The sequence below is a fragment of the Triturus cristatus genome, chromosome 1_2 (genome assembly GCF_964204655.1).
Source record: "Triturus cristatus chromosome 1_2, aTriCri1.1, whole genome shotgun sequence".
Classification (NCBI taxonomy): Eukaryota; Metazoa; Chordata; class Amphibia; order Caudata; family Salamandridae; genus Triturus; species Triturus cristatus.
Window position 1 is genome coordinate 927,533,517 of NC_140580.1, and position 288,358 is coordinate 927,821,874.

The 288,358-nt window shown below is 46.4% G+C and overlaps 1 protein-coding gene across 9 annotated transcripts; it reads right to left on the reverse strand.

Annotated features, from left to right (window-relative positions):
- Window positions 1–5,927: 5,927 nt before the first annotated feature.
- Window positions 5,928–225,976, reverse strand: CASZ1 (castor zinc finger 1). Of its 9 annotated transcripts, none has more exons than XM_085609848.1 (20): window positions 225,741–225,976; window positions 117,971–118,498; window positions 102,451–103,264; window positions 99,840–99,956; window positions 95,416–95,484; window positions 83,345–83,435; window positions 78,904–79,068; window positions 68,999–69,171; window positions 63,403–64,217; window positions 61,873–62,005; window positions 56,731–56,794; window positions 56,240–56,361; window positions 54,867–54,989; window positions 48,886–49,194; window positions 45,945–46,143; window positions 45,210–45,360; window positions 40,962–41,110; window positions 39,963–40,200; window positions 37,154–37,438; window positions 5,934–11,548 (listed from the first exon to the last, which is right to left on the reverse strand). In XM_085609848.1, the coding sequence occupies exons 1-20, from the start codon at window positions 225,787–225,789 to the stop codon at window positions 10,416–10,418; spliced, it is 5,727 nt and encodes a 1,908-aa protein (XP_085465974.1). In that variant the 5' UTR covers window positions 225,790–225,976; the 3' UTR covers window positions 5,934–10,415. The 9 variants fall into 9 exon arrangements, with proteins under 9 accessions (XP_085465982.1, XP_085465983.1, XP_085465974.1 ...); XM_085609846.1 differs by having other exon boundaries at window positions 45,189–45,360; XM_085609850.1 differs by lacking the exon at window positions 225,741–225,976 and adding an exon at window positions 213,119–213,251 and having other exon boundaries at window positions 45,189–45,360.
- Between the last annotated feature and the right edge of the window lie 62,382 nt (window positions 225,977–288,358).

Consider the following 288,358-nt stretch of genomic DNA (forward strand, 5'->3'; position numbering starts at 1 on the left):
GCCCCAAATTGGAATCTTTTTGGGAGGGGGTCCTGGAAGTAGTGAACACCACGATTGCAACTGATATTCCTAGGTTTCCTAGCCATACCCTCCTGGGTCTCCCCAATCCATTCACTTACCCATTGTGGTCCAGTAGAGGTAGAGCGATTGCCTTGGCATTCGGAGCATCTATCCTTCTTGCTAGATGGGGCACAGAGACCACACCTACACATTTAGACTGGCTACACAAATTATGGGAAATATTGGGGATGGAAAAGTTAATAGCAATAGATACGCACCTCCTCCCCCTATTCGATAAGATGGTGCAACCTTGTCTTAAGTGCCTCTGAGGAATACCGGGAGCTGTCCTGCCCACGCTATCTGCGGATACTACGCTTAGCCCCAGCAGACGAACTTGACTCATGCTGAACCATCTGAGATCACCTCCACATACATTGTTACCAGAGTAGGCCCGGAATAACATCCTCTTCTCACACTGAACCCTTTCCCCTCTATCCCTTTTCAATTCTTGCCCTTGTTTCTCCCTCCCCATGAGATATATGCATATTCTGCCTAATGATACACCACCGGCCAGTGGATGTAGGTGGGTAGTTCTGTGTCACTTGGTTTTCATACAAAATAGATCTAAAACCTAAAAATACATTTGAGAACTAAAGCAAAAGACAGATGAAGAACGATGGGGACACCAGCGGTGTCTGGGAAAAGAAAAACACCATGAAGCTAAAAAAATAAAGATCTCCCCATGAGACAAACTCTCTGGAGTAGATGATACCCGTGCGTTCCTATGGACAGGGCGGAGGGAGAAATGACTACTGGGGTGATACCAGCTGCAGGATGGCATGGCACAACCTGCGACTGGCCAGAATTCTATCTTGCTGTTTAGATGCAAGGATTATGGGCTCTGTAGTACCAAGAGCCGAGACAACTGGACTGTAAGGAAGTTGTGGTAGCTGGGAGGCTGGGTAGCAGTCTAAGGAGAGATCTCTGTAAAGTTGGAACACCATGATGTCATCTGTCATATTAGGAGATGGAATGTGTCGAGGGTGGAGAGACCTGTGACAGTTACTCCAGGGAAGCTGATGGATGGGATCTTGTTGGTTAATAAAATAACTTGCTTGTAACCTGCAACTTTCGTGTTGTGGTGGAGTCTATATACTTGTATGCCACACTGGCGTTGTTGGCAGGATCCAGGAGATCTTAACACCTCCGCAGGAATTATGAAGAAACAGGGGACCACGCATTAGTTTTGGCTGAAGAGTAATCGTGGGCTTGGGATGCTGGCTATGGTGATATCTGTGCCCTAGGTGACTGGCAACGTTTATTTTGAGAGTTTTCGTGTTCCCCTTATCATTTTAAAAGATGCTTGGGCAGCCTTTCAACACTGTTTATTGGGCTGTCCGTAGTTTGGGAGAGACAGTACTGTCGCAGGTGAAACCGTGTTTTGGTGGGAGAGATAAAATTGTGTTTGTTGGAGAAGCTGTGTTATTGTTTGGGCTTGGGGACCTTTAAAGTTTAGAGTGTAACCATTTATGCTCGCATCTTTCGTTGCGCAGTTCCTGGGAAGGAGTCGAACACACCGAAGACTCACGCGGAAAACCCGAATACGGAGTCTTAATGTGCGCCCAACTTTCCTCACAGACGCACCATTCTCTGTCTAGCAGGACGCGTCTCTACGGGTTCTTCATGACATTCTTCACTCACCGTGCTCCTTCAACTGGCTTCTATCAGCGGGATCTGTGAGCAGTTTCCTTCCATTTTCTTCTGCTGCGTCCACCCTTACGCTGAGGTAGTTCTTCTGAGGAGCTTGCAGGGAGATAGCACTTACGTCATCCATTCAATGATGTCCTGATGGTTGATGACTAGAGCACTAACCTACTGGTGAAGTCTAATCTGAGCACCTTTCAAGTGTTCAAGCGTGTCTCTGCTGATTTCCATGCAGTGATACGCATGCTGGTACTCGCGCTCTCGTTCTAGGCTCTGTGCAGTGACGCTCTCATTGAAAGGTTTATTGTCAACCTGCGTGCAGTAACATACATTTTGAGGAGTTTATACTTGATGTGTTTATTTTTTGCAGTGATACACACACTGTTGAACACATTATCATCGTTATTGAAGCATCTTTGCAGTAATATGCAAACTTTCCAGCTTGGAGTTATGTATTGCTTTGCAGTTGTATGCACACTGAAATATACATTCTCATAATTGTTGAAGCGTGACTCTGTCAATTGCTTTGCAGTGATCTGCACACTGATGTATATATTCCTGTTGGGAGTATACAGTGACATACACACTTGTCTTCTCTGAGAGATCTTTGAATTGTATTGTCTCAAATTTTCTTTATACTTTTAGCTGCTACAACTTCAGGTGCCTGGAGACTCGTTTATTGAACGGCGTGGTTGTTAGTACATAAATGCAGAATATTACCGCACCTCCCTTCTTTCTCACTAGTCCAGGGAGGCCACAGTTGAAGTGGCAAAAGTGAAAGAAGGTATTTGAGAGGTACGCAAAGGAGTTGTGGTGCGTCCTTAAACGACAAGAGGAAAATATCTCTCCTTCTTCACTACTTAGTCTCTGAGGGTATGACATGTTTGATCATTCCGGTAGGGACACTGAGGAACACAATGTGCACTTGAAAGATGTGTTGAGAAGATTAAGTGACTGCAATCTCCGTTAAACCGGAGAAATGCAGATTTGGACAAAAACTATTAATTATTTAGGACATACAATTTCTGGGGAGGGTGTATTTCTCAAAACAGAACTGGTAAACACGATTCAGCACATGAGCTACCTTCATCTCGTGAGAAATTGATGACATTTGTGGACATGATACAGTACTACAGCAAATTTCTTAAACATCTTGCTGAATTGAGTGTTAATATGAGGAGCCGCTTGGGCAAAGGTGTTGTTTACATGGGATGACATTTGTGGGAGGAGAATTCTTGATGATAAATGAACAATTTAATAGAGCTCCTGAATTAAAAATGTTTGACCCTAAAAAAAAAATCTGTAATAAAACCTGGCACCAGTCGGAAAGGACCGGGTTCTGTGCTACAACAAAAGGGATGGATGGCATGAATACCAGTATGTTTAACTAAGGGGCGCCGAGTCTAGGTACTCCGTTATAGAGAGGGAAGCCCTTGCTGTGTACTAGGCGGTAAAGAAATTAAAGAAATTCCTGTGGGGCTCTGACTTTGTAATCGGGACTGATCTCAAACTCCTTTGTGAAGTTTTCAAAAAGAAAGCAGTGGATTTGGTGTCAGGGAGGATAGCTAAATGGTTATTACGGAGTACAATTATGCTACGGAATACTTACCGGGAGTTATGAATGGCATAGATGAGAGGCTGTCCAAGTTGATTACCAAAGAGAGTGAGAAACCAGTTGAGGATGATCAGTGGAACGTGGAAGCTAAGGGGCATATTATCAAGGACGGCGTTAAAATTATCGCCGCTTTAGCGGCAGGAAACTGCTGCTAAAAGCGGCGATAATGGGCTTGATAATATGCCGCTGAGAATTCCAATAGAAGCCCATGTTCTGGTGTGAACATCGGCTTCTATTGGAATTCTCTGCAGCATAATATCAAGCCCATTATCGCCGCTTTAGCGGCAGTTTCCTGCTGCTAAAGAGGCGATAATTTTAACGCCGTCCTTGATAATATGCCCCTAAATTTGTATGTGCTGTAGAATGTAGTATCATATCTGAGGAAAGATGGCGTGAGTTCAGCTATGACAAGGTGCTTGAAGAGGTGATAAACTTAACACGGAAGGGGTGGCTTAGTAAAAAACAAGGTTCTGATGATTGTCAAGCCTATTGGGTTGTGAAGGATGCAATAAGTACTAGCAAAGACCTACTGTTTAGAGTAACTAGGCTTATACCACCGTACAGTCTCAGAGAGGAGTTAATAACTATAGCTCATGAGTCGCATCTTGGTGTGTCAAAAATAGAAGAGATTACGATCTTCATATTGGTGGCCAGGAATGGATTTACAAGTTTATAGAGTGTTGCGAGACTGCTTACCTTGTGATCTTATTGAAAAATCTAAGCTACGTAGGGTGCAACCCATGGAAAAATGTTCAACTGGGCCATGGAAGGAATTCGCGAAGGACAACAGATGTATGTGGTGGTGGACATTGACATGTTTTCAAGATGGCCAGCGATCTGTTTAACAAATGCAATAGACTGCAAGCATGTCATTAATTTCGTGAAGAAACTCATGGCGAGGGAAGGATTTCCAGACACACTATTTTCGGACAATGGGGTTCAACTGACATCCAAGGAAATTGAAGAATTTCTGAATAACAGGGGTATAAGGCACATGAAGTGTTAAGTTATATCACCTGTAAATGGATGGCATGGCCGAGAGGTTGAACAGGAAGCTTGAGGAGACGATCATGTAGGCATTGGCAAAGTTTTTGAATTGAAAAGAGGAAGTAATGAAGAAAGTTGAAATGTATAGGTTCCCGCAGCATAGTACAATAGGGAAAACACCTTTTTTAACTGTTTCGAGGTAGTCTGCCGAACACCTCAGTTGAACCTTCTTGGGCTAACAATTATGAACTGGAGCTGTGAAAGGTTATAAGTGACAATGGTTTGCTTGAAAGAGAAGCAGAGAAAATACAACTCAGGAAGAAAGGGTTTGATGTGCGAAAAGCTGTGAAGAGAATGGAGGTTGTGGTAGGTGATTTTTGTAGTGATCAAACATCCTGATAAGGGAGAGTGTTTATTCTAAATTCACAAAGCCTGTAAAAGTTATTAAAACTTCCAACAATGCTGTGAAAACTCGGGACCATTGTATATGGAATCTAAACAGAATTGTAGTTTATAAAGGAACCTTGAATGATGAGATGATGGGAGGTGTGACTGGTAGAAATGATATGTGAGTGGAAACAAAGTCTTGTAGGACTGTCAAGAAACCTGAGTATTTGGAAGACTTTGTCTGACCTGTTGGGATGTCACTAAGGTTTGTTTAAACCATCTTTTCGCTATTAGTTCATGTACTTGTAACACCATGTGATCTAATATGTCATATTAGGAAATGGAATATGTCGAGGGTCGAGAGACTAGTGACAGTTACTCCAGGGTAGCTGATGGATGGGATTTTCTTAGTTAATAAAAGAACTTGCTTGTAACCTGCAACTTTCGTGTCGTGCTGGAGTCTATATGTTTGAATTCCACAGAAGTGCTTTAAGGTAGGCATACTGGGTGATGGACCTGGACACATGGCGCGTGTTAGCTCCCTCCTCCCCCCACCTCTCGCCCTGGGGAACAAATCTGGTGCATGAGAGGTGTGTTGTGACACGTGAGCCATGGACAAATGACGCATTTGTTTTCCTTCCTCTCTTATTCTGCTGCGTGCCTCGACTATTGCCTGTGAAAGTCAGCAGCTGAAACGCGGCTTTAAAAGGCAGCAGCAGTTACTACCTCAGAGCACGTGCCGCTCCAGTGCATGCCTTTCACCAGTGCCGCTCCAGTGCATGCCTTTCACCAGTGCCGCTCCAGTGCATGCCTTTCACCAGAACCTCCAGTCGAATTTGCAGCGTGTTGCACCGAGCGTGCTTCATTCCCCCCAGCACTATGGTTTGTGTTTGGGCCATGCAGTATTTAAACCCCGGACGCTCAGTTGAGGCGCTGGTTTATGTAGTGTGGGAGTCTGGAATAGTCACATTTTCGGTGTTCCCTTTAGGTCTGCTCATCCTCAACGCTACTGCCTGAAAAGAAACTCCTACCACCCTTTTCTCTCTAGGGTAGAACCGAAAATGGGATTTGTATTCTTGTTTCACGGAATTGTCCATTTGCCCTTCCAATCTGTACCCCTTTTTAGAGGCAATGGATTGAAAAATGATCCACGTTAATACTGCTGTAGCAGTTCTGAAAACCTGAATTGAGCTGCTAGATTAAAGTCACACTCCAAAAAGATGTCAAACAAGTATTTAGGAGACAGGATTTTTTTCCAGTTTTTATTGAGTGAAAATGTCAAACCTTGCATCAGTCATGCAAAAAGAAAATCAAATAAATAAAACACATATATTAAATTTCTAACCGCTCTAAATTCAAGTGGAAAATTATTCTGTTGTCATTAATGCAGGTGCCCAATTCAAGTATGTGGACCAAGCCTTTAATTTCCCTGTTTACATGCCTGGATTCCTTTTTTAAGTCTATGAATATCCATAAATGTAAACACACATCATGTGCGCACAACTATGGTGGTTCCCATAAGGTGGTTTAGTCAAACCTGGTTTCCACAGAAAAAAAGAGACATTCCATCTGACAGTGAGCCCACGTGGGATGGCTTTTAATCCTTCTGTGCAATTTTCCCAGGAGAGGGAGTGCTTCCATCTTCATTTTGTTTGCTACATTTCATGGTCTCCTGCCTCGTTGGGACTTCTGCCACCACAATGATAAGACAGTCTGTTTGGTTGTAGGGTAGAATGGGGACCGGGTTAGAGGACTTCCACCTGAACTCATCTCTGGTGCTCATTTCCTTGAAACCTGAGCATGACGGGGAATGATCACAGGTCTCTGGCCCTTTTCTCATGCTTAGATCAGTGTATGTTGTACGAAAAAAGAACTTTGCTGGTGGGATCTTAGGAGCTAAACTGGATGGTGGGGTATACTCTCATGAATGGGCTAGCAGTAGTGGTGGAAAGTAAATGGGTAGAGATATGTAATGATTTAAAAATAGAATAGGCCTTGGCACTGCTTGCCTTGGGTTTGAGAAGTGGGCACATTACCCTGGCGAGATGAGACAACGGCCATCTATATATATCCATGGAGGACAAACAGGCCATACTAGAAAAGTTCTTCCAAGCTCCAGGGCTATCAAGCAGTGATACATGAGAAAGTGAGAGAGGTCAAGAAATTTGAACTTGTGAACATGAGACTCACCCGGATAGGATGTTGGTCCTTGCCAGGTAGTGGTCTGCTGGAGACTTGGACTGGTGAAGGACAAAGTCTGTAGGACTGCCTTCTGGAAGGAGGTGACTGAGTGGATTTGGGAGAAGAGAGTGAAGTGATGTGGTTGGGATAGAGTGTAGTGACAAGGTTGTCATCCAGAGATTGAGAGAACAGACTTCAGAAGCTGTCAAAAGCATAATCATCAACCAAAGACTGTAGGACGGACTTCAACCATATAAATCGTTCCTTTCATACTGATTTTATGGAACAATGCGTGCCTTTGGAGTGTAATTCCCACATAGTTCTGCAGTCATGTGTAGACTTGAGTGGCCTCAGCAGTGCCACGTTCCTGTCACACATTACTTACTATTCATGACCAGTCACACATCACCATGCCTTGGCTGCACCAGCAGTCCTAAACCAGATCCATCTAGGCTCTGCCAGGACTCTCAAATCAATACCCCACACTACTAGGTTCTGCCAACATTCACACATTACTACCAGTGTGTGCCCAGGGCCCCTCAGCTTTTGCACATAAGCCCGCCCCGCCGTGACCTCACCAGTTTTCCCATCACTACTCAGATCCCCAGTCTGTCAGCGCCTAGCATTCCTACTGTTCCAAAGTCAATGCTCCAAGTGTCTCATTCAACCCCACAAGCCCAGACCTTGCTAGCACCCACTTTACTGCTCCAAAAATGGAGAGAACCCCAGCCTTCCAGATGACTGCCATCTGAGCTGCAGGGATCCAGTAGGCCCTTTGGAGTGATGGGTGAGGCAGTCAGCCATCTGTGAAAACAAGAAACAAAACGGAACTAAGAAAAACGCACACAACTGATTGAGACCCCAAAATTAAATTAACTACAAACTTCTATACACAATCTGACAAGGTAATTATCAGTGACTGCTCATTAATATCCGAACATTATGTTGATTTTCTACAAAATTCAAGTTAAAAGTTGGAGTCAGACTGCCCCTGTCAGTGCTAAAGTATGAGGGCAGTCTGAAGACCAGACTCCCCGAAAACTCAAAAGCTAAAACCTAGAGCAGGATTAAAAAAGAGCTTGCATTGCACACTTTACATACAACCTAACTCATCCTCATTTGGGCGGTCCTATAGCGTCGATGTACGCTGCCATACCCCTTAGAGAGCCCCGGTGCCACGCAGTGGGAGGCTCTGTAAACCAGACTTTTGTTCTATATAAACTTTTACAGAAAAAAAATACTGTACAGCTTTTTAACCTTTTCAACATTATTTAAACACATTTCAAACTATTTACGAGCCATTGTGGAGTGAGAGTTAGTGTTTTTTTGGGCGGGGGATCAGAGCACAGACACTGCACATTCAGATCTTACGCTTATTAAAATTAATTTTGTTTTGAACAAATTAATAAATAGAAAATAAATAATCTGCAAAGCGACCTAATCCAGTGTCTGCGCTCCAAAGCTCTCTAAACATTTCCTGGGGAACCATCCACCTCATATTGCATTTTAGACATATCCCAAATGAGCAAGTTTGTCCCAACCAAGCACCTGTTTTTATTTAATTTTTTTAATCCCAACCGAGCAACTGTTGTTTGTTTCTCCCATCTGACCATGTGTTTTTCGTTGCTTCATGTTGTAAGGTGTGTGAGCGTGCCCGTGACATTGTCACATTATCGTGCAGTAGCCATCTGTAAGTGTTGAAGGTGTGTCTGTCTGCCTTCCTGGCTCACTCTGTATGGCCCTGCGACTATGTTCACGGTGCAATGGTTCCTGTGCAGGGCACCCTTTTGACAAGCTGGTCATTATTAAATCCTGACCTGGATGTAGATCGGCCACTAGTTGCAGGCAGAGGTGCATCATGAAGGGCGCAAGCTGCTTTGAATCACACACTCATCGAGTACCTTGTGCTGCACAACAGCCAAAGAACCCCCAAACCCAACTGTGGGTTGGTGATCAATGAACTTCGATGGTAATCCTCGCATGGCACTTGAATAGGCGGACGTTGGGTGGACTGCTCCCGATGTTCTCCTTTAGGTTGTCCACGTCCCTTCTTCAGTTTGGGCAAGACATTGTAAGCCATACAAAAAAGACTGATCAGGAGAAAACATTCCTTCGTGTTAAGCGCTTGCTGGAGTGACCTGACGAAGTGAGTAATTCTGAGGTGAACCTAGTAGGTTTCCTCATTGTGAGTGCTCTTGGAGTGACTGTTTGCACTCCCTCGTGTTGGGTGCTATATCCAGTGATCACGTGGGATTCCCACAATTTAAGAGTTCTTTGATCTCTCTCATGTTCAGTGCTCACATGTCTCTGGTGAGACGCCCTCATATTGAGTGCTCATCTGTACCCCCTTTCTTAATGAGTGTCAGCTGAGTTACCCCTGTCACCATATCTTCAACTTCTAGGGGTGTGGCAGGAGTGTACCCTCATGATAAGTGCTAAGTGTTGGAGTAAAACTGGCTAAAGGGCCTTTACCCTCTGGCTCAGCAGTTTGTGGAACTGCACATCAGTGGTGAGTGCTGACCTGTTGATATCTACAAATGCCCTGAGATGGATTGGATCCCTCCCGTTCCACTTCCTGAACCGTGGAGTATGGAGGTCTTGGAGGGAAAGAGTCCTCACCCCACCTCTGCACATGGCCTCTGGCTCCAGAGCACCAATAGTAGCTGCTATGGCTCACAGCAGGACTGAGCAGCGAAGCAGCGGGCCCTGGGTATGTCCCCCTTCTTCATCCTCAGGGACAGACCATGCCCTCTGACCTGAGAACATCCCTATGCAGACTCCAGACAGATCAATACAAAAATAAATAAATAACGGAGGATCAGAGAGAGAGGAAAGCTTTCTACAGTAATCTATATCTATAGATACGTTTGTAGGTATAGATATATAAAAAATAATCTCAAACTCCAAAAAACAGAGCCTTGTGGGGAGGGGTCTGGAAGAACAGGTGAGTGGGGAGATGAGGCGAGGGGGCTGTCCGTCTCAAAGACGTCACAATAAATACTCTCCTCTCTCTCTCTACTCCCTTTATTTAATGCTTGAGGGAAACACCCTACTTTATGGACGCTTTCCTCTTCCCCTGGGGCAACCGGTGTTACCACAACTTATACAATCTATCACCCCCTCTGCAGAATCTGGGCTTTTGAAGCCTCAGACATTGGAAAAACCTCCAAAGCGAAATATGCCCCTCCCCAACCCGAAATAATAAGCTTAAAAAAGTGAAGAATCAAGCATGCTCTCAAACACACGCACACACAATCGCTTACGCACACACAACTGGAGAAGCTGAGCTAGCAACCAATCGCCTAATGCTGCAGTCTGTGGACGAGAGCTTCAGAGCCTTCTCTGATTTGTCTGCATATTAAAAGGTAAAGTCCAGTCTGTAAACAGCTCTCGTCCGCAGTCTATTTAGCAAGTTTTTCGCTCGGGTTTCTTCTCTTTTCGTACCCCCAACCTCTGCTCACACAGGAGCGTCTCTGGACTGTGTACGTGCCATAGACCGGGAGCGTCCACTTCTTAATAAAAAAAACTTGTGTGTTTGAAGTTATGGAGTGGCGGCGAGGTGAAGGGGGTTCCTTGGACTATTGGAAGGACTCAGGGCCCTAGAAGCACTCTCCAGGCCTCCCTGCATTGCCAAGCCTTCTGGCTCAGGGAGTGAGTCCTCAGAGTCAGTGTTGAGGTCTTCTTCCTCTTCGTCGTCCTCATCATCATCATCCTCCTCCTCTTCCAATTCCTCGTTCATGTCCTCATCCTCCTCCTGAGAGAGGTCATCATCCACAGTTTGAGAAGGAGGTGCCACACCATCCATGGCCGCCTCTCTGGAGGGTGCAGCACTGGCAAGCTCTGGAGGTTTCTTGCTGAGGTCTAGCGAGTCATTGAGCCCCACCCCAGCTGCGTTTTGCAGGAAGAAGAGGGCGCTGCTGGTGTCAGTGCTCAGGTTCAGGGAGCTATCCAGATTGACATTCTGGTGGCCCTGAGTGTAGTCCATGTCCGTCTGAGACAACCCCTCAGGCCCCGGGGAGATAGCAGGGAGCTCACCTCGCTCCTGCTTCTCATGTTTGCGCTTGTGAGAGTCCATCTGAGACATTCCCACCACAGTGTGCTTGCAGCTGGGGTAGGTGCAGTGGAAGTGTGAGCACTTAAGCTTGTACTTGCAGTCGGCCACATCACAGTCCACGCTGGAGCTGAACTGGCAGAAGCCGGCAGCCATGATGATGTCCTGCTTGCCATGGTGCTTGCGATGTGCTGTCACCTTGGTGCTGTCTGTACAGCGGAAACCACAACGCAGGCAGTGGAAGTGTGTGCTGTTGCCAGAAAACTGGCACTCTGTGAAATTGCAGCGCAGTGATGACTTGAAGCGCTTGAAGTCATCCAGGACTAGGTTGTCCACACGATCATGGTGCTGGGCATGCTTGTACATGTGTGTGCGGCCGCAGAACTTGTAGCCACAGTTCTCACGGGTGCAATGGTAGTGCGTGACTTTGAGAGAGAACTGGCAGCCAGTATCCTTGCAGTCCTCGTACAGGTCGTAGCGCCGGAAACCTTCCAACATCATGCCTTCGTCCAGCATTTTGCGGGAGGAGGCAGTCTTTCGGCGCTTTCCGAATGGTGACATGTCCTCGATGATCCAGAATCGCTTCTTGGCGCCCGAGGCAGTGGGCATCGTGATGGTGTTTCCTGTAAAGACATTAAATTCCAAACTGGTTACATAATCAACTTAAGTTTCAAAACACATCCCAATTTTAGTGCAGCTTACATGACAACTGTGTAATAAGATCAAGATACATGTGCAAACCCCAAACTTAAGCTGCGAGCATCTGTTAATGTTCAGCAAAGTTAAGTCCTCAAGGGGCCATTCACCCTTCACCAACAAAGCAGGGATCTGAACAAAAAGCCACCCAGGAGAGTTCACGGGTGATTAAAATCAGCACCCAAGCCTCGACTGAAAATGCAGTCCGACAAGGAGAGAAGCAGCAAGGAGCAATGAGGATCACTGCACAGTCCCTTTCTGAAAAAAGTGAGAGTACTGCAGAGGTGTGCCCATACACAGCTTGTAAAGCATGGGTAGCTTTACATCAGAGAGGGCACCCTGCCTAGTGCACGTCTCGGAGTACCTGAGAACATGTCCGACTTTCAGAGGATTAGGGACAGTGTGCGGGGCTATGAACATATCTGAAGTGTTACAAGCACAGGTCTCAGCAGGACTATGGCCCAGATTTACTAACACTTTGCATCAGGTTTGTGTTACTTTTCTAACATAAACACTGTGCAAAGAGTGTGGTGGTATTTACTTTCCAAAGTAAATCAGGATTTGCATTGGACGGTTGGCCAAAGTAATACAAAGTAGTGCTATGCGCTATTGTGCGCTACTTTGTATCAAAGTGGCATTCCATGAGTGTTTTGTGGATATTCCCATGCAGCCACCCATGGGTTTTCACGCAAATCCCTATCTACTAACAATCGAAGATAGGGATTTGCAGCAAAACCTTATGCCTCTTTGAGGCAAGTATTACTGAAGAGAAATGGTTTTCTCCATACTTCTCAACCTTCGATTGCATGTTGCATTGTACAGCACATATACAAAGTGGGAAATATATTATAGTTTTTGTTCTGGAAGGCTCACCTTCCAGTGCAAACCTATACTTGACAGAACCAAAACACCTTTGCACTATGATGGAGGTGTGTGAGCGTTGGCACATGACAGTCTAAAAAGCAGCAGTACAGGGTGAGAAAAAACATGTCTTAATAGTTCGGGCTCTGTTTTATACTCTAGCTTAAAGGCAACGCAGTGCAGCAACTTTAATTGCATCCCATTTGAGTAAATGTCCCCCTCAGTTTGACAGCTTGCCGGTCTTAGCCCATGTTCGAGAGTGCTTTTGTATAGGTTTCAAAGGATGCGGAGGAATTGCAGAGCACTTGTGTGAGTGTCAGGCTTAGGCAGAGCAAATATGCCTATGAGCAAATGTAATAGCGAGTTTACAGCATCACTGAAAACGTGCGCAGGTCTTGGTATATGTAAGCCCGTACCAGTCTCCGAATTTGTTTGAGAGTTGTGTGCAGTTGTTACAGCATGCGTTGGCGCATCAGTGTGCTGGTCTCCAGGAACGTGTGTATGATGTGTGTTTGAACCGGAGAATACATACTTACGCATAGAACACCAGAACACTAATGTCTGAGCGTCATTGGGTGATATTGTAATCGTGTTACCAGTGTGAGAAAATCACTGGGCGATTCCAGTCATGTTATCAGTGACAGCATTGTTCTAGGAGGGCATACTCATGTTGTACATGTGAGACCATTACCAGGTGAGATAGTACTCGCGCTCACATTAGTTGTGAGAACATAATTCTCCAAGTTTATACTGTCTCAAAGTATGAATGAGGAAATATCTTTGGGTGAAATAGTACTGCTGCATATTGTCAAAGCAAGAAGATTGCTGGATGCAAAGTGCTTCCTTTTGTTATCAATGTAAAAACTTAATTGGATGAGACTTCACGTATGCTCGTCATAGAAGCAGAATTATTTAAGCTCATACTATTCCATTTCGAGCGGATCTGGGTATCATTGAAAGAGGTTATAGTTCCCTCTGGTTGTCTTGCAAGCCTAGCAATGGGTCATGACTGAATTATTTATGTTAGACATTCACATGGAAGCTTCACTGGATGAGATCTAACTGTTTCATGTTATAAAAGTGACAATATTATGGGGTGAGACCATTTGCTCGTAAGTAAAAGTACTGTGGGATGAGACCGTATTCAGGACATTAATCAGCGGTGGCTCCTCCGTTATGGCGGAGGAGTGCCGCCCCACCTGCTGCCAGCGCGGCAGGCACACACATTCATAAAATGGTACTAAATATAATTTTATTATGTGTGGCAGGCTCGTGCTGCTACAGCGCGAGGGCAGAGAGGTGGGGCAGATTAGTGCAATTGTACTATTGCTTCAGCCCCCTCCCAGTGCGCATATCAGATTGGCCGACTGCCTATAGCCGGCCAATCTGACATGCGCACCCCAGATCCTGTAATCCCAGGGCCGAAAAACAGCAGAGGGATTGCAGCCGCAGGCCCCCAGCTGCAAAAAATGAGCTCTGGGTTAGCCTGCTCCAACCAATCATGCTTGGATTTGCGTAGCACAAGGGAGGAAGTCCCTCCCTTTCCGCCCCTAGATGCAGAGGAGAGCGCCAGAAGAGAGAGACAGCAACCAGACCCTGTGGCCAGCAAACGCAACATATATATGTTGAGTTTTTCTGGGCATCGGGCCTCACCATATTTTAATGTTGCCAGCCGCTACTGCCATTAATGTAAGAAATGACTAACGTTAGTACAGTAGATCACCGAGGGAGACCTGGGCCCTTATATTGTTAGTGTGAAAATATTAATTGGGGGTGTCATATTCATGCTTATCTGTGTGACAGCATCATTTGGTAAGAACCTCTATAGTGATGTCATCAGTGTGAGAGCCATTTTAAGTGGTATACTCATAGTACCCAATGGGTCGTTTTTATGAGAAATCATACTGCATCATGTTTTCTATGTGAAAACAATGTTGTGGAGACTACAGTCCCTCGGGATATCAGTGTTGGAATCATGTATCTCTAGTTTAACAACCCCATTCTCCTTCTACTTGTGCAACGCTCACCCCAGCAGAGGAAAGGAACCCAGTAATTTGCATTCCTGAAAGAAATTTAGGGGAAGCCTAAGCGCATGCTCCATCTTGCACCTCAACATGTTGAATTGGCTTCCTCCAGGCAGTTCCTTTTACCTCTGTTTGCCTAACTGTGATATATGTAGTCTCACTATTGGGGTGGCAGAAGGCTCATTCAGAAGGAAAGGGGGGGGGGGGGGTCAGACTAGGAGTACAGTCACCATGGTGACTTGAGGAATGATCATACCAACTCCTCTGGCCATGTCTCCTCTCCCTCTGCTCCTATGGAAGGATTCTTTTTTTTATAACTCTTTTTATTAAAGAAACATCGACAACAAGGCATAGTTTCATAAGAACACCGCAGAGGCATTGGCAAGCACAAGGATTCAGCAATGCATAACACATTTATACAGTTGGAGTTACGGGGAAGGGGAGACATCGTCGTCGTAGAGTCTGGGAGGGGTACATATTTCACCTCGGTATAAGTTCCAGGGGGTCCAGATTTTGGACCATTTTCTGGGGCAGCCCCTTGCAATGTAAACAGATTTTTCTCGTTGCATGCACCTATGGAAGGATTCTTATGCACTGACAGGTGGCGATGGGGGTGGCAGCTTCCAGAACCTCTGTCGGTTCTACAGACACTCCTCAGCATGCTTGGCCATACGGTAGACTAAGTGCTCCCAGAGAGACTGCGCAGGAATATGAAGTGTCAGCCTTGCTTATCTGATCCAGAGTAACGTGTCATAGAACAGCCAGGGACACTGTCCTGGCAGTGGATTCATAAGCACAGATTCTTTCAAGAGACTCATGCAGAAGACTTCTGAGCCTACTATAGCTGTCTCCTTTCCTGTGTTGAAGAGCTCACCAGTAACAAAAAGTTTATTCTTAGACAGCAGGGGTCCTGTGCACTCCAGGTAAAACATGTCAACCTTCCTAATACGTTTGATCAGCAAACGAAGGATTTGGAAAGATGCCTTTGCTAAATAAATGTGTGGTTGATGTGGAAATCAATAGACACCTTCAATAGGAATGCTGATTGTGTTTCACGAATATCTTTGGCCCTACAGGACAAAGCACGAGGTTCCACAGAATAAAGGGGCTGCAGCTCACTTACTCGACAAGCTCCTATGAAGAGCAGTTGACTGCCACTATCCATATCTCTGGAAGTCATAGCTTTTAAATGCTTGTATAACAATACACACATTTACATTCCAAAGAAGCCTCAAAGTTGCGGGGTATAGTTGGAGGAAGCCATTAAAGGGTTTTTCAACAGCTTCATACTAAAGCCAGAAACACACGTTATCTGTATTCTTTAGGTGCCAATTACTCTCAGAAAGGTTTTGGAAGAAATACCACTCTACGTCACCACTGTATGTTTTCAACTCTTCGCATGGTTTTGTCCTTAAAACTGCCAAGCAACTCAACTATCAGCAGATTATCACGACTCTGCCTCCACCTCTGGCAACTCTTCACTATTTTTATCAATCTTCTTAACCTGCTTGTGGACGCCTTTTCTCTCAGTCATAGACTTTGCATACTACTCCACTTAAACGTTCTGAACACCTTGCTTTCTTTCCCCAGCTCCTTCTACTGTCTCTGATGCGGATGGTCACTTACTTTCTTTTTTTTCTACAATTTCTGTCACATAATTCTCCTGTCTTCTAAAATAAAATATATAAATGAAATACCAGTATTTGTAAAGCACACAGCTACCTCCGCAGTGGTGTCCCAGCGCTGGGGGCCGCCGGGAAGATTAAGCGAGCTATTGCAGTCACATGGTGCTGGGCTAACCTGCTGCCGGCACCGGGGATCGAACCGTGAACCCCGTAGTCCGGAGTCAGGCACCCTGGCCGCTGCGCCACACCTAGCCAACCCTATCGTGCCCCATGCCCTCTCATTCACTCACTTAAACAATCTGCCCTATGCACCTTTTTTTTTCACTGCTCTGTTCACCCTGCCACATCTGGTTCCTTTCCTCAGCAGTTCAGTAAATTATGATCGCCTGTTCTAAAAAAAAATGTTACCTTGAACTTTCACCTTGTCTTTTTCCGTTCATCTTCTAGCTACTTGATTACCTTTTTTCATCTTGATTCCACTTGCCTGCCCTTTGATAGGGAGGACCTGGCCAGGCAGTTCGGGCTGGACAGTTCCCATGAGGAACAGGGTCAAGACTGATTTGCATATGGCTGGGTCTGAACTGGGGTGTCGAAGTAAGTAAGCAGAAGAACGATGATGGATTCAACCCAGATCTGATAGTGACTGGGGGTGAGCATCTGAAAAGTTTCAGCGCTCCGTCCGTCAGTACCTTGTGTTTGCTTCCCTTTGATATGACATCCTTTCCCCTCGTTATACTGAAATGTACCTTTCATTTGTAATGAATCGTCTTGCATCTACTTGTCACTCTAAAATCTTGTCCCTCTTTATTCTTATTGATCAATGGACTGCTTTTAACATTTTGAGCCAACCTGTACGTATTACTACCCTCTCCACAATAGGAATTTTAGGCTCTGCTCTACCTCAATCTTCTTACATATCTGAGCTCTCATAATGTTTAACAGGCTGATCAGTCGTGTCCCTCTCTTGCACGACTGGATTTCTTAAGTGTTCCACACCATTTTTATCTTAGAACACCCTAGATTACAACAGCTCATGGTTTGGTATTTACTGACACTTGTCGACAATTCATGTGTTTCTTTTTTATCATTATTTTCTAAACTGAATAGTTCTTCAAATGTCTGCTTTCAAATTTCACACCGAACAAACGGAGGTTGTTCTTTTCCACACTGCTACTCTTCACGGCGGTCCACGTTTCCCTTTTCCCTTTTACTGTCCAACCTCTTTGCCACTTTCTACCAGCGGTGAGTGGCTGTCAACTCTGAATGCTGCATCATCTTTAATTCTTCCACTTTAGCACTATAACGTCCACATGATCCTTCGCCTTCTCACTTTTCGAATCACAAATGCTTTACTTCTGCTTGAACTAAAGTGTCCTGATCCCTATCTCTCTTCACCCTGGTCCTACAGCGTGTGCTTATCTTGACTGCCGATCAGTGTCAATGCTACCATGCTTTTACTCTTCACAATTCACTATAAGGGCATGCGTCATCCCACACTGTACATACCTTAGTTGGCTCTCATTCCATCACCTTCATTTACTGCCTTTTTTTAAATGGCCTTGCACCGTCCTAATCTTGTTTGGCTGCATATCCTTGCTCCAAGTTCTTAGATCTACCTTTCAAATTCTATAAGTGGATCATTCCTATGCATTTATTTCATCATCTTTCTACTATATTTTTAAGCGTGTCTATATTCTATAACTCACTCCATCCTCATCCAATACAATCTTTAAAGGTCACCATCTCCATCCTGACTATCCCAAGTCTTTTCCTCTGTGTTGATGTAATAATTGAACTTCTTTGTAACTGTTTTTTAATCATATGTGTCTTGAGCTTATGTCATTTTACTGCATTGTTTTCTGGAAAGCACTTTGCTGAAACAGCTATATAAGCAGGTAAAAATGAACATTAAATAAAGATAAAATCAATAGACCGCACTGGGGTAATCTCTCTTTTCATGGGTCCAAGTTCATTGGTTGAGTTTTGGGTGCAAAGCCTGCTCGGCATGGTTGCAAGATCCTCTTTGGGAACAAGCAGCATTTCCCACAAAAGCACCAGAATGTTTAATAACCAACATTTATTGGGCCACCTGGGAGTCAACATAATTCTTCGACCCACTTGTTGCCTCTAAGTCCCTTTAGAGCAACGCTGAAATTAGAAGAACATAGTGAGACGTGATGTTAAAATAGTGATGCCCTAGTCTAATGTCCACAGTTGAATTTCAACTACTAGTCTGTGTATTTGAACTGCATGGCCCTGTGTGTTCATTTTTAAAAGGGCACTGGTGTATTCCAAATAGTAGATTTTCCTATCAGCAGTAGCAGAAAGGCTTCTGAGGGGAGGAGGAGATAAACTGCCTCCCACTCTGTATGTTGTTGTGCAGGGCTCGGTCCTCCCCAGATCATGAATTTTTTTACTTTGGAACCTTCTGGTCCTGGGGAGTAAAGAGAGCTGTTATCATAACTGGTTGTACATCAATCTGTGTGTAAAGTCCCATCTTCAGAAGAGACACAACTGTCCTCATTGGATGAAAAGCCTTTCCCCGGCGAGCAACCTACATTGGCCCGATGTGCTAAAGTATTTTGGGGGTGTAAACCTTGAGATTTACAAAATTCCAAGCTTTGCAACCACAAAATACATTTTCGCGTTTAATAAACTACTTTTGAGTTAAGGAAAAGACTTTCCAAATTGCAAAAGGGGTTTTGCCACTCATTCCGAGTCGCAATTAGGAATGGCTGTTCACTTTTGATTGCGAATCACAATGAGATGTGTCAATGGTCTGCAGCCGCAAATTGTGGTTGTAAGACACGTAAATGTTACTGACTCCTCAAACATAGTTGTAATAGATTCTCAAAAAGAGATGCTATCCCCAGTGTACATCTTCCCCTTTGGAAATAGTTTCTGGAGGCCTCAATGGGAGCAGACAGTGGCCCACTGCCTGCTCCACCCCGAAATCTTCCTAAATTAGATTTTTTTTTTTAAACGGCACCAGTACATTTAGTGAATATATACTGCTTTAAAAACGACCACAAAAAAACACACGTGGGAATGCAAGCGTAGGGATGGTGGTGTGCTGTTCCAAGCAAGCCACCATCATTGGGTTTGTAGGCAATCACAGAAGGTCGGGAATAGCAATCTGCCTAATTAACAGTTCTTAGGCAGGTTGTTCTGCGACCCTTTGCCAATAGAGATTTGTGACACCAACTATCAGTTCATAGGCGGTATCACAAAAATCAGAGATAGGTCGTAAATAGCTAATACGCAATTTGGAACCACTATTTGGTTCCTGTATATTTCTGACCAAAGTCCTTTGGGCAGGAAACAAGACCATTTTTGCCAGTTCCACTAAAAGGCTAAGAGTGAATTACAGATGTCACATGATGTGAGAACTGTATGATGATTTGGTTCTTATAGAGAAGTAATTCCTATAGGACTTCAGAGACAGTTAACCGTGTTGGCAAATTATGCTGGCACCCATAATCTATTGGTAAATGAGAAATAACATTATCATTTTTGGTGCCCTAGGTTGTGTACTCCTCGCACTAGTCAATACATGGTAAACTGCTTGAAATATTTAAAACTATCAATATCTTGGAGTAACAATGGCATACAATTTATGGCACAGTAGTTGACCAAGGCAGTGTTGGTTAGGTTCGGTCTGTTTCAGTTTTTTAAACATCTATGGAAAAGAGATGTGGTTCCTGCAGTAATGGTGTATATATCAAAGATTCCTGCACTCGCCCTGTGTGCTGTTGAGGCTCAGTGTTGGCGTTATAGAACGAATGGAAAAGGCAGAATCTCACCCTTGGAAGTCTTATTTGGATATGAAAAGGAGAGTACTGGTAGCGGGTATTTGCTTACAATTAGGTTTCACAGTTTTGTGCTATAGGGGCCATGCACTGTTCATAACACTAGTTTAATTATCTAAACACGGTGCTGTATTGAAAACATCAGCTACAGAAAGAATTAGTCAATGGTGTTGATTGAAAGTGTTCATATTTTAAACTTTAATCTTTGGTGCTGGGTTTAATCAAATCGCACGTTCTTAAGGTAACAATATCAGAATAAAACTCTGGTACAAGTCTATTGTAAAATAAAGGAGTTATTGATCTGGCACAATCCATAAAGAAAAAATGAGATTACAAGAAAATTGTTTAGTAAAGTCAGTTCGAATGTGTTATAACAGAAAGCTAACCCCAATCCGGATTTTAGACTGTTTTATATGAATCTTAAATTAAGAGGATCATCTACCATAATCCGTATGTAGATCTGATATTTGCAACGCATAATATTTTTAATGTGTACTGTCTCGATACTGTTAATATTTGCTATTGTTTACATAATTTAAAAATGTTTTTGTAACATTTGTGTATGATAATTTGGTATATTTCTGAGGAAATAATAACCAGTAAAATACATACAAAAAGACTCTCAGATGAAGGAGCTCAACTCGGCATGCATCCAAGTATGGGTAAATATGTAGCCTGTCCATCTCGGGTGAAAAGCCACCTCCATGATGCTGTTATTGTTCAGACACAGGTGAGACTTTGGCCTGGAGGTAATCATTGTGTGCTGATGGAACCTCACTAGGAAAGAGCAAATACTCTGAAGCTGCATATACTTTATGGTGTGGGAGTAAGCATCCTACACATATGTTGAAAAGTAAGTGCACTAGTGTCAACATTCTGATTCTCTCCTTTGAAAGATGAGATTGAATAGGTAGTGATCCACAGCTGAGTGCAAGTCTCTTTTTCATTGTGAAGGTACGGCAATCTCACACGAGACTGATCTTTACTCCTGACAGTTTTTGGAAGGCATAGACATCCAAAGGATTCTTCACTTTTTGGGGGGAACAAATTGGAGAAATCTGGGTCTTAGCATTGGATAGTGGACGAAAGAGGGTTCTGCTGGAGAGTCCAAAAATGCCCCCAACCACATACTACCTGGTTTTAAGACCATGGTAACAGACCACTTGTCTTGGAGAAAAAGAAAATTAGTTACTTACCCGTAACTGCAGTTCTCCAGTATCGGTAACTTTCATAGATTCACATGCTTGAATTATTCCCCGTCGTCGAAGTCCCACAGCACCACAGTACAGCAGCGTGTAATAGTATCATAGGCTACAATGCTAATACCAAGTCAGTTTAATAGTCTGTCCTTTTGTAAAAAAAAAAAAAAAAGGACCAAACTTGATCTATAACTAATTAGGCTGAGTCCCTCAGATTTTCCAAGTGGGAATAAATAATCCCGATCTATGAGCGGAGTCTCTAAGGGGAGGAGAGTTGGTAGCATGTGAATCTATGAAAGATACCAATACTGGAGAACTGCAGTAACTAACTTTCTTCTCCAGTATTGGATCTTTAATAGACTCACATGCTTGAATCAGAATAGCAAACAGTTTTTTAGATAAATATCCAAGTAATAGATGCACCTTTGAGGATGGTGGGTAACAGTGTAATACATATCTATAGACATATGAAAATATATATGTATGAGTGTGTGTGTGTGTGTGTATATATATATATATATATATATACACATATATACACACACACACACACAAAAGCATATATATGTATGCATAACGTTGTGTAAATAATCTATATACGAGGAGACAATTCGGCAGTATACAATGGTATCATATTTGCTAAGTAAAAAGATCACTGGTACAGTTGACACAAAACTGCTTGCCCTAGGGCTGCATCACGTCTCTATACTGATTCTAGGCAGTAGTGCTGCGTGAACGTGTGGGTGCTCTTTCACATCGCAGCATAGCAGATCTTCTGCAGTGGGATGCCTACAAACAGAGCAGCTGTGGTAGATACTGCCCTTGTTGAGTGTGCCTTTGCTCTTGCTAAAAGTGGCTTGCCAGCTTTGCTGTGGCAAAATTGTATGGCGGCAGAAATCAATCTTGCGATGGTAGCTTTCGTGACTGCTGTACCTTTATGAGAGAGTGCTTAAGAGACTAACAGCTGATTAGATTTTTAGTACTGCTTGGTATGATGGAGATCAAATTTAAGACAACACTTAATGTCCAAGGCGTGGATAAACCTTTCAGTTGGAGATTCCTGATTTGGGAAGAAAGTGCGGAGTATGATAAGTTAATTGAGATGAAACTGCGATTAAATCTTGGGTTAGAACCTTTTTTTTTTTTTAGAATTACAGTGTCATCCGTGAAATGCAAGAATGGTGCCATTCTGGGGAAGGAGCTCTTACTGGATGGAAAGCTCTGAACAACCCCTTCCTGAATTGTTTTGACTATCCTAGTTGAACATAGAGAGGGAGAGTGAACAGACAGTGTGTATCTTGAAATTGTAGCTCGGTGAACTTTTACAGACACTCATGTACCAATCTTGATCTGGCAAGTGAGAGTAGGTATGGCATAATCTGCTCGGTTGACACTTCCAAGGGATGCAGGTTCGATTGCAGATGCCATAATCAGAATCTTTTCCATTTTAACCTATATGTTTTGTTTGTTGATTTCGGCTCTTGCTTTGGACAGAATGGCTCTACAGTCTTGAGAGAGATTTACATCTCGGAATTCGTTGAATTCAGGTGCCATGCATGTAATTGGAGAGAGGCTAACTTCGGGTGTAGGATCTGTCCGTTGTTGCTCGTCAAGAGGGATTGGATCTTGGAATGGTAGATGAGATTGAACTCTGAGAGCAGCAGGTGCTCCATAAAAAATGCTGCCTGGGCCATTTGGGAGCCATTAGAATGAGGTTACATCGTCGGTATGAGAGGGAAGGGGGGGAGCGTATGCATGAATCCCAGACCATCTCATTGAGTGAGCATTCCCCCATGACCCTGGGAGCGGGTATAGACTGGCATAGAAAGATGCTGGTCTGCCCCAGCGTGAGAAGTTCTTGTCAACACTAGTTGATCCAATTCCCGTTCGTGGCAACTGTCTCTGCTTCTGCTGAAAGTGTCCGTTAAGAAGGTGTTCACTCTAGACACACACTCGGCTTTTAGAGATATTCTGCATGCTGTAAGCCAGTTCCAAAGGTCTTCAGCTTCCAGAGAGAGAGTCAGAGACCTTGTTCCCCCTTGCTTGTTGATATAAGACATGCTAGTCATATTGTCTGCACGGACCAGCACGTAGGCTCCTGCTACTCGCGGCAGGAAAGCTTGAAGAGTGAGAAAAATTGCCTTGAGCTCTAGATGATTGATGTGTACTGACTTTTAAATTGTGGACTTTTTTCCCTGGATTTGCAAGTCCTGCAAATGGCCAGCCCAGTCCTCCAAGGATGCATCAGTAGTGATGACAAAGTCTGGTAGTGCTTCTGCCGCACGCCTTCCTTGTGGTAGGCTGCTGAGGGTGGTTGGCTGTAGGCCCGATGGTAGGCGGGCATATATTGAGATTGAGGTTGGTAACGCTGAGGTCGCTGAAAGCCTTTTCTGTAGGTAGAGAAACCTTTCCCTCTATCCTCCCCAAACGGGCAACTTCATAAACTGGAGAGTGCCAAGAGACCTAGCGGTGTGAGTGTCTGTCTTTTTAGCCAAGAAGGCGTCATCAATATGTTTTCCGAACAAAGTTTTGCAGTCATAGACCATGTCCAGGATTTTCAATTCGATCTACGGTTTAAAAGAGGTAACCTTGAGCCATCCTTAGGGTCTAAAAACCGCTGTTCCAGTCAACTGACAGAAACCTGTGAAGGCGATGTCAACAATACAGTCTATAATTTCTGAGGAAGTACGTTTGCCTTCCTGTAAGATCTTTTTAGCTTCCAACTTCCTTTCTTCAGTGATCAAATCAAGCAGACTGCTGACATCTGACCACATCTAGTGGTCATAGCGCCCGGGATCGCTAGTGAGTTAGCTGCTTGAACGGTGATGGCAGACATGAGAGAGAATCTCTTCCCTATGTTGCCTGATCACCTGCCTTCCTTGTCTGGTGGTGCGGAGATGGGATCGGAAGGGTTTTTTGAGCGCCTTTGCGCTGATTGTGAGATGGCAGAGTCAGGTTTGAGATGGCTGGTGAGAGAAGCGGGGGAATTAGCCATGGCACTGTATTTTTTGTTTAGGAGAGGTGGTTCTGGCACTATCATAGCCGGATTCTTCATGATCTTTATCCCCTCATACCAGATATAGTCTGTAATGGGGATGGCTCTTACAGAGTTTCTGGCTTGCTCTTTAAAATCATGAAGAAAGCAGTCGGATTTCTTAACAGAAGTTGGAAGATGGAAACGTACTGCAGCTCTGTCCGTTAGATTATGAAAACCCCCCATGTCCTCTTGGGGAGAGTCTGAAGGATGAGGTGGTGGAGGAGACGGAGTGGGGACAAGGTAGTCACCCCATTCGTTCTGTGGATGTTGAGGATCCAGGGATCTCACCTTCCTTCCTCTCATCCTCTGAGGACGAGTGGTCCTCCCTTGTAGATTCTGCGATATTCAGGGCAGGTGCCATCCTGGGCGTTATCAGTGGAGGGATGTTCCGCAGCGTGCAAGGAGACTCATTTTGGAGTGGTGCAAGTTGCTGCTCCTGTGGAGTTTGAGAAAATCTTATATAATCCTGCAGCATGGTCTGTAGATCCCGAACTAGAGAAATAGGCATCTGTATTTCATTTTGTCTAGGCTGAGGTTGGTACTCATGGTGTTCATAATGTCATCTAGGAGGGGCATAGTATGATTGATAGTACTGCTCTTTGTCATCATCTTCCTCCTGGTATTCCACCTGGAGCTCTGAAGGATAAAAAGCCCATAACCGTCCGACTCTTCCAAGTCCAATAAGTGACTGGGTAGCAAAGGTGAGACCTTGCTTGGAGAGGTCACTTCAGGCCTTAAAGTAGTCTTAGTTATTTATGTAATTTTAATCTTTGTCGACGGTCCTGTCGACAACATGAAAGTAAACTGAGGCATTGACTGCAAGAAATCCCTTGTCGACGTGGCTGCCATCGGTGGTGCTGTCCACAGTGTATTAATCGACATTGGTGTAGGTCAACTCCGCTGTGGATGGTGACTTAGTGTAGATCACCTTGGGTGACAAAATGGGAGCATTAATAGCTGCCATCGTTGAGGTTCTGGATGACGATGGGTTTGCAGACAAGACTGTAGTGGCGGTCGTCAATATCAGCGTTTTACGGTGATGTCGACGGCGTCCCAAGAGGATTTTTTTTTTTGTCCAGGACGTAAACGGTTCTGAGGAGGCAGAATGTTTCACAGATACAATAGAGGATTGGGAGGAGGCCCCCCTCTGGGGTTTCTCCTTTCTCAAGGATCCTTGTGATCTACCTTCAAGGCCTTTCTACTCTCCTCAGAAGCCCCATGGTCTGAGGATCTTGACCTTTCGTGAGATCTTGCAGTTGAATTGCTGGCCTCCTCAGAAGAGCTGGACTTCTGGGATTTAGACTTCTGTAGCTCCAGAGGTAGCCTCCCCTCCTTGTCTCTCAAGAAGGGAGAATGTGATAAATCTTGCACTACTTTACCTGATGTTAAGGATAGAGGCAATGGAGACAGTCTGTGTGGATCATCCACATGTAGCCTTTTCTTCCCACAGGACTTGCAGGATCTGAAGAGGCCTTTCTTAGAAGACTCAGACATTGTAGATGAAGAAAAGTTGTGATATAGAGGAAAAATACTGAGCAGAGCTCCGGGAGACTCCCGTCACACGACATATAGTAGAAAATCTGAGGGCCTCTGTTGGGAGTGTTCTGGAGGGTGCTTTCGCCTGATTGATTATAGTTCAAGATTGGTCCTTTTGAAAAAAATTACATATATAGACTATTAAACTGCATTTGCATTACCATTATTACCTATGATACTATTACACACAGGTTCACTATGGTACCGTAGTACTCCCACTTCGACAACAGGGAATGATTCAAGCATGTGAATCTATGAAGGATCCAATACTGGAGAAGTAAGGCTCTTCCCTACTTTCTTCGGACCAGAAAGTAAAACCAGTGTAGATAGTTCTCTGATAATGCCACAACTGAAATTACTCAGCTCTGTTCTGGGGTTCTGGAAGAGACAAAGATAACCTATTGAGGATCGTTGGTACTCCTACCTTTGTCTGTATAGCTGATTAACTTTCTGTAGATGTCACTGTCTCATATTGAGTAAGACCCTCACTTAAGAGGCAGTGAAAAACAATTTCATATAAAAAGGGGGAGGGGGTGTAGGCTACTCCATTTGGATCATTAAAATGTCAAGAGGTGGCTGTAACCAGAGTTGCCTGCAAACCTTTAACACCAGTCGTAACCCTGTGGGACATATTTAAAATAGTCACAGGCAGACTTTAAGCTTGTGTGTGTTCATCTGTCTGCATTCTGAGAATCGCACAGACCATGCTCTCTTCACTGGAAATGGCAGTGGCTCCAGGAAAGCCTTGAGTTGAACCTTGTTAAAACAGCAGTCCCATTCTGTTCTCTGGGTTACAAAAACACCATTTTCCTGAGTAACCAGTTGCCCTCATATATCTAGACCTGGTTAATTGCACAAGGCTGAGAAAAATTAGCAAATCTGCACCAGGGTGAAAGGATTATCAATCTCTTGCTGATTTCCACTATGTTGGAGGTGGGCTTTTGTCTGCATCCTGCAAGAATCATGTCCATGAGTTTTGGACATGCTCAATAATATGGAAGTCAGGACCCTGAGAGGCAAGACTCCCCTCACCCCCCCCCCCTCCCTTCTTGAGGTCCGACACCTCAAGTTGAAGACTGATTATTAAAACGTAATGGACACAAACGATCTATGTCTTGCTATCTTGGTTGAGAACGACAGGGAGGTGCAGACACTTGCCTGTAAATGTTGCTTGTGAAGAGACAAGTGCAGGCTCAGCCAGACCGACAAGTCTGTAAACAAAATTACAAGCATCTGGGCATAAGTCAGTATAACATGCCTATATGGTTTCATCCTCTCATGTGAAATGACCGAATTGTGAAGGGTTTCAATAAACCTGACCAATGTCCATGGATGATTCCAGGGGAGAGAAGAGGCATGTTCAGTTTGGGAATATATTTTCAGACCGCCTGCAGGTACCAAATTGGGTCAACGAAGAGGGAAGCTCGTGCAGGACTGTGTTAAATAAGTCATTTAAGACGTTCAAAAACTGTCCCCTCACTGTTGGACGAATCCAACTGCCCACTAAATGGACATCTCCTAAAGGTAGGCAGTGCAAAAGTTACGGTTCCTTTCCTTTATTTTTCTTTGCTGTTTCAATATTATCAAGCTCCATGGGTGATCCAGAAGGGCCAGAATCCTTCTAGCTCACAATCCACTGAACTGGTAAAAGTGTGTAGTACTGAAAACTCGGTTATAAGTGCCAGCAATAACTTGGCCTAAATAGAGGTCTTGATGACATCTGTTGGCTGTATGTTAGTGCCAAGTGACGTAGTTTAAGTTCTCGGAATAGTTCAAGAAAAGATGCTTAATTTTACACTTTACAGTCACCTCAGCTGTGGCCTTAGTGTAAGGCTGTGACAGCACTTCTGAGATAGATAGTTTCTTTCTTTATTTACATAATTAATTAAAATAATTGCAAAAGAAACACGCAATACAACTGCAATAAAATTAAATAACAAAACATATTTCTGGGATAACTCCCAGCTTTAGGTCGCACTGACACCTCAGGGGGTCACAACATGCATGGTTAGCTCACAGACACAGCAAGTCCTTCGCCAGACAGTCTGTGCAGAAACACCAAATCACACAGACCTTGGAAACTTCAGTGGATTGTGAGCTCTGAATATGATTTCATCTGGGGTAAACACTTCATCTGATAGAGACATCTAGCTGCAGATTCCTTAACTTAGAATTGTGCCCAGGCGCAAGGCTGGATCTGGACATTTTTTCAGCAGTACTTCTGCGCACCAGGGGACAGCGTCATATGACTCCGCAGTAATGTCGTCTCCGAATGTGACATCAGTGGAGTCATATAAGTCTCCTCAGGTGCGCGGACGTCAGTTCCTTCTTTTCCGCGCTGCAACGCGGATCCTGGAGAAGCGGTTCCTCAGGCCTTTTTTTTGTGTTTTGGCTATTTCAACGCCTTTTGCGTCCGGAACAGAGTGCTGATGCCTTCAGGCTTCAAGGCGTGCGGGACCTGTACACGACAGATGTCAGCGATGGACCCGCATGCCATTTGTCTGTGGTGCTTGGGCAAGCACCACGACTCCGAGGAGCGCGACGCCTGTAAAAGGCTGAAGCCCAAGTCCTTGCGGGAACGGCGGATGAAGTTGCTGTCAGCCTGGTTGTCCCGCTCGGAGTTCAAGTGGTGCTGATCTCCTTCCCGTGCTCCGGGACAAGTCACGGAGTCGTTCTCGTTGCCGTTCGCCTACATCAGGTAAGCATAGGAAGCTAAAGTCTCGGAGGCCGTCGGTCTCACGTAGCAGTGACGTGTGTGCCTCTTCCTCCCGGTCTTTACCAGAGGCAGTTCCATGGAAGTCGGCCCCCGAATGTCCGCCATTTCCTGGTGAAGGGGCGACTAGGACCCAAATGGAAACGTACTACAAGGCCTTGCATGCCATTTTTAGATCCACCCCTCTCCCTGGCCCGCCTTTGGGCTCCACAGAGGTGGAAGAGAGAAGGAGCTCGTCGGCGGGTTCGCCCTCGGCGCTGATTAAGTACCCGGGCTCCATCTCTGGAGTTGTTCTGACATTGGGAAACAGTCCAGTGGGGCTTCCTGTTCGAACATCAGTAAGCAGCCCAGTTATGATGTCAGAAAACAGTCCGGTGGGGCTTCCAGTTATGAAGTCAGCAGAGTCTGTAGCCGAGGACTTGTCTTCCCCTCAACGTCCTTCCACGTCGCAGTCACCCATAGCGGCAGATGTCGACTTGATGTCAACTCGACGACGTTCGGCGGAATCACCCTTGGTGGTGGACGTCGATCCCACTCCGTCTCGTTCATCGCTGGAGGCACCTTTTCCTCTACAACTGGAGGATGAGGCAAATGCTGCTTCCGATTCCCTAGTGTTAACAGGAGGGTTCTGCAAATACTGGTGGAGTTAAGCATTTGGATGCTCTTGGCCAGCCTCGGGCAGGAGATTTTTTGGGCCTTTGAGGGCACGTTAGTTTGCAACCGTTCACTACCTATGATTTACTGTCACCCCCCAGAATGGCGAAAGAGGCTAGTGCAGCGTTTGCTAGGGTCATTAGCAAGGCGGCTGACATTTTAAAATTCCAGCCTCCTGTTGTCTCTCTCCCTACGGATCCCTTGTTGGACCTGCTCCATCAAGGCAGCACTAATGTTGAGCCTTTATTGCCTTTCGGTGAATCCTTATATGACATCCTTCTGGGGACTTGGGCAAGACCCTCATCAGGAGACTCTGTGGAGCGTGCCATTGCACACCGTCAACGACCTGCTCCAGAAGTTCCTGTGTGTCTGTCCCTACACCCTAGGGCTCAAGGGCTGGTTATACAAGCAGCTTCAGCTTCACTGTGTTTGCATGCTCCTCCATTGTGTCCACCAACTAGGGAATCCCGGTGGTTGGAGAACTGTGGCCGAAATATGTTTGCGTCCACTAGCTCGGCCCTCAGATCTTTAAACACGTCTTAAGTGTTTGGACGAGCTTCTTTTGCCCTCTGGGATCCTGTTGACCGTCTCCTTCCTTCTCTTCCTGAAGGACCTATAGCTGACCTGGTCTGGATGTCCGTGAACTGGCCAAATTTTCTATTAGGTTGGCCATGGACTCAACAGATTCTGTGGGTAGCGCTTTGGCTAGATCAATAGCTCTGATACAACATGCTTCGTTGTGTGATGGCAGTTTTCCTGACAATGTTCAGGAGAGTCTTAAAGACTTACCCTTTGACCCCATCAATCTTTTTGCTCTTTTCTGCAGTCCAGTGCCTCATGGCTGGCAATCTGTAACTGGACATTACTCTGGGTAATTCTTTTTGCAGAGCCCTTTTGTTCAGACTTTATTGAATTAATAGTTGCAGTGTTCGCACTACTCATCTGCAGTCTCTGGGTTTGACACTTTTAATTCCAAGACGGCTGGTAAAGGTGGACAGCTGTTTCTTCTTCTTTCTTCTTCTTTTTTGATTTATAAAGCGCACGATTACCAAGTAGGTGTCCCGGCGCTGTCCACAACTCCATGATCCTTAAGCCAGAATTAATTACTTAAACAGCCAGGTTTTTAGTGCCTTCCTGAAATGCAATAGGTTCTCCATGCATCTCAGGTGGATAGGTAATTCGTTCCAGAGCCTGGCTGCCCCGTAGGAGAAGCTGCGGCCTCCCCAACGTGCTTTTTTTATAACTGGAACCGTAACAAGACTGGCTTCCGCTGAACGAAGGCGTCGAGCAGGAACGTACCTGGTGAGTCGCTTAGTGAGGTATTCAGCACCTTCTCCATTCCGGGCCTTGAACACCAGGCACAGAGACTTAAACTGGACTCTGCTTCGAATTGGCAACCAGTGTAGGTTGCGGATGGCCTTGGATATGGGTGAAAATTTCGGGATGCCAGTTAGTAGTCTGGCAGGCGCGTTCTGCAACAGCTGCAATCTGTGCAGCAAATTTTCCTGTATATTCAAATACAGACTATTGCAGTAGTCAAGCCTGGAAGTTACGAGGGCCGTGACCACCGTTTGTCGGCTTTCATAAGGAAGCAGAAACAGGATTTTTCTCAACATTCTTAAAATTAAGCCTATTTTGGAAGCCACTGCCTTAACCTGTAGTGCCATGGTGAGTTTGTCATCCAGCACCATCCCGAGATTTTTTACTTTGTTGACTGGGCTGGGAAGGGCCCCCAATTCCTGCGGCCACCATGATGGGGTCCAGAAGCTGGGGTTATTCCCAAACAACATTACCTCAGTTTTATTAGAATTTAGCCTAAGGCAGTTACTAGCCATCCAGCGGGCCACTTCCGACATGCAGGCCTGGAAATTATGATCCATTCCCAATTCACGGCCGGGGTGTAGAGACAGGACGATCTGCGTGTCATCCGCATACGAGGTGACACTAAAGCCGTGGCTCCTGATGATGGGAGCGAGCGAGGCTACATAGATGTTAAATAGTGTGGGACTTAGTGAGGACCCCTGCGGGACCCCACAAGGCAGAGAAAAAGGACGGGATGAGCAATTTCCCAAGTCTACTGTTTGACTCCTTTCGGAAAGAAAGGAGTTCAGCAGTTCCCATGCTTTTTGCCGAACACCCCCTCTCCTCAGTCGGTCCATCAACAGTCCGTGGTGGACCGTATCGAAAGCGGCCGATAGATCCAGAAGGATCAAGGCTGCTCTGCCCCCCTGGTCCACCGCTGATCTGATCCGTTCTGTGGCCGCAATCAGAGCAGATTCAGTACTGTGCCCCTCCCTGAACCCGTGCTGGGAAGCATCCAGCACAGAGGATTTCTTCACAAACGCTGTGAGTTGAAGATTCATTGCCCTCTCCACTAGTTTGGCCGGCAGTGGGAGACGGGAGATGGGTCGAAAATTTTTGGATCCGAAGGATCCAAACTGGGTTTCTTCAACAAAGGAAGAATGGAGGCCTCCTTCCAGACTTTAGGAAAGGTTCCTTCTTGAAACATGCCGTTAAAGATGGGCATTAGGTGGCTAGCTATAGACACCGTTGCCAGTTTAATGATCCTCAGCGGGCATGGGTCCAGCGGGGACCTCGAATTGGCTTTAGCCAGCAGATCCAGAGTGTCTTGCAGGGTAAGAGGGCTGAACGCCTCCAGGGTGACCGATGACATGGCCCCCACAGAGATCCCTTGCTCGAACTCCAGTTCAGATCTAATAGAGTCGCTGAGGCTTGAAAAAATGTTATTAACTTTAGTGGCGAAAAACGATGCAATTTTTTCACAAAGCTCAGTACTAGATGAGATGGGGGCCGATGCCGCTGTGGTTAACTTGGTGATGGTGGAAAACAGCTCTTTCGAAGACTTTTTAGCTGCTAAAATCTGGGCCGAGTAAAATTTTTGCTTTGCTTCTCGTAGCATGCGTTTGTAAGTTGCTAAGCTTGCCAAATATAGTCCTTTTTCCTCCATAGTGTAATCCCTTCTCCAATTTCGCTCCAGTCTTTTACAAGTACTTTTTTGTAGTTTAAGATCGCTAGAGTACCAAGGGGCTGATGGCACCGACCTTTTAAAAGTGACTTGTCTAGGGGGAGCGAGGTCAGCGCAGGCCTGCGTGAGCCATTTGGTGTAGGTCAATGCAGCCTCCTCCGTATTAGTGGAAGTGGGTATGGAAGCGGTGGTGAGGGCCTTTGAAAGCATCTCCGAATTTACCCTATTCCACGCTCTGACTTCTTTCCGATTAGTGTGGTGCTGCCCATTGGCTATATGGGGTGTTGGCCTAAGATTAAAGCAGACTCCCACGTGGTCTGACCAGGCCAGCGGTAATAAAGCTGCAAAAGATAGCTCGGGTGTGTTAGAAAAAACCCCGTCGAGCGTGTGTCCAGCAAGATGCGAGGGGCCAATTACGTGCTGTACCAACTCAGCTGTTTCCATAAAGTTTAAAAGCCGAGCCGTGTCAGGCTCGTCGGCCTGCTCTAGGTAGAAATTAAAATCTCCTAGTATGGTGTGTGAATTCCCCTGAAGCGCATCTTCCACAAGGGTTCCTAGCGTGGGAAAAAACAAATGTTTGGCCCTAGGGGGTCTGTAGATGAGAATACCTTTAAACGAGAAATGATTAGTTAATCTGATATTAAAGGCGAGAGCTTCGCAGGCTGGTAAGGAAAGTGCTTTAAAAGTTCCCGAAAGTGTGTTATGATAGATGATAGCCAAGCCTCCACCCCTCTTATTCGGTCGATTGAGGACTTCAAAATGATAACCTGGTGGGGTGGCTTTGACTATATCTGGACCGGATGCATCATCCGTCCAGGTTTCAGTGATAAAAGCAATTTTTATGTCGAGATCCATCAACAAATTAGCACATTCCGTGCTGTGCTTCACCAGAGATCTGGCATTTAACAGAATGCAGACCACAGCCTTTCCCACATTGCAGGCCGCGATAGCTCTCTCAGTGCAGTCCTTGTTGGTTCCTAGATTAATAGGTGGACAGGGGCAGCGCAATTAGGGCAGGAGCCAGTGGGTTGTGAGTAACCAAAATCGACCGCCCACCTGGTACAATTTCCCATAGTGTCTCCTGGGTTTAGCCGCAGCAATGCGGTTCTAGAGTACTTAAGACGTGCCTGAGTCCCTGAAAGCAATCGGGCAGGGGTTTGTGCGCTGAGCGCGACCTGGGCGCGGATGGGCGCAGACGGGCTTGCCTTGAGCGCGCCTTCGGCGCGGTCGCGCCAGTGTCCCTGATGTAGGCGTCCCGAAAAAAAGACTAGAGCGCCGAGCAGCGAATGGCCTTCCAAGATGGCCGACGCTGCGCAGCACGCCCGTTCCTCAGGTATAGCCTGTTTGGGTCCGTGCCGCGATGAAGGGAAGCGAAGCAGGTAGGAGTGACTGCTAGCGCTAGAAGCTAATTACCAAAGCGTAAAATCAGTTTTGTGCAAATGGGCAAAATAACAGTGTGCAAAATATGCAAGGCTCACAATGTTTTAAAAGCGTGCAACAATTAAAAACAAATAACCTTGGGCTGCTAGTTACCGTCAGATGCCAGTAAAGTAATATACGTTAGTCCTACTCCCGGCTCAAGCCTCAGGAGTGTGTGGACGCTGCGCGGTCGCGCCAGTGCCCCTGATGAAGGCGTCCCGAAAAAAAGACTAGAGCGCCGAGCAGCGAATGGCCTTCCAAGATGGCCGACGCTGCGCAGCCTTGTTTATCCATTTTCTCTGCCTAAGATCTAGTCTCAAGAGCTGATCCTCCTCCCCCCTTTTTATGGGGATGTGAAATACCCTATGTGGGGTATTCGTTGGTTATTGTATAGCTACTCTGGAATGCCACATCAGGGATTCTTCATGGGTGGTATATTTCCTTGCTGAGGATCCAGCTTTGTCCTCCTTGGATTATTGTCCTCCTGCACTACCCACTAGAGGGTTCTGTTGTGTTTCACAATGCAGGCTTCTAGTGATATGCTTTCGCTTATTTGATGCTCAAAATGTTGTTTATGGTACTTCTCAACTTGTCAAGCCCGCAAGGTGTTGCGTTGCTCTAATTAGAGTTTACGTTTTTGCATTCGTGGAATGCGTTTTGTTTACAAAATACAATGGCTCAGTAGTAACGGTTCCTGCCTCTGATGACGCAGACTCCACCAGAGCATTGTTCAATCCTGCCAGGGCTGGCCTCTTTGAGACTTGGCCGTAAAGCCAGTGCCTTTTGGGAGCATGTTTATTTTCTTCCACTTCACCAACAATATCTGTTCCTGTTTCAGTTCTGGCGTGGGGTATTGGCAGACAAAGGGTTCTTACTGGTCCAACTTGCACCCAAAACTTTGGCTGTGCTTCATTTTTGCAGTCTTGTCTATTCTACAATCTCTTGGGTGAGAAAGTGCTTATGCCTTTTCCCTTCCTTTCTTTGCACAGACTCATGCTTGGTTTCCCTTGTTGCCACTTAGGCCTAGGCCAAAAGCGGTTGGTTGTGCGCATTGTCTTGTGCTCCGCGTCTCACAGGCACTCCCCAGGCAGGGGTTCAGCTCCCTCTGCAGATGGCTTCTGGCCAGATGTTTCTCTTTAGTAGCCTCTCTTCAGAGATGATGACTGTCTATGTATACGTATATCAATATATATCTATATATCTCTCTCTCTCTCTCTCTATATATATATATATATATATATATGTTTATATGTTTATATGTTTTTATATATTTATATATGTTTATTTATATATATGTGTGTGTGTGCTGCTGTGGTTTTCATGTCCTCTTTCACAGGTACCGTTGGCATCTGTTGTAAGCAAAGCTGTTCATGTACGGGGACTGCAAAAAAGAAAAGAAAAACAAAACATAGGGGAACACTATTGTTTATATTGTTTACTTATTCTAGTGTCTTGAGTTTCCTTAGCCCCAAGTTCTGTTTCCTCTCTCTCTCTCTCTCTATTTCATAATGACACCGAGCTCTGTTTTATATGTCCGGCTCTGCTGGTATTCTTTTGTCAGAATGATTCTTCGAATGGTTTGATCAGTATGACTATCTGGTGATATGTTTCTATATCATTAAATCAACGCATGTGTGCTGACGATGCTACGTTTGGAGTACTCCTGCTGTGTGTGTGTGGTGTGGAACCGAGGGTCCAAACAGTATGCATATGTGTATATGCATTATATGTGTATGTCCATCTGTATCTACATACGTCTCTCTTATGGCATCCACTGTTGTGGATTTTCATTTTGTCAGCACTTGATCTATAGCGATGTTCTCATTTCCTTCAGGAAATAGTTTTTGCAGATCTATTATGTGTATGTGGCTCTATGTATACATGGTCTTCAATATGTGTAGATGGAGGTATATACATATGTATCTACATATGGATCTCTCATGGTATCCACTGTTGTGGATGCTCATTTTGTCCTCACTGAATCTATAGTGATCTCATTTCCTTTGTCGACAAATATATGTAGCCGTAACTGAAGGACGTATGGTTCTGTTTTGTGCTGAACTCCCAATGCTTGTATAATTCCTTCCCTCTGCCACCTGTCTGGTTACACACTGTATTGTCCATTTATTTTTTGTTGCTAGTGTACTTTCCTGACCGCCATTGTCTTACATGTTATAGTATTTAATGAATTTAATAACATTTTCAAAATTTGTAATTCTTTGTACTTGGGTTTCTGCTTTCTTTTCTCCCTCTCTCTTTTTTCCTGTTTCATTGATGTTTCCAATTGATAAATTTTGTTGCTTATAATTATGTTTCTTGTATGTATTGATATCTTGAACCCTTGTTAGGATTCTAGGGTTTTTTATTAGGCCCTTTTTTCTATGATCCATATCTGGTATTTTCATACCACTTGGTATTTAATTTTCTAATCATATTTTTTAAAAGATTTCTGTTATTCTTTTGGCCCACCGTTTCTACAACCAGCTTCTAATTTGGCTCCACGTTCTGGCGCAGAAAGTTATACAGAAGAAACTGACGTCAGCGCCAGAGGGGACTTACATGGCTCCACTGATGTCACATCCGGAGACAATGTCACTGCGGAGCCATACGACGCTGTCCCCCAGCACGCAGAGGTACTGCTGAAAAAATATCCGGATCCCGCCTGGCACCTAGGGAGAATTCTAAGTTAAGGAATCTGCGGCTAGACTGTGTCCCTACCAGATATTGCGTTACTGAAAATAAGTAACTTTTACTTTAAGTACTATAAATAAAGAAATCCGAAATATTGCAAGTATACATGTGGGGTGGCTAGATATAAGGCACTAAACTTCAGTCTGGCAAAAGTCATCTGCTGGGGTCTGAGTAGTAGGATAGGGAATTATCTGCGGCATACAACAGTATAGTAAATAAACCAGCTAAAAGAAAATAAATCTTCTGTCAGGAATCAATGTGCATACAAAATATGCTGCAACATCCAGGTGCTCTAAGACGAATTTTATGCAAAATGCTAAGTCTCACGACTGAGCAGGGGCAAAGCGAGCACCTGGCAGGGCGGATGTAGTTGAATCGATATCTTTATTTTTTATGCAATAAAAAAAAATTCCAGGCTGCACCACTCCTGGGTAGGTCACCCCACAAGCTTAGAAGAAGGGGAGCAGTAGCAGTAGCAGAAGAGCTGCATACTCATACTATCAAAGTAGGAGCATCATAAGGGGAGACCTTGCTTGTTACCAATGCACAAGTATCTCACGTAGGATCAAAGTCATGTTATCAGTGTGGGAGCATCAGATAGCTGAAATGGTATATATGTAATCAGTGTGCGAACATCAGTGGGTCAGTCATTGTTAAGGCCTCTTCTCGATGGCTTAGCTTTGTCTTCTGGACTTTTCTTCCTGCCTGATCCATTCTAAGCCAAAGAGAAAGCGCCTTTATCAACATGCCCACTACAGAAAGAGACCTGACTACAACCAGCAGTCAAAAGGTTTCAGATCCCAACATGGCCACCTCAAATCTGTACGATTCTGTAGGTGATGAACTAAGTACTATGAATTGAGTGTTAGTGCTGTTAGTACAGTGCTTCGAAGTAAAGGACATATTGTTACTCTAGACTGCTGAGGCAGAGGACCAAGTGTGTGGTAGATGTGCTGCTCAAAGCATAAAATCAAGTACCTGCTGCGTCCTGCACTAGAGGGACATCACTTTTGGCTGGAGTTGAGGTGGTTAGGACCTGCGTGAAAGCTGGAGTGCCGTTGTTCGGGATGACGAGGCCCCTGCCGCCTCCCAAAGTGGCACTGAACAGAGAGTACGACAGGCAGGTGGGCGTGAACAGGTAAGGAAGGGAAGACAGTGGAGACCTGAGCAGAGTTTGTGGAAAAGATGGAGGCAGTGTTGTAGGCGCATTGTGGGTGGTGGTGGCGTCATCGGTGACAGCAGCAGCAGTAGAGACCAGGCAGCCTGGAGAGTGTGGGGGAAAAAAGCAGAAACAAAAGAAAACAGAAAAAAGAAAGAGAACCGAAATGAGAAACCCAAACTGCAAAAGCAAATCAGATGGAATGGAAAAGGCAGTAACAGAAGAAACGAGGAGATAGTAGACTTGCAGGAGCTAAGAAAACATGCAGGCCCCGTGGGAGAGGATGCAGCAAAGGTTGCTAAGGGTGTGAGAGGGCTATAAGTTGTTCTGTAGCAGCATAAATCAACCTCAGGCACACTGCATAAAATATGGCCTGGCCACACTTGGAATGAAATCACATGGGCTCTAGGCAAGCAAGATTGGATCATATGGGGAGGCTGTGGGCTCAGAATAAATGTAAAATTACCACAACGTAGCAGATTAAGGAGTACAGGACTTTTGTTGGTGAAGCTTGTGGAATATTGTGCCACTCGCATCCCTCAGTACATTACACTTAATAGAGGAGCTTGTGGACCACGAGCAAAGATGCTTGTGTATGAGACACTTATTTAAGGAAAATCTGGTGCTCAAACCACTGTTGGTAACACAGAATGGCAAGGTCACCCTGCACCAAATTGGGAATTGTAGAGCTTGGGCCAGCAAAGTCGGAAACCTGGGAGGAGGCATGAGAGCTCAGTGAAAAGGCTAGTGGAGCTTGGCTTACGATTCTTGTTGATCGGGTATTTTCTTCTGCTTTAGTAATTTTATGAAACCCAGAGTCACAGCGCAGAGATCTGAAAGGATTTGTGCTGTATTTCTATGAATGAAGACTCGCACTTCTCAATCTTATCCCTTATAGCGGTTGATTCTAACAAAAGAAACATGACTGTTGCTTAAGAGAGAGGCAGTAGCGGGCAGATCTGCCGAACATACATTAAAGGTTTTTATCTCTTATCAACCAAAAGGCTTCAGGGAGCACTTGCACACAGAGCACCAATCACATCTTGACACTGGTAAGCAGAATTAGTCTTTGAAGGTCTAGACTGTTGTTTTGGAATGAAGTGTATTAGAAACCAAACAAGAGCTTAAATATTACGATTAACCACCTTGATCTGGGGTGGAACAGGAGTACTGCTGCTGTTTTGTGAGACAGCCTTGGTACTCGGGTGCCTATATAGATTCTACAGAAGGACTGGATGGGCCTTTCTGAACCTCCTTCCTAAGAACTGGAGACTGTCATTATGTGACGTTGCCGTACTCGGATGTTGACGTGAACACTGAAAGTTGTGGAATTCTATCTGCTTCTGAACTTCTGTTTGTTTGTTTGCCCTGGAATGATCTCCCCAAACCAGCTATAGCCAGCACGTACCCTTAAATATTTTTAACAAGTCCTGAAACCGTATTTTATTGAGCTCGTAAGCTCCATCGCTTCCACCCTTGATAGTCCACCCATGTTTAAAGTGGGTTAAGCAAGCCTTCTTGGCTGCTGATACCGGAAACAAGTATACATTGTTCATCTTTGTTAATATAGTGTAGCCAAATAATAAGTACAAATGTTTCTCAACCTGCTGGAGTCAATTCACCTGTCAATTCGCTAGAATGACTTGGGAATCTCTGGTCAGCCAGACCACGTCACTAAGCAAGTAAATGTACGCATCCCTGCCCATAATCTGCATGATTGCGGTGTGCATTTTCAGGGTGGTAACGACAACTGCAAAAAGGAGAGCATTTCCAATATGTGAACTACTTCCAATGAGACAATTTCCAAAACGGATGCAAATACTATTAACATCAATTTCAACATTTCAGCACCGGTCTTATTGAAACTTGTAAGAGTGAAAACAAAAGGGTTTCCATGGAAGCATTTTGCATGATTTGGTGGGCTGGAGTTCTGCCACAAAGGTCTACTACATTTCATTGTGAGAGTAAAAACCATTTGAGGCTTGGTAGAGGGGTGGAGTGTCTCTAATTATCCACCTTATGCATTGTCCAGGTCAACCCAATACTTTGAGGGGGGGTGCAGTGTCTCTATCCACCTTATGCATTGTCCGCGTCATCCCAATACTTCGGATGGGTCTTCTTCTTCCCCTTACAAGCAGACTATTTTTCCCTCCAACATGTTTCTTACCAGGCTACTCTTGCGTGCGCCCAGTCACACACACCCCATCATTTCTTGTTCCAAGGAAATTATCCTAGTTTAGGAACTATAGTAAGCCATTAATTGATTCCATGGTGGGTTCACTTTAGGCATGTTTTGGCTATATTAACATATTTCTACAGAATTTGCCTTTTGACATTTTTATTCAGTTGTTTTGCTGCCTTACACTTTCTTTCCTATTTAAATGTACCCACTTATCACTCCAGAGAGGTGTCTTGCCCTCAAGCTTATTCCAAACGGAGGTAGGGTTAATGTTCACACTCTAAAATCTGAAAGTCCATACTGTGAAGTGCCTATTTGCATTGAAGTTGAAAGGTATACATTTTGCTCCAAGGTAGGGGAGTTAACTTGTTTTTTTTTGTTTTCCCAATATGAAAGGATGTATTAAGCTCTGAATTTAGCAGTCCTGTGTGGTTCAGAGGAGTTCTTACCTCCGGATGTACTCTCGTTGCCCACTGGAGTGCTGGAGCAGCTTCTGTCCATGTTGGAGGACTCCGAGGATAGTCCTCCTGGGCTTCCGGCTCCAGTGTAGTCCATATATTCATCGGTTTCTGTGTCATTGGTGTTTTGGGATGTCTGAAAGGAAGCTGGGGTACCTGATGATGCAGGACTGGAGACCATGCTGCTAAAATGTGACAGATTGTCACTTCGACCTGAGTGTGGAAGAACCTGCAAAGAAATGTCGGTTCATGAGTTCACTTCGAATGCGCAGGCTGAATTCAAACTACACTCAAGGCTCGCCTTTTTCCACAGTGGTGAGTCCTCTTAACCACTCAACTGGCAATTCACATTACCATTCACCTCCCATGTACTTCAGAGCATCCTCATTACAAAGCTGTGGTATTGTTACTCATCCCTATCTGTGCTCTGGTAAGTTACCGGCCTCCAGCGTATAAGTAACACAGAACTTTAAATAGAGTATGGTACAAAGTGTGCACTGTGCAAAATGTGTGGTCTGAAAACCAAACATAAGGCCTTCTTGTGACAGCTGAACGTGACACCTATGGATATCTTCGGGCCTGGGGAATCTTTTCTTTGGGAGTTATGAAGCTGGTACGTTCAACTGCTTCGCTTCAGAAGAGGCAGTTTATGAAGATGTCTCATTTGAAGGTAGTTCAAGGATATCAGACATGGTTGAGACTTGGGATATAAAGATATGCAGCAGTATCTATTCTGTTCAGAAAGTCTGCTAATAGTTGGACACACAAAGTGACGGTTGATGTGTATGATCCTAAGGGAATCATACTAGGATTGGATGAGAAGGGCACTGTCAGCTTCTTAGCAGTAATCGGAGCAAGTCTTTTAGGCAGAGGGGACCTTTCCTGCTTATGTCCAAGCTGTATTTTAGACCATATTAACTAATTTAATTTGTAGTAGGTATACTTAAGAGATATGTGGTGTGCGGTCCTTGCATTGTAGCAAATCTTTACCTGTCCAGGCACGCGGTCGAAGTTTTTCCCCAGCATCCTCCTCATGTGCTTACGGGCATGCGAGGTCATCTGGTGCTTGAGAAGGAACGAGAACTGGCAGCTGTCCCGGATACAGTGGAAGTGGCTGTTCACCTGGTTGTATTTACAGCCTGCAACAAACCATGGAAATGTTAGTGTCTTTGGAGTAGGGGTCGTTGCACCCCAGAGAGCTTTCAGTAAACCATCAGTCACCATACAACCAGCTCTGCAATGATATTAGATTCTGAAGGAAAGAAACCACAACAGTAAAGAATTTACAGTCAGAATTGTACAGGGCCATTCGACGGATGGGCGAATTGTTAAAGAGCTCCATTAACACTCAGAATGTTGTAAAGGGCAATGGGTGATAGTAATAGTCTTGCTACTGGAAATGAAATCTGCAGGCTGATCAAGGGCCTGGAATATACTAGCTCAAGAGCTGGCTAGCACAGAGTGCTCGGTTTGCACTACTGGCTCCAGCGGGGAGTACTTTTTATTGGACTTTAAAGGTGTAAATGCAAATCCCTCATTTCTATGGTGAGGGTCCCTCTGGTGTGCTTGTACTTATGACAGGCCTAGAATTGTATTACAATCCAAAGATTCCTACCCCTCAGGAAACACTGGGCAGATGGAGTCCTGATACTTATCCTATTTTACCTTTCTCCTCGCCTGCGTAAAATGTACCTGTGCACTGAGAGAACTTTCACGGATTGCAAGATAAGTTTCACTCTGATCAAATCCATCCAAGATGAAAGGTATATGCAAAATTTTGTATGCAAGTTTACCTTTTGCTGGATTTTTCTGTGCACAGTGGCAAATGCATTCAGTATCTTTCTCTACAAGGTTACATTTTGTGATATATGATGACACAGAAGCAGACATTTTCAGGCAAATTTTGGAAAGGGTGGAACATTCCAACTTTAAGTTGCAGTTTCTTCCCAAAAGCTTTGTAAAGGCTGCAAGAAAAAAAAGCTTTACAACTTTGTATACTCCTACTTATAACTAAAGACGGGCGGAATTTGAGTAGTCGCGCTACGCAAAACGGTAAAAAATCTCCGCGAGCATGCAGAAATTCTGCGAACACGCGGAATTGCTTGTTCGCGATGCTTTTTTCCTGTTCGCGAACGCTGTTTGCGTGCTCGGGGGGGAAATATCTCGCGAACACAAACAAGCAAAATATTCCGCGACGCCACGGAACGCAGAATTTTGAGCAATTCCGTGTTCTCCGCAGAACGTAAAATTGCCCAAATTCCGCGAGTGGAACTGAATTTACCGCCCAGGCCTACTTATAACATCACTGTAGTCTCTTTCTCTCCTCATGTCGTGGGGCTTTCCCTCATTGATCATCCACTTTATAGAAGGAACTTGCTGGTGGACGGTTCAGAAAATAATAGAAAGCAAAGCCCTGCTTGCGAGCAATAGGTTTTGTCCTTGTGAAGTGCACCCTCCTTCGACTATTGATCCCTACAAATGAGCACAGAATCTCCTGTGTAAGGAAATGCATTTGATTGAGGGATGTTTTGCCGTTAGTGCAGAACTAGTTTTATGGAGGGCAGGATGCAAGATTCTGGTGAAGAGGTAGTCCAGAATCCTCCCAGGGGTTATACTTGGCCCTTTTCCCTCGTGTGTTTTATTGCAAGCCCATTTACTCCGATTTATCTTGCAGTGCTACTTTACACATTGCCCTCTGCCTAAAATGTACTCTCACCAACAATGTGTTGTAATAATTTTACATTTTTTAACATATATACTCAGTTTTAATCTGTATGGGTGAGTGTCCGCATTGTTTTGTAAAACCGTAAATGCATGAATTGTGAGCTCTATATGTTTTATGGATTATAGCCAAGGCAGAATAAATATTACTCATAGGCCATGATGTCCTGTTTGAGTGAATGCAGTAAATTTTATGATCAGTGAGCGAGCTAATGATTTCCCCGGAGAAGTGCAAGGGTGCCACAGATCTCCTAGGATCCGTTTGCAGGGACACACACTTCCCTATTAGCTGGACGGCCCTGCAGGTTCACCTGCGAGTGGCTTTTCAGGGTCTGGGGAGCTCTTGATTTTGAGAGTGACTCTTCACCTGTTGCCTTGGTAATGTGTAAACTAACAGGTCTCTTTGTCCTTTCACCTGAAGCACCAAAGGTTGAGTAAATAGCAGCAATGTGGTTGCTGCACCGAAAGAGGAGCTGTGTCTGTTGACGCCTGTTGCCACGGCCACCACTGGCAGCTTATTAATGGCCATGAATAGTTTATGAATCCTGAGCCCAGTCGAGCTTTTCACTTCTTTCCGGCTTTTTGCACATGATATTTTTGGCTTAGATCTGTCTCTGTTTAGATTTGTCGGGGTGCCACCAGCTCACCTTAAACCAAATGTGGGTTACCTAGGGTCCCAGAGAAAAACATGGGGGGGAGGGGTCCTCTTCTGCTCCAGCCCCAGAACCAGTGCATTATAATAAAATATAACCCGTCACAAGTCTAACAGAGAAAGTGGTAAAGTCTCATTCCAGGCAGGTGGTGATGGGCTGCCACATTTAAGGTGTTCTTTGTGCTTGATATACACGTTAAATGTCTAATCCATAAACAACAACCACATCAGTAAAACAATTCTGGCATTAAACATCAGCTGTCAGAAGAGTTGTTGACTAACCATACCATCGTGAGAAAAAGTGAAACCCTTCTCAAGCCACAATAAACAGACATAAGACACTGGTTGTGGGCACTGTGACCCCCACTGGCTTTGTTTTCGATGGTGATTTCTTCTTGCCTTTAGTGTTTTATTCTGTGTATGCTTTAAACTTTATTTGGTTCCTAGCCGGCCCACCAGAATGCATTCAACCGAAGTGTACTATTTTTGGTGTCTGTTTTAAATAAATAACAATTCCAACTCTGACCCTCAGTTGAACCTGGTGCACAGACCTTCAGTTGATCTTGGTGCACAGACCTTCAGTTGATCTTGGTGCACAGACCTTCAGTTGATCTTGGTGCACAGACCCTCAGTTGAACTTGGTGCACAGAGCTCATTAATCAATGTCCAAGTATAGAGGCAGAAAAAAGGTTGACCCCCAATCCCCTCACTCCCCAAACCAACAAATTATGAAATGTAGCATATTCTGCCCCAGGAATCCCAAAAGTGCGTAAGCCCCCCCTTAAATATGCCCCCCCCTTTCTAAAACGTTGCTGTTCACTCATTGTTTTTATGCCTTGGGCTGAACAGCCTGGGCTCAAGGTTTATTTTGATGATGAATCCACAGCCAAGGTCGTGTTTGGGAGGCCACTCCAACAGCATGAGAGCTGCTCAGCGCACAATCTGAGTTTTATTTTGATGTTACGATGAACATCCAGCTATACGCCGCATACCATGTTCCAGTTCTGTACTCTACACGAACCTGTGTACGGTGTAATCCTAGTCCCAACTGACACTCGTGTTACTGCCATGTCAATCTGGCAATAGATCCATTGTTGTTGGATACTTGGCAACCAAGTCGGGCACCCCTAAAGCTGCTCAGAAATGCCGCTTGTCTACAATGGAAATTCCACGTTTTATTCATTTGTTTTTGTGTCCTAATTTATTGTATCGGCATCTTAGCACGTTTAGCAACTCCCTCTTTATTACATTGTGACTAAAGAAAGTTACTTAATGTAATAATGAATTGGCAAGGTATGCAGAAAATTCTGTCTTAGCATTTTGTCTTTTTAAACCTTTAACATGTAATCTTGCTGCCTACTGCCTTCACGTGGCCAGGTGTAGCGATGGCATTGTCATAGATACCAAAAGAGCAAGACCGGGGTAGCAGCTGCTAGCCATTGATACCGCTCAGTGAAGTCCATGATGCCAGTCACGCCCAGGTGAGGTGGACAGCGAGACTCATCTATGGCAAAGAGAGAGCTATAGTCTGGGGGGGTCTCGGGAGCCCTAGTTATGGATGGACAGGGCCACTGTGAAGTTTCCACGGAGTGACTGATGCCGCACAGGGATTTCTACCTATGGGGAGAGATGCGACGGAAGGCCCAGACATGTAACAGGAGGCCTAGATGAACAGCCAGACCCAGCTCTGCACAATGACACAGCAAGGCCCAGCATCGAGTGAAGATCAACAGCAATGCCCAGCTCCGTGCTGAAGGACAAGGCAGTGTATGTGAAGGAGCAGAGAAGTACAGCAAGGTATAGTGAGGCCTAATACGCGGGGGCACAGATACAACGCACATTACCTGCTCTACCACATTCCTCACGTTTTGTGAAGTATTTGAACCCGTTAGCAGCTCTGCGCTCCGCCTTCTCATGCTTCTTGACATGCCAGGGCAGCTTGGTTGTGATATTAGTAACGAAGTAGCACCCAGGCCGCAGGCAATGGTAATGTCCCCGCATCCTGAATTCACAATGCTGCAGGGAAAGAAGAGAATGGTAATTTAGCAGATTCCACGGGAGGGTACAACGTGCCACCGAAACACCCATTTCCCCCCTCATATGAATGGCTTCTTAGGGAGTCCAGGCACTCGGCTCTTTTCCTGTCTCCAGGCTATCCAGTGATCCATACACCCGGCACAGCCATCAGATCATACTAGGAAACACTCTGATCACCTACCTAAAGCATCCTAATGATCCAGGCACCCTGCTCACTCGGTACATCATTTATCTGCAAGGAGTCCTGTGAGGAGGACACATGCTCCAACTTCGGCTCACCCTGGAAGTAACCAAGCACCCTACTTGGAATCATTCCCTTGCAAAGCATCCTGGGTGCTAGCCACCATGCTATCACGTTAAGTCGCTCACTTGCAGTGCGTCAAGGTGCAATTCATGTGCTATATAAGACTTGCACACTGTGAAGCCCAGTCATCCATCTGAAACCTCCCCACTCCACAGTTTTATCAACATGTATTTTCCAAGTGCATCTGAAGCCCCATAAACCGAAGCGTGCACGCCACACTCTCAACCTTCGCCAGCCATCCTTCTCATAACCCACTCACCTGGTTCGGACATAGGCACTGCAAGGAATAATATGCAAACTGGTCCCTGACGTTCACTAGGCTGTTGTTGGGGTTGATGTGATCCAAGCAGTGGGACTCTGCCTTGCCCGAGGTCTTGCACACATACTTGCAGTTGCCAAAAAGACAATGGAAGTGGAACTTGTTGGCATATTTGCAGTCCGTCGCCAGGCATGGGTCACTGTATCAGGAGAAAAGGGTTGTGGTAATAACTGATCACAACTTTCACTGCATGCAACCTGCTACCCACCCTACCTAGATACCCTACGCTGCTCTCTGAAACAATCGAAGTTCCATTTATTCCATTTCCTTTTCCACCAGTTGGCCTTCCTGTGTTTGTGCCACTATTTCTGCTAATCTTTGAGGACCTGTAGGTCCAATGAGTCCAACTCATTTTTAATCACCTCCCTGATGGCTGGAGCTTGACTGCACCACATCTCTCCCTTACACACAGCGTGATTCTGATTCCTAGAGTGGGCCTCTCAGGAGGGACTACCACTAAAAGCCTCAGTGGAAAATATCTTTGACAGCGCACTGGAGCTCAAGTGATGTCTGGTACTCTGAAAAGCTTCTTTCAAATAGCTACAACAAGACCTGCTCTGCATATTGAATGTGTTGTCCAGTTCAGGAGGTCGTTTCTCTAGCCTGCGGTTTGGAGGGAGGATGGCTTCTAAAGGACACTTAAATCCCAAAAAGGAATCGACACAGTACAAGATTCAGATTTGTCCTATGACATGTGGCGAGGAATGGTGGAATTACCAGTATCATGGGGAACAAAACGTTACATACTTGCATTGTTGGTTCTCCGGCATTAATTATTCCCATGCTCTGGAATGTTAAGCAGCACAAAATTGCTAGAAAGAAATACCACCTTTGGAAGGTTTCTGGAAGTTGCTAACTGCCCTCAGAAAATCCTGCAGGAAATGCAGGCATTGCTGGAAGAAACCTGGCATTGATAGAAGCTGGATCCTGCAGAAGGTCTGCTTATTATCCGTAACTTATATTTATGCAGGATCTACTGAAGTCACTAGATTTTTTAGCAACCACCTGTTGATATTGGGGGGGGGGGGGGGGGGGGATAGTGTGTGGGGGGGGGGGGGTGTTCCAACAGAGAGGAGACAGATCTTTGAGAGTGTCTCGCTCGACTTCCTTTCGTGATCCCAGTTTCCCTTGTACACTACACGATAGTCGCCTTATTATTCACAAGTTGGACCTTGAAGCCTAATGAGAAATCTTCACTGAGTTCTAGCAGGGGCTCACATCAGTGGAGTGGATTATCCCCGAGGGAAGCTGCCATGAGGAAGATAAGTGATTCAACTAGGACAAAGGCTGTCTGTAGAGGCTGGACATGGAGCATGCAACACAAGTCAAGAGTGTGGCACAGGTTGTGTGTTGGTTTCTTCACATGCTGAATGAATTTGAATCTTTGTAGCTTTCTAATGCTGCCTTGATGGTGCTGGTTTCCTCATTTTCCCACTAAACGTTGAAGTTCCTGGCAGAAGGAGTTTAACAACTTCAGGAAGGCAGACGTCTTCAGAAAAGGTAGAGATGGAGTCAAGAGGGCAATGTAGTGCCACTATGACTTGCTGCGACTGAGCATCAACGGAGCATTTCATGGCGATTTGTTGGCTTACTGAACGATGAGGAAACCAGAGTCCATTAGTAAAGAGCTGTTTTGTGACAAGGAGGAACAACTTATCCAGTACTTTCTACTTAGTTTTTGGTGAAGATGTGAAATCCTCTAGTATTTGTATTTATGTTGTCTAGGTGCCTGTAATGCTGATTCGGTCTTAGTTGTGGGTAGAAATGAGCTTGGAGGTGGGAATACTGCTGCTTGTGGCTGGGACGTCACCGACGATGGCCCATATGAATGAGCACTCAGGCAAGATAGAGAAGTAATGTGAATGTGCTTATGGGCAACCTTATGCAAGGGTTCATGGCCTGTAGGTGGAGGAGGGCAGAACAGCAGCGATTTTAATGAAGTTTTGTTTGTGCAAAGGGTGACAACATGCTAAAGAGGATAGCGACTAAGCCATAGAGGGCGTACAGCATGTGGTTTCTATATGCTACACTGTTACTGGCTGATCACATGATCCATACCAGGTGGTGGTGAAGCCTCGGCCTGTACACTTCTCTAGTCCGCAGCCACGCCCAACATGAGATCATGACAAATGTTATTTCATGCAAGAGTGCAAAGCTCGAGATGTCTGCAGATAGGCATAGTGAATATTTGTTTTCTTTACGAGCGTAGGCTTTGTTTTAGCTTAAGCCCTTTAGGGAAAAAGCTCTTTAAGAGCAGGTTGAGATCAAAAATTCAATCAGTATGTGAGAAATGATGCCCATCACAGATTTGTGATGCTGGGCAGGCGGTGGCAGACATAGATGTGTGTGCTTATCTCCCACACACGGAGGCAGAGGTGAGAAGAATGTAGAGCCCTCACTGCAGGCCCTCTTCCACCATCAACCCACCCATCAGATGTGCACTAGTGTTGGTACTTGGAACTTCATTTAAATTACTGTTCAGGGAAGGTCAACCACAGAAAGGCAGCACAGCACTGACATAGTGCGCAGTTGTTTAAATTGTGCCCCTGGCCCCATGCAGATCACCTATAAATAGAAACTGGTTGGGGCCAATTGGGGCGACTAGAAGGTATTAAGGGCTAACCAGAGAGAGAATTACCTCCCGCTACATTAACCTCGATGCGAGATACTCTCTCTGCTCACTGTGATTGTTTGTATTGAGCTTTGTTTTGGTATTTCTGCAAGACTGGTATCTGCTTTCAAGCAGCTGTTCAGCAGCATGTTATCAATGTATAAAACAGCTAAACAAACATGATTCTAATTCCATGTTTTTATATAAAACGTCTCCCTCTTGAATCAGAATCCCCATAAAATATCACTCCCTGAACAGCTTTCTACTCACTTCTCCTGGAATTGAAGGAATCCGGGCTTGACCTGGGGCTTGGCGTTCTCTAGTGAAGTTGTTGCCAAAGGAGATGCTACCGGAATGGACATCGATGCAGGAATCTGCGACATCTGTGGTAATGATGCTGCTAACTGCTTCCAGGCCAGGAGCGTAGTGGAAGGCAAGGGTGCCTGGCTTTGGTTGGGCACATCCTGGGTAGATGCTGCTGAAAAAGTAATTGAAGGAGGAGAAGGAGGCAGGGATGCCTTGGAGTCCATGGAGGTTGGACACGTTGATCCTGTACTGCCATCTGTTCGGAAGTGGAAGCTGAAAAGGAAACAAACGCTAGAATTAGGGAGCTAGGCCTGGTGAGGATGTTCAAGGAAAACATGGAGGGGGTAGCAGGTGGTGTATGATCAGAGATATCGGCGGATGAAGCTGGATTTTAGACAGATTATGGCAGTACCATCTCTCAATAGAAGTGACAAAAATGATGGGGAATGACAAAAAGGGAGAACAGTCAGCACTGTGTGTTCTGAGGGGTGTCTGTGCAAGAGGAGAAAAAAGTCAGAAGTGCTGTGCAGGCACTTCTCTCAGAAGACCAATCCAGAGAGGATGCTCTGCAGGTCTATGTCCAGGAGGAAGGTGAATACCACCCATTGAAAATAGGAAGGTGGCACACAAGGGTATGCCAGAGATCTCTGCACTGTCTCCCAGCATGAGTTTTGGGGTTCAGGACGCTCCCTCGGTAAGGTGTCTTTTAGAGGGGGAGGTCGGGGGTCCCATTTGAAGGATGTTTCATATGGGGGACTGTTTTGATCTATTGCAGTATTGCATTCCTCAATATGGCATATGAGAAACAACCCTCTCTCGGGTGCCTCTTCAGAGTTTCTCTGTAGGAGGGAGCTAAAGGCTATCTACCCAGCAACAATGTTAAGAAGAGTACTGTGCAGGGTGTCTTCTAATTGGTGACTGAGTTCCGGAGGATTCTCTCTCTGCAGGGGCCCTCCATGAGGAGATTAAGAGCCCCCTACACAGTGTGCTTCTCTCGGGGCAGGGCCTGGAGCCTCATTTGCAGACAGTTTTCCTGCGAGGAAGGCAAGGATTCCTCTTTTCGAAGTGTCTCTCTTAGAAGAATAGAACTCGGAAGTTCCTTCTTACAGGTGTCCGTCAAGCGTTACAAAAGCCCTTTTTTTCCAAGAGTATTTTCCAGAAGAGAAGCCAGATGGCTGTTCCTTTCTTTTCTCTTCAAGAAGCAAGTAAGGAGGCCATTCTGCAGGGCGATTCCCAGAAAGGGAGGTCAGTTGTCCCTTCTATAGGGTGCTTCTCCTGGTGTTAGTCTGGAGACCTCTCTGTTGGGGTTCTCTCTGGTGGTGGGTTATAGTACAGAGTATCAATCCAAGAGAGGGCGAGTTCAGGAATTCATACTCTGCAACGTGTCTTTCCAGGAAAGCAGCAAAGTGTGCACGCGCCACTGCAGAGAGACTCCACAGGAGGAAGTACTGTGCAGGGTTTCATGGATGGCAGTGGGTGGTTTACATGCATGGCCACAGCAGAGAAGACTTCTCGGCAGGTCACTAGCGAAGTCTCAGATATGAGAAAAATATATAATTGGAATGAAGTGATTTCTGTCTCGGGCATTAATCTGGGACCAGGCTTGGCTTGGTCTGTGTGCACTGCATGCTGGTCCATATGCCTGGTGGCTGCTACACTCTGTGATCCTTCAAGTCTTCCCACAACCACCAGTGCAGTGTGTGTAAATTGTGCAATGGGCCTTGCAGTTGGGCTGTGCGGGTGAGCCCCTCCAGTACGGCCACTGTCCTTAGTAAAGTATGGGCCCACTGTACTGTGGTCCTGGCACCCTATGTGCAGCGTGTGCCCTTGTAGGAAAGTGTCCCCAATGTCTGATGTCCACCTTCCTCTGACCCTGCTGCTTTCTGTTGAGTTCTGTCTTCTCTAGTAGTGTTCCCGATGTAGACTAATTACCCGTATGACTTATGTTTTGATAACATCCATCGACTTGTATATAATGTAATCGCCATACGTAATTTATGGAGTTTTTTCCTCTATTTCCAGTGACTTTTTTACTTTATTGCTTTTTTTTACCCTGTCGTGAGTTTATAGTGTGGTTAAAAGTTGTATGAGAATGTACTGCCAATACCAGGACATTAGTGTGCATGAAGTATCCCTAAGCATGCTAGAGATTACATATTTTTTCACATTCAAGGCGTTTGTGTTTTTCTGCATTTTGATGTCAATTTCCATTGGTCATAGCATAATTTATCGTCGATCATCCCATATAATTTCAGTAATTTATTTTCAATGCTGTGCATTTAGTACCCTTAAACCTTGGTTACAAACCAGGTGTGAAATTCAAACTCTTCTGTACGCTGGGGTTTTCTCAGCGATCAAAATTCTGAGTTGTGTAATTATCACTCCCACCTATTAATCCCTGACACTTCTCAGCAGGTCAAACCTACCGAAATGTATTCGTAGCGTTTAAATGCATTTGTAGTGTGTGTGTGAGGTGAGGGGGGAACAAAATGTACAACATTTCATGCCTAAAATGACGTTCCCACGTGTTATGCCTCAGTTCGAAGTAAAAACCTGGAAATGGTGGTGTAAAAACCTTCCCTCCATCTGGCCAACTTGTAATCGCTACCTAGTGAATTATTCCACAGCTCGACACAATTTTTTGTGTTGATTATTTTCTACGGATAATTTAATTGTCATTTAGAATCATTTCTTTCTTGTGTTTCACCCCAACTTTTATATGTGTACAAAGTGTTGAGATTATAAGAAATCTTCAAAAAGAATATATCATCCATACAACGAAATCAAGAAGTGCAGAGAATGTTACAGTTCCGAGAAAACACCAGGTGTGTAATAAAAAAAATGACCCAAGGCTTAAATAAAAATCATAATCAAAGTGATGTAGGGGGAGGATTTTATCTTGGCTTTTGCAAATCTAACATTTTATTAACATAGAGCGAAATCAACTCATGTTTACTTTTCAGTCCCAGAGGAACTGCGCATGGGACCTGAGAACGATGGTCAGGAACTCAACTAGGGGCGGCAGATACACTATCACGCCAATAATGGCGATAGCGCATCTGTTTACCAGCACGTGGGCAATACACATAGCAGAGCAATCCATCCCACTGTTCTTTCACCCAGCCCCATTCGACACCATGGTTGAAAGCATGTAAGCCATTCTAGAGAGTCAAATGTTTTTCCCGCTTTTAACACTACAGCTCCTGTGGAGAGGTCAGGGTCATATTAGTGGAGGAAAGCATTGAAAGTGCAAAGTTATTTCCAGCATGACCTAATATAAATTCGAACTGATCTAACCGGACCAAGCTGGAATATATAATTTTGCCAAGGATGTTGATTGGATGTTTATAAGTGACACTGGCCAGCAGGAAGAGCATTTCTTAGGTGGTTTATCCGGTTTGAATAAAGTGATTATGAATGCCTCACTCAAGGTGGGTGGTATGAAGCCCTTTTCCTTCACCTCTTTATATATCGCTAGGGGGTGGGAAGCTAATATGTCTCCATATTTATTGTAAAATTAAGCTGAGGGCATCCCCAACCTAGGGCCTTACCTCCAGCAGTAAAAGCAATTGCCTCCTTCACTTCATGGTCCTCTAGCTAGTCGAGCGTAGCCTTGTCAAGGTAAGTATTGATATCTACCGCAGAGGCCTCTTCGTGTGATTCGTACAATTGGGCATAATAGCCAAGACCATCAGGGCTGACCGATCTCACCACAGTTTCCCTTTATTTCTAATACCTCTTGGTGAGACCACCTTTGGATTATTGATCTAGCCAGAGTACTTCCTGGTCTCTCAACCTCCCCATATTGCTGAGCCGCAACATTTTTGTTCAAATATTTGACCTTTCTTCCTCCTCCTCCTGCCACTCTAGTAATTTTTTATTAAGCTTTCACAGGGTTTCTGCCTATTGTATCACAATATACTCCTCGCCTAGATTTCTTACTTCATGTTTATTTTCTCTAAGGGCGTGCAGATCACCTGAAGGACTCCAGATTTTTCACTATGCATATCTCTTATGTATGTTTTAAAGGCCTCCCACTCTATACCCCACATTTATTTAGAAATATTCTGAAAATCTCTTCAATGGACAGCTTAATCTTTTTCCTGAATTCATCTCTTAGGGCCTTAGCTGGGAAAAGCCAAGTCTGGGCTTTGTTGACCTCGTAGGAAAAAACTAATGTAAGTGACTGGGTAGTGGCCAGACAGCATGCTTGATTTGAACTCGGTTGTCTGACTTACATATATGTATTGCATATATGTTCGGATGCAGAAGAAAGGGAGAGCACAGCTGATAGGCAGGAGGTAGCGGGGAGCGAGGGGTAATAGGAGAATGGTGGTGGGCCATGGAGACCCACGCCTTGGATCAGCATTGGGGATGGCTCTGTCTGCTTAGAGGGAGGTTGGGCTCCCGTACATTATTTATTAGGGAAGAGGGGCACATCAGAAGAGGGGTAGGGGACGGGGCACACTGACATGGGGTGGGAAGGGGACTGCGTGGGAAGGCTGTTCATACTACTGGATAATTGGAATTGATGGTACACAGGTAATACTTCCAAGAAGGGTGGGGGTTGTAGGATGCTCGTTGAGTTGTTGAGTTGTAAAACAATAAAAAATGTTTCAACAAAAAAAAAATATGTATTGCATATATGGAGCGAGTAATCAATGTGCGTCTCCGTGTCGTTTACCATGGAATATTTTGTAAAGGGTATACGATTGGGGTTTCTCTGGTGCCAGGAGCCTACAAGTTTGTATTCAGCAATTAATTACGTGTAAGAGTGCTTGTGGTGTTGCTGGCGGTGGCCTAGCACTACAGGAAGACGGAGTGTGGCATTAAGGACTGTGTTAAAGGCGATTCCTCCTATGCAGGCCAAGACCCTTGTATGCCACCGCCGCCACACTTTCAATGAAGTGATGTATGCCTTGATAAACCTCCCATATTTATTATGTATTAAACTTTCCGGCATCAAGTATCCCTTCTTTACCCGGCTGATTCTCGGGGGCTTATTTACAAAGGGTTGCACAGGTATTTGCATGATGTTGTGCAATTGTGTGTTATGCCTGCAGGCTTTTATAACAGTAATTAAATAGACTCAGTTATTTGTGTTGCATTGCTTTGCGGCACATGCAGAACCTTTATTTAAAAAAACCGGGTTCTTTACACTATACTTGAAAAGAGCTACTACTTCCGGAAGTCAGATCATCCTTAATCAAATATGGTGGCTTCACCCATGACAACAAAGGGACATCGTCCACGATCATCGGGTGTATAATATTGTGCCTATCCAAGGCCTCCGACACAAGATGTCACCCTCCTCTGCGATTTCAAGCTCATCTCACCTCATCTGAGGCAAAGATGCTCATTGCAGACATTTGTTGTGCAGCAATGTGTGTTACCCCACATTCCTCTTATAAGCATTATTCAGTGGGTGCATCTTCCCACAATTGAGCAGCCTTTATAGCACGAAAGTCCTACAAGCCCTATTTGTTTAAAGTCTGGTCTGGCACCTGCTGTGTCTCCCTCTTTGCATTTTAGGCTCTGTAGCTCAGAATAAAAAATAGTGAGAGTAGCAACGTTAAGGATCAGCTGAGAAAGAAGATCAGAGTAGCTTTGACAGAGGAAGGAAAACAACTTGTGTAGTGGTCCTAGTATCTTTAGATTTTGCTCTCTCGCCTTCACAATATCAGCTACCATCTCGTTGTTACGTGTATGCAAGGGAGGTAAAACAAGTAAGAACTGAGCTATTGTATAGATGCCGATGAGCAGGAGCTGAAGAACCCACATTCTCAGGCAGCTGTGAGAGCAGGGGACCAAGAGTTAAAAGTATCAAAATCACAATGAAGGTACTTTTCCCCATTGTCCTTCTCTTTATTTGCATGTGCAACCCTGTACAATATGCTCTTCCAACCTCTCCGTCTGTAAAGTCCCCCACAGATGGACACACTTACTTGGCATGCTTTATAGCGCCATCCATGGTGCTAAAGAGGGCACCACACTCCAGAACTGTGCAGTGGAAATGTGCCTTATGTAGAAAGTCACAACGGGAATTGCAGATATCGCTGGGACCAAACCTGCAAAACAGAAGAGTATATCAGAGCCATGTGCAGGAGTGTGCATGCTTGATAGGTGGGCGGTGGTGTGTGTGTCTGTAGGCATGTGAATGGGCACAGGTGTATATGTTTGCATGAGGATATATGTGCACATGAGCTGTGTGTTTGAATGTGTTTACTCATACCCAAACCATGAATTGTGTGTTATATGTTCAGAGTCTGCGTGCAGGATTGTATATATGAATGCAAGTGATGAAATGTATATGCAATAATGTACATCATTATTACTATGTCTGTTCATTCAATGCCCAATTCTCTATAACCATGCACATTATGTTGTACTTGAAATTAACCAAACCAATTCGGAACTGTCCCAAGGTAAGCATACGGTTCATGTGTGGAGATGTCTGTGGCATGTATGTGCTCAGGTAAATGTGTCACCATAGATTATGGGCCCGATTCACAAACTGCATTTTGTGCTACAGTAGTACTACTTGTGCAACAAAATGCAATTCACAAACCTACATCCGGAGGCCACACCTCTCCTATTTCCTGTGCAGAAATCTCATCATGGTGGAGATAGCTGCATTAAGAAGTCTACGATTTGGTAGAAAATGTGGGAGGGACAAAATATGGAATACCTACTAGTAAATGCAAGAAATAAGAAATATAAGAGGGGCATGCCAATACAAAAAAAACACACTCACAAAAGAAGACAATTGCAATTCACAAAATACACTTCTAAAGGTAGTACAGCCCTAAAGGTGTTAAAACAGGTGTAGATATACTCCAGCCCAGCCTTGGCGTTAAGTACCGCACATAGTCAAACACTGGAACTGCAATACGCTTCCATAGAGAACAATGGAACATGGAATTAAAATAATACCTCACAGGAATACTGGTAAGTTAATTTACTCAACATTTAAAATTATATATATATATATATATGTACATGTTGATTTTAATTTATTATATATATATTTATATACACAATTTTATTTTAATATTTCTTAAAAATACATTACACTTAAAAAAGTGTCTAAATATAACTTTTAATAAATATTAACTAAAAGTAAAATTGTTAGTATGGGTGATCAATTTTCTTTAATTCTTGATTAAAAAAATATTTATAAATGTAGTTATTGTGTATTCAGTCCTTGACAGTCCCTCCAAATGTACTGCATTGTACTTAAAGGGGATCAAAGTTCTAGGGTATCCAAGGCACTAGGTATGGATAGGAGTGTTCACTCTCCTCAGGGCAGTATATGTACCTTTGCAGGTAAGTCTTCCAGGGTTCTGGAGCCTTGACTCCTTCAGCCTCCCCCAAGTCGCCAACCTCAGAGTCTGTCTTCACACTCAGGGTGGTGCCCTCGCCCACCTCCGGAGTCTGCCTCTGCCATGGTCACAAAAACACATTGTTAAAGGTTTTACAAATAGGGACAAAAATAGAGGGTTCGCTGAGAAGCTAGGGACCAGAAAGGGGGATACAACTAAATAGAAGTGTCGGGTTATGAGTGTATGTATGAAAATAGAGTAAGATTGAGGCAGAAGTGCGTTAGGCAGATGGTATATAATCAGGGACAAATGAAGAAGGTGAGAAACTAAGTGATTAGGGGTGACGCAGTCCAACAACATTGTGTGAACATCTAGATCATAAGTTCAACCTCTAAGGCCGCCATCCCGTAACTCACATATCCCCCTGCCTCCCTAATCAATTCACACAGCCCATAAATTGTTGCCTGTTACCTTATATATGGCTTACCTTAGTCATGTGCATTGTCAGAAGAGCTGCATTCCCCATGGGAGGATGGATGTTTGATTCAATACTGGAAAACACAATGTTTCATAGTTCAGAGCAGTGGAATCAGTACAAATGGCAACTATGAAATTGAACACTTGCCTACCCACCTCCTGTGACGCCCTCCTCCCCCAACCTTCCAAACTGGTGCAAGTGCCAGTGGCATGGCTTATATGTGGAATCTACTCTACAACCACAAGTCCCAGAGGTGTACTTCAGCAGGATTGTGCGAGGATCCACAGTAGCTGGCATCTGACCATCTCCTAGATCTAGAGCTGAAAGGGTCCCTAACGGTTTCTTCTGCACACCAGATTGAGCCAAGATAAGACCTCTCCGCTGTATAAACAATAGTAAGTGACTGCAGCCCTTTATACATACCATCCAACCCAGGCTGTATCTCTCCAAATTAGAAAAGAAGAATCAATTGTGTAAGTAAAGTTATGGGTGGCTTGTTGTTGGGGCTGGAGCTCTGAATTAGCTTAAATTGACAAACAGAAGGGTCACCTACACTTGACACTTCAATCCCTAGCAACTGCTATTCTCTCGTGACCAAGTAATTAATATTTAAGGGTCCCTGGTAGCCCCAACCTTAACTCCAAACACAGTTTGACCAGGTAAAGTCTGCATCCAGAAGGCAGAATAGAACCTTTTGCACATTTCTTTGCCCGAGTATAAGATGACTTTCTTGACTTAATACTTGTATCATAACATGCTTTTTAAAGGGCACTCATCTGGATTCAAGTGAGGGGGAAATTAACCTCTGTTTCCTGGTGTGGAATCTGGTCAGAGGAAACTCACTGTTGGTGGTCATACTCTTTGCAACCACCAACCCATGGAAAAAATTGGTAGGTTTTTTTATATGCAGTTAATAAATATTTGATTTGTTCACCAACAGGCAGACAATAGTACTCCAGAATGTGTTGCAGCTGTTTTAAGGCTGTGTTGGGCAAGTGGCTGATTCATCAGTCATCTAAATCGAGGAAGATGTGACTCTCTAACGTTTCACATTGCGTTGACTAGTGCAATGGGCGCTGGTTAAAACTATTGGAGCCAAGTTCTTCCCAAAAGGGAAGCACCTTTATGTTGTAGGGAACATTTCTTGCTACTGAGCGGTGGTCAGATAGCTAAGTGATCACTGAAGCTGAGCCAATTCCCTTTTTGCCATAATCATTTTGACACGATCCAGTGGAAGTTATTGATTGCACTAGAAAAGATGTGCAACAATACCCAGCCCTTCGTTCTTTTAGTTTTTTACTGCAAAGAACCCAAGGCATACTTAAGCTAGTGGAGTTTTTTGATTTTGACTACTTCTCTGGAGCATCTCCTTTGTGGTGTGGAGTTGGAGGTCACAGGGAATAGGAAACAAAAAAATGAAACCCTTAGCCCACTACTGAGGGGGACCTAAGGGTCTTGAATGATTTTCACTGTCCTCTCACATAGAGTGTGTCTCTTACTCATTCATGCTCATGCCAATGGCCCCTGATTATTGATGGGAACCTTTGCGAATAAGGCATAATCAGTTCTGCTCCTTGTTCTTGTGAAAAGAAGAGGAAGAGACTCATCTGTTGTGGAGTTTCTGGAACATGTTATTAAACCTGCTAGAGGAAATACATTGCTAGTATTGTCATTATGGGTGATCTTATAAAGCCAGAGGGGTAGAACTTCTAAGCATGTGTACGTGTAATACAACAGGCCCAAAAGAGGTTTGGCAGTTTCGTGTAGATGACAGCAAAGAACTTCATACAGGGATGCCGAGAACATTACCTTAACCCTAAAGTGACTTTCTAAAAGAGTGAAGTAACCCCGTAGTCGTTAGGCGGGAGGACTCCATTTAAACCTGCTTCCAAGTGGTCAATCCTAGGCTTGTCACGGAAGAATCCATCTTATGACCACACACAGTACAAAGCTAGTGTACATGCAACTCTGGCAAAACCAATTACAAAATCCTGATCTGCTCAGCGGTCTGGGGGCACCCAAAAGCAGCTCACATCACACCAGTCTGAACTGATGAATACATCGATGAGCCACGTGCCCTTCTGTGAGATCTAAAACTTTTTTAGGTGTGTCTGGTGCTGATCATAAAGCTTGTGCCACATTTGCTTAGTCACTTCCAGTATGCTGTACCAACCGACCTAATAGATTCTGCAGAATCTGAGGTTCTGGGATGGCACTGGGTCTTAGGATGTGTGCAGGAGGCTCTTGATCAGCAAACATTACTGGTAGAGCTTTATTACTATAACAGAGTCTTGGTACTTGAGAGGTACCAAGACTCTCCTTCGGTATTGTGTTGATAGTGTACGCAATACATGATGGGTAATCAGAAAACGTCATATTGAGGCCATATAATCTCCGGGTCGCCTGCAAAGTTAGGCACTGAAAGTGCCTAATAGCTGTTCCTTGAATTAGACGTGGGGGACTCCGAGTTTTCCCTGGACTAGGCACTTGAGAATGTTCCCCATAATTAGGCCAAGTACTCACCTGGTTGTCGCCACCTGCTCATGAATACATCCTAGATCCTTCCCTAGATGGAACTGATAACCACTTTGGGGTTCCTCTTTATTTAGACAGTGAAGTCTCCCAAGTAACGTCCATAGAATTTGGCTCGATAGAACTGGGTCACCCTTCAAACATGGTGTGGATTTACATTGCCTCTGAATGCATAATCAAAGGATCAGTGCACATTGAAATTCAGACCCCTTGTCAAGAATTCCTGTCATGCGAGGGGAGGAAAACGGTAATCAGCGAAAACGGACTACATCTCCCAGGATGCTTAGCGGTTGAGAGGTTATGTAAACAGGAGAGCTGTTACATAACTCAAGGAAAACACGCCCTTATGTAAACAGGAGAGCTGTTACATAACTCAAGGAAAACACGCCCTTATGTAAACAGGAGAGCTGTTACATAACTCAAGGAAAACACGCCCTATAAAGGGAGGAACCGGGAGGTACAACGCTGTCGGATATTGTGTTTACACCGACGTACCTGCTTAGTGAAGAGCAGTGTTCCGGAGTGGTGCTCCAGTAAGGCAAGAACGGAGGTAGGTCGAGTCGTTACTCCCTGGGCCGTGTCTTGCCCCATCGTCACCTGTGAAGGACCCGGAAGCTCTACCGGATAACCATTGAGCTTCGCTTTTTGACTCGGCTGAGTCAAAGCGCAGTGGCGCTTTTGCTGGTTGGAGTCGTAACTCCCAGCCCGACCAGAGATACAGGGACTGCCAGCTGTAACGCACACCAGGAGGTGTTTGCCGCGTTACAGACTCGGAAGTCCACAGGATCGATCGAGCGGCTGCTCTCGGTTCAGTCTTCTTTGCTTGTGATTGGGGTATCGGTGACGCATCACCAGGAGGTGACTCCGCGTCCCGGTGCAGTCTGAGGAAGAGGTTGAGCGGCTGCTCCCTTCAGGTAGAGACCCCGGCTGGGTGTTTCCCTGACTCCTCGATTCTGCCCAACACTCTTCGTGCCCCTCACAGCCTACCGATTGGCATTATCGGCCATTTCATTTCTGCCCTCTGTTGGCATACGCCGGGATCGGCGTATATGCAGAGGACGGTTAGGACCATCCGTGCTGTGGGCTGGTAACGTACTTAGCCTGGAGGATTCCAGTGACTATAACCTTTGTTTATTCCTTGTATTATTTTTGCCTTCATTAAAATAACTAAACCTTCACAAGTGGTTGCGTTCTCATTATCGTGTCTGTTAAACGATCCTGAGACGTTCAGGGCGTTACACCCCTCTTTCAATCCCTGATACAACTCCATTATCCTTAGCGGCGGGACCTGAAATAAAGGGTCTAGTTTCTCGACTAGGAGGAGGGCATTTAGAATTTGTGGCCCTCCCCTCCATCTTAGTCGGAGACCATTCACCATACTTAAAATATCCCGGCCAACGTGGTGGGAATAGTTTTGTCAAAAGTTAATTGCTGATGCGTTGGAAGCCTTTTTGTCAAAACTGAAATTTCGGCTGGCTGCCGTACATGGCAAATGGCCAACATTTGAGTTTTTTTGCACCACCACACCTCGAAATTAGAGGTTTATTTATGGAAAAGGGAAAATCAATGCACCCTGATATGCAGGAAGATTTCTTTCAGCTCGTGGGGACCATTTCTGAGGTTTCCAGTTCAGGACAGAACAGTAAAAATGGATATCTAAAGGATAGCTAAATAAGGGGGGAGGGCCTGTTGATGAAGTGGCTTCACTGCTGGGCAAAGGATTCTGTTGGGGGAGCAACTGGGACTCCACCAGCAGAAACCTGGTGCTTCGCCCACTCTGAATGGCTCAAACAAACTGCAAGGATGGCGAACCAGGCATCTGTCAGACAATAAATAAACCCCTAAATCTAGACCACCCCCCTCCCGAAAATACAGTTCCTGAGGGGACATTCAAGAGGTCTTTGTGGTTCCCAGGAATCACTTACACATATACTATAATAGTGAGGTGTGTTACTAAGACTCCGGCACAGCGAACAGTGCCTGTAGCATCAGATGTGGAAATTCCTCTACCAAAGGATCTGTAGTCCAATGACCCATACTTTCAAATGAAAAAAAGGAGCTAAGACGTAAAAATGACAAATGTACCTGTGCAAACTCTTTTACAAAGTTAGCATTTAAAAATAAATTCTAATGCTTTGGGCATTTCTCATGGTCGAGGATTCCTAGACTGACGAAATTATTCAAGGTGTGAGCCTGTAAATGATTTAACGTATAATCCCTAAATAGAACTAAAAGGGCTTGGGTTGCTCCTAGGCAATGAGTCGCTGTGGCTCCATCTCTCTAGGAAAGAATTAGGAATTGAAGAGCTGAGGCGGCATCATTCATTTGGGGGAGAGACTTGGTAGTGTAGAGAGCTCCAAATAATCTTGGGTATCAATATTTAATTCCAAAGTATAAAATGCTGTCCATCTCATCATGTAAATGGATGAACCACGTGTTTTAGGGAAATAAGGAGGAACATAAAACCACAGAATCTTTTTTCACGATGGAGCGACCTTTGTTACTTGGAGTGACTGGGCCTTCATGGGGACAAGAGCAGGGACTTCTAACGGGCTCACTTGAACTCAGGATTGTTGACCCATCGCCATCACTCACACTATGCATACGTGTCCTGCTCACCTCTCTTCCTTCACCCTGAGATCCAGACTCTGCTCTTGCAAGGCATTCTGAGTTTGTGCCACCATGTCTTCCGATGACTCCTGTTTTATGTGTGCTGAATTCATCCACCCTAGAGACAAAGGTTGCCCAGGGCCTGTAATGAAAGACATAGTGAGCAGAGCATAGGTATACGAGGGTGCCTACAGTTGGTAACAGTGAGCAGAGCACACAAGAGGAATCAAGTGTCTGCAGAGAGAGACCTTCCAGGACCACTGTGTAGCCACACAGGGATGCACACTGTGTACAATAAGAGACAACCGTCAGCACAGTAAATGCACAAGGGGGTGTCAGGCATTTGCAGTGAGAAATATACAAATAACACATCACATGGACGCAGAGTGTGCCCAGTACCTGCAGTGAGCGGCATACAGTGGGCAGTTTGGCTGGGATGAAAGACATACCGCGAGGACAGATAGACAAGAAATGCATGGTCCCTGCAATGAAAGGAATACTGGCTGCAAAGTGGAAGCAAACCTAGGGAGGGAGTGCAAGGGGCATACTACAACCACAGAGCAAACAGACAGGTGGTGTGAGGTGCAGGCTTGAAAAGGCATACCAGAAGCACAGTGAAGGCAGACCGGTTGTGACAAGTGTCTGCATAGACAAACAGAGTGTGAGCACAGGCAGGTATGAGGTTTGTGCCCAGTGCCTGCATTGAGAGCTCTCTGAGCATAACACAGAAAAAGAGGGCTTGACCTTGGAAAAGATCAGCCGCATTATTTGGCTTTTTCCATATGAGGCACAATTCAACCCCCTATGAAAAACAGAGAGGTACCCCTTGTAATGGCCAAGGGAAATAGGGTTATTCAACCTAGATAAGAGAAAGGGTTCCCTTAAGGCACAAATAAAAACAGGTATAAAATAATGTACCTTATGACTTAACAAATACATACAACAAAATATGGAAAAGTTAAAAGTTCATTTATTTGAATATATTAAAAAACAGTCAATAGGGATAACTAAACTAAATCCCTGAACTAAAACAAGATACAATTAAGACAATATATATAATTGTGACCTGCACAATTACAAGCAGACAGAACAGTTACAACACACATTTGTTGGATACAGGTTTGTATATTCTTTCTCCGCTCTAATGACACCAGAGTAGTATCACTACCAAATCAGCGTATCTATTATGGTGTTGGAGACTTGAATTATACGCTTTAGGGAGCGGAGAAAGAATATACAAACCTGTATCCAACAAATGTGTGTTGTAACTGTTCTGTCTGCTTGTAATTGTGCAGGTCGCAATTATATATATTGTCTTAATTTTATCTTGTTTTAGTTCAGGGATTTAGTTTAGTTATCCCTATTGACTGTTTTTTAATATATTCAAATAAATGAACTTTTAACTTTTCCATATTTTGTTGTATGTATTTGTTAAGTCATAAGGTACATTATTTTATACCTGTTTTTATTTGTGCCTTAAGGGAACCCTTTCTCTTATCACAATTCAACCCCCAACATATACATACTACACATACTCACCACATTCAGTGGTCACGGCTGGCTTCAGGGCGGCAGCTGCGAGTCTGGCCATCATGGGTGAGATGAGGCCTTTGCTGGCGGAAATCCTGTCCATGATGGAGGTGCTCGTGAGTGATGAGATGGGAGTATCACTGGATCTGGAGCCTGTTTGGGATGGGCACTCTGCCTGGGCAGCACTGGAAGAAATCACACTCATCAGATTGGTCCCACTGACAGGAAGTGATGTATTCAGGCGGTAGAATGGGCTGGTTCCAGAAAGTGCAGCATTGGAGAGGGAAAGACTCATAGGCATGTTACTGGGCAAGGTCTGAGACAAAAGGGTGGACATCTTGCTCGCACTTGGCATGGGGTTGCTAGGCTTAGAGGTCTGAGGAGAAGAGTGCCCTCCTGCGCTAGGGAGTATGACCGACACGGAAGACTGCTGACTGGTGGGGGAGGCGCTCAGGCTAGAGTTTTTGCTACTAATGGCCGAGAAGTCAATGAGGTCATCGTTGCTGGAGTCATCGGGCTCATCTTTGACGCCGGTGACTGAGGAAGGTAGGCCTAGAACACCGGCACTACGGACATGCCGGCGCTCATGCTTGCGCTTGTGAGAGGTCATCTGGCTGGTGGAAGTGAAAGTGAAGCCACACCCAGCACGTATACAGTGGAAGTGGTTCGTAGCCTTGCTGTAGACACACCCTTCATACTTGCACTCTTCGTACTTGTAGTACTTCTTGAACCCATCTTTGGCATAAGCATCGTCCTTTATGTGGTAGCTCTTGTGCTTCTCAATGTCGCATTTATTCTTGAACGTGAAGGCACAGCCAGTCCTCCTGAAGAGAGAAACAAAGAAGGGGTTCTGAGAAAGGGTAGCAAGCCTACTCGGGGAATGGCGGAGGCATTCTCTCAGGGGGTCCAAGAAAGTGCTGAATACCCCGCAGTGGCACTACGTCAGGCGCGCAAAACCCATTGGACTCACAGGGCTTCAGCCCCCCCCCGTCGTGTGTGGCAGCCCGGGATGAGACAGCTTCCCGGCGCACACACCGCCGCACCCGAGCACTTCACAGGTCTTTAAAAGACCATTTGCATGTTAATGAGGCCTCGCTGTTGTTTCACCCCTTCTAAGAGCCCCTGCAGCTCCACTCTGCCTATGGCTTAAAAGATTCAGCACCCCCCGAAATTTTTTCTTAGCCCCCCCGAAATTTGGCTCTAGTTGCGCCTCTGCACTACGTGACTACGCGCAGCTGCTCTTTTAAGAATTTATGATTTTTAAAGCCACTGTGACTACGTCAGAACTGTAGAGGCTGCAGTGTAGAGGGTGAAGTGAGAGAATAAAATGGAGTAATATTAAAAAGTTACTCACCTGTAACTACACTTTTTCAGCGTTGTACACTTAACATATTTAGGTGCTTTTAGATCATTTCCAGTCTCCTGACTGGAAATAATCTCTACATTCAGTACAGCAGTATAACCAGTTCTGATGCAAAAAAGATTTGCCTGCCAAGTGCATCTTCTAGGACTATTAACACCCCTTGAAGGTGGTGCACAGTTATGTGTATGCTGTGTAGAATTACTCATTTCCGAGTAGTTTGACCTTCCAGGGACAGGACTAGAGGTCTTGTTCCCTCTTGTTTCCATTTATTTCAAATGTTCTGATCTGTCCAGAAGCCTTTCATTATTAGATAGGATGACCTCCACAAGCACTATGCGAAGCCTGCCTAATGTATGGATCGGGATCTTGAAAATGCAGTGTTATCCCCCATTGTCCAGGATTTAGCAACCGACCATGGGCACCTTGAGTTTTCACACCAGCTTGGCTTGATCCTCCAAGCGCCCTGGAATCTAATGTCATTAAGCATCCAGTTGGACTTCAATCGTAGTCCTGTGAAAACGTGCAATGAGGAACAGGACTACAGAAGAACAATAATCCCAACAGCATTTTGTGTTTTTCTACTGACCAACTGAGGTTCTGCCTGAATTTTCTGGCTAAGATGAATAGAGTCTTAACACTTGGCTCTGTTCTCCGAATATGCAATGGAGCCAGGCCTTGCACGTTTGAATCAATGTGTGCTCCCAGAAATAAAATAGAGCTGTTTTTCTTTTTTTAAAGGCATGATTCTTGATCTTCACCGACAAGATCGACTGATTGCAGAAATACATTCTATGGCGTCTTGCAAGTGCATACCACTCCAGTCTGAGAGGCCCTCATAAGCATGTCACTGGCAGTAGACAGATACTGATCTTGAATGCGTCGTCTATATACTTTCACAGCATATCTAAATGTTTAGCCTGACCTTCTAGACAATGGTACTAAAAAATCAGTCCTGTTTATTGGTTAGCTGTTGTCAGCCTATGTCCGAGATACTCGTTGAAATGTCAATATGATTATTAGTAGGTTACTCCCTTTCAATCAAAATGGGTTTGTCTTCAGGATCTCTTATCTTCAGCAGGAATTCAAGAAATGATGACAAGTGATTCCACACCAGAGCTGTCAGATCGCACCCAAAATGACAAGCCCCTAATGGCTATTACCACGATCTGCCAACATAGACTAAGGCCCCTCTCTTTTTTTATCTAGAGGCACAGATTAATTCATGGGATGTTTTTGTACACGTTCTGAGACCTCGAAATCTGGCTGGGCTTGATCCAGAAAGTAAAGTACTCTAGAGGGGTCTCTGTGACCCTTGTGCTTCTTAGTTATGCTTACTGAGAAGGAAAACTTCATGGTCAAGAAACTTTCACCCCATTAGAAGTCTTCCAGCAGAATGGTCTTCATTTGCTTAATCTAATTCTCAAGGAGGTCATAAAGCAGGCACTGCCTCTCCTGTATCCATGCTAAGGTTGAATATTTCCAAAGGTTTTCTTTGAAGATATGAAAATTGCTGATGTTGCAGGGCCTCTTACGGGTCCTCCTTCTACTTACAATGCATTTTCTTATTCAGAGAAACATCTTCAACGTCTAACAAAATTGTCTTTATCTTGATAAGAGTTACAGGGTACAAGTAGGATGTTTGATGAAATTAGATGAGGATCATTTCCAATAACAATTATGCCTGTAGTCAACAAGGAACTTGAAAATGCATGAGCATGATAGCAATGGATAGTGCCGTTATTGGCAGAGAAGGGGTTGTCAATGAGGGGTTCCTAGTAGACAAGAGAATTGCTAATGATGGGGATGCCGACAAGCCATAGCCCTGTGATTAATGAGGTTTACTGAGGAGGGTGCTGAGATGATTTATATGCGAAAACTGTTACTGGCCCTTTCTGCCTCGTCAATGAACAGATCGGAGCAAGGGGCAGTGCCAATAAAGATCTCAGAGGTGAGAGAAAAACAAGCAGGATAGCAGCTTAGTTCAAGTCGAGACTGTTTACTCTTTTATACCCACTAACAACTTGCACTTTCAATTTCGTTTTGATGACTCTTCTTTAGCGGGATGATTTGTAACAACTATGTCAGTTAATTCTCGAGACGTGGGATGTAAGAAAGATGCCCTTTTTCCCTTCTCTTTATATTTTGGCAGAGAAGATCTTGCACATTAGTTTCACAAAATTAACTAGTAAGCTTCTATTTTATTCCTGCCCCTAGCATGGTATGCGGTCCCCTGGGACAGATGTAGGTAACCAGCCGAGAGGCTTGATTTGATGAAGATATGACTACAAGCCCCTCTAGCCCTGTTGTTGACCATGAGGCAATAGTATTGCCTAAATTGAAATACGGAGTTTCATTAAGTAACCGTATGTATTTTGTGTATACACATTAGGTGTGCACTTCACTGTATCCTTATTATAGGATTTATTAGGAGTGGTATGCACGGGCTGGACCATGTGTAGTCCTGATGAAGAGCTTGTAGGGGACAGCTCGAAACATGTTGACACAGACGCAATACTAAGGGAACCAAACTCAATGTCCGGTTTCTCCCTGGTATTAACCTCTGATTTTAACCATACCAGCTAGGGGCGGGAATAAAATAGTAGCTCACTAGTTAGGTATTTTTTAAGACTTATCTTCCTTCCCCTCCACCTCACATAGTCCATAACTAAGTGCTCCTACGTAGTTCGCAAGTTGCAGCACGCCTCAATCCGTAGAGGATTGAGAGAAACCCCAATGATGAAGTATGTCACCTAGGGGAAACCCTGGTGGTGAGGGGTCTCTAGAAAAAGAGTCTTTTTTCTAGTAAGGTGATTACAATGAACTTTCGTAGCATCCTAGTTTCCCCATAGGTTAGTTTTTTTTTCGATATACTCTAATTTTGTGAAACTATATACAGTAAGGAGGGTAAACCTAGCCTTAACCTCTACCTCCCCCGATTTTTTGGTTGTGCTTACACATTAAACATTTCATTCCTTAACTGGCTTCCCTATACAGGAACAAGCATCAGGCACTGAAACTCCCCGAGGCATCACCCTAGACTGTGGGAACTTTATCTCACCAGGCTGTAAAATGTTCTGAAAAAATTGGCTCACAAATATCAGAAGTAGTGATTAAGTTGTACCCAGTTTTCAGTGTAAATTGTCTGAGTAGTTTGTAGGAAAAAAAACCTCAAAGAAGCAGAGCGTCTTTCTTAAAGTCCCCTAACGTGTGAGATGATGTAGAAAATCTGAAGCTCGCCCCCCCCCCCCCCCAAAACTATAGAGGGTCAATTTTAAATCAGTTCCCCTTATTAGGTAGTCAAAAAACCCAAACAAGGAGGTGGCTATGCTACATAAAAAAGTGTATCAAATGTATGCCTTTATTACTGATGTGTTGAATATAGAAATATACTTAGGCTGCCCGATCTTATGATGGTAAATAGTTCAAGAGTGTGCAAATCTATGAAAGGTTCAATGCTCGAGGACAAGACCCTCCTCTACTCACAGTATAACAGATACTTGGAGACCAGGGGTATTTCTCAGAACGGCACTAAACCAGGAAAATAATACAGGATTTACAGAGGATCTTCTGTGAAGAATTATGCCCATCTTCAGTGAACGTGTACGGTTTATACATGGGCCTTCGCACGGGGACGAGACCCTTCTCACCTGCAAATGCATCTTTGCTGCATGAACTAATGTTGTGTGCCTATCAGTTGAAGTGTTTGGTCTAAGGACAGGTCTTGTGCACAGACATTGCTTCATTGCTGTGGAACTGTATAGTCTTTTGGCAGATTTTGTGCAAAGGACACAGCTCACCAGCAGTAAAGTGTTTGGTCTATGGGTGGGACTTGTGCACTGCTCAGGTACAGTGAAGTATAGGGTCTCCTGCACAATGGAGAGAGAGCATGACACTGCGACAGGTCTTATGTACAGGGTCTGGCTCCTCTTCACAGGTGTGTGTTATCTATAGACAGGTCTGGAGCATACTGTCATGTTCATCAGCATTGGAATTGTGTGATCTACAGTGAGCCTTGTGCAAAGCCCCCTGCTTATCTTCATCTGTATGCAGCGTTTTACTACTTTGAGTAAAAGTTGGTGATGTATAAAGTTGGAATATCTGGTCTACTGACAGATCTTCTGCCTGAAGCCCTGCTCACTGGAAGTTAGATGTGTGGTTTAGAGATGGGTCTTGTATGCAGCATTGTGCTCCCCCAGCTGGAGCTGTGGAATAAGGACACCTTGTGTAGAGCATCCTGCTCACCTGCAGTGGAAGTGAGTGGTCTTCTGCCCGTAGAACTGACAGTCCGTGGTCCCACAATCTTCCGTTGCACGGAACCTCTGGAAGCCATCGTTGATGAGCTGTGTGTTCTTTTTATGGAAGTTTTCGTGCGTCATGACATCTGAGGTACTGGTGTAAACCTTATTGCAGCCCACCTGCCAAGAAGACAAGATTTTAGCAATCGCAATGCTCATAAAGCCCACAGCCTAGTTAACACCAAATTGCATTTTTCTTTGTATAGTGAATAGCCAGTAGAACACTGGTTGTATCTCCACGATGCGGAGGGACAGGCGTGTCTTGAAGGGCGGACTCCCACAAAAGGATGGGAAAGGGTCTGCTACCTCCAGAATGACACTCTAGTTAACAGGGTGGGGGACAGTAAGTAGAAGGGGTCACAGACTGTCGCAGGAGCTGTGGCATGGGATGCAGGTCATGAACTGAGGGTCAGATTTAACAGTTTCTCGCGCAGTGCAGCAGCCTCAAATGCTGCGCTGTGCGAGAAGGAAAGCGCCATATTTACAGAAATATGGCACTCTTCCCCTCACACTAACGCCAACGCAGAAATGTGCAGTCGTGCGCCACGGACACATCTTTGCACCACAGTGCAAGGATGTCTCTGAGTTTAGCATAGGTTTTGTACTGGAAGGGTACCCTTCCAGTACAAACTACTATGCTTAAACTAACTTTAAACATTTTCCCACTTTGTATGTGTGCTGCACAGTGCAAAGTCGGAAAATAAAGGAGAAAAAAAGCGTGTCTTCTTCATAGTGCCTATCTGAAATGGGTGCTATTTTCCAACGCTAAACCTTATCTACTTTTTTTAGTTAATAGGGTTTAGATTCAGAAACCTTGGGTGGTTGCATGGGAATGCTCATGCAACACCCATCAGAGGCGCAACTAGAGCCAAATTTCGGGGGGGCGAAGTAAAAAATTTGGGGGGGGGGGCTGAACCTTTAAGCAATAGGCAGAGTGGAGCTGCAGGGGCTCTTAGAAGGGGTGAAACAACAGCGAGGCCTCATTAACATGCAAATGGTCTTTTAAAGGCCTGTGAAGTGCTTGGGTGCGGCTGTGTGTGTGCGCCGGGAAGCTGTCTCATCCCGGGCTGCCACACACGACGGGGGGGGGGGGGGGGGGGCGCTCAAGCCCTTGGAGTCCAATGGGTGTTGCGCGCGCCTGCCACCCATGGTACGCCCCTTTGGCTCTAAGTAATGCATAGCGCTGCTTTTCATTACTTTCAAGTGATTTTCCAGCATAAAACAGGTTTTATGCTGGAAAGTAAATAGGTCACAAAAGATTTAGTGTCATTTTGCGTAATGTTTGTGACACAAACTCGGCGTATAATCTTAGTAAAATAGGGCCCTCAGTGAACAAGACCTGCTGGTACGAAATGGGGGTGTAGTGAATGAACTGTGCCCCCAGACAGACACTGTGTTGGTAATTTGGTGGGGGTGCCAGTTGAAGTGTACGGTGCAGGTGATAAGTGATCCTGCACTGGCAGTGAGAGTCACACCCAGCATCGTAGAGAGCCACCCTTCCACCACCACGTGCCCACCCTAACCTCGCTTAGCCTATATTTGTGAAATGTTGGGATTTTCGGAGCCCTTGGCACGTGTTGCTGCGGTTCGCTTCTGCCAGAACGACATTTAAACGTCAGTGGAGCAGGAAAGGGGGGTGCGGTGGGTGTGGGCCGCCCCAGGTGTCATCGTTGAGGGGGGTGATAAAATGGCAAAAATGTGTTTGAAACACATATTTTTGCCATTTTGTTAAGCCGGGAGTGACAAGAGGGTACCACCTGACTTTGCTACGCCTCTGTTAAACGTGCTCTCACAGCTTGTTCTGTACCTCACACAGGGGGCCACGGGAGCCGGGGATTCAACGGGTGTGGGCGGGGGGTCAATGGGCCACTGCGGTACAGTAGCAGTGAGAACCCAGTGTTTACCTGAGGGAGGCGCGCGCGAAGCTCGCGCTCGGCTGGAATGCTGCCCCGTCCACTCTCTGGCATCGATCTGCCGGGAAACCGGGCAACTTTGCCATATTGAGTAAAAAACACAGAGACAATCCAAAAATGTGCCGCTGAGCAATGGCAAGAAGCGGGAAGGCATGTGATGTGCCAACATCTGCAGCATGTCAGAGGGAAGGGAACAACGCTGGCCCTCTCTCCCTACACCCCACTCCTTGCCGCAAGTTCACGTCCCTCCACGCGCGCTGACGCCACCGCCGGGTGAGTAGCAGCGCGTTATAGGAAGCCCAAATAAAATAATTAACCGTACTAGTTTTCTTCCCCCGCACGCCCTTCCCTCTATCCGTACCGACCCTAATTCCACCTGCACCCTTAATGTGACCATGAGCTCCATGCCAGCCTTCCACTGTTCACCTTTTCTCAATCACCCACCCTTGTCTCGTGCCCACTCCCCATCTTCGTCACTTCTCTCACCCATCGCCGCTGTTGAGGGGGACATAATAACACTTTGACAAATGCCCAAAAGGAGTAAGTTGGCCTCTAAATCTCCAGCGTTTTCCAATATAAAAGGCCCTCCGCGGTGACACCTTGAAAAAAAACAGAGCCCGCACGGGATGAAAAAAGAATTAAACAAAGCGCTCCTGGGGCCGAATGTGCAGCGAGAGCTCGGCGTTAAAGCAGGAAAAATGTGGGGTTTCTGTAAACAGGGAGCGGGACATTATCAGCACCAAGTATGGACATGAGAGGGAGATAGTAGCCGACCCTGGCTCCCGAGTTTACTTTATCACACCTTAGTCCAAGTGTGAGGTGGTGGCACACCGTGCTCAGAGGCCTCCCCGGGGGAAGGGTACAGAGAGGCCCACCTCTGGGGCATGGGTGCTGAGCAGCCTCTCACGTGGGAAAGGGTGCCAGGGGGCCTCGCATGCAGACGGGCACCATTTGAGGGGTTAAGATCCCTCAAGGGGTAGTAACAACCCGGTACCCTGGAGGAACTGCACCGACAGGCCTGCAATGGGGATGGGCACATCGAAGCCCATCCTGCCCAAACAAGGGTGCTGATGAGAATTTGGGGGGGGGGTCGGGGTGGGGGTGTACGTGGTCTCTCCGGTGAACTGGTGAGGAGAGGACTCTTGTGAAGGAAAAGGCAACGACTGGAGGCGTCTTTAACAGCAGAGGCAAAACTAACACCAACATTGAGCCCACACAAACGTCTGCGTGCACTCACACAAACACATGCACTGCCACCATGCACACAGAATAAACACTGCATTCACAGGCAACTCACATAGTGCACTGGCGCAAGCACTCCGCACAGCCACCTCGCCCACAAACACACCCTCATACACTGCCCCCTCGCAGGCCCAGGTATCTAGAGCGCACACACCCACAGTGTGCACACAACCGCACCGGCTAGTTCAATATATACAGGAGCACTCCACAAAGCCCCCTAAATAGCAAGTACTGTAAGTATCGTGTTTTATAAAGCGGTCCTGTTGAATTTTCTTGAATTTCCCTTGGTGAGGAATAGGGATGTTTCTATAAATTGGTGTATGTGCTAACAGCTAAAAGTGCCAAAGATTTCAAAATGCACATAAATGACAGCTGTCATTGAAGTGTCAGACGCTGGCCTCAATGTTGGCATAACAGACTCCAACAAAAGAGAGTGGTTTCTGTATTGAAAGATTGGAGTAGGTGAAACAGGTGGCTACGCACGACACAAGTGGCGCTCTCCACGCATAATCATAAGTTTTGAGTTTAGTTTAATGTACATAATACATACAATACGTACATATTAAAATAATTGCCTGTAATTGGGTTTCAGCTAAGCAGATTTTTAAAAAAAATCTAACTGTGTTGGCTGGGATATTCTTTTTGTAGAGCCTTCCTCGGGACCATGGGCAAAAGCAGCGGGCTCCGTATTGTATTCTCCTATTGCCGAACAGTGACCCATTTGGTGTTATCTGTGTATGCGTTTCCCCCATTGGGCAGGGATTCCACCTTGCAGGTATTCATTTTCTTTCAGAATCTAGACCCCCCCCCCCCCCTTGCAGACTTTCAGACATTTGAACATTAGAATGATACCCTGGAGAATCGGTCAGAGACTGGGAATCAATGCACTGATCTCCATGCATCTGAGGGCGCCTCTAGCTTCCTCTCAGATTCAAGACATGGATTGCCAGTAGCTTCCCTTCAGGTTCGGGATGGAAGACCTGGGGTTCATTTGGGCCTTCCTATGGACAGTAGACATTGGGCTTCTCCATTCTCCTTAGATTTGTGACTGGAGAATCTCGATTTCTTTGGCAATTTTTGGGTTCTCATTTGATTAACAATCCTGATATTTCGCTCCCATTCCGCACGAAGGAGGCCTCCAGCAGCCTCTGGATCCTACTTTTCCAGCAGGTTCCTACTGTGGGCGTTCACAGATTTTCGGGCAGAGATGTTATTTTCTTGCAACCATTCCCCTTCTTTTAAAGTCTGGATAATTAGTCAGTGGGTTCCACCCTGATATTAATTATTATATGTGTAAGATTTAATGAGTTGTTTCTGCAGCCCTGGTGCATTTTTTCCGGATACTGCATGTGACCGGTTTACTTGTTCCGAGGCGGTGTTTTAGTGTCATTCCAGGTCGTGTCCTCTGTCCAGTAAGCATCTCTCTGGAGCTCATGCTCTCTGTCGGTAAAATAGTATGAGCTGCCCTCAAGATTTTCTGAACTTGCCTCTGTGCTCCTCGTGGCCTGGTTCTGGTCAGTTCCACCTCGGCATTAGGCGGCTGCTTCTACTGGTTCTGCCCTTCTCTATTTGCTTCTCTTTTTTTGCCAACACTGACTGCCCCCTCCTGCTTGGGTCCTGCTATGCTAGTGCCTGTACTGGCCTTCTTTTTCAGTGCTCGACTGTAGCTGCTGGTGTCTGTGGTTGCTTTTCTTTTCTGCAAGTGGTTCTCTCTTTCTGAGCTGACCCTTCCTTTCAATTCTCATCAGTGTTTATTGGAACATGACCTGAGCTTGCGTTCCGGTGCTGGGGTCTAGACTCAGTCTTCCCGTGACAGCTCCTGATTTTTCTGTTTCTCTGTGAATGGTGATGACATTTTTTCTATCGGTACTTGGCGCTGGCTGCTGGTCCTGCTTCAACCTTTCGAGCTCACTGATCTGTAGGAGCATTCATCCTTTCCACTTCTTTCATCCTAGGGAGGTGACAGCTGGGCTCTAGAACCCTTCCCAAATGCATTAAACCAGGTGGAGACCTCTACTTATGGAGTCTTGTCAGAAGTGACTGCCTATGTACAGGTGCTGAGAGCTCAGGTGGAGATGCGCCCCTGTACCGCACAAGTCACAAGAAGGAATGATGTATCTGTACCAGTGCACAAATACGGTATCCCTGATGCGCAATGTCAATACTCTACAGCTCAAGGGTCTCCCACCACTTATCACTCCCTGTTGCACACTGTGAGTACTCTACAGCCCAAAGGTCTCCCACCACATATCACTCCCTGTTGCACACTGTGCGAACTCTACAGCTCAAAGGTCTCCCACCACATATCACTCCCTGTTGCACATTGTGCGAACTCTACAGCTCAAGGGTCTCCCACCACTTATCACTCCCTGTTGCACACTGTGAGTACTCTACAGCCCAAAGGTCTCCCACCACATATCACTCCCTGTTGCACACTGTGCGAACTCTACAGCTCAAAGGTCTCCCACCACTTATCACTCCCTGTTGCACACTGTGAGTACTCTACAGCCCAAAGGTCTCCCACCACATATCACTCCCTGTTGCACACTGTGCGAACTCTACAGCTCAAAGGTCTCCCACCACATATCACTCCATGTTGCACACTGTGAGAACTCTACAGCCCAAAGGTCTCCCACCACATATCACTCCCTGTTGCACATTGTGCGAACTCTACAGCTCAAAGGTCTCCCACCACATATCACTCCCTGTTGCACACTGTGAGAACACTACAGCCCAAAGGTCTCCCACCACATATCACTCCCTGTTGCACACTGTGCGAACTCTACAGCTCAAAGGTCTCCCACCACATATCACTCCCTGTTGCACACTGTGAGTACTCTACAGCCCACAGGTCTCCCACCACATATCACTCCCTGTTGCACACTGTGCGAACTCTACAGCTCAAAGGTCTCCCACCACATATCACTCCCTGTTGCACACTGTGAGAACTCTACAGCTCAAAGGTCTCCCACCACATATCACTCCCTGTTGCACACTGTGAGAACTCTACAGCCCAAAGGTCTCCCACCACACATCACTTTGCTCAACACCTGTAAGAACTCTCAAGGCCTCATGTAAAGAAGGGTGGCAATGTATACTCCTCTGAAAAGGAAGGGTAACAATTTCCTCAGTTAATGTAATTTCCAATGGAAGATTCTAGGTCGAAGGAATTGACATTGCAATGCAACGGAGAATCTTCAGATGGAAATAGCTTTGGAGCAAATTATGTTGCCACTATTTTTCAGGGAACTGTACGTTTGCACTATTCTCTTAATGAGGTCACTTGACTTGTGTCCTTTAGAGGCCTTATCAGAACATGTCCCATAACCAATAACCTCATCTTTTGTTTCTATTCAACCTTCGCATCTTCTTAGCCAAGAAGAGGCCCCTAGAGTGAACCTTAAAGTTAGACGAGAAATAACCTGCATCCAGCAACGAAGCACAAGAGGAGCGATCAATTCTGGGAGGCAATGGGGAAGCTCTGAGCTACATGTATTTGTCGATTAGAGTTGGATGTTAACGGAAAATCCAATGATTTGTGGATGAAATGGGGACATCTCTTTAAAGGTATCTCTGCTGAGAATGGTGTGGTGAGTTTACTTCCGCAATATTATAATTCCACCTCATTCATACATGTTCATTTTATAGCATATTATGAAAAAGGTCATGTATTCTAGTGCACATTAGTGAGGTAGTGGAGATTTCCAGGGACCAGGCTCAGTTGAGAAAGTGCAACCTGTCTGCATTTGCTGACAGGTTCAAAGGACAGCGCTGGGATAGACTGGTGGAGCTGCTTTCTATAAAATGAAATCCCTTGTGAAGTTTTGTATGTCTTCCACAACATCCAATATTGGCTCTCTGACGGTGTGGATACAGTTCTTAGTACTCTGCTTTGAGGCGGTGATGCGCTATGGAACTTGTTAGGAATGTTATGTATATTAGTATATTAGAGTGGCAAATTATTGCTCAACTTGCAGTGAGAATTATTACAGAAGTTTCCCCCAAACTTATTTTAGTAACTTTTTGTTTTAGTACTTTGATTACATACAGTTGTTTTCTATGTTGTTTTTGGACCAAAGGTTTTTGATGATGTATCTGGTCTAATAGTTGATAAACAATATTAACAAATGTCACTAGTATTTTATGTGTATTTTATTAAATATTTATGAGATTCTAAATATTGTGGTTGGAGCATAATTGGTCATTTTTTGACGTCAAAATTATATCTGTTGTTCTTAGGTTGACATTTAAGCATCTACCTAGCGAAAATTAACGGCAAGTCCAGGGAAAAAACTTAGTTTGGCTGAACCCTACCCCTGTGCCTTTATAAACGAGGATGATACTCTAAATTGTTGATGTGACTGAGAATTATACCTTTCTGTGTAGTGGAAAATCTTGGTTTGGCTGAAGCCTTTATAAAAGGGGTTTCTCTATAAATTGCTGATGTGATGGGAATTATACCTTCTGGTGGAGAAAGGATGGTCATATGATCCCATCGAGGAACTTGTTATTCAGAAATTTAGTCCACCTTCCACCAACTCAAGAAAAGATTTTAATGCCATCCAAATTATTTATAGTTGTGAGGAAATAGGAAAGGATCGAGACATTTAGCCAAAAATTCTTCTGGAGACTTTGATCTTCTACTTTAATTCTGGCCCATATAAAGGTAGACACGTGATGTATAATGGTACTACACAGTCCCTAATTATAGATACCTGAAGAGTTGATAAACAGGGTCACGGTGATCCTAATACCATCAGAGGCACAAAAAGACAGACATGACAATCTGTTTTGACTAAACTTTCATTCAAATCTGATTCTAAGCCTCCCTATTCAGGATTCTTTTGTTACCCAACAATAGTTGTGTATTAAACGGACCATCCAGCGATTGAGGTCACAATACATCTCAAAGCTCAAGCACACGTCATCAAACCAAAATTTTGGAATGCCAGTTATTGTTGATTATTAGTGAGGTAGGACTAGGTAGATAACTTCTTTTTATCTACACTGGAAGCCCCCCTTAAATCACTACCTGATCTATCTGAACTTAGAATCCAGGGACCTAAGATATCACAGTTATTTTGGGTCTGCCTGAGGATAGTAACCAGACTTTGAAGCATGTGATAGTGATGTGGACAAGAACTTTTAAAGATCAATGGTTTGACATTTGCAGTATGGATCGATGCTTCCATTGACAAAAAATGTCTGTTATCTCTATTGGTCATGTTAACATTGTCATAGTTACAGTTTTTGTCGCTTAGTGTTCTAAAGTAATGGCCATCTTGGCCAACGTCAGGCCTCAATATTGTAAATTTCATTGATTAAAATATTCAATAAATGTTTCAAAAGAAAGTTTCTTCCCTTAAGAAGGGGTGGCCCTTCTTCAGAGTCATCAACCGCTTCCACAATTTGAGCTCCTGAATTATTATGGCAGTAGGTCTTTATGGTCGATGGAAAGACGTAGGTCTGAAGCTGTTCACTACAGTTGTGTCCGGCCTTTCTCTGAAAAGTCACAACTGTTCGTTTTAACCTCTGAGCTTGATCCCTTGCCTGCTTGTAGGGAAAGAGCCTGGTTTGTGCCCCTATGCTGTAGTTAGATCAGTCTTTTTACTGTAGCCCTCCAGGTGAGGTCTATCGCCACTCCAGGTAAAATACATGCAATTCCCCATAGTTCGAACATCCCCCACCAAGAGTGTAGTTAGACTGAGTTAACAACTGAATGGTAACCGTTGAAAGTCGAGGTACCCTGCCCTTCCCAGTGTGCCTGTAGACAAAGTGTCTTTAGGGAAAGAAGTGACCCTAAACTAAAAGTAAAAAAATCAAGCATATGATTACAAGGTATGGCTTTATAAAGGGACCAGTGCCCTTAACCCTGATCGCAGGAAGCCGAAGAACCAAGGCACCCCGACTACCAGAAAAATGCAACTGCACTGGAAGGTTAAACCCACCTTCACACAACCTTCTCCAAGTAAGGGTCTTTGCACATCCAAAGCTACTCAGAGAGTCTTGGCTAACCAATGCAGTTCTTATAGCCAATATTCTGGACCAGTCGACAGAACAGGAGAATTTCATGTCAAATACTGATAGATGTGCCATAAAAGCACTTACATTTAGAAAAATGTTTTAGAGTAACTTTCTTCAAACAATATATCCAACTCCAAGATTTAGCAAAATTCAGGATATCTTAGTTTATCATATGAATAATAAGGTAATTGGGACTCATTTGAGTTTGCTTTAAGGACTGTGAGATGTTCTGGTTTTGAAGATCCTCAGGAGATCCAAAAATATTAGATTTCTTCAAGTCTTCCAACCACCTCACCCAACCCGCACGGTAACTTTATACCATATTACATTTGGGAAAGATGTCAATATTAGAGAAACATCTTATATAAGCAAGGATGTTTCCCTTACCCTACTGTAGCAAAGCTCATATCCCAAGTGAGGACTTTGTTACCTTTGGCCAATGCCTGGATCCCTTTCGAGTGCTCAATGACTCTTGCAGCGAAAGTGCTCAAATTCTCAAGTAGTGCTTTGTAATCACGTGACAATGTCTGGATTCCCATAGAATACTTATTCTGTCCTATTACTGCAGTGCTCTGTTAACCCATAGCAGTGCTTGGCTCATCTGTGACGAGAAGTGTTCTACCAGTCTCTATCAACACCCATTGCCCAAGGTGTGCGCTGTGGCTGTGGTTACCTGCATGCAGTGATAGTGGGTGCTCTTGCCGTTCAGGTGGCAGCTGTGGTAATAGACACTGCAGTCGTCCAAAGGGCTGAAGCGCATGAAGCCATGTTGCAGAGAGTTGTCACGCTTCTTGTGCATGTTGTAATGTCGAATCACATCCTGTTTACTGGTGAATCTCTGAAGAGAGACAGAACGGTAGAGTGTAACATAGGAAAGAGGTGTGAACATGCTTGAATGAGATAGAGAACTGCTAAGGGAAGGCAGAATACAAGAAGCAGGAGAATTAAACACAAGTATATTAGCAAGATTCTATAGTAGAAAGTGGAAGAGAGGAGAGACCTGAGTGGGGAGATGAAGAATGAAAGGAGAGAAAAAGAAGTGAGAGGAAAGAAAGGAGAGTGGGAAGAGATGGGTGTTAATTGAGAGTAGAGAAGATTTTGAGGAGAAATACAAGAGGGAGATGAAAGACATAAGAAAAGGTAGAGCAATCTGAAAGGGAAGTAAGAAGTAGATCAGAGTAGAGGGGAATGAATGTCACTACATTGTTGTTTTAATATAAAGGTCATGGTAAGTATGAATAGGAAAGTATAGATTTACTATTCTTAATTCCACATCTACTTACCTCAATGATGAGTTGATATTCAATATCACGGACACAATGTATGGGCAGGCCGATATCAAAGCCACTATGTGATGATATTGTGGTATAGCACCTTAGATTTCAAGGTGATCGGAGAAATGGAGGTGAGAGGAGACAAGCTAGCGTGAGGCAGAGCAGAAAATAAATCTGAGCAGCAGAGATGTGTGTAAACAGAGACAAGATGGCACTGCTTTCCGTGAAACAATGTCAGTGTTTTTCTGCCCTAGCACGGAACCCAGAGTTAAGCCTGGTTCCTCCAGTGAGAATTTTCCATCAAGCAGCAGATGAACAGGTAAGAAACAAATCAGACTGGCAGGATTCTTGAACTGAAGGATCAGGATGGGTAGACGAACAATGGATGAAAGAGGACATCACACTTTGAATAGGAATGCCTGGAAGGCACTGACAGGATAAAGAGAGAGCTAAGTATCCCCAGGCAGTTTCATGCTAGACTAGCAGCCAAGGATACTGCCATGGACATCCCTATAGCGTCAGAGGGGCTGGACAGGCCCCACACTGTCAGCTGAGATCAGCAGTCCCAACTTCTACAACAGAAATAAGGCGGCTCTGGTAAGGTCATCAGAAAAGGGCAGTCCCTGGTCAATGTTAGGAGATAGGGGAAGCTCTCATGAAAGCAGCAGACAGATTGGGACGTGTCTGTGTCAACAAACACAGGCAAGCGCCTGTATGGTATGATCTCACCGGTGAGACATCCATGCGGTAGTGCTAGTTAATCATATTCTCAACTCTACAACTGATAGCCCTCAGTGCCTTTTACTGCAGACTTATTGGAAATGCCACCTGCAGGTGACAAGCTGACACTAGCTCACGCAAAGGCTAAAGTGAATATATATATATATATATCGTCCACGCTAGGGCTCTGTTCCCTAGGAGGTTCTCCACACCGAGAAGGCCTTCTCACCTGGAATATGAGGGTGAAAGTACTAAGAGTAAATATGGTGAGTACTTTGTACTTACTGTTACAGCTAATGTCGCTTACCACAGAATTAAGGCTAAAATGTATGGCTATAGCAAGGGATGAAAACAGATAAACAATAAATAGCCCAGGAACATCTTAATTTTATTATAGAAAGAGAGCCTAGTCGAAGTGTATCATCCCCAGGGCTAGCATACATCGCTTAGTGTTTTCAGCACCCATGGGGAATATCCGCGTTGCTATATTGTGTATGAAGTCCAAGGGCCTACGGTGCTGAAAATGAGCAGAATGCACATTTGCTCTTGCTGCATGCGTGTGATCCTCGAGGGAGAGCAGTAACTTGGAAGCATTCGAGGAGAGAGGAGATCATCCAATAAGCAATACAAATCTCAAAGCCAGTGGGTGACTAAAGGTTTATCCAAGTAATACAAAGTTTTCATCCTGGCAGGTTGAAATTTCACAGACCTTCAAATATGGCAGCGTTCTTGCTCTGTCAGAAGAAGGGCTCAGAACGAAAGAAAGTCTCCTGATTAATACAGAATTAATATACGACGCGGACACGCCTAGGATGGAGGAAAAGTTAATTTCCTGTAACAATAGATCGTTGGCGAGAGTAATCTCTCAGATTCATTACCTTAGAATATCTCTGGCCACCAGAGAGACGCTGTAAACATCTATTTTCAATTTGTTTTTCTTCTTTCTCTTTTAGTTTAAAAACAGAAACTGAGAACCCACAGACAAGGGAGTCTGACTCTTTTCTGTTTCTTTTGTCTTCTGTCTTTAAGAGCCTAAGCCTCAATTCTATTTACACTCAGAATGTGAAGATGGGTAGATCGATTATGATTCCAGAGATAATAGCTCTGCTGCTGGATAACTATTGCTAGGGTAAAGTATATTTCCTTCTTCTGCAAAGGATCCTTCCTAGACCAATAAACGTAAGATAGAAGATGTTTCATTGTAGTAAACAAGGACAGCATAGTTATTGGCTCTTGCAACCAAAGCACATTTTCTTCTGAAAGCCAGAACCACTTATGGTCTGTCTTGGAATACTAAGCTGAAAAAACACTGACGTTCTCCATTTCAAAGCCTTGCTGATATCTATTAAAGAGAAACTATGTTTTGAAGAAGGCAGCTACGGTAGCCCTCCATCCTTCTGGATGAGCTCTCGAACTTGGGAGAGCTCAGTTTGTTTTTAGTGTTGCAAATTATTGCACCCCGTCCATCTAAATACATACAACTTGAATTCATGCCGGAGCTCGAATAGGCAGTTGAATGGGTGATGTGTTCGCCTGTTACTACTATCCATTTCAGAAAGACTAGCATGCAGCAGAATCAAACAGTCAAAATAGTGTTTAGCTTTAGTCCTCCCCTGATAATACTGGATTGCTTTCATCCCATATAAAGTGGGAAGGGACTATTCTGCTATTGTGGAGAATTTTCAAAAGAAAATCATTTGTTTAAGAAAGGGTAGAGTTTAACAGCCAATGGCAAAACCGTTGACTACTTTATTGCGGCCATTAATAGGATCTCACAAACACCCTTTGGAGTAGCAATGAAGGATGATTATGGGCGGATTCCTGGCTCTAGTGGCAGAAGAGATGCAGATGTTTCCATCTTCTTATGAGTGCAATCTGAACATACAAGGCTATTCATTGTGGATAAGTTTGAGTATGGAACAGAGAACTGATGTGTTGGAAGGTCAAACCCATCTCTGGAGGAGGTAAGTCCACATCCAGGTATGGGTCTGCAATGTCCAGATGAAGGAGGTTTGTAGGGATGTATTAGGTTAAACTTGCACCCATTGACCTAGAGATCCAGTTGAATAAAAGAGGTGTCCAACCTCTGGTAGTAATGAATTGTAGGGCCCATGACGGAGTTAGGCTTGGAAGGCACACCAGGGAAAGCCCTGTAGAGTTTACCCAAGGGATATCCTATAGGGGCACCAGGGGTTTTAGGCCAGGGCACTTAAGGGAGAATTCCAAGTGTTTTATAAATAGAAGGTGCTTCAGCGCAAACTTTGGTCACGTTTGGCTTTCATGACGCTACTGTTAAGCAAGGGCAGCACATCAGTGGTATCACCAGAAGATTGTTTCCCATCTGCTCAGCCTCTTTCCCATTTGTTGGGCAGAACTATTCAGGAATAATGGATCACTGATCAAGTGAACTATGAAAACACGTACTCTCCTAAAGCCTATAAGGCGTCCACTTTTATGCAAAGAACTCCTAAAATACCCACTGAAGGCAAATCTGCAGATGGAAGGTCATGAAGAATTCATTGTTCAGCAACCAACACCAGTCAAAAGTACACAACGGGTCAGTGCTTCTTAGCACAATGCACGAACAGTGCAGATCAGCTTCAGAGATTTCGAACAAGAAAGAGTACTATCACTTGAAGCCAGTCATAAGAGACCTAGGTTGAGGCAGCAGGAGAGTGTAGAAGCCGGATGTCTACACAGTGTTGAGGCCAAGAAAGTTTGTTACAGGGAAACTGTACAAAAGGCATCCTATCCCCTACCGTGGGATAAAAAATGAATGAGCTGTAGGAAGTTGGTGGACAGAGCAAGTGAAATGGGATGCTCCTGAGTATATTATTATATATGCTTCATTTATTTTTTCTCAAAGTTTTCTTGTACCCTTGGCTTCAGCCAGGAAATTCCATAATTCACAAGGAAAGGCACCTAGATGTGGCTGGAGGACTTGACTGTTGAGTATGTAGTGCGGTTAAGTGCAGGAAGTGGAGTTAGCAAACGCCTAATCTTCCACAAATAATCTCTCTCTTGCATACACATTCATGCACACAGTTACCTACTTATTCGTTTCTAATACCCTTACACATATTGACGCATGTCAGCACTAACATGCATGGCTATACTCACCTGATAGTTGCACTCTGGGTCCAGACAGTGGTAGTGTTCCCGGTACTGATATGCACAGTGAATGTGCCCACAGTGTTGGCTGCCGGAAAACCTGGGACAAAAAGAAAAGGCTTGTAAAACAGATCTCACAGTCATGCAGAGAGTTATGGGGTACACTGGGAGCTTAGGGGGACAAGACTGGGTCCGAATCTTGCAGTGGAAAGGGACAGGGGAAGGTTGAGGACGGTCAGCTGGAACCAGGAACACAGAGGACGAAATGCAACCATCAGGCTCCTGAGAAGGATGAACTGATGAGAGGCTGCCCGGAAGGAAGAACATCAAGAGGCCATCTGAATGTCGTTACAGGAGCCACGTAGACCTGAATTTAAAAGATACAATAGGCCCATCCCAAACCATCCCTCCACCTGCCGCCCCCTCCCCTCGTACACACAAAGCCCAGGCCCCTTTAATGGAAATAGAGGTTGTCTTTCAGCAGAATAGGGGACATGGAGCAGTGGTATCAAGAGGATGTTGATAATTCTTTAGTGGGTCACTAGATTCTCACTGGAGATTCTGTTGGTTCATGAGTGCCACATTGTTACAGGTTATTTTCCTTGTATTCATTTTAGGAGGTACCTTGCTCCTGGGCACATTGCTTTTATTGATTTTATGATTTGGCTATTTTCGCATGCTATTTTAATCCACTATTTCTCTACAAAGTAGTGCTAGCAGCGAGTGAGTTCCTTGCCTAGTAGGGGAGTTGCTGGACTCCAGACAGATTTTTCAGATTCTACTCCCTGTATTTTTCACGCTCCTGCCGTTGGACACACCCACGTCCAGCATCATGAGCTACATCATGGACCCGCCTCTGCCCTTTTTAGGTCTAGTATACAGGGTCACTGGAGATACTGTTAACTCCCAAGCACCATTTTAGAACTGGCTACTTTTCTTGTATTGATTGCAGGAGGTGCCTGGCTTCTGGGCACAGTACATTCAATCACTTCTATGGATTTTCTGATTTGCCTATTTCCACACGTTTATTTTAATTCTCTCCCAAGTACTAGAGGCGTAGAAGCTCAACGCCTAGTATTGGAATTGTTGTGCTCCATACTGTGCTTTCCATGTACCTCCTTCTCTTCTGTGATCAGACACTTGGACATGGCCACTTTTACCATCATGGGCTGCATCCAGGCCACGCCTTCACATCACTGTAGTGGGTGTGCCAAAGGCAACCCTGTCTCCACCTGTCCATGTCAGATCAGCACCAACTGACACAACCTCTGGCCGATGACCTCCTAATACTCTGCAGTATTCATTAGAATAACTCCACTCGCTACGTTCCAAAAGTAAGTGGCCCACTCTCACTCGTTTACCTGCCTTTTGGGGCGAGTCGGCTATCCTCTAAGCCATTTAGTGACCTTACTGTCCTAGAAAAAGTTTAATCTTCCCAATTAGCCAAGACCAAGTTTAGCTTATTGCATCAATGTTGGATCTCTAAATAAACCTACTTCGAACACCTGGGATTTTCTCTCTTCTCACAAACCAGATGCCTTATTTTTAACTGGAAACCGGTTACACAGTTCCTCAGCATCTGATGTGGCAGTTTCCGTCCCGCCTGAATATTCAGGCATTAGACAAGACCATCCCAACTGCTGCGGAGGCTTTGCCATTATTTGAAAAACTGATCTGAGCTATGTTATTTGACTTATCTAACAGTGAAGGCTTCATCTTTTCCTCAAAACTTACACCTACACTTTTGTAGACAGGAGCACTTATTTTTTGTCCTCCCAGATCTAAAAATAAATATTTCTAAACTGGTTTAATCAATTCGATCTCTCCCATGTAATAGCTTATGCAAATGTCAATGTTGTAGGAGATCTTAAATACCACGTAGATGAGCCCTCATGTCCTGAATCATCTGCCCTTCTAGATCCTTTAGTTCCTATTCAGCAACTTCAGCTACTCACTATGAGCCAGATGTATCAAAGGGTTTTACCCATTCTGTATCTATGGGAAAATGTGTTCGTACAAATGGTCCCATGCCTCCCTAACAAGCCGGCCATGTTTTTGACCCCATGTTTCACATTTATCTGGCCTCAGGATGGACTCTACTCTCCCGCTCATTTGCAACTATTGTGCACAGTTGACCAGCCACAGCTGGTTCAGGTAAGAGTGCTAGGGTGGTGGGGCTGAGTTGGGGGGGATTGGACAGACTACCATGAGGGAAAATTAAATAAATTAGTTTTCCTTCGTCGTCATCTGTCGAAATCCACCGCCCACCACTCTTACCTGCACGGGCTGCGGCTGCAATTGACTCTGCTTATGACTCCTAATAGGACAGTTTCTTGATTGTGAATTTTTTTCTTAATCCTGCTTCTGATATATCCACTATTACTATGTCCTCTTGTATGTGCTATGACCTAGCCAATTTCTACCCCGCAAAATAAATCCAATCTATATACTCCACCTCCCGTCTTCGAAGATCAGTCAGTTCACCTACACAACTTTAACAGTGAGCCCTTTTCTACTACGGGCTTCTCCCTGTGGTAATAATTCATAATTAATATAGAAACATTACACTCACTGCACAACACCCCCAAATAAGGGTCCCCCTTGATCCTGTTCTCCTCATGCCCTTGCTTTAGGAGTATCTGTTATATATGCATCAATGAGAGATCTTATTAAGTTATCACTCAAGTCTTCCACTAGTCCCCCAACTGAAAGCATGCGGTAGTGGTCACTCTCCTGAGTGGATCCTTCTGTTTTAGTTAATAAACAGCCCATTTTGCTGCTACCACTACTGGTCAAGATTATGGAAAAACATGGTAAATTACAACTGTCCCATGAATAATCTCCTGGGCCCGCCGCAATCTGGTTTTCAACTGACGCATATCACCGAAAAAGCCATCTCAGCGGTCCAAGAACATCTGTGTGCCTCTCTTGGTCTGCTCTTATACTTTTGGATCTCTCTGTGGTATTTGATACGGTGACTCACACTAGTTTACATAAGTCTCTACGAATTAGGCAGCTGTAAATCAGCTTTGAAATGGTTTATTTACTTACTGACAGTTCTTGTACTGTTACTGAAACCCTTCTCCTCCATTCCTTACTCCCTACCTTGTTGTATGTCTCAGAGTCCTCACTGAGTCCTACACTAGTTAATGTCTACCTTCTACCTCTGTCCGCGATTATACATTCCTTCAACTTTACTGTATTTCCTAGGCTGACACCCAGCTCATTGCATCATGATCTGATGACACTGCCTCCAGTTCCAGCCAATTCCAAAAATGCTTGTCTGCAATCGCTAAGGGGATGAGTCTTAATTCTTTAAACCTTAACGGAGACAAGACCAAGCTGCTACGGATTGTTAATCAGCCATTAATATGGTTCCCGAGTTGATGACCTAACAACCTCAGTCTTTAAACTAACCCAAACATGCAGTCAAAAACCTTGGTTTTGGTGGATGACAAACTATCATAAAAATTATCAAAATAAGAAACTTGTAGTCTGCTGCTGCAGGTTACAGGGTTCTCTCTAGAAAATGATTTTCTTCCTGTTCCCACACGCAAATCTGTGGTCCAGTTCCTTACCCCCTCCCTAAAGGCCTACCGAAATATCCTCTACCAAAGTCTATAGCAAAACATTTGGCATCTGCTGCTAGTTGTGCAGAATGCAACCGCTCATCTTCTGTACCTTTCTTGCCTTCATCCAATCTTCACCCATCTAAACAATTTGCACTGGTTTCCTAGGGCCATGTTGAAGGGTCTCCACTTTGCCTGTTGTGCCCTAATTAATAGGGGAGCTCTTTACATCTCACACCTACTACTCCTCCCACACCTTGTGCTTCAACAATCAATTTCTGACTGTGATCCAGCGTTTTAACCTTTCCAGACAGGTACGATGCTAATTTAGCAACCTGGCCCCCAAACACTGAAACAGTTTGCCTTTGCACTTTCGTCTGTTTTTGATTGACACTTTACCTGAAGCTATTTGGACATTTACTGTTACATGTGTAAGTAAATCTTATACTGATGCTGCTTTGTGTGCGCCATAACTTTAGCCACTATACTGGCTCATTTCACAGTCCAAATCCAATGGTCATTCAAATATAGTTTATTTTGGACTGAGTCTGCGACCATTACTGCCCTAATAAATGAACAACAGCCCTGATGGGAAGATTTGGTACTGGCAAATGATAAGAACGGAAAAGCTGCTGAGAAGTTCTCAAGTTATCCCATTAAAGGTAATGCGCCTTGGCTTCGACGGTTTGCAACTGTCCCATTCCACGTATTGTAGCTCAGCTGAGAAGTCTTGATCCAGTTCCTTTAAGATTTTATCATTTCTGCAAAGACGTTCTGCAAGTGTCAGTTTAAACGTGCAGACACCACGCTAAGAATTTCTGTTGTATAGAAATAAAAGTATAGCCGACCTGATTAGAAATACGGAAACTGGCCCATTAAAAGACGACATTTCTTCTGGGAAGAGCTGGAACTGTCCAATTAAAGATAGAAGAGTCCTGCTGTGCAGAGCATTTATAACTTCATTAAACACATAGAGCTCTGTCGAGAAGGGCCCATTCAGGCAAAATTAAAAGATACAAGCCCCACAGCCTCTAACAAGCTTGCTGAGCTGTACTGGTCCCGACCCATTCAAAGTATGGCCGTTCCGCTTATGATGCCAGTACAGTTCTGTTGCAAGTACAGTAGCCCTGCTAAAAGGTATTGCTACTTTTAAATGTAAGGTTTTATGTAATGACACAGAGTTGGCCCGGTAATCCTCGGAATCTGGGTTTGATACTAAAGTATGTAACAAACTGAATCTGTTGGAGAATTAATAATTACATATAGTGTCTGAATCAATACATATACATTCATCTTTCCATGCAAAAAATGTGATATCAGTGTGTGTTGCCTTCATTCAATGGACACGAAGAAGACTTTTCAAAGCCTTTCAATGAGTGATGATAAGGGCTCACAGAATTCTCCGACAGAATCACACTTACATTTTCACTTTTAAGGTAGCACCTCTCGGTTCCGGGGGTAAAGTGGAGTTCAGATCCTTCGTTACTCTATCCCTTTCCTCTTTGCTGGGACTACCGACAAGTGAAAGTACCTTCTTCAGATACACAATGTTACAAAAACTTGACACAGCACATCTTCGTGCTCATTCCACTTAAAAGTTACCCTGTAAAAAAATATATCTATCTATATATGTACTGGCGTTGTCATTGGTGGTTAATGAATTGTTACACACATCCAAAGCATTTACTCAATGCATTGGTTTCAGATGTAGTCAGCACATTTTTTAAATTAGTAAAGAAAGTCCACAACTATTTGTAACAACTGTCTCATCTTGTCATTTATCACTTCAAAGGTCCCCTATGTTTTAATACATGTCTTAGTGGCTCCTTTTATAAAGAGCCATCTGTACTCCGCTTCAGAACCCTAAATCACTCCTGGTAAAAGAGAACCGTTTCTATTTTTCCTGAGGAGGAAATTCCCTTTGAGCCTTTTACTGTGAGAGTACTGACTTGTTGTAGTGTATTTATAGGCTTTGCGGGTATAAAGCTGCATTACAAAGTCAAGGTCTATCAAAACCAGTTGTACTGCCCAGTAATCTCGTGTAACATAAAACTCCCTCCTCAGCCAAGTGTGTGAGGATACAGTGAACATGTGTTCAAATATGCCAAGTGGAACAAAGCTAGATTGGCATGGTGGGGACCGTTTCCTCCATCACTTGTTCATTTTGAATTGTTTTCTGCTGGAATAAACTAATCCCCCACCCAGGGACCTCAGATGAGAGAAAGTTTGTACAATCTGCTGAGCAACAGCAAGACCGAAACTCCGTGTAAGCAGATGCTTTTCTCCTGTCTGACTTGGGTTTGAAATGCAAGGCCAAGTATAAGGCAGAACGCCTGCAACCACATGACTTAGGAATAGTGTAAGGACTATTTGACAGGTTTGAACCAGGAAGTCAATATGTTCAAAAGTATAGCTTTGGACTATAGAAGAACGTATGGGCATTGGAAAATACCTTGGGGAATTTCAGTTGCCCCCACCCTCAAACCTTTGGTTGATCATCAGCCTATCCCAGAAGGTGACATGGTAGTCTCCAGAACCTGATCATCAGCCTATCCCAGAAGGTGACATGGTAGTCTCCAGAACCTGATCATCAGCCTATCCCAGAAGGTGACATGGTAGTCTCCAGAACCTGATCATCAGCCTATCCCAGAAGGTGACATGGTAGTCTCCAGAACCTGATCATCAGCCTATCCCAGAAGGTGACATAGTAGTCTCCAGAACCTGATCATCAGCCTATCCCAGAAGGTGACATGGTAGTCTCCAGAACCCACTCCTCATGAAGAACCTTGCTGAGCCACAGCCTCGGCCAGTGCAGAAATATTTGGTTATGTCCACTGCTTCTGCTTGCTGAAGCAAGCCTTGGTTTGCCCCCTGCATTCAGCCTGAAAAAGACTTGTGTATTCCCAGCCTCTTATCTCGTAAATAAGGCCTTAGTGCACCTTCAGCCTTTGGCACCATGAAGAAGGGTTAGGTGCACCTTTTGGCTCAAACCCATGAAGAAGACATATTTGCTTTTATGGCTTCTAACCCCCTGCAGAAGGCACTGGTGCATCCAGAGATTTTATTTTCCGGAAGGACTTGGCTTCCAGTCCCTGATGATGACCATGGGCCCAGCACTGCACTTTCATGGTTCCGTTCAGAGTTAGGTGGGTTCTGTGTACCGCAGTGTGGCTGCTTATCGCCAGGTTTATGATGGGATTGTGTGTTACACATGATTTGCTGTGCCTTTTGAAAAAACGTTAGCTCTGTCCTATAGTGCAAACAGGACATTCTGACACATGGTATATACAGTGAAAGCTGCACTTGTGACAGAGTTTGCAAAAATAGTAGTAACTCTGTAGTCTGATAAACATGGAAAATGATGTGGGAATTTGGAATGCATTCATAGAACTATACTTTCCTTGTGCATTTGGATATTTTCTGTTTGATTGTAAGTGCGGTATTAATAATTATAAAACTCTAAATATCAGTTCTCTATGTATTGGTTGTATCTATGTATTAATTCAACATGGGGTGTTACTTATTTTGTCAGCAAAATAGTTAGGATCCACTTGGATGGTAGTACCTTACATGGTGGAATCAGTGTTTTGAGTCCCTCAAGTTAAGATATGCATTATTTCTAAATAAATGCTGGTCTCCCCTATGTTTTCTTCACATATGCTGCTTTTGCTGTTATACATGCGCTTATAATTACTTACATTTAGTAATTTAAAAAATCTTCAACTAGAGCTCATGAACGGGATCAAGAGCAACATTACACCTAGTGTCCTTTTTGCTAAATAAGCCATATCTGTAGTTAGTCCAACTGCCTATGGTATGGACCTCCATGTGTATCAATGATACGTTTAGATGTCCACATATAAGTCTTCAGTAGCCATGCTGCTATGTTCTGTCACATGTAAGTCTTCAGGAGACATGCTGCTAAGTTCATTCGCAAGTAACCCTTCAGGAGCAATTGTGCCAAGTTGGGTGATCTATAGTTTCCTGATTCATGTTGTGAAGGGTTTGAAACTTCCAATATATTGCAACCAACATCTCAATCTGTCAGATGCAATGAGATCCAATGGCAACTGCGGTTGCCTGCTTTTCTTGAGTACAAGAGGGAGTCATTTAACTGATTGGAAAGCTTCGACTAATATTTCAAACTGTCCTCAATAGTGCATCATCGTTGGCCTCTTTGTGTAGTCTCAGTATTTTCTGTTGCTGCAAATTCATTTATTTCTTGGAATACTCATGCCTGAAAAACCCGGTGTAATATTTGTTGATCCAGCTCCCACTCATGAATGGTGTCAAGCTGTATGCTGCTTTGTATAGCAAGTAGTTGTTTATTTGGGGCACACCTGCTGTCAAAATTTGTATATTTCTCTATAACACCTAGCACAAGGCCGTCTGTGCTGTCCTATAGGTAGCACATTTGTGCCTCCCTGTTTTATACGGTAATATATAGCTATGGTGTAGTCTAACTGGAGAGTGTCCTTCATTGGGACCAATGTTTACATATGCTCCCCATCGTATGAGAGGTGCATTAATAGTAATGGTTACATGAGGTATGAGACAGATCTGCAATCTACACGAGCAGCTATAAAACACCGCAAACTCTTGTGAATTCTCAGTCACAGCTACCATATCCTCCAAGGTACCATCCTCTGGCCATTGACCGTTGAGCCGTTCCTGTAAGAGTCTCATGTACAGTCCAGTGAGTGGCAACAGTGATACACAGGATGCTGTCATTTGCAACTAATACATCACTGCATCACATCACAGACGCCGAGCCGAGGGTGAGAACAAAGTGGAACGTTCTTCTGAAAAGGCAGAATTTCCTCGAAGCATTGAAAGGCTAGTACATTTACTCGAGATACAGCCACATGTAGAAAAACATTTTCTGAGTGGGTTCTAGGCTGGACTATTTTATGTTCCATGTAAACTCTCAGACAATTGGCATGTAAATATGCACCCAAATGAGACAAACTTACCACCTTCACTTTGTCTTAATTCCCCCACCCATTATAGTTGGCTAACTTGTTCCATAGCTAGGTTTACACCAAATAAACATCCGTACGTAAATATATGTGCAATAGTTGCAATGTTTTGTTAGCATCTTTCTGACATTCCCATCACATGTATTGCTGCTTTGGAAGGTCTGCAACTCTCCCAAAAGACATTTGGTGACAACCTAGAACTTGATGCCGGCTTTATAATAATGAAGGTGTGCCAAATCAGAAATGATAGCCCCCCACCAGAACACATGGATAGCTTTTGTATTTCTGATGCATTGGGATCTGAAAGGCATCTCTTGGGTCTGTGGCTGCTTGGAAACCTGGCCCCCCTTTACCCGCACAATGGTACCAAGTGGTCTTAGGGCATTTTCTTTTAGCAGTGTCCGTATCGGTTCTGTGGTGTGAAACTGGCCGCAGTCTGCCTTCCTTTTCTTCAGTGTTAAGAAAGTATACCGGTAGGTGTCTTTGTCCTATTACAGTTTGTGACAGCTTCTTGATATTTGGAGCAGATACAGAAATTATTCCTAATAAAATCTATAAATCGCCCTTGTCTGTCACCGATTTTCATGGACTGAGATTCCCCCACCTTGAAATAAATTATATGACGTAAACTTGATCACTGGTCTTCTACACTCAGTTTTTGAAGTTTATGGAGTGTGACATCTGCTGCAGACCCAAGCCTCCAGACAAGAGTACTGTGTTTTATGAGTAGGGATGAGGGGAGTAAGTTTGGTCACTTCTGTGTTTATGTCCTCAAGCTGGCTGGCTCTTTCCACACAGGCAAACTGCTCCAGAACAGGAGCTGTTTGAGGAACGTGTCCACTGACATTCTGAAGGCTGCTTGAATCCTATGGTGGCTGACACCCATGAGAAGAGACGTTGTTTGTGGAGACGGGGGCCTATTTGAGGGAATACCTCCTCAACGAAAACTGCTTTTCTTGCCACAGGGCCACTGACTTAGCCGTCTCGGTGCCCTTTTAATTCTATCAAGTGCTTCATCCACTCCCTGGCCAAATAACTGTTCGCCGTCGCACAGCAGATTAATGGCCTGCAGAACCCACGAGTGTCTTCGTAACACAAGGCCTGTAATTAGCTGCTGGCTTGCTGCGTCAGCTGTGTCCAACGAGGCCTTAATGCGTGTATTAACAGTCGCTTTACTTTCTGGTACAATTAGGTTAGCCTTTTTTTTGTGAAAGAAGTTTCAGGCACTCGTCCATGTCATTGCAGTGCTACTAGCCATATCTGCACAATGAAACAGCTTTCGTTAGGTGTGTACCAGGTAACTTCAAATACCACCTTCGCCTAAACTACTCCAAGCTCCTTGATCACCAGGGAGCTCTTGATGTCGGTCCTGAATTAACAGATTTCCTACTGTTGTGGCCAATACCAGATCTGGTTCAACATGTCCTGTAAAGTATACTGAACGCTCGGATGCTAGACTGGTCACGCTTTCCTCCATTGATATCTATGGTCTCGGCCTGGCTGATGAAGACATAGCTGCTTGATTGGCACCTTGTTCAGCATTGGTAAAACACACTTCTTCCTTTATAGAGTCTGTGTTTCTACGATAAAATAGAGATGGGGGATTCCCTTCTTCCTCCTTCACAACACCACATAGCAGTGAAGCTTTCTGGTTTCGAGGGGTATATGTAGTCAGTGTATCAGGAGGGAATTATTTAACCAGATAAGAATTTGTTTCCTAGATCAGGAAATTGAACCAGTCATTCATTCGTTTATTCTTTCTATGCCTGTTCAAAATGATTCTGCAGATATTTTTCCTGTTCTTGGTGTGTGTGTGTTGAGGTCCATCCTCTGTTACAATAAGGCTGGAAGTGATTCATATGAGTTTCCTAATCTCGTTGAGAGATGTATAGACTTTTTCTAGAAATAGAATCCGCTCTAGGCCTGTTTTTCAGGTCTTGGTCCTGTTAATGCTTTTTCAAAGGTTAGCCTTGATTTGATATGTTTAACTCTGGCCAACTAGATTTAAAGGCCTAAGATGACATCTGTGTTATGGTACAACATGTGCAACATGTGATGGAAAACTGTTTCGAGCATGACCTTTGAAACTTAAAGGGGCCATCCATTGTAGAACGTTCTCTTTAGCCAGCTGTGTACCTCTACCAATATCCAACAGCAGCCATTCCACAATGTTGCATTGTTTTATGAGGTCTGCATGGGATTTGAGATCTATTATGGCATCATTCACAGTGTGGTCCTTTAAAAGGTTACAGTTCTCTTTCTTCATCCAAAGATCATCATTTTATGTGTTGTAGCAGCTTCAGTGTATAATAGACATTTTGTAAAATGTAATGCTTATGAGTGGACACTGACTTTTTTTCGAGTGTAATGGATTAATAATTCTTCTTCTAATACCAAGCTTCATATCACCTACCATTACTTAGGCCATAACTGCATGTACACAATTAACCACTCAAGGAAACTATGGAGTCTCGTCCAAGCAATGAAGACTGACACTTAGAATTCAAATTCTGGACAATGTGTGGAACATGCAGCATCACCTTTAAAACCGCTACTATTGCCTAGCTTTAAAGAGTGTAGAAAACTTCTGTAGCTAAATTACTTTGTCCCACCTTAGAGTGCCAATAATGCTGAAACACAATGTAGAGCGTTATTATGCTAGATCAATTTGGAGAAGTAAGAATACAACATATAAAAAATGCCTGGTCACACATACTTTCCACAGATCATTTATTACCATTTTAGGCCCATTTGGCTGCTTAAGCAACATCGCCCACACCAAGTTCTGTGTCTCTGAATGGTGTCTATTTAGCCCATTGTTTTGCTCTGTCTCGTGTGCACTCGACAACAACTCATCTGTCATCTCTTGCTTTAAAGATTACGTTGTAATAAGTTTTAAAATAGTTATCCGTAAGCAAAGTCATCAATACATTGTCATAAGAATAAGGCACAAAGAGTTGTCACAATAGAGCTAGCAAGGTTATCAATATGTAGGATTCCCAGTAATCACATGAACTGTTACACAGGAGTGATAATACGTGGAATGCCATGTTATCAATATGTGGCATGCTTCTTTATCATTAAGTGCCATGCTGAGGTCTCAGCATACCGGTTTATCCACCCAAGGGTGTACAGGTTTTTAAATGTGCCATGAGATAATCTCACATATATAGAGGCGTTCCTCCTATCACTGTGCAGACCATAGTGGCTCAGGAAGAGGGATCAGACAACCTGCTCTTGGTTTTCAGATCAGAAGACCGGCCAATAGTCTGGCAACTCATCCTTGCGCCCTCCGAGCAGATAGGTGGTCTAGATTTGCCCCAGGTTAGGTGCTTCATAGGCCAGTTAGACGCTGAGGAGCTGTTGCTATATGGGTACAGATTTCTTTTTACCAGAATCGCCCTTCACCCAAGTGAATATCAGAGGAAGCGGATAAATCTGAGAAATCATATATCCTATAGATCAGCCAAACAGATATAGTACCACCAAAACCCCTGCTATTAATAAGGAAAGAAGAGAACAGACGGCCTACCTGGCAATATATTTCTGGTAAATATTAACATCCTCGATGACCGCTGGTTTGTCTGTGGGCAGTCCGTTCCTATTGAAAAACACACGGAGGGGCTGGTTAGATTACACCATAAGCCACCATTCCGCCACCCGAACACCCGCCCGCCCGCCCCCGCTTGTCAAGGTTAAATTATAAACCTTTAAAAAGAGCATGCCCAGTACCCACTGCCAATCTGCCTTTGAAGCCCTTGGTGTACAGGGAAGTTCATTAGTCTCTCATGGACAACTGGACTAATCATTGGTTAAGGCACCAAGGGGTCCAGGGGCATGGATTCAAAGATATGGGCTCAGTCATACAGTATCAGCAGCAGGGGCTGGAGATAACATGTATGCACTGTGGCTTTTTGGAAATAATAGAATTTATTGCATAAAAGGGTTGCAACTTGTTCATCCCAATAGGAGCCGAATGAAGTCACAGCATGGCACAACTACGCGCAATGATGACCAATAAAAAAACGACACTTATTAAAATGGATACCAGGACAGGGCATTCTGGAAGGAGGCAAAACGTTGGAGAGGCTGAGGGCTTGAAGGTCTCAGAACGTGTCAGCATGGGATTTAAGGGGTAGCTATCCTGTCTTTTCTCCTCCTTAGGCAATGTAGCTTTCCCAGCACTTCCGTAAATCTTTTTTCCCCTCAAATGTTTAGGCAGTGGCCCTGCTTTTTTCCACCTTTTCAGGCGTTCGATTCTCTCTGTGTACCGGTTACCACTTTCTAGAAATAGGTTTTAGCTCACCTCTTCCAGGGGAGTGTACCACTCTGTCTCACCTCTCTAAGTGCTTCTGAAAGAAGCCTCATTGTATCTCACTACTTTTGAGGTAATTTCCCTCTCACTTCTACAGGAGGTAGTCCTGCTCTGTTACCTCTTTGGGAATAGTTAACCTCTCTCCAATTACCTCCCTTTCAACTTTTCAGACAGTAGCGTCTTTCTCTCTTTTTCAAGGGGAAGCCTTACTCTCTACCATCTCATCATGTGGTACCTGCAGATACTTTTCCAGGTGGTGGCTTCTATGATCTTTCTAAAAATGATCCTTGTTCTGTAACGAATTCTCTGAAATTAGGTACTCCCTCAAACCTGCTCAATAAGTATTTTAGTTTATTCAACAGCTTTTTTTGAATCATGATGAAATGTGTTTGTTTTATCTTTTCAGAAGGGGCATTCTATTTCTCACCTCTTCAGAAAGCAGTTTCTCTCCAAGCTCCAGAGGGAGTACTTTGTCTCACCTATTTAGAGAGCGTCTGTCTCTTTCACCAACAAAGGAAGTTGCCCTCTTCGATCTTTTCAGGTAGTAGTTTCCATTTAGTTTCAGCTCTTATGGATGTAGTTCATTTCTCTCACTCATTCAGTAGGTGTTCTCCCTGTCTCTTGCACGTATTCAGGAAGCAGTCTTTCTCAATCGCCTCTACAGAAGTCCTTTTCTCTCTCCTGCCCCTTTAGAATGCATTCAGCTAATCTTATCAGGGGGCACCCTCAATTCTCTCACCCCCTCAAGATTCACATTCTCTAACCACTACAGGAAGGAGTTTCACGTGAACTCCTTTGGGAGGTTGTTTCTCACATCACCCTCTTCAAGCTAGCCCCAATTCCTCTCGCCTCACTTGGAGAAGTTTCTTACTCACCTCTGTATGAGTTCGTTTTTCTTTTAGTCAATCTGTTCATCTCCCCCTCTCTATTCCTCTTCTGGGGCAAGCCTCGCACTTTCTGCTGCATCGTCAGGTCACAAATTCACAATCCATTAGGTATTAAGTTAACTTCCTCTCACCTAATTGCAGTAGGCTCTACCTCACCTCTTTGGGCAGTAGTTTCTTCTCTCCTCTTCAGATGTCATCTTGCTCTTTTCCAGGTCTTCAAGAGGTGGTTTATCAAGCCTCTCCAGGTGGCAATTTCACACTGACCTCTCAGGATGCAGTTTTTCTGAGTCTTGCCTCTTCAGTGTGCAGCCTCACCTTCTACCACCATGTATGCTTAAGTTTATGACTTGCCTATTTAGACGGAATCTAACGTTCTGTTACTTGTTCTGAGGAAAGCCTCTTGCCACCCCACCGGCAGCAAGTGCCTCCTTCTCTCACAGTTCAACGAGGAAGTGGTGCTTTTGACACCTCCCTTTGAGATCAGTTGTCTTTCCTCCTTTTGAGATAAGTTGTCCTTGGAGTTTGCTTTTTGGGAGTATAACCTCTTCATGTAACCTCCACCAATGGAACTATTGATTTGTGCTTTTCCGTGTGTTGGACCCATCTTTCTTTTATTTCCTAATTTGTTTAAGCCTGCTTCCCCTACAGGGCCTTACTTTTCCCTACCACTATTCTTAATTTCACACTCTAGTGACTACGGCTCTCATTACGAGTGGATAGTAGTAATCTACATTATTTCCCTGCTCCAAAATAAACAATACTGGGGGACCTGATTTTTCCGGTAGTGGGGAAATAACAAGAATTCCAAGTTTTGAAGGAATAACATACAAGAATCAGACCAACTGTGCCACTTTCTGCATATTTCTCATCAGTATTCCACAAGGTGACTTTGCCAACTTTCAGCAGATGAAATCCACGTTTGGAATACCACTCACTAGTGGTGTTCCAGCTAACCTGATAATTCTGATGGGACCGGCCCATTGGAATTAACAGACCTCTTGTAATGAAGGCATAATAGTAGGCATTTATGTTTCTCGGCTCCTACAGTTTGAACGTGGTATATAAGAATATCTTGTGTTGCCAATAAATGAATGGGGTAATGAACTGCATTGAGAGGAGCAGGATATTTGACATATTCATTATTAAATAATTACATTTTGGGCGTATTTGCTGTATGACTGAGAGGGTGTTCTAATTTTATTGTTCTGGGGTGTGGGTTGGTTGTCCTCTTCAGGATGGAACTTTTTAGTATCACACCTGAGACATCATTGTTAGTGTAGGTGTTTAGAGGAATCATTGCTGTCTTAGGGATGACATTTTGTGGTATAATTATTGTGCATGTCCGATGGGTTTTGTGATATCGGTGCTTAGGGTAGAATCTTGAAGAATTTGTGCTAAGTTGGGGCTTGTAACATCAGTTCTGTCTAGGGGAATATTAGGAGTTAGTTATACTTGAAGTGATGCAGATTTCTAAGAATCTGCATATTAGAATCGGGGGAAATCGTATTGTTATGCATTGCTATGTTTCCAATGGCTCAAGCCTTCCAGATTTAACCCTTGGAAAAGACCTCAGTAGTTTAATCGTCAACAAAACTGTAAACTCTATGAATAACCAAATAAAGGGTAACAGAGTAGGACACAAATTAGGATAAAACATAAATTACTGAAAGTGACCTCCATTACATGTCTCTAGCACCAGATCACACCACTGGGCCTGGTTCTGTCCTTGTCACTTGGTGTACAAAACTTTAATTGCAATAGCTCTTATGTAGGAAAACTCCTAAGCTGTTGACAAAGCAGTGGAGATTAAAAAAAAAGGTAACAAAGCCCAACTGTGGAAGCCCATGAAAACCCGATTTTATATTTGAGAGCCAAGGTTTACAGACGGTTCTCCTGAAGGTCACATAACATTTGAATTGATCGAAACATGTCAACCTTTGGTCTTCTCAACACTAATCCTTGTTATTAGACTGGTGACATGTATGAAGTTACTGACGTATAGCCTCACATCCTGCTGTGTCTATGTGAGTCATTTTTTCCTTCCCTGCAAGCCCTCCCTTAGTTTTCATTTAATTGTTGACCTATGTTTTACCATGGGTGTGAAAGAAAGGGCAAAGTACATGCTTAAGAGCCAGCCTTCTGCTGTGATTGCTTACTCTCTGCTGCTCTAGATGTACACGCGCTACGTGTTCAGGAAGCTTGCTCCCATGTTGTGCCTGGCAAGTATGGGGAGGGGTTTCCCCTGCTGCTGCTGGAGAGGAGCCAGTAGTTCTTTGAACAGAATATGTATGTGTGCTGCTCAGACTACAACTATTCTGTGTGGCAAAGAAGCTGACACAGATCATGCTGTAATGTTTCTTTAGGGGATGTGTGAACTGCTGCTGCTATGATACCGTGTCTCTGTGCAGGCTTCCATGCCGAACTGGTCCCAGTGCTTTATCAGTTGTATGTGTAAGATCCTTCCACTTCTGAGTCATGCCCCACTTTCTCGATGTATGGATGAAGTATACATTGTTGCCGATAGTGCAGTAATTGTTGCCTATGTGAAAGGCACTTGTAACGTTTTTCTATGTTCCTCAGTGTGGGCAAAGCTTCCGGTGCTGGTGTTTGGGCTTTAGGTGTGAGCGAGAAGCTTGCTCTCCTGCTGCGCTTGTTGCGATGCTCAAGTGAATCTGGAAAGTTTGAACTGTTGTTGCTCCTGATTTTCATGTATGTGTGAAAGAGAAGTTAATTATGACACTGGTTATGCTGTACCTGTTTTGTGTGAGGGATGCTTGCACTTCTGGTGAAGCTTGCACTGTTGCTGCTCGTGCTGTACATGTCATGTGTGCGAGGGAAGCTTGCACTGCTGCTGCACGTGCTGTACCTGTTCTGTGAATAAATGGAAGACTTCAGTTTTTAGTGCATCCAAACGGACACCTCTCACACAAATGGTTAGAGATAAAAAAAAAAGAACAAAATATCGATATTTTTAACAAACTTGGAAACATAAACAGATGTTAGCCACTGTAAGGAGATGTAATCCGAGGACGCACCCTGGGCGTGTGGCTGTGGTTAGAGAACTTACATTAATTAACATGTTTGTCTGACCTCAAATCATTCAAAACTGAAAGCATCAGCGAACTGGCGCCCAGTGAAGACGAGACATGCAGGGGGTGAGCGCATAACGCACCCATCCATTATGCAAGCCAACCGATAGCCCTGGCTGTGTTCAATGGGAAGGATGGGGCCCGGGCAGAGGACCGGCCTGGCACATGCATGTTTAGATTTTCACATGTAAGGCATTTAGATGGCATAATAAGATACCCAGCCATGTTAGTTCTATAAACCCACACTAACGGCAAAGTGTGCACTATATAAATACGTCTACCATAAAATAACAGAATACTATATAGTGCTTTGTGAGAAAATGTTGTAAACTCGTATTTCAGCTCCTCATCTCAGTATGAAAAGAGCAATGATGATGTAACCGTCCCTGACACGATGTGTAGATGTAAAATTCATGGGATATTTCTACATCATACTCAATCTTCTGAATATAACACCAGTGAGAGGAGACTTGAGTCTTGCACACTTCTTACACTTCCTGCTTTAAAGCACTGTGGGTTCTCTTCGAGTACCCATTGGTGCTTAATGATTAACAACCTAAGGCACGAGCCTAAGGCGCGGCACATTTGACGTCTACCTGGGACATTCTCGTCCCAGCTTTTGAGCTGGGTTCACATGTCACAGTGTGATTGAATTTAGGGGTCGTGTAATTGCTGACATTTCTTAGTACCTGCTCTGATCAGTGAGATTACAAGCTTAGAAATATAAGTGTTTGAAGTGCAATAGGTGCTTTCACAATATCTAGGGTAGGAAGCTCCCATGTCTATGCTCAATGTGCATTCGCTGTTGTTTCATGCCGAATTGCCACAATATATATGGAGTAAAGTCATGCTGCATAAAAATGACAAATTCCTGATGTTTGTCGTAGATACTTGAAAACAATCAGATTAACAACAAATGAGCGCAATAGTCTCAACCCTACAAAAAGTAAAACTAAACGTACAATTTACTCTCCAAGGCTGAATAGCTCAAGAAATGGATTGAGAAAAGGATCTACAATGTTAAAAATACACTTTAAAACGCTTTATATGGGCAAGGCCCTGTTGTAATTTACTAACTGAATTCTGATGCCTTTTCAAAACTCAGCACCTACCAACATGTTTCGATCAATTGTTCCCCTTTTATTTATCTTCATCTGAACAGAAGTTCACATACCACTCTCAAATATAGATATGTATGAAATTTTCAGATAAGTGAGGAAAACGTAAGTGGGTATCGCTTGCCTTCCATTAGGTACAATAAATTCCATGACTAAGGGATCCACTGGACATCAATGGATTTCTTTTTTTATCATTGTACAGTCTCACGCAGGCACGCGTTCTGGCCCATATGAACTACTTAATGATGATGTGATTGATCTTAAAAATGGACTTCTAATATAATCAAACTCAATTGACATATTTTGTAATATATGAAGCCCATAGAATTCTTTGCATTGTATGCTCTCTCCTTTACAGAAGGAATTTCAAACACCCAGACTGAATTAAACAGCATTAGCTTTATTAAATATTAAGCTTGCTTACCCACTTCTGCTTCTGGCTTTGCTGTTTATGGAGCAGTACAGCATCCATAAACTTTAATTCTATATTGGGACCACCCCTGCACACACAACTTACACAAAGAAGGTGTCCTTTGTCAGCAATATTACCAAATCTGACTCCTACGATTTGTAGCTCCTAGTGTGTGAAATAACCTTTAATCAGCTCCTTAACTTCCACATTCTTTGAAGAAAAATAAGCACGACAAGTTTCTGAAATCTTCAGATTGGATACCCCAGTATTTGAAACGGCAATCACTTCAATATTGTTTCCAGCAAACAGCCACAACCAGAATTCTACACAATCTGAACTTTTGTAATAGTAAAAATGGTAGCTGCTCACATAAAATAGTGCTACAAGTTAGAAAATATTATCAGAAAACAAAGATTGAAGTGGGGCTCAGAATGCGCAATATAGTCAATATGCCAATGGTAATCCTGGTAATTTTTAAATACATGGTAAAACTGATGCTTCTTTTCTTTTTTGTGAAGTTGGACTGCACACACCGAGTGTAATATTCTCAGCCAACCTTCATTCCGAGTAATGCACTGGGCAAGTGCCTCGTGGGCCCCTCCCACTCCTCACCATCAAACTGGGGTGATGTGATTAGAAGATTTTCAGATTGGTGAGTGGTTGCTGAGTGAGCATGCCCTCAACCTCCCCCTCACCCTCCCTCATCCCAAGGAAAGTGCACAGGGAGGAAGCAAGGGATGTCTTACTTGACTGTAGAAACTGTTCCGGTGGTGATGGAGTCGGTCTTCGAGAAGGCAGACTTCAGGTACTCTGGGGTGTTAAATGACAGCGAGGCTGTCTGCTCTGCGGTAACCAGAGGTGTGCTAGGACTGCTGACTAGAGGAGCAGGAGTCAGCGTAGGAACCACTGCAGCCGCTTTCACTGGGGTAATTTTTGGGATGCTGCGCACGTCATATTTCGAAGGTCGCCCCACTTTGCCAGTCTTGAAAGCAATGGCACCGCCCATGTCCTGCACCCCCTCTCCCGGCTTGAATAGGTGGAGGTATTTGACGTTCTCCAGGTCATACTTGGAAGGTTTTTTGTAGGTATTGCCATTCTGTGGCCTGAGGGTTTCGCCAGTCTTCAGCTTCTGAATAAAGAAGTCATACTTGGAGGCCCGTGACATCAGACTCTGCATCTGAGCGGTGCCTGAGGAGGGTAGGGGCAAGATAGTAGCCTTGGGCTCTGTCCCTGGCGTCCTGCAATGCTGATGGATGATGCCGTCCCTGGCATGGGCTAGCTTGGAGTTCAGCTCCTCACACTTAGCTCCCTGTGGGGGCCAACCCAACTGTTCCCCCGCCTTCAGTTTCCGGATATACTCTTCATACTTGGAGAACCTTGCCCGCTTGCTGATGGCATCCTCTATGGGGAGGGAGGCTGTGCCGCACTCTGAGGTAGGCGTGTTGAGTTTGTCGAAGCTCACCTTCCTGCAGATCTCATCCTTGATGCTCTGGTCGCTGTACCCAAAGATTCCCAGGAACTCGTGCATGGTGGAGGTTGCGTAGTCGTTCAGCGAGGAAGCTGCAGTGAGAGAATGGGTACAGATTTAGAAATAAATCGCCTACTCTTTCCTCACTGTGATCTACGGGCGCCTAGTGCACTTGTTAGGTTTTACGACTCAAATTAATTTGTAAAAAAAAAAAAAAATGTAATTAATACCAGGGTAAAATAAAAGGAGTTCATCAATGCCAGGAAAATCAATTTCCTAAATGTTCTTGCCGATGGCTTTTCAGTACATTAAACCAAGTTTTCATAACCGTTCCTGCGAGTGCAGCCTGCCCTATGCACAGAAAAAGTAATTTTATTCGGCATGAGAGAAGCCTCTTTTCGAGGGCGATAAAGGTGCAAGAGAGAACAACCGGGAGAGGGCACATACGCACCAGACAGCAGGGGCATCAAACACATCAGGTGTCTGCATGTGAACAGCAGCAAACAGCAAAAGAAACGTGCGGTGTAGAAACAGCCAGATAACAGTGGTGTGAGTGCGAGCAACATAGGCACCAAGGGTGTGAATGTTGGCATCATGGACAAGAGGGCTGCAGATAGGCATGACACATGCGTGGGGTTCGCAAAGAGGCATTGTACATAACAGAGGTCAGTACCATAGCATCAGAAAGCAGGTGGCGTATGTGGCATCCCAGTGTTGTGCGTGGCAGCATCAGTGATGCAAGCGGTGCGCACGTGGGCATCAGAGATGCCAGTAAAGTGCATATTGGCCTGCGTGGATGGGAGGATAGAAGTGTTTGAAAACGCTACTGAAGGTGAAGGAGGAATGTTGCAATCATTTCCCACCCCTGCAATGGTTGTGCGCAGAACCTTCACAGCGTGTCATCAGAAGGTAGACATAACAAGGGATAACTATCGGCCCGCAGAGAAAGCGCTCGAGTAATAAGGTTCCAGGGAGGTGTACCCTTTCACACCAATAGCACAGCATCAATACTCACAGGCAACATAAAAACGGGATCTTGTGTATGTCATAGCTCCATCACTAACCTGCCTTGGGTTTCCCTATGCAGTGCTCAATGCCTCGGGCTTAGGGCACAGCTAGTCCTCTGCCAATGATTGCGCCTGGTCAGGGGTTAAGTTGTCTGTCACTCTAACCTTATTTTTGTTCCAGAGAGAATGGTTGGTCTCCATTATCCCTAGGATGATCATTCAATTAGATGGCCGGGCATAATGGGGCTGCGTATGCTGGTGACATTGATCACTAACAACTATCATGTCAGCAGTAATTGGCTTGTGCTTAGACTATGCCAACTCTATTGGCTTGTGCTTAGACTATGCCAACTCTATCTTTCTGGTGATCTCCAAAGGTGACTTAGCAAAACTACAGATGGTACAAAATTCAGCAGCCAGGCTAACCTTAAAAGCTCCCAGGAAAACTCATATCACCCCTCTTTTGAAAATGCTTCGCAGGCTACAAAAAAACAACGAATACCATTCAAAACAATTCAAGGATATTTATGGTATAGCCCTTTTACTTTTGTCCAAAATACTATCTAGATATCCTTATTCACAGACTCTACGATCGTCCACATTGAATCTGTTGGGAGTTCTGAGATTTTAAAAACTTGGATGTGGCGGGTGCAGGTTTTCTACTCTGGCTCCCTCGGAGTAGAAGTCGCTCCCACTGTATCTTCTTCTAGACAGGATCCTGCCTGCTTCACGAAAGCTTTGAAGACCTGGCTGGTTTAAACAAGCCTTCTCTTGCTAGGAATCTGCTTGTGTGATTGGACCGTCAGACTCATTTGACCTCTTGCTCCCCCTCCTGCATCTTCATGACTTTCATATTTTTAGAGCAATGAAACCTTTGGTGAGGTGTGGCGCCGCGGCCAGGGCGACTGACTCTGGAATCTGGGGGTCACGGTTCGATCCCCGGCACCGGTGGCAGATTAGCCCAGCACCATGTGACTCTGGGCAATAGCTTGCTTAATCTTCCCGACGGCCCCCAGCGCCTAGAGACCCTTACGGGTGATTGTTCGCACTTTACAAATGTGGAATATTATTATTATTACATGCACTCTATAAATTCTTTTAACATAAACTATGTCAGCAGATTAGGTGGTGGTTCTCCTGCAGGCCAATTCACCTCCACTATGGGCGCAGTAGATAGTTCACTGCTGCCCTTCACAAAAGGTCTGCTGTGAATATCTAACATCTCATTAAGAGAGATGGGGCAGGTATAGATAAAAACATATGCTTTGGAGGCTGGGTCCGGTGTTAGTCTGTGCTTGTCCCCACAGGAGCATTCCTCCTTTTTCACATGTGTGCAACACACATAGCTTTGGGAGATTTGTTCTATGAGTGCTAACGACCTTAGTGCTTAATTTGTCAAACTGTAAGTGCAGGGGCTAAAAGGATTTGCTAGGAGCATCCGGCCTGCACTGCTGATTACCAAAGCTGCCTAAATTGATTCCTCCTCTTGGCTCTTTCTTTCCACCCTATCCTTCCTGTCTCTTTATTTCACTTAGACGTACCTGCTTTCTCCCTTTGTCACTGTTTCCCTATTTTTTTCCTCATTCTCCCTCCTTTTTATGCCTCCCTCTCATTCTGGGTCAGATGCTGATGATAAAAAAACGGTCCCCAACAAATGCTGCTGATGCCTCGAGTAATTCCTGGAAATTCAGCAGTAAATGACACCCACTCACAGACAGATCTTTGTGAATCGGCCTTTAGAGCTCTGTAACTTTTCCCAAGTAGTCTTAGAAGCAGGAGAACCTGTTGTGTTAAGGAAAACGCGTTGGCAGTGGTTTACTCCCTTAGAAGAAGGAACCATAGGACATATACACTCTCTAGAAAGTAGAGACCAAGGGGAGGCGGAACGAGGATTCAGAAATATGTTTGGGATCTTGAATTGAAAAGATGATGCCTATCACGCTGCACTCTCCGAAGCCTGCACGCCCATTCAGCACATCACTCAAATAGGCTTAAAAAGCCAATATGAACATATCGAGCACGGAGTCTTATAGGCCCCCATACCCTTGAGATGACTTCACTCACAATAAAATACTTTGCAGGGGCAGTAACATATATGCCAGTCCAGATCCAGCACTCGCCTGAGGAGAGATCTAGAGACTCTGCCTGTCGCGCCTCTTACCCAGTATTGATGGAAGGCCAACAACCCTACAGTCACACTTCTCTTTACTGAGGCAGTTACCACCTGATCGTACTGAGGCCAACTTCGTCTCACAGAGCCAATTTACTATTTTTTGTGGCAGAGAAAGGTCTCATGCATGGCTTTGGAGAGCGTGTACCCCTGGCAGTGATACCATTCATAATGACAAGGGAGGGTTTCTACCTCCCTATGCTAGGGAGAAGTGCCTACTGGGTGCTCCTACGTTTTAAAGTGATCTGCCAGTCTCCTGCAACCGGGTCCTTCGTCCAGTCATGCGGGACATGAAAGTTGAAAGTGCGTTTCGTTTGGCATATGTAGAGGACACATGTATGAAGCATGTGCCACAGCTGCCCTTGGCCACAGTGGGATATAGTTTGTATTTGCTACATTCAAGTGGCGCATATAAAGCATGGATGGAGAGGAAAAGAAAGATGTGAATGTCAGAGCTCGCCGCTAAACGTTACAAGGATCTCCTGTAGTAAGTTAGACCGAGGAATGTTAAGGAGAAGAGACCGAGGGGTCCTAGGAAACTAGAGTTTCCTCTGCTCTTTCCAGGCCCTTTATCCATATTTAAGGGCTAGCCCCCACAGGGTAACAGGTGGCTACGTAGGGCAGCCTCCCTTGCTTTTGTGCGCCTGTTTTAGTTTCTCCTGCCTGGAGATTCCCAGGTCCACCCTACCTTCCTGCTCACACCCTGTAACAAAGGGCTTGTATGGACAAGGGTGGTTTGAGGTAGTGCTGCCATTCCATTAAGTCTCAGAGCTGACTGCTGAAATATACATCTACTGTCTGCAACTCTAGTTTAAAAAAGGAGAAAGGATGAGGAAGAAAAATAGAAAGATAGGGAAACCGAGAAATCTTGGCACGCTTGCTGTAAGTTTCTATGCGATTCCAGGGTCTCAACACCAGTGCAATGATAAACGCTCTGGGTACTGGGTTGGGATGTACACTGCCAAATCTCCTTGCCGGGTCTGGAATCAGAAATCTTGGCTCTTTGCTTTGGAATTTCAGGAAAAGCTACCTCGACTTTGCTTTGAGGGAGAGAGCTGACCAGCTGCTCAGTGGGAACATATAAGGTTTCTTGTACGAGGGAGACAATGTTCAGAAGGGGGCTCGTGTACGAACTGAGTTTGGGACTAGCCAAAGATATCTTCTGTGTACTAGGGATGGGGAAGGATCTACACCACTATGGCAGGGTGAAGCCAGGGAGCTCCTAAGGGTTTAACCAGAGCATGACCAGGTGGTGCACCTCAGTAGATGGGAGGGTACTTGGGAACTCAAGTCTGTCTAAGATCCCCAGCGACATCTGAGCACTGTGAGGTGTTGGCACAAACTGAACTGCAGTCTGGGGACTAAATAAGGGACAATCCAAAGTTCCAGAGGGAGCCAAGTAGTCACCGGGGGTGGGTACATCACTGTTTGGTTGTTTTGTGGCTGGCCCCGAGGAAGTCTCCCACGCTGCAAGATACACCAAGGCACGAGCATTTATTTCCCCACTGTTGCCTCCTCAAGTGGAGCTGATACTTCCTTTGCTCACCTAAGACAAGCACTCGGAAAAGGTGGGGTGCTAAACGTCATCTGCATACCAGCTTGCCAAGCCAAAGTGAGATTCCTGCTCACTGAACAACAGGGGCCTTGTGGAACACAACTTGTTAGCTGTTTGGTCCCACCTCGACGCCCAACCTACAAAAGGCACAGCCTGCACCATGAACATGGGGGAGGAAGGCCTAAATCACCACAAAAGTGGAAATTGCTGAAATGGGCCACCTGCAAAGATGGTCACCCTCCAAGGAAGTCTAAGCCCCACACAAACTAGTGCAGGTAGCCCTAGCAAAAAGGGGAGATTGTGGCACAGACGTTTCACACAAGGTTGCCCAACGGAAGCAGCTGTGGCTACCTCTCCTAATCATTGAAGAGTAGTGTTACTTGTCACCTTTTTGATTTATTGCTTCTGGATCATTTATTCACAGAATTCCATCGTATGTGATTTAGTAAAGTACTTGCGCAGCCGGATATTCCATTATTGACTTGAGTTAGTTAATGGAGTTCTGACTCTAATCCCACATCAACTTGCAGAGTAAGCCATGAGCTTCTTAGCTTCGGTGGCCTGAGTGTCAAGTGCTATAGGGGTGCTTGGTGCTCAGTTTTGAGCCCATTAGTAGGGTTCAGCCCCACAGACCAAGTAATGTTATATGGAAAGTGTTGCTTGTTGATGCTAGATAATAACCATGCTGTAACAGGAAATTATGCAGGAAAATGTACTCATAAAAGATATTCAAACAAAAAAAAAATCCCCCCCCAAAAAAAAAAATTTGTAGGGTTCAGCCCCAGGACACCAGTAGTAAATGGCTTTGATTTACACAATCTTAGCCCGGTAACCCCTTCCTACCATGGCATTCCTAAGTCAGTTGCCACACACTGTATTTTCCAAAAGCATAAGGTCCTTTACATCGTCATCAACTTCAGTATATTTCCAGGTGACCATGGCTGTCTTGATCTACCATATGACCATTGGTATCTCAAGGTGCATAACTTACATAGATGACATAAAAAGAAAGTCCCTCTGCACTCTGATTAATTCTGTTTCAAAGTTGATGGGTGCTCGCTTTTAGAACTGGTAACCACAGTAGCTCCAATATCCCAGTGTGGTTAAAGATGGGCATCACAGGATTTCCCACAGATTACAAGACATCTCTGCAGTAGATCCCCTAAACTATATTGCACTCAGAACATCCCGGTGAGGCTTTGGCTGGCATACTGTAGTACCGCAGTTGGTGGCTCAGACTGACCTTCACAGGTAGATTCCTGAATGGACAAAGCTGTTTGATTTTGGTAGATTTTTGATTGGCACAGGCTGTCCTGGCCTAGATGATCCTTGAGGGCCCAGAGTCTCTGTATCCAGCGCATCTTAGGTGGCTCCAACTGTTCAGCACAGTGAAAGGTCTTGCTTGATGGCTTAGGTTATGTTGCTTACATACATGTCTGGGTGCCTTAAGTTATCTGATTGGCTCAGGATTTCCCTTCCTACTAGATCACAGGGTGGGCCAAGCTGTCCTGTTCTTGTGGCTGCCTCGGTAGCTCAATCTATTTTAGATCACAGATTCTTCTGAGCGTCAGGTTGTCCATCTCTGGTAGGACCGTGGCTAGCTGAGGTTGGTCTACCGTGACATTCCTTAATGGTTCAGTCTGTTCCCTGGGTGGATCAGACTAACTTTACCTGGTACAGTTCTATATGGAGCAACAAAAGCAAAATGTTTATTCTGTTTCATACTCCTTTTTCCTGTACTTGACATTATAAAGTATTTGCCATGCTCATCCCTACGCACAAGCACAACGGTTACAAAGAAAAACAAGAGAAATCCATCAGCTTATTCTTGCTGATGGTGAACGGCACAAGGCTTTGGCTCCTGGCCTTAATATTTGAAAAGAGAAGGCATCTGTAAAATAATTACAAATAAGTGTGCCTTTGGATTTAGGAACAGCCATGTGCCATTCACAAGCAGCAGGGAAAAAAGTGGCCATTTTCTATCTAAAGCCCCGTGTAGTAAGGTTATACGGTCCTGGTAGATCCATGAGTGTGTGGCTGCTCTAGTTGAGTTGTAGTTCACAATGTCTGTCTCTGGACCTTTCCTGTGTGGGAAAGGCTGACTGACTCTGCTAGATCTCTGAATGGCTCAAGCTGTTCTGATTATTCCCAGAGTGGCCCAGATTACTCTGCGCTGGTAGATCCCTTGGTGCCTCAAGGTGAGCAGCTCTAGTGGATGCCTATTGTAGATATTTATGGCTGGAGCGCAAACCTATCCCCATATGGGAGCTGGCAACAGGATGGCTCAGGCTTCTGTCATGTCTTGCCAAGTACAGGGTGCCTGGGGATGTGAATAAGCGAGGTATGCCTTTGCACAATGAAGTATCTATCGTGTCCCTATTGTCAAGAACCAGAAATGGCTTGGACTAACCTCAAACAGTGGGCTATATATGGAGGACACTGAAAGAGGATGAACTATGGGGTTAACAATATGAACTTTAGGGTCTATGCAGGGCGGCTGCTAATTCCTTCCCACTGCCATAAAGACTTTTGTCCGGGACTATGGCAACCTATCTACCTTCTAGAGAATCCACGACCCACGTCCCAATTTTCTGCATCCAAGTTAAAGTTTACAGTAAGCAAAGCAGAAAAGGGAAGTCAGCTACCCCAAAGTGTTTTCCACCACAATTGGAGCTTCAGAGATCTCAAGATATTTTCAAGGCACCTGCTGCAAACAAATGCATCAAATTGTTAATGCTCTGTTGGTTTTTACACTGAGGTGCCTCTTGCAGACATCAACTGTGTGAATTTATCAGGTCTGTTAACATGTCTTGTCAACCAATTCCATGAACATATCAGCCACGGCCCAGCGCGTGCTGTCCACATACTAGCAGACATCAATGTGGCCAAGAATGTCAGCTAAAGCCCAGAAAGTCACTACTGCCACTTAGATGTCAGCCATGCTGCCATTCTTCTGTCAGGGTGTACATCTGTAAACTCTTTGGCAGATGAATTTATTATTTACCTGTAATACTGGTTCTCCACATTCCTATATATTACACATTCACATACTTGTTTGAATACGGCTAAATAAAAGGAAAGGATCTTGGACGTTAAATACACATGGCAATGTACTGTTCTGCCGCTAATTTATATAATTTTATACCCCCTCTTAGTGCACTAATAATGGCATATAAGCTATGAAAGTCACTCTGCATTAGATTTTCTAAAGCATATTTAGTGATTACTGGCCTGCCTTGGTGTTGGATGTGAATGACTGAAAGATACCAATGCTGGATAAGGAAAATCTTTCTTACCTGTAAGCATGAGTTGGCAGTATGGGTCTACTGAAGCTTCATATGCGGTGCATAATTCTGCTAAGCACTGCCAGGCTCGGAAAATTGCAAGTTGGTTACATCGAAGTTTTTCTATTTGGGTGTTGGCTTCATGTGTGATCACAATGACTCATCCCTATGTCATCTCGGAATTCACAATGCACTATGACACAATCTTCAGTTTAGATGTCTTTTCTGTCATTTCGGCTCAGAACGAGATTTTATTGCGCAAGTGGAGAGCAAAGAATATATCTATGGTAAAGGTCGCTAACTTATTATTCTCCAATATGCTCACTAACTGCAGTTAGGATGGATCATTTATAGATCAACATACGATCGACAATTGAATAGTGAGCTGAAGGTACCTTAGATGAGGCTCAAAGGATGCTTCAAAGTTGTCCGGGCAACTGCATGCCAACTGTTTCCTACAACTCCAGGCCATGTCTGGGGAAGACGTGGACTTACAAGTAAAGTTCAGACGTGTAAAAAGTGAGCGTTGGTCAATAGGACTGTTGGGGTTTGTGCCCCTCTCCTGAAGGACAGCGGTCCATTATATCTTAGAAAACAGCGTCTGAAGTAACATATGAGCCACTTTGCTCCCCCTGATTAAACAGCATGCTAGAATTTACTTGCAGAGCAAAAAGGCAGGATTGAAATAGAAGTAACTTGATTTCAAAATGCTTCCTATTGACTCTGACTCATAGAAATCTTTCAAGCTTCCAATGAATAAAGAAGTATGTACCATTTACATTCTATAGAAATCTACAGAGCACCCATTTATGGATGTTTGTCAAGATGGATTACAATGTTACCATCCTTAACTTCTACAATTACAACAATGCTACATTTATTCATCCGTGGCAAATGCTACATTGATCTGAAATCCCCAGTTTCCTTTTTCATAACTAGGGGCATTTGTTTTTATGTCCAACCACCTTTATAGCGTTGCTGAGTTTGGAGGGTAGCCAAATGATGTTGTGAATCAGCAGCTAGAAATAACTACTTGGGAGTAAAGCTCGAGCTGACGTTGAGCAGCCAAGATGAATAGTGATATACGCCTACTTTGAAGCATTTCCATTGTACATCTGGCCATTGCAACCAGAAATAGAGATATCTCTATCCCTGCTGACATGTGGTGTGTGGAGGGAAGGTTACACTCATGTAGAGGGTTTGAGTTCCGTCTTGCCTCTGTTTGAGGCCTCTGGGAAAGCCTGTAGTACTCCCTACTACCCCCTCCCCCCAACCCTATTGTAGGTTGATGAGACTATGGTGTATAATTCTGCTATCAGTAAGAGTTTCAACTTTTAGGCAGGATGATCACTGCAGGTCTGCTGAAATTCTATTTTGGGAACATATGGTCTTTTGGGACGAGTTGCCCGTGGCCGTTGTTGTGTCTATCTCTGGTTTTACAGAGTTGAGTGCTTCAAGTATATATTTACTGAGAAGTAAACCATTGCTAAACAACATGGTAAGAACATTCAGCATTCAGCCTAAATCCACTGGCTTTGAACGGAGCTAGTTTTTTCAGAAGGGAAGCTGAAGTCATCTGTTGGAACATCATACGGGCATCCCACCGTATGCCAAATGCATGGCACAATGTGAACCTGAGCCACCATATGTCCAACTTTTCGAGACATTTAGTATCGAACATTCTTGTCCCAGAATTGTTTGCGTTGAACTGCTCTTTTTTAATGAAGCTGGGAAAGGTGTACTTTTCATCTACGTTAAATGGCAAAACTCACTTATCTCCACTTCTCTCAAAGTTTAAAATGCATACGATTTGACATAAATCAGGTGCAATGAATATAAGCGGCTCTCATTCAGGGGCATTACAGCCTATATAGCCTTAAGCAGTCACATGGTTCCCCTCTCCTTGGACAGGTTTAAGTCGCAAGTGATTTGGAAAGGAGATACAGTCTGTACAATGCAGGAGAGGAGCTTTCTGTCAAATACAAGAAAAGCGCGCACAGCCTTCTAAGACTGAGCCTAAATTAACATCTGAAAAGACATTATTTATAAGTACAAGGAGTCATTCAAAATCTTTTGTTAACAGACCGAAGCAGCTTCCAGAGCTTTCACACTAACAACTGTAGATTCCCTCCGAGTAGTTACAAAATGAAATCATTGGCTACAAAAGTCAACCCTGCTAAGTTACAGTTTGGATTCTTCTCCTGGGTTTTGGTGGATATTCTTAAAAGCACGCGAATCTCCCCAAAACATAATGACGAGGAGTTCTGTGGGGCACCTGGCTCCTTTGGACGTGTACTTGGTACTCTGCCCCCTCTCGGACCTTTCATCCACTGCCCCTCCAGCCTGGAGGCGGCTAAGAGCGCTCATCGCTCGGGGCTGATGGGGTCTGAGATCACTGTGTTGTGCTGGGGGTGTCTCCGCTTTTCCTGTGGGGCTGGGGGCGTCTCCGCTTTTCCTGTGAGGCTGGCGGCATCTGTGCTGACATCACAGTGTGGGACTGGGGTTGTCTCCGCTTTTCCTGTGAGGCTGGGGGCATCTGTGCTCACAGAGTGGGACTGGGGTTGTCTCCGCTTTTCCTGTGAGGCTGGGGGCGTCTGTGCTCAGAGTGGTGGGCTGGGGGTGTCTTCCTGTGAGGCTGGGGGCATCTGTGCTCACAGAGTGGGGGTGTCTCCGCTTTTCCTGTGAGGCTCGGGGCATCTGTGGGCTGGGGGTGTCGCCGCCGTTCCTATGAGGCTGGGGATATCTGTGCTCAGTGTGGGGCTGGGGTGTCTCCCCTGTTCCTATGAGGCTGGGGGCATCTGTGCTCCAGAGTGGGGCTGGCTGGTGTCTATGCTTTTCCTGTGAGGCTGGGGGCATTTGTGCTCACAGTATGGGGCTGGGGGTGTCTCCGCTTTTCCTGTGAGGCTGGGGGCATCTGTGCTCACAGTGATGTGCTGGGGGTGCCTCCGCTTTTCCTGTGAGGCTGGGGGCATCTGTGCTCACAGTGATGTGCTGGGGGTGCCTCCACCTTTCCTATGAGGCTAGGTGCATCTGTGCTCACAGAGTGGGGCTGGGGGTGTCTCCGCTTTTCCTGTGAGGCTGGGGGCATCTGTGCTCACAGTGATGTGCTGGGGGTGTCTCCGCTTTTCCTGTGAGGCTGGGGGCATCTGTGCTCACAGTGATGTGCTGGGGGTGCCTCCGCTTTTCCTGTGAGGCTGGGGGCATCTGTGCTCACAGTGATGTGCTGGGGGTGCCTCCACCTTTCCTATGAGGCTAGGTGCATCTGTGCTCACAGTGTGGGACTGGGGTTGTCTCCGCTTTTCCTGTGAGGCTGGGGGCATCTGTGCTCACAGTGTGGGACTGGGGTTGTCTCCGCTTTTCCTGTGAGGCTGGGGGCGTCTGTGCTCACAGTGTGGGGCTGGGGTGTCTTCCTGTGAGGCTGGGGGCATCTGTGCTCACAGAGTGGGGGTGTCTCCGCTTTTCCTGTGAGGCTCGGGGCATCTGTGTGCTGGGGGTGTCGCCGCCGTTCCTATGAGGCTGGGGATATCTGTGCTCAGTGTGGGGCTGGGGTGTCTTCCCTGTTCCTATGAGGCTGGAGGCATCTGTGCTCCAGAGTGGGGCTGGCTGGTGTCTCTGCTTTTCCTGTGAGGCTGGGGGCATTTGTGCTCACAGTGTGGGGCAGGGGGTCTCTCCGCTTTTCCTTTGAGGCTGGGGGCATCTGTGCTCACAGAGTGGGGCTGGGGGTGTCTCCGCTTTTCCTGTGAGGCTGGGGGCATCTGTGCTCACAGTGATGTGCTGGGGGTGCCTCCGCTTTTCCTGTGAGGCTGGGGGCATCTGTGCTCACAGTGATGTGCTGGGGGTGCCTCTACCTTTCCTATGAGGCTAGGTGCATCTGTGCTCACAGTGTGGGACTGGGGTTGTCTCCGCTTTTCCTGTGAGGCTGGGGGCGTCTGTGCTCACAGTGTGGGGCTGGGGGTGTCTTCCTGTGAGGCTGGGGGCATCTGTGCTCACAGAGTGGGGGTGTCTCCGCATTTCCTGTGAGGCTCGGGGCATCTGTGTGCTGGGGGTGTCGCCGCCGTTCCTATGAGGCTGGGGATATCTGTGCTCAGTGTGGGGCTGGGGTGTCTCCCCTGTTCCTATGAGGCTGGGGGCATCTGTGCTCCAGAGTGGGGCTGGCTGGTGTCTCTGCTTTTCCTGTGAGGCTGGGGGCATTTGTGCTCACAGTGTGGGGCAGGGGGTCTCTCCGCTTTTCCTTTGAGGCTGGGGGCATCTGTGCTCACAGAGTGGGGCTGGGGGTGTCTCCGCTTTTCCTGTGAGGCTGGGGGCATCTGTGCTCACAGTGATGTGCTGGGGGTGCCTCCGCTTTTCCTGTGAGGCTGGGGGCATCTGTGCTCACAGTGATGTGCTGGGGATGCCTCCACCTTTCCTATGAGGCTAGGTGCATCTGTGCTCACAGAGTGGGGCTGGGGGTGTCTCCACTTTTCCTGTGAGGCTGGGGGCATCTGTGCTCACAGTGATGTGCTGGGGGTGCCTCCGCTTTTCCTGTAAGGCTGGGGGCATCTGTGATCAGAGTGTGGGGCTGGGGGTGTCTCCGCTTTTCCTGTGAGGCTGGGGGCATCTGTGCTCACAGTGTGGGGCTGGGGGTGTACGTGCTCACGGTGTGTGGGGCCGTGCTAACCTTGGGCTGGAAGAGAAGGGCTTCCCTATCACAGCAACTGAAGGTCACATTTCTTTTCATTGATCTCGCAATGTTTGTTAATTACTCTGTCACTGATGTGGCAAAGGATAATTAAACAGTTCTGTTTATATCTTAGATGCATAATTATGTGCCCTGTCAGTAAGCTTGTTGGCGAGAGACTCCCCACCCTCCTTTCCCCAGAGAGGAGCAGACAACTCAACCAAGACACCCATGCTCAGGGGTAATGAAGGACGCTCGGGTGACTAACAGTGTAAGCTTTGCAGACTCGGGCCCTGAGCTGGGGGAATGGGCAGATACACCTCACCTCTCGGAGTCACAGGCAGCTGTCAGCAAGACTCCTCAAGTCTCGGCTGTAGCACTTAAAATCCCTCTTCTTCCTCCAAGGACAGCACCTACAGTATTCTGGAGCCACATTCCACCGCGCTTCCTTCCTACAATGTCAGCAATTGCAGCTTCTACAGCGTCCGCAAGTCTGGTGGTTCCTTGACAAACGTAACTACTCACCCTTCACTCCGTGGCATTTTGCTTTCAAAGGCAGTGGGTGCATCACTACAGAACCAAACTGGCAAGAGGTCTCTACTTAACAAGGTCAGTTCCTAGAGCACTCTACCCTCTCACTTAGGGGTGGATTGGAAAGCTTCTGGCAGTCCTGCAGGAAGTCGTGGGTACCCTAATCGAAAGTCCCTTGCACAACCCTCCATACTGGGAGTAGGAGCAGTAGAGAGGTGTTTGTAACAAGCTAGCATTTTTTAATGGCAAATGGGAGAGATGTGATGCAGGTTTCATATTTAAGGATGACAATAAGGAGCCACGCTAACTCCTACAGGGGAGGCAGCCTTAAACCAGCAATGGACCAGATCTGAGCTTTTTATTGCAACTGATCTGTTTGACGTTAGCTTGTATGTGGATTTATAGCTCGAAGAGTATCACCATGATGATGCTAGAGGCCCTAGTCCAGGACTTCCTGCCTACAAGGGCTGCACCTATACAAACTTCGAGTATGAAGTGTTATATTGTTTTGACTTCTTGTATTCAAAGGAACCAACATGCCATTCCGCTCTGCATTTAACCTGTTAATACTTCCAATTGTTGGGCTACTCATTTTCTGCAAGAGACCGAAGTGATCTTTGGCTTCCGCCCCTGCACTGCAATGCTGTGATTCCAGAAATGTTTGTGCCCTTTCCTGCTTGTCTAGGGTGCATCCTTCATTGGCCTCTAGCCCTCCTGCTTCTCTGGCTACTCTCATTTCCCCCTACCGGCTGTTCTGAATAACTTAAGTATAACTACCGGTCTCTGCTATGAATTCTCACATGACCATGGGCATGGGCTAAGGTCTCCACTTCCTCTTATATCTCCTCAGCAAATTATACCTGCTATGACTACTATCCTTGACTGTGTATTTTGATGAAAAATACATGATCTACTCATGCTTAGGCTTTCTGTTCTAATGTGTATTCTGCACACATTTTCCGTCCTAACAGATCAATCTGCTCAGACCACATACAACTGCACTTCTAAGATCTCGTATATCCATGAGGGCCTTGCTCAGGTACAGCCACTAATCAAATCTTGTATGGCTTAACACATTTCAGCAGCAGTTTTTTAGCAGATTTTTGGCTTTTGCCCAAGTCTCATTAAGAACCTCTTTGTGTTCTGCTACACCAAAGAATTCCATGAGTAAACTCCTGTTGTCTAATTTATCAGCAACTGCTTAGGTGTAATAGTAGCTTTTATAGATAAGTCTAATTTCTCCACGACTCCTCTCCTGTTCACCACCACTATGCCCAAGCTCAAAACACCACCATCACTATGTCAGCTGCATAGACCATCATCCATAATTTTCCTATCCCAACTTGCACCGTTTGCATTTTAACCACTGCTTCAGAGTTATCTGCTGCCTCCTCTGTGCTCTCTTCATTTGCATCCAGCTTATGTGCCCAATGCTGGCCAGGATTGGTAATGTCTTGGTGAAACTCTCATCTATTACTTTAGCCTCACCCAAATGTTTTTATGCCACACTTGGTGTCGACATACAACAGTGGCGTTCGCTCTACTTCTCCACTTGTGCTGTGTTCAAAGTGTCTACAACGAGAAGGTATCTTACCTGAAGGTGTGAGGCGGGCTGGCTTGACCACAGCCTCCCCCAGTGCTGTCATGCTCTCCTCCTTGGCAATGGCTCCATTTGAATCCCTGCTTCCAACACAGTTGCCGCCCTGAGACCCCTGAGGAGCTGCTGGGTCATCTGCATTGTCCTCATCATCACTGCAGCCCTTTGGTTGTACCGTGTATACCCCTTCAGGGGGTGCCTCGCTATTTTCGGACTTCCTTCGGCCCAGGTGCTCGTCCGTGTACTCTCCATTCACCCACTTCTCAATAACTTCCCTTCTGCGTTTGTCCTCATCTAATCTCTGCACAATGTTGAGTCCTTCCAAGAGTGTTGTCTCGAGGGGCTGCTGTTTCTCACAGTTCTCTGGCAACCTAGGGTCTGCATCCAGTGTCACGTCAGACCCTATGTCTGAACCAATCTGGCGGCTTAGCTTGGCACAGATGGCATTGACTTTCAGGCCACCTTTACGCCTGGCAGCCATCTTAGATTTTCCTGAGGATGTGTCAGTGCATATGGTTCTTTCACCTGTAAACAGATAAAAGAGAGGTAACATATAGCTTTTTTACTAATTTAATGGGACACTAAAATGTAGCGTTCTAGCCACTTCACATCACAAAGCTGTATCAGAAGCACACCCTCGGGGTCACTGCCGATGGGATACTCCATGACTAGTAATGTAAGGCCCTGTAGTACACGCACAGCCTGTACGCCAGAGCACCGTACAAGTCTCACACTGTACTTCAAGCCCTATGTCAACCATTGTCTGTACTTCAAGGTTCCTACTATTCATGGTACGTCTTTCAGGGTCCTGTTAGCGAAGACCTGCAATCCAAGTACTTTGACATGTGCTCCAGTGCTCTTCGATCCACAGCCTGTATTGCAAGGACCGCAACTACCCAGGAACTCTAATGTGGGTACACTTACTGTACACAGACTGGACTACAGGATTACACACTAACCACAGCATGTCCTCCTAAACCCGTTCTCCAGTGCCTCCACCTAATCATGGCCTATGCTCAAGGGATCCTGCTGTTGATGACAAATACTTTAAGTCAACCTAATAGCAATGACCTATATTTCAAGGTCCTGCCCCCACCCGTGGCCTCGGATGCCTCCTCTTTCCAGTGATGTTTACTCAAAATCACTGTGCTATATAAATTCCTATAATCCAGCGCATAAACTGCAAGGCTAACTATGACCTATTGCTGGTATTCCCACCCTGCCCCCCACTACTACCCACATCGGTCTTAAAGGAGCTTACTACAGAAGTTAATATAGCACAACACGCTATTACTCTTAAGACTGCAGGGTCTCGTACTCCCAACCCCCCTTTGATCTACTATCTATAGTCTGAACTCCAAGGCACCTTCACATTAATGTCTCTGCTACACCCAAATGGTACACTTTGACTTCCTTACTAGCTATGCCAATTCTCCAGTGGTTCCTACTACTCTGAAACTAACATGATGCAGGTGACCTTCACACACCCAGGGAGGCGGACGGACATTTTATATCCGTTCGTTTGTGTCGCAAGGGCACTAGTGAGTGACGTGTGCGATACCATGAGCACAAGGATAGCAGGTAGGCACATGAATCTGTATGGTCTACCCTATTGTTTGGTGCCAGCGTCTACATGTTCTACCCCAATGTAGCTTGTGTGTTGGAGAGTGACTATTTAATATTTTGTTCTGCTAGAATGAGAATCCGTTGCGGAACCTTTCAAATTCAAGACAGGACAGGGAAATTACAACACATAATTACCAATCCCTTCACCTTCTCACACGAAGTTGTGGAATTTAAACATTATAAAAATAATTTTATAAAATGACGTCTGATTGACATACGAAAATTAGCACAAGACTTCCACTTAAATATTCATAAACAAGAAGTTCTAAAAAATAACATGAGTCCCTAAACTGTTTAAAAAAGAAAACTAAAAACCTGTGTTTTTTAGAGTGATGTATATTTCACAGGGACACAAACAACCAGGATGAAGTCCCTGATGGATTCATGTGCAAGAGATACTGTTACCCCTTTAAAGAAAAATAAAAAAAATGTTTGTACTAATTATGCTGTACAGAGTTTTTGCACGTTTCTCACTTTGAATTTGGGCCAGATTTATCAGGTCTTTGAGTTGTCCTTGCGTGGCTTTGTAAAGAAATATAACGCAACACAGCGGCTTTAACTGTGTTACGTTACATTTCATGCTCGGAGGCGTCCCATAGGTGAAGCATGGGTGTCCCCATGCATCCACCCATGGATTTTGGCGCATTCCCAGATTTACTAAAGCTAGTAAACCTGGGAGTGCGTCAAAATGCTACGCTTTCCCCCAGTGAGGCATAATAACTTGGAGAAACATCTTTATTTCGCTTTACTTCCTCTTTTACGCATACAAAGATGGAGAAGTTCCTTTAAGGATTGTTTTTGTGCAGGAAGTTCTACCTTCCTGCACAAAAAGCAATCCTGCCCGTAACGCAGACACCCTTGCACTTTGGTGCAAGGAAGGGTGCCTGCTTTGGCGCTAGGCAGCACACAGTGCACCAGCGCAAGGAGAGAGCAGAAATTATCAATTTCTTCGTAAATATGGTGGATTTCTGCTTTCTCCCTTTCTTGCAACACAGCAACTTTGTTAGCTACCCTGCGTTGCGTGAATGATTAGTAAATGTCCCCCTAGATTTTTGTTGCAGTAAAATGAAGAGAAAAAAGTTTAAACTCTGAAATCCAATGTTAACCACAGTGACATAACAGAGAACACAAATGTAGAGTTGATACACCTATGGTGAAAGCAAGGAACGAGGATTGTGTGACATCCTGTTGGGGAATTTAGAGCCCCTAATGAGTGGAACATCGAGAGGGGGCGAGGAGAGTTAGTACTCAGTAGTAATCAGTTGGAAATAATGATTTCAGGCAAAAGTTGAAAAAGAGTAGAGGTCCACATAGAAAATACGAAATGTAGTCTTGGGGCTAAATTTCAAATTAGATTCAGGCATCGAGATTGACTGCCACTGCATCTACCTTTCTTCTTCAATGCATGAAATCACGGAAACCCTACAAACATAGCAGCTAGTAAGAGTTGACTCAATGGTTTTCCCATGCTCTCTTACTACTCTCTGAAAAGCTTCCAGCCCACACCAGTCTTCTCATAGGCCTCCTTCTGCCCCCTCATCTGGTACTGGGCCAGCCTTTGCTCTCCTTTCCTATCTTCTCAACAATCTCTGCCTGCTCCTTACATTCCTCTGATTGCCCTATCAGAGCCTTTTCTCACCAATCTCTCTGCTTCTTAAAATCCGGATCCTGCCCCATCCGAGCCAATGGCTGACCTCAGACCAGTGTCTGCTACCCTTTGCAATCCTGTGCCTGCCCTGTCCATCCGGCCCACGTATCCCTTGAATGACCTCTGCCTGACCCTTCACAAGCCTGTTCTATTCCTTCACAAGCCTACTTGTTCCCTCCTGCCAATCTCTTCTCTCACAAAACAGCACCTGCCCCAAGCCCTGTTCCGCAATACTGATATGGCTGGGTCCACCCTGAAAAGGCATGATGTGCAAATTAATGATGGGTTGGGTGCAGCCCTGAGTATTTACCAGTGGCTAGGAATAATTCAAGAATTCCGTCCACCACGGTTTTGTATACTTCTTCCACCCCAGCACCAGTCACTGTCCTCTCACAGATCTGCCTGCCCACGAATCAAACTCTGCCTGCCACCTTACTAGCTTCTGTTTATTCTCTCACCAACCTCTATCTGCTTGTCACAAGACTGTGGTGCCAGTCTCTATATCAACCTCCATGTGCCCACTGGCCTCTGCCAGAATTCTCGCCAACCTTTGGACACCCTCACAATTCTCCGCCCGAATCTTCAGCCTTCCTCACCATCCTGCATACGATCCAAGGTCTCTTCTGGTACATTGCGCTTCCGGCATCCCATCCCTTCCGGCATCCCATCCCTTCTGGCTTCCCATCCCATCCTCTGACACGCCAACAGATACGCTCGGCAATCTCAGTAGGGTGACCTTTGTACGAGTACTCAAGGGGCAGACCTTTATGTAGAAGACACCCCTACAATACTTCTAAAAGTCTACTTTCTATAACAATCTACTGCAACTTACAGACTTGGCAACTCCATACATAAAGTGAAAGGTGAGAGCCCTGTGGACCAGCAGTCGATACAAGGCAAACAGATTTTTGATCGGTTTGCAATATGCTCAGGTGGGAGCAAGAAACTGGCTAACTTTCTCATCCTGCTTTGGCACGTCTTTTGCAACATCAAAAGCTGGCAAACTAGATTCCTGCGTAATAGCTACACATCTGCATACGGACAAGGCCAACATGAGCAGCCCACAAAACAGCTCACTGAGAAATGTTCAACATTTACAGACGTGCACACCTAACATGGCCAGCCAGGAACTGAGCGCTGTGCAGAAAGGCGCAATATGTGCAGAACAGTGAAACGCCATAAACCTACTCGACACTGCCAAAAGGACCAGATAAATGTAACTCATCACAGAATATCCAGAGTTCTGGCAGTGTGTCTAGTGAGTGAGGGTCCTGCTAGGAAGACTGGAGTATCCTCAAGTCTGTTCTTCAACAAATGTAATGCTTTAAATGATTAAAAATACTGGGCACCCTCCGTCAAACAAGAGTATAGCGGTTAATCCCAGGACAATATGTTGTCAGAGAGTTTCAGAACGAAGGTCCATTCCTTTTTAGATAAAAGAAATGTGCTAAACAGGGGCTCACTTCCAATGGGAAATTAACATCTTATTCAATAAAACCATGGTTGGTTGGGGCACAAAGCTCAATACTAGTGGATGTCGATTGTGGATACCGAGAGTTCAAACTCTGTCATCCTTTGTCAGACAAGAGCATCATGGGCAGCTTGGGATCACTTCTTATCAAGGAGGGATGTGGTAAATCCAAGCTCATCCTGTGGAACTGAATCTTCGAGGATTACTAATGATCACTTCTTGTCGAACAAGTGGTTTGTGGGAGACCAGGGCTAAATATCTTGCAGGCAAAAATAACATTTTAAGAGGATCTCACTCCCCATCAGAGACGAGCATTGCGGTCAGTTTAGGTAAGCTCAGTCCCTTCCTTTGTGGACAGTATCTTTATTGGTAACAGCTCCTCGTTTGGTGGCAGATCAAGAGTATTTTGAGGTTCACAGGCCCACGTCCTGTCCAAGTGAAGCATTGAGGGCAACCTGGCAGCCCTCCACATCCATGGAAAACAAAAGCATTAGTGGCCCTCCCCCTTGCAGACAGGTGCACCATGGGTAATCAGGCCCGCCCTGCGGTACCGGTCAGACCACTCTCCGCTCTTACTTAATGTTTAAGATTGCTTGCTCATATAAACAGCCGCGTTTATTTTATTCTCTCAAACATAAATGCTTTTAATTTACATCTTTATAAGGAAGTCGTTTGTAAATCTTACCTGTCAAAGGGTTTCATCTCTTTCCCAGTCCAAACTCTCAGCTCCTGTATTTACAAAGGGAGCTTCCGCTTCAAACAATGCAAGAATTTAAACTTCATAGCAGGGGACTTTTCCTGTGGGGGCTTTAAAGTATCCACCAATCAGCTTGTGCTTGAATGGAGTTTCAGGAAAGGAACCAAAATAGGAGCGCCTCTGATCTACGTATCGCATAAGAAAGGTCAAAACTGGGCAGAACTGTGACCAGCAAGAGGAACGATATAGGCCACCAAGTCTTTTAGAGCCTGTGATTAGCACACTGGGCAATGTGGACTCCAACATATCCAGAAAAACACTGCCGTTCTGCTGGGGACTCCTGTACGGCAAGGTTACAGCCAACCCGGAGAGAAACCACCACAGCTTTGTGAACAAGTCACTGGCAAGAGCAACGTGGAAGGTGCCAAACCATCAAAGCTATGATCAGCAAGAGGACCCAGTCCGTCCTCACACCAGGAAAGCCTTTAATTAGGAAGTGAAAGGAGGAGAAAGGCACCAAATCTAGGAAAGCCGGAAATTAGCCTAAGTTTCAAATCAGACTTCCAAAAATAGAAGATCATGTGATTGGTGCAGACTCGAGATAGATTACCTGATCTATTTGAGTCTATAATTGGCTGAAGTCTCAAGATAGAAGTAGAAACTTAGAAAAGTATGTCTTTGGTGAGCGACATGAGGAAAACACTAACCATAGAAGAGAGCGCTTGGAGAACTTAGACAGATGGCCAAACCATGGGGTTTGTGTCAGGAAGGCTGTAAAGAAGGAGAGTTTGTCACTAACAAAGGGCTGGCATCAAACATTGGACATCGTATGAGAGACCAAAAGCTGCAGGCAGGCAATTCACAAGGACAACCTATGACCGGTCAAAAGCATGAGAGAGCCGTACCTAGGAGAGGCTTAGATTGGCAGGAGGATTCCGTAAGATAAAAACTTAGCATAGCCTGTATTTGACAAGAGACTCCAAGAAGGTGCTGAGCTCCGGAGACCCTGATGGGCAAGTGGAACAAAGAGGCTGTAAAAACTAAGGGAACAAGGGACCAGCAATTGGATCTAGGAAAGTGCTAGGTGTAGATGGATCCATGCCCAGCAAGATGCCTTAAGAAAATACCAAATCAGGAGATCTTGTGACAAGAAATGAGACTGAGGAAGGAGCCAACCCTAAAAGAGACTGTGATGTGTGAGGAAGACACGATACCCAGGAGAAGACATATGAAGGAGCCAGAACAACATAGTCTGTGGTCAGCATGAAACTTGAAGAAGGGGCCGTGCCTATCACAATAGTCCGCGCTCAGCTGAAGACTGCTAAAAGGCACCACATAAATAGGAGTTTGCAACTTGCAGAGGTAAGGAGGAGAGAAACTAAACTAGGAGTGCATGTTATAGATCTGATGCTTGAAAAGGGACCAAAACTAAGAAAACATCTAGAAAAGCCTGTGATCTGCAAGAGGCTTGAATCACACCTGGAAAGCAGAGAAAACATCTGTGCCATCCATTGGATTCACTTCTCAAGGGCATGCTCACAAGCCTTGCGCTCACACAACCAAGCCATCACCACAACATGTGTGCTGATATTCCTGAGATAACCCCCTCTGTGCCATTTATTAACCAACCATTCACTGAGACATATCAGCCTGCACAGTGATGTAATGGATCAGGACAAAAAGGGCGGCTTCAACAGGACTTGAGGCAATGGCCTGTTTCGCTGTATTGAGAGGACTGGAAGAAGATGTTCTAACTTTCATTGGCTCTTCCTCCAGTTCTAACAGCAGTGGTTATTCCTTTCTAGCTCCCAAGGAAGTATGCCGTTCCTCTAACTTTAGAGGCAGTGGTCATTTCCTCTGGTACAAGTGGAAAAGGCAATTTTTCCAGCTATTATGGCAATGGCACTATTCTACTACTCGGAGGCAGAGGCCCTTTGCTCTGGTGGAACCGATCGTGCCTTCTCTCTCTTTCTGGGGCACTGACACTGCATCGAGTGGCGCTCCTACTATAGGAGCAGAAGTCATTCCCCTCTACTTATGGAGGTAAGGGCCTAGAAGAAAGGGCCATTGCTTCTAGCCCTTGGAAAATTGAGGGGGTTACAGGCAATGATAGCCCTTTCCTCTAGCCCTAGAGGCAGGGGATTTTCCTTCATCCTGGAAGTTGTGACTCGTTCCACCATCTTTAAGGGAAGAGGGCCTACCCTCCAGCCTTGAAAGCCTTCTCACCAAACGTAGCGCCCGTTTTCTCTCGTTTTTGCAACAATGTCGCTCATCCATCTCTAGAGACAATGGCCCTTTCCTCCACAGACAATTTCGTCATCTCCTGGAGCAGTGGCCAAATGGCAGGAAGCCCACTTGTATGTTTCATCTTGCTATAGGGATAGTAGACTTCACCACCCCTCCCCCCTTTGCCTCCAGACATCCTGTCCTTACTCTGTGTCTGCACATGAAGAGGTCTTTCTTTCCAACTGTACAGTCAGTGGTCATTTCTTAATCACCTGGAGACTCATGGTCTCTTCTCTACCTCTAGTGGAAAGGCCCTTTCCTCCACCACTAGAAGCCAAGACTCTTTCCGCTGGGTCTAGGACATCTGTTGTGGCCCTCTCCATCTCTGGAGGTAGAGGACGTGTCCCCGGCTCAAGGGATAGCGGCGCTTAGAGGCAGAGTCCCTTTACACTGCCTTCGAAGCAGAGCCACTTTCTTGTAGCAGCTCCTTCCCCAAGGCCTAGAGACTCTGCCCTTTTCGCTGCCTACATCTGGCCGCTGTGGGCTCATCCCTCCCTCCAGTTTATCAATAAAACACTTTATTGCTTTTAGTCCAGGAAATGACCTTGGAACAGAGCTGTGCGTGTCTCTCTGTATCGACCTTGGAGCCTAAATAGGCTGCTCTAACCTTCATCCTCTTGTGTTCATACACAGGCAGCTCCAACCTTCCTGTGCTCCTACCCCTACACAGGCTGCTCCAACCTTCCTGTGCTCCTACCCCTACACAGGCTGCTCCAACCTTCCTGCGCTCCTACTCCTAAACAGGCTGCTCCAACCTTCCTGCGCTCCTACCTCTATGCAGGCTACTCCTACCCAGGCTGCTCCAACCTTCCTGCGCTCCTACCCCTACACAAGCTGCTCCAACCTTCCTCTGCTCCTACCCCTACACAGGCTGCTCCAACCTTCCTGTGCTCCTACCCCTACACAGGCTGCTCCAACCTTCCTGCGCTCATACTCCTACACAGGCTGCTCCAACCTTCCTGCGCTCCTACTCCTACACAGGCTGCTCCTACCCCTACACAGGCTGCTCCAACCTTCCTGCGCTCCTACCCCTACGCAGGCTGCTCCAACCTTCCTGCCCTCCTACTCCTAAACATGCTGCTCCAATCTTCCTGCGCTCCTACCACTATGCAGGCTACTCCAACCCCTACACAGGCTGCTCCAACCTTCCTGCGCTCCTACCCCTACACAGGCTGCTCCAACCATCCTGCACTCCTACCTCTACGCAGGGTGCGCCAACCTTCCTGCGCTTCTACCCCTACACAGGCTGCTCCAACCTTAATGCGCTCATACTCCTACACAGGCTGAACCATTTTTACTGCCCTCCTACCCCTACGCTGGCTGTGCCAACCTTCCAGCGCTTGTACTTCTAAACAGACTGCTCTAACCTTCCTGAGCTCCCACCCCAACGCATGCTGCGCCAACCTTTCTGCGCTCATACTCCTACACCGGCTGCACCATGTTTTCTGCGCTCCTACCCCAACGCATGCTACGCCAACCTTCCTGCGCTCCTACCCCTGACCAGGCTGCTCTAACCATTCTCCTCTACTATTCCCAAATAGACTGTTCTGACTGTTTTCCTCTCCTACAGGGGCTGTTCCTACTCCTACACGGGGTGTTCTAAACCTTCTTCCAAATCCTACAGGGGCTGCCTCTACTCCTACAGGGGCTGCCTCTACTCCTACAGGGGCTGCCTCTACTCCTACAGGGGCTGCTTCTACTCATTCCTACACACGCTGCTCCAATCTACCCACGGCTGCTGGCTGCTCCATGCCATTTCTTACTTCTCTACTGGGTCCTAGACAGGCTACACCAGGCCGCGCACGTGAGGTAACGTAGTGGCATGTAAGAGTGGAGCAGGGTGAGAAGCGTGCACGTGTTTATGATAGGAGCAGGCTCGCAGAGTTGCCCATTATTGGACACCCGCAGTTTGCGGAGTGGCCTTGTGAGTCTTAGCGCGCGCTGGTAAGTCACAGGCCCTTTCCGCGCAAGTGCCGCTTGCTTCGCTTTTTCTCGCACATGAAATAAGAGTACATCCGCATACACAAGACTCGCTAGTCTGCTAGTGGCACGAAACCCCAGCTCACGTGGAGCCGATTGCCCCACGTGTATTTGTCACAGTGTTTGCAGGAACTACGCTAAGTTCGCGAAAACAAAACGGCGCACACATTCCTGGGAGTACGAGGAAGCAAGATGGAGCATTATACACAAAAAGAGCGATAATAGGGACAAGCGGATTCTTTGTTCTGTATTGTACTGCACGCTGTTTTGGGCAGTATTTAAATGCAGCTGGTGTTGCACTGCGCTTTGGGCTGCGCGCTACGTGCTCTTTGGTATTATTTAAATGCAGCTGGTATTGCACTGCGCGCTACGGGCTCTTTGGTATTATTTAAATGCAGCTGGTATTGCACTGCGCTTTGGGCTGCGCGCTACGGGCTCTTTGGTATTATTTAAATGCAGCAGGCATTGCACTGCGCTTTGGGCTGCGCGCTACGGGCTCTTTGGTATTATTTAAATGCAGCTCGTATTGCACTGCGCTTTGGGCTGCGCGCTACGGGCTCTTTGGTATTATTTAAATGCAGCTGGTATTGCACTGCGCTTTGGGCTGCGCGCTACGAGCTCTTTGGTATTATTTAAATGCAGCAGGCATTGCACTGCGCTTTGGGCTGCGCGCTACGGGCTCTTTGGCAGTATTTAGATGCAGCAGGTACTGCTCTGTGCACTGCACGCTCTTTGGTATTATCTAAATGCAGCAGGCATTGCACTGCACTTTAGGCTGCGCACTACATGCTCTTCAGCATTGAGGAACGGCGGCAGATATTGCACTGCACTCTCTGTTGTGCACTACAGGATGTTTGGCATTGCTTGCACAGCAGCAGGCACTGCGCTGTGTTCTGCGCTGCATGCTGTTTGAAATTGCTTGCACAGCAGAAGCTGTTTAGCATTACTGGATCTCCAGGAGGTATTGCACGCGCTGTGTGCTGCGCATTCCATGCTGTTTGGCATTGCTTGCACAGCAGCAGCTGTTGCACAATATTCTGTTTTGTACACTACACACTGTTTGGTTTGCTGAACGGCAGCAGAATTGCGCTGCGCTGTGTGCTGTGCGTTAAATGCTGTTTGGCATTGCTGAACGGCAGCCAATATTGCACTGCACTCTGTGCTGCACGTTAAATGCTGTTTGGCATTGCTGAACGGCAACAGATATTGCTCTGCACTCGGCGCTGCGCGTTGCATGGGGTTTGTCGTTGTTTGCACAGCAGTACTTGCTGCGCTCTGAGCTGCGCCTTCTCTGCTGATAATGACAGTAATGCCATCAATTAAACTGCAGCAGGCGCTGGCTGCGCTGCCGTTGGACACTGCCTTGCTGTCTGTGCTTTACTGGTACCGCGGGAGGCCCGCTGCAGCCCTCTGTACTGCTGCCGTGCTGCGGGCTGTCGTTGGACACTGCCTTGCTGTCTGTGCTTTACTGGTACCGCGGAGGTCCGCTGCAGCGCTCTGTACTGCCTTGCTGTCTGTGCTTTACTGGTACCGCGGGAGGCCCGCTGCAGCGCTGTGTACAGCTGCCGTGCTGCGGGTTATCGTTGGACACGGCCTTGCTGTTTGTGCTTCACTGGTACTGCGAGAGGCCCGCTGCAGCCCTCTGTACTGCTGACGTGCTGCGGGCTGTCGTTGGACACGGCCTTGCCGTCTGTGCTTCACTGGTACCGCGGGAGGCCCACTTCATCCCTCTGTACTGCTGCCGTGCTGAGGGCTGTCGTAGGACACTGCATTGCTGTCTGTGCTTTACTGGTACCGCGGGAGGCCCGCTGCAGCGCTCTGTACTGCTGCCGTGCTGCGGGCTGTCGTTGGACACTGCATTGCTGTCTGTGCTTCACTGGTACCGCGGGAGGGCCGCTGCAGCGCCCTGTACTGCTGCCGTGCTGCGGGCTGTCTGTGCTTCACTGGTACCGCGGGAGGGCCGCTGCAGCGCCCTGTACTGCTGCCGTGCTGAGGGCTGTCTGTGCTTCACTGGTATCGCGGGGGGGGGGGGGGGGGGCGCTGCAGCGCTCTGTACTGCTGCCGTGCTTCGGCTCTTCGGCGCACTCCGACTGGACTCGGCAAATGACCGAAGGCAGCGCCCCAGGCCTGACGAGGAGCCGACGGCACTGCCGGCTTGTTGTGCCTGGAGCCAGCAGCGGCGTCGGTGCCAAGGAGTCACTGCGGGGCCAGCGGATCCCCGACCCCAGCGAAGTACCCCCCTCCCGGCCCCGCCAAGGCGCCTGAGCTGGGCGGAGGCTCTTTGAACCTGCGATACCAAAGCCACGGAGAAAGATGGGCACACACTGCTATTACCGCCCTTTATTTGCTTTTATTTATTTGATGTTCTAACTTTGGCAACGTTTGCATTACTTATGTCAACAGAGCTCTGAATTTAAAACGAGAGATAGTAAAACAGAAGGATGGAGAGGGAATGGGCGGAAAAGGGAGGAGAAACAGCGAAGTAAACAGGTGTGCTTCCTGCTGGGCACATGCGTCTGGGGAGATGGGGCCGCCGCCTTCTCCCCGGTCTGTCAGCATGGCGAGGAGCGCCTCAAAGCTCTGCTCGCGGAAATAAAAAATAAACAATGCAACCGTTCCTCAGTACGAAAAATAACTGAGAAGCACCCGTACAAAAAACAGCAAGAACCTGCCTTAATTTAACGACAACTATCCCATCACGCGAGAGGGTAAGCAAAAGCTGCATCAGGAAAATATCAATTCTAAGCTTCATTTTAGGGTTTAGGGGTGGGTGAGGTAAAGGGTGGTAAGGGTATATTTAGGAATGGGTAGCGATAAAGGGAGGTAAGACTACATTTTGGGTTTAGCAGTGAGTAAAGGTAAAGGGAGGAAAAGGTAAAATTAGCGTTTCAGGGAGGGAAGACGTAAAGAGAGGTTAGGAATAAAAAAGAGGGGAGGGCTGTAGTGTTTATCCCCAAAATAAAAAATTACCAAATTAAAAAAATGTATGTAAATAACATAAGAGCCCCCAAACAATGTCTGTATACAGCCACACACACACGTGTACGTATATATGTGTGTGTATAAAATAGGACACCAGGAAGAGTGGCGGGGCCAGCAGAGAGTGAAGAGAGGGGCATGAGAATGAGTTAGTAGCCAAAGGCGTGGGGGCAAGAATGTCGGGGAGGACGCGAGAGAGAGAAAAAGCGGGGCTCCTCTGTCACCGCCTCTAGATCGAGCTCTTATCCTACAGCCATCTGCCTCGGACCCCAGATCCGCTCAGCTCGTTAGCATCAAATCCCACAAACAGCCGATCAAATATTAATCCTGTGTATTTTCATCAGATAAACCTAATTACTGGGCCCATGAGCGTGGTTTCTGCTGCGCTTTACAAACAAACGGGTGAAACCCGAGGGCTCCGGAAGCGCGTGGACGAGCCAGACTCCTCTATCCTGCGCGCGGGGGCACCCACTGCTCCTGCATGGTTAGTCCCTCTTGGGGTCGGGGGTCCCTTTACGGCCCAGGCGCACACCCTGCTAATAAGAAGTTCATACACTGGAGGGCAGGTTCGGGTCACCCAGATGGCACTTCCTTCAGGTATCGAAATGTGTCCCACTGTGGAGGAAAAAAGTGGTGCTGCCTCTGCCTGACCCTACAATGCCCAGGCACCCATCACCTATGGTGAAGTAGGTAGCTTGAGGTAAGTGTAGGTGCTGCATCTGCCTGGCCCTACTATGGCCAAGCGCCCACCACCTGTGGGTAGCGTGAGGTAGGTGCTGCCTCCATCTGGCCCTACAATGGCCAAGCGCCCATCACCTCTGGTGGGGTGGGTACAGCCGGGTAAGGGTAGGTGCTGCCTCTGCCTGGCCCTACAGTACCCAGGAGCCCATCACTTCTGGTGGGGTGGGTGGAGCCGGGTAAGGGTAGGTGCTGCCTCTGCCTGGCCCTACAGTACCCAGGAGCCCATCACTTCTGGTGGGGTGGGTGGAGCAGGGTACGGGTAGGTGCTGCCTCTGTCTGGCTCTACAGTACCCAGGAGCCCATCACTTCTGGTGGGGTGGGTGGAGCAGGGTAAGGGTAGGTGCTGCCTCTGCCTGGCCCTACAGTACCCAGGAGCCCATCACTTCTGGTGGGGTGGGTGGAGCAGGGTAAGGGTAGGTGCTGCCTATGCCTGGCCCTACAGTACCCAGGAGACCATCACCTCTGGTGGGGTGGGTAAAGCCGGGTAAGGGTAGGTGCTGCCTCTGCCTGGCCCTACAGTACCCAGGAGCCCATCACTTCTGGTGGGGTGGGTGGAGCAGGGTAAGGGTAGGTGCTGCCTCTGTCTGGCTCTACAGTACCCAGGAGCCCATCACTTCTGGTGGGGTGGGTGGAGCAGGGTAAGGGTAGGTGCTGCCTCTGCCTGGCCCTACAGTACCCAGGAGCCCATCACCTCTGGTGGGGTGGGTGGAGCAGGGTACGGGTAGGTGCTGCCTCTGCCTGGCCCTACAGTACCCAGGAGATGATCACCTCTGGTGGGGTGGGTGGAGCAGGGTACGGGTAGGTGCTGCCTCTGCCTGGCCCTACAGTACCCAGGAGCCCATCACCTCTGGTGGAGTGGGTGGAGCCGGGTACGGGTAGGTGCTGCCTCTGCCTGGCCCTACAGTACCCAGGAGCCCATCACCTCTGGTGGGGTGGGTGGAGCCGGGTACGGGTAGGTGCTGCCTCTGCCTGGCCCTACAGTACCCAGGAGATGATCACCTCTGGTGGGGTGGGTGGAGCAGGGTAAGGGTAGGTGCTGCCTCTGCCTGGCCCTACAGTACCCAGGAGCCCATCACCTCTGGTGGGGTGGGTGGAGCAGGGTAAGGGTAGGTGCTGCCTCTGCCTGGCCCTACAGTACCCAGGAGCCCATCACTTCTGGTGGGGTGGGTGGAGCAGGGTAAGTGTAGGTGCTGCCTCTGCCTGGCCCTACAGTACCCAGGAGCCCATCACCTCTGGTGGGGTGGGTGGAGCAGGGTAAGGGTAGGTGCTGCCTCTGCCTGGCCCTACAGTACCCAGGAGCCCATCACCTCTGGTGGGGTGGGTGGAGCCGGGTACGGGTAGGTGCTGCCTCTGCCTGGCCCTACAGTACCCAGGAGATGATCACCTCTGGTGGGGTGGGTGGAGCAGGGTAAGGGTAGGTGCTGCCTCTGCCTGGCCCTACAGTACCCAGGAGCCCATCACCTCTGGTGAGGTGGGTGGAGCAGGGTACGGGTAGGTGCTGCCTCTGCCTGGCCCTACAGTACCCAGGAGCCCATCACCTCTGGTGGGGTGGGTGGAGCAGGGTAAGGGTAGGTGCTGCCTCTGCCTGGCCCTACAGTACCCAGGAGCCCATCACTTCTGGTGGGGTGGGTGGAGCAGGGTAAGGGTAGGTGCTGCCTCTGCCTGGCCCTACAGTACCCAGGAGCCCATCACCTCTGGTGGGGTGGGTGGAGCAGGGTAAGGGTAGGTGCTGCCTCTGCCTGGCCCTACAGTACCCAGGAGCCCATCACCTCTGGTGAGGTGGGTGGAGCAGGGTACGGGTAGGTGCTGCCTCTGCCTGGCCCTACAGTACCCAGGAGCCCATCACCTCTGGTGGGGTGGGTGGAGCAGGGTAAGGGTAGGTGCTGCCTCTGCCTGGCCCTACAGTGCCCAGGAGCCCATCACCTCTGGTGGGGTGGGTAGCGTGGGGTAACGGTGTTCGCTTGGCTCTAGATCATCAATATCCTGCTTCCAGACCGGATGAATCCTGGGGGTTGTAGCCTTGTTTTGCTTCCCTTTAGCTAATTAGACTAGCTACACTGTCTATATTCAGGACAGAAGTGAAAATGTTTCTCTTCTGAAGACACTTGTTTATTGATATATTACTGCGTCATTATCCAAAGCATGTGAGTCACGCTCAAGTCGACGTTGTCCCTTTGAAGTCTTCCTTCTTCTCAGACTCTCCTTAAGTTACCCTTAGCTCCTGCCCAGCAGTTCCCTCTACCTCCATCTCCCTTGTCCACTAGCTGATTCTTTTCCTGCCCCTTCCGCACTACTGTACACCCTGTCCGTCCTTGCTTGTGCTGCCTCTTTTATCACTCTCACAGGACCATCACCTTTCCCGACCTCTCCTTATCAGGTACTGTCCTTTGTTTACATGCCTTCCAAGACAATACCAGTTGACTCTTTCATCATACCTGATCTGATTAATTTATTGCAAATGTGCATCGTTATCCATTTTATCTTCCCTTCCACCTAGTTTGATAAATAGCTCTGCTGCTGTGTGTAATTCTCATTAAGTTTGCTGTGGTGGGCTCATTTTCTCACGTAACTTGTTTTCTATGAAAAGCTAAAATAGTATAAATAAACAAATATATACCAGACAGACCACTATGATTTGTAGGTGAAAAGACCAAGACTGGAAAGGGTCCATGGTGACTCAGAGGAAGATGGACACACTAAGCCCAAAGTGCTCAATCCTGGGGACTTCTATGGAGTAGGTCAAGAGGCGGGAGTGGTGCGCTCTTCACAGCACCCAGTGTTCAGCAGTGGGGTGAGGGTGGTGGTGTGCTGACGCCTAGTCCTCCACTTCCAAGAGGCCTTGGCATGGCAATGTTCTAGCGTTGGCTAATCTTTGAGGAGAGATCTTAAATATACAAAGGGGACCAATCGCTCCTCAAAGCATGCATCAGCAACTTGTGTTGGCCCGCCATAATAAGTCCACGGCCAGACACGCATGGATGCTTTTGCATATGGTATTAGAAATAGATCTAAAGTTGGTGAAACGTCACAGGGTTTCACATTTTTGAAGAAAGAAACTAATAGAGCAGAATGTTTCACTTTGGGTGGTTGAAATGTCTGTTGGCACACTTTATTATGGAAATCCCACAAAAGGTGAGCGATCCTAAGGAAAATGTATTGCAGATGCTTGAAGGATACTTTCCCAGTGCACACGAGATGTGCATCTAAATAAGAAGCTGACAGGAACGTTTCATGGCTTAAGATTATACAAACTATTTACATACATGCTGGCCAAAGTGCAGGCATGGGGAGATACACGCACATATACCCTTAGTACACACACGCGCGCCACCATGGTTTGAAATGACCATTTTTTTTTTACTTCTCTTTGGGAGCAACATGAAGACCAGAGATTGCCGAGGTCACAGGCCTAAGACATGCTGGTGCCACAAAAGAAAATGCTGTTTTGGTCGCCTGCACACTGTAAGGAAGCATGCGTTACATAAAGCATTCATTAAAGACTATCCTAATGATGGGGGTTACCAGCGATGAGTGAGAAGCCCATCCCTGGGGCCTGAAGAGCCGAGAAAAAAACATGCGTTGTACCTCGCGGAGCCATACTATACCTGAACCGGGATTCCGGCCTCTTACCAGCACTCTACGTTGTATCTCAATCATCAGTAAAAGGTCCTGTAGCCCACCTGAACGATAGACATTTGTCCGTTCCAAAACCATTTCCTCATCGTATCTCTGGTCGGTGCAGACTAGGCTACACTGTGTGTAGTGATATTCATTTGCCCTTGATAATGTCTGACGATGGAGCCACCCATCTCCATTCTGGAGGCATCCAGGACCAAAGTTTCCCCAGGCATTCCACGTGGTCCTGGGTGAGGAACTTTCTCAATCCCTTTTTTGCCGAGATGGAGACCACTGTCCCCCCAGATTCCTCATCTGTTTTTTGCGCTTTGTGGACTTGGGTCGAAAAGTCTCCCTTATCTCCAAGTTCTTTGTAGTGTCTTGGAAGTGGAAGTCATCTTAGAAGGCTGGTCACTGACTGTTCTCACTGTGCCCTTTATACTCCTTTGAGGCAAAGGTTTTCTCACCTATATGGCCTTTTTAAGCCATTAGTTTGAATTTGACATTGCAGCTATTTGATTGTTAAGGCCTTCCCACCAAAAGGGCTACCTTGTGCCACTAGAGTTACCTGACATTTGCCCCCAGCTCCTTTTGAGTTCGAGGCTCATTTGCTATTGGGAAGGTTTCTATATTCACCTTACAGTTGTAATGGAGTTTGCACCCCCTCACTTGCCTGGGACATCATGCACTGGGATATCACAGAAGTCACGGCTGTCTCATCAGTGGGGCCATTTGACCCTGGGCGTCCTTTGTGGCAGATGTTTACTTGCCCTTGAAGTCTGATGCAGTTTCTTTCGCTTGGAAGGAACTAGGGCACTTGAGGTCGCCATTCGGACCTCGTCACTATAATCTCACCTCCCTCAAAGTTGAGGCCCTCCTTGCACCAATGACTGTTCTATGTCGACAGTGCACCAAAGGGAGAAAGATGAAAAACTGAAGGGAACTCAAGAGTATCAGCGAAATATCTAGCAAGAAGAGAGGGGACAGCAGATCCCTACGTGGCCCTTTTGTTGTGCTCGCTTTGTTTTATTGCGGGGGGGGGGGGGGAAGGGTCCTGGAGCTCAAATAAGCCCAGCAAATAGCTTTTCACATCTTCCCTTCTCTAGTAATTAACCACAAAAATACTAATTGCAACAAAGGCACGTCTACAATGAAACATACCAAGGGTTGAGAAATGCCATTCTGCCTTTCATACTGTCAAGTGCACCCTACAAAGCAGCAAGGTCAACATCAAGAAGCCTAGCAGTAAATATAAAACATTTTTTTAAAGAAGTTTATCTGTGAGTAGGAGGTTATTTGGCTTTGGTATAACGAGACATGGTGTTTGTTAGCATTACTGAAGTTTATAGGATGGAAAAACATCCAGAAACACACATCAATAAAAAGAGCTACGCTCAATCAGTTTGCCAGGTGTCTACCATTTTTGGCTGGTGTCTGCCATGTTTGGCTGGTGTCTGCCATGTTTGCCTGCTGTCTGCCATGTTCTCCCAATCGCCACAGAGTAACCAAACCCCAGAGCACAGGTGAAAGCTCCCAGTAACTCGCCAATCAAAGGTTAGATGGGGTACACCTGCAGCCAAGTAGCACGTCAACCCTTAGTAGGGGTACAGTTCAGCCAGGCAGCGCAGCCTGCATGGCCCCAAAATCGAGGAAGTCAACACCACCACAACAAACCGATCTCCACACACACTGCCGCCGAGGCACAGAGCTCGACCTTGACGGAGTGAGTATCTTTCCTTCGCAGGCACTAAGGTGTTAACATTGATTGGTAACATGGCACACAGCAGATTGCCATAATAAATAATTTACTGATATTTATAAATATTCAAATCCACAGCATCAGAAACGGAAGGAGAGGGTGACACTCAACGCATGGCTTTTCCTATTCAGCAGTGAGCAACTGCTTGTTTAAAACAAATATTTTTTTTACATAAGGCTCCTGAAATATTTCCGTGGCCTGACTCGGATGCTGCTGTAGTGGCCGAGGGGAGAAGCCGGAGACCAAATAGGCCCGAGGGCAGTGAGGCCAGAGTCCAGGCTGAATCGAGGCAGAGGAGGCCCCAGGCTGTGGTTTGGGGCGGCCCGAGGCTGGGGTTTGGGGAGCCCAAAGCAGAGGCCTATGCGGGCTGCTGCATGTGGTGAGGGAAGGAACAGTGGTTGCTCGGAAGGCAGTGGGGCGGTTGGGCACTGATGGGACTTCACTGTGATGCACAACAGGCGGGGACGCAGATTTTGGGGCCCGGAAAGATTAGGCCCCGTGGTGTCTTGAGATGTGGGCCAGGGGCAGCGGGTGTGTGCAATGGAGGGGTCATGGGATGTTTGAAATCTTTGGTCGCTGGGACGTGTTGAGTTATGGGATCACACACTTGACCAAGTCTATACACTACAGCCTGGAGAGTGCTACCAGGGGGCCATGAGATGTTTGGGATCTGTGGTCGCTGGGATGTGTTAAGTTATGGGATCAAACACTCGACGAAGTCTATACACTAGAGCCTGGAGAGGGCTACCAGGGGGCCATGAGATGTTTGGGATCTGTGGTCGCTGGGATGTGTTGAGTTATGGGATCACACACTTGACCAAGTCTATACACTACAGCCTGGAGAGTGCTACCAGGGGGCCATGAGATGTTTGGGATCTGTGGTCGCTGGGACGTGTTGAGTTATGGGATCACACACTTGACCAAGTCTATACACTACAGCCTGGAGAGTGCTACCAGGGGGCCATGAGATGTTTGGGATCTGTGGTCGCTGGGATGTGTTGAGTTATGGGCTCAAACACTCGACCAAGTCTATAGACTAGAGCCTGGAGAGTGCTACCAGGGGGCCATGAGATGTTTGGGATCTGTGGTCGCTGGGATGTGTTGAGTTATGGGCTCAAACACTCGACCAAGTCTATAGACTAGAGCCTGGAGAGTGCTACCAGGGGGCCATGAGATGTTTGGGATCTGTGGTCGCTGGGACGTGTTGAGTTATGGGATCACACACTTGACCAAGTCTATACATTACAGCCTGGAGAGTGCTACCAGGGGGCCATGAGATGTTTGGGATCTGTGGTCGCTGGGATGTGTTGAGTTATGGGCTCAAACACTCGACCAAGTCTATAGACTAGAGCCTGGAGAGTGCTACCAGGGGGCCATGAGATGTTTGGGATCTGTGGTCGCTGGGACGTGTTGAGTTATGTGATCAAACACTTGACCAAGTCTATACACTAGAGCCTGGAGAGTGCTACCAGGGGGCCATGAGATGTTTGGGATCTGTGGTCGCTGGGATGTGTTGAGTTATGGGCTCAAACACTCGACCAAGTCTATAGACTAGAGCCTGGAGAGTGCTACCAGGGGGCCATGAGATGTTTGGGATCTGTGGTCGCTGGGACGTGTTGAGTTATGTGATCAAACACTTGACCAAGTCTATACACTAGAGCCTGGAGAGTGCTACCAGGGGGCCATGAGATGTTTGGGATCTGTGGTCGCTGGGATGTGTTGAGTTATGGGCTCAAACACTCGACCAAGTCTATAGACTAGAGCCTGGAGAGTGCTACCAGGGGGCCATGAGATGTTTGGGATCTGTGGTCGCTGGGACGTGTTGAGTTATGTGATCAAACACTTGACCAAGTCTATACACTAGAGCCTGGAGAGTGCTCCCAGGGGGCCATGAGATGTTTGGGATCTGTGGTCGCTGCGACGTGTTGAGTTATGGGATCAAACACTCGACCAAGTCTATACACTAGAGCCTGGAGAGTGCTCCCAGATCTTGTCAATATCTGGGAAGATCTACTGGGTTGCTACCGGGACGCTTTTTTACCGGCCTAGTCTCTATTTTTAAGGCCAGTCTGGTACAATATTGAGAAAACTAGTAAAATCCTATATTTTTTCTTTTCTGAAGCAAAAAGCAAAAACTGCCAACATCAAGAAATAAGTTAAAAACGATTTGACAGGTGGTTAAATCGTTTCATATGATTATTAGAGCCAACAGTGGGATGGTTGCCATTTTGCAAAAGAATCCAGACTATTTAACAAAAAAATGTTTTCACCTCCTAGCTTTTCACTGTTCCAGTATAGCAAAATGTAAACAAATGGCTGGTATATTTTTTTTAAGAAAGGTGGCAACTGTTCCTCTGCACAGTCGTCCAGGGCAGATCCTCCATTAGCCGGATTGTCTCTACCACTGCGCCATCCACCTCGATACAAGGCGGAGCCTCCATGGTGCAAAGCAGGTGGAATCTTTAAAAAACAACCTGTGATCTAAGGGAGGCAGCCCAGAAGACACTGCGAGGTCATCTGAACGGCTACCCAGCACTGTACAAACCTCTGCCATGCTCTGCGCCAACACTGTACATGTCGTATGTTGGCAGACTGGCCTCAAGTCGAGGGTTCCTTAGGACCCAGCACAGGGACCGCCATGCAGGAGGTCCCTGGGGTTGGGTCGCCAGCTCTGAACTCCACTGTCGATTGGAAGCACCCTCTTATCAAGCTTTGAAAGCATTTCACCCACGCTTATCAGAAAGGAAAATGGGCACACCAAGGTCTAGAGATGGATGTTGCATCTGTCACTCCCTGTGCACTTTAATCTAACCCTGGACGGCCTCCGGTTCTCGTCACTCAGATGCCGCCTTTAGGTGCTCACCAGGAAGCGGGGCCAGCTGGGGGCACGCAGTGTGCACGCCATACACACCTTGGCCCGTTCCCAATATTTCATCAAAATGCGTACACAGATGGTCATCCGAATTAGGTTATTGCTTTGATACGATCTACAGATAATTACCGTCTACTGTCTATGTTACGTGGGATCACAGTGTACACAAAACCTAAACTCGACTACTCATAGGAAGACTCGCAGGTTGGTGGAAGCGTATGGTGGGGTGAGCTACGGTCTTTATCTGGTACCCCTGGGGACGAGCTCTACTGTGCCCATAAAAGGGCCATACTCCATTCATCAAGAAGCTAGACAGGCCTCTTTCTCGCTGTGATGTTTTTCTTTTTTTATTTAGAAAGGGGTCTGTGTCAACGTTCACATCAGCCTTATGTCCTTCTGTGTCAGCCTCGACAAAGGCTTCTATGGCATGCTGCAAGGGCAATAGTCCAGAGATGTCTATCGATGCTGCTATAATAGGGCTTTTTGTTGTTTGTGTCAGTTTGTTTTTAAGTCAAGTGCCCGCTCCAAACCTACTTAAATTTCAAATGTGCAACCTCTATTGCCTGCCTGTAATGGGAGTGCCTTCCAAGCTGGACCTTTTGCAGAGCAGCAGCCTTAGGACACCACCTGAACAGAGGAGAAATAGTTTTGTTTAAAAAAAAAATATATATATATACTAATAAAACCAAATTTGCGTGTAGGAAGTGCTCTGGTTGACAAAACTCTGATTTTCCTGGGGAAGCACAAATCCTTGCACTGCGGCTGACTCCCTGGTTTGGGGCAACCTTTCTAAATGCTGTGCTCATCTAATATACTGTGCCCCCGGAAGTAAGGTCTCTTGACGGCATTATTAAAAGTCATAGGGTGCTCACAACTTGACATCCCTCTTCAGCCAGTTTAATAATACACAGATGGCCACCACAGTCGAGGTATGCTTGCTTGAGATAAAGTAACTCCCCGCTAGATCGCTAGCCCATTGTTTGAGTTGTCTTCTTCCCCGAGCCACAACCAGAATCGTTACTGTTCATATAAGGAGTTGGTTTTTGACGCCTGACTTTGTGGTGGAATACATATGCTGCGAGATCATGCCAGTTAGCCCGAGCTTGACTGATAATGAAGTCTGTGAAATTGCCTCTTTTTAACACAGCTAGTAACTTTTTGGGAGCTGGTTCTTGGGTAAATTTCGTAGGACTATTCTGTATCCTGTATTTTTAAGACCTATACAGGAAGACCTGGTGGCCCAAAACAGTCCTTTTTCATGTTGAAGATGAATGCTGCCTGTTTCCTCAAGCTAAAACCCTGCTAAAAACAGTTTCCGATTGTGCCTGGACTTGAAGCACTTGCCTGTCTGATGTGCTTGAATGTAGACAGAAAGCCTTGTCCATGGAAAGCACGCCATCAGACCCATCCCGGAAGCAGGCCGCCTGCTTTCCTGAGACAACAGAGGCGCTCAATGAACAGTCACTGTCCATTCGGACACCATTACAACGACAACATGTAGGTGAACTGCCTGCTTATGATCCCTCCTTAGCAGGCACATTCACACTACTGTACCACCTTGGGGGCCCATAATGCACTGTTCCTTCCCTAGTGTGGCACGGATCCAGGAGTAATACACCACACGTCTGAGCTGGGTGTATGCCCTGAGACACTGCATCCCCGTCTGATATCTGCCTGTCCTGGAGTTCCTGCAACTGGTAGCTCTTCTATTTACTCCAATGACCTCGAATATGAACAGTCCCACACTGAAAACCCAGGATTCGTGACCCCTGCAATTCCTTCATCCTTACCTAGAGCGACCAGAGTAGATCTGTAGGCCCGAATCTCAGTCCACATCCCTGACAAACAGCTACCTGTGCCCCCGTGGTGCCTAGGGTTTCTTGGAACCTACTAATTGCGGTCAGGATTTAATAACGCCCCTGTGGCGCCCAGATATCTGGTTTCTCATGATTTAGGGTTAGGGCACTGGACAACAAAACATGCTCATATCTTAGAATCCATTGGCCTAAGTAAGGGTTTTAGGGTTCCCCCGAGTTCCCTTGATCCCGTGGAATGTATTAACTTTCTCAGCAGTATTCAGCTGTTTGCAAACCCAGCAAAAATAGAAATGGAACTGCTGCTGGACCTTCACACCACCGGGCAGATGTCAATATTCGATGGGTAGTGCACACGGCGTACACACACAAAGCATAAAAGTGTGTCACAGGCTGTGGTTTAATCCCATCCTTGGTGTAGCAGGAGTGCTGTGACCAGTGGGTTAGTAGGATTTGTTGTTCAGTAAACCTGCACTTAAGGCTACTTCATCATTCTGGCCTTTCGTTGATGCTCGTCTTTGATGATGAGGCCCAGCTGGGCCATATCTTTGGAAAGTGGGGTGCTTCACAGATGGTGTGGTGCTTCAGCAGGCAGGCCACAGACCAGAAGGGATCTTCATCTAGCTTGGTCACAGCAAAAAAGAGTGGACAACATGTAGATCCACACTCGTGAAAGCACCGGGTGGGATATGCTGGTCCAGAAGGTGACTGAAGGTATTGAAGGAGCCCCAAACCTACACTGCTGTAGGAAAGCTGGGCAGTGGTCCAGCCCCCAGAACAGATGTAGTGCTGTTCGAATTTACAACTCTTTATAATTTGTGGGCTTTATCCTGGATAAAATTTAGGGGGCTGATTTGATAGTAGGTTTTATGTATTTCAGCCAGATATCAAAGAAAAATAAACTCCTTTCTGTGGGAGAGCGAATATTGGAAATTGCTTAGTTGTGCATGCACTTCTCCGTCTAGGAGGAATCTTACCCATACTTTAAAGAATGATTACAGACATTTGGGGTGGAAGGTATGTTCATTATGGGTCTGTATAGGTTTTAAAAGGAGCAGTTTGTAGGCCTCTCTGGGGTACCCAAAATACCCGATACGCTGCTATCAACCAGTCAGTCTCCCCATAACTATTCAAAGGAAGGACACTATTCAGTCTAGTACTTTGAGGAGCTTCTCTGGGTGCATTATCAGCAAGAAGCCTTGGTGGGGTGTTGCTGGGGATTAGGAAAGCTGGCATAATTTGGTTTCTGAATTGGAGAATGAAAAAGTTAAAAGGAGGAATCTTCAGGAGAAAACCAGACGGTGGGAGCAGCAACCATGGCCTTTCTACTTCCCATAAATGTACAGAGGACACCAGTGCAGCGAGGACTGCTTCACCTCAATTCAAGCTTCACACATTGCTTCAGCTGCCGTCTCATGCATCTTCGCAGCGGAACTTTGCATTTTGCATCTTTTGAGCCACCTTTCTGCATTATTTCATTGCATCCATTTAAAATGTTTACTATCCTAAACAGCATAAATGGCCTCACTTAGCCTAAGTAACTACATAAATCAGATGCAGCTGTTGACATGTCCCCTTCAATCGATCTCCTTCTATAGACTGAGAAAATGGGACAAAAACACCAGGCAGGAGGGTGAGGCTTGTGAGCTCCGTGGCTGCAGCAATGGCCACATGGATTGTGGGCAGAGAGAAGACGAGGTCCTGCTGAGGACAACCAGAGAAAATCACCAGCAAGACACAAGCCCACAAACTCACCCCCAACAAACGCATAAAGAACTCGAACAACAGCCTACAAGAGGAGCACAGCAGAGGACATAAAGAGATGCCAAGCAGGTCCGAACAGCGGCCTTATAAAACAGGGAGACTGCAAGGGCAATGGCGCTGAGCAGTGATCACAGGCAAACTGAATGCTTCTAAGAAGAGACCACAGGAAGAGTGGAGATGTCAGCCAACTGACCATGGAAGCAAAGGAGATCTAGCAGCAGATATCAAAGAAAGACTGAAGAGCTCTGCATGGATTAGCGCAGAAGGACTCGGAATGGACAGACACTGCAAGGCTCTGAATGAACAAACACTTAAGAGCTTTGAATGAATATACATTAAAGTCCTTTGAATAAAGTAACTGTGAAAAAATGCTGAGCATGAACCAGAAAAATACGGGAGGGTTCAACGCCCCGACCAGTGGCACATGAAAAGGCTCTGTAAAGGCCACTGAAGACAGACCGGAGAAACACTTAAATAGCTCATGACAGAAACAGGAGTGACGGAAGGGTTTTGAGAAACGACTAGAGAAACAGAAGCACTCAGTGGTGAAGTTATCCAGGACGTAAGTACGATGTTCACATGAACCTTTATCGACTTCAGAGCCTAAAGCGGTGTATTGCGGCAAAGCAGATCTACACTAAAATAGAACCCTTGCTCCACAGCAAAGCAGCTCTTTAAATAGAACATGGGGCACTACAATTGCTCTAGGAGATTAACACATTATAACACATCCTTCCACTTTAAATGGAAAAAGAAAAATACTAGTCAAAGAAATTGAACATGGAACACTACAACTGTTCTGGAGGGTTAACACGTTACAACATACGCTCAGTAAAACCAAGCAAAACACTGTAGGGCAGAGAGTAGGGTCTAGAAAAGAATGTAACATGTCAGAGAGACCAGGGAAACAATAAAGAGCAGGCCAGAAGATGGTGAATGTGAGAATGCCAGGTAGTCTCCCTTGGGAAGGGCAGTCCTCCTTAGGATACCAGTGGCACATACAACTTGAACTATGTTTTCACCACTTCTGAACTCAATGAAGAGTCCGCTTTAAGCGCTCTGATGCTAGTTTAATCCTCTAAGGGCCAGATGTACGACCCGCCAATAAGCGAGTCGTAAATTGCGTCGCATTTGCGACTCGCATTTTGCGACTCGCTAATTGGAATGAGACACTGTTGCGATTCCGAATGGGGTCGCAAATTGCATGCCTCATTAATATTAATGAGGCAGGCGCAATTTGAGACACCTTTAGGAATGGCTAGCATTCCAAGGGATGGTGGCCTGCTGTGGTCAGCAGACCACCATATCTGTGACTGCTTTTTTAATAAAGCAGTTTAGTTTTTTTCAAATGCAGCCCGTTTTCCTTACAGGAAAACGGGATTCATTTAAAAAGAAAAATGAAACTTTTCAGTTTCATTTTTTTAAGGGCAGGCAGTGGTCCCTGGGACCACTGCCTGATCTTAAAAAAATATTTTCCCACATACTGACAAAGGGGAAGGGGTCCCCTGGGAACCCCTTCCCCTTTGCCAGTGGTTTACCACCTACTTGAAGTAGGTGGTAAACTGCAAGTGTTTTGCGGCCTGAAATGCGGCCCCAAAACATTAGTACATAGCATGTTGACTCGCTACTAGGAAGGGACGCCCCTTCCTAATAGCGAGAGTCGCAAATGTTATTTTACGAGTCAGTGACTCGCAAAATAGCATTTGCACATGCTATTACCCTTTTTGCGGCCGCAAACGGGAGGTTCTCCCGTTTGCGGCCGCAAAAAAGGGTCGTACATCTGGCTATAAGTCTTTCAAAGCAATTTATTTCTTTGGGTCACTTTTTCATTAATAAGCAGCATCTTTGGATTCGACCTCTGTACTTTTCACAGTAGCTGCCTCCTCCTCCTCCAGAACAGGTCTCCCACATAAGCCCCACAGGATCAGGCACAAACACAGGGATTCCTGGCATCACTGACTTCGAGGAACAGTTTTTAAAGTCAGTGGGTCTGAGAATCCTCTCAGCGGAGCAGTAAGTCGTTAGTCAGCAAGTCCTCCCTTATGAAATTCATAAATAATAGATCTTTTCAGGAGAAGAGCTGGGTCAAAGGTTCAATCCCAGGGAGCCCCGAAGAGCGTAAAAGGAAGGGAACAGAAGAGCTGGAGAAAGAAAGTGAGGTAGGAAATGGGGGATGAGTGACTGAGAAGGTGGCGAGAGAAACAGTACAATAGTGCGAGAGCTATAAAGAGTGCAACAGAGATCGAAAGAATGTGTGAAAGAAGAAGTGGATGTGAGAACAGAAATATCACGAGAGTGGGTGTCATGACAGGAGCGAGGGAGAGAAGGAGGTTAGGAGGCAGAAAATGCAGAAAGCAGAACTGAAGAGATCTCCAAGAGGAAGAGATGGCTGTAAAAGAAGAGAGAGCCAAAGAAATGAGGACAGACAGAGTGAGCCACAGACCAAGCAAGGGGGAAAAAACGAGGAAGATAGAGAAAGGGAAAGCGGGAGGAAGATAGAATGAGAGAAGAGAAGGAGAGCAAGAGAGAACAAAAGACCGAGAGGAGAAAAGGTAGCAAGAAAGTGAATGGGAATAGGATAGAGGGAGAAAAGACAAAAAGAAACAACAAGAAAGAGTAGTACAACTAGAGAGAGGCAGAGGGCCAGCGAGAAGATGAATAAGGGAGCAGGAGAAAAAGAAAAAACTGTGAAAGGGCACGTAGGGAAAGAGGCAGTGGAGCATTAAGTGAAATGGGTGAAATGAGAAGTGCTACAGGCGCTGACTCGGCGATAAACCTGTCCCAAAAGTGTAATGGTGTGTGTGTGCTAGTCTGACAAACAGTGTATAGTAATATGTGCGCCAGTGAACCTATCCAAACGTACAACGGTGAGTGTGTGGCTTTGTTTGCAACAGCATCTGTTTCTCTCGGAGTGCATGCATCTGTGTGTTGAAGAATCTCTGTGGCTATGCAGATGTTCAGTGTTTTGGTCTTGTTTATGTGCACAGTACTTTCTTTTGAGTGTGTCTTTCTGTATTGTTTGCAATATGTTGTTGTGGAGTCTGAACATCTGAATGTGAAGCTATTGATGCGTCTGCTTGCTGTCTAACTGTAACATATTGTTTGCAGTGCTGTGAAATGGCAAGAAAGGCAGAGAGCGTTAAACAAAGTGTACTTTCAATATTATATGTATATAACTGTGCACCTTCACAAATTACAAACTCTGACCATACCTACGGAAGGGCAAGGAATGAAACGACGCGCTGCACACACTGACGCACCTGTACACAAGAACACGTCTACATACATTTCATACCATACACCAAAACACTGACACCCAGTGCACACAAATGAACCCAAAATACCACTGCTTTCAGCAGCTACCCAAGATTCCCTTAGTTAACTTGACTCTCCTGCGATAGCGCCTGGATACCCTCAGGGGTGACAAGAAGCACTCTACAAATCTATTGATAGATAGCTGGGACTGAGCAGCCACGGCCTCCTCCAGGAGCTGGTTAGGGGTTTAATGCAATATGACACAATAACTATCACAGATAAAGCTGTGGTGCTTGTTTTCTAAGCCTCCTGCCACGTCAGGGTTACTAACTACTGTGTTGTGGGTAAGGTTCAGTCACAGGAGGGCATCTAGTAACAAAGGGTAGTAGTTCATGGAGCCTAAGCGCTTGGTACAAAGTACCAAGAAAAAGGCGAGTCCGATACACAATCAATGAAGTCTGAGACTGGGGCTTTTCCCAATGATTCCTCAGTGCCCCAATGCTCTTCCGGTTTACCAATGACTGTTGTGGTTACCAACTCACCTGTTCTTAATTTGAGCCAGTGGTTCCCGGTGGGGCCCACCAGCACTCATTTTTGTGGACTGGCATTTATTTTTCCTCATCAGGCAATTCCCATTAGCAAAGGAGGGAAAACACTCAAAGGGGGAACAAGAAGAAAGAGAAAGACGAAAAAAACGTCCCAAAGGGAGAAATTGGGAACCTGCTGGAGTGAGATAAAGGGTCAGGGAGTATATAGCAGTGGAATCAAGAGACATGATCTGGAATCCAGACTATGCAGCCTTGGCATTCGGCACGCTAGCACCAAGTTCAGGCTTCTGAGCAGAACCTTGGGCACCCGCACTTATTCTTTTATAAATTAAGCACTGGCATCAAAGGTGTGTAACAAAAAAATTGTGTTTTCTGTAGTCCATGCGGTACTGGGTCTTCACAGACACGTATCTTGACATGCAGGGGCTAAGCTTCATGTTGAGTGTTTGGGGTGTTTGTTAATAGTTGGGTACAGGTGTGCGTTGCCCAGTACGGTGAGGTGTTAGTCGGATTTCACTTGGGATTGTTACATACACATGAGGACAAAACACACATCTCTGTTTTAAAGGCCTTAATAAAGTTATTTTACAAAACATTGAGTTATAAGTCCCGCCCCCCAATTTGCACACCTCTCCCTTTCTACTGCTCCATAAGGCCCCCCTCCTGCCCATCTTCTCGTATAATGTATTTTAACCAGTGTGATGATTATTGGGAAATCTGAAGCAGCCCCTTCCCTCTCAATTTTACTGGCCAAGCTATTAGTGGGTCAGGTAATTTTACCAGGGAGGAGGGTTTGGGGGTATCACATAAGCACACATACCACCTCACCCACACCCTTTCATTCACACACGCGCACACATCTATTCACAACACTCACTAACAAATACACATATATTCATACAAACAGGCAAGCACTTAACAAAAGAAAAAACACATAAACCTTGCCTCTACAGCAGCTCTCTGACAGGGAAGCCCCGGAGGATTGGGACTGCTACCTTCCCTCATTGGCTGAGAGGGATGGCAGCAGAGTTCCCAGGAGGGTTGGGACTGCTACCTTTAGTCAGCCCATGTGGGAAGGCAGCAGTCCCAATCTCGTCAGAGTGGGATGGGGTCAGTGAGACTACTGACCCCACCCCACTCTGTGGCGTGGTTTCACTGATTGAGACTCCACCTTGGGCACTTCAAGGCTTAAAACTGAAGCACCCAGGTCCGAGGCAATCAGTGACGCTCCCCTTCATCATGGGGACGAGGGCCTCGAGGACATTTGCCAGGCTGAGGAGGTCACACCCACAGGCTGTGAAAGCCTAAGCCTGGCAAAGTTCAGCTCTGGCAGCCAGGAGCATGCACATTTAGCATGCATGTAGCTCCTGTCTGGCTGACTTGAACCAAAAGAGTGTCTGTCAGGCTGACCTTCGTTCAGCCTGACAGACACAGTTCTTACCTGGAAAAAGGTGGGGGCGTGGCTTCTAAGCCCATACAGACAGGCTGCTATTGCAAGCTAGGCCCCTGTTAAAATAGGCTGGTTGTAGTCAGAATATTACAGACCTGGCAATCTTAGAGCCATGCCTTTTCCTGCAGATGCACTATCAGGAAATTTCTGTGACATTAAAACACAAATGCTTGACTATATCCGTGCCAGTGGAATTATGCAGGAAGGTGACTTAATTATTGGTAAAAAAGCAAATTATACCACGTAATGCAGTACATTTTGTGGCAACCCTACATCAATATTTTGTTATTTTTCCACGTTACCAGTGTCTAGGCAAAGTTTTTACCTCTTTAGCATCAGTTTAAAATCTAAATACAGCAGTCAGCACCTGAAAGGTCGCCTGCTGTGGCACAGGATAGGGCCTGCCACTGCACAGCAACACCTGTGGTAGCATTTCTATGAACTTTTGTTTCTTTGAGATTGAAATAATTTAAGCAGAAGATGTTGGATTATGCGGCAGTAAATCTATGATTATGAGGAAAATGGAGTAACTCACTGCCATGTTTTTTTGCTCATGCGAGCCTTGCTCATCTGGATGTGCCCAACTGGGGCAAGAAGAGGTACTCCTTGGCACCCAAGGGATTACATTTACAAATATAACAAGCTCCGCTAAAACTGTTATTGTTATTTACCAAGGTCGTTTACAAACTCTCTCATGAGCTGATCTAAGCACCTGCTTGCGTTCTTGGTGAGAAACTAGCCATGTGACTGATACTAGAAACCTCTGTGATAGGGTAATCTCGCCTCGTCTCAAGAAGTTCGTTTCTTTAGCACTGTAGGGGTATCTTCTTGTCAGTTCTCTCTCTGGCTCACAGATTATTAATTTTTTCAATAAGTGCCTTTCAGACATTCCAAACCTCAAATCTCGGGAACTACCGATTGTTTCAATATGCTTTTGCTTTCGTGTTTCTAAAGCCTGGTGCCTCTTTATGGTAGGGTTTAGGATCTCAGAGCAAAATACACTGCTGAAAGAAGAAGCCCCAAAGCTCAATGAACAAGGAGACCTTGATTGTCTTAGGATACCTGAACAACTCCCCAAAGAGGGGATTGTCTGCTGGTCACAATTCAGCAAGAAGAGCATCAAGGAGGGGAACTGAAGTAAAGCGAAGGGGACATCATTGAGGGAAAAAAACAAGGTTCCAACTTTAGAACAGAGATGAATAAGGCAGGAAGGATGGGTAAATGCTCTGTGTTGGCGCATCTTGACTTAATTCGTTTTCTTGAATTGTTAAACCTGTTCCTCTTCCATCATTTGTTTCTAACCCAGACAACGTTCAGACTGCTCTGGACTAAAGCTTGCTCGTCATACTGGAGCGAGCCTCCAGCTCTTCGGTTGGCTCTTTAGCAGACAAACAGTTCATCCTGCACAGCACAGTCTAGCGTGGCCCCTCGTCTGTTTTCTGAGGAACACCAGCAAACAAGATGAGGTCAACAGATTCCTGTTGTATTCGTTGTCATGAGTCAAGTACTTGTTAGGGGTAAGAGCAGACTGAAAAGGAGTCCAACTCTATTCAGTAGTGATATCCTTCTTTGAAAGTCCTATCGAGGCTCAGTCAGGTACAGCGCGCCCTAATCTGGTGCCCTTGAAAACTGGTTTGTGCAGAAACTTGTTGAGATAGAGTACTTTGTGGATTCAGTCCTAAAAGCCAGACTGAAACCACAATTCCTCAATGATGGAGGAGTAGTGGTCGAATGAATGGAACAAAGTCGCTCTTCCTGCGCCCAGGAAGATCCATGACACCATGAGCCATAACACAGGAACACTAATGGGAGAAGTGCCCCAGCAGAGGGGAAACATGATGCGTGCTGCAAATATCATTGAAGCAAAGGATTCTAATCAAGGAGACTCAATACATACATACACACACATTTGGGTGACCACAATAGATTTATATAGGATTGGGAAGGGTTTGGTAGACTTCCTCTCAATGCCATTAAAAATGTGGCTCTGAATCCTTCCTCTTGTGCTTCATTGTATGTACGACATCCTGGGAGTTCATGAGATGCCCATACAAGTAGCAATTCTTGTGCCTTGTGTCTGTGTGGTAATTGCTGTCACCCTGTTCCATTTGCCTACTGGGTGCTACTGTTTTATGATTTCCTCCCTTGACTACTGGGCCCTGTTTGACCTGACATCTTTTGGTGTAGTCTCCCTTCTCTTTTTGCTTCTGACATCTTGTTTTTGACTGTGCTGAATTTGGTTTTTGCTGGTGTTAGAACTCTGGGCACTTATCCACTGCTGACCAGTGCTAAAGTGCAAGTGCTCGATGTCTAAAATGTCATGGTATTTTGGTTTTTCCATGATTGGCATATTTGATATACTAGTAAGTCCCTAGTACAGTGCACCAGTTGTGCCCAGGGCCTGTAAATTAAATGCTACTATCAGGCCTGCCGCACTGATTGTGCCACCCACACGAGTAACACTGCAAACATGTCTCAGACCTTCCACTGCAGAGTCTGTGTGTGCAGTTTTAAACGGCCATGTTGACCTGGCAAGTACACCTACTTGCCAGGCCAAAACCTTCCCTTTTATTACATGTATGGCACCCCTAAGGTAGGCCCTAGGTAGCCCCATGGGCAAGGTGCAATATATTTAAAGGTAGGGCATGTAGTTGTACATGTCTTGGTACTTAAGAACTGTTACATTTGTTTTTCACTACTGCAAGGCCCATCTCTCCCATAGGTTAGCATTAGAGCTGCCTTATAACATCTACAAGTGTATCTTCCAATTGGGATCAGATAGAAAATTATAGTTTGGTGGACTCACAATATAAAAACCCACATCTTTTAGTGAAGTTGGTTTTTAAGTTGCAGGTCTGACAATGCCACTTTTAGAAAGTTGGCATTTTCTTACTTAACCATTCTGTGTCTCTGCCTGGCCCTAGAATACACGTCTGGATTGGTTGACAGTTGGGCTTTGTGAATTCACTCTTGATAGTCACACACAGAGGGAGCTGAAGTGTGCCTTGCATATCCTGATAGCCCTTCGTCAGGCAGATGGGCCTTCCTGAGCTAGAGTGGTGGGAGGAGTTGACATGGATACCTGAATAGGGCTATGACTATCCCCACACAAAGAAGTTTCCAGCCCCCTGTAGGGTGTCTGTAGCCAGGGCAAGGAAGGGCAGGGTCTTGTGCACTACAAAGACTTTTCTTTGAAGTTTGCCTACTTCAAAGGCTGAAATGGGTATAAGTACTAGACCTCTGACACCATATACTCAGAACACTTCTGAACTGAGGACATTTTGCCAGGAAGAAGAGCTGTGTTGCTGTCATAAAGGATTGCCCCATTGCTGTTTGCTTTGCTGTGTTGGCCTGCTGCTTCTGTCCTGGGAGTGAAAGGACTGGACTTTGCTTTCTACATCCTGCTTTCCAAGTTTCTCCATGGGCTTGAGTTGAGCTTGCCTCCTGTTGGAAGTCTCAGGGCCATCAAAGATTTAATCTGCATCACCTGGACTTCCCTGCTGAGAGACCTGCGCAGTCAAGTGGTGCCAATTCCAGTTCTGGGCCCTTGGAAGTGAGTTCTGGTGCTAAAATGAGAAAACCACACATTGACTCCAAGCATCCCTTCTCAACTGGCACACCCTGCAGGAATCACCGCTGCCTACACCAGAGCCTTGGTACTTGCTCACCTTGTGCGCGACGCACCGACCACTGTTTACAACGCAAGCTCCAACTTTGCCGCCGAGTCCAGAGAAATTGCCGCTGCGCGAGTCTCGAACACTGCATCACTGACATCTGTAACGCACCGCTCCGACTCCGTGCCTGTGGCTCGACAAGGACGCCGCAGAATCGAAACACCACGCTGTGACATTGACACACCATCGACACCATATGGCCGTCAGGAGCCGAGGTAGCCCATTCGCAATCGAAACCACCTCCTCTGCGCCCCGCACTGTCAACGAGCATAGCGGTTCAATGACCCTGCACCGCCTCCAGGAACCAATGGATCACTTACTAAAAGCGACACCTCCTCCGTTCTGCAACGCACCGTCACCGAGTGCCAACGACCTGCATAGCAGTAAGGAACCAACGCATCACCTCCCCTGTGCCATGCATTGTCTTTGATTTTTGACACATTAAGTTCTTTATCACGGTCAAGCGAAGTCATTGATTTCTAAAAGTTATAACTTTAGTTAACCTTGAAAAATTAATATCTTAACTTGTGTATGTTGGATTTCTGTTGTTTTTGGTCTTGTTTTAATCAGATCGATATTGGCAATTTTTAGAATTGGTGTGGAGTCCTTTTGCTCTGTTTTTCACTGTGTTACTGTGTGTGTATGTACAAATATTTTACACATTTCCTCTGGGGATAAGCCTGACTGCTCTTGCCAAGATACCAAGGGGGTAAGCATGAGTTATTCTGAGGGTGTAACTTACTCTGCCTGGAAAGAGAGTCCCTACTTGAACAGGGTGCAAACCACTGCCAACTAGAGACCCCATTTCTAATAAGCACATTTGTCAGTTGAGTACTGCCTGTGTGTGTCTGCTCTCTGAACAAAGAGGTAGTACCTTCATTCACGCAGTCTAGCTGCTCTCTGGAGGTCCACCTTCTCTCTGCTGTCTAGCAATCTGTTTTGTAAATATCCAGGGCTTGCCTTGTATAGAAATCTCATTCCCCTAGTGACAACCACTCCTGAATGTTCCTATTCCTCCTCCTCCTTCAATGTGTGGGTTAGTTTATTTGCCTAATGTGCCCCTTGGAACCAGGGATTTAGCATGTGAAGATCCGTGTGTTGTTTTTTAAGGTTTGCACACAGTCTTTCCCCCGCTGGCACGTGTGTCCTTGTGCTTTGTCTGGCATTAGTGTAAAGATGACAACATAAGAACTACTTTAGTCATTCTTTTATAGTGAAGTAATCAATATCCTAACGGATGGACTACATGACATTATGGTCCCTCCAAGCCCTTGCCCAACCCTAGTGTTCTTGAGTGTTGCTTGCTCCCGGTTGTGGATTCTTGCCTTCTGCCCTAGCCTACACACCACTGCTGACCCCGTTTCACTCACCTGCAGGCAAAAAAATCCTCTGAGCCACAGTCCTGCACAGGTTCCCCGTCCAGAGGTCACCTTGGCGCTCTGCTTATCGCCAGTGACTTGCTAGTCTTTCCCAGGTAGCTTACAAGGCCAACCAGGGCACGCGTTACAAAATGAGCACACTGCCCACATCATCACATACACGTTACACATGTGCGCACTGATGAACACATAGCACACTAAACATACAATAAAAACAGACACATGCCGGACACACACGCAGAGAACAAATACAGCATAAACTTTTTAATGATGCTGTCAGAATGCGCAGATGAAGCAGTGAATTAAGGATGTTAGATGCAGGGGCGGGTGGGGGCTTGGGGTCTGAGGGAAGCCCCCGCCCGCGGCCAGCCCCCACCCCTTGCCCAGTGAGGCCCGAGCCCGCGCTCGCATCCTTCCATAAACTCAATTTCTCTTTCCTTCTGAAAACAAGTGAGCTGTAAATACTGTTTAGCTCCCCGCCCCCTCCCTTGCACTATAAAAACACAAATATGGCATAACTCAGCCCTGTGCGCAGGCCGTGCTGGAAGGTCAGAACAAACGGCTTTCCAAGTCACTGCTCCCGGAATCATTTTCTGTATTAAAACCTGAATCTGCACTTTCTGGGCCGAGCTCTTAATTATGGGCCTTGTCCTTGGGACGGACAGTGATCCTTCACGGCGGCCGGGCACACCCCCCCTCCCAATCTGTTTTCAAAGTGTGTCTGTCCTTTATTAAATTGTTTTCTTTTCCACATTATCAGTTGCCATGGAGACCTCATCTCTTGGATTATTTGAATTTCATTATATCTATTGATTTGGGAGCATTTCATCTTTTTTATTGTTTTTCTGTCAATTTTCAAAACGAATAACCATCTAATTTGCGTCAGTGCTGATTATGTTTGTCCCTCAACAGAGGTCGCAGCTGCGCCGAGGAAACAAATCAATGACAGGCATCATAAAGAGGGCTGAGGGGGGGGGGGGGGCGTGCCAGGATCAAGGGGCAGTACCAGGATCAAAGGAGGTGGGGGCAAGTAGTGGTGCCAGGGGTGGGGGGCGTCGGACACCCCCGTGCCAGATTAAGGGAGGCATATTACGGGACGGGGTGGGGTGGGGGGGGGGGCGCTGTCGCAACTGGGAGGGTACTGCACTACCCTCGTGTGTGTGTGTGGTGGGGGGGGGGGGGGTGTTTTGAGTATTTAATGCCCGAGGTTCGGGGCACGCGGATTCCAGTGACTGGAAAGGGGCATGCTTGCCGAGAGACAGGAACACCATCATCGGGCGTTGGGAGAGGGGCCATGGGCGTCTCGTGGATGGGGCTCTGGTGCCAGGATGGTAGACGCTTATTGGAACAGGGTTCAGAGGGGTATCGGGGTAGAGTGGCAGCAAGGGTGCCCTTGCCCCGGGTTTCGTGTAAAAGAAACCCGGGGCATCCCTGGACCCCGGTGCCACTGCACCTACTGTACTAATGATATTTATATACCCCAAAATCGAGAGGGGAGGCGGCAGGACCAACTTGTTTAAGTGATTAAGGGTGCCGGTGCCTAACTGAAAATGGCGTTATCAGGGAGCTAAGAAAAATGATTGATAAAGTGCTTGACTGAATATGAATCACTCAATTATTACGAAGAGCGTTCCATTTCATTCTTTTAACTCATTCTGAGACATTTCTGATAGGAACAAATCCTAAGTGAATCTGGTTTAGTCCTGCCCTAAAAAAGAGCAAGCCGTCTGGATTGCTATGCCACATCCCCTCTGAATGGGAACATACACAGCCTGCGAACCTTTATAACGTAGGTTTGCTTTCTGGACGTCAATGTAGACAGACCTATTGGCTTTACCAAAGGTTTTTGCTGATCTGTTCAGCATCAGGAAAAAGAGAGAAAAAATGTTTTTTGCAAATGATGCTCAGCATCAGCAGAAAAAAATAACAAATTGTTTGAATTTTTTTTTTTAATACATTTTTTTATTATTTGCAAATTCCTTCATAACTTCAGCCTCTCCACATTTGGTACATGCAATTCACAGTAACACATTGCTCTTCTTAGTTCACATACAATATTATTATGCAACATATCCATAAGAGTGTACGTTATTATCCGAGTTCCTGGGCCCTGTCTCTCACTGACTGCTATAACAAATTGTTTGATAAGCCAATAGATCTTGCCTTTGGGGCCTACTGGCTTTGCCAATGCTTTTTGGCAATGTTAAACAGCATTGGTTAAAAAAAAAACAATTGTTTGAATATGATGTGAAGTATCGACCCAAAAAAAAAAAATGGGGAAGGGGATGTCGTTTATGTTTTTATTGACTGATCTGATATTCCAGGCTCTACTTAGATAAGTCAATTAAAAAATATAACTACATTGAAACTCTGCAAAATCACTTTTGTGGGGGCAGGCAGCAATTTGCTGTCTGGCTCTCCCAACAATAAATATTAAAAAAAGGTCAGGGGTCAGAAGGGAGTGGGTTAGAGTAAGCAACAGGGAGTTGGCTGGAGGGCCCCAGGGACAAAGAAACACCGGGCCAAGGAGAGACTCAGACAAGGAAGAGAGCAACATGGAGAGCAGGGGAAGAAGCACATGAGAAACAGAACGCGGGGCATGGGCACAGGTATTTTGTGAGAGAGGAGGGAAGAGAAACAGAAGAGGGAGAGATATGGAAAACACATGCACTCTAATGGAGTCCATAACCAAAAAGAAAAACAAGTAGTTCCATAAAAGCGAGCAGTGGAACAAGACAAGTCATTCACTCAAGAAGATGGTAAAGATGCTAGGCTCCAGGTGAGGGCGTTACAACAAACAATTGATGGACGGAATGCTGACAATGCAGACATTCTCCCCCAGTCAAGAGATCTGGGTTAAATCCATCGTTCTTTTGCCCACTACACCACCCCAGTTTAGACATGGCCATATGCAAATCAGTCTTGACCCTGTGCCTCATGGGAACAGTCCAGCCCGAACTGCAAAGCCATGTCTTCCCTGGACCGGAATCAAGCATCCCAGGACCGGTTTCTGGCTATCAGCCGTCATCAGCCAGGATAGCTTGACTCCAGTGGCGTAGTGAGCACGGGTCCCACGTCTGGGAATACCCATCCCACTTAGGGCTAAAAGCGTTACAACAAACAATTGATGGACGGAATGCTGACAATGCAGACATTCTCCCCCAGTCAAGAGATCTGGGTTAAATCCATCGTTCTTTTGCCCACTACACCACCCCAGTTTAGACATGGCCATATGCAAATCAGTCTTGACCCTGTGCCTCATGGGAACAGTCCAGCCCGAACTGCAAAGCCATGTCTTCCCTGGACCGGAATCAAGCATCCTAGGACCGGTTTCTGGCTATCAGCCGTCATCAGCCAGGATAGCTTGACTCCAGTGGCGTAGTGAGCACGGGTCCCACGTCTGGGAATACCCATCCCACTTAGGGCTAAAAGCGTTACAACAAACAATTGATGGACGGAATGCTGACAATGCAGACATTCTCCCCCAGTCAAGAGATCTGGGTTAAATCCATCGTTCTTTTGCCCACTACACCACCCCAGTTTAGACATGGCCATATGCAAATCAGTCTTGACCCTGTGCCTCATGGGAACAGTCCAGCCCGAACTGCAAAGCCAGGTCTTCCCTGGACCGGAATCAAGCATCCTAGGACCGGTTTCTGGCTATCAGCCGTCATCAGCCAGGATAGCTTGACTCCAGTGGCGTAGTGAGCACGGGTCCCACGTCTGGGAATACCCATCCCACTTAGGGCTAAAAGCGTTACAACAAACAATTGATGGACGGAATGCTGACAATGCAGACATTCTCCCCCAGTCAAGAGATCTGGGTTAAATCCATCGTTCTTTTGCCCACTACACCACCCCAGTTTAGACATGGCCATATGCAAATCAGTCTTGACCCTGTGCCTCATGGGAACAGTCCAGCCCGAACTGCAAAGCCATGTCTTCCCTGGACCGGAATCAAGCATCCTAGGACCGGTTTCTGGCTATCAGCCGTCATCAGCCAGGATAGCTTGACTCCAGTGGCGTAGTGAGCACGGGTCCCACGTCTGGGAATACCCATCCCACTTAGGGCTAAAAGCGTTACAACAAACAATTGATGGACGGAATGCTGACAATGCAGACATTCTCCCCCAGTCAAGAGATCTGGGTTAAATCCATCGTTCTTTTGCCCACTACACCACCCCAGTTTAGACATGGCCATATGCAAATCAGTCTTGACCCTGTGCCTCATGGGAACAGTCCAGCCCGAACTGCAAAGCCATGTCTTCCCTGGACCGGAATCAAGCATCCTAGGACCGGTTTCTGGCTATCAGCCGTCATCAGCCAGGATAGCTTGACTCCAGTGGCGTAGTGAGCACGGGTCCCACGTCTGGGAATACCCATCCCACTTAGGGCTAAAAGCGTTACAACAACCAATTGATGGACGGAATGCTGACAATGCAGACATTCTCCCCCAGTCAAGAGATCTGGGTTAAATCCATCGTTCTTTTGCCCACTACACCACCCCAGTTTAGACATGGCCATATGCAAATCGTCCATCATTTGTTTGTTGTAACGCTTTTCGCCCTAAGTGGGATGGGTATTCCCAGACGTGGGACCCGTGCTCACTACGCCACTGGAGTCAAGCTATCCTGGCTGATGACGGCTGATAGCCAGAAACCGGTCCTAGGATGCTTGATTCCGGTCCAGGGAAGACATGGCTTGGCAGTTCGGGCTGGACTGTTCCCATGAGGCACAGGGTCAAGACTGATTTGCATATGGCCATGTCTAAACTGGGGTGGCGTAGTGGGCAAAAGAACGATGGATTTAACCCAGATCTCTTGACTGGGGGAGAATGTCTGCATTGTCAGCATTCCGTCCATCAATTGTTTGTTGTAACGCTTTTAGCCCTAAGTGGGATGGGTATTCCCAGACGTGGGACCCGTGCTCACTACGCCACTGGAGTCAAGCTATCCTGGCTGATGACGGCTGATAGCCAGAAACCGGTCCTAGGATGCTTGATTCCGGTCCAGGGAAGACATGGCTTGGCAGTTCGGGCTGGACTGTTCCCATGAGGCACAGGGTCAAGACTGATTTGCATATGGCCATGTCTAAACTGGGGTGGCGTAGTGGGCAAAAGAACGATGGATTTAACCCAGATCTCTTGACAGGGGGAGAATGTCTGCATTGTCAGCATTCCGTCCATCATTTGTTTGTTGTAACGCTTTTCGCCCTAAGTGGGACGGGTATTCCCAGACGTGGGACCCGTGCTCACTACGCCACTGGAGTCAAGCTATTCTGGCTGATGACGGTTGATAGCCAGAAACCGGTCCTAGGATGCTTGATTCCGGTCCAGGGAAGACATGGCTTGGCAGTTCGGGCTGGACTGTTCCCATGAGGCACAGGGTCAAGACTGATTTGCATATGGCCATGTCTAAACTGGGGTGGCGTAGTGGGCAAAAGAACGATGGATTTAACCCAGATCTCTTGACAGGGGGAGAATGTCTGCATTGTCAGCATTCCGTCCATCATTTGTTTGTTGTAACGCTTTTCGCCCTAAGTGGGATGGGTATTCCCAGACGTGGGACCCGTGCTCACTACGCCACTGGAGTCAAGCTATCCTGGCTGATGACGGCTGATAGCCAGAAACCGGTCCTAGGATGCTTGATTCCGGTCCAGGGAAGACATGGCTTGGCAGTTCGGGCTGGACTGTTCCCATGAGGCACAGGGTCAAGACTGATTTGCATATGGCCATGTCTAAACTGGGGTGGCGTAGTGGGCAAAAGAACGATGGATTTAACCCAGATCTCTTGACAGGGGGAGAATGTCTGCATTGTCAGCATTCCGTCCATCATTTGTTTGTTGTAACGCTTTTCGCCCTAAGTGGGATGGGTATTCCCAGACGTGGGACCCGTGCTCACTACGCCACTGGAGTCAAGCTATCCTGGCTGATGACGGCTGATAGCCAGAAACCGGTCCTAGGATGCTTGATTCCGGTCCAGGGAAGACATGGCTTGGCAGTTCGGGCTGGACTGTTCCCATGAGGCACAGGGTCAAGACTGATTTGCATATGGCCATGTCTAAACTGGGGTGGCGTAGTGGGCAAAAGAACGATGGATTTAACCCAGATCTCTTGACAGGGGGAGAATGTCTGCATTGTCAGCATTCCGTCCATCATTTGTTTGTTGTAACGCTTTTCGCCCTAAGTGGGATGGGTATTCCCAGACGTGGGACCCGTGCTCACTACGCCACTGGAGTCAAGCTATCCTGGCTGATGACGGCTGATAGCCAGAAACCGGTCCTAGGATGCTTGATTCCGGTCCAGGGAAGACATGGCTTGGCAGTTCGGGCTGGACTGTTCCCATGAGGCACAGGGTCAAGACTGATTTGCATATGGCCATGTCTAAACTGGGGTGGTGTAGTGGGCAAAAGAACGATGGATTTAACCCAGATCTCTTGACTGGGGGAGAATGTCTGCATTGTCAGCATTCCGTCCATCAATTGGTTGTTGTAACGCTTTTAGCCCTAAGTGGGATGGGTATTCCCAGACGTGGGACCCGTGCTCACTACGCCACTGGAGTCAAGCTATCCTGGCTGATGACGGCTGATAGCCAGAAACCGGTCCTAGGATGCTTGATTCCGGTCCAGGGAAGACATGGCTTTGCAGTTCGGGCTGGACTGTTCCCATGAGGCACAGGGTCAAGACTGATTTGCATATGGCCATGTCTAAACTGGGGTGGCGTAGTGGGCAAAAGAACGATGGATTTAACCCAGATCTCTTGACAGGGGGAGAATGTCTGCATTGTCAGCATTCCGTCCATCATTTGTTTGTTGTAAGGCTCCAGGTGAGGAGCAAACACAAGATGGACAAAGAAAGTCAAAGATGAAGCAAGCAAATCAGAATGACCATAAAGCCAACCAATGGTAAGCCCCTGTAAGTTCGTGATAAACCCACATGTTTCTTGCAACCAGACTGTTGTGCACGAGTTACCACGTATGGGTGTGTAGAAGTGATTGCAGCCACTATTTTTTTTTTTTACTTAACATTCCGAAATCGCAGATGCCAAACTAGGAGCGATATACAGAAAATATTTTAAACATGTACAAAAGCCTTTTTTTGAAAAAGGAGCAGCCCAGCAGCAAATTGCTATTGCGAGGCAAAATTGTAAACTTTTTTTTTTTTTTAAGGGGACCATCACAACAGGAGCAGTGAGGAAGCACCAGTGAAATGTGGAGGGTAGAGGGAGAAGTCAAAGTGGTAAGGAGCTTGAAGCGAGGAGGAAAATACATCGGAGCAAAGGAGCTGGGGAGGAGTAGAAGGGTGCTGTAGGAAATCAGCCATTTCTGCTTGGTCACCCTGGATTTTTCGCCTTCTGGCAGACCCTATATTTTTGCTGGCTTTAGAACTATGTGCACTTTACCCCTACTACCGAGTAGTAAAGTGTCTTTGCTCCCCTTTAAACATGTTGAATTGGCATACTACTAATTGGCATATTAACTGGCCTATAGGTCCCTACTATATGGTACAAAGAGTAATCCGGGCCAGGAAGCTAAATACCACTAGTGGACTGCAGCAACTATTGTGCAATCCACTACAGTTGGCAGTGCAAACTTGGCTTCAGGTCTACCATTGTAGCCTTACTATAGCAGTGTAAAAACTACAATTTGACCGATCAAAATAAACCCTTTTGACAGAAGAAATCTTCCTTTTAAATATTAAAAAGTCACCTCTGTGTAGGCCTGTCAGCCCACAAGGCAGGGTGCGTAATATTTAAAAGTAGGTTATGAAGAAATTTAATGCTAACGTCCTTAAAGTGACTAGCAACAAAAAGCTATTTGCACCATGGTAGGCCTAGCTATCCTATGTAGAAAACCAGAGAACAGATTAACATACTAATACTTTATCCTGGGAATGGGACTAGCTAGAAAAATAATTAAACAATTATTTGAAATATTTATTAAAAATCCAATTCAATAGTGAAGTCAGACACTTAATAAATATTAAGGAAAAAAACATTTATAAAGTGAGCTTTTTCCTGCATGAGGTTCCTACCGGCTAATTTGGATTTTGCTCTCCAGCTTTTCAAAGTTAGTAATCAGCCTTGAATAGGTGGGAAACGCTTCCCAAGAACAAACAGTAGGCTGGCCTGAATGGGCAGAGATGACTGTCTGAACTCAAGAATATAAAGAGTGGGCCCTGTGGGTATCATTTTTGACACAACAGTGTAAAATCCAGCTTGAATATCAAATGCTGCTTGATAGTTTTGCTGGGTTCACATCTAAAACCTGAGTCATACTTGAAAGTGGAGAAGCAGAATGTCAATGCAATTCTTATGGATCCACGTCTGGTTGTTGGAGGACTCTGCTTTTGTCCTACCAGATGTCTGTCTCCAGGTTTACACATAACCCATGGGGCATGCTTGAAAGGGGGAGAGAACAGGATGCCAAGACAATTCTTGTGGGTCCACTGCCTGGTTGCCTTGTTGTTTTTGTCCTACCAGACTTTTGCCTCTGGGTTTACTGTGCGTACAGTGGCTGCCTCAAACTGGATTTTAGTGTTGATGTGGGAGAACATTAGCATTACCATAGAAGCTCCCCATACACACCCCATCCCACAGAGTCTAATTGTAGTGTGGCAGAAGATTTTGTTTTTATATAAACATTTTTATTATTACAATCAGTAAGGCACATACTGTTCTGACCATACATAGTATAGGTGCATTCCAGCGATATACATTCCTACAACATTTTGTCTACTATCAATTTTAGACCATAACCTGTGGCAGAAGATTTTTGTCATATTAAAAATTCCCAAAGTGGGCAGTGCTGGCCCCAGGAACATTTACCTCATTGGTTAGGATAAGCCCAGGAGTCATTCACATCCACTGGCTAGTGCCAGCTGTAAATTGGGCGCATCCAGGCATCCACTTCAGAACAGTTTCATGACTGGCTTTAGAGGAAATGAGGCCTGTATATGGCATCAGTGACCTGAGAGGAGCATGGGTCATAAGTCTGACCTCCTGTTCAAGCTCCAGGGACACATACAAGCTACAAGTGGCCTTTTTCTTGATGTAGCCTGTTGACCAGTGGCAACTGGACCTGTTCTGAACCCTGCTGTTGGCCTCTGTCTGACACCCTAAAGGGTCGCCAGGTGCCTCCCCGGAGGTCCCGGGGGGCTTTAGAAGTGTACTGTGATGGGTTGCAATGTAATGGACTAAGTTAGAAAGTACAATCTTTGACCAGGATGAACCTGGCTTGTGTATCCGACCTGCGCTCCATTGCCGTCAGTCTCAAATTGAGCGCAAGTCCTGGTCTAGCACGACCACTGACTATCATTGGTGTTTGTGTTTTTTGGCTCAGTTTCTACTTAAAACGTTAGAAAATGCGTATCTCCAGTCACCCTTATTGGTTTTTGTCAATTTGGTTTCATTTTGTTTATTAACTTTTACTCTATTTTTCTAACTCAGTTTGGGATTTTTATTCTTTTGCATTTCACTTTACTACTGTTTTGGTGCTGCATCAATTCTTTACACACTGCCCCAAGTCAGGCCTGTGCCATAGCTACCAGTGGGTTGAGCTCAGGTTAATTTAATAACTTTGAGGGTTTACCCTGATAGGGTTGTGATTGTTCCTTGAGGTGGGTAGTCACCCGCCTCAAATCATCTGATTTATTACAGGTACAACCTGCGGTATTTGAGAGGGGAAGCAGCACATGATGGACAAAGCAGTAAAACCCACACAGTTCCATGAAATGCTGAAAGAGAAGGAAAAAAGTATTTCCTTGAATGCAAGCAGTGTGAGGACATGATTCTTCTAATAAGAACGCAGTAAAGAAGAAATACTCCAGATGCTGGAACAAACAAAGAATAGCAAGAAAAGCCATTGAACAAGGAGCAGGGAAAGGAGCTCGACAAGCAAGCCACCCAATGAAGAGCAAGGAGCTGACCAAAAGTCAACTATGTGCATCTATTTTAATGTATTAGTGACAGCAGGTCTTTGATAACTAACAGGTAACGCTATGTCTAGGCAAGACAGAAAATATGATGCACATTGTTCCTGTGCCTTATGAGCATTATCAGATGTGACTAGGCCTAATATGAAGGAGCAGTGTTATCACAAGTTGTTCCAGGTCTGGTGGATTAGTGGACTAATGTATACACTGTAGGGGCCTGTATTCGGCCTCATGGTCACAGGTTCAAGTCCCGGTGAGTCCACTAAGCCTGTCATCCTTCTGAAGTTGAAAAAGTGAGTACCATTATGTTTGGTGAAAATAAACATGTTATTCAGCACCAAGATACCCTTGGGTGAACATGCACTTTACAAATACAAGTTATGTTCTGTCTAATGAGTGTACTTATGGGGTGGCTGCTCGTGAAATGTGGGGCAGGGAATAGTGTACTCACACTTCTGTGTGTCTAATGTGTGTATTCAGGAGTGCCTGAGCCGGGTGTGGAGTTGGGGAGTGTGATCAAAGGCTTCAGTGTCTGATTAGTGTAATCTGGGGTGATTGAGTCTGATAGGTAGAGGGCAATGTCATTAGAAGATCGTGTGTCTAATTACTGTAATTGGCGATGACACAAAATCGATAGTTAAGCACAATGTAATCACAAGTTCATTTCTCTGTCTCTGTGTGAACAGGGGGTGACTGAACCCGATGGGCTAGGTCTGTTTCATCACAAGTTTGTGTGTCTGATAAGTGTAATCCTGATAAGGCAAACCCTATTCACAAGTTTGTGTCTCTAATTAGTACAACCATTGGGTGGTAAACAATCTAGTGTATGGGGCAGGACAGTATGACCACAAGTAAATGTCTGATTAGTGTAGTCGGTGACCAAGCATGATATGAAGGGGGTCAGTGTAATGACAGGTGTCTTTGTCTGGTCAGTGTAATCCGAGGGCAGGGACGCAATGAGACTACTATGCAAGGCATGTAATCACAGGTTTCTGTGTCTGATTAGTGTAGTCAGGGGAGAGTGAACTTGTGATATGAGATGACTATGTGTAGTCCCATTTGTGATTACTGTAATCTGGGGGAGGGGAAGGGGCGGGGAGAGTGACTGGTGTTGCTATGAGAACCAGAGGTCAGAGTAACCAAAGGATCCGGTGCCTGATTGGTGTAATCAGGGGTGACTCCGTTGGAGCGGAGAAGCGTCACCCCACTTAAAAAAAACCATACCCCTGCAAAATAAAATAGTAATTTATTAACATTTAATTTTTTTCCCTGTCTCGAACAGAGTGTAAGGATGGGGCCACTGCTGAGTGACAGCAGCATGTCACTCAGCAAGCAGGAGGGTGGGCTGGTATGGCACTGTTTAAAGTGCACGTGTCTTTTTGGCCGGCCGTCTTGAGATGGCAAGCCAAACATGCGCACTTTAAACAGCTATAACCCGGCTAGAGCAAGCCAAAGCCTCCACAACGCTGTAGAGTGCTGAGTGAGGCCGCTACCTCCAATCAGGGAGCTGCTCTCATACAGCATGAGAGCAGCTCCCTGATTGGTGAAGGGAGTTCCTGCTTTCAGTTCTGGTGGTGAGGAGAGGAGCGGAGGACGTCGCGATGCGTTCAGGTCGTTTTTGTTTTTTATTCTATTTTGCAAGCGTGCGCCCGCACCCCCTCCCCATATATGCCAGCCGTCACTGTGACTGAGCGTAATAGTACAGCGCAGTGTAACCATATGTTCCTGTGTCTGATTATTGTAATCATTTAGGTTACCCCACGACTCCTGCTCCAGTCCTGGGATTTCCCTCTAGAAATCATTGTTTTTAACTGTGTTAGTCCAATTTGTTCTGTTGAAATAAACCAACACTACAAGTGCCACAATGAATTTGAAAGATGAAGGGATACCGAGAACTGGAAAACAGTGTCCCTGATGACATGGAGCCATCTTGTAACCTTAGTGGTTGTGGTGACTGAGCCAGACATGTTCAGGTGATGGGGTGCCAGTGTAGTCACAGGTACGCGTGCATGTCTGATTAGTTTAATCAGGGATAACTGTTCGTGATGTGGGGGTTGAGAATGCAGTGCCTTCACAGATCAGGACTACATGGGCACTCCGTCATCTAATCACACTCTGCTGCATGGTTTTGCTAAAATTAGTCACAGGTAACCCACGTTATGCCGTCTCATCCAGATAAAACAGGCACATCTGTAATTACACCGTCAATCCGGTGATCAGACACCCTTTTTTTCTCTGTTCACCTGGCATCATGCACAGACACCCTGATTACACCGATGCTCTCTTATCAGGCAAGGACACCCCTTATTACATGTATAGAAATGTATGCACCAAAACTGACTCTACATCAGTGGCTTGAGTCCACAATGACCCTATTCAAAGTGATGTGCAGATACAGAATCAGCACAAATTTACGTTTGCGCCCACTTTGGTATGACAACCAAAACGACAATAGTGCATCACAGGGCATATTTTCTTAGGGTTCAGATCTGCCGCAAATGTATTGGATAAATAGCACACATTTGCTGTTTGTGAACAATGGCAAGGGGAGTAATATGCTTTACTTGCATAAAAGCAAAATAGGTCCTTAAATGTGCCTCAGTACATAGCAAACCCTGCATAATGTATATTTAATACATGCACAATTTGCACCTAGCAAGCAACATAATCTGTATCCCCTGCCTCTCTTGCAGTCGTCTGCTTTCAACCAATCGCTCCATATCCCTCTACTGTTTGATTGGTCAGAAATTGGGATCTCCTCTCATGCCTGCACAAAAGGCATACACATCAAGGTGTACTTTGACTGCAGTCTCTTCTGTGGACTCAGGTGGAGTCACTAAAAATCTGTGTCATTGTCTCAGACTCAAAGGAAAGTGGGAGGGAATCGGTTTCCGATGGCGGAGTCTCTGCTGTCAAAACAAACACTGGTTTCCAACCTCTCAATGAGATGTGGGGGACATAGTTGGTGGATGCCCCAAAAGCGCTCATCTATAAATGAGATTCTTAGGGCCACATTACGATGGCCGTCGGACAAGCCATCGCAGTGGGAGTGGGACCGACTGACAGGTAGTCAGTGGTCCCACCTACCAGATTAGGATGCGACCACGGTGTAGGCAGTCGGAAACATCCCTTTTTCTATTTCAGCTTGTGCTATGGCCCGGGAAAGGGTCCAAGCAGTTTTTAAACATCCATGCACTGTGTGCCAGGCACACAGTGCATGATTGTTTGGGGTGGCACCACAAGTGCCCCCCAGGCCACATGGCGGAGGCAGAGGGCAGATGGGGTCCCTGATAGGGGCCCTTAAAGTCCCTTTCTGGCTGGCTGTTCATGGCAGTGGGACCGCCATGAACAGGCAGTCGGAAAGGGATATCCTAATACCTACCGGCTGCACCCCAGTTCAGACCCAGCCATATGCAAAGCAGGCTTGACCCTGTTCCTCGTGGGACCAATCCAGCCCAAACTACCAATCCATGTCCTCCCTGGATCGGAAACAAGCATCCTGGGACCGGTTTCAGGGTATTACCCCGAATTAGCCAGGCTAGCTTGAATCCAGTGGCATAGTGAGCAAGGGACCCACGTCTGGGTATACCCATCACACTTAGGGTGAAAAGTGCTTCGCAAGCAAATGACTGTGGTGAATGCGTGATTTATTCAGCATTCCGTCCATCTTTTTGCATTTGTAACCCCAAGTGGGACAGGTATGCCCAGACGTGGGCCCTGTGCTCTCCATGCCACTGGAGTCAAGCTAGCCTGGCTGATGAGGGGTGATACCCCAAAACCGGTCCTAGTATGCTTGTTTCCAGACAAGGGAGGACCTGGCCTGGCAGTTCGGGCTGGACTATTCCTATGGGGAACAGGGTCAAGACTGATTTGCACATGGCCTGCTCTAAATTGGAATGGCATGGGGAGCAAAAAAAACAAAGGATTGAGAACGGCGGGGCCGGCATCGGCCACGCCAAAAGTATGGCGGTCGAGCCGGCCCCCCTCCGGATCAGGAGGCGGGCCTGTCGTGCACATTAGTGATGCGACAGGCGCGCCTCCTCCACCATAGGTCCCGGCCCGGGGGCGTGACCCGGAAGTTATTAGAATCACTTCCGGGTCACACGAATGGGTAACGTCAGGTCATTTAGAACTGGCCTGGCCACCGTAAACGGATAAAAGGCTGGGGAGCACAGGAGTCTGTCTCTTCACTCCTTGCCCCCAGCCTGCCCCCAGCCTCGCTAGGAGGCTGTAACTTTGTTTTGTTTGTATCTTCCAGGTGTCGCGGGCTGCTGAATCCGAAGGATCGACGAAGTGGTGTTGTGGCAAGGGATTTCCCGTGTCAATTTCGGCTACGGTGGTGACGGCGGAGGAGAGCGGGACGTCGCGTGCTGGAAGTCGCGTGCTGAGGAGGTCGTGTGCCGAAGAGGTCGTGTACCGGGGAGGTCGTGTACCGGCTGGTGGACACTGACGGGATCGGTAGCGAGCCCTGGGTCGCGTAGGCCCCTGTAACGGTGCAGATACCCGGTGGAGGTGGCGCTGGAAGCATACGAGAGCGCACACCCCTCCGGTTTTAATATTTCCTGTAGTGGGCTTTGCGGTGCGCGTCAGGCTTGGACTTCCCGCAACTGTTTTTGGTCACCATGCATCGGCTCGGTAACGTGCATTTACAATCAAGTGATTTAACAGTTAATTGGGTCACCGAACGCAACTGATTTTGGTCACGGCGCGTCGGTTCTGTAACGCGCGGTCAACGTAGCGCGAGCGGTGTGCAGACAGTCCAGTTTGTGCCCTTATTTGAATTTTTTGTGTTGCACGTCGCCGCCATAGCGCACATGGGGAGCGCTAACTAGCTGGGTAAATAGTTTTGATGCCGATCTTTATTTGACACGTGACTGTACAAAAATTGTCAAGGTATATAGCAGTGAGACCCGTGCTGGTGCTACTTGATATTGATTTCATGCTTTTTGTGCAATTTAACAAGTAATAGAGCGGAATAGGCAGAATAATAGTGGCATTGTGCGCTATTTGATGTTTATCTCAGTCTAGTGTGCTTCACATTACCAAAGAAAAGAGCGGTGGCAACTCAAATACAGGCAAATAGGCAGTACCATTGCATTGTCAGCTTATTGGTTATGCTCTGATACCCTTACTCTCAGGGTCGCTTGCTCTTTAATGCTGATTCACCCTAAACTGTCTCAGTGAAGACAGAAAGGAGCTGTTGCAATTTACATACACCTGTTTTGTGGCAATAGGCATTGTGGTAACATTGTTAGTTTATAAGTTTGTTCTGCTACCCTTACTCTCAGGGTTGTTCGCTCGTTTCACAATTCTGCCTAAGTCCTCATTCAGATTAAACCAAGTGTGTGGGGATATTGTACTGTGGTCAGAATAATGGCGGGAAAAGCGAAGAGGGGGGATCAGCGCTCTCGTATGGAGAGGCTGATGGAGGAAATGATGAAAAAGGTGGATGTACTGGGTCATGGCCTTGCTAATCTTAGGGAAAAGGTGGAGGGTCAAGAGGGGCCAGAAGAGAGGGCTTGGCGCAGCAATGTGCCCCCAAGGCAGCTTTTCCCCCCACTCCCAAAAAGGATCAGAGCAAGTAAGCGGGTGGGGGACGAACCTGGTGCCCCCATCCCCCAGGTTCCCAGGGGGGACGTTCCTCAAGTCCCAGTTGTGCCTCAGCGTGAGGACCCTCATGCCCCCACACCCGCCCCGGTCGCGGTACCGAACACTTCTATGGCACCGGCCGCCCCTGTCCCAGTACCAGCTCCCCCTGTGACACCGCCCGTCCTAGTGCCAATACTAGCTCCTCCTGTGGCGCCGGCTTCCCCTGCCACCACTGCCAGCCCACCCTGTGACTCCAGGCCCAGATCTCAGTACTGGGGTGAATGCATGACATTGTTCAACATTCTGTCCATCATTTGTTCTTTTTACTATGTAATTAAAGGCAATCTGAAATGCCCATGGCTTCAACTGTGGTTGACGGTGTAATCTGGGGCTGTAAAGTAGGGGACTGTGTGTCTGATTTAGGCGGAAGACACGTCAGACCACTGCTTACTGTCCCAGTCACTTGGTTACTTTTTTGCTTTGTTAAACATTTCTGTGGAGATATGGGTGGCGGCAGAGGGGGGGAGGGGACGGGACAGCATTTCAAATTGCTTACTGGGTCTCTTTCTTTCTTTTTTTTAAATAATTTATGCAATTTTAAGCATTTATGTATAAATTTTTTAATAAGCCACCCTGGAGCAAAATGGCCATTAGCAGCCAGCGGCCTTCTGTCCAATGGGCTCAGACGGCTTCGGTGCAGAATCAATGTCGAGAGCACTCCGGTCCGCTTTATGACATGATAAAATGCTTTTAAAGCAATTTACACAAATAAAGGTTTTTTTTTTTTAACAACAGACTGTACTTTATCCACTGGGGAGATAGAATCTGAGAAACAGAAAGCGAGAGAGTATGCATCTGACAGTGCGCGCACACTCATATCTTTGAGGGTGAGCGTGTCTGATGTTCATATGTGTGTGTATTTGCATTCAAATGTCTGCACGGGTGTCAGTCAGTTAGGGAGGGCGTGTGTGTGAGTGTTTGACAGTATGTATGAGACTGTGTAGCGTACGTAGGACCTTGTGTGAGTTGACAGCAGACAGTAGGTGCGATAGGGGAATATGTTAAAGCACGTCTGCTACAAGTGTGTGAGTGTTTAGGTCAACGTGTTAATTGTGTTTGTGTACATGCACGACTGGGTGGATTTGCGTAAGACAGCTGGTGTGACATACAGCTAGGGCCCCAAGAGTGTGCTGAGACACACGAGGGGTCCCCCTTTGAGCTCCACTGATGGTGTCAATGTCCAGCAATGGTAGCTCTTGTAATGGATCCAGATGTTCAGGAACAGTAGGTGCCCCCATTTGTGAACCTACCGGTCTATTTCACCCATCCAGTCCCTTGATGAGGCTGCAGAGGTAGGATACCTCACGTGATGCAAGGAAAAAGCTGACCACAAGAGGCAAAGATGCGGTACACCGCCCCTAGGCCTCCACTTCTCTAACCTGGTAGACCAGCGGCCAAAGTGACCTGTGAAAGGTAGAAAAAGGATTCCAGCAAGGCAGACTTCCAAACACGGGCCACTTTTGGTGTCCTGGCCCTCTACATCTCAATATCAAGCCAGAGCACTGTAGGACAGCCAGGGCACCAGACAAACTTTAATTCGGCCTGTAGGAAGAGGGAGTCAGACCAGTTTTGGTTGTCCAGTGCCCCCAGCTCTGACCGTGACACGCTCAGGACCCTCCTACCGACTGCCTTCGGACTTATGTTTTGGTCCCTGAAAAGTAACTTTAAAGACCAGCCCATCCAACTCAACCTCTCGCTCTTATTTAGACACCATTTATGCAAGCAACCATTTTATTTCCACCGCTGTAAGTTTAACATTGTTGCTGTAAAGGTAAATCATTTGTGTCTATTCAGAAAAAGTGCCAATCATCTTGAGATCAGAGCCTTAAAGTTGTGCACTGTCTTCTCCTGAGCAACAGAAAAACGTAGAAGCAAATGTGGCATTCCATGCAAATCTTCTAGAAATGTTGATTTCCCATTGCTACTTCAGGGGAATGTTGTTAAAAGCAGTACTTTTAACTCTGTTGCATGTCTTGTCTTTGCGTTCTCTGCTTGTGCGCCTAGAAGGCTTGGCAAAGACAGACATGGCTCGGAATTTGAGTACAGAACTAAGTAAGGGGCCCTGTACAGTCGGACGTTTGAGAAACTAGCCTATAGGGTAACATTCCGCACTACAACTGGTACGCAGTAACCTACGTGGACATAAACAGTGAACACCATATGGGCTAGAGACCTCTGGTCTTAAGTAGAAATTAACATTTGAATTGTACAGCTAATGTGAGGGTATAAGAAATAAATTGATTAAAAGCAAAACCTCCTCCTAGGCTTTGACCTTTATTTGAAAGTGTTGTGCCTAATAACAGCCTTCTCTTAACCTCTCAAGAGACAGGCCTTGGAACCTCACTCTGCAAGTGACACCCAAGCCTACCTCTGCCTCACCACAACTTATCCTAAAGTTCCGCTCAGCCCCTGTTCCAATGGAAACTCGCCTCTGGTCCAAGGCACCTTGAACCTGCAGACTCCAGGCCTGCCCACACCCCAAGCACTGTCCGCCCTTCTGTTCGAGGGTCTGTCCCATCACATAAAGGTTATGTTCCAGCAGAGACGCACCAGAGCCTGTGTTTGTACAGAAGCCGCGCTGCAGGCCCCCTCCTAGGAAGCAACTTATTAAAGTTTAAATAGTAATTAACAGAACAATAAAAAGAAAGGGATGTTCGGGGAGCTCGGCACACACTAGGATTTTGGCAGTGACAGCATTTTCAGTGTCATGCGCTGGCAGTAATGCCAGGCTGGGCAGGCTACAGGGGCCAGGGCCGAGCGAGGGGAGGAGAGACTGCCCCGGCGTTAGTGAGAGACAGGGGCAGTCGCCTCTCTTGGAGGGAGAGTGAGCGCTGTGTGAGGTACAGAAGCAGGCTCTCTGCGGGAGAGACTGCTCCGGCGTTAGTGACAGACAGGAGCCGTCGCCTCTCTTGGAGGGGGAGTGAGCGCTGTGTGAGGTACAGAAGCAGGCTTTCTGCAGGGGAGACTGCTCCGGCGTTAGTGAGAGAGACGGGAGCCTGCGTCTCTCGGAGGGACAGTGAGCACTGTGTGAGGGACAGAAGTAGGCTGTGGGGGGGGGCAGGGGCAGGTGCGGGCTCTGCAGGAGAGACTGGTGCAGCTTCTGGAGTAGGGAAAGGAGCAGTCTCTGCAGGAGTAAACTCTGCTGAGGCACAGATGCAGTCTCTGTGGGAGGGGCAGGAGTAATCTTTGTAGGAGGAGCAGAGTAAACTCTAGAAGGAGCAGGAGTAAACTCTGCTGAGGTACAGATGCAGTCTCTATGGGAGGGACACTAGATGCTTCTTTCGCAGGGGCAGGGGTAACCTCTGTAGGAGGAGCAGGAGTAAACTCTGCTGTGGTACAGATGCGGTCTCTGTGGGAGGGACACTAAATGCTTCTTTCGCAGGGGCAGGGGTAACCTCTGTAAGAGGAGCAGGAGTAAACTCTGCTGTGGTACAGATGCGGTCTCTGTGGGAGGGACACTAGATACTTCTTTCGCAGGGGCAGGGGTAACCTCTGTAGGAGGAGCAGGAGTAAACTCTGCTGAGGTACAGATGCAGTCTCTATGGGAGGGACACTAGATGCTTCTTTCAGAGGGACAGGAGTAACCTCTGTAGGAGGAGCAGGAGTAAACTGTGCTGAGGTACAGATGCGGACTCTGTGGGAGGGACACAAGATGCTTCTTTTAGAGGGGCAGAAGTAACCTCTGTAGGAGGAGCAGGAGTAAACTCTGCTGTGGTACAGATGCGGTCTCTGTGGGAGGGACACTAGATGCTTCTTTCGAAGGGGCAGGGGTAACCTCTGTAGGAGGAGCAGGAGTAAACTCTGCTGTGGTACAGATGCGGTCTCTGTGGGAGGGACACTAAATGCTTCTTTCGCAGGGGCAGGGGTAACCTCTGTAAGAGGAGCAGGAGTAAACTCTGCTGTGGTACAGATGCGGTCTCTGTGGGAGGGACACTAGATACTTCTTTCGCAGGGGCAGGGGTAACCTCTGTAGGAGGAGCAGGAGTAAACTCTGCTGAGGTACAGATGCGGTCTCCGTGGGAGGGACAGTAAACGTCTCTAGGAGGGGCAGAGAAGTATCTGACTTTGGGTCTCATACATCTGCATCGAACGAGTTAGTGCTTGGGGGTAGTAAACCTGAGGGAAGGAACCCTTCGCTGCACCGTGTAGTAGTGACACGCGGACTGTTAATACCCATTGGCGGTATGGCAGACAGGATAAATGGCATGAACGATCAGAACATGTAAGCGACACGACATTCATCGGGCATCCCGGGTGGGGGGGGGGGGGGGTCACCCTTAGAATCGACAGCTGCTTTCCATTTGGGTGCCACGCTCTAGGGTATGTGCTTAGTTAATGCCATGTTTCGTGCTACAGTCCGTGGTACTAGTATACCTTCGCTGCCGTGTGCGCTGGCAGGTTTGGGGTATTCGTATAATAGAGCCTGTGCCGTGTTTGGTACCACACTTTGGAGTATGTGATACGGCCTCCTGTCTGGTGCTTCACATCGGCCTATTTATAAAAAAAATACGGGCAGTCTTGTCACAATGAGCTCTTTGAGCGGGGTGTGTGTGTGTGGGGGGGGGGAGGGGGGGGGGGGACTATACGGAGTCCTGGTATTCCCTGGTGCCACACCAGGAGGATTTCATGATATCAACCTTGGGATAAACAGTCCGTGCCGTGCCTAGTGCCACACTTTGGGGTACGTGTGCAGGGTCAGTCACACGCCTAGTGATGCACTGATATACAGTCAGTTCAAAGTATGGTGTCAGCTGTGAGGTATGCGTGTGCAGTCAGTACTGTCTAGTGCCAGGCTGCCCGTGGAATGCCTGAGACCAGCCTTGCCATATTTGCATACCCATAGAACAATGCCCGATGTTACACTTCAGGGTGTGTGTGTGTGTGTGCGTGTGTATACAGCCAGCATCCCAGCTGGTGCCAGCCTGTGGTATTAAAATACGAGAGTGCCATATCAGGTAGTCAATGCCACCTCTAGTGGCATCCTTGCGGTATTTATATAATGTCCGTGCCATGTGTGATGCCACACTTTGCAGTATTTACATACAATGCTTGCCAGCTTTAGAGTCAAAACGTTAGGTATTAACGTCAGTCCCATGTCGGAGATCAATAGATTACAAACTCGCCCATTTACTCTGCAGATATGGTGGAGATTGGTAGGCCATATGGCACATGATTCCTAATGCTAAGAACTTCGGCCCTGTTTGATGGATCTAAAAAAGCAAACTTGTAAAATAAAGTGTGCCAGCAGCCTTTACAAATGTGTGCAGTTTGGTAAAGAGGGGGTCGAAGCTACGTTTCCTTTTCGACTCCACATGAATGTTTGTAACAATACAGATTGTAATCTATCCTAACCCCCTATATCAGTCTTCTCTTAACTCCAGTCACTTGTGACGGAGAAAAAAAACTCAAATGTATAAACACCTGGCACTTACGCTTGTGTGTCTGTTCGCAAACCGAAAGTCAAATCTAAACTTGGATGCTTGACTGAGACGATTTAGTGCCAGCATTCGTTTCTTAGTTCAAGAACTAGTTCTCTCGTTTCACAACCTTCTCCTGACCATAAGCATGTGGACATGGTATGTGGGTGAAGGTCACGCATGGAGCAGTGTTCAAATCAAATTAGTCTTTATTCGATATTTTCAATCATTAAATACACAAATACAATACATACAAGATAATAAAACAGCATAAAATATATTTCTTGAAAATATCATTAAAAGAATTTTCCAATAAAATGTACGATACTGTATAATAACACTTGATAATGATAAAAATGGTGAAAAAAATTAATATCCAAAGTTAAAAAGAATTATATTTAAAACACCATATGTAAAAAACAGATTATCCGTAGGAATACAATAAACAGAGAGCACAGCGCACCAAATATATAAACTGGTTAATTAATGCAGGATAGAGACTGCATCCAAACTCTTCCTTCTAAGGGCCCATGTCAAGCTCAAAAATGTTGCCATAGCTATAGCTACGTCTTCATGTGTGTCTGTGTTCAAGATACGCTGAGCTGCTTGGCAAGATCTTGTGCCAAGATTTAAACAGATCGGCTTGAGCCATTTATGACGAGGACCCTTATATGCTGGGCACACAAACAGTACATGTGTCATCGACTCATCCATAGCATGAGGCATTTAGTGTCTAGGGCATCGTGTCACTTTACCGTAAAAGATTTTATGGGGAGGGTACGCACTCTAAATTGGTGATATTATTTTCTCTCGTCCGGTCTCGCGATAAAATCCCAGTATGCCTCAGGCTTAAATTCATACTTATGTTCTTGAAAGACGCCTGTCAGGGAAGTACTACTCACCAATGACATGGACTTATAACAGACCATGTCCCTATAGAGTGCTTTAAAATCATTTTTTAATGGGAAAAGATTCCCTACTGGGTCCTCCCATAAATGGCTAAGCCCCATATCAGACAATGTGCCCTTAATATTTTGTAACCATTTAATTTTGGAAGACAGGTCTGCTTCTCTAATATATTTAACTGTATTAGCATATGGTGCTAACTCCGGGGTTGTCCATAACCGTCTCCAATAAGCCAGGGGTCTAAAACCTGCTGCCTCCTCAAATGAAGTACATCCCAGATCGAATAGTAGGGGTTTGAGAGGAGTCGATTGAGGTAGGCCAGTCAGTGATCTCAGGAACTTATTCTGGGCAAGAACTAAGGGACCTAGATTTTCGAAGCCCCAGAGCTCTGCACCATAGATTATCAGCGCCCTGATTTTCCCTTTGTAGATTGTTAGCACTGGCCCTAATGGTTTTGTATGGGATAGCCGATGTTCTTTTAATAGGGCGCCTGCTAATTGGTTATGCCCGAGAACTAGTAAATCTATTCATTTTCTTGCCCATTGTTATGCCCAGATATGTAAAAGTATCGGTTTGCTCCAGGGACACATTGTTCATTTCCACCCTGCCTTTCACTATTTTATGTTTGTGCAACACCACGAACTTGGTCTTATCGACGTTAACTACTAGCTCATGGGCGTTGCAAAAAACAGTGAATCTGTTGAGGGCACGTTGCAGACCAGATTGAGTTTTAGACAAAATTAAAGTTTTGTCTGCAAACATTAACAGTGGAACCTTCGTACCAGCAAGAGTGGGGGCGTCAGTTGGATACGCAATATAATATGAGATAACCTTATTTATAAACAAAGAAAAAAGGGTAGGGGCCAAGACGCACCCCTGCCGTACACCCTTGTTTACTGGGAAGCAATCTGTTAGTTCGCCCTGTTGTCCCCACCGTACCTGGGCATAATTAGACTCATGAAGTTTAATGATAAAACATAGGAGCTCGGGGGCATCCCTGCATCCTTTAGTGTGTCCCACAGCTTATATCGGGGCACCAGATCAAATGCTGATTTTAGATCTATGAATGCAGCAAATAGAGCACCCCCACATCCCCCCCGGCTAAAATCACAGTATTCCAATAAATCATCATTAATCTAAAAACTTAGTCAATGGTACTGACATGAGGGCGGAAACCCGCTTGAAAAGTGGATAGGATTTCCTGGTCATCTATCCATGTATTTATCCTGCTTAGCACAAGTCTGGCCACAATCTTTTGTAAGGGGTCTATTAGGCTTATAGGCCTATAGTTACATGGGCTTGCGCGGTCCCCTTTTTTGTAAATTGGTATTATTTCTGCCCCGCGCCAGGAATCTGGTATGGGGGCGCCTCTGGCCAGGGCATTAGAAATTATGTGAATGTATTTGAGCCAATTCTTCCTGTCGTGTTTAAATATATCGGCCGGAATGCAATCCGGACCGGGGGCCCTGCCTGCTGGGACACCGTCTAAAACTCTTTCAATCTCCCCTATATCAAAGCTTAGGACAGTATCAGATGTTAATTGTGGGCAGTGTCTGGGGCTACCTATGGTGGAAGCAAATTGGGCATGATAGCGCAAGACCCATTCTTCTGGAGGCACATTATTCACTGGTATGTCTCCACCAGCCCATTTAACTGTTGCCAGAATCGCCGCCAGTTTTTCCCATTACTTGCCTATAGCAGATCTTTCCATCTATTTTCATCAAAGTTTTTCTTTGCCCTATATTGTATTTTCTTGTATTCAAACCTTGCTTTCTTGACCTCCTGTGGAACTCCCAACCTAATAGCTTGGGAGAGGTGCCTAAATGCTGACCTACATGCCCCATCATACCATTTTGCTGATTTTTGGATGGCCTGCCTGGTAGATCTATTGTTTTTTGTAAAAAAAAAGGCTTTCAACTTAACAAAAAGGTCCTCCTGGACCTTCATAAAGGCAGGGAGAGAGTCCTCGTGCATATCTAGAGTGGAGAGAGCTCTTAGTGTGTCCTCAAGGGTTAGCTTAATCAGATCTAAAGTGCTATCATCTTCTGAGAAAAAAAAAACAAATGTGTAAACACCTGGCACTTACGCTTGTGTGTCTGTTCGCAAACCAAAAGTCAAATCTAAACTTGGATGCTTGACTCAGACGGTTTAGTCCTAGCTTTCGTTTCTTAGTTCAAGAACTAATTCTCTTGTTTCAGAACCTTCCCCTGACCAGAAGCATGTGGACATGGTATGTGGGTGAAGGTCACGCATGGAGCAGTGTTCACTTGGACATCCATGTGCATTAACCAGAGGGGATGGGAGTCAGGGCATTGCCCAAGTCATGCCTTGAATGCAGAATGTGGTTAGTGGGTATTGGGCCTAGCTGCCAGATGGCATGAGCAAAGGTACAGAGAGAAGAGTACAGGGGACAGGTCATACCCAGCAGGCCACACACACACACACACACACACACACACATAATACTCTATGGAGAAAAATGTGCTATCCTGTGATTTTTTCACTGGTGTGACTCTTCAGCTACAAGCCACACAACCCCATGAATAGGATGTTTTCTGATGCTGAAGAACCCAGAAAGTGAAAATGTCACCGCAGATATATTTGAGCTGTCGGCATCAGCCATTGTGCTTGATATCTTTGGAAAGGGAGCTATTGTGAAACTTGTCTTGTGAACAGGCCTACCAGACACCTGACCCATGTGCGGCCTGCTTGGGTCAAGTGATGCCAGCTGCCGTGCAGTTGTATTATTGTGTTGTGTCGCATTGAAGTGTTGTCTTGTTAAACTGTTGGGCCCTTGTAGGGGTTTAGTGCTGTGTCGTTGAACTACCCTTGTGTGGTTGCCTTTTAGCACCATGTTCTGCGTGCACCTGTTACACGAGAGCGGAGAAGCTCTGCTATTTAACAGTTGTTGCTCCCACTTGCAGCTGTGACTGACAGCTGGCTCCGGGGTAGAGACAAGCAGCCTTTAAATTGGAGGCCACCGAGTACAACTGAAACACGTGTGCTGGGTGTTGTGTATTTGTTTGTGTACATTTTGGGTGATTGTCAGTCGGCGGCATGTCTCCTGGATGGAATTTATAAACACTGAGTCCCACGCCTGGGGTCACACCTGAGGTATGTATTATTTATTATATTAAGTCAGTGCCTCGTCTTGGTGACACGCTGCCGGGTGGCACATAACAGAGGGAGGGGTGGTAACAGGTGCAGGTTTTCTCCTCCGCCTTTGGCTCTTCTGTACCCCCTGCCCTCGCTGGGCACGGCGAGATGCCGCCCATCCACACTGTGTACAAAGATATCCGACAGCTACTAGTTGTAGTCACACCGAGAAGCCATTTTCCCCTCCCCTCCCCCATCCCACAGGCATGTCCCAGGAGCTCACACCAAGTATTTATAAAACTGCAGCCCTGGTGGCAGTGGGTTTAGCAGTTGTCAGCCATCTGGAGAAGGGAATTATTACAGCCACCTTTTAATCCTATATTGCCTAAATCCTAAAGCTGGTTATGGCAGAGGGGAGGCAGCGGGCTGGGGAAGACCCGAGTGTGCCAGGGAACAGAGGGCTCCCCCGCATGGGAGCTCTTCCTTCCGGGAGCGGCCCTTCGTTCTCGTCAGCGTTACGTTGGAAGAGTTTCATGACTTTTTGGCTCACTAGACACACGCGCAAAGCAACCACAACGGCAGACATATAATATATACATGCAAACGCCCACGGCAGCGCACAGACTGGTTGCATGAGGACATGTGCGTGCAGGCACACGCTTCGAGGCCACACAAACACACGTCTGCATACGAAACGATTCACCACGGAGGGTGCTGCGAAGGGCTTCTGGGAGAGACCGCACAGCCGTTAACACGACCCCTATGGACACATTTACGAAGTTCACGAACCCTCATAACATTTCCAAGAGTAGTTCTGGAAACCTAGGACATTTCCAGGAGAAAACCGCGGATGGTTTAGTGAACGACAGATGTAGCCTTATGAAGCAGGACTGCCTTGGATGCAATCCGAGCCGGTGGCTGCAGGTGGCGCTCACCGGCACGCACTTCCGGGGACCGGCACTTTGACCGAAAACAGAAAAGGAGAAATAGAAAGACAGAAAACAGTGGCAAATAAGGGAGGCAGGGTGAAAATGAACCTACAGTAGCCTGACATAGGGGCAGGGAGAGTGCAGTGGTGGAAGAAAGAGGCATGAGGTGAAATAAAGACTGGATCGCCTTAGGGTTCTGCACCCCCAACATTCAGCATGGCGCCGGCGGCTTCTGAGAAAACAGTTGGCACCAGTACTTAATATTATACTTTTTTATTTTATTCATTTATAGAGCGCCTGGTTACACCACCGGTGTGCCCCCGCGCTTCGAGAGAATTCTAAGAGATGCGGTAGCTAACTGCACGTTTGACCGTAGCGTAAGGCCAGCCGTGGCTTATCCTTGAAGTGGGTGTACACATAGCCAGGTTTTTAGTTGCTTACGAAATTTAGTTTTGCATGGCTCGCTTCTTAAGTTAATAGGTAGGCTATTCCATAGTTTTGCGGCGGGGTACATGAAAGCGCGTTCACCCATTCTGACTCTAAAAGTTCTACAAATTAAGCACTGCACAAAAAGTACCTTCATGGATGCGGAAGAAAATGCACCATTTAAAAAAAAAAAATCCACAGGGAAAATATTTTTCACGTGGTGAAACTGCTTTCCCTACACCCCGCTATTTTTTGGGATGGAGGGGTCCCTTCCCATTCCCACCATGGAGACAGATTCACTGCTGCCCGTGACAGGAGTACATCTGCAAATGTTACAAGGGTTGCAATAGGTCATGGACAAGAGGAAGTCATGAGTATGTGGGTTTTGTGAAACCCTCTAGAGCATCCCCATCAGGGAATGCCCACACCCTGGTAGTAGATTTACACCATACATTTTTATAGTGGTTCATACTGTACTTCATCTCTCTGTAAGTGCCATACACAAACTCTTTTACTATAATCCATTCAAACAATACTCCATTTACCAGCCTTGAAAGAACGAAAGACTGAACGGTTAGTCCTGAATTGAAATGCCTCATTAAGCCCTCGTTTTAAATATGCTAGTGATAAATATCTAGTAATCAGAATGTATGCAAATGTTCCTTCTACAGAACATCATAAAAGTTTCAAGGAGGACAGGTGCCACTGCACACTTCCTGTTCATATCTGGAAATGTCTCTGCCATTCTCTTATTGACACAGGAGTTTGCAGTAATGACTGGTGGGAACAATATTTCTACCAGTCATTGCCCAAGAACTCAGGAGATGCTTAAAAAAATTGCGTAAATGGCTGGCAGTAATGTTTAGTAAGACTGGACCAACCATTTCCACACTACTTATCAGAGAAGATCTGCAGGAGGTATGTAGCATTTTATGGAGAAAAAAAGAGTAACTAATATAAGTAAATGATGTTTGCACCAGTCTGGAACAATTTTTACTATGCCTTTAGCACTCCACTTTAGTACTGGGTAGCGCGAAGCACAAAACCCAAATGATCACAATGTAACCCTGCCGTCTGTACTCAAGTATTGTACTGTACATGTACACAGCACTAACAGCCTCTAACCAGGAGCTAAAGACCTTTACCAATGAACAGTAAACCACTTTGTGGAGCCCAAAGTTAGTTTCTAGTACTAGTTGCAAGCATGGCAGTTAGTCGTGTTTTAAGCAACATTATAAGAGTTGGTATGATAGTTGTGCGCAGTTTCTAATCTAGAGGAAATGTAATTGATGTTGTAGGAAAGCGTAGTTGAAGCAGTGGTATCGTAGAATCCAATCGATCCACCAGCAAACTGTCCATAGAGCACATTCTCAGTTATTTCAGGGGTAAAGCATCAGCGGGCTCATGAGGTTTACTTTGAAGTACGGCACCCATGTCCTACAGTAGCGCTCACCATCGCACGAGCGCCTCCAGATTGCTGCTGGCTTTACGTATGGCAGCGATATGTAGATTTAAGATTTCAAATACAAAATGGAAACTAAATAGAGTCAATTCAGTACTAAATAAAACCGCACCTGAACCTAATTTGAGATTTCTGTTGCTTAGTCCCAGAGACTGAATATTCACCAAGGTCAAATGCTCATTCCATTAATGACCGCATTGTGACAGTACAGCATGTATTAGACTATCACCGTTTGGTAATGATGGTCACCACCAGATATGATTGATTGATGTACTTATAGAGCGCAGCTATCACCCTACGGGCATCTTGGCGCTTGCATTGGGAACCCGTCCTGGTTTTTCCCTGTAAGATAACCCGTACTGGGCATCCCCAAGGTGAAAGCCAGGCATCCCGCCGCGGGGGGCCGTTGTGGAGATTAAGCAGGCTTGTTGCCCAGAGCTGCATAGTGTGAACTCGTGCTTAGAGTGGGCACCGAAGCGAGAATTATCGAGTCCGTGGACGATTGGGCTCTGGACCCTGCCGCGTCGGGAATCGAACCCAGGTCCCGGGTCTGATCTCTGCTTCAGGGTATGCCTCCTCTAACCAGTGACCAGATAAGAAGCGCAGTCATGTTTAATCCATTCGTCTTAGATGGCTGAAGGCCTAACTTTCAGGCTCCCATGAATGACTTTCAAACCACCTCTGTGGTGCTGTACCACTTCTGACACCCCGGAGGAAGATCCGCTGTATTAAGAGATGGCTTCCATGGCTACAGGGGTTCCCGAGACGGCTGCCTCCAGCATGCTCTGACCCACCTGAAACATCTCTGTGCCAGTATTTATACCATATCAGTGGAATTTCCACCAATGTGTGTGGTACTAGAACATTGTCAGTGCCCATACCTCTTGCCTCCCCGAGATACTCGGGTGCATCGCAGCCTGTTAGGGACACCTCGGCCTTTTTGTGAAAGCCAACCACCCTTACTGTTGTGCTCTTTCATTTTGCTGTCTTCACCCAACCTTGTGGTAGACCGTTCGGTGTATGTCACACCGCTGAATTCCTCCATTTTTAGTGGAGTGCTTGGTGAGCATGATGCTGACATAGCGTTGTCTCCACCAGTAGGATGTCCTACATGTACCGGGCTCTGTCTTTGGTGGATTTTCCATTATCGCCCTCCTTTGAATCTACATTGAAGCGAAGCAGATAAGGATTCTTCGTGCTGGGGAGGGACTACCTGTTAGATTTCCTACGTTTGTAGTTACGTTTGGAAGCCTCTGCTTTTAGCAGAAGAAGCGGTGCTCAACCAAGGCCACACTTGGCGCCCGTGCTCTCAAGTGTGTGCATGCAGCTATAAAACCCTATGCAGAACAGACACACCGGCAAAGAGACCGCACCTAGTTTAACAAAGTGGTTAATCAGATGATAAAATAAACATGTCGGCTGTCTTTGGTATTATTTTAAACTAAACTACGTTGCATGTATATATTGGGAATGGTGAAACGCGATTTTAATCGAAAATGCTGTTTCTGCCCAGTTAAAACAATCGGGAATTCTAAATATAATGATTTAAAAACACATACTCGCAAGCATAGGAGCGTACACGTATTAAACACAAGTACATACACACTCGGTGACGCACACACACACACACACACACGCACACACGCACACGGTCTCTTGCTGGCTTGCACGAGGCTGTCAGGTAAATTAGATCTGAAAGCTGACAATTTCTGACCATATTTCCTTGATTATTTCAAACAAATGCACACCAGCCGCTGTAAGGAGATTAAAGTGACATAAACGTCCCGGGTGGGAGGAGGGAGGGCACCGGATTCAGGTCACCCCATCCGTCCCTCATCTGACAGCCGCTATATCGCTATCCAATCCAATAAAAATCCCCCCCTTTTGCTTTAATTAATTTTACAGCTAGCTTGCTTAATTACTTTCAATCAAAATCCTCCTGCCATCACAAAATTAGAGCTGGTTGAGCTCCATTAGCCTAAATTCTTCATTTCCATAAGGGAGCGCAGCTCTCACCCGCTCCGAGGGAGCGCAGCCTTCACTCGCGCCGAGTGAGCGCGCCCGTGTTCAGGGGACATGCCTTTTCTTCCAAGTTTGTATGTGACCGTGAGAGAGGCTCCGTGGCGGCCACGGCAATGTTCAAAGACCGACGGGGCCCAGCTCTTCAGGCTGGGGTGAGAGCCCGGGCCCAGCCAATGCCCTGGAGCTGCCCTTGGGAGCAAGGCTCACCTTGTGATTGGTGGGGCTCAGGTCACGTGAGCAGTCCCAGGGAGGCGACATGATGAGCGTGTCTCCAAGCATGGCGTTGCTCAAATGCCACTCCGTGGAAAAGGCCAGGAAATAAAGCACTTGCCCTGCCTGACTCAAGACAAATAAATAAGCAACGGATTTATCCATTGTTTGTAGCGCCAACCAGGCAGCGCTAGACACCCACCCTTGCCGTCGTTTCAATACCCCGAAAGCAGGGCACAGATATCAGCGGGGTATTAGCGTAGGGAATGTGCATCATTGGCAGGGTCTCGCAATGTTATCGTGCTTCCCTTTACAGTCACAGGCGACGGAAAAACCGAGCAATGTGTATAATATATGCGAGTAAATATAAGTTTAGAGACATGTTTTATAGATAGATCACATGCAGGCATGCAGAGAGGTTTACGACCAGGTTTTGTTTTAATTGGTGCTTTGAAGAGGCCGCATGACTTTCTGAGCTGTATAAAAAAAAAAGATATTATCCCAAATGGAAATGTGAAAAGCATAGTTATTTTACTCATTATAAGTCACTTGCTTATTTTCTATACATTGAGGAGCTGACTGTGTGAATGAGTCAATATACGATTTTAAAACATGGGGCGCGCCTGCTTGGTGCATTTAAAAGGGCAGTGTTTCAACAGCTAAAGTAAATGTTAGGGTGCAAACGGTCTGAAAAGGACAAATGGTTTTGCATTGCGGCCATGTGTGTCTGGCCCCACAGCCCCTTTACAAATGCTGATCACTCGTACATACCTGGCCTCTAGAAAGCAGGCATCAGGCAAAACACTAGCCTGGCTTGTGTCCAGTCTGTAAACCATGTGAAAGTATAATGAATTATTGGTGGTGCCTGAGAACCACAAGCCCGGATAGCCAGGAGTCTATGGTCATGCCTTTGCCACCCAAGATGTCTACAGATGGCCGAATGAATAGGCGATCTGCGTGCAGTGTGGCGGAGCTCAGGGGAGCTCTCGACCGTGGGCTGAAGCCCCAGGGTGGCCACTTGTGATGGAGTGAGTGTAGCATCGAGGTAAGAGCCCAGGTGAGCTCCCGGAGTCCAGCTCCTTGCAGCAGGGCAGTGTTTACAGGATCCCTCAGCCCCCCATGGTGGAGTGAGGGGCCAGACAGGCTGCCTTCATTAAAGTGAAGGTCCAGCCATCTCCCTAAAGATGGGAGGCCTTAAGCTAGCTTCCTCCAGTACTAGGTTGACCGTATGTCCAGGATTTTCACAGCCTGTTCTAGACAATTTCAGGAACTGTAGCACGTCCCAGTTCTCAGAGAGGTGAAACACAGGTGGCACATTTGTATGTGTTTCAATGCAGGAATTGCTTGCACTTATCATAGAGCAGTTCAAAGGTAATGTTCTACACTCAGTTCCGTCTGTATTAATCAGTCAGTGCCCCATGGTCTGTTTTTTCTAAGTTGGGCTGCACTGTCAAGAAGTCATTCAGTGACCCTAGGTCGATGAAAAATTGCAGCCCTAATTGCAGTTTCAGGAAACCCTGGGCTTTTGTTTTTTTTAAATCTGGTCACCCTATCCAGCAGGCACTGGTAATCCCAGGGCAGTGCCCCAGACCAGCCAGCTCCGGTTGTTGAAGGCTCACGGACAGGATGTGTCTGAGGCGCGTTTCTCCCTCTGGTGCTAAGGTACCTGGAGAGTTGTACTGTTCTCCCCCTATTCCAAGTCCCAGCTATTCTGTCCGGTAAGGTCCTTGCTTGAAGCTAGTGTTTCTGGGTGCTAGCAGGCCCCCCATCCCTTGACCTAGACCCGGGGATCCAGTCACGGCCGTTCCGCGTCTGCCTCTGGGCCTGGGACTGGATGTAAAGTGTTTTCCCACGTAAGGCACACTCGCACCGTGCCCTGGAGATGTTAAGGTTGCAGGTTCTCCAGTCCCCCAAGTCTCTGCTGGTCTAAACATGGCAGCCGGGCCGTCTCTGAATTGGCAGGGGTGGCACCTCTGCAGGCTGGTTGAGACCCAACACCCCGTCTGCGGAAGATCCGCTTTCCCAGGACAGGTGACTTTTTGCAGCCCACGCTGCAGCCACCACAAATGCGTCACTTGTTTTTTTTTCTCTGCAGTGTCCGAGTCTGGGAAATATTTGAATCAAGCGGGCCTGGCAGGGCGGCCTCCCCTGCTACCAAGCGCAAATGAAAAGGGCACAATAGAACTCACAGGCCCTAAATCCACCAGACTCGCCCTAAATACCATCAGTCTATAATCTCGCCTGACACACGGGGAGCCCTGTTATTCTTTCTCTCCATCGCCTGGCTGGAGCCGTTCAAACTCATCAACGTTACTTTCTGTCCTTTTTTCATACACATTTGCCAAACTGCCTGGAAAATGCTACAAACATGGCAGTTTCAAAGAGGCCCTGGGTGCGCTCCCGCGCCTGCTTTCACCACGCCGCCCCGGGAGGGTGCTGCTCCGCCTCAGGGGATCTGCACACTTTGGTACACGTACCCCAAGATGGCGAGCTTGTGCACCCACCGGTGCTTGATTGGTGCTCCTTTCTACCCTTGGCCCTGCACGTGAAAGCTGTTTCACCACACCAGGACTCCCACCAGGATGTGGGATTACAGCACACTGTGGATCGGGCTGGTAAGGTGCCAGCGTCGAGCTCCCACGAATCTCTCTGCACGTCCACCAGGCCCAGAGCCGACACCTCAAGGATGAAGCACCCAGCCTGCTGTCAGGTCCGTTCAAGAGGCACCGGCGCCGTCCTCGCTCGGTTAGTGAGTGCAGCAAGCCTTTCCTTCAACGCCTTCTTGGTATTCTCGGAGGCCTTATTTTATAGATATTCGAAACAAGGAGGCCTGCCTCGCTGTGCCTGGTCTGAAGTCTCCTTCTTGTATGGACACTGCAGCTCGCCTCCTACACGTCTCCTTTACCCTGGAACACTACAATGGACTGACCTTATACAGTATAATGCGCTTTATGGAGGCCTGTCATCGGTTTTAGGGCGGTCACCGATATTGCAGTGGGGTCAGTGTTCTTCATGTCTCACCAGGAACTGATTGAAAGGCCCTTCCCCCTAGCCAGGCGCCTGGGCATTTCCCAATGTCAGAACACCACAGCCCTTTCCAACATGGTGCACAAGGGAAGGGACGCACTGATCGACACCCCGATACTGTAGCAACCCCACAGCACAACTGAGAACTCTAGGGACACATCTCAGCTGCACTGGCCACATCTGAGACAAAACTGCACGGCCTTTTTGGGTAGCACTTTTCCGTATTTGAGCCGCATTCTGGTACTTGTAGTCCTGCATTTGTAGGTGCCAATAAAAACAGAGCAAGAGGGACATTCTGACTGCTCTACCCTGGCACAGCGATCATGACATCACTCTGGGACAGTCAGCAGCCTCTCACAAAGTCAGAAGCACCCGTCACTAAAAGCAGCACACTGGCAACTTGAGCCGCACCCACGTGTATATGTGCAGCCCTCCATTTTGTAACGGCGCTACTCGGCTGGCATTTCCTCTTTGGACACGGGGATTCCAGTTTCATATTTGCTGATAACACTGGCGTCTTCGGGTTTGAAGACCAGTGTTATTTCTCCTAATAAAGGATTTGGAGCCTTCAAGAGCCTGGGAGCAAACCTCTGCTTACATTTCTGACATCCTTCGGCCTAGCAGTAGTAAGTGAAATACGGGCCTTTTAAAGATTTTTAGTTTCTGCCCACGCTGCCATCCTTGATTGCTCGTCCACTCCTTTCCTCGCTCACCTGGAGTACTTATTACGCAGTAGGCACCATCACTGGCTTTAAAAAAGGTGAATGTCTACTACTTATGTCACCAACTTATATTCCTTCCCATTTTGCATAATTTTCTTCATTTGACAGCATCTCTGCTTTGCATGCGATGCTCTTTGGATTACTGGGACGTCTTTGCGTACCCCTTTGTCGGTGTCCATGCATACAGCACCCCACTGCGCCTCTGGCTAGGTTGGTGCTGTGTAGCTGCCTATGTGTTTCAACGTCCGACCCCCAACTGGTCAAACCATAACACAGACTATTCAGGTAAATTCCCAACTGTTTTCCCAGCCTAACAGAAACAAAGAAACCTGGCACAGGACCTGCATAGTAAATGATAACATCCAGCCAATAAAAAACTCTCACTAGACTGCATATTCTCTCCTCGCCTCCACCGCACTGCTCAGTGCAGCACCCCAAGACAACAGTACCTCTCAAGCAAAAACGCTACCCTCAAAGGACCACAACAAACAGAAAACCGTGCCAATCACACACTGGCCTAGGGTGTTGAGTGCAACAAGTACAAGAAGGCCCTTGGTGGCCCACAATACGGAATGAAGTGCGGTAGAACTGCTACAGTACAATAGCAACTTTTGTTAGTAGAGACACTTTATCAGGTGGACAGGCACCCATCAGTTTCTACATCAGAACTAATATTCATGTAGGCACATGCTTATTTTGATTCTGTAGAAGAATACTGCTATATTTAATGTGCCAGACCATACAGTGTGGGGTAGAGGGGTATGAAGCTTATGGTGTAAGTGGTGCACGGTTTAAGTGGTGTGGCATTAGGGTGTAGGTGGTGTTGTGGAGTACAAGAGATGTAGAGGCTTCTAGTGGTGGCATATGTATAAAGAGTACAATTACAGGAAGTAGGAGGTGTAGGGGGAGTGGGTTGCAGGAGGTGTTAGGTGTTGGTGGTGTACACAAAGCGGGTGTAAGGTAAAGATGCAATAGTATGTGCAGTTTTTGGAGGTGGAGATATGACGGCTGGAGGTTTTAGGTGATGTTGTGTACATGGGTGGTAGAGGGAGCATGTGGCGTAGGCCAAATGTGAAGTCAGGTGTAGGGATAACATGATGGTACCAGTGGTGCGCCTATATGCTGCATCTGGCTGTGTAGGACGGGGTGCAGGGTGCCTGTTGAGGCCTGTGTATTGTGGGTGGGTGCAGGTGGTGTTTATGGCATTGGGGGTGTATGCGCTATATCAGTTTACCATGTAGGCGTCTAGCAATGCCAATTTTTCAATGTGTGCGGGTACCAGCTAGCTTGTGATATTATTATGGCATAAAGTCAAATTAATATTGAATGATATAGGAGGTATGGGGCTGTCTATATTAGCTGTGGGTGGTGACGTATGGTGTAATTGATTTTTCGGGTGATCGTGTAAAATATGGGGGGTTAGATGTAAGAGGGGGTATAGGCGTTGGTTTACCTGTACTTGCACCCAGTGCTTTATCTTTAAAGCTTCCGTACGGCTTCGGTCACTCTCAAGGGGCTACCTTCAATTATTTTACAAGCTCAACAATGTGCACCAGGGGCTGCAAAGAGTCCAGTCTATGGCGGCCAAACTGGCTCTTGATAGACAGCGCTGCTCGTCTGCCACTCTGGCTCTCAGAGACCTCCACTGGCTGTCCATTAGAGATAGAGTTAGCTTTAAGTCCCTATGCATGGTATATAGGGCTTTACATAATATAGGCCCAATAGCCCTGCGCGAGAGATTCTCCTGGTATGTGCCCAGAAGACCTCTTTGATCTGCCAGTCAAAGTCTGGTTTCCATTGCTAGAGTTAAGATGGCCAGGATGGGAGGCAGGGCCTTCGGTACAGCAGCAGCATGTCTCTGGAATGAGATACCTCAAAACATCAGGCAAGCCGACTCCCTGATGGGCTTCAGGAAGAGCCTTAAGACCTGGCTATTTGCCAGGACTAGGAAGTAAGCTTCCCGACTAGAGCTCAGTTGGTTCCTGCTGTCCTAATTTTCATATTCATCAGGTCTCTAAGCGCCAGGATACCCGTTGGGTGACAGCTGCACTATACAAGCACCCCACACAATACAATACCATACAATACATGTGGCTTTTTGCACAGCAACAGGTAGACTTTACAACCGCAGCACAAAACATCAAGAACACCAATTTCATGCCCCATTCCATGCTCCTGTAGTACTGCAAGGGCAAAGAGGGTGTTCTGTTTAGCAGCTGCACCAGCCTCAACTTTCTGCTTTTATCCATGAAAGTTTCTCTGTTTCCTGATTTGCAATGTTTTTCACTTGGTGTTCTCTGAAACTCCCCGGAGTGAGATCTACTGGGTGTCATAATTGTTTATCAGGTTAGCCTGAAAAAGGTTACGTGAATTGGGCTTAAAGTTTCCACAACGGAGTGGATTGGTTTGTTGCGGCATACATTTTCCAAAGTTGCAACAGCATGACCAAGCCTACTCAGCTGTTCATCCTTCGGTTTTCAATAGAGTCCTATTACCTTGCATAATAGTGAAACTGGTTATTTACAGTAATGTGAAATGGCCAAACCGGCTGAAGCATAACCTATATGTAAAAACAAGACATTTTGATCAGGTTTCCTTCTTCATTCTGTTCTAATCACTCACTCTTCCCTGTCCCTCCAACCTCCTTTCAAGAGCATAGGATGACAAGTATTATCTAGCCTTCTCTTCCTCTCTCCTCTCCGTCCCTCTTCCTATATCCTCCTCTGTCTTATGTTCATCACTGGGTGTCTCAACCGACCAAAGGGCAGTGTAGACGCTATATATGGAATAGGAATGTCATAGAATCACGTTGCCTTCTTCCTTCTCGCCTATTACCCCCTTCTCTCGCGGATTACACTGTTGTCTTCTGAGCCGGCCCTAGGTCGACATAAATGATACACAAGCAAACATCCTAACACCACAGGATTTATTTTGGATTTTGTAATTCATAAAATATTTATTTCACTTGATTCTTTTGCATTACATGCATTGTACACCATCTGTAATAGATCTACATACATTTATTAGCAAATGTATGCATTATTGCTCGTGTCATTTTATAGGTACAATATTACACAGAAATCCCAATACATCTTCAGGCGATCTCCAATAATTATTTTGTATTTTGAGTTGTAGTCCAAGGCCAGCTAATATTTCATACATATGGTATGTTTCAATTTAATCGGCATTTTAGGTCAAACTATTGGAAGACCGCCCTTTAATTAGGAAGCAGAACTAGTGTCAAATGCAACTTAAAACAAAAGTACCTCAGTCAGCCCTCCTCGCAAACACAGCAGTAACCCATGCACGTTTCTTAGACGAGCCTCAATGGTACTGGTCCTCGGACTCCACTCGTGTTCAAACATATTATGGATTTCTTCTCTTGGACCTTACATATTTGTATCTAACTACTGCTTCCCTGGCCTGTTTTATCCCAATAATCCACCCACAGGAGACTCAAACAGTCCCAGCATACTCCTTTCTGGGGTTTATCTGTAAAGAGACCAACAGCTGCAGCAGATTCCTTTAGATCGCTCTACCCAAGATTGAATTTCCTTGAGATTAACCAATAAATTGTAAGAGAAAAGTGGAGTCCAAAGAGAAAGACTGATGTGTAAAAGACACCGCCCCAGAACTCGTTACTGAGGTCTGACCATAAAAGCGAACAAGATCTCTGGCAGACACTACTAAAAGCATTGTAGTCAAGAATGACCGCTTCAGCCAAAACAAGGACTCCTTGCACTAGAGTGGCCCGATTCCGAGCAGACTTCCTGCTGAGCGAAAAGTGAGCCCTAGCAGGTTCCGTTCAGAGGTCTGTCCCTAAAAGGTGAACAAGAGCCCTGGCAGACTCCACTGTACCCAAGAACGAAAAAGGTCAAAGTGTAGTCTAGGTTCTTCAGAGAAAACAACGAATCCTTGCACAAGCGTCGCAGCAGACTTACCAATGAGTGAAAAACGAGCCCGGTAGGCTCCGGTCTGTTTCTAAAAATGAACAAGAACACTTAACAGCACTGTACCTAAAAAGGAAAGGCCAAGCTGTAGTCAACTTCCTCCAGAGAAAACAAGGACTCCTTGCACAAGAGTGACATGAGTCCTAGCAGATTTACCAATCCGTTAAACGTGCGTCCTAGTAAGGGTCCTTTCTGAGGCCTATTCCTAAAAGTGAATACGAGCCCTGGCAGACTTTGCTTATTGCTGAGAGAACGTGATCGTAATACAGTGCACTATATAAATACAGTCAAGCAGCTAATCGGTTAAAGAGTGAATGATATGCCCTAACAGACTGATCCGAGCGTGAATACAATCCTACAACACTTACCAAGTGGGAACATCGACCTCTAAGTGTGTACGAGCGCCTTAACAGACTCCTCAGTTTAACCAACTCGCCCTACCAAATTCCCCTGAGTGACCATCTAGCTGCACCATAGCCCCCCCCCCCCCCCCTCCTGAATGTGGCCCTAGACGGCGCCTCCAGGACCACTGACCTTAACTGCAACTTCAGAAGTGGCCCTCTGAGCGCGTGCTCTGACGTCACTAAAATCCGGGCTGGCAGACTTTCGAAAAGTTAGGGAGAACTTTCACTGACGGTAAATGTGGAGCCCAGCAAACTGCGAGGGGTTAATGCGCCTTGGCATACTTCAAAGAGTGAACGACCAGCCATAACAGAGCTCCCGCCTACTCCCCCCAAAGACTGCATAGGCCACTGCAACCTCTGAATGTCCTCTGTATCCTCTGTACATGGACAGAAAGTGAGAATCCACAGTTGTCTCAACATTTCGCACGTAAGGGAACAACTGCTGTTGTACTTTTAGAACAAATCCGCCAACTGTTCCAAAAAGTGCGCCCCTCCCCTCCTCCCAGACCTAAAATAAAGAACCCATTTCCAAAACACGAGCTTCTGAGCTCGTTCGAAAATGTTATTAACAAAAACATCACTCAAGGGCCGGGCACCTGTTCGGAAGGAGCAACTGGCAGAGCCATTGATTTTTAGAGAATTAGATCAGGGTACAAAGAGGGATGGGAGGGAAAGAGGAGAGGCGAGGGGCGGGAAGGAGGGGTGAGAGGGCGACGAGAGACAGGGCTTTGGTCGTCACCTTCCACAACGCTATTTTTAGGGACTTTCCTATGTAAATGTGAACATTTTGGGAGATAACTTTGAAAAGTAATTTACTGCAACTATCAATGAAGGAGCACACAACTGTAATGAGCGGGTAGACGAAGTGTAAATTGATCCCAAAAAAGAGTTGTGTCAAAAACAGGGTAGAACTTGGCAACTCTGGAGGGAGTGGGTCAGGAGAGGAGTAGGCAAAACGAGGCACGTAAATTCAGCCCAAAAAGAGTTGTGTCAAAAACAGGATAGAAGGCAACACTGGAGTTGGGGGTGTCGGGAGAGGGGTAGGTAAGACCAACCAACGGCAGCGGGGTGGAAAGAAGAGAGAAAGGGGAGGAGGGAAAATATGGACGTGCTTGGCAGATGAAAGGTTAAATGGTGGAAAACAAAAGGTTGAAGCAGAGAGGTGAGGTTAGCCGGTAGTGGGAGAGTGGAGGAGAGAGAACAGGACAGAGAGGAGAGGCAAGAGTTTATTGATGGTGGATAGAAGAATGGGCAGTGAGAATTGATGACCGATGCAGGGGGAGGTTTAGGGTCTGGAACCTTCTAAGTTCTTAGAGACCGACACCTAGTTGTCCCCCTTAAGCACACTAATAATAGGCTCTGCTATTGGAAAAGAACATACAGTCAAACGTCTGCATCTCCCAGAATTGTAGGACCCAGTACTGGCAAGGCACGAAATATCGGAGGAACCCGATTGGCTAGGCATCAACCATAATCAAAGGCCCTGTTATTGACTAGGTACCAATAGGCAGAGGTACTTCTATTGGCCAGACGACCGGAGTGAAATACCCTACTAAGCCCATCTGTTGGCCTCGCGCCGAAAGCCACAGAACCCACTTGTGGCCGGGTCCCACGCTGAAAGGCCTTACTATTGATTCAGGCACCCAAAATTAAATGCTTCACTATTAGCCAGGCACCTAAGATCATAAGTTCCACTGTGGGCCAAACATTACCCACTTTCAACTGGACTCCCAGAATCGTGGGTCCTTTGATGGATGGCACACCCAGACTGATTAGGTGTCCGATTCATATACTCTGTAATCAACCAGGTACCCGCAGACACCCACATGCCCCACCGTGGCCCAGGCACCCAGATCCAAAGTTAATAGACAGCTCTATTGGCCAGACGTCCAGGGGTTGTAGGCCACACTGTTGGCCAGTAATTGGGATTCATAGGCTCCACAGTTGACCAGGAAGCTCAGAGTCATAGTTGAAACTATCGGCTAGGCACCAAGAGATAAAGGCCCCATTGACAGCCCTATACAGAAAGGAACACCCAGAACAAAGACATCCTGTGATCTCGTCTCATCACCCCTCTCCACCCACCGAACACTTGCTAACAGGTCTCCATATGAGGCAAAGAGAGCCCCTGCTTGACAAAGCATATGAATAATGAGGATCCAATGACTGGTAAGTCAAACTTGGACCATTCAATCACAAGTGAAATCAAAATACAGACCATCCAATAACACGTTTGATGAAACAACCGTTTAGTCAAGGGGCAGGATGAAAAGCAGTTTTTCCCAATCATAGGGGAAAAATACAGGCCATCCAATTATGGGTGAGGCTGGTAGGCTAACTGCTTAGACAAAGTATGTCATAACAATAATCCAATTACTGCTAAGCTGAAACACAGACCATCCAATTATACACATGGTGGAAGCACTGACCATCCAAAAACATGTGAGGTAAAACAGACAATCCAATCACAGATACTACTAAAACGAAGGTCAGAAACATAACCATCCATTAACAGCGTAGCAGAGTCATGGTATATATGGTATGGTGTGGTATGATATATAGGCAACTTTTAATGTGTCAACTTTCAGGAAAAGGGTTCCAACACAGCACAATTACTACTTTTCTGCGAGATTATTCATGATTTAACTCCCTATATGTTAAAAAATAAATTAAATAAAACACACGCACCGAAGAATGACCCTAAATCTTCCCACCCCTTTCTATCGCTGGCAGTGTAATAAATGTCACTTCACCTAGGGCAGCAAACGTTCTATCACAGACCCCGACCCCAAGGCGACTGAAAGACTGGCGAAGTAAAGACAAGAGCCTGTTAATAGGTGTCCTGAAACACAGAACAGCAAAACAGGTGGCATAACAAACCATCGAATCTCACGTGAGGTTGAAACCATCCATCCAATCAGTGGTAAGGCTGAAACAATTCAACCAAGAGCAGGAAGAAACACCAAAACGTTCTATATCTAGTGAGATAAAATGGATCATATCATCATGGGGCCTGACTCTGACCATGCAGTCCCTAGATCCACGAAGTAGCACGCCCCTGTTGACCCGGATGCACAGCACACCATGACCGGGTCCAATAGTGACCTCATACTTTCATGGTCCAACATAATTCCAGTTGCTTTGACACTGCCGTGCAAACCCGGGGCCACGGGCGTGCACTCCCTGGACTCTGATACAAGAAATACACTGACTGGGACACCGAACGGGGTGCCCACATGGGTTGGGCACTCACAGGGCCGCAATGTTGGCCACACTCTCTAAAATCCCAATAGTTACCATGCAACAACATACTCCGGCTAAGGTGGCATGTTTGCTTGGTCCTGAAAATGGCCTCTCACTTGCAGAGCCTGAGCCTCATTAGGCCTGAAAGAAGAGCACGTTCAATCTGGAAATATTTCATTGCAATCTGAACTTATCTCGCCCTCTCTGAACCGGCAGATGAAATTTCTCAGTCTCAGGGATTTTCTCTCCCTCTTTTGTGCTGTCATCAGGTAACAGAAATCAGCTCAAAAAGCAAACGATCGCATATCAATCTTTCTCAACAAAAATATCTTACAAAATGTCGGCATCAACAAAAACCCTGATCCAGGTCAGTCCTGGGGATTTTAAGTCACACCAGCAAAGGCAGTTGCAACAGTCTGGTCACAAGCGCCACTTGCAGCATCCTGGCTGAGCAGACTAGTACTAACCCTGGCAACAAATCTATCCCTTAATCCAATCAAGGTGCTCATTCCGTAGCAATTCAGAGAAAAAAACCTACATTGAACCCTTGCAAGGAACCCAATACCCATCACCCCAGCAATGCAACTAAAAACATCCTTAAATACAAGCAAAACGGTTCCACTAATCCACCTATTGGCAATGACGAAAATGTCCTCTAGTTCGCCCAAGGGGCTCAACCTTGGTAATAAGGGCAACAACCATCTTATCCAGGCAATACAAGTAAACAACATGACATAACAACAAACCGTGTTTCAGATGTTATTAATAAAATCAGTGTTATGGAATTGGGAACATACCCTCAAATCTTGGTATGGAGCTTAGGCCCTAATAACGAAAACAAGAAGCTCAGGAGCAAGTCGTTTTAACGACTTGCCTTAGGGGGCGCTGAATATTGGAATAGTTTAATTTACTATTCCAACTCCAGTCTGCGCAACAGTAGGGAAGGTGTTGGACTTTAACTCCAACACCACTCCACCATTGTGTCCCGCTAAAGCAAGTCGTTCTAACTACTTGCGTGCAGATCGATTGCGTGCTAGATGCATTTGTTCTGTTGCAGGCGCTGTGAAGGCACAGCGTGAGTCCGGCTTCGTTCTAAAGGACGTTTCCCATTAAGAAAGGGATATTGGGCAAACAGCATTACTACTGGAGAGTTCTGTGCACCTGAGCCCTCCCTATGGAGCCACTGCCACCATCCTTCGAAACTTTGTAAAGAATTGTTGTTTGGATGCCTGGCTTGGAACATACTCTCTATAAACCTAAGTCAGTTAACTCAAGAAGGAATCCCAAGAAAGTGGTCCATGCTCTCAACGGCTGGCTGCTTGTACCTTTAAAGGATGCCCCTACCCAAGTGTAAGCTGGGCCCCTGCCCTGATCCCATGGTACCTCCGCAGCAAGCCAGTACATTAGCCTGTTGGAGTACTTGTCTGTAGACGCAAAGCATTCCCGAGCTAGCGGAGCACATCTTTGCCAACCTGGATCCCACCAGGGCTATAGCGCAGAACAGGTAATTTCACTTCCGACACCGCCAGGGGAGGGGGGGGGGAAGGGGTAATCAGGTGATTGTTTCTGTGTTGGCATCATTTGCTACTCTTTGCTGGGCACCAGCACTCATCACCACTTTCTCGAATTTCACACGTATCATCCAAGGCCTTTTCAATTCTGATCTGCTATTTATGTTTTATTATTAACATTTCTGTGTATGGTTCAGTACATATACGTTTCATGCTTAAAAACGTATTTCATTTTAAAAAATAGGATTAAGACCGGAGGTTGTTTAACTAATTATTAAACTGCAAATATTACTGCTGGCCCAAACATTTGCAGTCTCTGTGGAATAACACGGATGTTGAAAGGGTGACATTTAATGCTGATCTAGTCGTGTTCATGGAGCCAATGGCCCTATGTAGGGAAATTCTTGCAGCCTATCGTGTTTCTCGTGCGCAGTTCTTTCGGAGGAGGAGGTAAGCTTGCTCTATTCGGTCAGAAAGGTTTCCATTCCCACCGGATGACAGAGTTTGCGTTTCCTGTGCACGCCACATTTATTTGTGGGGCAATCATTACTGTTTCACACTAAAATAGGAAATACCTTCTCGATGGCTAAATCATCCACGTTTTTGTTATTCAAGTTTTTTTGTGTTGTAAAAGTGTAAGTCGCTATAACATTTGCTTCATTCATTATCCTCGGTTTCATTTCAAACATGCTCACATATTCCAGTCTTGATTAGTAAAAACGCGCACAGTTATGAGGCAAAGACACTGATACTGTTTTTCTTTCGGGCGAAGGGCAAAGGAAAAAACAGGAAGGCTCAGTTTAGTCCAACACTGAGCTGGCCAAGGCGCTTTATTTTAACCCATAAAGCGTATTCAGTTGCGATCATATTAACACAAGCGACGACTGGTGTCATGGGGAATTTATGTAGCAAGCTGAGTCGCAATTGAAAAAACTTTTTATCCGAATTGACCACTTGTTGAACACACTAAGACCCACAGCTAAACGAATTGGAAAAGAAACAAGCTTCAAGCATTTGCAGCTGGAAGACGCGTATGAAAACATGAGGCCAGCGTCAAGGCATCACTTGACATGAATCCTGGAAAATAGCGTGGTGTAACAATAAAAAAAATGGAAGGAAACAGAAAGAATTGATTGGAGCATAATCGTTGCTAAGAGTGGGGCTGAAATATAATAAAGGGGCATCGCAGAATGTGAAATAAGAGCGGCATGAAATGCCACTGCTACAGCACTGGCTTAGAGACAGACCAGATAAAGGGATTAAGTCCCAGAAGAACCTTCCATAAGCTCTGCCACAGCAGGGGCTCGACATGTCAGGTCTCTTAATAGAGAAAAACAAAGAAAAAAGATTGAGTAAAACAGCAAAAGGAGGATGTGTGAAACATGTTTAAAACACACCTCCCGAAGCGAACCAGAGGGAGGAAAAGTGTTCAAAGCGGGCACCAGGGGAACGACATATTCTGGCGCTGAGGCAAGGAGATCGGAGACTCGAACTGGGATTCTTGGCACGGGAGATATGGGGCCAACTGGGGAACAGAACATTTTTTTGACTGGAATGGGAGTTTATAGCGGGACAGGCTCTGACAGGTGCTGGTGAGAGCCCCCGCGGGGGAGGCGCGGACCAGCTAGTGGCGGCCATATCTACTGGCATCGAAGGCGAACAGTAAGCACATAGAGCTGCTGCGTCACTAGAGGCATTGATCTGATTGGATAGTTCACTAATTCCAGAAATAATAACATGGGTATTAGTGAAAATAAAATGGTTCGGCCACACGAAATGCGTCTAAACTTATACACTTCGTGTCATGTAAACATGGCCTTTGCTGTGGGTCTGTGTGACCCACACAAAAAAAGTTTCAACACCTCTGAGCACAAGGTCAAATGAAGGCCTTGTTATGATGCACCCCATGTGTACCGAATATGGCCAAAATCGGTTACTTTTCACGAGGAAGGGAGATTTTTACTCTCTGGTTTACACATTCTTACTCCAGCGAGCTCGCTGGGTCTTGGGCAATGATGGTTTTTAAATCAAGGCAACTAGAGCCATGCAGTAAATGCACCTAACTCTGGAGCTCCGGGTGTGAGTAGCTTGAGATAATACAAGGGGTGAGTATGAAGGTAAAGAGAGAGAGAGAAGGGGTTGAGTGTTTTAAAAAAAAAAAAATTATCAACTGAATTTTACTGATTTTTGAAGCAAAAAAACAACAACAAGCAAAGTCACCACAGGTGCAAAATACAGCAGAATGAGAGCTTGAGGTGTACCCCATCACATCCCCCCTGAACATACATTTCAAAGCAATCCAAAGTACTTCTTTTGTAGTTTTTAACAGCCCAACCTTCCAACTTCACGTTAGGCTATCCTGTGGTTGTGCTCAAGGACAAAAGACACCATGTGAACAAGGATTCAGGCCAAATCTGTGAGACTGGATGGTTCCCTGATAAATGTATTTCATGCTTTAGTAATCCATCTTTCTCTCTCCATATCAGCCTTCTTCTTGTCTCCCACTTCCCACCCCTCTCCTCCTTTTGATCACTCAGTTCTACTCTCCATCATGACCCCTTCTCTGTACCATTCTCTTGCTCACTTGATCTTTATCTGTCTTTAACTTTGTCTTTCTGAGATTAAAGACAGTTGTATGGCCTTGAAGGGCAATGACAGTTAAAAAAAAAAGTCAACAGCCAATGGTACAGCCACCACACCTCTTTGCAAAGAATTAAACTTCCCTCCTGTAGGCATTCACATATAGAAGAACCCAATTACATTTAATCTAAGGACCAAAGAGCCCTTCACACTGAAAAACTTACCAAGCAGCCAAAGAAATTACACAAATCAGAGAAGAATACATTTCTGGTGTCTTTTGTTTCAACCATCCTCTGCAGATTTTGGATGGGGAAAATTTCATTTAACAAGGTCAGTGGTCTTCCTCAAACGAGCCGTACACGGTTTGGCAGCATTTCCTTGCTCTGAGATTGATTTATTAACTACCCTCCTTTGTAGTGCCTGAAAAGAAACAGGCCACCACATTGATTTCACATTTTCTCCTCTCTTGATATTCAGCCACTACCGAGACCTTTGATCAGTTTGAACAGTGAAGGGGGCACAACAATTTCAGGACCATATTCCGTTAATGCACAGATTAAGGTCAAACCATCACTCTAAACGGTTTCTAAACATCGATGAGAAGCAGTGCCATGTGGATTATATCAACGTGGCGATGTCCATTTGCTCAATCAGCTAAAAAGTGAACGAAGCAAAAGTACACCATAGATATCTAAGCCATCAGAATTAAAAATGAATACTTTACTGTAGTTGAGAATTACAAGTGCATGATCTGCACCAAGGGCAATTCGCAGGTTATGGAGAGCACCTTGTATAAGGTAACCCCAGATAATTTTCTAGGCTCGTCTTGGAGGCCAGCTGAGACAATAGCTTTCCAGCAGTGACACATCCATGCATAGTCCTTCCACGGTAGCCAATTGTTACCAGAAATACATTGACATGGCCTTCGGTGTTCAGCTTCATACTGCCGAACGGACTAAATGTTGGCCACGAGAGGCAAGATGTTACACCGATCTATCTGGTGGCCGGTAAGTTATAGATCTCCTTTGTGCATGCTTTTACTGGCCATGATGGAAAGGGTTGCTTCTGTAAGAGCTTGCAGCACACCTACATCAAGCATTCTTCCACGATTAACTTATGCCAGAGAAGAGGAGCATGAGCACAGGGAAACAAGTGGAATTTAAAATCGCACACCAGAAGACAATCATTGGCCTTATTTCTCTTGTTTACCAATCCAAGGGAGAAGACTCTCTGCAGGTACGACTAAAAAGTCACAACTAAAGTAACTTCATGCACAGGGATGAAAAAGAGCCCTTGAAACATGATGTAAGAATACACTGCAATGTAAAGGCAATTAAGAACTGGGCTTCCTATAAGGGGATAAGAGGTTGTAATGAAGTGGTGCCAGGGTAGGGATGAAGATATGTTATGAAGAGAGGCCAGGGTAAAGATAAAAGGGTTAATGGGTAGAGAAGAAATCCAAGCCTCTGCATGGAGACAGATCATGTTCACCCATTTCTAGCGTTGTTGGAGGATCTGGCCATTTGTAAGTTGCTATTAGATGAATTACCAAGTGCCAGATAGGAAAATGTGTGTTTTCAGAGAATGGAAAGAAACAAGACTCAACCTAGGTAGCCACCGCTGTGGATTCAGAATGTGTGCAGACATGCTCCATGGCTGTATTCTTCTGTGCAATCAATTTGGTGGGCAAGGATTAGAGAATAGGGCCCAATCCTGGTACACCAAGGCTGCATTCATGACAGATTTCACACACACCATGTAAATGTAGTATACTAAAAACTACTCATGCACCCGGATGCCCACAGGGACCAACATCAGATTTTAGCTATGTGCTCATCGACATTTGTTGAATTTGCAGCGAGGATGTTTACAAACAGGAACTCAGCCCAACCTCAGTGAAGGAGGATGTGTTCTTGCGATTAGTTAGTGAGGAACATGGGCACTGTCTAGCCCCTCGCACAGGTGTCCCTCTGCTGTTAACTCAGAGTGGCACTGATCTCATCTGCTCTCCCCTGCCCTCCGTGAGAGGGCTTGCTGCTGTGCATCCACACCTTGAATGGCTGTGGTCTTGCTGACGGCAGGCAACCTTTGATCACCGCCGTTTTATTTACTCTGGCTGTGTCTGAACCAGAGTATCTAATTTGCCTACATCAACAAGGTCTGAGAGACCATGGTCTTCACTGCTCACAACCAAGAGAATGAGTGTACCTTTCTGAATGTGTACACTAATGCCTTTGGGCCTGTTGTCCCATTATTGGCCCACGAACACCAGCAGCAAGAGCACTTCTATCGTTTGCCCACAAGGGCCTTCTCCAGGAGGCTCTGGCTTGCATGATTGCATGGGCTGGGTCTGAGTAGGCCTTGTCTTGGTTGCCTGCATTGGGCAGTTCGTAGTGACCTTGGCCTAGCTTTCTTACTCTGCCTGGTTCTGAACCACCCTGTCCCTCTAAACTCTGGCTCTGTGTGGCCCATGTCTTGTTTGCTTCCACGCCAACGGGCTCCTAGAGGGTCTTGTCTAGGTATGCCCTCAACGGCCCCTCAGAGCGGCCCTGGTCGCGGTGCACAGACCAGGCTCCTCTGTGCACCCTCTGACTTTTCTGCCCAAAAGGGGTAGCCCCGATGACCCTGGTCTCGTTTGCCACCATGGGCCGCGCTAAGCACCTCGACCCCAGAGCCCCCTTACAGTGGCCCTTGTCCCCTCCACAAACACCAGCAGCCATGCGCTGCTCTGCTTCGCTTCCTGCACGCTCTCTCTGGGCCTAAAACGGCCTTAATTTTTTTATTACCTGTTTGACTCTGCTGCCTTATTGCTCTCTACCACTTAATGGTTCCTGTAACCGTGGAAACGAAACGAATAAATGTCCACATGAGAATGAAATGATTAAACAGGTCGCCCTTGCAAAACAAATGTGCGCCCCGTGTAGTCATTTGTGTATACAGCAACTGTTAGCAGTGCACACTTGCCTGGCATGGAGGCTGGCCGTGCAAAGCCCCGCAGACGTCTGCCCCGGGGAGGGGCAAGGGAGTGTTTGTGCCACCTGTCGGACCGTGGGCAAAGTCTGGGGCAGAGCAGACTCCGATCTCAAGGAAAGTTTGTGACTTTCGGAACGTTATCTGCGCACACGCACAAAGCTTCGGTGTGCACTCTGTGCCAGGCACCACGCCCTGCGCCCTGACGGGAAAGCGGCACCCTGCCAGGCTCATGACAAACAAAACATGGGCAAGGTCAGGCTCGCGGGGTTGCACCTCAGCACTTTACAGAAATTGGCCCTCGGACGGAGAAGCCTTGAACAGCACCCAACGAGCCAGTCCCAATGAAGTGGCAGCGAAAACAAGTGCTGGCAAAGCCAACAGGCCTCACATTTTAGACCTATTGACTTTAACAATGCTGCTTGCCGAAGGTGCCAACATCAGCAAAAATATTTTTTGATTATACTGTGCAGCATCGGACACAAAGAAAATAAAAGGAAAAAAAGCATGTTGCTGGTGACCGTGTCATTTTGTTGGAGTGCAAATATATAATGATGCGGGCACCTTTTTAATACCTACACATCAAACATCAATCGTAAAAAAAAAAATTACCATTTAACTAGCGCTTTTTAAGGCAGAGGGGCAGTTAGCAATTTGCTGCCTGCCCCAGCAAAATATATAGAACATGCATTGGCATTGCCAATAGGTCTCGCTTTTGGGACCTTATAAGTATTTAGTTATGCAGCACAATATCCTTGGTGCAACAACATCAACTGCTGCATGGCTGAACACTTATAAGGTACAAGGTTTAGCCATGCAACAGCTGATGTTGTTGCACCAAGGATATTGTGCTGCAAAACTAAATACTTATAAGGTCTGAAAGGCGAAACCTATTGGCTATGCCAATGCTTGTTAATATGGACATTCTATATTTGTTTTTTTTACTTTATCAGGAAGGGATTATTAGGCAGCTCTATTACACATTTTGAAGGGCTTTTTTCTTATATTTACTGTTTAAGGTATGTATTGATAAGAGGAAGAACTTAGTTATAAGGGAGAAAATAATACTGGCTTTAGGCGATTTTCAAATTTTTTGACCAGGCTATGACATAATACTGGCCCCACAATTAAAAACAGTTCAGGTGGCAACCCTAGTTGGCTGGAAGGTTCATTTCAGAAACTGGCACCGTAGTATGTGTAAAGTGCTGGAAGGGGACCACCCTACTTATTGAGTAGTCTGAGAGGTCACAAGTTTCAGTCATAGATAGCCCAAAAAAAGCAAGCAGGTCGGGTTGATGCGTTTCCAGGACTCGTTTACTGACCATGACTAGTTAGTTCGGAGGCTGGTGGGAGTAGAAACAGTCCAAAGATTTCATAAAAACCTCAGCAGATAATAATGTTGGTGCTTCACAACTGAACCTGCCTCCACAAGGTGATTGTGCTTTTTTAAAATCAATAAAAAGTGACTTTCGCACTGTGGAAAACGTATCACTCTGCACCTGGTGGGGATGGGGCACTCGGAGGAAAATGAAGATCCAAAATACTCTAGGAAAAAAAAATTCAAGTTTACCACGGTAACATTTTAAGAAAATCGCAATTCCGTTGCCATTTTTAGCCTCTAAAAAAGGCACCAGTTTGCGGAAGTGATAACAAAGCTAATTACATTTTCATTTTTTTGCACAAAATATTAAAACAATTTAAAGAAAAAAATGAAAAACAAAAATAATAAAGTATAGAAAAGGACCCGCAGTGCACAGAGCAAAAGGACGTGCGCAGTTGGAGGGGGGGAGAGAGGCTGCTTGGAGTGGGTTGGGCAAAGCCCTGTGGATAATCCCTGCTGCGTTCAGCATTCAGTGATTGGCACCAGCGTGGGCTGGGGGCATCGGGTGAAGGCGGCAGGCAGGGCCCTGTGACAAACCACCGCTATGTTCAGCCAAAGGCCCTGTGCAGCTTGCAACAGATAATGGAAAAAAGCCTCTCTTATTAATAAAAAAAAAATAGTTTTAAGGTTCTGATTCGAATGCAAAAAACCATTGAAATTCACCAGTTACGGTATACAACGTGTACAGTTAAGGCATGTGTTGCACACGCATATTTTCTTTATATGGGTTATTATAATATCTGATGATATTGAAAATACAGTGAACATATTTATGCTGAGTTCTGCAAAATGTAACCAGTCCCTACAATGCCATTGAGCATTTGAATATTTTTTAGATGCATTAAAAAACAAGCGCGCGTGAAAAGCATTGACCGAGAAGGGAGAAAACTTAATAGAATTATAAAATAAACAAGCGCGCGCGAAAAGCATTGGCCATGCGGGCGTCGAAAGTTAAAGAGATCGCGATCGCGATGCACTTAATTACCCGTGACGGAGAAAAGACAGATGACGTCTGCGTGCGTGCACGCTCGCGTGAACGCAAGCGCTAGGCCAGCCAAAGCGTGGGGTAGCACTTTGAAAACCCCCTTACTAAAAGTCAAGCAAGCAGCACATGCGCTGCTCTAGGCTCGACCTAAAAAAAAATCCGGCAGTAGAATGGGCGGGGTAAAGAGGAGTGAGTGTGGGTGGAAGATGGAGCAAAGCAGCAGGGAGTGGGCAGGGGAGATCAAATAAAGCTGTATTGAAGGAGGAGGGGGAAAGCAGCACACAAGAGAGCACCACAGAAGTGAGAGGAGGATCACATGAGGGAGAGAGCAACACAGAGCATGCCGCCTGGAGAGGTTGTCAGGGAAGAAACACAGGAGACGGAGAGCAAGCAGCACACGAGGGAAAGAGCATGTGCGGATATTTGGTGGGGAAGAAGCACACAAGGGAGAGAGCTGTAAAACACATGCACTCTAATGGAGAACTTAACCAAAAAGAAAAAGGGTTCCCAAAAAATTGAGTAGTGGAAGGATACAAGTCAGCCAACCCAAAGAGGCTATGCTGAAGGCGGAGAGGGACGACACAATTAAAGGAAGGCAAGCCACTGAATAAGAAGCAAGCACACAAGAGTGACAATAAAGTAAGCCAACTGTAAGCAATGGGAAGGCCGTAGCCCCACTGAAAATTCTTGGTACGCCCTCAAAAGGTCTTGGGCAACCAGACACCTTGCATAATCTGGCAGGTCAGACCTAAAAATCATGCATGCCTTTCTTCATACAATGTTTCGCACCTCAGGGGTGGTCTTTTAGCATCAGCAGCAAATGGATAGGTTTTCCCATTCCTCCCCGTTTGAGACGCGGCCGGCCCGGATGGGTTGTAGGCGGCATGCTGTGTTAAAGTATGAACTGTCTGCTTTGACTTCGACGGTGCGTTGCCATGCTGATATCTTTGTGCAGTAATCAGCAGGCCCGCTGGGTTGTAGGTGCTAAGTGCTGATGCCATTGTAGATGTTCTTTCAATAAAAAAGATTTAAACCTAAAAATCATGCATGGACACAAGACTCTTCATCTAACCATAAAATACCTATCACAGACTTAATTAGACACGCACATTTAGAAGAGGCCCTGCACAGAGAGAAGAAGCCTCGTAGAGACTGAAGGGGTTCCACACAGACAGAAAACCTATAAAGACAAAAGGTACCCTAAACAGACAGAAAGCAATGCACAGACCAAAGACAAAACAGAGACAGAAGAAGACCCAGAGACAGAAGATGACCTAAACGGACAGAAGACATCTCACACAAACAGAATGCTTCTCATACAGACAGAAGATGCTGCATATAAGTAAAGAAAGCCACATACAGAACACACCCAAACAGTCAATAGAAGCCTGGTAGAGACAGAACGTACTATGAACATACAGAAGTAGCCCAATGAAGACAGAAGAAGCCCTACAGAGGCAGAACACACCATGAACAGAGATAAGATGCCCCACTCAGACAGAAGACGTACACAGAAGGAAGGCTCCATTAAAAGACAGAAACCTCACATAGACAGAACACACCTCAAACAGACAGAACTTACTGCATATAGGCTGAAGAAGCCCTAAACTGACAAAAGGAGCCCTAAACAGATAGAATGCACCTTGAACAGACAGAAGAAGCCCCACACAGACAGAAGATCTTCACAGACAAAAGGCACCTCGCACAGAGATGCTATATATGCACAGAAGAAGAACCACGCAAAGATGAAGTCCCAAAAGGCACAAGAAGATGCCTGCTCAGCCACATACCTTGCATGTACACCACACTGCACACACAAAAAGTCCTGCACAATACACCCATGTACACAAGATGCCTTGCACAGATGTCAGGCCCCTCGCACAGACAAAGCCCTACATCGAAAGATGCTACAGTAGGACTGACATTTGAGCTTTAATGTCTTTAGATTTGTTTGGGAGAAAGTTTGTGAGTAGTCAACAGCCTGTAGCAATTTCTTGAGGTACCAAAACATGATCTTGTCACTGTGTGTAGACCGTCAGAGGTTCAGTATTTTTGTTTATTAAACGGGTGGGGGTGCTAAAGGCTGTCAGACTCATCCCATATGTAGGTCCAGACAAACTACTTTACTAAATTAGCAGCAAATCAAATTTGTATTATCTGTGCATTGACCAAGGAAATACTTAGGATACAATTTGCGATCATTTATTTCACAATTTTCATTAATTATCCCACCCTTTTCTATCGATGATTTTACAACACATGCTCACTGGCTGCCCCTAAATAAATAAATAGGTGTCAAAGAACAACATCTCACGCCTCATTGATCTGACACACATATCAACATCTTAGGTAAATGACAAATGAGCAAGCACAGATCAACACCTAACACCAAAAGAGACAAACAGCCTTCCAGAGGTACAGATCCACACACGAACATGTTTAGCCTTCCGAGATGGAAGGGTGTGCCTGGAGAGAAGGGTGTACACAGAGATCCACACTCAGGGTGGTGGAGATGCAGGGACACACACACTAGCATTGCATGCCTGAAGAGATGCGTGGTCAAGAAGACCTCCAGCTCAAGCTTGTGGAGATCTAAGGGAAATCGCCTACATCTCAGGCCTGCACTGAGGGACAAAAACTCTCACCAACTTCCTGTGCCAGCCTGCAGATAAGACCTTAGCAGAGGTGTCTCTCCGACACTGTCCTGCTGTGACTTGGAATTTAGGATGCACCTTTGCACCCCTTGATAGGACCACCGGGGTACGATGTGTGAGGATTTGGGACCCCCCATAAGTCAAAGGGCGAGGAGATGGTGTTTTCCCTATGAGGCAGGTCCTGCTCCCGACACCTCACAGCAAGTGAGCGACCATGGCACACTATCTGGGAGTTTCCAGATGCAATTACCGAAAAGCACAAAGGGTTCATCTTTTAGTACAAAATGTTCTGAAATAAAACAAGAAAAAAAAAAACAAACAAAAAAGCCGCAAGAAATAATCGTCCCGAGATGCATGGAGCTTGCCAAAACAAGTGCACCCCGCCTTGCCTGGCCTACCATAGGAGAGGACCGGTGCCAGCTCTGTGCTGAGGTGACACAAACTTTCCAGATAAACCAGATTTACAACAACTTCCACAGCACTCTTGACGAAAAAAAAGGTTTACAGGTATTTTTGTTGAATATTTGAGCTGTGAATGCATTTCTGGTTTAAAAAAAATGCCCTATTGATAGGTTACGAAACGGAGAGCTCTTCTATCCACAAAGCATTTACTGTGCAGAAACCGCAATATGGCTCGTCTGACCCACCCACAGAACAGGTGCAACTGCAAGAGTGCACGACCTCCCCCCCCCCCCCCCCCCAAGACAGAGAACAGTTGCATCGTTGGCATGGGCAAAGTCTGGGCTTTCCACAGACACTCACTCGTAGGGCTTGTTCAGCCTGGCTTTGCCATCAAAATAAGGACTCGCCCAGTCCTTATGCTATAAACACACACATATAGATACAAACAAATGCAAAAACACGGCACAGGAGCTGCACAAGATTCTGTAACACAAAAAAGGTACAGCTCAGCAGCAGGAGTGAACACTTCCCTCTCTTATATAAGATTTACAACAAGGAGCTGAAGTGGCAGCCTGCCTTGTAGGGAACTAATTAAGTGCAGGGCAGCACCGCAAACAATCCTTAACAGGTAGAGCACAGCCAATGACAAAAAGAATGCACACAGCACCAGATTACAAGGCGTGCAGTACATCTCTAGGATAGTGAAGATCTTTCATCTAGGGCTCTGGCCGCCGCTGTACTAGACGTCCGCGAACTTCTAGAGCATTTTTGTATTGGCCAGCCAAGCTCACATGCTCACTTATGTTTCTCCAACAGCCCGGTTGGAGAAAAGGCACAGGCTCCAAAGCACTGACTGAGCCGCTCAGACCAATCCTGCTGCTGCTCTCGTGTGAGAGCAGCGTTTGGATTGGGTGTGGAGCCTGAGCCCTGAGGGCTCATCCCCTTCTGGCCCGACGGCTACGAAAGGAGCAGCGAGGTGGCCATCAGCAGAGAGGCAGGTGTGTCTTTTATTTTTTATTGTTTTAACCCCCCCCCCAAACCCCTGCCCTCCTCCCACTGCCAAACTACCACTGAAGATAGGCAGCTACCGCCACTGATATTTAGCCCTTTTTGAAGAGCTCAAGAACCCCTTTCGCACTTGGAGCCTCCAAAATATGTACCACACAATTAGGGACCAAACAATGAAATACTGTCTCAACTGTGACTGCTCGATCTCTAGATATAGCTATTTGAGTTCCTAAAAAGCTCTAACCTTAAAAGCGAGTCCTTTGGGACTTCAGGACCACAATGCACAGGAAGCTTTTGACAGCAAGTGACCTGATCTGAGACACATTACCATTAAACCTGCCTCACCGTGAGGTCCCAGTACCCAAATTAGATCAGAAAAAAATCCTCTCCATGAGCTGGATGCAAAATATTGGTCAGTTTCTCCAATTAGGAGTAAAGAGAGGATCTGTTGCCCCTTTTTACACAGAAAAGTGTTCAACCATAGATCTTAGAAGTCTTTGATATCAAGAAATTGTTATTGCATTTTATTTAAAGTCTTGGGCCAAAACACCACAACAGTAGTGAAGCTACCGAGTTATCTTAAAATGTCGAGAAAAATCCTGGGATACACCTGCCTGACACTCTTAAGATGCACTGTGCGCTAACACGGCAGCAATTAGCGAAATTTAGAGTACTTCTCAGTAATCGTGGAGCCTGCCTTACAGAGACACACAGTCTCAAAGTATAGAAAGTAGCCACCATATTGTTTTAGTGTACATTGTACTACGTTAAGCCTGCTTGGGGTAAATTTGGAACCATATATGCTAGACATTCATCTGCACGGTTGTGCTCAGGTTTGATTCCTTTATAAAGACATCTCTCTGACATGACACTGAGCTTTCAGCGCGATTGTGAATGTGTTTTGTTTTATTTTCGCACCACCTCCACTGAGTAAGCCTTGATTACCTGGCTGCATTCCCAATGTTCATATTACTGACGAAGGCCATTGCTGGCCGAAATGCATCAGGATGATGGAACCATAAAACAACCTGCATGCTGGGAATTGTAGTTGTTTTGACTACGGAAATATGTTATGTTGTGAAATTAACAATATAGCAAATTATCAACAACAACCTGAATAAGAGTATTTTTTGAGCGTTTTTCAACTAAACATTATTAACCTCTGGTGAGGATTCCACAAATCAGCGCCCTGGGGACATATCCCAAAAGTCTTTGGGAATGCAGCCGGACTTTCAAGATACCACTCGCGTTCAGAGAGTGACTCCCAGGCGGAACTGAATAAACTTTTCAATATTTTCCTTACACACTGGCTGTGCAAATACCACTGTCATATAAGCCTTGATTACGTCATTGAATTTACTACAACAGAAGCAAGCTATCGGTTTCGGAAAGTATTACAAAGAATGTCTCAGCATGCAATCTGAAGAGGCAAACAGAAAAACTCACCACTCTGGAGAAAGTAGCTTGGAAAACCAACATATAAAGCTCTAATTTATGTACCACTCCATGTACTCACCTTGGTAATACTTGATTGACTGCTGGCACCAATAACGTATTTTGCACTATTTTGTGTTCCACTACTTAGAGTGCTATTTATTATGAGCTCTGGGAGAGTTATCATTCTACTTTAATGGGCATTGGGCAGATAGAGCGCTACTTTAACAGGCAGCATGGTGCAAGTGTGCTACTTTAGCAGAGTATAGAGCTGATGGGTTCAACTCTGGTCAGCAAGGGGTGTTCCATGTCAGATTTTCAGGGTAGCCACCGACTACGAAACTGATTGGCACTTAGGTGTATGTGTGTAACTTATTCCATATGGGTATCCTGCTAATTTGGTGTATCTATGTAAGGATGTTACCATAACACTTTCAAATAACTAAAATGCCGATCTGCAAGTCCTTGGTGTGCTCCTCTGGGGTTTAAAAACAAATAACAAACTGTTAACAAACAGGAGTCACCTCTAAGTTTATGCTAGCCAAACTCCATGCTCCAAATAGCTTGGGCGGGGTGGGAGGATTGGGGGTAAATCCCAAGTGTCCCACTCTAATCTCATGGAGAGATCTCGCCCTTGCCTTGCCAGCACGTGGGGAGACGGCCTGTTTAGTAGCAGTCTATTCTGCTTTGAGGTACATCCATTTTGCTGTACCGCTGAAGATGGGTTTGGAACACTTTGCTGTCACACTAGGTAAAATCCATGCAGCCCACCCCCCATAACTAGATATTCCTTCCTCCCATCAGAGTGCGGTAAGATTGCATTAATGTATGAAAGACTCAAGAAATGTATTCCTACCATATCCTGAACCCACAATAACCCTGACACGTAGCCGTTGTTCCCTCTGGGGAGAATGCCAGCATCCTGTTTGATCAGGTAAAGAATTGTTTTTTCTGGTGTCTGGTTTTGGGCTTGAATATACAACCTGTCTGCCAATACAGTTGTACCAGCGAGAGAGTCGTAAAAATAACCCTTTATCAATGGCTCAAATTCCAAACAAAGCTCCTTGACTTGAATAAAAAGCTTGAAGTGCCCGCTATGATGTTGGGGTTACAGGAAGGCTGCTATGCACAGGCGTTTAGCGACTCAGGTGTAAAAGAAGCTGGGCTATGTCAAAATATGTTATCTCAAAGGAGAGGACCTGCAATTGGTCTCCTTGAGTGTAGGGTGGCTCCAAATGATGTGTAGTGCACAACTCTACCTAGGATTGTCTTGAAGCTGTGGCTACGACAGGAGCGCCCTGGTTTCTCAGGTCACCCCACTCTCATGAATTCACCTGCCCCAGGGAATAAAAGGATTAAGCAAAACCCAGAATATGTACATAATTATGGATCCGATATCTTATGCATCGCCCACATCTACATAAAGAGGGCTACACTTACACGAGTCAAGTATACCATTGTGATATTTTATTTGTTGTTTGTGGGTGTTGTAAAGCACATACACCACATCTCAGCCACATCAGAGAACTTCTATGTATTGAGGGATGGATTAAGAGGAAGCTGAGCTGGCCAGGCGGAGAATGCTGCCAGCTGATGTCCTAATTGGCAAGGACTGCAGATTAATATAGTCTGGGTGTCACCAACCTGCTCGCACTGATTCCGAATGTGTTCCCCTCTTTACAAATACACTTAAGTCACGATAGGCCTGAACAGGAATGAAATTAAATATGCTCCAGGATGAAAAGGGGACTACAAGAAATAGCCAACCCATACACATCGGTGTTAAAAGGAGGACTGTCAAAAGAAATATCACCATGACCAGGCTCCCTCATTATTCTGTCTAGTGTGCAGTCCAAACCCAGAAGCAGGACCCCAACACACATGTGGCTCTCTGAGACCAGATGAAGCTGTCTGACGGGATGTGACTAAGGTTCACCCAATCTCCTTCAGCCACTTTCAGTGAGGGTGCCCCCCTCCCAAAACTCCTCAATAGCCTCTCTGCCATGCACTTGAGGATCTGCACATGTCTATGCCCTTCTCCTGTGGTTCTGGGCATGTGTGAGATATAGAGTTCTGTACATGAACTGGGCTATGAAGATTAATATCTTCAGGTAAGGCGCCATGCTTCCAGTACTGGGTTTACGTCTGACTGTATGATCAGTGAATTGTTACAGCAGCAGCTGGCTAACTTACTGATATGTACCAGAGAGGACTAAGACCTGAATCACTGTGTCCTTCTGACAAAACAGCAATATGCCAACTTTTTGGAGGTGGGTGATCAGGTATAAACCTGTTGCCGCCGTCCTTACATACTGGTAGTCCACTGACCGCACACTTGATGCCCAGCTAGTGCCTAGACCATAATCCCTACTTCCAAGTGCTGCATTTCTAGCACTCGAACACTTTCATGGACCTACACTGACGTGCACAACATGAGTAAAGAAGGGCGCTATGTCTTCGATGTTGCTAGAGAAGCTCCAAACAGAAAGCACCATGAACGAAACCCCTTCAAGGCTTCCTGTTCCAGCCCTCCGAGGAGGACCCTTCATGGGAATAAGAAACATAAGCCCTTCTGATCCGCTAAGGGCTAAGCTGGAAAACAGGAATATAATAACAAAAGTGTACATTATGACCAGGGCGACTTGAATTATGCGATTTTGTGGCCAGTGCTTTTTTTTTGCATAATTATGGATTTGATGCATTTGCCACATGAGCCATCATCCGATGCATACCTTGCAGACTTTAACAAAAAAATTATAAGAGCTCAATCGGATCAAAGGTTACTAAAAACGCGGCAAGCAGTGGAATACCCTTAGCAAAGGTTAACTGGCATCTTTCAGTCGCTTATTTCTGTATTTGGTCGTTAGACTGGTGCCAATGAGATGAACTGTCTGCCTGGACACTACCAGCATGTTTAAAAACTACAAAATAGTGCAGTGATACGATCAAAAACTACGCAGGATTTTGAAGCATTGTTGGGTGCTCCCTGCCGCATAATTAGAGAGGCCAGGATTATGACTGCCCGCTAATCTGTATAGTCTGACCTCGGAAGCTACTGCTCAGAACCAGCACAACATCTTGCCCTAAACTCTCGTTTTGGACCGTGTCCCACGCAGACCCTCGGGGAGGGCTGAATAAGCACCACTTGCTTTTGGCGAGGGGCACAGGAGCGGAAGGCAGCAGTGCCCGAGGCTCTGCGGTGTAGAGGCAGCTGTTGACGCAGAGTGACCGAATGAGGGTGGGGGCAGCTCGAGAAAAGCAAATGTACCTCACAGCCCTCCTGGTTTCTGGGCGGTCTTCTCTCGGAGGACGCGTTGTGAGCCCAGCCTGGAGGAAGGGGTCACTCCTGAACCCCGGCCCTCAGCAGGCCACCTGTCGGAGAACCCGGGGTTCGTGGGCCAGGACCCCTGCTAGCCGGCGCGCTGTCCCACGGCGAGGCATTGGGGAGAGCTGCTTCGTGCCGGGGCCGCACATCCCGGCAAAGCGTCACAGGCCGAGTTCAAACCCAAAATTAGAACATTTTCAGGACACGCGCTCTCCGTCCACACCATCGCCTGTCCCTGTCCATCATCGAGCCTTCAGGTTCCAAAGTAGAGACTTTACGACATTTGTTCAAAGAACTAAATGCACCGAGAGAAGGGAATGCCAGTTCCGACTGCCCAACACAAGGCTCCACTTGGAACGCTGCACACCAGCCTCCTTTCTCTCCCTACACAGCAGACCACCGCCTCCTACTCTTCAAAGTTTACCAGGAGGACTCTCACTACAACACAACACACAAAACCCCTTCCGCTTCATTTTATCGTATCCATTGAAACATTTATATAGCGCTCACGACTCCGATCTGGGGCCATGAAGCACTTTCCTACATGGATAGCACACAGCAGTGGCACAGCACCCCAGCGTTCCTCCTCTAAAACAGCACTCCAGGCATCACCACCCTCTCCAGGCAGATCACACCAGGGCTACTCTTCCTACACTAGAGACCAGACCCCCCCCCCCCACCCCCTCCCGTCTACACAGCCCAGCAGATCCCTTCTCCTAGGCTCTTCCACGCCATGCTCTAGGCCTCTAATTCCTACACAACACATAAGGCCTCCTCATCCTGCATTGCACACTTGACCCCCTATTCTACCAAGTACAACACACTTTTGTCACGGGGTTACCTGGGACTGTGGCTCCTGCATTCTAAAGACCACTAATGTAATTTTGTTTTGTTTGTGGTTCCCGATTTTCCCCCCTGTAGACGTTTTCATACAATTCCATGGCTTGTAGCTAGTGAGCTCCTGATAGACCAAAAATACTTCAAAACTCGATTGCCCCATTTCGAAGTGATGGCCATGAAAACTCCAGCAACTTGCGCCACTCAAAAAGAGCCAAGCGTGATGGAGATGAAAACATGGCAACAGGCCTTCTCCATGTATGCACCCAAAATCAGAAGCAACATTCCTGTACCCACCAGGACCGCCCCAACTCCGCTCCAATTTAGGAAACCATGAAACACATCTCTTTAAAGAACACTACATCAGGAAGAAGTACCTCTTCACTACAACTGCCAGAAGCCAGCGACCCCATCAATCACCTCTCGACGGTATCCTTGTCTTTGGGCTTGTACAGTGCTCAGCTTTCTTTTGTCGTGTTTTGTGCTATACGAATACCACATCGCACATGCATACATATACATAAAGATCAGGCCGAGAGACAACTTCAACTGTCTCACCAACTCCCTGTGACCCAAAGCATCTTAGGTAAGAAAATACATACATAGAGGGGGTTTCAGTCAGCCACCTACATCCATTGGGCAGTTAAACTATCACTCACATATTGCTCCAACCCACAGCATAGGGCAATGGGTCTTTTACACTGTTAGTTATGACATTTTCATGATCACAGGTGCACAACACGTAAATACTAATGGATTTAAGTGCCAGAGATAGAAAGGCAATACTTTACTTTTCCCAATACATTTTTCTTCCCAGTATTAAACTTCTTTTTTTACATTTATTTATTTTTTTACATTTTTTGGTATTTTTGTGTAATTCACATCCAACAACACAGTTTCTTTGAGCTAATGAGAGCCATATTTTTGTGATGCATGTACACCTGCCTCCGAGGACCTACCCATTCTTTGTAGATACAATAGTTAATTATTTTAATTTAAACTTTTTTTTATTACAAACGTAGAACTTCCGTGTTTAGGTGACTATGTGTTTGCTTTTTTCTTCTTCTTATGTTTGTGGCATACACTTACAATAAAAAAAAAAATTTCATATAACCATTGCAAAAGTTTGCCAATGCCAGACCAATTGGTTTTAACAATATTTGTTTCTATCGGGCAGCCCTACCTGATAATTCGGATCTAAGGGAGACATCAGGGCACTGGTTGTCATTACGACCCGTTAGCTGCATCCTGTCGCAAAAGCACAGTTGCCAGTCAAAATCTGTCCACCCCCCCCCCCCAATGGTGCCCTCCTACTGGACTTTTGGAACTAAACTACTCAGCAGTAGCCAAACCTTTTGAACTACTCACACTCCAACACTAGGCCTAATTGAGACCTATAGGTATAACTGATCCACTGACTGCTATCATGGAACAAAAACTAACAAGAACACAGACCCAAGCCCTTCCAGGTGCTCACAAAGTTATGTACTTTTTGCTTGCATTGGGTTGTGTTTGGTCGCTTAAATTTACACTGGGTTGTCATTTGTTTTCAGTCGTATCCGAGTGAACCTAAATGCTACGCATGTATTTTAGTCTTGTTTTAGTTTAATCGTTCTGCTACTAAATTTGTGTCTTAAAGCTGGATTAAATGCAATTATAATATAATTAAACATGGATTCCTTATCAAAGGCATGTATCTGTCTGGCCATTGGGTCTTCACTGACTGTGACAACCTGCGCTAAACTGTATCAGAGACGAACTATAGACCAACTCCTCCTCGGAAGCATTGACTGCTCGACCACAGCGGCTAGGGGGCAGTCTATTAAACTAAGGAAGTTCTGCGTAATCTTTGCACGGAACAAATCCAGGGCTTTGGAGAGTGAGGTGAAATGACAACAATAATGCCCATGTTTCCCTTCTGCCCAAGATCAAAAGAACCGACCTACCCTTTCTATTGTCAAATTCCCTACTGTTCAACACAGATCAGTGCCCATCATGTAGAGAATTCACTCATGTGCAAAACCCGAAAGGCACAAGTTACGGAGAGCATGAGTTCGCATTGGAGGTCAGTCAATGATAGCTCTCCTGGAGCCAAAACCATTTTCTCCATTTTGGTGAAAACTGCCACAGTTTCTGAGAAATCAGCGGAGGCAGGGTGGCTTGTCGTGATCTTCATTGCCCTCTGTTACCCATGGTGAGAAGTGTTTCTAAAGTCTCATCTCCAGTACACAAACACCTCCCTCGCATGACCCTGCCCCATAAAAAAGCTGCTCATTTAATTAAAAAATGTAAATTCGCTGTCATCTCAGGGCCTGGTGAGTTAGGACGACATCAGCAGCTTTTATTTCTGAAGACAGACAATTGATTCAGCTGTAAAGAACTGGCGGAAAGGGAGCAGAAGGTCTCCTGAATTCCCCGAGGTCGGGGGTCTTCTTCCTTTACTCCTAACAACTGATCCACAAAATGCAGGAATGGCTTCCCTTGTCAGCCACCATTGCTGTTTTGGCATGGGCATGGGCATGGTTCCCCATCTTGCTGGGGCAGCGAAGGACATAGCATGAGAGGGAGCACTGCACATGCCTATCACTGGCTTCTGGTCACTGCCTAATCATTCGGTCCCCTGCATACTTTACTGATGCTGACTTTAAAATGGGTAGACGTGAGCTGGGCGCATCTTTTATCTGAACTCTAGCCGAGTGCTTGATTCCACCTCTGCAGCTTCATGGCTCAGTGTCATCCAGGTTTTAATAGGACTTGTAGTCTGATTTCCTATCAAATGCTCAGTTTTCATGGGTGACGTGCCCGAGGTCACTCCTAAGCACTCAGTGCAATCTTGACTTTAGGGTGTTGTACAATGTCCCTTCTTACTTGGTTCTTAAATATGTTCTTATGGGAATGTCTATATACTGAAATGATGTAATTGTGAATGTGCTTCGGAGAGCTACAGTCAGATCAGTGTTACATTGTGCGAGCCCGCCTGCCATCTCATGCTACTGTGCCCACCCCCATAGTAACATTGGCCCTTTGACTATCTTCAACAACAACAAAATTCCCATGCATTTTATGGCAGCCATCTTGGTTAAGTTATGCCACGGTGAAACGATCTGGAGTCATTACTGGGAAACCTTAAGGACAAGACACTTCTAGTTTTCACCACTGAGCACCAAGTTAACTGCTCTATTAACGTGGGTGTGCATTAAAAAGGTTTGCACATGATAAAAGGTATTGTACATTTGGTAATGTTCTAGAATTGTAAACAAAATAAGTATGCTTCCTTTAAACAAACCTCTTCTTGAACATTGACCTATACTGACCCAGTAACCTGTGATAACCTGTACTAGAAACCAACATATACCCCACCTCCTATGAATAAACCACGTGCACCACTGGAAAAGTGAATGAAATAAAGGGAGTCGGAGCTAACCAGTGCACTCCTGGGGCCAGACCTATCAAAATGTTTCTGCATTTTGTATCTCTGGAGAAATGTGTTGTAACATAAGTTCCCTAGTGTTTATTATTTCTGCTCAACAGGAAGAACATAGAACATGTGGTTTTAACACCGACACTGGTAGAGGTTCCTTACAAAGCACAGGGTCTGGAGAAAAACACTAACAGTACACAAGTGCTGTGCCGCAGGTCTATCCCATGTTTGCCCTGCACGTATTGAAGTCAATGATGATGCATTTCATTCTGAATGGATAAAAGACTGATCAATGACCAAACCGACAGTACCAACCAACTGTAATCATTGGCCCATCCTTCCACGCAAGTGACTGCTTCCGAAGCCTACCTTCAGCACAAGGACTTATGCAGACAAGCAGGACTCGAGCAGAAAGTGCATACATGACATCCTCGACGTTCTCACGCCCATTAACAAATTTCTCTAAATCCAGGTCATCCAAGGCCTAGTATCTCCTGTCAACCTGCATCCAACCAGTGTTTAACTTGTCATCCACTCCCAGTCAGGCATGTGAGTAATCAGTGAGTCCAAATATTTGACTATTCCCTCCTTCCCTTAAAGAAAGTAGTGCCTTAATAAACCTGCGGGACAGGCAGTCCTGGGGCAAAGGAATGAAGTGCTTGCCAACCTTCAATAAAATTCTTACATCATTGCAAGTTTTAATTGTGCAAAATTGACTCTGTCCGGTGGCACTAAGCTCCCCACTCTAATCACCTCTAGAACTCTTTGAAGGGAGTTGGTCTAATTTAAAGCATTTGAGAGGGAGCTCGGTCTCTGATCAAGTCCTTCGGAAGGATTTTGGTCTCCTCTGGAGCTCATTCACAGTTCTGGCATGAACCATGAATCGGCTTACAACACAATTTGCACCAAATTTCAGAGCCAATTGCACAGATATCCATGCTATTCCTAAGCACAAGTCCCTACTGGAGTTACCTGGAGGAATTTGCACCAGATAAACTGGTTGAAATGGAGATCTGTCAGCAATTTTACCATTCAGCAAAATTAAAGCTGTTCATTATTCTCCATTCTGACCTCTATCAGTGCCCACTTCAGTTAATAAGAAGTAAGCACTAAAGAAATATGTCTCATCTGTGTGCTTAATACCATGTGCTGGTGACTAGCTGAGTGACATGTTTCTTCTGGTGGTGCTTTAAAACCGTTCAGTAACACTTCCTACCATTTATTAGACCTAAAACAAACAATTGCTTCTCTGTCTTATTAGACTGGGTAAGTGCCAAAGAGAGATGGACTCCGGGTCTCAGTGGCTTTCACTTCACTTGGATTACAAAAACTGCCTTTGCCCATGTTTGTCTGAAGACCCCCAGAAGCTACAGAAGCTGGTGTGTTCTTTAGTTCTGCAAGGCGGAACATGGTCTCATAAGCACCAGAGATGGCTTTGGCTACCATCTTCATCTATCACTCTACACAACTCTGTTCTCAGAGACGAGATTCCGGCAGCAGACGAAAAGCAGAGGTACATCAATACGCAAGAATCCTATTAAAGAAACAAGCCTGCAGTGGTGGGGCCCTCAAATGACTTGCCCCAGTTCAGAAATTGCGTTCTTACCAGCCTTTGGTAATCTGTCGCCCTTTGATCGCCACACCCAGGCTCAGACAAGCTTGCTTTGTTTGTCATATTACTCACAATTTTAATCAATGCATAGTCTGTTGAGGTGTTGTAACACCCACAAAGGGCGCACAGCTTCAGCTTATATACATTTCAGGTTACTGCTCTTCACTTTGGCAAGTTTTGGTAGAGTTACCGCTGAGTACCTATGTTCATCCAAACTATTCACTTCTCTGCTAACTGTGCATGGACTTTCCTTTGCCTGGACTACACTATAGTTTGTGGGTATACCTTGGCAAACAAAAAGCAAGCGTTAACAGTGTGTGCCGATACAATGTCATACTTAAGATCTCCCTCACTCAAAACAACTGCATCTCCTTGTTACTCAAGTGCCATGCCATACACAAGACTCCGAATACTCCACCTCATGTACCCTAGATTACTAGAGTTACTCCAAGCCGTGACTTTTCACTTCTTGATACAAGAAATGACTGTGTATTATGTTTTAATCCCATGATGTTCTCGATTACTCTTGAACGACCCTGGATCTTTACCTAACACCCAAAGCTCTCACGAAGTATTTGAGTAATATGTAGTGTATGTGGATAACACAGTGCCTAGTGTCCATGGATTTCACAGTGCATGAATTACTCTGTAGAGTCAGTGAATCGCAGGATGTTTCAGATTACGCAGCAGAGCATCAGTGAATCTTACAATACCTTCGGTCAACCTATAGCCTCGTGGACCTCAAGATACCTCAGATTAATTTGTAGAGCCCATGGACCTTCCTATAATATGATTACTCAATAGTAGGTGTGGATCTGACAATACCTTAATTACTCTGTAGTGTCATGGATCTATTGATCTGATTACACTTTAGGGTCCATGAATCTCACAGGCCCTCCAATTACTCTGTAGTGTCTATGGACCTCACAAAGCTTTGAGTGCTATGTCGTTTACATTAGTCTCACAGGATCTCCAATGACTGTAAAGTCCGTGGATCACACACCGTCTTTATTACTCTGCAGAGTTTGTGCATCTCAGCATACCTCCGAGTATCCTATAATGCCTCTGAATTTCACTACACCTTGGTTACTCTATAGTGTCTAAGGATCTCTGCATACCTCTAATTACTCTGTAGGGTCCGTGAATATAACAAGATCTTTGATTGCTCGTGATTAATATTAGCATTCGAGCATGTTATGACATTTGCGTACAAATACACAGCTAGGGTAATAAAAACAAACAAGCAGGGGTAATCCCAATAGATCTGAGTTTAATATTGTAATACATGCACTGTTAGCACATCAGCATGAGCCGTACAGTTAGCAGCAAACGTGGGTGGACAGATGGGACTATTTTTCGATAGTAGTCCCTCATGCACTTCAATGCAAATGTGGCACAGAATTTTCTGAAAAGTCTTCTTTCTTAAGATGTGGCCATTTATTGGCCTTGGAGGATCAGTTCATGGGCGTACTATAGTCTAAGTTGATGGGGGCAGGAGGGCTCTAGCAGATCTCCATGTATTTCTGTGTAGCCCATGGACATTGACTCCCCTCCTCGGAAGACAGATCATCAGGAACACCCTGGGTACTCTTTGGCACACTAGATTCTATCTTGTTCTAGTTCTTGTTCCTCAAGAAGCTTCTTTCTCCTTCATGAGTTCTTGTCTAGGATCAATTGAATGGAGCTTGGACAAGGACTCAGTTTATGGAAAGGTTCTCCAAATACCCGGATTACTCTGTATAGCCTAGAGGTCTCCCTATACCTCTGATGACGAGGGAGTGTCAGCTTTTAAGTGGGAGGATTGTGTGGGGGTGGTGTAATGGAGGATAGGAAGAAAGAGTGAAAAGGCTGCACTGAAGAGAAAAGATGACGCATGAGAAGCAGATAGAGGATGTAAGAAAGCTGTGGGGTGAAAAAGAGTGTAGGTGTCTAACAAATGTAGAGACTGTGTAAGAAAATGGGGAAAAGAGCGAGTGGGACTATTTAGGACACTCGGAAGACCACTACCCCCCCACAAACCCTACTAATGTTTGATTCAATCCCATAGTTTCAGAATTGTAACATTTGCCATCTAATTATTCACACACAAAATAATTGCTGTTACTAATTTATTTGATACTGCTCCTGGGAGTTGGCAAAGCCAATCAGTCTGGCTTGGTTTAGTTCGATAGGTTAGATGCAATAACAACAACAAAGCAACAGAAGCACCCAAACAGGTTAAGTGGCACACTTTCTGAGCACGGGATTTCAGTACAGCTGTCTTAACCTACGCTCTTACTTACAAAGCCCACGCCTCTTGGAAAGGATGCGTATTTACGCTTGTTTGGCCACTGGTGTTTGAGAAACCCCCTACCTATGTCAACGCACTTAAGCACTGAGCCATAGTGTCTGTGGCCACAGTAAATCCGATTGTTCTGTAGCCATAATCCAATGACGCTTTCGAATATTGCGTATTATGTGGGTATGCCACAATGCCCATGACTGGTGCCCGCTACTCCTGCAGGCCGAATGTCCAGCCAAGGACAGCTCTTAGGCTGGGCGGGAGTAAATGTGTGCGGATACTAAAGTACTAGGATGTTTAGCAGAGTGAGTACCGCACTCTGCAGCCTGCGTGGCCTACAGTCCGCAAGAAATGTAAGCTCTACTTATTCCACGATTCACCAGCAGAGGGCGCATGCTTCAGAAACCCGGAGGCCTACCATTAAAAGAAAAAAAACACATCTTGGCTCGAAGTGCGGCTCACACGCGTGTGTAAGTTGTGATCTGATCCTCTGTGGGGAGGCTCCCGTCCTGGCACTGCGAACCTCTTAACTCTTCGTTCGCTGCGCAGGGAGGAACCCTTTAAAAGCGTCATACAGGGCCTCTCCCTTGCAAAACCCAAAGACACCTGACGGGTGAAGCTGGGCGAGGCTCGCCGCGGACGGGCACCCATGTAGCGCGGGAGGCACAAGCATTGGCCTGGACAGATCTGCCGCTCTCAGGCTGACACAGAGTGTCAGTTGTCCCCTGGGTGTCAACAGAGATCACCAGGGAAACGTAGGTGCATGTGCTCGAAAGAGACAGCCCAATGGAGAGACAAACCGATTGAGATCCCCAGGAAGAGCCTCCAGGGCAGACCGTCCCTCGCTCTTCCTTCTGCCCTGGACAGACCGCCGTGCACAGGCCCCTTCCACCATGACAGACAGGAGGGTCTGCAGCCTCCTGGCAGACACAACCACACCATGCTGTGGACAGACAGACACTACCTGCCGACTTCCAGAATAGACAGGCGAGGGCCTCGACCACAGCCCCTGCCCTCCTGGTAGCTATAACCTCAGCAGCAACATGCTGGCCCACGGGACACTCACTCGCTCCCTCTTGCCTTTCGGATTTAAAGAGCGAGGGCGGGCCTCACTAAGGGCCTCTGTCGCCATGGGGAGATAGTGCTCACTCACAACATGCAGGCGGGCACTCATTCGGAGCCCCGTCTCCCAAAAATGAAATGCGAGGCCCTCACTGCCGTCACGGAAAATGCATGCTCGCCCACAGTGTGCTGCCCCTGGGAACAGGCTGGCACTCACCCACAGTCGCCTGACTGAGGACAGGCTGGCACTCACCCACAGTATGGCCCCCTCAGATCAGGCTGGCACTCACAGTATGCTGCCCCTCAGAACAGGCTGGTACTCACCGACAGTATGCTGCCCCTCAGGACAGGCTGGCACTCACCCACAGTATGCTGTTCCTCAGAACAGGCTGGCACTCACCCACAGTATGCCCCCCCCCTCAGAACAGTCTGGCACTCACAGTATGCTGCCCCTCAGAACAGGCTGGCACTCACCCACAGTATGCTGCCCCTCAGAACAGGCTGGCACTCACAGTATGCTGCCCCTCAGAACAGGCTGGCACTCACAGTATGCTGCCCCTCAGAGCAGGCTGGCACTCACCCACAGTCGCCTGACTGAGAACAGACTAGCGAGGGCCTCACACATAGTCCCTGACGCCACACAAAGTGCAGGCCCTCCCCGTGCCTGTCCCCATAAACATAGGCCCTCACCCGCCTGTCTCCAGCACATGCAGTCCCTCGCCCTCATGCTCCCCAGGCAGGCGCTCACTCAAAGCCCCGTGTGACAGGGGAAGGCAGCCACAGACCCACTTCACGCTGCTACAGGCCAGAAAGACTCTCAAACGCAAAATATGTCCCGACCACCTACCCTAGTACATACTGATTCTCACTGATGCCGCCTGTCGCCAGGACAGACACTCGCCAAAGACTTCCGTCCCCAGGACAGACAGGTCCCCTTCCACAGCAATCCGGGGTTTGCCCCTGGAAAGTTAGGCCCTCTACCACACAACCTGCCCCCAGGACAAGCAGGCCCTCTCACCCACAGCCCTATGCCGGAAATTATGCCCACTGTCCAAAGAAAAGCTGGGACATCATTCGCACCCCCAGATCAAACCGCCTCCCTCATCCCGGCGTGTAATGAGCAGAACTATGCGTGTCCCAAATACAGGACATTCCTTAATGTTTATTACAGAAACCAGGCGAGCCGGACGAGGAAACGAGGAACTGGCACCGCAAGCCACCCAACAGGATGGAAGTGCCGCTCGCCACCGAAACTACTCAGCAGGAATTTGGAAGCACCCACCCTAGGTGCCCGCCCACACCAAAACCACCCAAAAGAATACGAGCCGCCCGAGCGCCTGTAAGCATCAAAAACAGCCCAAAGCAGCCCGCGCGTCCCCGCAATGCCCCAGACACCGAAAACTACCTACGAACATCAAATGAACCGTACTAGCACTCCGTAGGAAACCACCCGACAGGAACAAGTGCCCACCGTGGACAGCCATCAGAGGGACCCAGGAGCCCCTTTCAGTTCCCGTCACTAAATGCCAACAGAAGACACAAAAAATCCGCCTCCAGTGCCCTGCACCTAAAGTCAACAGACGCCTAAAGTGCCCCAATAATTAGTCCCATCATCGAAAGCCACCTGAGGGACTCTGGCACCTCCTGAGTGACCGCAGCACATCCTTTGCACCCCCGCCCCCGTCACTGATTCTCTCTTACCCCCATTCCGACTTGTCTCCTGTCTTCTGACAACAAGTCACCCCTGCCCCACCTCAAGGCCTGTCTCCTGTCCTCGGCCACTGTTTGGGTCGCCCCGACTCAATTACTCCTTCTTTTAATCTCAATCAATGTGCGAGTCTCCTGGCCACAGTCCCTCGCTGGGGGTCACAACGTACAGACATCACTGTCCATCTTCTGCCACTCCCTCCCCCCCCCCCCTGTGATCCAGGAATGCCTCCTACCTGCTGACGTTATTGAGGTCTCTTCCTTCCTTCATGACCCGTCTCCTGTCCTCCGTTACCCTGTCTCTCACCATCTGAGTCCCAGCCTCCATGTCGCTCTAATTCCCTCGAGACATGTTAATAGCCGCATGAACTTTTTCGTTGCTTGTCTCTTCAAACTCTGATCGTCTGTTTTAAAAACAGCCCTGTCTCGAAGCCGTGCATCCTGTCACTCTAACGGGATGTCTCGCTTCTGCTTTGAGCTCTCACTTGACTCTCGTGGGCTGTCTCTCGAACTGACCCCTCAGTGCCCCCTCGACAGCAGCTTGGCTCTCAGTCTCTGCCCCGTCACCTTCGCTGCACGGCCATAAACACAGTCATTACCACAGTAACCTGCCGGCCGGGTGCACAAGTGCACCGGGCCTGCCCGCCGGGAAGAAAGGGGTTCTCTGCGCCCCCACAACTTCCCCGCGAGCACTGAAGAAAAAAAAAAGTGCGAGGGATTGCCCCGCAGTTCGGTCGCCAGTGCCGCTTCTGAAGGGCACCTTCGCAGCGGCCCGAGGTGCGCAGTCTGCCCTCCACCTCTCGGGGCCCTTTCCTGCTGTTCTCAGCCTCTCTCTCGGTCCTGTGCGCGTCTGCCCTTCTGCCTGCACCCGGCAGCCTCAGCTTCAAGGCTGCACCCCTCGGCTTCCGAGACGTGCCTCCGTCGCCCTCCTGGCCTGTGCCTAGCAGATCCCATACCCATCAGGAGCTCGGTGACCCCGGACCTGTCACCTACGACAACACCCTCCCTGTACCCTGCACTCACCCGCCCCGCAGACTCCCATACGAAAGTTTGAAGTTTTAAGTATTACCCCCTCAGGAGACAGGATTCACCGCCGTCCTGTCGCTCTATAAGGGAGCTTTAACTCATGCAAACCCCGGATCTTCTTGGAATAAAGGGGTTTCTGGGGTCCCTTAGCCCGCGTTCCCACCCATCCGATTACAAGAGATCAAACCGGGTTGCCACCTTCCTGTATTTTACATGAAACCACGGCGTATCGCAGAAGTCATGGATTACAGCACAGTGTGGGGCCCCGGGGATACAGGAGGTGCGACAGGGCCCCGTAAACAACCGCCGTTCCTCGTCCTAGAGTCGGCGCTCGCATCCGTACACTATTCAGAATAAATGAACTACTTTATGACAAAACCCCAATAAGCCAGGCGCCAAAGTCCGCTCTTTGGGGGTGGAAGATGTGGTTGCTGGACAGAGCAGGGGCCCCTGGGGCCAAAGGTCAGGCACTCTAACTTCTGGCAGAGTCTATAGGAACACAAGTGCGGGAGCGGGGCTGCCAGCCGCACACTCACAAATAACACATCATACAGTAGACCACAGGACAGGACGGGCGCATCCGGGCCCCAGCAGCGCCGAGGATGGAAGCGGTACTCACCATAGTCAGAGAGTCCGAAGCCCAGCTCGCTTAGGTAATCAACTTTCATAGTACTCGGTCCTCCGATCGCAGCCGATTTGTCCCCAAAAAGAAGTTTCTGCGGAGCCCGAGGTCATCCCGGGGGGGTGAGGGCGGGGGCAACGGGACAGGCAGGGGGCAGGGAGCAGGCAGAAACCCCCCTCTCCGGCCGCAGCAGGTGAAGGATCAGCCGGTGCACTCAGAGCCTCTCCCAGCCCGGAGAGGGGAGGAGAGAGGAGGAAGGGGCGGAAGCATGGGGCGGGGCGGAGAGGGGGCGGGGCCAGGAGGGAACTGACAAAAGGAGGGGCAGAAGGAGTGTCCGAGGGAGGAGGCTGAGCACAACACAACGCTACGGAGGGACTCCGCGCGGAGCCTGGGACAGGGCTAGGGAGGAAGCGGGGAGCGAAGGCAAGGACACCGCGGGAGAGAGCGGCGACAGGGACACTGGGGCGGGGAGAACAGACACTGGAAGCGGACACAGGGACACGGGGGAGAGAGCGGAGACTGCGACACCGAGGAGAGAGCAGAGGGAAGGGGGAGAGAGCAGATACATCAGAGGCAGTGCAAGGAGTTTGGAGAAGCTAGGAGACTCGGGAAGACAGATCAGATACGGAGCGCAGGGACCCTGAGACCACAGGCAGGGCAGGGGGCATCTACGAGAGAAGAAACCAGGTCAGACCGCCTCAGAGCAGAGACAGTTCAAAGAGAATAGAGAGAGATGAGCTTTGAGGGCAGAGACAGCAGACAGAAAGAGCACACAGAGAAGGGAGGGGGAGCTCTTACACCAGAGCAGAGAGGGTACAGAGAGAAGAGAGGGGTGCTCTGAGAGCACAGAGAGTACAGAGAGCATAAAGAAGAGAGTTATGAAACCAGAGCAAAGAGAGCACAGAAAGCATAGAGAAGAGACGAGAGCTCTCGGAGAAGAGAGCGTGCATAGAGAGGAGAGCTCAGAGAGCATAGACGAGAGCTCTCGGATAAGAGAGCGTGCATAGAGAGGAGAGCTCAGAGAGCATAGACGAGAGGAGAGCTCTGAGAGCAGAGAGAGCATAGAGAAGAGTGCTCTGAGAGCAAAGGGTGCAAAGAGAAGAGAGGAGAGCTATGAGGCCACAACAGAGAGAGTACCGAGAGCAGAGAGGAGACTGGGACAATAGCAAAGAGAGTACAGAGAGCATAGAGAAGAAAGGAGAGCAAAGAGAGCACAGCGAGCATACAGGAGAGCTCAGAGAGTGTAGTGAGCATAGAGAAGAAATGAAAGCTCAGAAAGCATAGAGGAGAGCTCTGAGAGCAGAGAGAGTGCAGAGAACATAGAGCAGAGAGGTGAGCTCTTTGAGCAGAGATAGAACAGAGGGAGGAGAGTTCTGAGACCAGAGCAGAGGCAGTACAGAGAGCATAGAGAAGAGAGTTCTGAAGTCAAAGCAGATACAGCAAAGAAAGCATAAGGAGACGAGAGACCAGAGCAGAGAAAGGGTATATAGAGGAAAGCTCGGAGACCAGAGCAGAGAGTACAGAGAGCACAGAGGGGAGATGAGAGCCGGGAGAGCATAGAGAAGAGAGGAGACTGAGACCATAGCAAAGAGAGCATAGAGAGGCGAGCTCTGAGAGCAGGGAGAGTGCAGGGAGCATAGAGAAGAGAGGAGAGCACTAGGATGCAGCAGAGAGAGAGAGTACACAGAGCATAGAGCAGAAAGTTCTGGGACCAGAGCAGCAAGAGTACAGAAAGCATAGAGGAGAGCTCTGAGTGCATAGAGGCGACAGGAGAGCTCTGAGAGCAGAGTGTGCAGAAATCATAGAGAATAGATGACCGCTCAGAGAGCAGAGATAGTACAGAGAGCAGAGGGAAGAGAGGAGAGTTCTGAGACCAGAGCAGAGGCAGTACAGAGAGCATAGAGAAGAGAGTTCTGAAGTCAAAGCAGATACAGCAAATAAAGCATAAGGAGACCAGATACCAGAGCAGAGAGAGGGTATATAGAGTAAAACTCTGAGACCAGAGCAGAGAGAGTACAGAGAAGAGAGGAGAGCTCTGAGAGCTGGGAGAGTACCGAGAGCATAGAGAGGAGACTGAGACCATAGCAAAGAAAGTACATAGGAAAGAGAAGAGAGCAAAGAGCGCACAGTGAGCGTACAGGAGATCTCAGAGTGTAGTGAGCATAGAGAAGAAATGAAAGCTCAGAGAGCATAGAGGAGAGCTCTGAGAGCAGAGATAGTACAGAGAACAGAGGGAAGAGAGGAGAGTTCTGAGACCAGAGCAGAGGCAGTACAGAGAGCATAAGAAGAGAGTTCTGAAGTCAAAGCAGATACAGCAAAGAAAGCATAAGGAGACGAGAGACCAGAGCAGAGAGAGGGTATATAGAGGAAGTCTTGGAGACCAGACCAGAGCAGAGAGAGTACAGAGAGCATAGAGGGGAGATGAGAGCAGGGAGAGCATAGAGAAGGGAGGAGACTGAGACCATAGCACAGAGAGCATAGAGGAGAGCTCTGAGAGCAGGGAGAGAGCATAGAGATGAGAGGAGAGAAAAGAGAGCAGAGTGTAGTGAGCACATGGAAGGGATGAAAGCTCAGAGAGAGTACAGAGGTCATAGAGGAGAGCTCCGAGAGTAGAGAGTGCAGAGAGCACAGAGAAGAGAGGAGAGCTCTGAGAGCAGAGATCGTATAGGGAAAAGAGGGACGAGAGGATAGTTCTGAGGCCAGAGCAGAGGCAGTACAGAGCACATAGAGAAGAGAGTTCTGAAGTCAGAGCAGAGACAGCAAAGAAAGCATAAGTAGACGAGAGACCAGAGCAGAGAAAAGGTATATAGAGGAAAACTCTTGAGACCAGAGCAGAGAGAGTACAGAGAGCATAGAGAAGAAAGGAGAGCTCTGAGAGCAGGGAGAGTACAGAGAGTATAGAGAAGAGAGAAGACTGAGACCATAGCAAAGAGAGTAGAGAGAGCATAGAGAGGAGAGCTTTGAGAGCAGGGAGAGAGCATAGAGAAGAGAGGAGAGCAAAGGGAGCACAGCGAGCATACAGGATAACTCTGCGAGCAGAGAGTTTAGTGAGCACATAGAAGAGATGAAAGCTCAGAGAGAGTACAGAGAGCATAGAGGAGACCCCTGAGAGCAGAGAGAGAGCATAGAGAATAGAGGAGAGCTCTGAGAGCAGAGATGGTATAGAGAACAGAGCGAAGAGAGGATAATTCTGAAGCCAGAGCAGAGGCAGTACAGAGCGCAAAGAGAAGAGAGTTCTGATGTCAGAGCAGGGACAGCAAAGAAAGCATAAGGAGACAAGAGACCGGAGCAGAGAAAGGGTATATAGAGGAAAGCTCTAAGACCAGAGCAGAGAGAGTACAGAGAGCATAGAGGGGAGATGAGAACAGGGAGAGAATAGAGAAGAGAGGATACTGAGACCATAGCAAAGAGAGCACAGAGGGCATACAGAAGAACGGATAGCTCTGAGAGCAGAGAGAGTGCAGAGAGCATAGAGAAGAGAGGAGAGCTCCGAGAGCAGAGAGAGTGCAGAGAGCATAGAGAAGAGAGGAGAGCTCCGAGAGCAGAGAGAGTACAGAGAGCATAGAGAGGAGAGCTCTGAGAGCAGAGAGAGCATAGAGAGGAGAGCTCTGAGAGAAAAGAGTGCAAAGAGCATAGAGAAGTGCTTGGAGAGCATAGAGGAGAGCATAGAGATGAGAGGAGAGGAGAACTCGGAGAGCATAGAGAGCTCAGCAAAGAGAAGAGAGAGTTCTGAGAAAAGAGTGCAAAGAGCATAAAGAAGAGAGGAGAGCTCTGAGTGCAGCGAGCATAGAGAAGAAAGGAGCGCCCTGAGAGCAGAGAGAACAGAGAAGAGAGGCGAGCTCAGAGAGCACAGAGCATACAGGAGAGCTCTGAGAGCAGAGAGTGCAGAGAGAACAGAGAAGAGATGAAAGCTCAGAGAGTACAAAGAGCATAGAGGAGAGCTCTGAGAGCAGAGATAGAGCATAGAGAAGACAGGAGCGCTCTGAGAGCAGAGTGTGCAGAAATCATAGAGAAGAAATGAAAGCTCCGAGAGCAGAGATAGTACAGAGAGCAGAGGGTAGAGTGGAGAGCTCTGAGAGCAGAGATAGTATAGAGAACAGAGGGAGGAGAGGATAGTTCTCAGACCAGAGGCAGTACAGAGAGCATAGAGAAGAGCGTTCTGAAGTCAACGCAGATACAGCAAAGAAAGCTTAAGGAGACGAGAGACCAGAGCAGAGAAAGGGTATATAGAGGAAAACTCTGAGACCAGAGCAGAAAGAGTACAGAGAGCATAGAGAAGGAAGGAGAGCTCTGAGAACAGGGAGAGTATAGAGAAGAGAGAAGACTGAGACCATAGCAAAGAGAGTACAGAGAGCATAGAGAGGAGAGCTTTGAGAGCAGGGAGAGTACAGAGAGCATAGAGAGGAGAGCTCTGAGAGCAGAGAGAGGAGAGCTCTGAGAGAAAAGAGTGTAAAGAGAAGAGAGAAGAGCTCGAAGTGCATAGAGAAGAGAGGAGAGCATAAAGAAGAGAGGAGAGCTCAGAGAGCATAGAGAGTGCAGAGAGCATAGAGAGAGCTCACCAGAGAGAAGAGAGGAGCACTCAAAGCAGAGAGAGTGCAGTGAGCACAGAGAGGAGAGCACAGAGAAAAGAGTGCAAAGAGAGTATAGGAAGCATAGAGAAGAGAGGTGATCTGAGGCCATAGCAGAGAGAGTATAGAGAGCATACAGAAGAGAGGAGAGTTCTGAGACCAGAGCAAAGATGTTGCGGAGAGCATAGAGAAGAGAGGTGATCTCTGAGGCCAGAGAGAGAGTACAGAGAGCATAAAGAAGGCAGCGCACCGAGAACATCGCAGAGACTGTACAGAGAGGACAGCTCTGAGACTAGAGCAGAGACTGCATGGAAAGCATAACCCGAGGAGAGCGTTGAGACCGGTGCAGAGACCATAAAGAAGGGCGCACTCTGACACCGCAGCAGAGACAGCACAGAGATCAAGAAAAGAGAGGATGCTTGAGACTTGAGCCAGTACAGAGAGAAGAGACGAGACAGAACAGAGAGCAGATAGAGAGTGCAGATTGCATAGAGAAGAAAGGAGAGCTTTGAGACCAGAGCAAAGAGAGCATAGAGAAGAGGGGATAGGTCTGAGTGCAGAGAGCATAGAGAAGAGATCTGAGATCAGAGAAGAGAGAGGACAGAGAGCATAGAACAGGATGGGTCTCATAGTAGAGCAGAGAGAGTACAGAGAGCATAGAGAAGAGAGTAGAGCTCTGAGACCAAAGCAAAGAGAGCACAGAGAGCATAGAGAAGAGGGGTACGATCTGAGAGCAGAAAGAGTACAGAGAGCATAGAGAAGAGAGTGGAGCTCTGAGACCATAACAAAGAGAGCATAGAGAAGAGGGGTACGATCTGAGAACAGAGAGAGTGCAGAGAGCATAGAGAAGAGATGAGAGCTCTGAAAGCAGACAGAGTTCAGAGAGCATAGAGAAGAGAGGAGAGCTCTGTGAGCATAGAGCATTGAGAGGAGAGGAGAGCTCTTAGAGAAAAGAAAGCACATCAAGAAGAGAGGAGAGGGGGAGGCGTGGCTAAGCGCCAGCGAAGATGGCCGCTTAGTTTCGAGCTCCGCCGGAGCGGCGTCTTTCCCCATGAAAATCCGGACAGCATCGCCCGTGCAGAGCGGTCACGTTGTGGGGATATCCTGAGGGGGACCTGCAGACTTGAACCCTGAGCCCCGGAGTCCCGGGGATGCCTCCGCGGCGAAGATACGGCGGATGAGCCGGGTGGTCCCCGGGAGCAGCGAGGAGGTGGGCAGAGAAGTCCACGCAGCGTCCCGGCGCAGAGGCCTGCCTCGAAGTCTGCGGCCTCAATTGCGAGACCTTGTTGGCCCTGCATTGGAGGCGGGCGCGGCGCCTGTGGGTGTCGGAGGCTGGGACCGGCTCTAGGGGGCGGGGCGCCGCCTTCCCCGTAGCGGCTGCAGCGGCGGCCCGGTGGGCCCCAACGACTGGAGGGGCTGGCTCTGAGGGGCAGACACAAGGCAGCTGGCTCTGTGGACGGTAGGGGGCGCCCAAAAATGTGGAGACGACCGGAGCTGTTTGAAGACCCCTGGAGCCTTGGTCCCACACAACTTGCCGGGGTCCGAGAGGCGGTGCGAGGTGGTGGATCTGAGCGGCGTGCCTTCGGGGCCCCTCGGAGCTGCAGTGGGGACTGAGCTGGACTGCCCCACGAGCTACCTGGGCCTCTCCCCCGCAGGCCCCCATTTGAGCGCGCTCCGAGGGGGAGCGTCCATCCCACCAAGACCCGAGAGGAGGACTAAGCATCTGGATACTGAGCCCGACCGCCCCTGGGCAGGGAAGCCTGGTATGGACGTGGAAGAGTGTGTGTGAAGCGGCCGGCGAGGCGAAACACCGCACTGCACCAGTTGGTCCGCCTTCGGGCTGTTGGTGTGGGTCCTACTGGTGAGGGAGACCCCCCCCCCCCATATTTTCGGACTGATCGGGGACATCCCGGGGGCGGCTGAGTGGCAAAGAAGATTGGGCTGGCGCATAATAGACCGATTATCCTGCCTACAGGGACACGTCGGCGGCCGGGTGGCGGTCGGTGCTGCGGGGCAAGGAGGCATTGCTAACTCTGGCGGAGGTGCTCCGTTCGGCGGCGTACGGCAGCAGCCTGCTTGTGTGACACCGCCGGGCAAGTGGTCTGGATCACGACCCGCCCTTGTGACCGACAGCTACACGTTGTGACCTCATCATGAGGCCTAAAGGGGCGGCGGCGGCCCAAACGAATAAACTTGACAAGTACACAGTCCCGAGGTCGGGCCCTCAGACTGAGAGGACAACAGGGGAGCGGGAGACGCCGGCTGAGCCCTCCTTGACGGCCATCATGACCGCCATACAGACCCTGGGTACTACCCTTGAGACTAAAATTGATAAAATGTCCATTGAAATGAATCTTTTGCGTACAGACCTCAACAAAGCATCAAACAAGGCTAGAACTAATGAGACCGAAATCGCGGACCTCAAGGCCTCCTCCAAGAAACTTGAACAGAGGGTCAATGAGCTGGTCCATCAACACAGCCAGGTGGCCCTGAAGCTGGAGGATCAGGAAGGGAGGGCCCGGAGGAACAACGTCCGCGTGGTGGGTGTTCCGGAAGGTTCGGAGGGGCCTAGCGTGGACCTATTCCCCGAAGACCTAATCCTCATTAGCCTGAAACCAAAGCGGCTCTCAGCGATGTTCTCTGTCGAACGGGCTCACCGCGCACCCGTCCCTAAGCCTAAACCGCCCCGCCGCGAACCAATATTGCACGGATCCTCAATTACAGGGATCGAGACGCCATTCTGCAGGCCGCCAGACAGAAGGGAGACCTACAGTACGAAAACGCGACGGTCAGGTTCTTTCCTGACTTCACGCTTAATGTGCAACTAGAGCGACGATCGTTTGAAGGGGTGAAAGCAGCGTTGCGGGAGAGGGGATCAAGTACATGATGTTCTTCCCAGCAAGGCTCAAAGTTCTCGATGGCAGCAAATCCCTCTTCTTCACCACACCTTCAGATGTGCAGGACTGGCTGGACGGGGGAGCTTCGCGGCCGTCAGCTGGCGCTACGAGGGACGACTGGAGGGAGGCCCGGACCGGCTCACCACCCCCCGGGTCGGCGGGTCGGAGGTGGATGAGTCAAGTTAGCGCTCCTGGCGTTCAAGATCCCGCAGTCCGGACCTGGATGGCACCTAAAGACCAGGGGGGCGCTGGCACAGATGGGAGGATGTTCTCCCAGGACGATTACGCACTGACCTGTAATGTATAATTTTTCTCTATGATATTGATGGGAGGGTATGCCCGGGAAGGCGCTTCCGGTGTGGGGGCCGCCCTCTCGGTGCCAGTGGGGAAGTGCCTCTGCACGGGAGGTGTCGGAGACTGACTGATATTACTGGCCTGCTTGGTGCGGGTAGTGTGTCCGACTTGCTGATGACATTGAGCGAAAACAATTGACAGAGGGGCGGGGCAGTACGGCAGGGGACATTGAACTCTCTTGGTGGCATGCTCGCATGGGTTGGAGAAGACTAAATGGTAAGGGGGAGAGGCGCTCATCGGCTGGAGTTGGTGCTAGCGCACGTCTCACTTATCCGTTTTTAGAGGGGAGGGACTTTTTCTCTCCTTTCTTGTTTAGGGCGAAAGGCGCTCTGCTAGTTGGGGGATGTGGGTAGTTGTAAACCTACATGGCAGGGTAGCAGAGAGGGAAGGGAGGCTACGGTTTCTGGGGGTCTTGGGGGGATTAGTGATACTTCAGGGGGGAGGGAGTTTCAGTTGGTCAAGTGAGAACAATCCTTGTGAGGTGGCGCGGTGTTGCATGCTGTATGGACAACAGCTTTACATCGTTCCTGGGAATGGCTATGAAGTGGGATAAGAGTATCAAATTGCTTAGTTGGAATGTAAATGGGTTGGGGGACAAGCTTAAGAGAAGTATAGTACTTCAATTCCTCAAAAGACACCTCCCAGACATAGTCCTACTGCAAGAGACACACCTCATCGGGAACACATGCCGGGCACTTAACAGATGGGGGTACACACTGGCCACGCATACCGGCTTCACAACGGGATCCCGACGGGTGGGCATACTGGTGCGCCGTAACTTTCCAATGGTAATTGAACACACGAAAACAGACCCGCTAGGCCGTGCTCACGGGTAAGTGGGCAGGTCGCACGCTTAACCTGGTGACGGTGTATAGTCCACCTGGTCTCCAGAGTCAATCTTATCAGGATCTGGGGGAACTCCTCCTCTCCCTCCCCGAAGGGCAGCTCTTAGTTGGGGGAGACTTCAATGCAGTAGTGTCTGGAGACTTGGATAGACACCCACCGCGGAACATTGCACCGGGGCAAATGTGGCTCTCCAATCTGCTGGAAGTGTATGGGCTGGTGGATCTTTGGCGCCTTCGCCACCCCACTCAGCTACAATATATATTCTTCTCGGGACCACACCACACATTCTCCAGGATAGACTACCTCCTTACTCTCCTGCAGCACCGTGGTTCAGGACGTCAAACACTTGGCTAGGGGTATATCGGACCACTCTCCGTTGTGGACGCATCTAACAATCGGGGAGCAGAGGGTGGGATGCGTGGTGCCCGTGAGCCCCTGGTTGATGCGTAACCCTGAAATTAAGGAGGCACTCACTCGGTCAATAGATCATTATTTCACTGAGAATGTTGGGACAGTGGAAGCCCCAACTACCCTCTGGGAAGCATTTAATACGGTGGTGAGGGGGGAGGCCCTATCAAAAATCGCCGGACAGCGTAAGGAGAGGGAAGCGCAGATGCTTGCGGTGGAGCGGGATCTTCTCGCACTGGAGGGAGAGGCGCAGGTGCATGGGACATTAAAGGCCCAGCATCAAATGCAGCTGAAAGCCGCTGAGTATAAGGCCCTAGCCACGGAAGCTGCTAAGACTCTAGCGAGAGACAGAGGAGGCCGGCTATACGACCAAGGGGATAAGGCGGGAAAATTAATCGCCTGGTTGGATAAAAAACAGATGGCACAGAGGGTGGTGGCAGAAATCCGTTCTGAGGGGGCCTCCCCCTGACCGACCCGCAGGAGATTATAGGCGAATTTGCTGCGCATTTCAGAGGAGTGTACAGCAGAGGTTCAGACCGGTCAGAAGAGGACTCCGCTGCGCTCCTAGAGGACATCCAGCTGCTTGTGCTTTCTGATGAGGATCGCGAGACTCTGGACGGCGACCTCACTGTCGCCGAACTGGTAAAAGCTATTAAGGACCTGCAGCCTGGGAAGGCCTTGGGCCCTAACGGCCTACCTATTGAGCTGTACAAGCTCCGACCCGACTGCCTGGGCACGCATCTCAAAAGTATGTTCGAAGACAGCAAAGCGAGGGGGAAACTACCAAGAGACCAACGTATTGCCACGCTGGTAGCTATCCCCAAAGAAGGGAAACCCAGGGACCGCTGCTCTTCCTACAGGCCAATATCATTGTTGAACGCTGAGCCTAAGATACTGGCTAAGCTCCTTGCAAACCGGGTTAAACCAATAATCACCAAACTGATCCATCCCGACCAATCGGGCTTTATGCCGCATTGAAATACGGCCCTTAATCTGCGTCGACTCCACGGCATGATGGGTCGCCGCCACATGATCCAGGAGGATGCGGTGGTGGTATCACTAGATGCAGCTATGGCATTTGATACGCTGGAGTGGCCCTATATGATGGCGGTCCCTAAAAGATTGGGCTTTGGTCCCAGCTTCGTTGGGTGGGTGTGCCTCCTTTACACCGAGCCTCTGGCACAGGTGGTGGTGAATAACAAGAGCTCAGAGGTTTTTGCACTCGAAAGGGGGACAAGACAGGGCTGCCCCCTCTCACCCTTGCTGTTTGCACTCTGCCTGGAGCCTCTGGCGGCCTGGATAAGACAAGATCCCTCAATACGAGGGCTGAGATGGGCAGAGGGATGGGAGGACAGGATTTCGCTGTATGCAGACGATGTCCTGCTATACCATGCCTCCCCCTCTAAATCCCTCCGGGTAGCCCTAGACATCTTTACAAGCTTTGGGAAAAACTCCGGCTACAGCATCAACTGGGGAAAGTCATTGCTTTATGTGCTACATGGCGCCCCTCCTTCTGTTCCGCGTGGTTGCCCGATCCAGATAGCCACGGAAGGGTTCAGGTATCTCGGAATCTATATCTCCAGCGATGCAAAAATACGCTTTGAGAATAACCTCGGGCCACCCCTGCAGAGGTTCCAGAGGGATACGGCGATCTGGAAGAGGCTTCCGCTGTCGCTGCTGGGTCGTGCAGCCCTTTTCAAGATGATGGCTCTGCCGCGGTTTTTATACGCGCTCCAAAACTACCCAGACCTGGTCCCACACAAGTACTTCGCGGATATTGAGGCCACCCAGAGGGACCTGCTGTGGAGTGGCGCACCACGCATAGCTCTCCCGAAGCTTACATTGGGGTGGTACGATGGCAGCATAGCTCTGCCGGACATCCGTAAATATTTCTGGGCAGCGCATCTCTCGGCTATTAATCAGGGCACGTACGGCAGTGGGGATGACCCCGGGTATGGGATGGATAGGTGGCTCCTCCCCGGGGGAAACTTTGAGACCGCACTTTACTCGCGGCCTAATAAGTTCCACCTCACAGGGCCTACAAAACATTCGATCCAACTGTGGCATATTTTGAACTGGAAGCTAGGGTGGGCTGACAAACTTACGAAGGCAACCCCGCTCTGGGTGTCAGAATGGCTAGGGTCGTTGGGTCGCACTAAGGGATTCCGCAATTGGGATCTGATCGGTATATCCCATATAGGGGACCTTTGGGGATCCAGGGGGGTGATGCCCTTTGCCTCCCTACAGCAGTCCCACGAGTTGGCACACTCGGAGTTCTTCCGGTACATGCAGGTTCGGCACTCTCTTCAATCTAACATTCCACCGGGGACAGTGCTCCCGGAATCCTCCCCCTTAGAGGATAGGTTGCTTGACGGCTACCTGACGGAAAGGGCGATATCCCTCACATATAAAAAAACTCAAACATCACTCCCCGGATCCACTGGGCTCCCTCAGGGGTAAATGGGAGGCGGACGGCCTGGAAATTGAGGATGAGGAGATGTTAACCCAATAATATGATGGTATTGTCTGTCCCTGATCTGCTGTTCCATATCAAGTTACAATAATGTATATGAGTCCAAGGATGGAACACTGTAACACCATTAAGTGAGAACTGTGAAATGACCAACATGTTTGTTTATCAATACAAAGAATTAAAAAAAGAAAGAGGAGAGCTCTGAGGCCAGATCAGAAAGAGAGTACAGAGAGCATAGAGGAGAGCCTTGAGAGCAGAGAGTACAGAGAGCACAGAGGAGAGCCTTGATAGCAGAGAGTGCAGAGAGCATAGAGAAGAGAAGCGATCTCTGTGGCGTTGAGACCAGTGCAGAGAGAGTGCAGAGACCATAAAGAAGGGAGCACTCTGACACTGCTGCAGAGACCGCACAGAGATCATTAAAAGAGAGGATCCTTGAGACTTGAGCCAGTACAGAGAGAAGAGACAGATCTGACTAGTTACCTGAGACCAGAGCAGAGACAGTACAGAGAGAACAGTCACAGTGAAAGACTGGAGACCAGAGCGGAGACAATACAAGGAGAACAGTCACCGTGAAAGACTGGCGACCAGACCAGAGACAGTACAAAGAGAACAGTCACAGTGAAAGACTGGAGAGCGGAGACAATACAAGGAGAACAGTCACAGTGAAAGACTGGAGACCAGAGCGGAGACAATACAAGGAGAATAGTCACAGTGAAAGACTGGAGACCAGAGCGGAGACAGTATAAAGAACATCCACAGTGAAAGACTGGCGACCAGAGCAGAGACAGTACAAAGAACAGCCACAGTGAAAGACTGGCGACCAGAGCAGAGACAGTACAAAGAACAGTCACAGTGAAAGACTGGAGACCAGAGCGGAGACAGTACAGAGATAACGTTCACAGTGAAAGACTGAAGACCAGAGCGGAGACAATAAAAGGAGAACAGTCACACTGAAAGACTGTAGACCAGAGCGGAGACAGTCCAAAGAGAACAGTCACAGTGAAAGACTGGAGACCAGAGTGGAGACAGTACAAAGAGAACAGTCACAGTGAAAGACTGGAGACCAGAGCGGAGACAGTACAAGGAGAACAGTCACAGTGAAAGACTGGAGACCAGAGCGGAGACAGTACAGAGAGAACAGTCACAGTGAAAGGCTGGAGACCAAAGCAGAGACAGTACAAAGAGAACAGTCACAGTGAAAGACTGGAGACAAGAGCGGAGACTGAATAAATGACATACTGCTCGATACGATAAATCATCTTCCAGATGATCCAGATAGAAAAAAAGCTTTACAAGATGAACAACTTAGCAGGACCGCCACATGAAACTGAATGACATACACTAGATCAAGATAGATCACCTGCCAACACAAAACTACATCACATGGTTCACCATACAATGCGACAGAAGACCTGGCAAGAACATCACATTGACTACACGATTTATCGAACAATATGAATAATCACGTTACAAGAAGAGCTTTTTGTAAAGAGGACACACCGGCCAACAATGGGGAAGATCACTGTAGCACAGTATGACTCTTAATACATGCCAAATCACCCGATTGGATCACGCAACTTTCAAGATGATCACCTTAAATACATTTTGGTGTGCCTTACTATATTCATTACTTCACCTGGATATTTTAGCAACACTTACAAAGACATCACATTGAATATGTGCCATATTTCCCCTAGGATAAGTCATCTTTCAAAGACCTCTCATTGCCTGCGCCTGCATTGATAAATCGCCTTAGAAGGAGAGCAAATTAAATGGATGCTTTTTCATTCACAGGATTTAAATACAAGGACTTCAAATTACAAAGATATCATCTTCACTCTTAAAATGGTCTATTCCTCAATGATTTGCCATCTTACTTCTAGGATAGTGAACCCTCTGAAGATTCATGCAACAAATGAAATAATTTTTTTCAATTATAAAATACAAAAAACAATGCAATCATTGGTCGTAACTGATAAACAACCAGCGGCTACACCCTTGAGTAAAACAAATTGTCTAGCCGTTTCAATTTAACTTTTTTACCTAAATCCAGGAGATGTGGACTTCATCCTATCACTTTCCTTTAACCTCAAACCTACAGACTCTTTAGGGGAACAGGCTCCGACATGGCATCTTAAGCAATATTCAAGCCGATTTGCTATAATGATCCATAATTCAATCAATCAATCTATTTGAGAGGGCCAGTGACTAAGTGCCTCAAACAAGGTTTTGTGACCACCCTCATCATATAGCCCAATCTTTCCACAGGTGAGTCATCTAACCTAAAGGTCCTAGATAAAGGCCATTGCTTTCCAACTAAAATCTTTCTTAGATATTGATAAAATCTTGTCCCCTATTCAGTCCAGTTTCAGACCAGCAAAAGAATCTGAATCAGCCGTACTAGATTTTTGAGATGGCTGTTTATGGTTCATTGATGTAGTGCATCTTCCTTGCTTATTATGCTGGATTTGTTTGCACTCTTTGACTTAGTGGATCATGATCTGCTTTTGGAGAGCCTGACTACTGTTCTGGGAGCTGTTACAGATACCACCAAATGGTTCCACCTCTTTTTACTGGGTGGTCTTAACAGGTGAAACTGGGACCTTTTCTCTCACAGCCAACTACCAGGCGGTATGGTGTTCCTTAGCATTATTTAAAATCCATCTATACATCTTACCTGTAATGACCTCACAGTGCAAACGGCATTACTCTTCTATGATGATGACAACCAGATCTATATAGGGGTTCTCATAAGATCCGTAACCCAGCTTAGATCAGACTCTTATACTCTTTCTATAATTAAACCAATCAAAACCCGAGCTGATTTTTGGTTTCCAGGAAAAATCTTCAGTGCACCTAAGGAACCTTCTCTTCAGGTAAATATTTAGTCTGCCTGACAAAGTAAACAAGCATTTACAAAGCGAGGTCTCGTGATTTTGAGCTATTGGCATTGTAAATGGCAATATCTTTTATAATATTAAAAGGCATTGTCATTTACAATACCAATAGGTCAAAGTTTGGCAAAAGCAAGACCTACTTTATTTCAGAGCGCGGTGTCCGTGAAGCAGGTGCCGTGTTCATCATTAAAGAAAAAAAGAAACAAAGCGCGGTGTCCCTGAAGCGGGCGCCATGCTCAACATTGAAGTTAAAACCCAAAAAATGAAACTGAGCGCGGTGTGCCTGAAGCGGGTGCCGCACTCAGCATTCAAGTTTATAAAAAAAAAATGCTGAAAGAAAGCGCATTGTTCCTGAAGCGGACGCCGCGTTCATCTTTAAAGTAATAACATTTTTTTATTTTTATTTCGCCATTGTACCGCGAGTGCTGTGCGGGGCAGAGGGCAGCCACTTTTAAAGTCAGAGCAGCATATCGCTCCATATGAAAAGCGGCCACCATTGTCCCCATTAGTCAATAAACAAAATAGTGCTCACCGACTTATAATGGAGACCGTGTAACAAGCCAAGTAAAAGGTCCAATTGTTATGGGAGGTAACAAATGCAACCATATCTCAAGTACTAGTACTTGTTCCAATGTGCACTGTTTTAAATCTAAGAATCTCAAGGAATTGTTAATGACACCGAAATATGATAAACCATCTACACCGCGAGGGACGAAGAAATGTCATAACTGCGTGCACTGTAACAATGTCATAACAGACACCAGAACTTTACATCAGGAGAGACCATCGAGTTAGCCCATATCACGGACTGTAACTCAAAAAACCTGATTTACAGCATAAAGTGTCCATGTGCACTACTTTACGTTGGTAAATCAGATAGAAAAATTAAGCCCCGCATTTCAGAGCATAAAAGCACCATACGACCAGAGAACAAAACCTCCAGCTTAGCAGCACATTGGTTTACAGCAAGACATACCATATCCCAATTAAGTTTTCAGTTAATAGAGTCCGTATCACCCATTCCTGGTAAAGATTTAACTAGATCTTTATTGCAAAGAGAAATCTTTTGGATAAAAAAATTGGATACACAGCAGCCAAAGGGTCTATTTCTTGTAACCATATGAGACGTAGGCCTGGACATCAGGACTCGCCCATCATTCCATCACTATTACTGTTAGACTTGACACCTTTTGGCGTGTTTCCCCTGAGTTTTTGCTTTCTGACCTCCCGGTTTTGACTGTTTGTGCTGGCTTACTGTTTCTGCACACTTTTCTCACTGCTGATCAGTGGTAAAGTGCAAGTGCTCCTGTGGTAAAATGTGTTGTGGATTGCTGTTTCCATGATTGGCCTGTTTGATTTATGTGTCAGTCCCTAGTAAAGTGCACTGCGTGTGCCAGGGCCTGTAAATCAAATGCTGTTAGTGAGCTGCAGCACTGGATTGTGCCACCCACCCAAACTGCCCGTAAATGTAACTCCTGCTGCCATTGCAGAGCCTGTGTGCGGTCTGGTACTGCCATGTCGACTTGGCAAGTGTACCCGGCCCTAACCTTCCCTTTTCTTACATGTCAGTCACCCCTAAGGTAGGCCCAAGGTGCCCCTGTAGGCAGGGTGCAGTGTATGTGAAAGGGAGGACATGCCCTGGTGTGTGGGGCATGTCCTGATAGTGAATTACTGCCAATTTAGTTTTTCACTATTGCAAGGCTATCTGTTCCGCATAGGACAGAATGAGGAGTTTGTTTATAACATCTTATATACATAACTGGCCCTGGAAACTAGGTAGGAAAATGAAGTTTAGTATGCCTGAACTCAGAATCTAAAGATGCATCTTTTAGTGAAGGTGATTTTTACATTCTGTGTTTGAAAATACCACTTTTAGAAAGTAGGTATTTTCTTGTCTAACCATCTAGTGTGCCTCTGCTGGGTTTGTGGATTGACTGTCTGGGTTTTGGATGACAGGGGCTGGGGAGTAGGAGTGGCTCCGGATAACCTAGGTGGGTCAGGAAAGGGCTGAATAGACGTGGGCTGCATTTAGAGTAGGGGGAGGAGATTTTCTTGACCCAAATGGGCCTGGTCTGCCTCTGACAATGCCGTCCCCACCTCCTGCCTGGAAGCCACCCCAAAGAAGGCAGAACTGGGTCTGGCTGCACACAGACACTCTCTGCCTAAGAGATCAAAGGATTTTGGGATATAAATATTGGGGCCCAGACCCCTGAACTTTAGAACTCTTTTGGACCAAGAAGACTGCCAAGAAGAAGAGATGGAGAAGCTATGAGGAGGAGCTACCACATCGTTGTGTGCCTTGCTGTGTTGGCCACTGGAATCAAGCTATCGTGGCTGAAGAGGGGTGAAACCCTGAAACCGGTCCTAGGATGCTTGGTTCCAGTCCAGGGAGGACCTGGCTTGGCAGTTCAGGCTGGACTGTTCCCTGAGGCACAGGGTCAAGACTGATTTGCATATGGCTGGGTTCAAACTGGAATGGCATGGTGAGCAAAAAAACGATGGATTTAGGCCCAGATCTCTGTACTGGGGTGAATGTATGACATTGTTCTGCATTCTGTCCATCAACTGTTGTTTTTGCATTTGTCACCCCGAGTGGGACGGGTATGCTCAAACGTGAGTCCCGTGCTCTCCATACCACTGGAATCAAGCTATCCTGGCTGAAGAGGGGCGAAACCCCGAAACTGGTCCTAGGATGCTTGGTTCCAGTCCAGGGAGGACCTGGCTTGGCAGTTCGGGCTGGACTGTTCCCATGAGGCACAAGGTCAAGACTGATTTGCATATGGCTGGGTTCGAACTGGAATGGCATGGTGAGCAAAAAAACGATGGAGTTAGGCCCAGGTCTCTGTACTGGGGTGAATGTATGACATTGTTCTGCATTCTGTCCATCAACTGTTGTTTTTGCATTTGTCACCCTGTGTTGGCCTGCAGTGGCTGCTTCTGTCTTAAGCCGTGAAAGGATTGGACTGAACTTTCTACAATCTACTTTTTGTAAGTTTCTCCAAGGGCATGAGGTAGAGCTTGCCCCCTGTTGAAGAAGTCTCAGGACCAGCAAAGACTTCAAGCTCTTCTGCCCTCAGCACTGGGAACTGTATGTTTTGTGCTGCAACAGAAGAAAAAGCAACCCGACAACGTTGCTGCCTACTCCGTGTCCTGACGGCACAGCAGAGGGCACCGCGACCCTGGTCTCACCGACGATGCCTGCTGACGCCGCCACCAAGCCACTGCTCACACCGCGACCTGTGGGCACCGCACTCCGCACCGCCTCGCTTCACGACGATGCGTTGGTATCCCCGTCGCCACCACTCCAAGCCAAAATCTACGCCGCTGCTTGCACCGTGGTTTGAGGGCACCGCTCGTGAAGTTACACGATGCACCGCCCTCATCCCGCACCACAGCCTTGGCCTACCGACGTCGGTGCCATCGACTCCAGTTCGTCAGCCGACGACAACGCTTCAGCAATGAAGACACCACTGCTTGCACTACGACTTGCCAGCACCGCGACGAGCACCACATTCTTTCGCACCGTGAACCTGGTCTCACTGACGATGCCATCTGACGCCGCCACCGAGCCGCTGCTCGCACCGCGACCTGAGGGCACCGCACCCCTGCACTTCGCACTGCAGCACCCTACACATACCGACGCCAGCGCTCCTGACTTCCACAGAGAGGAGTTCGATCAGCAAAGTGTGTGACTTCGAGGGCCCCAACGACTCCTGCATTGACCTCCGGAAACAACGCCTGCTTTCGGAAGCTCAACGAGAGGTCACCAACGCCCTGCATTTCTTTCTAAAAGGTACTGTTTGCAGGTCTTCCTGATACCGTAGCTGGCCCGTGACACCACGGTCAGCCAGAACTGTTTGGATTTGTTTGCTCACGATGCCGTGATAGCCCCGGATGGAGCTATTGACATCAAGGAACTGTTTTTCAAGTGTATTTTGATAACTGAAGATTTTCAAGTACTGCATGGTGGATTTTTATCATTTTTGGTCTTGTCTTAAGTATATAAAAATATTGGATATTTTTCTAAACTGATGTGGTGTCCTTTTGTAGTGCTTACACTGTATTACTGTCGGTTATGTGCAAATGCTTTACACACTGCCTTTAAGATAAGCCTAACTGTTCGTGCCAAGCCACCAAGGGGGTGAGCAGGGGTTATTTTAGGAGTGTAACTCCCTTATCCTGACTAGGACGAAGGGTCCCTATTTGGACAAAGGTACCTACCTCTGCCAACTAGAGACCCCCATTTCTAACAATTATCATCACACATGACGAGGCTGATGTGACGAACATACAAGCAGCTTTCTAACTGAAATGAGTATTAACTACTATTTAGTCACATTGATCATTTTGTAGAACATTTTGTACTGCAGAACTTAGTGTTTCGAGGGCATTTCTAAGTGTCACATGAGCATGAAACTTTGAGGTTGTGTTTTATTGTGTGTCTATTTTAAGATGGTGGTAATAGTCTCGGACATCCAGTATCAACGCATAGCAGCACGTCATTGATATCCAGCTCCAGACTGGTTGTAACAGTCATTAACATGAAACACACAAATTATTGAGATTACATTCCCGTTGAATACAGTGCCATGTATATAGATCTTTAATCTACCCATTGTATTGGGGGTATTTAAATCAGAGAGTATTTAATGTATGGAATCAGACTTGGTCGTGTTGCACTATGCCGTTTCAAGATGGTGGTGATAATTTTGGATATATGTGCCGATGCGCAGTAGTCCGTCTTTGATTTCTGATTCGAACCGTTTATACAGCGAGTATAATCGTTGGGTCTCATGACCGGTCGAATTTTTCAGTGTTGTTGGAATCTTCAAAATTAAGCGGTTCAGGTAAGTGGCTGTTCAGTATTCGCAGCGTCTTGGTCCTGTGAGCATTTGAACGTTAGGATGTTGTTTGTTTTCTCATTAGAGGTGACGCGACCATTGTATTTGTTGTTACAGATAAGAGGATTTACTTTTCCAATATTTTAACTCGGATTGGGAGGTTTCACACTCATCTCAGGTCAGTGGAGCTGTATAACTGGTTGTTCTAATGGAAGTGTCATTTAATTTCCTAGTGGTCTTTTGTAACGAAAGGGGACTTTTGATTTATAGATCGCGTCGATCTCCATAATTAGAGTGCAGTTCTGGTTTCTACATTAAGTAAGTTGTGTGGAACTAACTGGTTCACAGCCACGGCATAATGTCAGGTGGTAGTTATAACTTTACACCAATTTAACTCATTTAGGGCCTTATGTAGGTGGCCTGGCATTTACCACTTCATAAATACCGAATCATACCGATTCGGTATTTATGAAGTGGTAAATGCTATGTAGGTATTCATTCGGTAAAAATTACCGAATCGTAGAAATTCGGTAATTACCGAATCGGTATTTACCGATTCGGTAATGAGGCATACCTTCCCATTGATTGAATCAATGGGAAGGTATGCCTCATTACCGAATCGGTAAATACCGATTCGGTAATGGGGGGAGCACAATCAAGGGTGGCAGGGTGTCACATTGACACCCTGTTGCACCCCTGATTCCTGCATGTGTGCACATGTGGCACACATACATGCCCTAAGGGCATGTATGTCTGCCACATTGCACACTTCTAAGCGCTTGAAAATGCATTTACAGAGCCATTCTTCATTTACCACCAACTATTAGTTGGTGGTAAATACCGACTCCACACGACACCCACACACTCCCCCTACATATCATTACAGGATTCGGTATTTACCGAATCGGTAAAATTACCGATTCGATAAAATTACCGATTCGGTAAATTACCGAATCCTGTAATGTGCCCCCTACATTGCAAAAGCCTAAATACCGGTCGGTAACGGTATAATTACCGAAAATCGGCCGTTACCGACCGGTATTGGGCTACCTACACGAGGCCCTTAATCTGAAATCCACAACGTGTATTACAGACAGACCAATGCCTGACACACCAACATTCTGAGATTTGCACTATGACATTAATATGAAATTATATGACAGCACTATTATCACCATTATATATGATAACTGAGTTGTCTTACAACATTAAACAGTGGTATATTAAGGAAGACTAATGGTAGCCCTGCACTTTGTCATTTGATACTCATTTTTTGTTATTTACAGATTTTTCCCCTGAAGAAGGGACACATGTCCCGAAATGAATTGGGCATGGAAGACCAGAAATGAATTGGGCATGGAAGACCAGAACCTTTGTACATACATAATTGAACGGTTTAAATTCTGTAATGTGAACAGAATGAAGAATTGTTAATGTACATTTCTAAAAATGTGTAACTACATGTGTATATGTTCAATCAGGACATTACAGTCTATGAGGATTTGAAATGAAAATATTTTTAATTAAATATTCATCAATAATCTTGAATACAAACAACTAAGTGTGTTAAAATTTGTATTTGCAACAGTGCACATTGGAACAAGTACTAGTACTTGAGATTTGATTGTGATGTTTATATAGGCATGCTAGACACCACGCCTACCAATGTAGCACGCTAAGGTTATAAGGATTAGTTTGATCTATATAGGTACAGGTAGGAGTGTTCCACTATCATATATTGAGGTAACAAATGCAGACAAGGTGGTACCAAGGAGGGACTAACAGGCCTATTTACGAATCAGAAGCCAGCATTTACAAAGGACAATGACACAGGCCAATGACAAATATGGGCGGAGAGTGGGCAGGACTTCAAATGCATACTGTAATACAGCATGCCTCGCAGAGCAACGCTTGCGCGCTGCCTCTAGGCTTGACCTAAAAAGCTAAGCTTTTTATGCGCAGCAGAAGTCCCTTTAAAATCTTAGATAAACTCAATTGTGTACAGCTGCTGCTAACACATCATTATACTGAAGGCAATATTACCCCTCTTATCCTTGAAGAACAACGCAGAACAACTGTTTGGATTTTTGTATGCCCACTATGTGAGTCTCCCTAAGAACCTGTTTGGCAGACTGTAAAGGGTGCCGACTATGGCACTTTGTTACTATATGTGGATTGAAGAGAAGAGGATCACATTTGTGATGCCAGTCATTCCCTACATTGGCCCCTTATCCGAGACAGTATTGTATTTAAATGTGCATATGTTTGCAAGTGTTTACAGTCACAGGTCCCTCGTTACTTGATGGCTAAAATTATCAAGCAGGTTACAAAACATGAGATTCACAGCAAATTTCAAGCCAGGTTATTATTTCCCATTTAGAACATTAGTTCACAGGGTGTTTCTTCGTTTTCAGTCCAGGTGCCTATGATGTGGAAATGACTGCCGTCAGACACAACAAAGCTCTCAACAAGACTCCTAGACTTCAGGAAGGAACTGAAGTCTGGTCTTTTGGGTTGGTCTTTTTTAGACCAGCACCAGGAGACCATTACAGAGCGATAGTTGCTACATAAAAGATGTCGCTCACTGAATGACTCACTCACCATAGGCCTTATCACTCCCAAGGATCATTCACCTAACAAAGAGATCATATGGAACTTGTTCCAGGTCGCTAGCCAGCATTCTTCTCCTTATAATGACATCACATTTAATACGTGCACTATTGCCAACACGGATATATTAACGTTCAAGGATAGACCCTCAGGTGGCCTCTCCATCTGGGTAGGTACTCACCTTGGTTGTAGAGTAGAGCAGATGATAACACCCACAAACGACATCCAATGTGTCCTGCTCTCCTTTCCCTCAAAGACGAAAATCGCCCTAATCAACGTGTACTCCCGCCCTGTCAACAATAGTCAAGAATCTGCCACAATCGACCAACTGGGTCACTTTATTCTTACCTTAGACCCAGAGATATGGTTGATTGTGGCGGGTGACTGCCATTTTGAACCCCTTATTGACCCTAACCACTCTGCTTCCACCGAAGAAGATCTTTACTGGTCTATTCCCGATCCCCTGACCACCCCTACCAAAGTATGGTCACCACTGTTAATGCAGCTCAATTCACTTACCCTAACTCTATCACTCAGGGCATGCAATGGACGGACTAAATCTGATCAGCCAAGCAAGCACACATTTAACAGAGCAGGTCAATCCTCTCTAATTGTTTACATCATGGTGGAAACGAGATTGTGGGATATGGTCCTCGATTTTTACATCACGCAGAGGCAAGATAGTGATCACAATGCCCTGAAATTGATCTTAAAACCATGGGACCTCTGCATTTCCAATTCCCCTCCTAGCACCACAAATGGGACAGGCCCACTAATTCTAACAAATAACAGAAGAAAGGTTAGATGGGGCAATATACAACAGTCACCCTCTAAGCTCGCCAAAGTGTACCAGCTAGCAATTCCAATGATAGCTAAAATGTGGGAGGCAACGCAGGCGGATGGGCCTACCCTGGACCTTGAAGATGTAGGGAAAATACACACCGAGCTAACCACGAAATTGGCTGATGTGTTTTTCCCTCTTGTCCACAGGTGGAAAACCAATAGAAATAAATGTTCCTGGTTTAAGCACAATTGCCGCAAAGCTAAGAAGGACCTCCTGGATGCGGTGAAGGCTAAGGACAGGGCACTAACCAAACTTGCTAGGGCCATGTACAAACGGATCACCTACCAGGAAAAAAAACCTGGGAATTAGAGAGGTGGGAATCCCTCAGGATCGCCCTTAAGGATAAAAATCTGGAAACCTTCTGGGCCATAGTAAGCTCGGGCGACAGGGAAGGGAGATTGGCCATTGAGCCCAACATAGCGCCTGAAGTCTGGGAAATCAACTTTGGGTCCTTATACGCCATCGGGGAAGGTGGCTTTGTCATCTCTACTCTCCCTAGTATGATAGCGGAGGTCCACTCGGCGGGGTTTCGGAGATCACCATGACCGAAGTTGGAAATGCCATTAAAAAGTTACACCGCAACAAAGCGCCAGGCTTAAACAAACTACCGGGGGACCTCATCCGGGAAGAACCAAGAATATGGGCACCATATTTGTGTGCCCTCTTTAATGCTGTTCTGAAGGGTTTGGATCCCCCTAATACCTGTCGTGAGGCGGAGATAGTGCCCATACTTAAAAAAGGCTGTCCCCTTTCACCCTCTAACTACAGGCCGATTAGTTTAATTGATATTACCCAAAAACTTCTTGGCTGGGTGCTTTTGGACCGTCTCCAGGGCTGGATGGAGGAAGAACAAATATTAAGTCCCTACCAGGCCGGCTTCAGATCAAACATGTCAACCGTAGACCAGATATTCATAATACAACTACTTTTCTGGAAATCGGTGACTATAGAGGGTGGCAGCCTCTACCTTACATTTGTTGATCTGAAGTCGGCCTTCGATCTGGTCCCGCGGGAGAAGCTCTGGAAGGTGCTGAGTGATCTTGGGATTCCTCTCTATCTTCTCAAGGTTATAGAGAGCCTCCACCTGGGAAACTTTGCCCAAGTACGTTGTGGAAAATATGGGGAACTTACTTCTCGCTTCTTTGTCCAAAAGGGGGTTCGACAGGGATGCGTTCTAACCCCTACTTTATTCTGTCTTTTCATTAATGGTCTGGTTGATTATCTCATAAACATCAAGGACAACGACGCTCCCAAGCTAGCATCAGGGAGGGTGCCTGCGCTGATGTTTGCCGATGACACCTTGTTACTCTCAAAAACCTCGATGGGCATCCAGCGCATGCATGATGGCTTTGCTAATTTTTGTAAGCTACGAGGGCTCGACATCAATCTAACTAAAACTAAATACATGGTCTTCAACCCCCCTAGCATGACTAGGCCAAACCCTTCTCTAAATGGTACTCCGCTAGAAAGAGTAAAGATATTTGATTATTTGGGAGTTACTCTGTCAGAGCATTTTGAATGGGGGCCCCAGCTGGCCAAAGCAAGACTCTGGCTAAGCCAGACAGTGGGTGGTATAATGAAGATGTACAGAAGTTCAGTTTTTAAACCAGCAGCCCCTGTGGTGGAAATTTATACAGCTTAAGCAAGAGGCGCCACGTTATACGGGATGGAGTTGTGGGGGCACTGCTCCACCTCCAACCTAACGAAGGTCAAGAACAACTTTGTGTGGCACCTCGTGGGCCTACCCCGTAGTACTCCTCTCATTCCTCTCCGCATTGACATGGGCATCAGGCCCCTTGACCAAGAGATTGCTCTGAGACCACTAACATTTTGGAGGAGGCTATGGGTTACCCCAGAGTTGTCCCTTTATAGGGCAGAGCTAAAGGAGCTCCTGACCTCATGCACTATTAAAAAAATCCCGTGGCTCCATCACCTAAGGGACCTAGCCACTAAGCTAGGTAAACCGGGCCTCTGGAGAACCCCCGAAGCATCATGTGCCATGATATCTAGGCCAGAACTAGTCAAATGTTTCAGACAAAAAATGTTATGTCCCTAGAAGAAAGGGCCTCATGTGGTCGCTTAACAGTGGAATTTTTTTTGTTAGTTAAAAATACATACAGCAAGGAACAGTTTCTGGACTTCATTCAACCCCCACTGGCCAGGAAACTTTACGTGCAATTTAGACTAGGGACCCTCCTGTTACTAGTAATTACCAGCAAGTGGGTCAAAGAACAAAAGGGGGATTGCCCTGCATGCAATTATAAGGTGGAGTTTGAAATACAAGCCTATCGGTTGCCGCGCAAGCATTGATTAAAACAACTCTGTAAGAACCTGGGATTTGTGCGGTGCACAGAGGCCTACAGGGTTTTAAAGTATGACACCCATCCACCAATAGTCGTTGCTGTATCCCGATTTTTAAACAGCATGTGGCACATCCGACGATCTATTCTAAAGCAGAACCACAGGGCTGTAGAAATGCACTGAATTTAGATAGGTTCATTAATTAATTATATGTATGCTTTGGGTGTAGTGCCGTAGCTCCATATTTTTAGCTGTGTATTAATCTTTGAGTGCAGCTCTCCCCTAGTCAGCTGCTTTTATCTTTTTATAACCGGCTGATGATTGCATCATGAAGCTCTTTTACTCTATTGTGAGATTTTTAATTTGTGTATGTCCACTAGATGACTTGTTTAATAGATGAATTTGAGAAATCTATAATTTTTTAACTATGAATGTATTATATTTGTTTTACTGTGAATTGTACTTTGATGCAAAATAAAGTTATTTGGATATCACATTGAATTTGGGAGCTGTCCGGAAAAATAAATAGCCTTACAAGAAAATTACAGTGAGTTTATGCAATATTTATTTCAGCCTCAGGGATGTTGAATTCCTATTGCCCGACTCCAAGGACATATTGTTTGGGGTAAAGAGCAATACGTTTTCATGTGTATTTTGTCCTTGGGACAAGTAGGCCCAATCCCCTGCAGCACAAACCCTTTAGCTGCCAGTACCACATTATGGATCAGGGAAGGGCACTGTCCTCAGTTAAGGTAATATTTTTGCCCATATGTTAATGCTGTTCAAACTTGTATTCATGGTTCATTAATTGAAAGCCATCATTATTAGGGTGAGCACTCTAAGTAAATGTTGTAAGCTCCAACTGCACTACTGACAGTGGTTCCAGTATACAAATGTGTACACACATTTTTAAAGTTTATCAATATGAGGCTATGTATAATGCTCCCAGAATGCTCTCTGATTTGATGCAAATATTTGTAGAAGCTTGAAAGAAAGATTGATGATTCTTTGCTTCCAAAATAAAATGTTCCTAAAATAATGAAAGCAGGGAAAAAAACATTTTGCTAAACTACTGAGAAATTTCAGGTACCATTTCTTTGCAGCATCATTAAGTAACGTGTTGATGCATGCTAGTATGTCCCAAAAATATTCATAATGGAAAATCAGTGTAACCAGTTTCAATAAGATTATGGGAAACAAAAACAAAAAAGCATTGGCAAAGCCAGTAGGTCTGAAATTGGTGGTCAGCTTTATAGTTTGGTCCATGTGTGACTTGTTTTGGCATGGTTTTTGTAAAACCTTATTGGTGTGGGAGCTGCCGGGCCCTCACCATTATAACAAACATTGGCAAAAGCAAAAATTGTTTTTTTGGTCTCAAAAAGCACACACTGCCACAGCAGTCACTGGCACTGAACAAAACTGCTTTGTGTGCAGATATGCTCCTTGTGAAGGAGCAGAATGCTGTCACTCACGGTGAAGGCAGTCGATACAGAGAGAAAGGGACAGAATTTGAATAAACACAAAAGGTCACAGTCACCGCCAGACCAAATTAGGGGCCCAATTATTAAAGCAATTCTCAAAAGTGCACCCAAGGTATATGTCCTTGCATTAAGTGCAGCTATATGGCTTTCGCAAATTCCCAAAACTCTATATAAGTAGGACAAGAAATAGTACTACTAGAAAATATTTTTGAACTGCATTTTAGCATGAGCAAATCCGCATGTGTAGATTTGCTCATGCAAAAATCTGAGTGTTTCCAAGTTCACTTTCCCTCCAACCATCTTTTTTCCTAACTCTGGAAGGAGGTTTACGTCTGCCATTGTCAGGAGTAAATTTCCAACATTTCTCAGTATGGGAAAAGATTAGAGAAGAATTGTTGAAAACCTTTAAAACATGCATGTTCGTAGGTTTGCACAGACTCAAAAGGGCATTCTAACCCAGGAACTATTGCTTACCACTACCTTCAGACCCAGTATTGAGATCTGCGGAAACATAGCAACATAAGGGGATTGCATGTATTCAAGCACTACTATGGTATGAGTCCCAGCATAATCAGAGAGGCTATATGAGAGCTCTTATATAAAGAGATTGCTTCCATGATTTGTCGCTGCACTACATGGCACCAAAGGGGCAAGTGGATTTTGTTACAGGACAAGTAGATTTAAGAAGCAACCTGCCCCATGGACAAGTAGATATTTTATTAAATTCCACACCCCTGCAGCCTGGATTCATTTATTGTGAGCATTTCAACAGGACACATTTTATAGAAAGCAAAAATAACATTTAAGAAAAGAACATTAACAGAAATTGGTTCCGATAACCTGTTCCGGTGGAGTATCTGATAGTGGATTGGACAGCACTTACAACAATAGAGTAGGTGGTGGGGAGATTCTTGGGCTATTTAATCTATGTGGATGAGATGTGACATGGCTCCTCAAATTGCAGGGAGTGATTTTTTTTAATGAACATTTTTATTGAGATGCAAAATGCTAAGATTCTCTATGAAACGTTGTTGGGGAAAACCCAAGGCCTCTTTTTCATCATTCATCTACTAACCATCTCCACTATTCTTTTGGCCACCTGCCCCCTCCATCCTTCCTGCCTCCAATGTACTTGTTAGTCCATTTCATAACATTCAGCCCACATCTCTCAAAAAAGAACTTTAAGGAGACTCTCCCAATCCCAGTGTGTAGATTCTCTCCCATTATCATTTTAGCACAGTGCCACCTACTGGTGGTGCCAGAAATTAGTTCCATAGATATCTGAGTAATTATAGGAGGTTGGCAAGCTATCAAGTTAACAGAGAGAGCTGAACCAAGGGTCAGCTCTGGCTCTAAGAGCCTGTTCACGAGCCGAGCACTGAAAATATTTGACATGTAAATCATGCAACAAAGATCATGTTAGAATATGATAAGGTGTCCTCCCAAAAAAAGGGTATTTCTTTAATATGCATAAGCGTTTCACGTTAATACTTCTCAAACAAAATGATGTGCTTATTATGCTTATTAAAAGTGTGAGTTTTTAAACATGAACTGAGAAACAATCCTGCCCTGATGACAATACAATTAATGAACTAAGACGCAAGTCAGTTCTTATGTGTACTCTATATGTGGCTTAGATTCTTATTATATATATGCAGCAACATTACAATCTATTAAATCAAATTCAAGAGTCTGTTGTACAGGCACATCCTGAACTCGCATATTTGAAGGTTCTGTCATGTATGATAATGAACATAAAGAAGGCTCAGTCAAGAACGGAAACTGGAATTGATCCCAGATTTTTTGATAAACAAATTTTTATTTTTCTTATAGAGAGCAAAATCAAGAAGCACATACATCAACCTGATGAAATTGGCATCAACAAGACCTATCACAGAATCAGTGACAATCAACCGCAAGACCCCCCCACCCCCTCCCCCAACCTTCCTCTCCCGTCCCTCGTACTCCCCCCCCCTAAAACAAGCCCCCGAGCCATTTCCCCCATGCTCTGCGAAACTTTTTGGGGCAGCCCCGGGCAGTGTACAACGTCCGTTCTTGTACGGCGCACCAGTCCACCCCTCTTCTCCATTTAGCGCCCTTGGGTGGGTCAATCTGCTTCCAGGCGGCTGCAATATCTCTTTTAGCCACTACCAGAGCAGTAGTTAGGAAATATTTTTCATTACTGGATCCGTCCAACCCATCCGTTATTCCCAGCAGAGCCAGCTTAGGGTCGTGGGGGACCTCCCATCCTAGGACCTCAGTTAATTCGATTTCAATCTCGGCCCAGTAGTTCCCCAGGCGTGGGCAAGACCAGACCATGTGAAAGAAGTCCGCAGGCTCTACCCCGCACCGAGCGCATGAAGCATTCTGACACAGGCCCGCACGATATAGGTGTTCCGGGGTCAGATATGCGGCGTGGAGATAGTAAAGCTGGATGAGCCGCAGTCGAGCCGAAGTGGTGATCATCCGGGGTGCCATAAGGGCGTCCCTCCAATCATTTTCATCCAAAGGACCCACCCAAGTCTCCCACCGCTGCCTCAACCCGCTCCAATCCACCGGGGTGTTATTGACCAAGGACCGATAAATACGGGATATTCCTCCCCTCCCAAGACACCCCAGCATCACCTGAGCCTCAGGCGGGCTATGGTCGGGAATCCTGGATTCCAGTGGGACGTGAGATTGGACTGCGTGGCGTAGTTGGAGATACTTATAGAATTGCGAAGAGTGTAAAGAGAACCGGGTCTGGAGCTCCTGGAAGGAACACATGTGGCCCCCCTGCCAGACATCACCCAAGCGGGAGATCCCCAGAAGATCCCAAGCGCGAAATCCTTCAAGCCCGAGACCTCCCGCAGCCAAGTACCGTGCCAAAGTGGTGTGACCAGGGTCAGTGCCTTTGACCAACGGGTGTGCCGTAAGGCGGCACGCCACGCCAAAAAGGGAGCCCGCACAACATCCGGAAGCGACCGAGGGATCGTCGCCCCATAGAGCATGTTCTGAATAGCAGAGAACCCGGTGAGCTGCACCTCTAGCCTATAAGCCGGATCATCCCATCCGCCTGAGAACCAGTCATGAACCACCAGCAGCCGAGTGGCAAGATAGTACAAGTAAAGATTAGTCATGCTCAAGCCTCCGTCATATGAAGGAACCCGGCATCGGTCCAGAGCTAGACGGGGCCTACCGCCACCCCAGAGAAATTTAGTCGCGTTGTTGTCCAGGTCCCGGAACCAAGATCGGGAGAAGGAGCAGGGCGTGTTCTGCAGCATATATAGAAACTTGGGGAGGATCATCATCTTATAAAGAGCAATCCTCCCCAACGGGTTCAGCGGGAGCGACTGCCACCTTACCATATCTGACCTGTTCTTATTGACCACGGGGGCCACATTGAGGGCCCAGCAGAGCTCCGGAAGAAGGGTTACCCCGATCCCCAGATATTTAAAGGAGAGTCTCCGGAGGGGAATATCAGACTGCCAGTCGAAACACTCCCTAGACGGGTGCAACGGGACCAGTACAGATTTCCTGGGGTTTAGGTGGAGACCAGATGCCTGACCAAACCGGCGAAGAATCCGGCAGACACGAGGACCCGAGACAGCCGGATCCGAAAGATAGAGAAGGACATCATCCGCGTATAAAGCAATTTTATCAGGGACCATACCCGGCCAATCCCACCCACGGAGAGTAGGATCCGACCGGATCAGCACGGCCAGGGGCTCCATTGCCAGGGCGAAGAGGAGGGGCGAGAGCGGGCAGCCCTGCCGTGTCCCCCGTCCTATGGAAAAGGAGCGGGATAGAGCCCCATTAACCAACACTCGGGCTCGCGGGTCCGCGTACACGACACGGACCATGGCGTGAAACTGGGGTCCAAAACCCATTTGCTCCAAGGTCTCTCCGAGATAGTCCCACCCCACCGAGTCAAAGGCCTTTTCGAAGTCAACCAGTAGAAGGGCCAGATAAGGAGAAAGGCGCTCCCGGTGGGCTAGGGTGAGATGCAAGCGCCGCAGGCAGTGTCCGGTCCCTCGGTTCGGCATAAATCCACATTGGTCCGGGTGGACCAGTGAGACAAGAAGCAGGCGCAACCATTGCGCGAGGATGGTGGCGTATATCTTTACCTCGGTGTTGATGAGAGATATCGGCCGATAATCCGAGCAGGACTGTGATGGGGGTTGTGACTTGGGAAGGACGACTATAGTGGCTGTGTCCGTTTCCTGCGGGAACGAACCCTTCTCCACCACCTCTGCAAAGAGATCCAGAAGCCTCGGGGCAAGGTTCTCGCGGAAGTGAGCATAGTATTCCTGTGGGAAACCGTCTGGTCCCGGGGTCTTCCCGGATGCCAGGTGACTGATCGCCTCATCAACTTCTTGTAGCGTGATGGGCAAGTCAAGGGTCTCACACGCCTCCTGTCCCAACCGCCCAAGGGCCGCCCCGCTCAGCCCCATCAACTCCGCAAGGGAGATTCCCGGCGCCCGAGCACGGTATAGTTGGGAGTAATAATCCGCAAAGGTCTGAGCCATTGCCACTGAGACCGTGTGGGTCTCGCTCGCAGAGTCAATGATGGCAGGAATAATCCGGCCTGCCCGGGGGTAGGTAGCCAGCCGATGGAGAAGCGTACCGTTCTTATCCCCCCATCCGTAGACCCGGGCCACCGAGGAGCGCCAAAGAGTCTTAGCCGCCTCCAGAGAGTGCATGCGTATCTCCTCCCGCAGAAAGGCCAGTCGTCGCGCCCGCGTGGTGTCCCTCAACGCCTCCTGGTCCCGCTCAAGCTCCACGGCCTGTGCTTCGCAAGCCGTGAGCTGCTGGATTTTTCTTCGGTGCTGCTGTTGCACCAGCCCCTTTGCAGCCCCCCTAATAGTGGCCTTGCCGGCCTCCCAAAGGATGGCCGAGGAAGAGACGGAACCCACATTGTGAAAGTAGTATTTAGTAATCTCACCTCCCACCATTTTCCGAAACGCTTTGTCTTGAAGGAACCAAGCGTTCAGCCGCCACACCGGGCGGGCCGAAAAGGGAGGTGGGCCAAGAGCGAGAAGCACTGGCGAATGGTCGGAAAGGACCCTCGGAAGAATGCGGGCGTCGCGAACCCCAGCACACTCGGTAGACGGGACAAAGATTAGGTCAATCCGGGCGTGAGAATGGTGCGCCGCCGAGGTGTGGGTGTATTGGCGAGCATGTGGGTGCTAAACCCTCCAGATGTCACACAGGCCCTGGGTTTCGGCCCAGCTCGACAGCTGCTTCGTGCGAGCGGCTCTGGCGAGGGAGATCGGACCTGTCGAGTCCAGGAGGGGCGTGTACACAGCATTAAAGTCGCCCCCTAGAACGAGCAAGCCCGCCGGAAGTGTTGGAAGTAGATCTGAGGTGTAGGAAAGGGCAGTCTGCAATAGGAACGGCTCTGCATAGAGGGACAGCAAGGTGAGCGGTCTCCCCCCGAGAGTGCCACAAACCGCAACGGCCATTCCCTGGGAGTTTAGATGCACCTGAGCCAGTACAAAGGGAAAGGACCGTTTAAGTAGGATTGCCACCCCCTGGGAGCCCCTAGCAAAGCCTGAGTGCCACACCCTATCGTATCCGTAACGGGCGAGAAAGGGACATCTATTGCCAAGAAGGTGGGTCTCCTGAAGGAGGAGCACGTCGATCTCCGCACGCTGTGCATATTTAAGGACTGCCATGCGTTTGAAACGGTCCAAAAGGCCATTTACATTCCAGGACATTACGCGCATGGCGGCCCTAGGAACGGGTGTGTCAGCCATAGGTATAATCAGGGGCATGCCAAGCACGAGTTCTCGCCTTCCAGAGTGTAAGGACCCCAACCCTCTGCCCGCAGGGCATTTCATAGGCGAAGCGGAGCGAGCCTGGAACGGGGAGCAGAATACTGCGCAGCTGCAGCATGCCGTGGAAGCAGATGCCATTGCCAGAGACGCAGCCCTCGCGAGGAATGGGTGACCCCGAAATCGGACACCTGGAGGGCCGGGGAACGCGCATAGAATAGCCGCCCGATGGGCACTGCGCCCACACCAAGGCTGAGGGGGGCGCGGGCGCGTGAGCTCCCCGAAAGGAGGGACAACGAGAAATCGGACAGGAGATCAGGTCAAAGGTTACATGATGCCTTGGAACAACAACAGAGAGGAGTTTACCCTCCATCAACAAAAACCTCCCTAGGAGGAAGAAACAACCCCAAACTAACCCCAACCCCTCACCCCCACCCTATACTTCGAAAACAGAAGCATCTGTCGCCCTAACAATGTGTAACAACAACCAAGCTAAAACGCTCGGGCCTGAGCACCAGTGGACCCCTTAATAGATCAGAACATGCCCAATTCATCTGCCCTGGCCGAGAATAGCGAGTATAGTGGAGCACTGAGGCCCGGTCCCTATTTCCTTTAGCCTGGTAAGCAAATCCCAACCGCCCCCCGACAATACCACAGACAGTAGAGGGAAGTCAAATGACAGGGCTGCGGGAAAGGTCCGAGGTGTCCACCTGCGCGACAGGCCGGGTTGCGGGACCCGCCCGCAGGGGGGACATGGCCTGCCGTCCGGCGGCAGGGGTCTTGTAGGCGCAGCTGAGGAGGCAAAAGAGGTCCAGACGCCTGGCGCGGCCGCCCCATGGAGCGCGTGACGACCACCTCTCCCTCTGCGTGCCCCCGAGGCAGAGTGCGTCGCCGTCGACGGGTTCTTGACGACCGGGGCACCTCCCGCCCCCCCCGCTCACCCGCCGGTGATCTTTGTCCAGATCGATGCAAGGGACACTCCTCCGTTAACCAGGTCCAGGCCGCTCGTGGCGTGTCAAAAAATATTGCCTTAAGCTGAAAAATGACTTGAAGGCGGGCCGGGAACTGAAGATGGTATTGGAAGCCCAGGGATCGCATCTTCTGCTTCACCTCCGTGTAGGATCGCCGTAGCTCTTGGACCTCCCGGGTGTAATCCGGGAAAATCATTATAGTGTGATTTTGATATTTGAGAGTTTCTGTGCGCCTGGCCTCCCGTAGAATTGCGTCTGTCCCTGAAGTTGAGGATCTTTAGGATGAAGGGACGGGGCGGCGCTCCCGGAGGTCTGGGAGCCAGCGAACGATGGGCCCTCTCCACCACGAACCAGGCCGATAGGCTGTCCGCCAGCATCCAGGATTTAAACCAGCGCTCCAGAAAGTCATCCGCGCGACCCGCCTCCGCCCCCTCCGGGAATCCCACCAGGCGGAGGTTACTACGCTGGGCTCGATTTTCTGCATCTTCGACCCGGCGGTGCAGTTCCTTGGAATAAGTGGTCAGTTCGCGTACCTGGTCCTGCAGCCGACGGATATCGTCCTCAGCGGTCAATATTCTCGATTCGGCTTCAGGTATGCAGGCGGGGCGTTACGCAAGTCCTGCCGGAGAAGGGCAACATCAAACTTGACCTCCCCCACCATGCCCTCCAGGGAGGAGCGGGACGCATTGATGGCCTGCAAGATGGCAGCAAGGTCCGTGCTAGGGGCTGGAACCGCTTCCTCGGTGGGGCCCGCCCCCTTCTCGGAGGTTGTGAATTGGTCCATCTTGGTTTGGGTGGCTGCGGGCGTCGGCCTGGATGCCCTGTCCTTACCCATGGCGGTGGCACCTCGGATAACGGGGACGCCCAGGCCAGCCGATGAGCAACGTGAGCAACGTCCAGTAATCCCACGAGGGCCGGGGAGGCGGATGGCGGGAGGGAGGAAACACGTTTAGGGCACCCCGCCTGTCCAGAAGGACAATCGTCGCAGGCCCCGCAGGGTACTTCCCCGCTTGCTGCCCGATATGGCAGCTGGTTATCTCATGTCCGTCACCAACCCGCAGCCCACCGATAGCCAGGGAGGTGCGTCGCCATCCGCCGTACACCGCAGCCAAGGCACGGCCTCACCGCTCCAACCAAAGTCCTGGGGCCTGGACACCCCATACCAACATTCCTGCACTTCAAGGCCTGCGGGACACAAGCGAAGGCGTTCATCCACGTTACAGACCCCTCCGGTGGGTCCCTCGCCACCACGGCCTGTGCTTGGCCCAGGCCCCGGGCTCCAAGTTCAGTTCGGACCCCCCCCCCCCCAGGGGTCCGGACAGTTTCACCCCCAACACGTTGAACCTCGTAGCCAAGAGGGGAAGGGGGGGGGGAAGGAAGCCACACACACCTTGACCGCCGGCTCGCGGCCCGATCCTCAATGGTGGCTCCGCACCAACCAAAACGACCCCAACAGGCCGTGGAGAACCAGATCCAGAGTAAGCGACGTAGGCGGGGGGGGGGGGAAAGAGGGGAGCCGACCCCCGACCGTCAACACCCGGCCCGATGGGGGGGCGTCCCCACCGCCTCTGGCCCCCACAACAGCTCAGATAGCCCTGTTGGTGCATCTCTCCACCACCGCATTCACCGCCTGCTCTTTGGCGCAAATCATCTCCTCGGGACCAGCCCCGCTCCTCCACAGACTCCGCAGGTGGGCATCAGACAGGAGCCCTGTTTTCCTCCACGGGGGGGGGCCACAATGGCAGCAGAGACGCCTCTTCTAGGCCGCCGGCAAACCCAGGCCCAGATACCTCGTGGGCGCCGCGGGCTCGAGTGGCAGCCCGCCCGCGCCTCAGCACCGGGACTGCAGCCTCCCCCCGTCGGTCCGCCCCCGAGACGCCTGGTCGAGCCCCGAGGGGGCAGAGGTGCTCCAAACTTGAACCAGGGATAGCAGGACAGTTCAGGACTCCGGCACGCCCGGAAGGAACCGGCCAGGGCAGCTCAGGTCGGATTAGGGAGGATTTTCGGGGTCTGGCGCCTAGAGCTTCACCGCGAGGCGGCCATGCTGGTCCGGCGCCACCTAGCGCTTCTACCATTGATCCCAGATTTTACAGTTTCACATTGGCAAGTTAGCCACTAGATGGGACCTCTTGCTCACATCAAAGGTTAATGCGTTGACTCTAATTGTTGGCATATGAGATTATGGGTGACACACTGCAGCTTTACGTAGCACAAATCTGGCCCAAGGACATAAAAGTGCTTCAGACACTGACCCTGTTGCACATTTTTTTCTGCACAGGTAGATTTGTAAGGATTCAAAGGAATGCTGAGCCAAGACAGAGATTCGAACCTTGTTTACCATTTTACATGGTCAGCAGCTGTAGCCACTAAGCCACATCACCTCCATGAAAGCTCGGCTTGTTTTGGGCTCAAGGTTCCAAGAGACCTTGAGCTGAGCCAGACTCAGGCATCTTGTTTGAGCCTGGCACACCCACCTCTAGTAATTATTAACACCAGATGTTGTGCATCAAATGTGAGAGTGATTCCTTCCCTGTTGCGGATGCTCACTCACCCTCATTAAATCCGTTCTCTAAAAAAGGAACCAATCAGTGTTTTCTTTGGCTGATTGCTGAGGTTTTGGCGGGAAGCTGTTGAAAAGGGAAGCAAGCATATGGACTAGGGGTAGGAGATGCTAAATATAGTTACATTTATACTATTACTATATCCTGCCTCGATCACATTCTCCACCGGTGGCTGGATTCCACAAAATAACAGGTGGAAAAGGTATTTACGGGTTTCAGAGGCCTAGGCAAATAACTTTCTTAGAGCATCCTTGTTAGACCCGTCAGCCTTAGGATGGTCTTCCCTCAAAATGTTTACTTACTCGCCTTCTGATATTGAAATTTGTTTATTGTTGGCTTTAGGACTCTGTGCACTTCACCACTGTTAACCAGTCGTAAAGTACTTGTGCTCACACCTTAAAACATGGTAATACTGACTTGCACCTGATTGGCACATTTAATTTACTTATAAATCACTAGTAAAGTGGTACATGTACCCAGGGCCTGCAAATTAAATGCTACTAGTGGGCCTGCAGGACTTATTGTACCACCCACTTAAGTAGCCTTGCAAAACGTGTCTCAGGCCTGCCATTACAGCTGATGTGCAGTGTTAAACTACCAAACCAACCTTGCAAAATAAACCTTTTGTGAGGTCTAAAACTACCTTTTTAATACATAGAAGTCACCCGCAAGTTAGGCCATAGACTACCCATATGCTATGGTGCAGTGTGTTTAAAATGTTGGACGTTTAAGTTTTACATGTCCTGGTAGTGAATTCTCCTTAATTCGTTTTTTCACTACAGAGAGACCTACCTTTCCCATAGGATAACACTGGGTTACCTTATTATATTTAATAAGCAATTACTTTTTTGGGGAACAGGTAGGAAGCCTTGGTCTCTAAAGCATTGTAATTTAAAATCCTCTTTAATGGCAAATTCAGATTTTAAGTCACAATTTTGAAAATGCCACTTATAAAAAGTTGCCATTTTTTCCCCTAACCAGTTGGTGCCTACAGCCTGTGTCACATGACTGTGATTAGAGTGGCAGCTGGCCTTTGTGTATTCCTCCAAGACACTGAGACAAAGGGGGACTAGGTGTTGGCAGGATGGGTCCTCCTGCCAGGGTGGGAGTGGTGGAGCTGTTCCCTGCCCCACTTGCATTTCAAAGCAGCTACCTCAGCACACTCACAAATAACTTCACACCTGGCCTTTGGCATCCTAGACCTCTTGTAGCCTGGGCATGGAGGAAGGAATTTCCAGAACCAACTGTGTGGGGGAGGGGGGCTCTAGTAGTTTTGTCCACTTCAAACTTGCACCAGGTAGAACTATTGGAGTCCCAGAGCAACTCTTCAGCACCCTCCTGGACATGTGGAAGAATTCAGAAGGACCACCTTGTATTCCAGAGGACTGCACTGCTGCTTGAGGCCTGCCTTGTTCCCAAGATGGGAAGAAGCAAGTCAAACTGTTTAGTGACCTGTTCCAAGAGCTCATGAAAATTTCCGATGTGTCCTGGGGGTGACTTAGCAGCTGACGGTGCGGCCAAAGCAGAAAAAGGAGCTACATAATCATCCCATTCCTGATAGACATCTGATGGGTCCTGAGGAATCTCACCTTCCACTAGCTGATCCTCCCCATCACTGTCAATAAAGTCATCCCTTATTGTAATGGGAGGCAGGACTGGTTTCTCTTTTTGATTTTGTGTGCCCAAAGGAGTTTTAGGGAGGGACACTATTCCTGGTGTATCTGAATGAACCGGAGTATTCTGGAGCATTCGCCTCAGGAAACCGTTTGTAGTAGTTGTTCAGCATGTGGTGCTAGTCCGTCACGACAGACATAGGTGCAGAAACGGTGTCTTCATGCGAACTCTAATGCTCTTCATAGGGTTCATCATAAGGATAGTGCTCCGCAAAGTAATCATAGCGGTGAACCGGCAGATGTTGCTTGTCCTGAAAAGAAACCTCACCCTCCAGATAAGCAGAAGTGTCCTGACCAACATCATCTTCATCAGTGTCTTGACATTTCACATTGAACTGCATAGGGCTGTAGTCTGGCCCAAATGGTTTCTCATCACCAGATTCCTGCATCTCAAGAAGACACACCTGGGCAGAGGGGGCACCTTGGTTGGATCCTGATGTATGGACATTGGAATTCCCTCATCAGAAATGTAAATCATCTCTTTATTGGCCGTCAATGACTGTGTCGACGATGGCGGCTTAGATGGTCCCTATGCCGACGGAAGAGTGGAGGGTCTTGTCGACTTCAAGATAGTTGATGTTGTCAATACCTTTGTCGATGAGGAAGATGTCGCCGGTGTTCTGATTACCAGAGTAATTACCGGCGAAGAAGACACTTATGTCGACACTTTTGTCATCGCTGAGTCAGCCGATGGAATGATTATTTCTACGACAGATCCGTCGACGGACGGATTTTCTTCACTGAAGGCTCCTTAAAAGGGGTTGCAGGTACTAATGGAGAAGAAGAATGGATTGTGAGAGGATCAAGGTTCACCAGAGTCTCTACTCATAGATCTATCAGACCCAGAATCCTTGGTGTGAGATCTAACTCTCTTGGAGTCCTTTTCATATGAGGTTGAGCTCTCACTTTTACGCTTCTTTCCAGAGGAGCAATAACTCCTTACTTCCTCATCATCAGAATTAGAGAAAGAATGTTTTTTTCTTCTGAAGCCAAATTAGAGTTTGGCCTCTGGATCGTTCAATGTCTTGCAATGCGCACACTCCTTAGGCTTATGATGAGGGTATGAGCAGTAAAGGCATTGCTTGTGGGAATCTTCAGAAAACAATCTTGGTTTCTTTCCCACAAGATTTGCAAGGCCTGAACAGCCTTGCAGATCGGCAACTCAAGGCTGTACACTGGAGTTGCCTGAAGGTCAAAGAATCACTTTTGAGAGTATAGGTAGGTCAAAAGATTGATAAAAAACTGAAACTAAGGTGAGCTCAGGGAGACACCCTCACACATGACGTTCGGTAAGAAATCTGAGGTGTGGCAACTCTGCAAGGGATGAGTGCCTCAAGGTCTCTACACTGATTGGTTGAAGTTTGGTTGCATTGAAACAATGTGAATTGGCTACCAATGTCTATTGTTTTCAATGTGATTCCTAATTCTTAAGTCTTAGCACTGCTTTTATTACTGTTACCATGGGACTACCACCATGACGACAGTGAAAATTCAAGCATGTGACTGTATGAAAGATACAATACTGGAAAAAAACGTGATATTAGATTTAACCTTTTTTCAATTTTCGATTGGCTTCTTTTGCTTTTTTAAAATTCACTTCCATTTGACCTGCCATTGTGTATCTGTGACTCTGCCTGCTGCAAGCATGGAGTTGGAGCTCAAAAACCTGAAGAGCTACACTGTGGCTGAGCTCAAAGGATTTTGCAGGGAGTGGGGGCTTCCAGCAAACAAGAACTCCCAGAAGCTGGAGCTCCAGAAGGCCCTCAGTGGTTGAGAGGAGGTCAGCCAGTTACAGATTACAACACATGAGGATGAGGAGGTGGACTTTGAGGAGGAGCAGGAGACATAAATTAATGGAGAGGGTTAGTGATAACCCCCTGATTGTGGCCCCAGAGGGGAAAAGGAGGACCCCAGGAGTGTGGTACCCTACCAGATCCAGAGCAGCCAGCAGTATCTCCACAAGCAACATGTCCCCTGAGGAGTTGGAGGACAGGAAGGTAGAATGGGAGTTCAGGCTACAGATAGCCAAAGTGAAACTGAAGGAAGCAGCTGCCCAAAGGGCTGCAGAGAGAGAGCCTTGGCAAGGGGGGAGGCTGAGGCAGAGGTGGCCTTAGCAAAGGAGAAGGCTGCGAGGGCCTTGGAATAGGAAAAGGCTGAGGCAAAGAGGACCTGTGCAATGGAGAAGGCTGAGGCAGACAGGGCCCTGGAGCAAAAGAAGCTGGTCCTCAAGAAGGAGAAAGCTGAGGCTGATAGGGCCTTGGCTGAAAGGAAACTGGTTTTGGTTCATGGAGAGAGTCTGAAGGTGATGGACCTTAAAGTAAAACAAGCAAGAGTTCATCAGAAATGTTTCCACAATCTAGTGCCCCATGGAGAGGTGAAGTTCTGCATACCCCATTATCTGGCGCCCCGCTATGTGGTGGACGATGACATACATAAATGGTTTTCTGCAAATGAGATAGCTCGGAGGATGCACAGGGTACCAGAGGACGACTGGGGAGCCAGCCCATGCAAACATATGCCCCCTGGAGGGAGGGATACCCTTCTAACATTCGTGGTGGGGGTCCAGATGAGGTGCATTTCCATGAAAGCCATTTTACTCACAATATTTGAGCTGCCCCCTAAGAAGTATCACATCAGGTTCAGGGACAGTCAGAAACTACCAAACCCGACTTAGGTGGATTTCTTGGGCTACTCCAGTAAGGCACCAAGTGGTAGGATGAGGGGCAAATGGACTGTATAATCTAATTTTGAAAGAGCAAATGATTAGCACTTGCTTTACAGAGTTGCACCGACACCTGATTAACAATAAGCTCACTGACAACCGTCAGGTTGCAAAGGAGGCGTCCCTTGGAGTCAGTTCCAGAATGTCCAAAAAAGCACCTGCTGTGGGGTCCTAAAGGAGTGTTCAGGATCCCCAACAGAAGAAAGAGGTGGGTGTCTAAAGGCCCCCAAAATAGTTAACGGGTGGAGACCCAGTCTCAGTCTGACCAAAAGAAAAATGGGTCAGTGGACAAGAAAAATTGAAACTTTGTTCCTAAGGGCGATGAGTGTTACTGATATGGGCATGTGAAGGGGTATGCCAGTTGTCCCAAGTGGGCACAGCCCCCCTGAGTGGGCAGACCCAAGGGATGGCCAGTGTAGCCCTCAGGGAGGAGATGGCCTCAGTTAGTATGGGGCAGAGCAGAGGTTACCCTAGTGTCCTTGGGTGACAAGAAGATGGTGCCCAAAGCCCACCAATTCTTCTTAGTACAGGCAATAGGTCACCATCAATGGGTGGAGGGTGGAAGCTCTGAGGGACACAGGAACCAGCATGACTCCTGTAAGGTGTCATCTGGTGTCCTCAGAGCAGATTATCCCCAATACATTCCACCAGGGTGCAATAGCAGACAACTGTGAGAGTCACTACTCTGTCTCTCTGGTTCCCTTTCAGTGGGGGTGGGTCCCAGGTTCTCTAAAAGTAGCTGGGAGCCCTGCCATACCTGTGAATTGTCTGTTAGGCAATGATCTGGAGCACACTATCTGGAAGGAAGTGGAGGTCCACTCACAACTGGAGATGTTAGGCTGCCAGTGTGGGTGTGTCCAACAGCAAGATCTATGGCAGCCCGAGAGGGGAGTCAAGGAGGCCTGGTGCCTAGAAAAATAACCCGGGCATCTGACAAAAAGATAAAAGCCAAGGGACAATGAAAAAACAGCCTCTGTAACTCCAAAGGTCTAGGAGAACGGCATCCTATATAGTGAGCCTAAGATTCCTGAACCTGAGGCAATTCGTGTTTTGGTGGTCCCCCAGTGCTGCAGAGCCTTTCTACTGGGTCTGGATAATGATAGACCCATGCAGGGCATCTGGGGCACAACGAGACCTTTGCTTGGCTTGTCCCCCTCTTCTATTGGCCCCGGATGAAGACAGGCTTAGATGCATTCTGTAGGTCCTGTCCCACCTGCCAGGTCAGTGGGACGCCAGGGAAAAAGCTAAAAGCTCCCCTGGTTCCCTTACCCGTTGTTGGCACCCTCTTTGAAATGGTGAGCATCAACATCATTTGGCCCTAGGACAGCAAAACAGCCTTAGGCAACAGGTTTATCTTGGTTTTAGTGGACCATATTTACCCAGAAGTATACCTCAGGGATCGGTGAGTGCACCTGATGTGGATCTTTACACGAGTGGGGTTCCACAAAAAGGTGGGGTCTGATAGGGCACCAAGTTCATATCTGCATACATGAAATCCATATGGGATGAGTGTGAGGTAATATAAGATCTCCACATCCTATCAGCCTCAAATGAATGGGCTTGTCAAAAGGTTCAATAAGACCCTGAAATGCATGATTATGGGCCTGCCTCAGCCCATGAGGTGGAAGTGGGACATCCTGTTACCATGCTTGCTTTTTGCTTACAGGAAAGTGCCACACAACTGAGTTGGGTTTAGCCCATTTGAGCCCCTGTATGGCCACTCTGTTAGATGATGAAGGGGTGGAAGCAAGCTCTCAAGAAGCCCCCACAGGATATAATCAGCTGCATGCTGGCTATGAATAACCAGATGCAGTGCTTCTGGAAGAAGGCCTCCGCACAAATGGAAGCCAGCCATGAGGTGATGGAGCTCTGACATGACCAGAAGGCCACTCTGGTTAAGTTTCAGCCTGGCCAAAAAGAAGGGCTAATGGAGCCAGTGGAGCCCAGGGACCTCCAAGACTTCTTGTACAGGCCTTGTGAGTTAAAGGAGATGAAGGGGGGGGATCATCTACATGTTGGACCTAAAGACCCCCCGGAACCTGTTAATGGAACTTCAATATAATCGCCTCAACCCACATTATGAGAGGTCTGAAGTCACCATGCTCCTGTTGACACATGATGGGGTGGAAGCGGAAAGTAAACCTCCCCTCAACCTCCTATCTTCCAAGGAGCCGAATGTGTCAGTGGAGGGTGTCAAACTCTCCCCTACCCTGACCCCAGAGCAGCAGAGAGACTATCACCAGTTGTGGGGCACGCTGCTTCTCTGTTCTCCTTCACCTCTGGGCTTACACATTTGTATACTCATAATACAGATACAGGGACAGTATGCCTGTAAAAACAAAATGTACAGGCTATCTTACAAGGTGAGGGCTAGCATTAAGGAGGAAGTCTACAAGATGCTTGAATTGGGAGGTGATTGAGCACTCCAATAGTACCTGGTCCAGCCCAGGAATGCTGGTACCAAAACTCACCCCACAAGGTGCTGCACCAGAACTGAGTGGGGCCTAAACTCAGTCAGCAAGCCTGATTATCATCCTATCTCCTGAGCTGATGAGCTCATTGACAGCTGTGGGCTGCCTAGTTCCTGAGTACATTTGATCTGACATCAGGGTACTAGTAGATTGCACTTACTGAGGGGGCTATTAAGAGGTCCGCATTCTCTAACCCAGAGGGCATCTTCCAGTTTATGGTGATGCCCTTTGGATTGTGGCCTACCTGGATGACACAGCTGTCTTTAGCTCCAGCTGGGAAGATCACCGATTTCACCTCCAGGAGGTGCTTCATGCTCTACAACAGGCCAGCAAATGCCAGATAGGACAAAGTGCTGTGGTGTATCTGGGACACCTAGTGGACTTGGGCAAGGTGCAGCCCCTCCGAGCCAAGATAGTGACTATCCTGGCATGGGAGTGCCCAAAACGCAGACAGAAGTGAGGGCCTTACCAGGTCTCACTGGCTATTAGAGATGGTTTGTCAAGGGGTATGGCATCATTGTTGTCCCCTTGACCAGCTAATTTCAAAGAAGCAGTCCAAGAACATGATTTGGACAGAGGCCTGCTAGAAAGCGTTTGACAACCTCAAGGTAATGATGAGTCCAGCACCTGTACTCAAAACCTCTGACTTCTCCAAAGAGTCCATAGTCCAGACTGCCTCAGAGCATGTCATAGGGGCTGTCTCTCACAGCAGAATGAAGAGAGCCTAGACCAACCTATAGCCTTCATCAGTAGGAGGTTTCTCTCCAGGGAACAGACGTGGAGTGCTATTGAAAGAGAAGCGTTTGCTGTGGTCTGGCACTGAAGAAGCTGAGACCATACCGGTTAAGGACTCACTTCCGAGTTCAGACAGACTATACACACCACAGGTGTAACATGCAAATGAGGGGTGAGAATCCCAAACTGATGGGATGGTCCACGTTGCTCAGGTCTACTCACACGCTTGCAAAATTCACAGATGATAAAATTTAGGTCAGTAATAAATTTAGGAAAAGTAAAAAAAAAATGATGAATTAAAAAGCAAAAGCCTACTAAAATCCCAAACGTTTTTTATTTCAATTTAAATCACTTCGGGGTACTTACTGCAAAACACAAGTTCTGGGTCTCACCGCTGTACACCAATGTAAGCAATCAAGGTATTAGTTGACGTTGGTAACAATCGATCTCAAGTACTAATCACAATCCTTGTCATGGTGAATCACTTAAGTCACTAAATAAACCTGAGCTCAAACCACCGGTAGCTATGACACAGAGCAGACAGACTTAACTCAGACGAATGTGTAAAGTATTTATGCACTACCAAAACAGTAATATAGTCATAACACAAGAAAAACCCCAAACCAATTTAGAAAAATAGAATACATTTTAATAAATAAATTGACACCAAAATGACAAAAATCCAATAAGGGGAATCAGAGATATTAATTGCAGAGTTTTAGATAAAAATAGTGCTAAAAAGTGTTAAGCGCCAACCGCTGTAAACTGGTCATGGTAAGATAAGATAAGATAGTATTTGTAAAGCGCACTATACCCGAAGGTGTCAAGGCGCTAAGCAGACACAGTAAGGGAGAGAAGCGCAACAGCAGATTAAGTGGATAATAACCATGTTTTCAGGAGTTTCCTGAAAGCAGGAAGAGAGCTTGCAATGGCTGGGGGGAATGAGTTCCAGAGCTTGGAAGTGGCCACTGAAAAGCAGCGGCTGTCCCATCTAGATCTGCGAAATCTGGGCAAAACCAGTTTGTACTGTGTGGATGATCTCCAAGTCCTACCTGGAGTATAGGGTTGAAACAAAGATTTGAGTTGGGACGGGCCATTGCTATGCACGGCCTTATATACTATAATTAGGGCCTTGAATGAAATATGCTCCCTTCCTGACAGACTGATGTTTGGGAATGTTTAAAAGCAGTCTTGCTGCTGCGTTATGTACCATCTGGAGCTTGTTCAGAGATGCAGCGGTGATATTAAGGTATAGGGTGCTACAGTAGTCGAGACCAGAGGTAATCAACGCGATGATAGTGGACCAATGTATTTCAGAGGGAATGAGGGGAAGCGCCTTTCTGAGGGTTCTTAGAATATGAAAACACGTGCTAACTGTACGATTGACTTGGGCATCAAAAGTCAGACCCTCATCAAAAATTACCCCCAGATTTTTTGCTGTTTTTACCGGGGCTGGAAGAGGCCCGCATTCTGTAGGCCACCAGGCCTTAGACCAGATGAAATTCTGTGGTCCAAAAATGAAAACCTCGGTCTTGTCTGTATTAATCTTAAGAGAATTGCCCTTCATCCAGCAGATGATGTTTGACATGCACGTATTAAACTTTTCTGTAACAAGATGAAGGTCGTTGGTAATAGAAACAATGATTTGGATGTGGTCCACGTAGGAAAGCACATGAAATCCATAGGATCTCACCAGTTCGGCCAGAGGGGGTCACATATAGGTTAAAAACAGTAGGGCTGAGCGCTGAGGCACCCTACATGGGAGAGCAAAATTTTTTGATCTGATGCCTCCACAACTAACTGTCTGCCTTCTATCAGTTAGGAAGGACTGGAGTAGCTGCAAGGCTTTTCCCGTGACCCCCACTTCCCGCAAGTGTTAGACCATGCGCACTGGGGAGACGGTGACGAATGCTGACGATAAATCGAGCAGAATCAACATCGCCGAGCCCCTCTGGTCTACCTGCATCCGAATGCAGTCAGTAGCTGTAACGAGAGAAGATTCTGTACTGTGACCGGCGTGGAATCCATTCTGGGAGCAATCTAAGATTTCCTGTGAGTCAATATACTTCATCAGCTCAGTGTTAATGGATTTCTCCAGGATGTTTGCCAGGGCAGGAACGAGGGAAATAGGACGGATGTTCTTTAGCTCCAAGGGATCAGCATTTGGTTTCTCAGGGAGCGGGAGAACAATTGCTTCCTTCCAGATAGCTGGATAGGAACCGGCCGCGAATATTCCATTGTATACCTCGCACAGGAAATAAGCTCCTAAATCTGGAGCCAGTTTAAGAATGGAGGGCATGCAAGGATCGGAGGGCGATCCGGTTTTAAGGCCAAGGAGGAGATCTTTAATTTGTTGACTTGAGATAGGAGTGAAGGAAGACAAAACATTCTTTCTGATGATCTGTGGGTGTTCCACCATACTCAGTTCAACCCTGTCCTTCGTGAATTCCTCAGTGGCATACACCTTGTCAGTAGAAGGAGCAAACTCATGGAAAATCTGAAGGTCTTTCTCTTGAAAATAGATTGCTACGTTATCGCAGAAATCTTGGGAGGGAGTCATGTGTGTGGGGAGGTTCGGAAATTTCCTGAATTACGTTAAAGAGCATACATGGTAGATCGGGACCCAGGCACGATTTAAGGCTGACAGCGATGAAGCACGGGTTGGCTACAGAAATCAGATTTGAACCAGTCTGAAGTTTTAACTTCGGACTCAGTCTCTGGAATGGAAGTACAAAGTCTTCAGTAGGGCAAGGCAGCAGACTTTGGCCAAAGATGGCTCCACAAGGTCAGATAGCCATTGTATGAGGTCTCAGTGAATCACTGGTATTAGGGATCCTGACAAACAGCAGCACCAGCCAAGGGCTTCTGAACAGAACTTTGAGCCCCAGCATTTATTCTTTTACAAATTAAGCACTGGAGGATGGCAAAAGTATCAGGTTGGCGAAGGATCTTCCTTGGCGTGAAATATGAATTTCTCCCACTCTGAACTTTCCAGCTGAAAGTCAACAACCTCATCCCTCTTTTATTCACAACCATAAACTCTTGGCCTATTTTATCACTCTTTTAATTCCGTTTTCATCTGTGTTCTCCTTTTGATACTGTAATTCCATTTTTCTTCGCCTCCTTCTTTCCCTATTTTCTGCCTTTCTCTTTATGGTTCTGGGTCAAAGTCTGATAATGAAAAGTGAGTGTTGGTCCTTAAAATGTGGTGTTGGTGGGCAGCACCTGCAAACAACAGCTCAAATTAAGCACTCACACCTTTGTGCAGTGGAAATTTCTAAGTTCACACTTACTTTTGTGGAGCTCGGATTCTCCAGAGGGGCAAGGCTAAAGGCTGTGGCCAAAGAGGGCACCACGAGGCCGGGATCTTTAGGGCCAAAAAAGTTTTTACGTGCCAGGTTGTTCTGGATGTTAGATGGAGTACACTTTGACACAACCCCATAGTCCAGTACCTCAGAAACAGCACTTGGGGGTCAAGACTCATTCAAGCAGAAGCCAACAGCAGGGTCCAGGGCAGATCCAGTTGGAACCTAGCTGTGCACTTAAGGGAAAGGGCTCTTGCAGCTTGTTGTGTGCCTATAGCTTCAACAGGAGGGCAGCCTTATGACCTTGGAGTCTACTTCTTTGTTCTGGGCACAAGAGGGAGAGGAGGTCCACTCCTTCAGAACACTTTGTGGGTCTCAGCAGGTTCAGTCCTCTTCTAATCCTCTTGAGGTCCAGTAGTGTTCCCCACTGTGGATGTACTGTGAATGCCACATTTATACCTGACACTACCCTACTGGGGGGGGGGGGGGCGACTCCTAGCCCCTCCATAATCCATAACCAGTACTATAAATGTTCCAAGGGGAAACCTTTCTCATGTTTGCAGCATTTCCTATGTGCCCTCGGCAAACAACAGAAACACCCAATCCTTTGTCTCTGCTCACACCTCAGTCAGGTTTAAGCACTCAGAGGGCTGCAGCTGGAGGCTAATACAAATTAGCTATCAGAGGATTTAGGAAGCGAAAATGTAGCTTTCCAAAAGTTGCTTTCCTTTAATATTTATTAAAAATCTAACTTCACTTGAGATTTGTGCTTTTAATAAATATTACAGAGTCCAAGAATTACATTTCTATCTATTTCTTAGCTGGAGATAGCATAGTATTGCATCCCAGTGTTTTCCTATGGAACAACCAGCCTTTCTACAGTCAAATTAGGTTTAGGTGCATTTTCACTTTAAGGATATGTTTCACATTACATTTCTGCGTGGCCTACTTTTAAATACCATGCACTCTGCCATATGGGCAGTAAGGCCTACATTGGACGACATATTAAATTTAAAAGGGTTTGACCTGTCAAAAAGATTTACTTTGGCAATTCGAATAGCAGTTTTTAAATTGCCACATTAAGGTCACAATTGTCGGCCTAAAGCAATGTTTCACTCTGCAACTGTAGTGGATGGCACAATAGGTGCTGCAGTTCACAAGTTACACTTACTGTGAGGCACCTGGATATACTATGGACTTATAGGTAAGTTAATTATGTCAATTAGAAGTATACCAATTTCGATGTCTTCAAAAGAGGACACTAGACACTTATCCACTGGTTAGCAGGAGTAAAGTGCACAGAGTTTTACAGCCAGCAAAAATAGGGTTCACCAAGCAGGCCATACAAGAGAGGTGGATTTCCAACACATAATACAAATGTTCTTCCAGAAAGAAAGACAGATGGTATGAAGATCAACCACTGCAAGAGACGCATTGAATAACACACAAATTGCTTTAATTCCAGACACCTGTGTCATAAGTTATCCGAGCTAAAGGGAAAGAAGTGGGTAAAACAGCAAACGTTTTGTGGGATAAAAAGGGTCCGGGCCCCATGTAGAAAGTTACTGAGCCTAAGACAAGCATGGTCTGATCCGCACTGACAAGCAGAAGAAAACACGTGGGTAAGGGCACAGATGCATGTGGATGAGCTAGCATACCTGCTAAAACATATATGCTACTGTGTGGTACTGATTCAGTATAGTAGCAGTTTTAATTTCTGTCATTATGTGGCTAGGTACTCCAGGTTGAGAATGGAACCGATCCAGTACATAGGATATTAATGATTTTATTACCTGTAATTTGTGCTTCATCACCACCAACCCTACAAATTTACCGACCCGTAAAATCTTAGGAAGATCTCTTCCTTGAATCTATTGATGTAGCATTTACTCCTCCACATAGCTATACCACAAAGTCCACCACAAGCTCGGTACCTCTAGGAACTAGCTTTTTACAGACTGCTGGTTTACCTTGAGTCATTTTCAGGAATCTAAAGAGTATTTTCAGAGGATGGTCTCTTTGCGTGTGAGGTAGGAAGTGACGTGAACGCTGGAGTAATAATTATCTGAATCACAATATGTAATTGGGAAAGGAAGGTGGGATGAGGTGTGAAGTAGTGCTGAGCTAGAAGTCAGCAAAGAGCTGTGGATTTCATCACATTATGCTTGGCCTTCTGACTCTGTCCAACATCCCATGCCCGAAGAGGTCACAGAGTTATTGAGGCTTTGCCCGGTGGCCTTGCTGATAAGCCACTTCCTCCTACAGAGCCTCCACCCCTGACTCTGTCAGACACTCCTTTTGTGCTCATCCCCTTGGCCTAAGGAGCTTTCATGCTCTGACCTGGTCAGGTGCCTCATTGATATGGGGTCTTCTGAATAGAGATGATGCTCTCTAACATGAGTAGACATCTCACTAAAGATGAGCCATCTGATGTAATGTAAACTCTATCCTTTTAACGTTCTAAAATGCCACATTTGGCCAGGACCTATCCTGCTCCTTTCTAGGCTAACTTTCCTGGCTAACTTTCCTGACCCAAATTAATAGATGTCTCATTGGGGATGATTCCATCCTGACATACTGAGTAATTTCCTTCCACATAGCCATCATATGACCAAGTCATATCTTTAATTGGTCTACTGGCCTTCCAAAGATTCTCTCAGCAATCACTGTTAGACTTCCCATTGATAGTAAGTCCCTCAAGTAAGTCCCCCAAGTCCTAAGCAGGCAATCTAGATAATGACAAGCTCTCTAGTCCTATCCACAATAGCCCTATGATCACATCCTATTTTTTAAAACTTTTTCTGATCCTATCTAGAATCCATCCTATCTAGAATCGATCCTCTGAACCTGTCTCATGCCCTGCTTGGGAGGGCCACAGAGCAGATAGGGGCCACGGGGCTCCAACAAGGTGTGCAGACTTTTGCTGTGTTTATTTTCCAATGGACTTTTCGCTACCTGCAATAATGCACCTGGCTAAACAGTGCTGTAGTTGGAGCTCCCGAAATGCCTGTGGGCAGAGTGGGGAGCGGAGCAGGGCACAAAAACAAAAACAACAATGATTGATGCGCAAACACCGGCATTGACATTATGTCGGTGTTTGCCCCATGGTGAAATGTCCACAAATCCCAGCAGTGGTGGTTTGGGCTGTTTACCAATCATGTCCTGGAATCCATCCTACAGTGGCTCTGCACACTGAGCCAAGTACAAATCTTTTTACACTTAACTCTCAAAGTAGCGACGCAAGCAGTACAAGGCTTCTTCGTGAGTTAGTAGGGGTGCAAGAGCTCAGAGTCAATCAACAATCATTTATTTTCCAGCCCAGAGCTTACATTTTATAAATAAATAAATAACTAATCTCACAGCAAAACAAAATACTACACAATTGAATAGGAACTGCAATTTCGGTGTTGTAATACCAATTAAAATCTTTAGTAAGGTGCCATAACCCCTCTTGGTACTCTCTCCCAGTTCTTGGAGATCTCTAATGTCTGCTGATGTTCTTCAGTATGATGTGGGCATCGATATTAATTAGGCACACAAGCAGATCACTTCTAATTATCCTTCTGTTTAGATATACAACTCAGTATTACAGCTCCCACCCTTGAAGTTCACTCAGGCTAAAAGTCTCAAGTCCTTTCGCCAGGTTCCTCTGCTCAGAGAGACTGAAGGACCTCCACACAACACCAGTTGCTGCTGGCTTTCCTCTCTAGAGCAGTCAGCTTTCTCTGGGTGTTCCTCATACCGAGAACACACTGGTCATCTCCTTCCAGACAGTCTCTCCTCTTGCAGAGCTAGGCTATCTTCCTTTCATAGCAGCTAGGGAGGCTTCTAGGCACTAAGTAGATCCACATCTCCACCAGAAGAAAATGAAGACTTCAGGTGATGTTCCTTCACCTCTGGGAGACTGGCTGACTGTCATGCAGACACCAACCATGGTCACACGGTAGGCCTTTAAGTGCTCTGCAGAGTACTCCTTTTCTTGTTCATGAAGAACTTGAGCTGGAACAAAACGTGGTGGTTTGCATCCCATTTACAGGGAATGAGGATTTGCTGTCTAAGGCTTCAGAAATTGTTTAGAGTGGTTCTCTTTCAAATGTCATTTTCTGGTTGTTCCTCAAACAGCCTTTATGCAAGGGGATGGTTCTCAACGCAGGTAACAATGGGTCTGGCTCCAAGCAGAAGAATCCAAAATAGCAGCACAATGGAGTGTGTGATTTCAGCAACTGGTTGTCATCAGCTTGCCAGAAGCAGGAATCACACACATGGAAGGTCCTGCCCAGAAGCTTTCTTATCTTGAACAACAAAAACTGCAGTCTCACCCCTCCCATCTACTAAATAGCAGTGTTCAGAACGAACTAATAAGAAGCCCTTTGCTAACAAGGCCCTTAGTGAATTTCCAAAGGAAGCCCTGTCTCCTTCATCCATTCATTGCAGTGTCTGGATTTCATCAATCTAGGCACTGGAATGCCTGTAGCACACCTTCACTCTCTAGGGAAGCTATGTCCATCCTCTATCTTGTGACGTGCTAAGCCAGGGTATCGCAGTACTCTGGCGCTCACAACACACTGTCTAACTACCACACATGACCTGCTTCACACTCACTGCACACATTTGACATTCACATGGAATGTCAGAACAAAGTTTCACATAATAGGGAAACTTTCGACAAGAAGTGCAAGTAAGCTCTCTTCTCTTTAACAAAAAGAAAAGGGACTGGTCATACTACTGATCTACAAAACAAGGAACGCTGCTGCTACCACCACTTTGTCATGCACTCAGTATATGGACAGTAGTCCAATGCCCACTATGAGAGCCTGCTTGGGGAACCCCTCCAGGTCAAAGAACAGGTTCTGGACCTCACATAAGAGAGAGATGTGGTGTTGCGGCCAGGGTGGCTGACTCCAGAGCACAGGGCTCATGGTTCGATTCCCAGTGCCAGCGGCAGCTCAGCACCATGTGACTCTGGGCAATAGCTCACTTAATCTTCCCAATGGCCCCCAGTGCCTTGAGAACCTTAGGGGTGAGTAGTTTGCGCTTTACAAATACCGGATTTGGATTTAGATTTATTTTTACGAGGGACAGGCCTAGGCATCTGTGCACATTAGATTAAAATGCCGCCAGGGCGAAACAGAAACTCTGGATGCAAGACCACATGCATTTGGGCACTGAGGGCAAAGGTACATGCCCGTTTACCATGAAGGGGACATTCCAGTCCCAACACATGTTCTATTTATGATGAACCCTCTTGTTCTGGAGAGGCTTCACAGCCTGACCTCATCATACATACACGATTCAGAAGTAACATGGTGATAAAAAGTCTTTGTACTTTGAATCCATCAGCCATCCTACTGGTGATTAGCCTCTGGCCATGTACAGGTTTTAATCTCTAACCAGGTCTGAGACCTTTTCTTCAAGTCCTGACGCAGTTAGTAATACCTGCAATCGGTCTCACTGTGGCACTCCAATTGGATAAGTTACTCCTTTTGGATGTCTGACTTTCCAGTGGTACTGCCTTGGAGCACGTCAAAGCTTTCTAGAATGTCATAGCAGGTTAGAAACTCAGGTGCAGCTTAATACAGTAAATAACATGCAATAAACTGAGAGTTCAGTTAGAAGCGTCACTTGGAGAAAGGAGTAGTTTTCTACTCACAGATACGTAAAAAAGAACAGATTGAATAACGAAGGTGAAACACAGATGGTCATGCCCCCTTCTGGGCCTATGTAATGAGTACCTAGACTGCGAAAGCACTTACCTGGAAAGGCACCATCGTAGAAGTAACATCGAGCCTTACGGCCAATATTATTCTGGGGTCTGGTAATGGAAGTCTTTTCAAATCTTTGGTAAATGTGCCAGGCAGAAAGATACAAAATAGCTGAACTAATGCTCCAAATAAGACACCGGAAGGGCACTTTTCTGGCACTGAAAAGGGACACAAAGTCACAGCTTCATTAAGTGTGAACTTACCCGGTCCACAGATCCGGTTAGTGGGTAACGGGCGAAACTGCACATTACTTATGCTGGAGATGGGCTTAAACTGGGGCTACAGTGGGGGATCCACACGTATATACCACCCTGCATCTTGTTTACTACTGGTAGGAGTCAAAATATTCCAAAGAGATAGGCCCAGGTCACCAACTGGATCCACTAATTTACCCGTTGGCACTAGGGAACCCAAATTAAGGGTTAGGCTTAGATCACACCTTTCGGTGCATTATATCTGGAACCCTCAACCTATACCTTTTGACATTCATTCAAACATCTATCCTCCTCAGCTTTAGATAACAATATTCTCCCACCACCATTAGGACCTCACGCCTACTCCCCTCGCATCCTTCCATTACATCTTTAGCAATTTCCTACCAGAGACAAGTTTTCTAAAGTTGAGCTTGGCCAACACAGAGCTTGATTTCTGAAACGGAGACTTATTTCAACCACAGCATGCAGACATGCTCAATTTTATGAATATTAAGGCCTGCTTTACAGAGCCCCAGGACACAAAGCAGTCACTGTTTGCACAGCAACTGGTTTGGCAGTGGCACCTGTGGCTTAGTTTGGGCGGTGATGGCTATGGTGATGCATAACGATGAAATGGGCTTTTAGTAGGATTCACAGAAACTTGCTTAATTTATATTAAAGAGGATTTTCTTCCAAAGCCTGCATAAAGGTTAGGGAAAACAGGTATTGGGGCTGTATTCCAAATAGCAAACTGCCTTTTTTTTATTATAGCCCCTGTCTCTTAAAGAGGCAGGAGTTGCAATAAAAAAGTTGGCATGATGTGGGTGAAACTGAGGAGAGCAATCTGCCGTCCCAAGGAGAGCTCGGTGCTCCTCCTAAAGTCCACATTCGACATTCATAGTGCGGAAATTGCCTCCCGTGGATAGCTTCCACTTTGCCAACTGATATCACCCACTTCCAGGGGTCATATATCAATAACGATTGCTACACTCCAATGAGCATTGTTCGGAAACGGGGACACTCATCTCCTACCCCTTTTCTTAACAATTGATAATGGGCCACAACGTATATACTTTAAATCGCAAAAACATTTGCAAATTAGAGTTTCTTATATTCAAACGTAGGATTTTGTGAACTGCAGGCTTTGCAACCACACAATTCATTCATAAATCAGGTCATTGATACGATCTCCTCTACCCTGTCTCTTCCACCAGAACCTGAGTTCCCATGCCATTCCTTTAAAGAATACAAGAAAAAAAATCCTGATTGTTTGCTATCAGAATCTCCTCCACAAAATCAAACCCTTCCTCTCAACTCATTCTTTCCACTGTTCAGTGCACCCCATCATCCTCATACACATTTATATGGAGCAGTGCTCTCCTCAAAGACGTCCCTGATGCCATGCACATCACAAAATATGAACACCTTCCATGGCACTACCCACATGAGAATGAGTCAACATAAAATCCAGCTATGTAGCCCTCACATTCAAAGCTCTCCATTCAGTACAAATCAAGGACAATGGACTATATGTAAAACTACTCAGACCCCCAAAAAACCTAACTACCATGTCAAAATGTACCCTTCCTCGGTTACGCCTGCACTTCCAGTCGGAATCATGTGACTCTTGAAATCTACACAATCAAAAACTGAAAAAACAAGACAGGCGTTTTGCTCATTATATAACTATCTCCTCTTCACCTGAAACTGGCTCCCATTCTTGTTGACATTCAAGAAAGAACTCAAAACATTTATCGTCCTCACTCGTGTCCCATCGTTATGATCAACCAACACCCCTTCCATTTTGATTTTGCCTTTTATATTAGCTTTCCCACGTAGTTCACCTTTGTAACCCAACTGCTGTACTGCATCACCCTTGTCCTTTCGCAAAAGTGTCCTTCGCCCTTCTGTAACCTGCATGCTGGGGTAAGTAACTTCTCTTCCTGTGTATAGTGCTCCTCTGCCCTCTGGGGCGGGATCGACAGAGTACAAATGCCTCTATTAAAGTGATTATATAAAGTTAGTTTTTAGTCCTACAGAGAGCCACTCTTACAGATTGTGATTTGTTCTTGGTGAGGAATCTCCAGGTGCTACCGATCCCCTACTGATCCGCACCCGCTCTCCCTGTCCAGTTTCTCATTGGTGATGAATGCCATGTCTTCAGCAAGGATCATCCTCCTCTCTCCCTGACCCCATCACGTGTCCTGTTCATCCAAGCATGAGCAAGCCAGTGTTCCGCTTCTTTCCACAACTGAATTCCCATTGGTGGTGAGGACAGTGGTTGTCTAAGCCCAACCTGTTCACCCCGGTAGATGTTTCATTAGTGATCCGCCTTCTAGCACTATCACATGCCACAATAGGCACGAGCCCTTGTCTAAAAATGTGTGCCTCTATTTCTGTCAGATATCTTTCTTGATGAACCCCCTGTTCCTATGTTGTCCTCAGCCTTCTGATGCAATAAGAAGTCCTGTTGGAGATCGCACCCTGGTCTGGGAGACACTGGCCTCTGTTCTATTCAGGCTTTACCGGTCTTATGTAGACCCATACCCCTGACTCTGTCAGCTATAATATTGATCATGAACCACCATTATGAAAGATTTGATCTCGTCACCCATGCCATAGGTGACAGCCGACTTGTGACACCTGACCTTCTCAGACATCGCATTAGCACTGGGCCAATGGTCCTATACAGATCTAGCCCCTGATTACATCAAATGTTCCATTGGTGATGGTCACCAAGGTCCGACACCCAAAACCCATCTGACTAAATCAGGACTCAAATTTGTGATGATGAGACCCCTGCTCTTGAAGAGGCTCCATCCTCAGACCTTGTCAGGTGTCCCATAGTTACAGAGCCATAAGTGTAATCAAGGCCCTTAGCTCCCACCAGACAGCCATAAAGCCCTACAAACACCACCTTCAGTCAGACATTCCAACGGATAGAGCATCCTGATCCTTTGCAGGACTCACCACCTCACTCTATACATCAGTATGATAACAAGCCGTCGTCTTATCCAGGCTCCATACCGTATGCCATTAGATGCTTTCGGGTGATGAGAATCATGCAGTACAGGGACGCTACTCGGGCACTTTGACAGTGAAAAGCCCATGGCCCAGCTGAAGTCACAACCAGTTATCTCATCAGATATACCATATATGCTAATCCCCTTGGTAGAATCTGGGACATGCCCTTTGGCCCCACAGGTGGTTCCAATCTAAAGGCATTTTGACTTTGAGAAACATGCGTAAACCATACGCTGGATCCAATCAGGAGTTTTTACTTTTAGTGAATATGTGAAAACTAGAATCTAAATGAAACTTATAGGTAAATGACAGTGAAATCCATGTCTAGAAATGTGATTAGCTGTTATTGCATTATAGCTGCCCAGTCCACACAGCCCGACTCCATCTCCCCTCTGAGCGTCCATGCCAGGGGTCCTGGTAATCGAATCTCTCCCACAATCATCTTCCTATTAAATTTAATTATGTGCAATTTCTAGAGCCTATCAGGCATTTTAATTACTAAATTGCAACATTGTCCAAAGCTGAAGTGAAACCAAAAAACTGCACATCTTCTATTTCAGAAAAAGAAAAGCTGAACGCCCAACCTCTCCTCATTATTGTTGTTTTCCATCTCCTGTGCCCTGCCCTACACATCCCCTCCATCCGTCCACCTCCCCTCTCTCTCATACAGGAAATGAGGATATACAGATAATGCAGGTATTAAGGAGGCAGCATACTACACATAGAAAGGGTATGGTATCAGAATATATCGTGCTACCAGAATATTGTAGCACAAACATCGACAGCCAAAATATTTACAAGGTAATTTAAAGTAAAGGTTTACGATAATTAAATCCACCTATATTTTATCTGAAGAAATATCTATCTTCAAGATACGTAGATGTAGAGTTAAGAATTCATTTAGGTACTTAATGTGTGGCTATTTTGGTAATTTTTTATGCTACAATATTTGGTATCACAATATTTAAAACTCAATACTCGGACATATAATTGATAGGAAGTACAGGGAAGTAAGAGGAATTGAAGCACTGTAGTACACGTAAAAGGCATAGAGGCATTGTAGGCGAGGTAGGAGATACAAAGATGGTATAGTACATACAGGACAGGAAGCAATGGTACACTTCTAGTAGGAGATACACAGAGGCATTGTACGCGTAGGATGTATAGAGACTGTGGTGCGCCTTTAGGAGACAGAAAGGAGGTACGTAGAAAGTAGGAAATGATGTACGGAGAAGGTAGGAAGGACAACAATATAAAAGTATTTATAGAATGGATACAGGTCATGGTACATGTGGGAAGTATTGAGGTGATAATGTACATGTAGGATGAACAGCAAGAAGGTACAGATATGGTCAAATACAAGTAGAAAGGGCAGCAATGTTATAGTGAATGTAACAGATACAAAATACAAAAAATTAAAAAGTACATGCAGGATATACAGAAAATGGTATGAGTATGAATGAGAGCAATAGTATAATAAATGGCGGACATGCAATTATATATTACTTGTGGGAGATACACAAATGGTGTAGAAAATCACCTTCATGGTAATTTCGATACACTCCTTCTTTCTTCCTCATAAATAAATGGTAATTGTGTGTGGCTCAAGCAGGTCCAAAAATGTCCTAAAAGAGAATGGGGTTACCTTAAAACTTGACACCGATCCTTGCATGCGGACTCCACTACATACCCGTGCACTAAAAACCCACATGCATATACACACACACACACACAGTATAGTTATCTCAAGTAACTATAGCTCGTGCTCTAAAATAAATGTAACTCGCACTCCCGCTATGCAGGGTGTTGTCATCAATAATGTCATTTCAGATGCTGCAGTGATGTTAGCAATCATGAGTGATGTATATGTGGGGTAATTAGCAGTGCATGGCAAGGGCTTCCAAATGCCTCCCCTCCCTGACCCCAAAAGTTTTCAAATGCACTGACCCACCAGGCGATGACCCACCCAATGGATTTAAAATTCAAAATGGCAAAAGCCTGCCCTTGGATTTTTTTTTTTACCAACACCGCGGATTTGCAATACTTTTTTGGCTCCCTGGGGTGGAGAGCAAGAGTATTCCTTACCTTGCTTCCCTATATCTCCCGAGTCCTAAAATGGCTGCTACCACCTCTTTGTTGATGTGGTGACAGCCAATCAGATCTCATCTTTAGATCTATGGGCGCCACAGATTCTCTGTTGCATGATCTATACATACATTTTGGACCTGAATTTCTCAAACACTACCGAACTGGTTTTACATCAAATCACAAAAAGTACGCTTTCTGGACCAAGATCTGTCTTTCTTCCAAAGTTGGTGTAATTCCATTGAAACGTTTTTGCGGTATCACTGTTCAATTTTACTATGCAAAATTGCATAGGGAAAACTTGTTGAATCACCCTTAAACTTTCCAGGATGAGCTGAGGTGGATGAGACTTTTTTGGGAAAGTGTTGTGAAGATTCATCGAACGGCACCAGAGTTATAAGCAAACCAAAAATCCATCCAGGAAATGTGGTCCTAACTATAACTACCCAGTGACGACTGTTACTGATATACACACACACATATATATGCAAATAATCCTGTCCAAAACGACAAGCAAGGCGGCACACAAATTCCATCCACAAGTGTATATTTGTGCAAAAAACGCCTCTTGGCCAGAACGGCCTTTGTCAAATGTACCCAATAAATATGTATGACATCATTATGAATATAGAAAAAATCTCTCCATGGTCATAGAAAAACATTAGATGTCTTGTAGTAGTCCATTTTTAAATCGCTACAATTTTCCAAAGATGATTCATTCTCAGTTAAATTATTATTATAAATACAGACATATTCTCATTAAATCACATTGTTTGGCAAAATTGCTTTCTCTTTGGACCACTATGGACACAGTAGAAAGACTCTGCATTTAGTCCTACCAACTGTTGTTTTCAGCACATATACACCATGTCCATTATATTCGTAATTGATGGGATCATGGCTAGCCAACAAATTAATTTGTTTTAAGCTATAAAAAGTGCACAGAGTGACAAAATTATAACCACAAATTATACGATCTTAGGACAGTATCTCAAATTTATACTCATCTATCCACGCATATTCATATTGAGAAATTAGGATTCATTATACTATTGTCATATTTATTCAATCACCTTCACAATGAAATAATAATTGATTTATCTAATATCGGACAGATGTCCCAATAGAAGTCATGGAGAATACTTCATTATTGTAAGATTACTGTCTATCAAATATCGGGCAAGTGGCCAAATAACCTTTCAAAATGTAGGGCACATGTCCCTTAATATCAGATTCAGATCATAATAGGATGTGGTGTGTATTCTTCAGTGTCCTCAAATAATTAATTGCAAAAAAAAACACAACATATAAAACAAAATGTAAATACTTCATTAAAAGCTAATAGTAGAATATCGGTGGTATTTGGGTTATCAGAGAGAATTATACTCCTATGTATGTTGCCAGTTCCTCCTCCCTGTTCATGCCAAATGGCATCCTGGTATGTAAGTCAATTATATAACGTATATTCGAGGATGCGTAGCTGTTTTTCTCTATCGCCTTCCCGTATCTGTTTCATTATACGATCTATTCCAAAGAATTTGAGAAGTTTATTGTCACTATTGTGTGTATTGTAGAAGTGTCTGGCCACAGGATAACTGGAATTCAGATTGGTATGGCCCTTTTGTGCTCCAAGATACACTTCTTTAGTTGCAGTTTCGTACAACCTACGTATCTAAGGCCACATGGACACTCTAGGATGTAAATTACAAATTCAGTAGTGCAAGTGATAAACTTACGAATCTGTCTGTCTTTACCACCTTATGTCTTAAAACTCCTACAATTGTAACTGTGTTTGCACTCTTTACATGAGTTACATTTGTAGAATCCCTCCCTTGCTTGTAACCAGGGCGTGGGGGTCTCAGTAGTTTGAAAACTCTGTATCAATTTATCCTTAACAGAGCTCGCTCTTCTGTAGCTAACCGTAGGGGCAGCTCCTACGCATTTTCTAATCACAGGGTCCGCTCTAATGAGGCCCCAATGTTTTTTCAAAATTGTTTTAAATGTATTTGATCTTCTATTGAAAGTAGTGACCATCCTAGGAATACCCTCAGATTATTTTTACACTGGATTGTCTTTACTCTTAAACAAGATATCCTCTTTTTTCACAATTTGTAACTTGTCCCTAGCTTGGGAAAGAATTTGATCAAAGTACCCTCTCTTTCTAAATCTTTGCATCATGTTGGTCTGTTCTTTGCTAAAACCATTATCTGAGCTTCAGTTTCGACAAGCTCGTAGCAATTCCCCATATGGAATGCTATTGTTAAGTGAGGTGAGGTGATGACTTTCTGCATGTAGTGTACTGTTCCCAGCTGTTTCTTTTCTGAAAAGACTGGTGACCAACTTGTTATTCTGGACAGTAATCGCAACATCTAAGAAATCACATGATGTCTTGCTGTGTTTATGGGTGAAGCTCAAATTCAAGTTATTGCATGATAAGATCTCAATAACTTCCAATGCTAGGTCTTTTTCTCCATCCCAAATGAGAAAAAGGTCATCAATATACCTTATCCATAAGGGCACATGATCAGTATATTTTTCATTGACTTCCACTCATGCCACCTGTTCCTCCCACCAGCTCAAAAACAAGTTCACCAAGCTGGTGGCGAAAGAGGTGCTCATGGCAGTTCCTGATCGTTGTCGATACAAGGTTTTGTCAGACAAAAAACATTTCTGTTGCAAGCAATATAAGATCATTTGCTCAAGCATATTTGTGTGATCCAACATGCTAATAGGTCTATTTTGAAAAAAAAAACATATACATACATATATATACATACTGAGCCCCTCTTTATATTCAAATTTCTTGAAAACAGCTTGACGACTTAATACCTAAGCAGAAAAGCATGCTTTCTGAGTTCTAGCCTATCAAAAATTTTGGTGTAATTCCATTCAGCCATTTTTTCTGTATCGGTGAACAATGTTTTACATGTGAATTAACATTGAAAATTACACTTAGGGCTCCTTCCTCCATTTTTCTTTGACCCTGGCTTGACGGATCAGTGTGAAACTTTCCATGAAAGTGTAAAGACGTATTGACTGTTTTTTGGGAAATTTTCAAGCAGATTTGTCAAACGACCACTACGTTATTAAGGAGACAAGAAACTGACTTTAGTATAACTGCACAGTTGTGACCGCCGCTGTGTAATGTGTGTATATATATATATATATGCTTAAAAATGAATGAGCGGAACCATGCTGTTACATCACTACTAAAATAAGTGTGTGTTACCCAAAAATGATATTGCTTTGAGACTGTAAATACATAAAATGTTGCATTGAATTGATATTAAAACAGCTGCGTCTGTTTTCACTGTTCACTTTTTTACATGTGCTTTAAACATTTCCTTTATGTGTATGAAAAGTGCACGTACCTTTAAACTGAACCAAATGGTGGCGATGGTCATGTGACCAAGACCACGGACGTGGTCGAAACCCGTCGCCCTTGTCTGTCCTAAGAAAATAAACTTCTTTGACCGACCATGTGGGCTCGCCTGGATTCTTTCAACAAGATCCCCTTGCTGTGCGATATATATATATATTATCTACTGGCGGTCGCCAGTAGATAGTTATAGTTAGGACCGAGTTCCCATAGGAAATCTGAAAATTCTATTTTGAATAACTTTGGCGCCGGTTGACTTATCTTCGTGAAATTTTCAAAACTAATGGGGCGCTCCGCTCAGCTCCTACCCTGAAAGTCTCGGGGTGATTCGTCAAGCGGGGGCTGAGAAAAAAGGGGGGTCCCAAAACGCGTTTTCCCCATGCATTTTCCCATAGGACCTTTAGTCGAAGGTACAGCCCGAACGGCTGAACCGAATTACTTGAAATTTGGCAAAGAGGTAGTCCTCAGGTCAGGCATGTGCCTTTTGCATATATGGTGTCAATCTGTTTAGTAGTTCCTGAAAAAATTGCAGTTAAGAGTACATGAATATCTATATGCGCGCACCATGCGCGCACGATGCACGCACCACATGTGCGCGAGCGCAATTCTGACTGGTGGTTAGATGTCAGTCAACATTTGAATCGGTCGAAATCAGGAAGTGTTGGACGCCATTTTGTGTGTGACAGTGAAAACGAAAGGTGGAGAACGTGAAAAGGGGGCAGGGTAGAGAGTTCCTGACCCCCTAGCCTTTGTCAGGGGGTCCCTGAAGGACCCCGAAGGGTGAAAAAAACATTTTATTTTTTTTCAAAAAATCGCGGGGTGCGCGCACCGTGCGCGCAGGGTGAAAAACCCTTAAAAAAAAAAAAAAAACATTTTCAACTGTTTATACGTTTATAGAAGATATTAACTATGCTGTTCAACTTTATCCAAATTCAAAAAAAAGAGCTGAGCCATTCCATATTACAGGATACAGTCAATCTATAACTATATACATAGGTAGTTTATTGTAAAATAAATATATAAAAAACTATAATAATACATACATAAATTAGCATTTAAAAAACCTTACAAATTCACTAAAAAAAACATAGGTTTCACACACGTTATAGTTAGAAATTAGCATTTAAAAAACCTTGCAAATTCACTTAAAAAACCATAGGTTTTACACACGTTATAGATAGGAATTAGCATTTAAAAAACCTTGCAAATTCACTGAAAAAAACATAGGTTTCACACATGTTATAGTTAGCTGGACATTTCACTCGTAAAAAACCATTGAAATTCCCCCATATAGTTAGTTCAGCTAAATATAACTCGCGCTACCGCAATCCACTGCTGATGACGTCACATATTAGATCACTGATGACATCATCCAGTGAATGTGTTTTTCTGAAAAATAAATATTTTTTATATATGTATATCTAAAGGTTAATAGAAGAATAAATGGGTAAATAAGT

What these genes read in the sequence shown, in the direction of transcription:
- CASZ1 (XM_085609846.1), bottom strand. Translation starts at nt 225,789, where the DNA reads ATGAAAGTTGATTACCTAAGCGAGCTGGGCTTCGGACTCTCTGACTAT. An exon ending in GGCGCTATAAAGCATGCCAA is followed by an intron (nt 49,195 to 54,866) that starts GTAAGTGTGTCC and finishes TTTCCTTTTCAG; the next exon opens with CTTCCACTTCCGAACAGATG. An exon ending in TGAGGAATGTGGTAGAGCAG is followed by an intron (nt 41,111 to 45,188) that starts GTAATGTGCGTT and finishes GGTTTGTTGCAG; the next exon opens with GCTGTAAATACAACCAGGTG.